We start from the raw sequence: 288,358 nt of genomic DNA, 5'->3' as shown, positions 1-288,358 counted from the left end.
CTCCTCTAGGGGAAAGAGCTCGGAAAACAACCAGACCTCTGTTTAAATTACAGATAAACATGGATCCAGTCGACCCTTTATATCAGAGGGTCCGTCTCGGGGAGAAGAAGCTCTCCCGGTTTACCCTTACACCCGAGAACTCATTTTTAATGTGGAAGCAAGTCATCCTCGGTTCCGAGGGACTTCCTAAGAAGAAGAAGATATAATTGGAGTAAGACTTCTTTACTACTGTATTCAAATCCTCTTGTAATGAAGGCCAGCATACCATTTGCCTTCTTAACTGCCTTTCACGACCACCGGATGTCCCAAAGCGCTTTACAGCCAATTAAGTATTTTTGAAGTGTAGTCACTGTTGTAATGTGGGAAACGCGGCAGCCAATTTGCACACAGCAAGCTCCCACAAACAGCAATATGATAATGACCAGATAATCTGTTTTTTCATCATGATGATTGAGGGATAAATATTGGGCTCAAAACACCGGGGATAACTTCTTCGAAATAGCACCACGGGATCTTTTACATCCACCTGAGGGGGCAGACGGGGGCCTCGGTTTAACGTCTCATCCGTAGGACGGCACCTCCGACAATGCGGCGCTCCTTCATTACTGCCCCTCCGACAGTGCGGCGCTCCCTCAGTACTGCCCCGCCGACAGTGTGGCGCTCCCTCAGTACTGACCCTCCGACAGTGCGGCGCTCCCTCAGCGCTGCCCCTCTGACAGTGCGGCGCTCCCTCAGTGTTGCCCCTCCGACAGTGCGGCACTCCCTCAGTACTGACCCTCCGACAGTGCGGCGCTCGCTCAGTGCTGCCCCTCCGACAGTGCGATGCTCCCTCAGTATTCCCCCTCCGACAGTGCGGCGCTCCCTCAGCACCGCACTGGAGTGTCAGCCTCGTTTTATATGCTCAAGTCCCTGGAGCGGGATTTGAACCCACAACCTTCTGACTCTGCTATCCACTGAGCCACAGCTGACTCCAGTCTTTTACACAGTTTCATCATAACTTCCGTGCTTTTGCACTCTACGCCTCTCCTAAAGCAGGGGAGTTATGATGAATTGTTAAACAGTTTTTTTTGCAGAGTGACCAAGGCTGTCTGTAGGAAACAATTTTGCATTTGAAAGGAGCTTGTATTGTGAAGCTTGTGCCCCTTTGCCAGGCCCGCTGCCTGCGGCCCCTCTCCCAGATTCCAGCCCCAGCTCTGTGCTGACTGAGCTGCTCTCACCTGGGGACAGCGCGTCACAATTGGCCCCAGCACACCTGAGCTGGAGAGGAGGTCCCGCCCCCTTGCCGTGCCACCATTGGTTGGAGGACCAGGCCGCCCAGCTCAGTCCTCCCACCTCAGCCCTCGTCCTATTGGTCAGCGCTCCCATCAGTCAGAATCACATTGCTCCGGCTCACTCCGCCCCCCCGCGCGGGTCAATCCGCTCCGTTCGGCGTCCGCGGAGGTCCACCCGCCCGACTCTCAGGTTTGGTTTTTCTCGTATTTTACTTTATAATCTCGCTCTCCGCTCCCCCCTCACCTCGATTTAAATAGATTCCCCAACACTGTACTTTACCCCGGCCGCTGATTCCGCCTCTTCCCCGGGCCCGGCCTTCCTTCTTCTCCCCGGAGGCCCCGCGCAGGCGCACTGGCAGCCTCGTTTTGTGGTGGGGCCGAATGAGCATGCGCGGCCCCGCCTCTCCACATTTAAAGGGACACCCACACCCTCCACATTTAAACGGACACCCACCCCCTCCACATTTAAAGGGACACCCACCCCCTCCACATTTAAAGGGACACCAACCCCCTCCACATTTAAAGAGACACCCAGCCCTTCCACATTTAAAGGGACATCCACCCCCTCCACATTTAAAGCGACACCCACCTCCTCCACATTTAAAGGAACTCCCTCCCCATCTCTCATGTCCTCTACTGTGGAGGAGGAATTCCTGGAGAGTTTACGGGATGGTTTCCTGGACCAATATGTCGAAGAACCAATCAGAGATCAGGCCATCTTAGACTGGGTATTATGTAACGAGAAAGGATTAATTAGCAATCTTGTTGTACGAGGCCCCTTGGGTCGGAGTGATCATAATATTATCGAATTTTTCATTAAGATGGAGAATGAAGTTGTTGACTCAGAGACTAGGGTCCTAAATTTAAATAAAGGAAACTACAATGGTCTGAGGAGCGAGTTGTGTAGGATTGATTGGGGAATGTCACTCAAAGGGTTGATGGTGGATAGGCAATGGCAAACATTCAAAGACCGCATGGATGAACTGCAGAATTTGTTCATCCCAGTTTGGCATAAAAATAAAACAAAAAAGGTGACTCAACCGTGGCTAACAAGGGAAATTAGGGATAGCATAAGATCCAAGGAGAGCACATATAAATTGGCCAGAAAAAGCAGTAAACCTGAGGATTGGGAGCAGTTTAGGATTCAACAAAGGAGGACAAAGGGATTAATTAAGAAGGGGAAAATAGAATGAGAGTAAGCTTACAGGGAACATAAAAACTGACTGTAAAAGCTTTTATAGATATGTGAAGAGAAGAAGAACATAAGAACATAAGAAGTAGGAGCAGAAGTAGGCCATACGGCCCCTCGGGCCTGCTCCACCATTCAATAGGATCATGGTTGATCCGAACCTAGACTCACGTCCACTTCCCTGCCTGCTCCCCGTAACCCCTAATTCCCTTATCAGTGAGGAAACTGTCTATCTGTGTTTTAAATTTATTTAATGTCGCAGCTTCCACAGCTATCTGAGGTAGCAAATTCCATAGATTTACCACCCTCTGAGTGAAGAAGTTTCTCCTCATCTCAGTTTTGAAACGGCAGCCCCTTATTCTAAGATTATGCCCCCTAGTTCTAGTCTCACCCATCAGTGGAAACATTCTCCCCGCATCCACCCGATCAAGCCCCCTCACAATCTTATATGTTTCAATAAGATCGCTTCTCATTCTTCTGAATTCCAATGAGTAGAGACCCAACTTACTCAACCTTTCCTCATAAGTCAACCCCCTCATCTCCGGAATCAACCGAGTCAACCTTCTCTGAACTGCCTCGAGAGCAAGTATATCTTTTCTTAAATATGGAAACCAAAACTGTATGCAATATTCCAGGTGTGGCCTCACCAGTACCCTGTATAACTGAAGCAAGACTTCCCTGCTTTTATACTCCATCCCCCTTGCAATAAAAGCCAAGATTCCATTGGCCTTCCTGATCACCTGCTGTACCTGCATACTAACCTTCTGCGTTTCATGCACCAGGACCCCCAGATCCCTTTGTTCTGTAGCACTTTGCAGTTTCTCTCCATTTAGATAATAACTTGCTCTTTGATTTTTTCTGCCAAAGTGCATAACCTCACACTTTCCAACATTATATTCCATCTGCCAAATTTCTGCCCACTCACTTAGCCTGTCTATGTCCTTTTGCAGGTTTTTTCTGTCCTCCTCACTCACTGCTTTCCCTCCCATCTTTGTATCATCAGCAAACTTGGATATGTTGCACTTGGTCCCCTCCTCCAAATCGTTAATACAGATTGTGAAGAGTTGGGGTCCCAGCACTGACCCCTGCGGAACACCACTAGTTACTGATTGCCAACACGAGAATGAACCATTTATCCCAACTCTCTGTTTTCTGTTAGATAGCCAATCTTCCACCCATGCCAGTATATTACCCCCAATCCCGTGATTTTTTATCTTGTGCAGTAATCTTTTGTGTGGCACCTTGTCAAATGCCTTTTGGAAGTCCAAATACACCACATCCACTGGTTCCCCTTTATCCACCCTGTTTGTTACATCCTCAAAGAATTCGAGCAAATTTGTCAAACATGACTTCCCCTTTATAAAACCATGCTGACTCTGTCCGATTAAATTATGCTTATCCAAATGTCCTGTTACTGCTTCCTTAATAATGGACTCCAACATTTTACCAACCACAGATGTTAAGCTAACTGGTCAATAGTTTCCAGCCTTTTGTCTACCTCCCTTTTTAAATAAGGGCGTTACATTGGCAGTTTTCCAATCTGCTGGGACCTTGCCTGAATCCAGGGAGTTTTGGAAAATTACCTCCAATGCATCCGCAATCCTCACCGCTACCTCTCTCAAGACCCTAGGATGTAAGCCATCAGGTCCAGGGGATTTATCCGCCTTTAGTCCCATTATCTTACCGAGTACCATCTCCTTAGTGATTTTAATCGTGTTTAGCTCCTCCCCCCCCCCATAGCCCCCTGTTTGTCCAGTGTTGGGATATTTTTAGTGTCCTCTACTGTAAAGACTGATAGAAAATATTTGTTCAGCGTTTTTGCCATCTCCATGTTCCCCACTACTAATTTCCCGGTCTCGTCCTCTAAGGGACCAACATTCACTTTAGCCACCCTTTTTCTTTTTATATAACTGTAGAAACTCTTGCTATCTGTTTTTCTATTTTTTGCTAGCTTACTTTCATAATCTATCTTCCCTTTCTTAATTAATCTTTTAGTTATTCTTTGCTGGCTTTTAAATGCTTCCCAACCTTCTATCCTCCCACTAGATTTGGCTGATTTATATGCCCTTGTTTTCAGTCGGATACTATCCTTTATTACTTTACTTCGCCACGGATGGCTGTCTTTTCTTTTAATCCCCTTTTTCCTCAGTGGAATATATTTTTCTTGAAAGTTGTGAAATATCTCCTTGAATGTACACCACTGCTCATGTACCGTCTTACACCTTAATCTATTTTCCCAGTCCACTTTAGTCAACTCTGCTCTCATACCTTCATAGTCTCCTTTATTTAAGCTTATTAGTACGCTAGTTTGAGATCCAACTCTCTCACCCTCCAACTGAATTTGGAATTCAACCATGTTATGGTCACTCATTCCAAGAGGATCCTTTACTAGGACATTTTTTATTAATCCTGTCTCATTACACAGGACCAGATCTAAGATTGCCTGCCCCCGGTTGGTTCAGTAACATACTGCTCAAGGAACCCATCCGTAATGCACTCTATGAACTCTTCCCCAAGGATGCCCTGCTCAATTTGATTTGTCCAGTCAATATGAAAGTTAAAATCTCCCATGATTATAGCTGTTCCCTTATTACAAGCCCCAACTATTTCCTGATTTATACTCCGACCAATAGAGTTGCAACTGTTAGGAGGTCTATAGACTACGCCCAATAGTGACTTTTTCCCCTTATTATTCCTCATGTCCACCCAAACCGTTTCACTATCCTGATCCTTGGACCCAATATCATTTCTCACTATTGCAGTGATTCCATCCTTTATTAACACAGCCACCCCACCTCCTTTTCCTTCCTGTCTGTCCTTCCTAATAGTCAAATACCCCTGGATGTTTAGTTCCCAGTCATGGTCACCCTGCAGCCATGTCTCCGTAATGGCCACCAGATCATACCCATGTGTAATTATTTCTACCGTCAACTCGTCTATTTTGTTACGAATGCTGCGTGCATTCAGATAAAGAACTTTTAAATATGTTTTGTGACAATTTATTACTGCTTTTACCCCCTTTACTACTTTACCTTTATCTTTCTATATTCTGTCCCTTCCTGACACACTCTGGTTTTTAATTCTCCCACTGCCACCTTGCTCTATTGCCTTCTCCGCTGACATTTTTATTTTTCGCTCTCTTGAAACCTCCCCCCCACTAATTAGTTTAAAGCCCTCTCTACAGCCCTAGTTATTTGATTCACCAGGATTCTAGTCCCAGCACTGGCCAAGTGAAGTCCGTCCCAACGCAACAGTTCTCTCCTGTCCCAGTACTGGTGCCAGTGTCCTAAGAAGCAAAACCCATTTCTCCCACACCAGTCTTTGAGCCACGCATATAACTCTCTTATTTTATTTACCCTAGCCAAATTTGCTCCTGATGGCAGGTACAGCACAGGTTAAATACCGAGTAAAGCTCCCTCTACACTGTCCCATCAAACACTCCCAGGCCATGTACAGCACGGGTTAGATACAGAGTAAAGCTCCCTCTACACTGACCCATCAAACTCTCCCAGGGGAGATACACCACGGGTTAGATACAGAGTAAAGCTTCCTGTACACTGTCCCATCAAACACTCCCAGGGCAGGTACAGCACAGGTTAGATACAGAGTAAAGCTCCCTCTACACTGTCCCATCAAACACTCCCAGGGCAGGTACAGCACGGGTTAGATACAGAGTAAAGCTCCCTCTACACTGTCCCATCAAACACTCCAAGGGCAGGTACAGCACGGGTTAGATACAGAGTGTCAGCCGTGCCTCAGGCGGCAGCACTCTCTCCTCTGAGTCAGAAGGTTGTGGGTTGAAGTCCCACTCCAGAGACTGGAGTCTAAAACTCTGTGCTGCCCCTCCAGTGCAGTGCTGAGGGAGTAAAGCCCAGTGCAGAGTAAAGTTCCCTCTGCACTGCTCCACTAACAGGCCTGAGCCCCAAACTCAGAAGAGCGCCCTCTGCTGCATTCCACTTGTCTCAGCAGCGGGAGAAGCAGGAGACGGAAGTCCCGCCCCTCGGACACCCCGATTGGTTGGAGAACCCACCTCAGTCCTCCGACCTCCGCCCGCTCTCTCCCTATTGGTCGGAGCTCCCATCAGTCACCGCCGTGGCGTTGATGACGTGCCCCAGTCCGGCTCCCTGCAGAAGACAAGGGGCTGCGGCGGCTCAATCCGCTCCGCTCCGCGCCGGGAGGGCGCTGGGACGGTGCGGTTTGTATTTTCTTTTTATTTATCTCCCCGCCCACGCTTCTCTCCTCTATATAAAAAAACCTGATAAAACTCACTTTCCGCCGGTGATCTGGACTCTCGCGGTTGCCCGGGCCTTCCCCAGAATGCGAGGCCCTGCGCAGGCGCGGTAGCGGATCAACTTCGGGAGCGGGTCCCGGCGGCGCATGCGGAGTAGGGGGAGGGGGCGGGGCCTGTTCAGAGGGGGAGGATGATTGACAGGGGCCCAGGGTGTGTGCTGAGCATGCGCGGTGCGGGCCGGGCGCCTGTGGAGCAGGAGAGGGCGGGGCCATGGGGCGCATGCGCGGGGTCAGCTGCAGCTTTAGAGTCACAAAGGGACCGAGTGTCTTCAAATCTCTCCCCTCCTCTTCTAATTTCCTGTCAAACCAGTTTATAAAAGTCATCACTGAAAGTACATAGAAGATAGGACCCGGGCCCAGGGCCTGATTGACGGGAGCTTCCGACCAATAGGGAGCGAGCGGGGCGGGGCTGGAGGAGCGAACCGGCGGCGGGTCATCCAACCAATCGGGGAGCCCGAGGGGCGGGACTTGCGCCGGCTGATTGGGACGGAGGAGGCTGACGGGAGATTTAATTTAAATGAATTTAATTTCCCGCCTGCTCCAACCGCCCACCCTGCAACGTCACGACGTCGCCGACGTGCACTGACTGACATTGAGCTCTCCACCAATGAGCGAGGGGAGGCGGAGCCTGGAGGACCGACCGAGGGGCTTTGGTCCTCCAACTAATCGTGGCGAAGGAGGAGGCGGGACCTGGGATCGGCCCGCCGCCATTTTGTAAATTTCTCTCCACGGATGTTGCCTGACCTGCTGAGTTTTTCCAGCATTTTCTGTTGTTATTTTGGCCTGGTTAGAATCTGTGATCCTGGGAAAGTTTATTTTTTATGTTCCTTTTACAGCTCAAACTAATTTTATTTTACAGAAGATACTTGTTTTAAACATAGAAGATAGGAGCAGGAGTAGGCCATTCGACCCTTCGAGCCTGCTCCGCCATTCAATGCGATCATGGCTGATCGTAAAAAAAGCAGTTTGTTTTTAAATTGATGAAACAGAAACAAGAAACGCTGTGGAGCAAATGTGAGTAAAAATATTTTTTCTCCCTGAATTAATTTTTTTAATATTAATTTTCTGCGTTTTTAATTATTAATTTCAAGCACTTTATTAAGAGAAATATGGGAGTGGTGGGGGTTCTCTTAAAGGGACAGGCGCTCTCTTTTTCTATGAGATTTTCATTAAAGGGACCGCGTCCCCGTGGATGACCGATTTTAAAGGGACAGCATCTCCCTTTTTATAATAATGTATATTTAAGAGACTGACATTTAAATGAGAGCAAATCCCCTGCTCCCGTGAGTGCTTGGCGATAAATCAGGTGCTGTTTGCACTCACCCCCTCCCAATTCTCTGCCAAGGGAATCGTCGCTAAGCAAAAGGAAAAATATCTGTCATATTGGGCAGAAACAACAAAAACGCAAAGCAAACTCAATTGCTACTTGGCCCTAAACAGACAATACAACATGGCTGATTACCTGACCATGGTAAAGGATAGCAAACTGAGAAAAACCTTGACAATGTACAGACTTAGTGAACATAGCCTGGCGATCGAAAAAGGTAGACACAGGCAGACCCGGCTACCAAGAGAGGACAGGATATGCTCTCACTGCAGTCAGGGAGTGGTGGAGACAGAGATGCACTTCCTCACAGCTTGTAGAAAATATCAGGGCATAAGGGAGAATTTCTACCCAAAATTCACAAAAATATGCCCGGAATTCAGAAATTTGAATGACGACCAAAAACTCCCATACCTACTAGGGGAAGAGAGAAATTGTGTAACCTTAGCGGCACACTATGTTACAGCTTGCCATAAACAGAGGGACAACCACTAAATATAAGAAAAGAGTATATACAAATTATATATGAATGTATATTTATACACTCAGGGATATATCTGTTTATACACTATGGATAGATCTGTATTTTTGTGTACAACCATGAATGTTTTTCGATGCTTTGGCAACATAAGAAGTACCTTGTCATGCCAATAAAGCGATTTGAATTGAATTGAATTGACAGAAAGCAGAGAGTAGTGGTGAACGGTTGCTTTTCAGACTGGAGGGAGGTAAACAGTGATGTTCCCCAGGGGTCGGTATTAGGACCAATGTTCCCTCTTTTTTTTTTGAGGTGCGTGGCCCCTTTAACGGGCTGCACGGCCCATTCAAATTTCCGCGCATGCGCGTTTATTCCATTTATACGGCGGTGAGCCGGCTGCGCGGGACCTCCAGACCGCTGCGTGGCCGCGCAACTTAACGTGAACATTGATTCGGACCACTGCTTTTTTTGATATATATCAATGACCTGGACTTGGGGATCCAGGGCAAAATTTCAAAATTTACAGACGACACGAAACTCAGAAATGTAGCAAACAATGAGGATAGTAACAGACTTCAGGAGGATGTAGCCAGACTGGTGAAATGGGCAGAAACGTGGCAGATTAAATTTAATGTAGAGAAGTGTGATGTGATTCATTTTGGTAGGAAGAATGAGGAGAGGCAATATAAACTAAATGGTCCAGTTTTAAAGAGGGTGCAGGAACAGAGAGGCCTCGGGGGGTATGTACACAAATCTTAGAAGGTGGCAGGACAAGTTGAGAAGGCTGTTAAAAAAGCATACAGGATCCTTGACTTTATTAATAGAGGAATAGAGTACAAAAGCAAGCAGGTTATGCTAAGCCTTTATAAAACACTGGCTAGGCTTCCGCTGGGCACCACACTTTAGGAAGGATGTCAAGGCCTTAGAGAGGGTGCAGAAGAAATTTACGAGAATGGGACCAGGGATGAGGGACTTGAGTTACGTGGAGAGACGGGAGAAGCTGGGGTTGTTCTCCTTAAGCAAAGAAGATTAAGAGGAGATTTGATAGAGTTGTTCAAAATCAGGATGGATTTTGAGAGAGTAAATAAGGAGAAACCGTTTCCAATGGCTGAAGGGACAGAAACCAGATTTAAGGCGATTGGCAAAAGAACCAGAGGTGAGATGAGGAAACAGATTTTTACACCAAGTTGTTGTGATCTGGAATGCGCTGCCTGAAAGGGCGGTGGAAGCAGATTCAATATTATAATTCAGAAGAGATTGAGGTAAATACTTGAAGGGAAAACATTGACAGGGCTTTGGGGAAAGAGCAGGGGGAGTGGGATTAATTGGATCGCTCTTTCAAAGAGCCGGCACAGGCACGATGGGCCGAATGGCCTCCTTCTGTGCTGTATCATTCTATGATGCTATTCGACACAGACACACACACATACAGTCAGACAGACACAGATACTAACTAAAATACAGTCAGACACATACTCACATTTTTTCTGCATGAACTTTTATTATTAATTTCAAAGACTTTACGAAAAAGGTGGGAATGGTGGGCGGAGGGCTCTTAAAGGGACAGGGACTCTCCTTTTCAATGTGATTTTCATTAAAGGGACTGAGTCCCTCCTTGCCTGTGGAGGACCAATTTTAAAAGGACAGCGTCTCGAAATCAGGTGCTGTCTGCGTGTGAACCACCTCCTCCCAATTTCCTGCCAAGCGATCCCTGCGGGCACCACTCCACTCCAGGAGTGGCTCCTAGAATCATACAGCACCGAAGGAGGCCATTCAGCCCATCGTGCCTGTGCCGGCTCTTTGAAAGAGCTCTCCATTTAGTCCCACTCCCCTGCTCTGTCCCCATAGCCCTGAAAATTTTTCCCCTTCAAGTATTTATCCAATTCCCCAGTGAACGTTATTATTGACTCTGCTTCCACCGCCCTTTCAGGCAGCGCATTCCAGATCACAACAACTCGCTGCGTCAATAAAATTCTCCTCACCTCGCCTCTGGTTCTTTTGTCAATGACCTTATATCTGTGTCCTCTGGTTACCGACCCTCCTGCCACTGGAAACAGTTTCTCCTTATAAGCTACAGCTATACAAAGCCCGGGTTAGACTCCAGAGAGTCATAACGGCACAGAAGGAGGCCATTCAGCCCATCGAGTCCGTGCCGGCTCTCTGTAGAGCAATCCAGTCAGCCCATTCCCCCGCGCTGTCCCCGTAGCCCTGCAAGTTTATTTCCCTCAAGTGCCTATCCAGTCTCCCCTTGAAAACATTGAGTGTCTCCGCTTCCACCACTTCCGTCGGCAGCGAGTTCCAGGTCCTCACCACTCGCTGCGTAAAAAAGTTTTTCCTCACATCCCCCCTGTATCTCTTGCCCAAAACCTTAAATCTGTGTCCCCTAGTCCTTGTACCATCAACTCGTGGGCACAGCCTTTCCCTGTCTAGCCTATCCAAACCCGTCACAATCTTGTACACCTCTGTCAAATCACCCCTCAACCTCCTTTGCTCTAATGAAAACAAATCCAGCTTCTCCAACCTGTCCTTGTAGCTAAGATCCCCCATCCCCAGAACCATTCTGGTAAATCTCCTCTGCACCCTCTCAAGGGCCTTCACATCCTTCCTAAAGTGTGGTGACCAGAACTGGATGCAATACTCCAGTTGTGGCCTAACCAGCGCTTTATAAAGGTTCAGCATAATTTCTCTACTTTTGTACTCAATACCTCTATTTATGAAGCCCAAGATCCCATATGCTTTGTTAACCACTCTCTCAATATGTCCCGCCACCTTCAGGGACCTACGCACATTAACTCCCAGGAACTCCCTGGAGCACTGTGTACAGTTCTGGGCACCGCACCTCAGAAAGGATATACTGACCTTGGAAGGAGTGCAGCACAGATTGACCAGAATGTTACCCGGGCTCCAAGGGTTAGATTATGAGGAGAGATTACATAAACTAGGCTTGTGTTCCCTGGAATTTAGAAGGTTAAGGAGTGATTGAGGATTTTAGGATTTTGAAAGGAATTGGTAGAGTAGATAGAGAGAAACTTTTTCCGCCGGTGGGGGAGTCGAGGACAAGGGGACATCACCTTAAAATCAGAGCCAGGCCATTCAGGAGAGAAGTTGGGAAACACTTCTTCACACAAAGGGTGGTAGAAGTGTGGAACCCTCTCCCACAGAAAGCAGTCGATGCCAGCTCAATTAATCATTTTAAATCCCAGAGCGATAGATTTTTGCTAGACAAGGGAGCAAAGGGATATGGAGCCAAGGCAGGTGGGTGGAGTTAAGACACAGATCGGCCATGATCTCATTGAATGGCGGAACAGGCTGGAGGGGCTGAATGGCCTCCTCCTGTTCCCATGCTCCTATTTACTCTATCAAACCCCTTCCTGTTTTGAACACCTCTATTAAATCTCCGCTGCACCTTCTCTGCTCCAAGGAGAACAATCCCAGCTTCTCCAGTCTCTCCACGTAACTGAAATCCTCTGTGTATTTGTCATGGTGCAGCAGGTTATAGCAAATAGCTTTCTTAAGAACATAAGAAATAGGAGCAGGAGCAGGCCATTCGGCCCTTCGAGCCTGCTCTGCCATTCAATAAGATCATGGCTGATCTTCTACCTCATCTCCACCTTCCCGCCCGATCCCCATAATCCCTTGATTCCCCATGAGTCCAAAAATCTATCGATCTCAGCCTTGATTATACTCAATGACTGAGCCTCCACAGCCCTCTGGGGCAGAGAATTCCAAAGATTCACCACCCTCTGAGTGAAGAAATGTCTCCTCATCTCAGTCCTAAATGGCCGACCCCTTATTCTGAGACTGTGACCCCTGGTTCTAGACTCCCCAGCCAGGGGAAACCGTCTCCCAGCATCTACCCTGTCGAGCCCTGTAAGAATTGTAGATGTTTCAATGAGATCACCTCTCATTCTTCAAAATTCATGGGAATATAGGCCCAGTCTCCTCAATCTCTCCTCATAGGACAATCCCCCCATCCCAGGAATCAGTCTGGTGAACCTTCGTTGCACTCCCTCTAAGGCAAGTATATCCTTCCTTAGGTAAGGAGACCAAGACTGTACACAATACTCCAGGTGTGGTCTCACCAAGGCCCTGTATAATTGCGGTCAGACTTTACTCTTATACTCCAATCCTTTTGTAATAAAGACTAACGTACCATTTGCTTTCCTAATTGCTTGCTGCACCTGCGTGTTAAGTTGAGAAATGATAAAGGCAAGAAGTCACTTGTGGGAGTGGTGTACAGGCCCCCTGACAGTAACCACACGGTAGGATGGAGTATAAAGGAAGAAATAATGGGAGCTTGTCAGAAAGGTATGGCTATAATCATGGGGGATTTTAATCTACATATAGACTGGAAAAATCAGATGGGCAAAGGTAGCCTAGATGAGGAGTTCATAGAATCTTTTTGGGATAGTTTCTTAGAACAGCACATTCTGGAGCCAACCAGAGAGCAGGCTATACTAGACCTGGTATTGTGCAATGAGATAGGATTAATTAATGACCTCATAGTGAAGGCGCCCCTAGGTAGCAGCGATCATAATATGATTGAATTTTACATTCAGTTTGAGGGAGAGACGAGTGGGTCCAAGACTAGTATTTTAAACTTAAATAAGGGCAATTATGAGGGCATGAAAGCAGAGCGAGCTAAAGTGGACTGGCAAATTAGGTTAAGGGAGAGGTCAATAGAGTTGCAGTGGCAGACATTTAAGGGGATATTTCAGAATACACAGAATAGATACATTCCAACGAGAAAGAAAAATTCCAAGGGGAGGACCCACCATCCGTGGTTAACTAAAAAAGTTAAAGATAGTATCAGACTTAAAGAAAAAGCATATAATTGTGCAAAGATGGCTGGCAGGTCAGAAGATTGGACAGAATATAAAAAACAGCAAAGAATGACTAAAAGATTAATAAGGAGAGAAAAATGAGAGTACCAGAGAAAGCTAGCTAGAAATATAAACACTGATAGTAAAAGTTTCTATAGATATTTAAAAAATAAAAGATTTAACAAAGTGAGCGTTGGTCCTATAGAAAGTGAGTCTGGGGAATTAATAATGGAAAATAAGGAGATGGCAGTTGAATTGAACAGGTATTTTGCATCGGTCTTCACGATAGAGGATTCAAGTAACATCCCAGAAATAGCTGTAAATCAGGAAATGGAAGGGAGGGAGGAACTCCAGAAAATTACAATCACCAGGGAAGTGGCCCTAGAAATACTAGATGCATTGCTGGTCATCTTCCAAAATTCGATAGACTCTGGAACAGTTCCCATGGATTGGAGGGTAGCTAATTTTACCCCACTATTCAAAAAAGGTGGTAGAGAGAAAACGGGGAATTACAGACCAGTAAGCCTGACATCGGTAGTGGGGAAAATGCCAGAATCCATTATAAAAGATGTAACAGCAGAGCAGTTGGAAAACAGTGACAGGATTGGACAAAGTCGACATGGATTTACAAAAGGTAAATCGTGCTTGACTAATCTACTGAAATTTTTTGAGGATGTAGCTGGTAAAATAGATATGGGAGAACCAGTGGATGTGGTGTATTTGGACTTTCAGAAGGCTTTCGATAAGGTCCCACATAAGAGATTAGCGTGTAAAGTTAAGGCACATGGGATTGGGGGCAAGGTATTGAATTGGATAGAGAACTGGTTGGCAGACAGAAAGCAAAGAGTTCGAATAAACGGGTCTTTTTCCGAGTGGCAGGCAGTGACTAGTGGGGTACCGCAGGGATCGGTCCTAGGACCCCAGCTGTTCACAATATATATTAATGATCTAGACGAGGGAACTAGATGTAATATCTCCAAGTTTGCAGACGACACAAAGCTGGGTGGGCGTGTGTGCTGTGAGGAGGATGCTGAGAAACTCCAGGATGATTTGGACAGGTTGGGTGATCGGGCAGAAGCATGGCAGATGCAATATAATGTGGATAAATGCGAGGTTATCCACTTTGGTGTCAAAAACAGGAAGGCAGATTATTATCTGAATGGCAATAGATTGGGAGAAGGGGAAGTGCAACGAGACCTGGGTGTCCTTGTGCACCAGTCGTTGAAGGTAAGCATGCAGGTGCAGCAGGCGGTTAAGAAGGCAAATGGTATGTTGGCCTTCGTAGCGAGAGGGTTCGAGTACAGGAACAAGGATGTCTTGCTGCAGTTGTACAGGGCCTTGGTGAGGCCACATCTTGAGTATTGTGTGCAGTTTTGGTCGCCTTATCTGAGGAGGGATGTTCTTGCCATGGAAGGAGTGCAGCGAAGATTCACCAGACTGATATCTGGGGTGGCAGGAATGACGTGTGAGGAGAGATTGGGTCGATTGGGCTTATACTCGCTGGAGTTTAGAAGAATGAGAGGGGACCTCATTGAAACTTATAAAATTCTAACAGGACTAGACAGACTAGATGCAGGAAGGATGTTCCCGATGGTCGGGGTGTCCAGGACCAGGGGTCACAGTCTAAGGATAAGGGGTAAGCCATTTAGGACAGAGATGAGGAGGAATTTCTTCACCCAGAGAGTGGTGAACCTGTGGAATTCTCTACCACAGAAGGCAGTGGAGGCCAATTCATTAAATATATTCAAGAAGGAGTTCGATATATTTCTTAAGGCTAAAGGGATCAAGGGATATGGGGAGAAGGCAGGGACAGGATACTGAGTTTGGATGATCAGCCATGATCTCGTTGAATGGCGGAGCAGGCTCAAGGGGCCGAATGACCTACTCCTACTCTATGTTTCTATGTTTCCCTCACTGATTGCGGCTCTTCACCAACACCGACTTTACAAAGAAAGCCCCGTGCAGCAGCCTGGAGCTCGGGCCCAGCGCACAGGCGCGGGGGAGGATGATTGACAGGGGCCCAGGGTGTGTGCTGAGCATGCGCGGTGCGGGCCGGGCACCTGTGGAGCAGCTGAGGGCGGGGCCATGGGGCGCATGCGCGGGGTCAGCCACAACTCAGTGCGGCGGCCGGAGTGCTTTCTGGAGCGCGGGGCCTTGTCGGGATTGCAGCCGCCGTTACTGTTGATCTTTTCAACCAACTTGTGCAGCAGCTGGGGCCTGAAAATCAGCTTCACTGCCCCTGGGCTGGGAAAGGGGGACATGAGACAACATTCTCCCTCTTACCCCCTTTCTAAACTCCTTTTACAGAGTTTTAGAAGTGGAGCATTTACAGACAGGAAGCTCAAACCAAACATCACCACAAGATCTGACAGAGTTGCTCGATTCATCAGGACCTGAATATCATCGGCCTTTGCACATGGAAGGAGAGAGCAGCGATCGCAGCGCAGACAAACCGCACACGTGTTCCGTGTGTGGACTCGCCTTCAGCCGATTGCCTGCCTTGGCGAGACACGTGCTCCGTCACACCGGGGAGAAACCGGGTAAAGGTGGGGATGGTGGGAAGGGATTCAGTTCCCCGTCTACGTCAGAAGTTCATCGGCGCAATCACACTGGGGACAGTCCGTTCACCTGCTCTGTGTGTGGGAAGGGATATATTTATTCATCCCACCTGCTGAGACACAAGCTTGTTCATTCTGATGAGAAACCATTTAAATGTTCTGACTGCGGGAAGAGCTTCAAATACTCCGGGCATGTGAAGGAACACCAGCATGTTCACACCGATGAGAAACCATTTAAATGTTCCGACTGCGGGAAGAGCTTCAAATACTCCAGGGATCTGAAGGAACACCAACTTGCTCACACCGATGAGAGACCATTTACATGTTCCGACTGTGGGAAGAGCTTCAAATGCTCCAGGTATCTGAAGCAACACCAGCTTGTTCACACCGATGAGAGACCATTTACATGTTCTGACTGTGGGAAGAGTTTTAAATGCTCCGGGACTCTGACCAGACACCAGCGACTTCACACCGGGGAGAGGCCATTTCCCTGCCCCTGCTCAGTGTGTGGGAAGGGATTCACTTACACATCCCACCTGCTGAGACACCAGCTTGTTCACACTGATGAGAGAGTGTTTAAATGTTCTGTGCCAAAAGAGCTTTAAAAGCTCCAGGGTCCTGAAGCGACACCAGCTTGTTCACACTGATGAGAGAGCGTTTACATGTTCTGACTGTGGGGAGAGCTTTAAAAGCTCCAATGACCTGCTGAGACACCAGCAAGTTCACACTGTTCTGTAATGCAGGGCCCTGTAGACAGCTGGGGTGACATGAATGTGGAATGGATGAATGTTTTATAAATTCTTGTACTGCTGTTTAATCTTTCAATCTGTTGTGCTGATGATTCCCTTGATTTGACTGTTAATGGTATTTTTGTTTTTCTCCTTATCACAGGCAATTACCAATTAAAAGTCAACCATCACAACCAATAAAACCTGTAACATAACCAAAAAAAGTTTAAAGGAAACTTAAATTAAATTAAAATTCTATTTTTGGTGGTGATGATGCACGCCAGTCCCTCCGGTACCCACCGGTCACGGAAGGCCTCGAGCGCGCCGGTGGACTGTTCATGTTATTACATTGAATGTACAGCACAGAAACAGGCCATTCGGCCCAACTGGTCCATGCCGGGGTTTATGCTCCACACGAGCCTCCTCCGACATATCCTCCTATGTTTATCTGGCTTCTCCTTAAATACATCTATGTCGTTCACCTCAACTACTCCCTGTGGTAGCGAGTTCCCCATTCTCATCACTCTCTGGGTAAAGAAGTTTCTCCTGAATTCCCTCCTGGATTTATTAATGACTTATATTTATGGCCCCATAAATATGATGAGATTCTGTTAAGCTGCCCAGTATGTTGTTGTACTTTGTCTTTTTCTGATGAATGAAACATTACTGAGCCCCTGTACCCGTGTTATGGGATGAAGTGCCAGACAAGTGAAGGCACAACGTCTGGGTGTGAATCTGATAATAACCTCACGGACCGTATAGGTGTGATAACCAGACGGGCTTGTGGTTATAGTCTGGTCACAGATGGACTAAATTCCCTGAATTAGCAGGAGTTCAGGAGGCGGTCAACAGACAGGTCCAAACAATCCCATTTCCTGAGCGGTAACCAAGCTTGTGTACAAGAACAGGCCACTTAAGCCGTTGTCAATTGGAACAGACTCGAGAAGATCGCGCGTGAATCCACTGTACTTCTATTCTCCAGATTGAGGGAATTATCACCCGATCTGTGTTATGCAGCGCTCTTAATAAAGTCTGGAGAGACAATTTGTGTTCTTGTGAGCTTGATTATCTGGTGTCCGAAACCCTGGGACTCCCGATCATTAGAGTCAACCTCAGTGTGTGGAAAGGGATTCCCTGGTGTATCCCACCCGCTGACACACCAGAGTGTCCACAGTGTGACTGCGGTGGGTCGATTCCACTGTTTCCGATGCCTTTAATCACATCCAGGACTGAACCATGTTAATTCAGGCAACTGGGACTTGTTAATGTTAAAACCCCAATAACTGGGCTGGATTTAAAGATTATTCCCTGTTCTCAGTACTAGTGAGCAGAGAGAAGCTGATGTTATAGAATCATAGAGCACAGTAGGATGCCTTTCGGCCCATCGTTCTGGTGCCGGCTCTTTGAAAGAGCGATGCAATTAGTCCCACTGCCCTGCTCTTTCCCCACAGCCCTGCAAATTTCTGCTTTTAGTATATATCCAATTCCCTTTTGAAAGTTACTATTGAATCTGCTTCCACCTCCCATTCAGGCAGTGCATTCCAGATCACCACAATTCGCTGTATAAAAAAAGTCTCCTCATTTCCTCTCTCGATTCTTTTGCCAATGATCTGAAATCTGTGTCCTCTCGTTACCGACCCTCCTGCCAGTGACAACAGCTTCTCCTTGTTTGCTCGATCAAATCCCCTCATAATTTTGAGCACCTCAATCACAGCTCCACTTAACCGTCTCTGCTCCAAGTTATATTGCCAGTGTTTTGTGAATTGTTGCTGTGATCGAGGTGCTGGATGTCCGTGCCTGGGGAATGGGACATTCTATCCTCGTGAGCACCGAGTGTCAGCATCCAGCAATCTCTGGTCAGGGACTGTCTTTTTAAACTGCCTCACCTCAGCTTTTTGACTCCCTGATTTCATTATTAAACATTTCAGTGTTCTTGCAGAGTGACCAAGGCTGAACAGATAAATGTGAGGTATTACATTTTGGTAGGAAGAATGGGGAGGTCACTTATCACTTGGAGGGTGTGAGTCTAGGTGGGGTAGAGGAACAAAGGGATCTCGGAGTACAAATACACAAATTACTAAAAGTTGTGACACAGGTTAGCAAGGCCATAAAAAAAGCAAACCAAGCACTAGGGTTTATTTCTAGAGGGATAGAATTGAAAAGTAGTGAAGTTATGCTAAACCTGTATCGAACCTTGGTTAGACCACACTTAGAGTACTGCGTACAGTTCTGGTCGCCATGTTATAAAAAGGATATAGAGGCACCGGAGAGGGTGCAGAGAAGATTTACAAGGATGATACCAGAAATGCGAGGGTATACATATCAGGAAAGGATGAACAGGCTGGGTCTCTTTTCTCTTGAAAACAGAATGCTGAGGGGTGACCTAATAGAGGTCTTTAAAATTATGAAAAATGTTGATAGAGTGGATACAGAGAGAATGTTTCCACTTGTGGGGAAGAGCATAACTAGAGGCCTCAATATAAGATAGTCACCAAGAAATCCAATAGGGAATTGAGAAGAAACTTCTTTACCCAGAGAGTGGTGAGAATGTGGAACTCGCTGCCACAGGGAGTGGTTGAAGCGAATAGTATCGATGCATTTAAGGGGAGGCTAGACAAGCATATGAGGGAGAAGGGAATCGAGGGTTATGCTGATAGATTTAGATGAGGAAAGATGGGAGGAGGCTCGAGTGGAGCATAAACACCGGCATGGACTGGTTGGGCCGAATGGCCTGTTTCTGTGCCGTATATCCGATGTAATCCTATGTCAAGTATCCCAGCTGGCTTAGCTCCAGGCACTTTAGCTCAGTGGGCAGCACTCTCACCTCTGAGTCAGAAGGTCGTGGGTTCAAGTCCCAGTCCAGAGACTTGAGCATAAAAATCTAGGTTGACACTCCAGTACTGAGAGAGTGCTGCACTGTCAGAGGTGCCGTCTTTCGGATGAGATGTTAAACCGAGGCCCCCGTCTGCTCTTTCAGGTGGATGTAAAAGATCCCATGGCACTACATTGAAGAAGAGCAGGGGAGTTCTCCCCGGTGTCCTGGGGCCAATATTTATCCCTCAATCAACATCACTGAAAGAGATTATCTGGTCATTGTCACATTGCTGTTTGTGGGAGCTTGCTGTGCGCCAATTGGCTGCCGCGTTTCCTACATTACAACAGTGACTACACTTCAGAAGTACTTCATTGGCTGTAAAGCGCTCTGGGACATCCTGAGGTTGTGAAAGGCGCTATATAAATGCAAGTCTTTCTTTCTCAGCAAGAGGGTGAGTGTCAGTGGTTGGAGGAAGGAGCTCAGTGCTGTCACTGGGTGGACACAGACAGATTGAAGCTAAAAGACAGAGAATGCTGAAGTTTGGAATGATAACACCCAAAGTCAGGAGATGGGCCCTTTGCCTAGATAAGGGAGCTGGTTGCTAAGAGACCTACAGACCTAATAACACTGCAAACTGCTCAGGCAGCAGACTTGTTGCAACATGTGAGGTCACGAGTGAGTTGGTGCCCAGACAACAGAGCCTTGGGCATTCCTGAGAGACACAAACTGGTTCTGTAACCGGGAGAACAGGTTGAGGGAGTCACTCTACGTGAGACGACTCATCTGAGGTGTTAACACAGAGTCAGCTTGGGAATGGGATGATCAATGAATCATAGAATCATAGAAATTTACAGCACAGAAGGAGGCCATTCGGCCCATCTTGTCCGTGCCGGCCGACAAAGAGCTATCCTCCCTAATCCCACTTTCCAGCACTTGGTCCGTAGCCTTGTAGGTTACGGCACTTCAAGTACATATCCAAGTACTTTTTAAATGTGATGAGGGTCTCTGCCTCTACCACCCTTTCAGGCAGTGAGTTCCAGACCCCCACCACCCTCTGGGTGAAAAACTTTTCTCCTCAAATCCCCTCTAAACTTCCAACCAATTACTTTAAATCTGTGCCCCCTGGTTATTGACCTCCCTGCTAAGGGAAATAGGTCCTTCCTATCCACTCTATCTAGGCCCCTCATAATTTTATACACCTCAATTAAGTCTCCCCTCAGCCTCCTCTGTTCCAAAGAAAACAACCCTTGCTTATAGCCAAAATTCCCCAGACCAGGCAACACACTCCTAAATCTCCTCTGCACCCCCTCTAGTGCAATCACATCCTTCCTGTAATGTGGTGACCAGAACTGCACGCAGTGTTCTAGCTGCGGCCTAACTAGTGTTTTATACAGTTCAAGTATAACCTCCCTGCTCTTATATTCTATGCCTCAGCTAATAAAGGCAAGTATCCCGTGTGCCTTCTTAATCTCCTTATCTACCTGTCCTGCTACCTTCAGGGATCTGTGGACATGCACTCCAAGGTCCCTCTGATCCTCTACACTTCTCAGTGTCCTACCATTTATAGTGTATTCCCTTGCCTTGTTAGCCCTCCCCAAATGCATTACCTCACACTTCTCCAGATTGAATTCCATTTGCCACTGTTCTGCCCACCTGACCAGTCCATTGATATCTTCCTGCAGTCTGCAGCTTTCTTCTTCATTATCAACCACACGGCCAACTTTTGCATCATCTGCAAACTTCTTAATCATACTTCCTACATTCAAGTCCAAATCATTGATTTATACCACAAAAAGCAAAGGACCCAGTACTGAGCCCTGCGGAACCCCACTGGAAACAGCCTTCCAGTCACAAAAACACCCTTCGACCATTACCCTTTGTTTCTTGCCTCTGAGCCAATTTTGGATCCAACTTGCCACTTTGCATTGGGTCACATGGGCTTTTTCTTTCTTGACCAGTCTGTCATGCGGGACCTTATCAAAAGCCTTGCTAAAATCCATATAGACTACATCAAACGCACTACCCTCATCGACCCTCCTTACCTCCTCAAAATATGCAACCAAGTTAGTCAGACACGACCGTCCCTGAACAAATCTATGCTGTCTGTCCCTGATTAATCCGTGTCTTTCTAAATGAAGATTTATCCTGTCCCTCAGAATTTTTCCCAATAATTTTCCCAACACCGAGTTTGGTTGACTGGCCTGTAATTACTCAGTCTATCCCTTTCTCCCTTTTTAATCAACGGTACCACGTTAGCAGTCCTCCAGTCCTCCGGCACCACCCCTGTAGCCAGAGAGGATTGGAAAATGATGGTCAGAGCCTCTGCTATTTCCTCTCTTACTTCTCTTAACAGTCTGGGATACATTTCATCCAGGCCTGGGGATTGTGCTTGACTAATCTACTGGAATTTTTTGAGGATGTATCTGGTAAAATAGATAAGGGAGAACCAGTGGATGTGGTGTATTTGGACTTTCAGAAGGCTTTTGATAAGGTCCCACATAAGAGATTAGCGTGTAAAGTTAAGGCACATGGGATTGGGGGCAAGGTACTGACTTGGATAGTGAACTGGTTGGCAGACAGGAAGCTAAGAGTTGGAATAAACGGGTCTTTTTCCGAGTGGCAGGCAGTGACTAGTGGGGTACTGCAGGATTGGTCCAAGGACCCCAGCTATTCACAATATATATTAATGATCTAGACGAGGGAACTAGATGTAATATCTCCAAGTTTGCAGACGACACAAAGCTTGGTGGGCGTGTGTGCTGTGAGGAGGATGCTGAGAAACTCCAGTATGATTTGGACAGGTTGGTTAATGGGGCAGAAGCATGGCAGATGCAGTATAAAGTGGATAAATGCGAGGTTATCCACTTTGGTGGCAAAAACAGGAAGGCAGATTATTATCTGAATGGCAATAGATTGGGAGAAGGGGAAGTGCAATGAGACCTGGGTGTTATTGTGCACCAGTTGCTGAAGGTAAGCATGCAGGTGCAGCAGGTGGTTAAGAAGGCAAATGGTATGTTGGCCTTCATAGTGAGAGGGTTCGAGTACAAGAACAAGGATGTCTTGCTGCAGTTGTACAGGGCCTTGGTGAGACCACATCTTGAGTATTGTGTGCAGTTTTTGTCTCCTTATCTGAGGAAGGATGTTCTTGCCATGGAAGGAGTGCGGCGAAGATTCACCAGACTGATACCTGGGATGGCAGGAATGACGTATGAGGAGAGATTGGGTCGATTGGGCTTATACTCACTGGAGTTTAGAAGAATGAGAGGGGATCTCATTGAAACTTATAAAATTCTAACAGGACTGGATGCAGGAAGGATGTTCCCGATGGCCGGGGAGTCCAGAACCAGGGGTCACAGTCTAAGGATAAAGGGTAAGCCATTTAGGACAGAAATGAGGAGGAATTTCTTCACCCAGAGAGCGGTGAACCTGTGGAATTCTCTACCACAGAAGGCAGTGGAAGCCAATTCATTAAATATATTCAAGAAGGAGTTGGATATATTTCTTAAGGCTAAAGGGATCAAGGGATATGGGGAGAAGGCAGGGACAGGGTACTGAATTTGGATGATCAGCCATGATCACAGTGAATGGCGGAGCAGGCTCGAGGGGCCGAATGGCCTACTCCTCCTATCTTCTATGTTTCTATGAACCCCAGGACCAGGCCCCTATAGGGAATAGGTATGCAGATCTAGCCGCGAAACTAGCTGCGGAAGACATGCAACCAGAGGACGCGTTCAAAAACGAAATAAATATGGTCATGATAGTGGGGTACAGGAAGTGAATATAATGGAGCTACAAGAAAATACTAGTAAAGAGCAAAAGGAGAAATGGAGACAAGCTGGCGCGCAATTACAAGATGGAATTTGGAAATGGGGCCCACGTAACCAGGTGGTGGCACCGGAATGTTGTAGACAACAACTGATGGCGCTATACCATGGTGTAACACATACTGGCAGAAGTAACATGTTGCACCTACTGACACAGTACTGGTGGTGGCCAAAGATAGGTCGGGAAGTAGCGAAATATTGCCACCGCTGTATAATATGTGCAAGAATAATGTAGGACAGAGATGTCGAGTTAGAGTAGCAAACCAACCCAGGCCCCAAGGACCCTGGGAAAACTTACAAATTGACTTTACCGGCCCCTTAGCGCAGGACCGGGGGAAGAAATATTGCCTGGTAATAATTGACCAATTTACCAGGTGGGTGGAAGCCTTTGCCACCCGAGACTGCTCTGCAAAAACAGTTGCACTAATATTGGCTACCGAGGTTGTACCCCGTTGGGGAGTGCCTCTGCAAATTGACTCCGACAACGGCACTCACTTCACCGGCAAAATAATGAAAGAAATCTGTAAGCTGCTACATGTGACACAAAAATATCACATCCCATATCACCCCCAGAGCTCGGGGATGGTAGAAAGAATGAATAGGTCACTGAAAAACGCACTGACAAAAGTCAGCCAAGAAACAGGGACGGGATGGTCGGAATTATTACCCAGCATACTAATGAGGCTGCGAGCCACCCCAGGACAAACGACCGGACTGACCCCCTATGAATTAATGACAGGACGAGCTATGAGACTACCAGAGGATTTGGCTGGAGGGGTGGGAGAACCAGGAGCAGTACAAGATAGATTAAGGCGATACTTAGTACAACGAAATCAGGAGGTACAAGCATTAAATAAAGAAGGAACCAAAAACAGATTAAAGATCTAGAAAGGCAGAATGCTGGACTTAAACCAGACGAGTTGCCCAGAATAGGTCAACAAGTAATGACGCAAGTTATCGGAAGAAAGGGAATGGGTAGCGATATATTGCCACTGCTGTGTAATATGTGCAAGAATAATGTAGGACAGAGATGTAGAGTTAGAGTAGCAAACCGGTATTTAAAGGGGTATGGCCTCTCTCTGTATCATGTAAGAGCAGGGAGGTTCTGCTTGAACTGTAGAAAAACAGCAGTTAGGCCACCGCGTGCAGTTCTGGTTGCCCCATTGCAGGAAAGATGTGACTGCTCGAGATGGGAGATTTACGAGGATGTTGCCAGGACTAGAGAATTTCAGCTACAAGGAAAGATTGAATACATAGAAACATAGAAAATAGGAGCAGGAGTAGGTCATTCGGCCCCTCGAGCCTGCTCCGCCATTCAATGAGATCATGGCTGATCATCCAAATTCAGTACCCGGTCCCTGCTTTCTCCCCATATCCCTTGATCCCTTTAGCCTTAAGAAATATATCCAACTCCTTCTTGAATATATTTAATGTATTGGCCTCAACTGCCTTCTGTGGTAGAGAATTCCACAGGTTCACCACTCTCTGGGTGAAGAAATTCCTCCTCATCTCTGTCCTAAATGGCTTACCCCTTATCCTTAGACTGTGACCCCTGATTCTGGACTCCCCGGCCATTCGGAATATCCTTCCTGCATCTAGTCTGTCTAGTTCTGTTAGAATTTTATAAGTTTCAATGAAAGCCCCTCTCATTCTTCTAAACTCCAGTGAGTATAAGCCCAATCGACCAATATATTTCTTAAGGCTAAAGGGATCAAGGGATATGGGGAGAAGGCAGGGACAGGGTACTGAATTTGGATGATCAGCCATGATTGCATTGAATGGCGGAGCAGGCTCGAGGGGCCGAATGGCCTACTCCTGCTCCTATCTTCTATGTTTCTATGTTAATCTCTCCTCATACATCAGTGCCTCTATTTCTGTATCATGTAAGAGCAGGGAGGTTCTGCTTGAACTGTACAAAGCACCAGTTAGGCCACCGGCTAGCGTGCTGCGTGCAGTTCTGCTCGCCCCATTGCAGGAAAGATTTGACTGCTCGAGACGGGAGATTTACGAGGATGTTGCCTGGGCTGGGGAATTTTAGCTATAAGGAGAGATTGCGGTTGTTTTCTTTGGAACAGAGGAGGCTGAGGGGAGACCTGATTGAGGTGTATAACATTATAAGGGGCTGAGATGGAGTGGATAGGAAGGACCTATTTCTCTTAGCAGAAGGGTCAATAACCAGGGGGCACAGATTTAAAGTAATTGGTTGGAAGTTTAGAGGGGATTTGAGGAGAAATGTTTTCACCCAGAGTGTGGTGGGGGTCTGGAACTCACTGCCTGACAGGGTGGTAGAGGCAGAAACTCTCATCACATTTAAAAAGTACTTGGATATGCACTTGAAGTGCCGTAACCTACAAGGCTACGGACCAAGTGCTGGAAAGTGGGATTAGGGTGGATAGCTCTTTTTTGGCCAGCATGGACAAGATGGGCCGAATGGCCTCCTTCTGTGCCATAAATTTCTATGATTCTATGAATTGTAGTTAAAAGGACAAACACCCCACAAACTCTGTTCCCGAGCCACTGACTCCATCCCTCTCCCTAACATCTGTCTGAGGCTGAACCAGACGGTTCGCAACCTTGGTGTCATATTTGACCCTGAAATGAGCTTCTGACCACATATCCGCAGCATAACAAAGACATAGAAACATAGAAGACAGGAGCAGGAGTAGGCCATTCGGCCCCTCGAGCCTGCTCCGCCATTCAATGAGATCATGGCTGATCATCCAAATTCAGTACCTGGTCCCTGCTTTCTCCCCATACCCCTTGATCCCTTTAGCCTTAAGAAATATATCCAACTCCTTCTTGAATATATTTAATGAATTGGCCTCCACTGCCTTCTGTGGTAGAGAATTCCACAGGTTCACCACTCTCTGGGTGAAGAAATTATTCCTAATTTCTGTCCTGAAAGGCCTACCCCTTATCCTTAGACTGTGACCCCTGGTTCTGGACTCCCCGACCACATCGGGAACATCCTTCCTGCATCTGGTCTGTCTAGTCCTGCCAGAATTTTATAAGTTTCAATGAGATCCCCTCTCATTCTTCTAAACTCCAGCGAGTACAAGCCCAATCATCCCAATCTCTCCTTATACGTCATTCCTGCCACCCCAGGTATCAGCCTGGTGAATCTTCGCTGAACTCCTTCCATGGCAAGAATATCCTTCCTCAGATAAGGCGACCAAAACTGCACACAATACTCAAGATGTGGTCTCACCAAGGCCCTGTACAACTGCAGCAAGACAGCCTTGTTCCTGTACTCAAACCCTCTCTCTATGAAGGCCAACATACCATTTGCCTTCTTAACCGCCTGCTGCACCTGCATGCTTACCTTCAGCGACTGGTGCACAAGGACACCCAGGTCTCGTTGCACTTCCCCTTCTCCCAATCTATTGCCATTCAGGTAATAATCTGCCTTCCTGTTTTTGCCACCAAAGTAGATAACCTCACATTTATTAACGTTATATTGCATCTGCCATGCTTCTGCCCAATCACCCAACCTGTCCAAATCATCCTGTAGTTTCTCGGCATCCTCCTCACAGCAGACATGCCCACTCAGCTTTGTGTCATCTGCAAATTTGGAGATATTACATGTAGTTCCCTTGTCTAGATCATTAATATATATTGTGAATAGCTGGGGTCCAAGGACCAATCCCTGCAGTACCCCACTGGTCACTGCCTGCCACTCGGAAAAAGACCCGTTTATTCCAACTCTTTGCTTTCTATCTGCCAACCAGTTCTCTATCCAAGTCAATACCTTGCCCCCAAACCCATGTGCCTTAACTTTACACGCTAATCTCTTATGTGGGACCTTATCAAAAGCCTTTTGAAAGTCCAAATATACCACATCCACTGGTTCTCCCTTATCTATTTTACCAGTTACGTCCTCAAAAAATTCCAGTAGATTAGTCAAGCATGATTTACCTTTTGTAAATCCATGTTGACTTTGTACAATCCTGTCACTGTTTTCCAAGTGCTCTGCTATTACATCTTTTATAATAGACTCTAGCATTTTCCCCACTACCGATGTCAGGCTTACCGGTCTGTAATTCCCCGTTTTCTCTCTACCACCTTTTTTGAATAGTGGGGTAACATTAGCTACCCTCCAATCCATGGGTACTGTTCCAGAGTCTATCGAGTTCTGGAAGATGACCAGCAATGCATCTACTATTTCTAGGGCCACTTCCTTAAGTACCCTAGGATGTAGATTATCAGGCCCTGGGGATTTATCGGCCTTCAATCCCATCAATTTCCCTAACACCATTTCCCTACAAGTACTGATTTCTATCAGTTCCTCCCTTTCATCAGACCCTATGTTCCCTGACATCTCTGGGAGGTTATTTGTGTCCTCCTTTGTGAAGACAGGACCAAAATATGTATTTAATTGGTTGCCATTTCTTTGTTCCCCATTATAAATTCCCCTGATCCTGACTGCAAGGGACCTACGCTTGACTTCACCAATCTTTTTCTCTTCACATATCTATAAAAGATTTTACAGTCAGTTTTTATGTTCCCAGCAAGCTTACTCTCATATTCTATTTTCCCCTTTTTTAATTAATCCCTTTGTCCTCCTTTGTTGAATCCTAAGCTGCTCCCAATCCTCTGGATCACTGCTTCTTCTGGCCAAATTATATGTCCTCTCCTTGGATCTTTTGCTATCCCTAATTTCCCTTGTTAGCCACGGTTGAGTCACCTTTTTTGTTTTATTTTTATGCCAAACTGGGATGAACAAATTCTGTAGTTCATCCATGCGGTCTTTGAATGTTTGCCATTGCCTATCCACTGTCAACCCTTTGAGTGACATTCTCCAATCAATCCTACTCAACTCACACCTCAGACCATCGTAGCTTCCATTATTTAAATTCAGGACCCTAGTCTCTGAGTCAACTACTTCATTCTCCATCTTAATGAAGAATTCGATCATATTATGATCGCTCCGATCCAAGGGGCCTCGTACAACAAGATTGCTAATTAATCCTTTCTCGTTACATAATACCCAGTCTAAGATGGCCTGATCTCTGGTTGGTTCCTTGACATATTGGTCCAGGAAACCATCCCGTAAACACTCCAGGAATTCCTCCTCCACAGTATTGTTACTAATTTGGTTAGCCCAATCTATATGTAGATTAAAGTCACCCATGATGACTGCTGTGCCCTTTTTGCACGCTTCTCTAATTTCCCTTTTAATGCCATCCCCAACCTCCGCATTACTGTTTGGAGGTCTATATACCACTCCCACTAACGTTTTCTGCCCCTTAGTATTTCTCAGTTCTACCCATACAGATTCCACATCATCAGAGCTAATATCCTTCCTTACAATTGTGTTAATCCCTTCTTTAACCAGTAATGCTACCCCACCTCCCTTTCCTTTTTGCCTATCTTTCCTGAATATTGAATACCCCTGGATGTTGAGTTCCCAGCCTTGGCCACCCTGTAGCCATGTTTCCGTAATCCCAATCAAAACATGTTCGTTTACCTCTATTTGCGCAGCTAATTCATCCACCTTATTATGAATGCTCCTCGCATTAAGACACAAAGCCTTCAGGCTTGTTTTTTTAACGCTCTTAGACCTATTAGAATTATTGTTTACTGTGGCCATGTTTGTTTTTCTCCTTCCAATCTTTTGCTTTTATCCTTGTTTCCCTTTCCTCTGTCCCCCTGCTCAGGTTCCCGTCCCCCTGCTCAGGTTCCCAAACCCCTGCCATTTTAGTTTAAACCCTCCTCCAGAGCTCTAGCAAACACTCCCCCTAGGACATCAGTCCCGGCCCTGCCCAGGTGCAAACCGTCCGGTTTGAACTGGTCCCACCTCCCCCAGAACCGGTTCCAATGTCCCAGGAATTTGATTCCCTCCCCTGGCACCATTCCTCTAGCCACGTATTCATCTGAGATATTCTTCTATTTCTACTCTGACTAGCACGTCGCACTGGTAGCAATCCTGAAATTACTACCTTTGAGGTCCTATTTTTTAATTTACCTCCTAACTCCCTATATTCAGCTTTTAGGATCTCATCCTGTTTTTTACCTATATCGTTGGTACCTATATGCACCACGACAACTGGCTGTTCACCCTCCCGTTCCAAGATGTTCTGCAGCCGCTCTGAAACATCCTTGACCCTTGCACCAGGGAGGCAACACACCATCCTGGAGTCTCGTTTGCAGCCGCAGAAACGCCTATTTATTCCCCTTACAATAGAATCCCCTTTTACTATAGCTCTACCCCTCTTTTCCTCCCATCCTGTGCAGCAGAGCCACCCCTGGTGCCAGGAAGTTGGCTGCTGCTGCCTTCCCCTGGTAAGCCATCCCCCCCCCCCATCAGTATCCAAAGCGGTATATCTGTTTGAGAGGGGGATGGCCACAGGGGACCCCTGCAATACGTGCCTGCACCTAGTACTCTGCCTGTTGGTCACCCATTCCCTTTCTACCTGTGCCACCATTACCTGCGGTGTGACCAACTGATTAAATGTGCTATTCACGACGTCCTCAGCATCGCAAATGGTCCAGTATGTGTCCAATCGCTGCTCCAGCACCGCAATGCGGTCTGCCAGTAGCTGCAACTGGATACACTTCCTGCGCACATGGTTGTCAGGGACACAGGAAGTGTCCCTGAGTTCCCACATAGCGCAGGAGGAGCATACCACGGGGCCCAGCTGTCCTGCCATGACTTACCCTTTAATTAATTGCAATTAAATTAAATCAAATCAATCCCACCAATTACACTACAGATAAATGGTATATTTAAGGGCCCTGGTTTACAAACAGTCCCCGCTACACTACAGAGACTTTAGAAACTATAAACCACAGAGTTAAAGTTTAAAAAAGAGAGAAATACTCACCAACCAATCACTTACATGCTTTCTAGTGACGTCACACTTCGATTACTTTTTACTTCTCTGCTTCCCTCTGAGTTCGGAGATCGGTAAACTTACCTGGTCTATGGGGGCCTTTTAACGCCTCGCCGCTCGCGTTTCCCGCCGCCGCTCACGCCGCACTGAGGCCTACCTGGTCTCTGGGGGCCTTTTAAAGCCTCGCTGCTCGCGTTTCCCGCCGCCGCTCGCGCCGCACTGAGGCCTACCTGGTCTCTGGGGGCCTTTTAACGCCTCGCCACTTGCGTCTCGCGCCGCACTGAGGCCTACCTGGTCTCTGGGGACTTTTTAACGCCTCGCCACTCGCGTTTCCCGCCACCGCTCGCGCCGCACTGAGGCCTACCTGGTCTCTGGGGGCCTTTTAAAGCCTCGCCGCTCGCGCTTCCCGCCGCCGCTCACGCTGCACTGAGGCCTACCTTGTCTCTGGGGGCCTTTTAACGTCTCGCCGCTCGCGTTTCCCGCCGCCGCTCGCGCCGCACTGAAGCCTACCTGCCTCGGCCTTAAGCTCTGGAATTCCCTCCCGAAACCTCTCCGCCTCTCTTTGCTGCTTAAAGACACTCCTTCAAACCGGTTTCTCTGACCCAGCTTTTGGTGATTTGCCGAAAATCTCCTTATGTGTCTCGGGGTCAGATTGTGTTTGCTAACACTCCTGTGAGGTGCCTTGGAACATTTGACTCAGTTACATGCGTGAGATAAATTGTGATTTTTAGTTTTATTAACTGTCATTCAAGTTTCACCCCCTCGATTGTAAAGGGCAGGTAGGCACTGGGATACCGTTCCACAGTCACTGGTTGCAGTGATTGTTGGCCACCTATTCAACCTTGGGGGGCATCACCCACGAAATCAAGCCCCCTTTGCAGACTCGGCCTTTGCTGCTGGGGGTGACTGGACAGTGATCAGTAGCAGGAGCCCAGGGCACTGAAAGAAAAAAGGAAAGAAATACTTGCATTTATATAGCGCCCTTCACGACCACCAGACATCTCCAAACGCTTTACAGCCAATGAAGGTACTTTCGGAGTGTCATAATGTGGGAAACGCGGCAGCCAATTTGCGCACAGCAAACTCCCACAAACAGTAATGTGATCATCTGTTTTTGTTATGTTGGTTGAGGGATAAATATTGGCCAGGACACCGGGGAGAACTCTCCCTGCTCTTCTTCGAAATAGTGTCATGGGACCTTTTACATCCACCTGAGAGAACGGACGGGGCCTCGGTTTAACATCTCATCTGAAAGACGGCACCCCCGACAGTGCAGCACTCCCTCAGTACTGCACTGGAGTGTCAGCCTAGCTTTATGTGCTCAAGTCTCTGGAGTGGGACTTGAACCCACAACCTTCTGACCCAGAGGCGAGTGAGCTGCCCACTGAGTCACAGCAGACACTGAGACTGACTGCAGTCTCCCCAGAGCTTTATGTGCTCGAGTCTCTGGAGTGGGACTTGAACCCACAACCTTCTGACTCAGAGGTGAGTGAGCTCCCCACTGAGTCACAGCAGACACTGAGGCTGACTGCAGTCTCCCCAACTGCATCCCAGGCCCGGATCATCTGAGCACCCCCACTGTGTGCAGCTGGAATGTGCAACCTATCCTGGTCTGCACTGGGGAGCGGGGGAAAGGGAGGTCAAGGGTCAGCACAGAATGTCAGTCAACCTTAAACCCCCCCAGCCTCCCGCACTCAGAAGAACCAAGTGGCGATGACTGCAGCAACTCGCCAAGGCTTCTTCGGCAGCACCTCCCAAACCCACGACCTCTTCCACCGAGAAGGACAAGGGCAGCAGGCGCATGGGAACACCACCACCTCCAAGCTCCCCTCCAAGTCACACACCATCCTGACTTAGAAGTATATCGGCCGATCCTTCATCGTCGCTGGGTCAAAATCCTGGAACTCCCTCCCTAACAGCACTGTGGGAGTACCTTCACCACATGGACTGCAGCGGTTCAAGGAGGTGGCTCACCACCACCTTCTCAAGGGCAATTAGAGATGGGCAATAAATGCTGGCCTTGCCAGCGACACCCACACCCCAAAAACGAATTTAAAATAATCTCCTCTGCACCCTCTCGAGTGCAATCACATCCTTCCTGTAATGTGGTGACCAGAACTGCACGCAGTATTCTAGCTGTGGCCTAACTAGTGTTTTATACAGTTCAAGCATAACCTCCCTGCTCTTATATTCTATGCCTCGGCTAATAAAGGCAAGTATCCCGTGTGCTGTCTTAACCACCTTATCTACCTGTCCTGCTACCTTCAGGGATCTGTGGACATGCACTCCAAGGTCCCTCTGATCCTCTGCACTTCTCAGTGTCCTACCATTTATACTGTATTCCCTTGCCTTGTTAGCCCTCCCCAAATGCATTCCCTCACACTTCTCCAGATTGAATTCCATTTGCCACTGTTCTGCCCACCTGACCAGTCCATTGATATCTTCCTGCAGTCTGCAGCTTTCTTCTTCATTATCAACCACACGGCCAACTTTTGCATCATCTGCAAACTTCTTAATCATACTTCCTACATTCAAGACCAACTCATTGATATGGACCAATCAGCAGAACACGTTCTATTGACGTTATGACGTCAAGACGTCCCAGTTCGCGTCACCCGCCCACTGCTCCCGCGATCTCTCTCCCTATTGGTCAGCGGACACGTCAATCACGCCCGCTGCCCGTGGTCACGTGCCCCTGAGGCGCTCTCCGGCTCCGCCCGAGTGAAGTCGCTCCATTCGGTGCCTGCGGAGCCCTCGGACTCTCAGGTTTGGATTCCCCTTTATTCTCTCCCCTCCTCTGATCTCAATCGGATCTGGGGGAAAACTCACTTTCCCTCACTGATTGCAGCTCTTCACCAACACCGACTTTACAAAGAAAGCCCCGCGCGGCAGCCTGGAGCTCAGGGGCCCAGCGCGCAGGTGCGGGGGAGGATGATTGACAGGGGCCCAGGGTGTGTGCTGAGCATGCGCGGTGCGGGCCGGGCGCCTGTGGAGCACGAGAGGGTGGGGCCATAGGGGTGCATGCGCGAGGTCAGCCACAACTCAGCGTGGCGGCCGGAGCGCTTTCTGCAGCACGGGGGCTTGTGGGGATTGCAGCCGCCATTACTGTTGATCCTTTCAACCAACCTGTGCAGCAGCTGGGGCCTGAAAATCAGCTTCACTGCCCCTGGGCTGGGAAAGGGCGACATGAGACAACATTGTCCCGCTTACCTCTTTCTAAACTCCTTTTACAGGGTTTTAGAAATGGAGCATTTACAGGCAGGAAACTCAGACCAAACATCACGTCAAGATCTGACAGAGTCGCTCAATTTATCAGGACTTGAATATCATCGGCCTTTGCACATGGAAGACGAGAGCAGGGATCACAGTGCAGACAAACCGCACACGTGTTCCGTGTGTGGACTCGCCTTCAGCCGATCGCCTGACCTGGCGAGACATGTGCACCGTCACACCGGGGAGAAACCGGGTAAAGGTGGGGATGGTGGGAATGGATTCAGTTCCCCGTCTATGTCAGAAGTTCATCCGCACAGTCAACCCGGGGACAGTCCGTTCACCTGCTCCGTGTGTGGGAAGGGATTCACTCAGTCCTCAACTCTGCTCGAACACCAGCGAGTTCACACTGGGGAGAGACCGTTCACCTGCTCTGTGTGTGGGCTGCGATTCATATGCTCATCCAAACTGCTGAGACACCAACGAGTTCATGCTAATGAAAGGCCTTTCACCTGCTCCGTGTGTGGGAAGGGATTCACTCAGTCATTCAACCGATTGGCACATGAGCGAGTTCACACTGGAGAGAGGCTGTTCACCTGCTCCGTGTGTGGGAAGGGATTCACTCAGTCCTCAACTCTGCTCGAACACCAGCGAGTTCACACTGGGGAGAGACCGTTCACCTGCTCCGTGTGTGGGATGCGATTCACCTGCTCATCCAACCTGCTGAGACACCAACGAGTTCACACTAATGAAAGGCCTTTCATCTGCTCCGTGTGTGGGAAGGGATTCACTCAGTCATCCCACTTGTTGGCACACAGACAAGTTCACACTGGAGAGAGGCCCTTTAAATGTTATGACTGTGGGAAGAGGTTTAAAAGGTCCGGAGATCTGAAGGGACACCAGCGTACTCACACTGGGGAGAAGCTGTTCACCTGCTCCGTGTGTGGGAAGGGATTCACTAAGTCATCCAACCTGTTAGCACACGGGCAAGTTCACACTGGTGAGAGGCCGTTCACCTGCTCCGTGTGTGGGAAGGGATTCACTAAGTCATCCAACCTGTTAGCACACGGACAAGTTCACACTGGAGAGAGGCCATTTAAATGTTCTGACTGTGGGAAGAGGTTTGAAAGCTCCAGCAATTTGACGGCACACCAGCGAGTTCACACTGGGGAGAGACCATTTAAATGTTCTGACTGTGGGAAGAGGTTTAAAAGGTCCGGAGATCTGAAGGGACACCAGCGTATTCATACTGGGGAGAAGCTGTTCACCTGCTCCGTGTGTGGGAAGGGATTCACTCGTTCATCCTACCTGCTGACACACCAGCGAGTTCATGACTGATGAGCGACCATGTAAATGTTCTGACTGTGGTAAGAGCTTTAAATGGCCGAAGGATCTGAAGAGACACCAGCGAGTTCACATTGTTCTGTAGCGCAGGGCCCTGCAGACAGCTGGGGTGACATGAACATGGAATGGATGAATGTTTTATAAATTCTTGTACTGCTGTTTAATCTTTAAGACTGTTGTGCTGATGATTCCCTTTGATTGACTGTTCATGGTGTTACATAGAATGTACAGCACAGAAACAGGCCATTCGGCCCAACTGGTCCATGCCAGTGTTTATGCCCCACACCCACCCTACTTCAATTAACCCGATTAACATCTCCTCCCATTCCTTTCTCCCTCATGTGGCTTTCCCATAAATGCATCTATGCTGTTCACCTCAACCACTCCCTGTGGTAGTGAGTTCCCCATTCTCACCATTCTCTGGGTAAAGACATTTCTCCTGAATTCCCTACGTAATCTATCAGAGACTATTTTATATTGATGGCCCCATAAATATGATGAGATTCTGTTAAGCTGACCAGTATGTTGTTGTACTTTGTCTTTGACCCCTACGTAAACGTGAGGTCATCCAAAACTCGGCTGCCCGTGTCCTAACTTGCGTCAAGTCCCGTTCACCCATCAGCCCTGTGCTCGCTGACCTACGTTGGCTCCCTGTTAAGCAATGCCTCGATTTCAAAATTCTCATCCTTGTTTTCAAATCCCTCCATGGCCTCGCCCCTCCCTTTCTCTGTAATCTCCTCCAGCCCCACAACCCACCGCCCCCCCCCCAAGATATCGGTGCTCTTCCAATTCTGGCCTCTTGTGCATCCCTGATTTTAATCGCTCCACCACTGGTAGCCGTGCCTTCTGTTGGCTCGGCCCTAAGCTCTGGAATTCCCTGCCTAAACCTGCCCACCTCGCTACCTCTCTTTCATAAGAACATAAGAAATAAGAGGAGTAGGCCATACGGCCCCTCGAGCCTGCTCCACCATTCAATAAGATCATGGCTGATCATCGACCTCAACTCCACTTTCCCGCCCGATCTCCATATCCCTTGATTCCCCTAGAGTCCAAGGATCTATCGATCTCAGCCTTGAATATACTCAACGACTCAACTTCCCCCCTTTAAGACGCTCCTTAAAACCTACCTCTTTGACCAAGCTTTTGGTCACCTGCCCTAATTTATCCTTATGTGGATCGGTGTCAAATTTTGTCTTAAAATACTCCTGTGCAGCGCTTTGGGATGTGTGGTAAACCACTTTTATCGTTCACTATCGTTACACTATAGTTATCACTGTTATATCGTTACTCTATGGTTATCACTGTTCACACTGTTGTATCACTATACGAGGTCGCCTCTTGTCACGCTGCTATACCTGGGCTGACCACTGCTGACTCCGCCCATGACTCCACCTACCTGCCCAGGTATAAAGGTAGTCGACTGGCTGGCATTCCTCCTTGTTGTATCCGATCACCCACGAGGGTGGGCTCTGTTATTTAGCCAATAAAAACCTATAGTTACTTTCTTAACTTGTCGCTTTTCATTGGATGAATTGATAGGTATATCAGGATGTTTTACTTCGTTAAAGGCGCTATATAAATACAAGTTGTTGTTGTTTTGATGAATGAAACATTACTGAGCCCCTGTACCCGTGTTATGGGATGAAGTGCCAGACAAGTAAAGGCACAATGTCTGGGTGTGAATCTAATAATAACCTCACGGACCGTATAGGTGTGATAACCAGACGGGCTTGTGGTTATTGTCTGGTCACAGATGGACTGAATTCCCTGAATTAGCAGGAGTTCAGGAGGCGGTCAACAGACTGGTCCAAACAATCCCATTTCCTGAGCGGTAACCAAGCTTGTGTATAAGAACAGGCCACTTAAGCCATTGTCAGTTGGAACAGACTCGAGAAGGTCGCGCATGAATCCACTGTACTTCTATTCTCCAGATTGAGGGAATTATCACCCGATCTGTGTTATGCAGCGCTCTTAATAAAGCCTGGAGAGACAATTTGTGTTCTTGTGAGCTTGATTATCTGGTATCTGAAACCCTAGGACTCCCGATCATTAGAGTCAACCTCAGTGTGTGGAAAGGGATTCCCTGGTGTATCCCACCCGCTGACACACCAGAGCGTCCACAGTGTGACTGCGGTGGGTCGATTCCACTGTCCCCAATGCCTTTAATCACATCCAGGACTGAACCATGTTAATTCAGGCAACTGGGGCTTGTTAATGTTAAGAGCCCCCAATAACTGGGCTGGATTTAAAGATTCTTCCCTGTTCTCTCAGTACTAGTGAGCAGAGAGAAGCTGATGTTATAGAATCATAGAGCACAGTAGGATGCCTTTCGGCCCATCGTGCTGGTGCTGACTCTCTGAAAGAGCGATGCAATTTGTCCTACTGCCCTGCTCTTTCCCCACAGCCCTGCAAATTTCTGCCTTTAGTATATATCCAATTCCCTTTTGAAAGTTACTATTGAATCTGCTTCCACCTCCCATTCAGGCAGCACATTCCAGATCATCACAATTCGCTGTGTAAAAAAAGTCTCCTCATTTCCTCTCTCGATTCTTTTGCCAATGATCTGAAATCTGTGTCCTCTCATTACCGACCCTCCTGCCAGTGACAACAGCTTCTCCTTGTTTGCTCGATCAAAACCCCTCATAATTTTGAGCACCTCGATCACAGCTGCACTTAACCGTCTCTGCTCCAAGTTATATTGCCATTGTTTTGTGAATTGTTGCTGTGATCGAGGTGCTGGATGTCCGTGCCTGGGGACTGGGGCATTCTATCCTCCGTAGCCCTGTAGGTTACAGCACTTCAAGTGCATATCCAAGTACTTTTTAAATGTGATGAGGGTCTCTGCCTCGACCACCCTTTCATGCACTGAGTTCCAGACCCCCACCACCCGCTGGGTGAAAAAAAAATCTCCTCAAACCACCTCTAAACTTCTGACCAATTACTTTATATCTGTGCCCCCCTGGTTATTGACCTCCCTGCTAAGGGAAATAGATCCTTCCTATCCACTCGATCTAGGCCCCTCATAATTTTATACACCTCAATTAAGTCTCCCCTCAGCCTCCTCTGTACCAAAGAAAACAACCCCAGCCTATCCAATCTTTCCTCATAGCTAAAATTCCCCAGCCCAGGCCACATCCTCATAAATCTCCTCTGCACCCCCTCTCGTGCAATCACATCCTTCCTGTAATGTGGTGACCAGAACTGCACGCAGTATTCTAGCTGCGGCCTAACTAGTGTTTTATACAGTTCGAGCATAACCTCCCTGCTCTTATATTCTATGCCTCGGCTAATAAAGGCAAGTATCCCGTGTGCCGTCTTAACCACCTTATCTACCTGTCCTGCTACCTTCAGGGATCTGTGGACATGCACTCCAAGGTCCCTCTGATCTTCTCAGTGTCCTACCATTTATAGTGTATTCCCTTGCCTTGTTAGCCCTCCCCAAATGCATTACCTCGCACTTCTCCAGATTGAATTCCATTTGCCACTGTTCTGCCCACCTGACCAGTCCATTGATATCTTCCTGCAGTCTGCAGCTTTCTTCTTCATTATCAACCACACGGCCAACTTTTGCATCATCTGCAAACTTCTTAATCATACTTCCTACATTCAAGACCAACTCATTGATATATACCACAAAAAGCAAAGGACCCAGTACTGAGCCCTGTGGAACCCCACTGGAAACAGCCTTCCAGTCACAAACACCCTTCGACCTTTACCCTTTGTTTCCTGCCTCTGAGCCAAATTTGGATCCAACTTGTCACTTTGCCTTGGATCCCACGGGCTTTTACTTTCGTGACCAGTCTGCCATGTGGGACCTTATCAAAAGCCTTGCTAAAATCCATATAGACTACATCAAACGCACTGCCCTCATCGACCCTCCTTCTTACCTCCTCAAAAAATGCAACCAAGTTAGTCAGACACGACCTTCCCTTAACAAATCTATGCTGACTGTCCCTGATTAATCTGCATCTTTCTAAATGAAGATTTATCCTGTCCCTCAGAATCTTTCCCAATAATTTTCCCACCACTGAGGTTAGGCTGACTGGCCTGTAATTACTCAGTCTATCCCTTTCTCCCTTTTTAATCAACGGTACCCCGTTAGCAGTCCTCCAGTGCTCCGGCACCACCCCTGTAGCCAGAGAGGATTGAAAAATGATGGTCAGAGTCTCTGCTATTTCCTCTCTTGCTTCTCTTAACAGTCTGGGATACATTTCATCCGGGCCTGGGGATTTATCCACTTTCAAAGATGCTAAACCCCTTAATACTTCCTCTTACACTATGTTTATTTCATCTAATATTTCACAGTCCTCCCTGATTGCGATGTCTGCATCGTCCCTCTCTTTTGTGAAAACAGATGTAAAGTATTCATTAATATATATATGATGTGAGGTTAGTCTGCCCTTACCCCTGTTTATTATTCAATCAGTGACTGTCCCTTTGCCAGGCCCACTGCCTGCGGCCCCTCTCCCAGATTCCAGCCCCAGCTCTGTGCTGACTGAGCTGTTCTCACCGGAGGACAGCGCATCACAATCGGCCCCAGCGCACCTGAGCTGGAGAGGAGGCCCCGCCCCCTTGCCGCGCCGCCATTGGTTGGAGGACTCGCCGCCAGTCAGCTCTGCCCGCGCTCTTCCTTTTGGTCAGATCTCCCGTCAGTCACAGGCCCCGTGATCACGTGCTGCGGTTCACTCCGCCCCCTCACAAAACTCACTTTCCCTCACTGATTGCGGCTCTTCACCAACACCGACTTTACAAAGAAAGCCCCGCGCGGCAGCCTGGAGCTCGGGCCCAGCGCGCAGGCACGGGGGAGGATGATTGACAGGGGCCCAGGGTGTGTGCTGAGCATGCGCGGTGCGGGCCGGGCGCCTGTGGAGCAGGAGAGGGCGAGGCCATGGGACGCATGCGCGGTGTCAGACACAACTCAGTGGCCGGAGCTGATGAGAGACACAAGAACATAAGGCGTAGGAGCAGGAGTAGGTCATTTGGACCCTCGAGCCTGCTCTGCCATTCAATAAAATCATGGCTGATCTGATCTTGGCCTCAACTCCACTTCCCTGCCCGCTCCCCATAACCCTTGACTCCCTTATCGTTCAAAAATCTGTCTATCTCCACCTTAAACACACTCAATGACCCAGCCTCCACAGCTCTCTGGGGAAGAGAATTCCAAAGGTCAGAGGCTGGGTATCCTGTGGCAAGTGTCTCACCTCCTGACTCCCCAAAGCCTTTCCACCATTTACAAGGCACAAGTCAGGAGTGTGATAGAATATTCTCCACTTGCCTGGATGAGTGCAGCTCCAACAACACTCAAGAAGCTCGACACCATCCAAGACAAAGCAGCCCGCTTGATTGGCACCCCATCCACCACCTTAGTGACTCGCTGCACCACCAGAGCACTGTGGCTGCAGTGTGTTCCATCTACAAGATGCACTGCAGCAACTCGCCAAGACTTCTTCAGCAGCACCTTCCAAACCCACTCGGCTCCTGCAGAGATACCTGTACATCGAGAATCCTCCTCGATGGTGTGCGCTGGCGACGTATTTCTTCTGTCAGCTGCATGGCCTCAATTACGACACGCAGCTCCTGTTTGTGGAATTGGGTGGTACACATGCCTACCTGCGGGAGCTGCCTGTCTTCTACCGGGAACTGCTATGGGTCTGGAACAGCGTCGCCTCCAGGCGGAGTTCTCCCCCATCAGGAGTGGCGGTTCTCCTTCGGGAGCCGCTGCTCAGGAATCCGCACCTCCGTGACTGCTGGATCGGGTGGCTGGCGGAGAGCAGGGCTGTGCCTGGCAAGGTGACTAGAATCAGGGACCTGCTATATGGTGGAGGAGTGGGCTGGATGGTGCCAGAAGAGCTGGCACAGCGCCTGTCCTTGGCCAACGTCTGGCGCACGGCCAAAGCCATCGAGTTGCTGAAAGCGGCAGTGGGCCCCGACTCCACTAGGTGTATCGAGGAGGCTCAAGCACATGGGGTGATCCCGTCCGAACTGACCCCCGTTCGGACAGAATTCCTCATCGGCGCACGACCCTGAAACCCCTCTCAGGAAATGGCGCCTCACAACTTGAGCCGCCTCGGGGAAATGTCCTCCATGCCCTTGAGCTCTGCATGGAGGGGTTTCCTGTACGGGCTGCTGCTGCACACTCTCCACTTTGCCATCATCGTCTGCCGTCCGTACACGCCTTGGCGTGCCATCTTGCCATCTGGTGGAGGCGGAGGTCCCCAATGGAGGGCTCTCTATGCGGGAGTCCTCCCTTGTTCTATTGGGGACTTGGCCTGGAGGGTGTTGCACGGAGCCGTCCCTTGCAATAAAATGTTAAGTAGGTTCACAGACTCCCAGGCTGCCTGCCTTTTCTGCAGCCTAGAGGAGTCCGTGTTCCATGTTTATGTGGAATGTGAGAGGTTGCAGCCCCTGTTCCATTTTTTGAAGGGGCTGCTCCTCGATTTTTGGTTGCACTTCAGTCCCACGCTCCTGATCTACGGCCACCCGGTGCAAAGGGGAGCAGGCAGATCGGAGGACCTCCTTGTAGGACTGCTCCTGAGCCTGGCCAAAATGGCAATAAACAGGTCCAGGCAGCGGGCAGTCGAGGGGGTCGTACGGCCCAATTGCCTGCCTCTCTTCCGCGGCCATGTTCATGCCCGGGTGGCCCTGGAGATGGAGCACGCGGTGTCTGCCGGCACACTTGAGACCTTCCGAGACCGGTGGGTGCCGCGAGGACTGGAGTGCATTGTCACCCCGGCTGGGGTGAATTTAATTTAATTTGATAAGTTTCAAAAATGAATTTAAGTTTTTAAGTTTCATTACAGTCCACTTGTTCGGCCAGGAGAGCGAGAGGCTCCGCTCGGCGATGCAGAGAGCCCTGCAGATGGAGAAGAATGTCAACCAGAGTCTGCTGGATCTGCACAAACTCTCCACTGGGAGCGCCGACCCTCAACTGTGTGAATTCCTGGAGACCCATTATCCAGATGAACAAGTGAAGATGACCAAGAAGCTTGTAGAGACTGGGACCCCTGCCTTGTAGGCATGAGGGCTTGTGACTTTGTACAAAGAGCTGAGACCTGAGCTCTGTAAATGTCATTTACTGTAAATAAAAAGTTCAATCTTACATTAAAATTTTTTTTTTAAATAACATTATTTAAAGACAAATTTCCTCCAGTTTCACAGACAGCCTTTGTCACTGCAATAATTTCTTAAATGTTTAATCATTAAATCAAAAGCATCAAAAAGGAAGAGAGTAGCAAAAGTAAAGAAAGACTTGCATTTCTATAGCGCCATTCATGGCCACTGGACGTCTCAAAGCGCTTTACTTTTTGAAGTGTAGTCACTGTTGTAATGTGGGAAGTGCAGCAGCCAATTTTCACTCAGCAAGCTCCCACAAACAGCAATGTGATAATGACCAGATAATCGGTTTTGTTATGTTGGTTGAGGGATAAATATTGGCCCCAGGACATCGGGGATAACTCCCCTGCTCTTCTTCAAAATACTGCCATGGGATCTTTTACATCCACCCGAGAGAGCAGACGGGGCCTCGGTTTAACGTCTCATCTGAAAGACGGCCCCTCCGACAGTGCAGCACTCCCTCAGCACTGCACTGGAGTGTCAGCCTAGCTTTATGTGCTGGAGTCTCTGGAGTGGGACTTGAACCCACCACCCTTTGACCCAGAGGCGAGTGAGCTGCCCACTGAGCCACAGCTGACAACGTTGGTCCCTTAGAGGTAGAGACAGGAGAAATTATTATGGGGAATAAGGAAATGGCAGAAACGTTAAAACAAATATTTTGTATCTGTCTTCACAGTAGAAGACACAAAAGCAAACCAAAGATGGTGGGGAACTGAGTGTTTAATGAGGGTGAGGAACTTAATGTAAAGTACTAGAGAAACTAATGGTACTAAAAGCCGACAAATCCCCTGGACCTGACCGCCTACATCCTAGGGTTCTAAAAGAGGTGGCTGAAGAGATAGTGGATGCATTGGTTTTGATCTTCCAAAATTCCCTAGATTCCCAAGATTCTAGAACGGTCCCAGCGGATTGGAAGGTCACAAATGTAACACTGCTATTCAAGAAAGGAGGGAGAAAAAAAAACAGGAAACGACGGGCCAGTTAGCCTGACATCAGTCGTTGGGAAAATGCTGGAATCCATTGTTACGGAAGTTGTATCAGGGCACTTAGAAAATCATAACATGGGTAGGCTGAGTCAACATGGTTTTATGGAAGGGAAATCGTGTTTGACAAATTTATTAGAGTTATCTGAGGATGTAACTAGCAGGGTAGATAAAGGGGAACCAGTGGATGTAGTATATTTGGATTTCCAAAGGGCATTCGACAAGGTGGCACATAAAAGATTATTACACAAGATTAGGGCTCACGGGGTTGGAGGTAATATAGTAGCATGGATAGAGGATTGGTTAACAGGCAGAAAACAGAGAGTCGGGATAAATGGATCTTTTTCAGGTTGGCAGGCTGTAACTAGTGGGGTGCCGCAAGGATCAGTGTTGGGGCCTCAGCTATTTACAATCTATATTAATGGCCCAGATGAAGGGACCGAGTGTAATGTATCCAAGTTTGCTGATGATACAAAGCTAGGTGGGACAGTAAGCTGTGAGGAGAACACAAAGAGTCTGTAAAGGGATATAGATAGACTGAGTGAGTGGGCAGTAAGGTGGCAGATGGAGTATAATGTGGGGAAATGTGAGGTTATTCACTTTGGTAGGAAGAATAGAAAAACAGAATCTTTTTAAAATGGTGAGAAACTTTCAAATGTTGTTCAGAGAGATTTGGGTGTCCTCGTGCAAGAAACACAGAAAGCTAGCATGCAGGTACAGCAAGCAATAAGGAAGGCAAATGGCATGTTGGCCTTCATTGCAAAGGGGTTGGAGTATAAGAGTAAGGAAGTCTTGCTCCAATTGTACAGGGCCTCGGTGAGACCACACCTGGAGTACTGTGCACAGTTTTGGTCTCCTTATCTAAGGAAGGATATACTTGCCTTGGAGGTGATGCAACGAAGGTTCACTAGATTGATTCCTGGGATGAGAGGGCTGTCCTATAGAAACATAGAAGATAGGAGCAGGAGTAGGCCATTCGGCCCTTCGAGCCTACTCCGCCATTTGAGATCATGGCTGATCATCCAAATTAAGTACCCTGTCCCTGCCTTCTCCCCATATCCCTTGATCCCTTTAGCCTTAAGAAATATATCCAACTCTTTCTTGAATATATTTAATGAACTGGCCTCCACCGCCCTCTGTGGCAGAGAATTCCACAGGTTCACCACTCTCTGGGTGAAGAAATTCCTCCTCATCTCTGTCCTAAATGGCTTACCCCTTATCCTTAGACTACGACCCCTGGTTCTGGACTCCTCAGCCATCAGAAACATCCTTCCTGCATCTAGTCTGTCCAGGCCTGACAGAATTTTATAGGTTGCGATGAGATCCCCTCTCAATCTTCTAAACTCCAGTGAGTATAAGCCCAATCGACACAATCTCTCCTCATACGTCATTCTTGCCATCCCAGGTATCAGCCTGGTGAATCTTCGCTGCACTCCTTCCATGGCAAGAATGTCCTTCCTCAGATAAGGCGACCAAAAGTGCACACAATACTCAAGGTGCGGTCTCACCAAGGCCCTGTACAACTGCAGCAAGACATCCTTGTTCCTGTATTCGAACCCTCTTGCTACGAAGGCCAACATACCATTTGCCTTCTTAACTGCCTGCTGCACCTGCATGCTTACCTTCAGCGACTGGTGCACAAGAACACCCAGGTCTCTTTGCACTTCCCCTTCTCCCAATCTATTGCCATTCAAAAAATAATCTGCCTTCCTGTTTTTGCCACCAAAGTGGATAACCTCACATTTATCCACATTATAGTGCATTTGCCATATTTCTGCCCAATCACCCAACCTGTCCAAATCGTACTGGAGTTTCACGACATCCTCCTCACAGCATACCCTCCCAGCTTTGTGTCGTCTGCAAATTTGGAGATATTACATCCAATTCCCTCGTCCAGATCATTAATATATATTGTGAACAGCTGGGGTCCTAGGACTGGTCCTTGCGGTACCCCACTAGTCACTGCCTGCCACTCGGAAAATGACCCGTTTATTCCAACTATGATGAGAGATTGTGTAGAATGGGCCTATACTCTCTGGAGTTTAGAAGAATGGGAGGTGATCTCATTGAAATATACAAGATTCTGAAGGGGATTGACGGGGTAGATGCTGAGAGGTTGTTTCCCCTGGCTGGAGTGTCGAGGACTAGGGGGCATAGTCTCAGGATAAGGGGTCGGCCATTTAAGACCGAGATGAGGAAGAATTTCTTCACTGAGAGGGTTGTGAATCTTTGGAATTCTCTGCCCCAGAGGGCTGTGAATGCTGAATCTTTGAGTATATTCAAGGCTGAGATTGATGGATTGTTGGACTCTAGGGGAATCAAGGGATATGGAGATCGGGGGGGAAAGTGGAGTTGAGGTCGATGATCAGCCATGATCTTATTGAATGGTGGAGCAGGCTTGAGGGGCCGTATGGCCCACTCCTGCTCCTATTTCTTATGGACTTTCAAAAGCCATTTGATAAAGTACCACACAAGAGACCTACTTGGAAAAGAGAAGCACATGGTATTAAAGGGCTGATGGTAATTTGGGTATATAATTGGCTGAGGGATAGGAGACAGTGAGCAGTGCTGAGGGATGTTTTTCTGACTGGAGGGAAGTATGCAGTGAGTCCCCCAGGGGTCGGGATTAGGACCATCGCTTTTCTTGTTATATATAACTTACCTGGACTTGGGTATAGGTGTACAAGTTTGAAGTTTACAGATGATACAAAACTTGGCAACGTAGTAAATAGTGTGTTCTGGACCGATGGACTATTTTATGTGTGCAGATAGCACCCTCTGGTGGTGGTTATTGTGTTAGCAGTGTGTTTGTATGAAGCAGAGGTCATTTGACCTTTGTTCCTTTCTTCCTGTGTAAGGTCATTTGACCTTTGCTCCTTTCTTCCTGTGTGAGGTCATTTGACCTTTGTTCCTTTCTTCCTGTGAGAAGTCATTTGACCTGCATACCTTTCTTCCTGTGTAACACAGGAAGTAGAATTCCAGGAAGAACCTGGCAGTAATGGAGGATTCCATAAGGGTTTCACAATCCAATGTAATCTGATTTCATATGTTAGGCCAAGCGCAATATCTGTGAGTATCTTTGTTTCTTAGCATAATAGCAACGTTGTCAGAGTAGTATTTTGATAACACTTTGTTTATAAAAGGTTAATATTTGATAGTTACAGAAGTGAGTCCAAATGTTAGTTAGTTATACAATTAGTCTATTCTACTGTTGTAAATATGTTTATATCTTATGTAATATCGAATGTATAGTACTCAGTTTATGTCCAAAACATACTTTAACTTTGTTTACAGTTTCACAAAATTGTTCAAGTAAAGGCTTCAAACAGCAAACGGCTTCACGAAGAATTATTTTGAATAAGTGTTTAACTTGCTGGACAGCTAGATAGGAGCATGTCTAGCGCGGCCAGTACAGTGAAAAGATATCAGTGAAAAGATAGCAATATGGCTAGCAGTGAAAACATATCAGTGAAAAGATATCAGTGAAAAGATAGCAATACGGCTAGCTGTGAAGAGCAGAGCAAGAGGAACCCAGTGTAAGCCTTAACCTCATAGAGCACATCTACCTCACATCAACATGTCAGAAGATAATAACGAAAATGCTTTGCAGTGAGGAGAAGACCTTAAACAGGCAGACGAAACTGTAGAAGGTGACAATCGGTCTATAAGCTCCGGTTACGTCAGATCGCAAGCTAGTACACGGTCATCAGGTGGTTCTAGAATAAGCGTGACTATCGCCAGAGCACGGGCTAAGCTAGTGGCAGCTCAAGCCAGAGCTGCACATGCGAACAGTGAAATAGAAATAAAAGTAAGACAGGCCCGTCTCCAAGCTGAACCCCAAGCAGAACAGGCCCGATTCCAAGCAGAACAGGCCCGATTCCAAGCAGAACAGGCCCGATTCCAAGCAGAACAGACCCGACTCCAAGCGGAACAGGCCCATCACCAAGTTGAATGCCAGGCTGAATAGGCCCGTCTCCAAGCCACATTAGACGCTCTGCAGCAACAAAAAGAGATAGATGCTGCATTAGCCGAGACACATGTATTCGAGACAATTTTGGAGGGAGTTGATCCCGAGACAGCTTACAAACCTTTAATTCCCGTTCCGTGGCAGAGTCCACGACAGCGCACCATAGATTATGTGAGCGACCATGCCGACATACAGTTTACAGGAGAAAGGGATGGAGGCCTGCACATCTCTACAGACGCAAGCACTTCGTATAACATGCCACAAGTTGCCAACCAAGGTCAAAGCAGACAGCGTGCCTCAAGTCGCAGAGTCTCCCCCAGCAGAAAGGAAGACACGGTGCAGAGGAATAGGACGCTGAATAGAGAAAGTCAGAGGCAAATCCCCTCTCGGTTCCTTGAGACCTCCAACAGAGCCCCTAGCCAAGGCAACCCTGGCACAGGTCCCAGCACCTACGACCTCGCCAAATACCTTGCACGCACCCAGCTGGTGACTTCGGGGTTAATTAAGTTTGATGACAGGCCGGAGAATTATCGGGCTTGGAAGTCCTGTTTCCACGATGCCATATCGGGCTTAGACCTGTCGGCAGGAGAAGAGCTCAGCCTCCTTATCAAGTGGCTCGGCCCAGAGTCCGCCGGACAGGCCTGCAGGATAAAAGCGGCCAATGTGGGGCAGCTGCCAGAGGGGTTGAAGAAGGCTTGGGCGAGGCTGGAAGAAAGCTACGGCTTGCCCGAAGCCATTGAAAGGGCTCTCTTTGACAGGTTGGCGAACTTTCCGAGGTTGACGAGTAAGGAACCCCAGAAGCTCCGCGACCTTGGAGATCTGCTGTCGGAACTCAAAGCCGCAAAGCAGGACGGCTACCTACCCGGTCTATCGTACTTAGACACTTCCAGAGGGGTAAGTCCCATCATTGAGAAGCTTCCATTTAACCTGCAGGAGAAGTGGATAACGTTTGGATCAAAGTTCAAGCTAAAGCACAACGTGGCGTTCCCACCATTCTCTGCGTTTGTTAAATTCATCCGTAAAGAAGCCAAAGCCAGAAACGACCCCAGCTTCAACTTCTTCTCCTCCCACCCAGCACTTGCCAGAAGAGACAAGTTTGCCAGACATGGAAAGACACCAATATCTGTCCACAAAATGCAAGTGTCCTCAACTGAGCACACAAAGATTCAGAAGAAACCTGAGGATATGAGCAAACAATGCCCTATCCACAACAAGCCCCATCCTTTAAAGAAGTGCAGAGGCTTCAGGGAGATGTCCCTGGAAGATTGGAATCAATATCTTAAAGAGAACTCTACATGTTTCAAGTGCTGCTCATCCACGAGCCATCTCGCCAAGAACTGCAAGGTAGATGCAAAATGCACTGAATGTGAAAGTGATCGGCACGTTTCAGCACTACACCCAGGCCCAGCTCCTTGGAAGTCAGAGACGCCTCCTCCTGCTTCAGAGCACGGCGGGGAGAGAGAGGGAGCTGCTGGTCCAGAGATTACATCCAGGTGCACCGAGGTGTGTGGAGAAGGAGTGAGCACAAGAGCATGCTCCAAGATTGCCTCGTTAATGTATACCCTGTAGGATGTCGCCAGGAATCTGAAAAGATGAAAGCACACTTCCTAGAATTTGTCAAGAAAATGCTTGTCAACGATTATGCAGAGATAGCTCCTCCACTCCAGGAAGGCCAAGAGTGTTGGTACCTCCCTTCCTTCGGAGTCTATCACCCCAAAAAGCCGGAATAGATCCGCGTGGTGTTTGACTCCAGTGCACCATATCAGGGAGTCTCTCTCAATGACGTACTCCTCACAGGGCCCGATCTTAACAACAGCCTCTTGGGAGTGCTCATGAGATTCAGGAAAGAGCCCGTCGCCATCACTGTCGATATCCAGCACGTTTCATTGCTTCGTGGTGAGAGAAGACCACAGAGACTTCCTCCGCTTCCTGTGGTATCGAGACAATGACCCCAATAGAGACATTGTGGACTACAGAATGCGTGTCCATGTCTTTGGGAATAGCCCATCCCCTGCTGTCGCCATATACGGACTAAGGAGGGCTGCCAAGGAAGAAGACGACGACTTTGGCAGTGATGTGAGAGGGTTCATCGAATGAGAGTTCTACGTCGACGACGCACTGAAGTCATTCCCGACCGAAGCAGAGGCCATCAGTACCCTCGGACGAGCCCAGGAACTACTTGCACTATCCAACCTCAGGCTGCATAAGATAGCCTCTAACAGACCAGCAGTGATGGAGGCATTCCCCCCTGAAGATCGTGCTAAGGACGTCAAGGACCTAGACCTCTTCACTGATGACCTCCCCCTACAGCGTAGCCTAGGGGTGTCGTGGAACATAGCAACAGACACGTTCACGTTCCAAGTCCTAGACGCCAAGAAACCCTTCACACGTAGAGGAGTGCTCTCTACAGTCAACAGCCTATACGACCCTCTCGGCTTCTTAGCCCCTGTCACCATACAAGGCAGGCTGCTCCTCAGGGAACTCTCCACACGCACTGAAGAGTGGGATTCACCTCTCCCCAAAGAGATGGAAGCAGTGTGGGACAGATGGAGAGACTCATTCCAAGACTTACAGGAGATCCAAATACCTCACTGCTCTACGTCTTTCTCTCCCTCAAATGCCCAATTCAAAGAGCTTCGTGTCTTTGCAGACGCATCCGCTAAGGCCATTGCAAGCGTGGCTTATCTGAAGGTCACCACTCAAGAAGGACAAAGCAAAATCGGCTTCATCTTTGATAGAGTCAAGTTGGCGCCCCAGCCAGACCTCACCATACCCAGATTGGAACTGTGCGTAGCAGAACGCAACCTACCCCCTCACAGCAGTCTACGGAAGCTGCATCCTATCATCGACACCGATGGACCGTCTCTGAGGTGGTTCTTCTTTTGTCGCCAGAGGACTCCAGTGACAAGTAGAGTTCGGACTATGTGGAGTCATTAACGACCCCAGACGGGGAGTGTTCTGGACCGATGGACTATTTTATGTGTGCAGATAGTACCCTCTGGTGGTGGTTATTGTGTTAGCAGTGTGTTTGTATGAAGCAGAGGTCATTTGACCTTTGTTCCTTTCTTCCTGTGTGAGGTCATTTGACCTTTGTTCCTTTCTTCCTGTGTGAGGTCATTTGACCTTTGTTCCTTTCTTCCTGTGTGAGGTCATTTGACCTTTGTTCCTTTCTTCCTGTGAGAAGTCATTTGACCTTCATACCTTTCTTCCTGTGTAACACAGGAAGTAGAATTCCAGGAAGAACCTGGCAGTAATGGAGGATTCTATAAGGGTTTCACAATCCAATGTAATCTGATTTCATGTTAGGCCAAGCGCAATATCTGTATCTTTGTTTCTTAGCATAATAGCAATGTTGTCAGAGTAGTATTTTGATAATACTATGTTTATAAAAGGTTAATATTTGATGGTTACAGAAGTGAGTCCAAATGTTAGTTAGTTATACAATTAGTCTATTCTACTGTTGTAAATATGTTTATATCTTATGTAATATCGAATGTATGGTACTCAGTTTATGTACAAAACATACTTTATCTTTGTTTACAGTTTCACAAAATTGTTCAAGTAAAGGCTTCAAACAGCAAACGGCTTCACGAAGAATTATTTTGAATAAGTGTTTAACTTGCTGGATAACTAGATAGGAGCACGTCTAGCGCGGCCAGTACATAGTGAGCATAGTAGTAGCAGACTTCAGAAGGACAGAGACAGACTGTGAAATGAGCAGACACAAGGCAGATGAAATTAAATGAGGATAAGTGTGAAGTGATGCACTTTGGGAGAAACAACAGGGAGAGGCCATATAATCTAAATGGGACTATTTTGAGGGGGTGCAAGAGCAGAGGGACCTGGGGGTCCATATTCACAAATCTTTGAAAGTGCCACAGCAAGTTGGTGAGACAGTTCAGAAAGCGTGTGGGATACTTGGCTTTGCAAATAATGCCATTGAATACAAAAACAAGGAAGTTACACTAAACCTTTACAAATCACTAGTGAGGAACATAGGACAGGAGGAGGCCATTCAGCTCCTCGAGCCTGTCCCACCATTCAATGAGATCATGGCTGATCTGTGATCTAACTCCATACACCCGCCTTTGGCCCATATCCCTTAATACCTTTGGGTAACAAAAACCTATCAATCTCAGATTTAAAATGAACAATTGATCTCGCATCAATTGCCATTCGTGGAAGGAAGTTCCAAACTTCTACCACCCTTTGTGTGTAGAAGTGTTTCCTAATTTCACTCCTGAAAGGTCTGGCTCTAATTTTAGTCTATGCCCCTAATCCTAGACTGCCCAACCAGCGGAAATAGTTTCTCTCTATCGACCCTATCTGTTCCCCTTAATATCCTGAAAACTTCGATCAGATCACACCTTAACTTCTAAATTCTAGGGACTACAACACTAATTTATATAATCTCTCCTCGTAACTTAACCCTTGGAGTCCGGGTATCATTCTGGTAAACCTACGCTGCACTCCCTGCAAGGCCAATATATCCTTCCTAAGGTGTGATGCCCAGAACTGCTCACAGTAGTCCAGGTGTGGTCTAACCAGGGTTTTGTGCAGTTGCAGGGTTTTGGCCTCAGCTGGAGTCTTGTGTACAGTTCTGGGCACCACACTTTAGGGAGGATGTCAAGGCCTTGGAGAGGGTACAGAGGAGGTTGACCAGGATGGTACCAGGGATGAGGGACTTCAGTTATGTGGAGAGATTGGAGAAGCTGGCATTGTTCCCCTTAGAGCAGAGAAGGTTAAGGAGACCTAATAGAGGTGTTCAAAATAATGAGGGGTTTTGATCGAGCAAGTCGGGAGAAACTGTTCACTCTGGCAAGTGGGTCGGTAACCAAAGGTCACAGCTTTAAAATAGTTGCTAAAAGAACTAGAGGGGAATGAGGAGAATTGTTTTCACACAGAGGGTTGTTAAGATCTGGAATGCACCATCTGAAAGAATGCTGGAATCAGGTTCCACAGGAACTTTCAAACGGTAATTGTACACGTACTTGAAGAGGACTAGTTTGCAGAGTTCTGGGGATAAAGCTGGGGTTTGGGACTAAATTGGACAGCTCTTTCAAAGAGCCGGCACAGACAGGATGGGCCGAATCACCTCCTTCTGTGCTGTTAGATTCGATGATCAGTGTGAACACGCTGGTGTCTCTTAAGGCTCGTAGAGTTTTTAAAGCTCTTCCCACAGTCAGAACATTTAAAGGGTCTCTCGTCAGTGTGAACTCGCTGGTGTTCCTTCAGATCCTTGGAGCCTTTAAAGCTCTTCCCACAGTTAGGACACTGAAACGGTCTCTCGTCCGTGTGAACTCGCTGGTGTTCCTTCAGATCCCCGGAGCTTTTAAAGCTTTTCCCACAGTCAGAACACTGAAACGGTCTCTCGTCAGTGTGAACTCGCTGGTGTTCCTTCAGATCCCCGGAGCTTTTAAAGCCCTTCCCACAGTCAGAACATTTAAAGGGTCTCTCGTCAGTGTGAACACGCTGGTGTTTCTTCAGCTCCCGGGAGCATTTAAAGCTCTTCCCACAGTCAGAACATTTAAAGGGTCTCTCGTCAGTGTGAACAAGCTGGTGTGACAGGAGGGTGGATGACAGAGTGAATCCCTTCCCACACATGGAGGTGAATTTCCTCTCTCCAGTGTGGAGGAGCTGGTGTCGCTTGAGCTCCCTGGAGCTTTTAAAACTCTTCCCACAGTCAGAACATTTAAAGGGTCTCTCGTCAGTGTGAACAAGCTGGTGTGTCTGCATGGTGGATGCATGAGTGAATCCCTTCCCACACATGGAGCAGGTGAACGGTCTCTCCCCAGTGTGAACTCGCTGGTGTGAAAGGAGGTTGGATGAATGAGTGAATCCCTTCCCACACATGGAGCAGGTGAACGGTCTCTCCCCAGTGTGAACTCGCTGGTGTGACAGGAGGTTGAATGACTGAGTGAATCCCTTCCCACATTCGGAGCAGGTGAATGGTCTCTCATCAGTGTGAACAAGCTGGTGTCCCTTCAGACTCCCGGAGCTTTTAAAACTCTTCCCACAGTCAGAACATTTAAACGACCTCTCATCAGTGTGAACAAGCTGGTGTAGCTTGAGCTCCCGGGGGATTTTAAAGCTCTTCCCACAGTTAGGACACTGAAATGGTCTCTCATCAGTGTGGACAAGTTGGTGTTGCTTTAGTTCCCCGGGGCTTTTAAAGCTCTTCCCACAGTTAGGACACAGAAACGGTCTCTCATCAGTGTGAACAAGCTGGTGTCCCTTCAGCTCCCCGGAGCTTTTAAAGCTCTTCCCACAGTCAGAACACTGAAATGGTCTCTCATCAGTGTGAACAAGCTGGTGTTCCTTCAGTTCCCTGGGGCTTTTAAAGCTCTTCCCACAGTCAGAACATTGAAATGGTCTCTCATCAGTGTGAACAAGCTGGTGTCTCTTCAGCTGCCCGGAGCTTTTAAAGCTCTTCCCACAGTTAGAACACTGAAATGGTCTCTCCCCAGTGTGAACTCGCTGGTGTATTTGCAGGTGGGATGAACAAACAAATCCCTTTCCACACACGGAGCAGGTGAACGGACTGTCCCTGGTGTGACTGCGCCGTTGAACTTCCAACGTAGACGGGGAACTGAATCCCTTCCCACCGTCCCCACCTTTACCCGGTTTCTCCCCGGTGTGACGGTGTATGTGTCTCGCCAGGTCAGGCGATCGGCTGAATCCGCGTCCACACACCGAACACATGTGCGGTTTGTCATCGCTGCGATCGCTGCTTTCTCCTTCCATGTGCAAAGGCCGATGATATTCAGGTCCTGATGAATCCAGCGACTCTGTCAGATGTTGACGTAATGTTTGGTCTGAGCTTCCCGCCTGTAACTGCTCCACTTCTATAACCCTGTAAATTGAGATCAGAAAAGGATCAGAGGCAAACTGTTGTTTAATTTTCCCCTTTCCGAACCTAGGGGCAGTGAAGCTGATTTTCAGGCCCCAGCTGCTGCACAGGTTGGTTGAAAGGATCAGCAGTAATGGCGGCTGTAATACCCACAAGCCCCCACGCTCCAGAAAGCACTCTGTTGACTCCGAGTCCCGTGCATGTGCTCATGGCCCCCACGCTCTCCCTCCTGCTCCATAATCGCCCGTCCCGATCAGTCCACAACGCGCATGCTCAGCGCACAAAACCCCGCGGTTGGAACATCGGGCGCGCATGCGGAGCCGCAACATCTGGTACGCATGAGCGGCTCAGGTGGGGGCGAGTCGGTGTTTCGCCTCAGCCGCCAAGGAGGTGCGCATGTGCAGGACGACCCAACATTCCTCCTGTCAGCAATCACTCCCTCGTTTCTTCAATAAAAACAGAAAATGCTGGAAATACTCAGCAGGTCAGGCAGCATCTGTGGAGAGAGAAACAGAGTTAATGTTTCAGGTTGATGACCGTTCATCAGGACTGCTTGTTCTTTAGTGTCAGCCAGTGGCTCAGTGGGTAGCACTCTCGCCTCTGAGGCACAAAGTTGTGGGTTCAAGTCCCACTCCAGAAACTTGAACATTGAATGGCGGAGCAGGCTCGAGGGGCCAAATGGCCTACTCCTGCTCCTATCTTCTATGTTTCTATGTAAGTTTAGGGACCCTCCATGTTGACTTTGTCCGATCCTGTCACTGTTTTCCAAGTGCTCTGCTATTACATCCTTTAAAATGGACTCTAGCATTTTCCCCACTACCGATGTCAGGCTTACCGGTCTATAATTCCCCATTTTCTCTCTACCACCCTTTTTGAATAGTGGGGTAACATTAGCTACCTGCCAATCCATGGGTACTGTTCCAGAGTCTATCGAATTTTGGAAAAGGACCAGCAATGCATCTACTATTTCTAGGGCCACTTCCTTAAGTAGCCTAGGATGTAGATTATCAGGCCCTGGGGATTTATCAGCCTTCAATCCCATCAATTTCCCTAACACCATTTCCTACAAATACTGATTTCATTCAGTTCCTCCCTTTCATTAGACCCTATGTTCCCTGACGTCTCTGGGATGTTATTTGTGTCCTCCTTTGTGAAGACAGAACCAAAATATGTATTTAAGACCAGGACCAGTGCAAGATAGATTAAGGAGATACTTAGTACAACTAAATCAGGAGGTACAAGCGCTAAATAAAGTAGTAAGGAACCAACAACAGATTAAAGATCTAGAAAGGCAGAATGCTGGACTTAAACCAGACGAGTTGCCCAGAATAGGTCAACAAGTAATGACGCAAGTTATCGGAAGAAAGGGAATGGGGCCCGTTGGATGGGGCCATGTACTGTATTAATGACAAGTGATACGTGTGTTTGTCTACAGGAACCGATGGGTATGCGATGGAAGCAATGGACCCAGGTGAAACCATTTAACACTAAAGACCCCCATTCTACCCTCTCCTCTAGGGGAAAGAGCTCGGAAGACGACCAGACCTCTGTTTAAATTACAGATAAACATGGATCCAGTTGACCCTTTATATCAGAGAAGAAGCTCTCCCGGTTTACCCTTACACCCGAGAACTCATTCTTAATGTGGAAACAAGTCACCCTCGGTTCCGAGGGACTGCCTAAGCAGAAAGAAGAAGATATAATTGGAGTAAGACTTCTTTACTCCTGTACTCAAATCCTCTTGTAATGAAGGCCAGCATACCATTTGCCTTTTTAACTGCCTTTCACGACCACCGGACGTCCCAAAGCGCATTACAGCCAATGAAGTACTTTTGAAGTGTAGTCACTGTTGTAATGTGGGAAACGCGGCAGCCAATTTGCGCAGAGCAAGCTCCCACAAAGAGCAATGTGATAATGACCAGATAATGTTTTTTCGTCATGTTGATTGAGGGATAAATATTGGGCTCAAAACACCGGGGATAACTTCTTCGAAATAGCACCACGGGATCTTTTACATCCACCTGAGGGGGCAGATGGGGGCCTCGGTTTAACTTCTCATCCGTAGGACGGCACCTCCGACACTGCAGCGCCCCTTCATTACTGCCCCTCTGACAATGCGGCTCTCCCGCAGCACTGTCCCTCCGACAGTGCGGCGCTCCCTCAGTACTGCCCCTCCGACAGTGCGGCACTCCCTCAGTACTGCCCCTCCAACAGTGTGGCGCTCCCTCAGTACTGCCACTCCAACAGTGCGGCGCTCCCTCAGTACTGACCCTCCGACAGTGCGGCACTCCCTCAGCACCGCACTGGAGTGTCAGCCTCGCTTTATATACTCAAGTCCCTGGAGCGGGATTTGAACCCACAACCTTCTGACTCTGCTATCCACTGAGCCACAGCTGACTCCAGTCTTTTACACAGTTTCATCATAACTTCCTTGCTTTTGCACTCTACGCCTCTCCTAAAGCAGGGGAGTTATGATGAATTGTTAAACAGTTTTTTTTGCAGAGTGACCCAGGCTGTGTGTAGGAAACAATTGTGCATTTGAAAGAAGCTTGTATTGTGAAGCTTGTGCCCCTTTGCCAGGCCCGCTGCCTGCGGCCCCTCTCCCAGATTCCAGCCCCAGCTCTGTGCTGACTGAGCTGCTCTCACCTGGGGACAGCGCGTCACAATCGGCCCCAGCGCACCTGAGCTGGAGAGGAGGCCCCGCCCCCTAGCCGCGCCGCCATTGGTTGGAGGACCAGGCCGCCCAGTTCAGTCCTCCCACCTCCGCCCTCGTCCTATTGGTCAGCGCTCCGGTCAGTCAGAATCACATTGTTCTGGCTCACTCCGCCACCCCGCGCGGATCAATCCGCTCCGTTCGGCGTCCGCGGAGGTCCCGCTCGCCCGACTCTCAGGTTTGGGTTTTCTCGTCTTTTACTTTATAATCTCGCTCTCCGCTCCCCCTTCACCTCGATTTAAATCGATTCCCCAACAGATGACTTTACCCCGGCCGCTGATTCCGTCTGCTCCCCGGAGGCCCCGCACAGGCGCACTGGCAGCCTCGCACCGTTGAGAAGCTTTTCAAAAATGTTTTTTTCCGAAACAAATTGAAAACACTCATTAATTCCCCAACCTCCTCCCCTCTAAAGTGCGATTATTATTATTCTTGTTTTTCCTCATTTGTGTGGGGTGTCTTTTTTTTACCTTGCGGTGGCGTGCGCCGATCCAACCGACCCCTGGGCGTTGCGTGCTGGCGTCAACGCGTAATCGGAGGGGGGGTGATTGACGCGAGGCGCCCGCCAATCAGGAGCGCGGAAAACGCTGGGAGGACCGGGTGGGCTGACGGTCCTCCAACCAATGGCGGCGCGGGAGGGAGGGGGGCGGGACCTCGGTGGGCTGCAGGCCGCTTTCCTGCTTTCATTGTCTGCAGGAGCTGTTAAAGGGAAGGGGAGGAGGGAGTGGAAAAAAACCCAGCTTGTGAGTGTTTATTCCTTTGCATTACCTTTATTGCAAGTCTATTCATCAACTGCATTCATTTAAAAATAAGTGAACCTTTTCTCTCTTTGACTTTTATCCAGAACAAAGAGCCCTGGTGCTGTGAACATTTTGGTGGGCAGCCACTTTTAAAGGGACAAAGACCAGCATTCTTCCTCCTCTCTCTCTCTCTCTCTCTCTCGTGAGTATTTGTGGTGGGTGAGAGGAGGGCGGGGGGGGAGGTGTGAGTCAAAGGGGACTGCGGCCTCTTTTCAACAAAAACAATTGCTTGGCCATTTAAAGGGGAATGGTGGCATAGTGGTTAGCACTGTTGCCTCACAGCGCCAGAGACCCGGGTTCGAATCCGGCCTCGGGCGACTGTGTGTGGAGTTTGTACATTCTCCCCGTGTTTGCGTGGGTTTTGTCCGGGTGCTCCGGTTTCATCCCACAGTCCAAAGATGTGTGGGTTAGGTTGATTGGCTATGTTAAATTGACCCTTAGTGTTCGGAGGATTAAATACGTGGGGTTACAGGGATAGGGTGGGATATGTGTCGGTGCAGGCTCGATGGGCCGAAATGGCCTCTATCTGCACTGTGGAGTTCCTGTGATTCTGTGGGTGCCCCCCAGGTATTTAAAGGGGCAGTGCCTCTTTCTGTATCATGCAAGAGCAGGGAGGTTCTGCTTGAACTGTACAAAACACCAGTTAGGCCACCGGCTAGAGTGCTGCGTGCAGTTCTGCTCACCCCATTGCAGGAAAGATGTGACTGCTCGAGACGGGAGATTTATGAGGTTGTTCCCAGGACTGCAGAATTTCAGCTACAAGGAAAGATTGAATACATAGAAACATAGAAGATAATCTACATCCGAGGGTACTCGAGGAACTGGCCCTAGAAATAGTAGATGCATTGCTGGTCATCTTCCAAAATTCGATAGACTCTGGAACAGTACCCATGGATTGGCGGGTAGCTAATGTTACCCCACTGTTCAAAAAAGGTGGTAGAGAGAAAACGGGGAATTACAGACCGGTAAGCCTGACATCGGTAGTGGGGAAAATGCTAGAGTCCATTAGAAAAGACGTAATAGCAGAGCACTTGGAAAACAGTGATCGGATCGGACAATGTCAACATGGATTTACAAAAGGTAAATCATGCTTGACTAATCTACTGGAATTTTTTGAGGATGTAACTGGTAAAATAGATAAGGGAGAACCAGTGGATGTGGTGTATTTGGACTTTCAAAAGGCTTTCGATAAGGTCCCGCATAAGAGATAGAAACATAGAAGATAGGAGCAGGAGTCGGTCATTTGGCGCCTCGAGCCTGCTCTGCCATTCAATGCGATCATGGCTGATCATCCAAATTCAGTACCTGGTCCCTGCTTTCTCCCCATACCCCTTGATCCCTTTAGCCTTAAGAAATATATCCAAATCCTTCTTGAATATATTTAATGAATTGGCCTACACTGTCTTCTGTGGTAGAGAATTCCACAGGTTCACCACTCTCTGGGTGAAGAAATTCCTCCTCATTTCTGCCCTAAGAGGCCTACCCCTTATCCTTAGACTGTGACCCCTGGTTCTGGATTCCCCGACCATCAGGAACATCCTCCCTGCATCTAGTGTGTCCAGCCCTGCCAGAATTTTATAAGTTTCAATCAGATTCCCTCTCATTCTTCTAAACTCCAGCGAGTACAAGCCCAATCGACCCAATCTCTCCTCATACATCATTCCTGCCATCCCAGGTATCAGCCTGGTGAATCTTGGCTGGACTCCTTCCATGGCAAGAACATCCTTCCTCAGATAAGGCGACCAAAACTGCACACAATACTCAAGATGTGGTCTCACCAAGGCCCTGTACAACTGCAGCAAGACATCCTTGTTCCTGTACTCAAACCCTCTCACTATGAAGGCCAACATACCATTTGCTTCTTAACAGCCTGCTGCAGCTGCATGCTTACCTTCAGCGACTGGTGCGCAAGGACACTCAGGTCTCGTTGCACTTCCCCTTCTCCCAATCTATTGCCATTCAGATAATAATCTGCCTTCCTGTTTTTGACACCAAAGTGAATAACCTCGCATTTATCCACATTATATTGCATCTGCCATGCTTCTGCCCAATCATCCAACCTGTCCAAATCATCCTGTAGTTTCTCGGCATCCTCCTCACAGCACACACACCCACCCAGCTTTGTGTCGTCTGCAAATTTGGAGATATTACATCTAGTTCCCTTGTCTAGATCATGAATATATATTGTGAATAGCTGGGGTCCAAGGACCGATCCCTGCGGTACCCCACTAGTCACTGCCTGCCACTCGGAAAAAGACCCGTTTATTCCAACTCTTTGCTTTCTATCTGCCAACCAGTTCTCTATCCAAGTCAATACCTTGCCCCCCAATCCCATGTGCCTTAACTTTACACGCTAATCTCTTATGTGGGACCTTATCAAAAGCCTTCTAAAAGTCCAAATACACCACATCCACTGGTTCGCCCTTATCTATTCTACTAGTTACATCCTCAAAAAAATTCCAGTAGATTAGTCAAGCACGATTTACCTTTTGTAAATCCATGTTGACGTTGTCCGATCCGGTCACTGTTTTCCAAGTGCTCTGCTATTACATCTTTTATAATGGACTCTAGCATTTTCCCCACTACCGATGTCAGGCTTACTGGTCTGTAATTCCCCGTTTTCTCTCTACCACGTTTTTTGAATAGTGGGGTAACAGCTACCCTCCAATCCATGGGTACTGTTCCAGATTCCATCGAAAACCCAGCAGCTTCTCCTCCATCTCCACTCCAGCTCAAACTGCTGCAACAAAAAGACCTGCACAGGCGGCCAGGGACCGACTTCCGTCACCTGCAATAAAACTCTTCCCGACAGCCGCTGACTAATGGCTGGCGCAGCACCCACAGTTCCCCGCGCCCCAGAAACCGCTCTATCCAAGGCGCTGATTTCCCCGCTGAGAGTGCGCATGCTCCCCGGGGCCGCGGGCCATTCTGGGAGCCTGGCTCCTGTCCTTTGTCCCGAGTTGGACTCTGTGGAACCGGCTGAAGAAACCGGGAAGCGGCGGCTCGGATGGGGGAGGCGCTGCACCCTGGGTTTCCTGGTGCCGGGGCCCTGGCCGCACGTCCGCCGGGCCCGGCCACTCTGATTCTGATTGAGGTTTTTGATGAGGTAACAGAGAGGGTTGATGAGGGCAATGCGGTTAACGTGGTGTACATGGATTTCCAAAAGGCGTTCGACAGCGTGTAACGTTAAGGCACATGGGATTGGGGCAAGGTATTGACTTGGATAGAGAACTGGTTGGCAGACAGAAAGCCAAGAGTTGGAAGAAACGGGTCTTTTTCCGAGTGGCAGGCAGTGACTAGTGGGGTACCGCAGGGATCGGCCCATGGACCCCAGCTATTCACAATATATATTAATGATCTGGACGAGGGAACTAGATGTAATATCTCCAAGTTTGCAGACGACACAAAGCTGGGTCGGCGTGTGTGCTGTGAGGAGGATGCCGAGAAACTCCAGTATGATTTGGACAGGTTGGGTGATTGGGCAGAAGCATGGCAGATGCAATATAATGTGGATAAATGCGAGGTTATCCACTTTCGTATCAAAAACAGGAAGGCAGATTGTTATCTGAATGGCAATAGATTGGGAGAAGGGGAAGTGCAACGAGACCTGGGTGTCCTTGTGCACCAGTCGCTGAAGGTAAGCATACAGGTGCAGCAGGCGGTTCAGAAGGCAAATAGTATGTTGGCCTTCGTAGCGAGAGGGTTTGAGTACAGGAACAAGGATGTTTTGCTGCAGTTGTACAGGGCCTTGGTGAGACCACATCTTGAGTATTGTGTGCAGTTTTGGTCGCCTTATCTGAGGAAGGATGTTCTTGCCATGGAGGGAGTGCAACGAAGATTCACCAGGCTGAAAGCTGAGATGTCAGGAATGACGTATGAGGAGAGATTGGGTCGACTGGGCTTGTACTTGCTGGAGTTTAGAAGAATGAGAGGGGATCTCATTGAAACTTATAAAATTCTAACAGGACTACACAGACTAGATGCAGGAAGGATGTCCCCGATGGTCAGGGAGTCCAGAACCAGGGGTCACAGTCTAAGGATAAGGGGTAAGCCATTTAGGACAGGGATGAGGAGGAATTTCTTCACCCAGAGAGTGGTGAACCTGTGGAATTCTCTACCACAGAAGGCAGTAGAGGCCAATTCATTAAATATATTCAAGAAGGAGTTAGATATATTTCTTTAGGCTAAAGGGATCAAGGGATATGGAGAGAAGGCAGGGACAGGGTACTGAATTTGGATGATCAGCCATGATCTCATTGAATGGCGGAGCAGGCTCGAGGGGCCGAATGCTCCTATCTTCTATGTTTCTATGTTCAGCCTCAGACAAATGTTAGGGAGAGGGATGGAGTCAGTGGCTAGGGAACGGAGTTTGTGGGGTGTCTGTCCCTTTAACTACAATTCATAGAATTATAGAAATTTACAGCACAGAAGGAGGCCATTCAGCCCATCTTGTCCGTGCCGGCCGACAAAGAGCTCTCCTCCCTAATCCCACTTTCCAGCACTTGGTCCGTAGCCTTGTAGGTTACGGCACTTCAAGTGCATATCCAAGGACTTTTTAAATGTGATGAGGGTTTCTGCCTCTACCACCCTTTCAGGCAGTGAGTTCCAGACCCCCACCACCCTCTGGGTGAAAACATTTCTCCTCAAATCCCCTCTAAACTTCTGACCAATTACTTTAAATCTGTGCCCCCTGGTTATTGACCTCCCTGCTCAGGGAAAAAGGTCCTTCCTATCCATTCTATCTAGGCCCCACATAATTTTATACACCTCAATTAGGTCTCCCCTCAGCCTCCTCTGTTCCAAAGAAAACAACCCCAGCCTATCCAATCGTTCCTCATAGCTAAAATTCCCCAGCCCAGGCAACATACTCGTAAATCTCCTCTGCACCCCCTCTAGTGCAATCACATCCTTCCTGTAATGTGGTGACCAGAACTGCACGCAGTATTCTAGTTACTGCTCGGTCTCTCCAACAGGAAACCAAGACTGGTTCGACAAGAATGACCAGGAGCTAATAAGCCACAAGCGCAAGGCATTCCTGATCTGGAAACAGCAACACAACTCGAGAGCAAGAAAGCAGCTCTACAGACGCCTGAAGGCCGAGGTCCAACAAAAAAGTCGCGACCTAAAGAACAGATGGTGGAGAAAAGGGTAGGAGTTCCAGCAGCGAGCTGACAACCACGACATGCGTGGATTCTTTAGTGCAGTCAAGACCATCTACGGCGCAAGGTCCGACCCCACTGCGGGCCAAGAATGGAGAGGTACTCATCAAGGACAGAGAGGCAGTCAGTGCCCGCTAGAACAAGCACTTCAGAGATCTCCTTAACCGAGACGCTGTCTTTGATGCTAGTGTCCTCAACTCCATCCCGCAGCATGCTACCCGCCACCATCTCAGCACAACCCCAGCCCGGCATGAGGTTGAAATGGCCATCCGAGAACTGAAGAACAACAAGGCCTCAGGAGCAGATGGAATAGAAACACAGAAGATAGGAGCAGGAGTCGGCCATTCGGCCCCTCGAGCCTGCTCCGCCATTCAATGAGATCATGGCTGATCATCCAAATTCAGTACCCTGTTCCTGCCTTCTCTCCATATCCCTTGATCCCTTTAGCCTTAAGAAATATATCCAACTCCTTCTTGAATACATTTAATGAATTGGCCTCCACTGCCTTCTGTGGTAGAGAATTCCACAGGTTCACCACACTCTGGGTGAAGAAATTCCTCCTCATCTCTGTCCTAAATGGCTTACACCTTATCCTTAGACTGTGACCCCCGGTTCTGGACTCCCCGACCATTGGGAACATCCTTCTAGCATCTAGTCTGTCTAGTCCTGCTGGGATTTTATAAGTTTCAATGAGAGCCCCTCTCATTCTTCTAAACTCCAGCGAGTACAAGCCCAATCGACCCAATCTCTCCTCATACATCATTCCTGCCATCCCAGGTATCAGCCTGGTGAATCTTCGCTGAACTCCTTCCATGGCAAGAACATCCTTCCTCAGATAAGGTGACCAAAACTGCACACAATACTCAAGGTGTGGTCTCACCAAGGCCCTGTACAACTGCAGCAAGACATCCTTGTTCCTGTACTCAAACCCTCTCACTACGAAGGCCAACATACCATTTGCCTTCTTAACCACCTGGTTATCTATACATCTATACTATTTGCTTCAACCACTCCCTGTGGCAACGAGTTCCACATTCTCACCACTCTCTGGGTAAAGAAGTTTCTTCTGAATTCCCTATTGGATTTCTTGGTGACTATCTTATATTGAGGCCTCTAGTTATGCTCTTCCCCACAATTGGAAACGTTCTCTCTGTATCCACTCTATCAAAATCTTTCATAATTTTATAGACCTCTATTAGGTCACCCCACAGCCTTCTGTTTTCAAGAGAAAAGAGACCCAGCCTGTTCATCCTTTTCTGATATGTATACCCTCGCATTTCTGGTATCATCCTTGTAAATCTTCTCTGCACCCTCTCCAGGGCCTCTATATCCTTTTTATAATATGGCGACCAGAACTGTACGCAGTACTCTAAGTGTGGTCTAACCAAGGTTCGATACAGGTTTAGCATAACTTCACTACTTTTCAATTCTATCCCTCTAGAAATAAACCCTAGTGCTTGGTTTGCTTTTTTTATGGCCTTGCTAACCTGTGTCGCAACTTTTAGTGATTTGTGTATTTGTACTCCGAGATCCCTTTGTTCCTCTACCCCACCTAGACTCACACCCTCCAAGTGATAAGTGACCTCCCTGTTATGTCTGACATTGGTGATAGGTACTCGATTGCCTTGGCCTGAGCACATGGAGTTTGATGGTGCTGTTATCGTTGTATTGTGTCTGACATTCGATTGCTTTTGCCTGTGAGAGTGTGTTTGAATCAGCCATTAAAAGCAACATGAACAGAGTTCTGCAAACGGCCTCTGGATTATCTTTGCAAATGCAACATTTAGCGACGAGGATGGCTGAAATCACTCTTCCACCACCTCCTCCCTTTCTTGCACTACCCAGTGAGCCCCCGATCCCATGGGTTCGCTGGTTACAGTCCTTTGAAACCTACCTCATTGCTCTTGGACTAGAAAATGTGAGTACAGCACAGAAAAAGGCACTGTTATCCCATTGCTTGGGAGCGGAGGGCCAGCGTGCTCTTGGGACATTATGCACAGCAGACTCAATTCAAACGTATGATGTGGCTGTGGCTCTGTTAAGCACACACTTCTCTGCCCCACAAAGTGCCCTCCTACAGTGATTCATTTTTAGACAGCGTCACCAACTCCCCGGTGAGTCGGTGCATCAATACGTGGCTAATTTGAGGGGGTTAGCTAACTCCTGCAAGTTCGGTGCACGACAAGACGAGATGGTGCGTGATCAACTAATAGAGCACACCAACAACGTGAGAGTGCGTGAAAGACTGTTACTCGAGTCCGACGATCTGTCATTGTCACAGGCAGTTACATAGATACATAGAAGATAGGAGCAGGAGTAGGCCATTCGGCCCTTCGTGCCTGCTCCGCCATTCGATGAGATCATGGCTGATCCTTTAATTCAGTATCCCGTCCCCGCCTTCTCTCCGTAACCCTTAACCCCTTTTGCCCGTAGAAATATATCTAATTCCCTCTTAAATATATTTAATGAGCTGGCGTACACTGCCCTCTGTGGCAATGAGTTCCACAGGTTCACCACTCTCTGAGTGAAGAAATTCCCCCTCATCTCTGTCCTAAATGGTTTAGCCCTTATCCTTAAATTATGTCCTCTAGTTCTGTTCTCACCCGCCAAGGGAAACATTCCTTCTGCATCCAGTCTGTCTAGACCTGTCAGAATTTTATACACTTCTATGAGGTCCCCTCTCAATCTTCTAAACTCCAGTGTGTACATCCCTAAACTACATAGTCTCTCCTCATAGGTCATTCCCGCCATTCCTGGTATCAGCCTGGTGAATCGCCGCTGCACCCCCTCCATGGCAAGAACATCCTTCCTCAGATGAGGCGACCAAAACTGTACACAGTACTCGAGGTGTGGTCTCACCAGTGCCCTGTACAGCTGCAGCAAGGTATCCCTGTTCCTGTATTCTAACCCTTTTGCTATGAAGGCCAGCATACCGTTTGCCTTCTTGACCGCCTGTTGCACCTGCATGCTCGCCTTCAGTGACTGGTGTACAAGAACACCCAGGTCTCTCTGTACTTCCCCCTCTCCCAATCTATTGCCATTTAAATAATAATTTGCCCTCCCGTTCCTGCACCCAAGGTGGATAACTTCGCACTTGTCCACATTATAGTGCATCTGCCATTTATCCGCCCAATCGCCCAGTCTGTCCAAATCGCTCTGGAGCTTCCTGGTCTCTTCCTCTGAGCCCACCCCCCCTCCTAGTTTAGTGTCGTCTGCAAATTTGGAAATGCTGCATCCGACTCCCTGATCCAGGTCATTAATGTAAATTGTGAACAGCTGGGGGCCCAGGACAGATCCCTGTGGTACCCCACTTGTTACTGCCTGCCATTCAGAAAATGAGCCGTTTATTCCAACTCTCTGTTTTCTATCTGACAGCCAGTTCCCTATCCACGCCAAAACTTTCCCCTTTATCCCATGAGCCTCAATTTTCCATGCTAATCTTTTATGTGGGACCTTATCGAAGGCCTTTTGGAAGTCCAGGTACACCACATCTACTGGCTCTCCCCCATCTATTCTACCAGTTACTCCCTCAAAAAATTCCAATAGATTAGTCAAGCACGATTTACCCTTTGTAAATCCATGTTGACTCTGTCCTATCCTGTCCCCATTTGCTAAGTGCTCCGCTATTTCATCCTTAATGATGGACTCCAGCATTTTGCCCACAACTGATGTAAGGCTTACAGGTCTGTAATTACCTGCTTTTTCCCTACCCCCCTTTTTGAATAGTGGGGTAACGTTAGCTACCCTCCAATCCATCGGCACTGTTCCCGAGTCTAATGAATTCTGAAAAATCATCCTTAGTGCATCCGCTATCTCTAGGGCCACCTCCTTCAGTACCCTAGGATGCATGTTATCAGGCCCTGGGGATTTGTCCACCTTCAATCCCTTTAGCTTCCTTAACACCATATCCTTAGAGATATTGATTTGCGTCAGTTCCTCCTTTGCCAATGTCCCTATTTTTCCCGATATCCCAGGGAGGTTTTTTGTGTCTTCCTTCGTAAAGACTGACCCAAAGTATGCATTTAGTTGATCTGCCATTTCCTTATTTCCCATTATATATTCCCCCGTATCTGACTGCAATGGACCAACTTTGGTTTTCACCAGTCTTTTCCTTTTGATATATTTATAAAAGCTTTTGGAGTTAGTTTTTATATTTTCCGCCAGCTTGTTTTCGTAAGCTATTTTGCCCCTCTTGATCATGCCCTTTGCCCTCCTTTGCTCTATCTTAAACTGTTCCCAATCTTCCGCTCTGGCGCTTTTTTTGGCTATTTTATACGCCCTATCTTTGGATTTTATGCTGTCTCTAATTTCCCCTGTTATCCACGGTTGAGTCACCTTTTTAGATTTCCTTTTATGCCAGATTGGTATAAACAATTTTTGCAATTTTGTCATTCTATCTTTAAATGTTTGCCATTGTTTATCTACCTCCAGTCCTCCCAGGAACGTTGTCCAATCAGACCTACTCAGTTCCCGTCTCATGGCATCATAATTCCCCTTGTTTAAATTCAGGACCTTAGTCTCTGAGTCAATTTCTTCGCTCTCCATTTCGAGTGAGAAATCGATCATGTTATGATCGCTCTGACCCAAGGGTCCCCGTACAACAAGATTACTGATTAGTCCCTTCTCATTGCACAGTACCCAGTCCAATATAGCCTGTTCCCGAGTTGGTTCCTCGACATATTGATCCAGATAACCATCCCTTAAACACTCAAGGAATTCCTCCTCCTCATTATTTTTACTGATTAGGCTAGTCCAATCTATATGTAAGTTAAAGTCACCTATGATGACAGCTGTGCTCTTATTGCACGCTTCTCTAATTTCCCTCGTGATGCCCTCCCTAACCTCTATTTCACTATTTGGAGGCCTATATACCACTCCTATTAATGTTTTTCGCCCCTCGCTATTTCTTAGCTCCACCCATATAGATTCTGTATTAACTGAGTTAATATCCTTCTTTTCAATTGCATTTATCCCCTCTTTTACTAGCAATGCTACCCCTCCTCCCTTTCTTTTTTGTCGATCCTTCCTAAATACTGAATACCCCTGTATGTTAAGCTCCCAGCCCTGCTCACCCTGCAACCATGTTTCCGTAATCCCAATTAGATCATAATTATTAACCTCTATTTCCACAGCTAATTCATCTACCTTGTTCCTGATGCTTCTCGCATTAAGGTATAAAACCCTCAGGCTTTTTTTATGCTCACATTTTTTATGAATTAGTTTGGCCCTTTGTTTTTTGTTCCTCACCCTTTTACCATTTATTTCTGTCTGCCTTTCACTTTCCTCTATTTCACTACATAGGTTTCTAGCCCCCTGCCATACTAGTTTAAATGCTCCCGAACTGCTTTATCAAAAATTACCCCGAGAACATCAGTTCCATCTCTGCACAGGTGTAGACCGTCCCTTTTGTATAGGTCACACCTACCACAAAACTGGTTCCAATGCCTCAAAAATTTAAAACCCTCCCTCTTACACCACTGCTCAAGCCACGTATTTAGCCTAACTATCCTGTTCTCTGTACTCTTACTAGCACGTGGCACTGGTAGTAATCCAGAGATTACTACCTTCGAGGTCCTACTTTTTAGCTTGGCTCCTAACTCCCTAAATTCTACTTGTAGGACCTCTTCCCTTTTTTTAGCTACGTCGTTGGTACCAACATGTATCACGACAACTGGCTGTTCCCCCTCCCCCTCCAGAATGTTCTGCACCCGCGCCGAGACATCCTTGACCCTTGCACCAGGGAGGCAACATACCATCCTGGAGTCTCGGTCGCGACCACAGAAACCCCTATCTATTCCCCTTACAATCGAATCCCCTATTACTATAGCCCTGCCACTCTTTTTCCCTCCCTTCTTTGCAACAGAGCCAGTCATGGTGCCATGAGCCTGGCTGCTGGTGCCTTCCCCCGATGCGTCACCCCCCCCGACAACAGTACCTAAGACGGTGAACCTGTTGCTAAGGGAGACAACCCCAGGGGATTTCTGCACTACCTTCCTGCCCTTGCTCTGCCTTTTGGTCAGTTAACATTGCCTTTCAAGTGGAGTCTGCAGCCGAATGTGCAGCGAAACTAGCACACACACCCAGTGACGGCGCCCTCAGCGCCGACAGCCCTGACACTGTAATGCTCGTGTGACAGCAGCAACGTGCGCTACCGCAGCAACAGTGTGGAAACTGCAGATCTCGTTCACATGCTACCAGAGCGCAGAATTGCCCCGCGCGCGGCCAAGCCTGTCGCAATTGTAGAAAACAAAATCACTTTGCCAATGTATGCCGCTCTGCCCCTGTTGCTACAGATGAACACTCTCAGTCCTCAAGCAGTTGGCCTATAATTCACAACATGAGCTCTGGGCCAGTAGTGGCTTTCAAGTCATGCACAATTAACCTGAATGACGTGTGCATCCCTCTGTTGTTGGATACCGGTGCCAGCGTCTCACTGCTGAATGTGGACACATTCAAACACTTTTTCAGCTCCCTGCCACTCTCTGCGCCCTCCACTGCCCTTTGCGGGTATGGTAATTCAAAAATTGGACTAGTGGGCTCAGTCAGCCTCACTGTACGCTATGGAACAAAAGCTTTGCCAGATTTTTGTTTTCATGTGGCACGCCAAGGAGCTAACCTGATGGGACTGGATCTTTTCACTGACCTGGGTTTTTCTCTCTTGGACACCGGCGGGTCTGCAATTCTGCACGTCGCCTCACCGTGGCGCCAAACATGGCCAGCACTCTTCGAGGGTCTGGGCTGCCTGACTGCCTTCACCCACCAGCGCATAGTTGACTCCACCATTACCCCTGTCATTCAGCCACTGCGCCGCATCCTGCTTGCTCTCCGTGACGGGGTCACAGCTGAACTAAAGCAGCTACTGGAAGCTGGCATCATTGAACCAGTTGATGCCTCCCCAGGGGTCTCCAACCTGGTGGTCGCAACGAAAAAGTCAGGTGGTCTACGCGTCTGTGTTGATCTTCGAGCAGTGAATAAGGCCGTAATCCCTGACAAATATCCACTGCCCGCGTCAGAGGAACTCACAGCGCAGTTCTATGGTTCCATCCTGTTCTCGAAACTGGACCTTCGACAGGGCTATCTACAGGTTCCCCTTCACCCCAGCAGCAGGGACCTCACTGCTTTTGTGACACATGCTGGCGTCTTTCGGTACACCAGGATGCCATTTGGACTTAGCTCTGCACCCAGCTGCTTCCAAAAGGTGATGTCCTCTGTGCTCGCGGGCATTCCTGGGGTGGCCATCTACCTGGATGACATCGTCGTGCATGGGCCCTCGACCTCCACTCACGATGAACGCCTTCACAGAGTTTTCACGGCTCTAGCAAAACACAAGCTCACACTGAATGGCGAAAAGTGTGTCTTTGCTGTTTCAGAGATCGAATTTGTGGGGTTTCGGTTGTCGGCTGATGGTATATCCCCACTCCAGTCAAACGTGAATGCCATTCACAGCATCCCAGAACCCAGCTCTGCAGCACAGGTTGCCTCCTTCCTTGGCATGACTGGGTGCTACCTGAAGTTTTTGCCCCAGTACTCAGCCACCACAGCCCCACTGCACCAGCTCCTGTGAAAGGATGAGCCCTGGGTGTGGTCACAAGCCTGTACGGAAGCTGTTCACCTCCTCAAATCGCAGCTCACGTCGCCTCCAGTGTTGGCTCACTTTGATGTCGCCAGCCCCACTCTCGTCACCTGCGATGCGTCCGCTGCAGCTGTGGGGGCGGTGTTATCGCAGATACAGAATGGAGTGGAGAAACCAATCGCCTTTGTCTCCCGAGCCCTTAGCCCCACTGAACAGAAGTATTTAGTAGGCGAGCGTGAGGCGCTGGTGTGCATCTGGGCATGTGAGCGGTGGCACGTATGGCCGTGCCTTCACCCTGCAAACTGATCACCAGGCTCTCACTGCCCTGCTGTCGACATCTGGCACGGGCCACAGACCACTGCGTCTACACCGCTGGTCTGACCGCCTCCGCCAGTACAATTTCAGCCTCCAGTTCACACCAGGACGTGACAATGTTGTTGCAGATCTGCTCTCCCGCACTGTCTCTGCCCCAGCCCCACTCGTCAGGTCTGAACATGTGGAACAGGATATCGTCCAGATGCTGCACACACTCCTCCAAACCACAGTCTCCAGGAGCTCAAAGAGGCCTCTGAACAGGATCCAGCTCTCTCCCAGCTGTGCACCTTCATCAGAGATGGCTGGCCTCGCAAGGTGCCTGAGGAACTGTCTGCCTACTCCAGAGTTAAAGAGGAGCTCTCCTGCTGGAATGACTCCTGTGTTGCACGTGGGCTCTGCACTGCGGTCCCAAGTGCCCTTCGTGCGCGTGTTTTATCCATGGCGCATGAGGGCCACTTGGGCATAGTGAAGCTCAAACAACGATGCCGAGACCTAGTGTGGTGGCCGGGTATTGACAGGGAAATCGAGGCCCTGGTCAAGGACTGTGCAGCCTGCCTTGTAAGTGGCAAGACTGGCCACCAAGCTCCTCCACCCCTGCAACCCCTTGCCTGGCCCTCTCAGCCCTGGGAGCACCTGCAGCTGGACATCTGCGGGGAGATCCATGGTGTCCCCCGCCATCAACGGTTCCTAGTGGTGACCTATGACCTGCACTCAAAATGGCCAGAGGTCACTGCCGTGGGCTCCATCGCCTCTCGGGTCATCATTGATATCCTTGAGTCCCTCTTCTCCGGCTGGGGGCATCCAAAGGCCATCACCACAGACAATGGCCCCCAAATGGTCTCTTCGGAACTCTCTTACCTTGAGAGCAAGGGCATTCGCACAGCGTACTATCACCCCGAGTCAAATGGGGGGGTGGAGCGTTTTAACCAGATACTGAAAAATGGCCTCAGAGCACACTTATCCCAGGGGTGTGCGTTTGACAAGGCCCTCCTCCACATACTGCTGCACTACAGAGCCTCCCAGCATTCACTACAGGGATCTCACCCGCATCCCTCATGCTAGGCCGTGAGCTCATGCTGCCCCTTGGCAGGCTGCGCCCCTCGCTAGCTCAGAGCCCTGCTCCACGGGCTCAAGCCACAGTCGCTAAACAGCAGAAGATGAAACTCCGCTTTGACCAGTCGAAGAGGGCCAAGGCGCCCAACATCTCAGTCTCCGATTGGGTCAGAGTCCGCAGGCCTCACCGCAACAATAAGATGGCCTCATTCTGGTCCTCCCCTCTCCAAATCAGCCGCCAACTTGGACCAGCCACTTTCTGCCTCACTGACGGCTCTCGGTGGCATGCCAGCCGCCTTCGGAAGGTGCCAGCACCCCCTGATGCGGGATTATACGGACCTAATCCCCAAGCCTTACCCCAGAGTGGCAGGATGCACATGTGGCTCAGCCAGCCATCCCTCAAGCAGATATTGTGCCTCAGCCTGCTCTTCAACAGTCCACACCACAGCCTGTCCGTACACATTCTCGCCCTGGCCACCTACAGGACTTTGTCACATTTCATGTTTGAAATTCTGTGAGGGGGGAGGAAATGTTATGTCTGACATCTGGTGATAGGTACTCGATTGCCTTGGCCTGAGCACATGGAGTTTGATGGTGCTGTTATCATTGTATTGTGTCTGACATTGGATATAGGTATTCGATTGCTTTTGCCTGTGAGAGTTTGTTTGGATCAGCCATTAAAAGCAACATGAACTGAGCTCTGCAAACGGCCTCTGGATTATCTTTGCAAACGGAACACTCCCCATTCTTCCTACGAAAATGTAATACCTCACATTTATCTGTTTAGCCTTGGTCAGTCTGCATAAACTCTGAAATGTTTAATAATGAAATCAGGGAGTCAAAAAGCTGAGGTGAGACAGTTTAAAAAGACAGTCCCTGACCAGAGATTGCTGGATGCTGACACTCGGTGCTCACGAGGATAGAATGTCCCATTCCCCAGGCACGGACATCCAGCACCTCAATCACAGCAAAAATTCACAAGACAATGGCAATATAACTTGGAGCAGAGATGGTTAAGTGGAGCTGTGATCGAGGTGCTCAAAATTATGAGGGGTTTTGATCGAGCAAACAAGGAGAAGCTGTTGTCACTGGCAGGAGGGTCGGTAACGAGAGGACACAGATTTCAGATCATTGGCAAAAGAATCGAGAGAGGAAATGAGGAGACTTTTTTTTACACAGCGAATTGTGATGATCTGGAATGCACTGCCTGAATGGGAGGTGGAAGCAGATTCAATAGTAACTTTCAAAAGGGAATTGGATATATCCTAAAAGTAGAAATTTGCAGGGCTGTGGGGAAAGAGCAGGGCAGTGGGACTAATTGCATCGCTCTTTCAAAGAGCCGGCACCAGCACGATGGGCCGAAAGGCATCCTACATAAGAACATAAGAAGTAGGAGCAGGAGTAGGGCACACGGCCCCTCAGGCCTGCTCCGCCATTCAATAGGATCATGGCTGATCTGAACCTAGACTCACGTCCACTTCCCTGCCTTCTCCCCGTAACCCCTAATTCCCTTATCAGCTAGGAAACTGTCTATCTCTGTTTTAAATTTATTTAATGTTGCAGCTTCCACAGCTCTCTGAGGTAGCAAATTCCATAGATTTACTACCCTCTGAGTGAAGAAGTTTATCCTCATCTCAGTTTTGAAACGACAGCCCCTTATTCTAAGATTATGCCCCTTAGTTCCAGTCTCACCCATCAGTGGAAACATCCTCCCCACATCCACCCGATCAAGCCCCCTCACAATCTTATATGTTTTGATAAGATCGCCTCTCATTCTTCTGAATGAGTAGAGGCTCAACCTACTCAACCTTTCCTCATAAGTCAACCGCCTCATCTTCGGAATCAACCGAGTGAACCTTCTCTGAACTGCCTCGAGAGCAAGTATATCTTTTCTTAAATATGGAAACCAAAACTGCACGCAATATTCCAGGTGTGGCCTCGCCAGTACCCTGTATAACTGCAGCAAGACTTCCCTGTTTTTATACTCCATCCCCATTGCAATAAAAGCCAAGATTCCATTGGCCTTCCTGATCACCTGCTGCACCTGCATACTAACCTTCTGTGTTTCATGCACCAGGACCCCCAGATCCCTTTGTACTGCAGCACTTTGCAGTTTCTCTCCATTTAGATAATAACTTGCTCTTTGATTTTTTCTGCCAAAGTGCATAACCTCACACTTTCCAACATTATATTCCATCTGCCAAATTTTTGCCCACTCACTTAGCCTGTCTATGTCCTTTTGCAGGTTTTTTATGTCCTCCTCACTCACTGCTTTCCCTCCCATCTTTGTATCATCGGCAAACTTGGATATGTTGCACTTGGTCCCCTCCTCCAAATCATTAATATAGATTGTAAAGAGTTGGGGTCCCAGCACTGACCCCTGCAGAACACCACTAGTTACTGATTGCCAACCCGAGAATGAACCATTTATCCCAACTCTCTGTTTTCTGTTAGATAGCCAATCTTCCACCCATGCCAGTATATTACCCCCAATCCCGTGATTTTTTATCTTGTGCAGTAATCTTTTGTGTGGCACCTTGTCTAATGCCTTTTGGAAGTCCACATATACAACATCCACTGGTTCCCCTTTATCCACCCTGTTTGTTACGTTCTCAAAGAATTCGAGCAAATTTGTCAAACATGGATTCCCCTTTATAAAACCATGCTGACTCGGTCTGATTAAATTATGCTGATCCAAATGTCCTGTCACTGCTTCCTTAATAATGGACTCCAACATTTTACCAACCACAGATGTTAGGCTAACTGGTCTATAGTTTCCAGCCTTTTGTCTGCCTCCCTTTTTAAATAAGGGCGTCACATTAGCAGTTTTCCAATCTGCTGGGACCTTTCCTGAATCCAGGGAGTTTTGGAAAATTACCACCAATGCCTCCACAATCCCTACCGCTACTTCTCTCATGACCCTAGGATGTAAGCCATCAGGTCCAGGGGATTTATCCACCTTTAGTTCCATTATCTTACCGAGTACCATCTCCTTAGTGATTTTAATCGTGTTTAGCTCCTCCCCCCCTATAGCCCCCTGTTTGTCCAGTGTTGGGATATTTTTAGTGTCCTCTACTGTAAAGACTGATACAGAATATTTGTTCAGCGTTTCTGCCATCTCCATGTTCTCCACTACTAATTTCCCGGTCTCGTCCTCTAAGGGACCAACATTCACTTTAGCCACCCTTTTTCTTTTTATATAACTGTAGAAACTCTTGCTATCTATTTTTATATTTTTTGCTAGTTTACTTTCATAATCTATCTTCCCTTTCTTAATTAATCTTTTAGTTATTCTTTGCTGGCTTTTAAATGCTTCCCAATCTTCTATCATCCCACTAGATTTGGCTACTTTATATGCCCTTGTTTTCAGTCGGATACTATCCGTTATTACTTTACTTAGACACGGATGGCTGTCTTTTCTTTCACAGCAACAATTCACAAAACGTTGGCAATATAACTTGGAGCAGAGACGGTTAAGTGGAGCTGTGATCGAGGTGCTCAAAATTAGGAGGGGTTTTGATTGAGCAAACAAGGAGAAGCTGTTGTCATTGGCAGGAGGGTCGGTAACAAGAGGACACAGATTTCAGATCATTGGCAAAAGAATCGAGAGAGGAAATGAGGAGACTTTTTTTTTACACAGCGAATTGTGATGATCTGGAATGCACTGCCTGAATGGGAGGTGGAAGCAGATTCAATAGTAACTTTCAAAAGTGAATTGTATATATACTAAAAGCAGAAATTTGCAGGGCTGTGGGGAAAGAGCAGGGCAGTGGGACTAATTGCATCGCTCTTTCAGAGAGCCGGCACCAGCACGATGGGCCGAAAGGCATCCTACTGTGCTCTATGATTCTATAACATCAGCTTCTCTCTGCTCACTAGTACTGAGAGAACAGGGAATAATCTTTAAATCCAGCTCAATTATTGGGGGCTCTTAACATTAACAAGCCCCAGTTGCCTGAATTAACATGGTTCAGTCCTGGATGTGATTAAAGGCATCGGAAACAGTGGAATCGACCCACCGCAGTCACACTGTGGACACTCTGGTGTGTCAGCGGGTGGGATACACCAGGGAATCCCTTTCCACACACTGAGGTCGACTCTAATGATCGGGAGTCCCAGGGTTTCGGATACCAGATAATCAAGCTCACAAGAACACAAATTGTCTCTCCAGGCTTTATTAAGAGCGCTGCATAACACAGATCGGGTGATAATTCCCTCAATCTGGAGAATAGAAGTACAGTGGATTCACGTGCGATCTTCTCGAGTCTGTTCCAACTGACAACGGCTTAAGTGGCCTGTTCTTATACACAAGCTTGGTTACCGCTCAGGAAATGGGATTGTTTGGACCCGTCTGTTGACCGCCTCCTGAACTCCTGCTAATTCAGGGAATTTAGTCCATCTGTGACCAGACTATAACCACAAGCCCGTCTGGTTATCACACCTATACGGTCCGTGAGGTTATTATTAGATTCACACCCAGACGTTGTGCCTTCACTTGTCTGGCACTTCATCCCATAACACGGGTACAGGGGCTCAGTAATGTTTCATTCATCAGAAAAAGACAAAGTACAACAACATACTGGTCAGCTTAACAGAATCTCATCATATTTATGGGGCTATAAATATAATAGTCACTAATAAATCCAGGAGGAAATTCAGAAAAAACTTTTTTACCCAGAGAATGGTGAGAATGTGGAACTCACTACCACAGGGAGTAGTTGAGGTGAACAGCACAGATGGATTTATGGGGAAGCCACACAAGGGAGAAAGGAATGGGAGGAGATGTTGATCGGGTTAATTGAAATAGGGTGGGTGTGGGACATAAACACTGGCATGGACCAGTTGGGCCGAATGGCCTGTTTCTGTGATGTACATTCTATGTAACACCATCTAAGGATAAGAGGTAAGCCATTTAGGACAGAGATGAGGAGGAATTTCTTCACCCAGAGAGAGGTGAACCTGTGGAATTCTCTACCACAGAAGGCGGTGGAGGCCAATTCATTAAATATATTCAAGAAGGAGTTGGATATATTTCTTAAGGCTAAAGGGATCAAGGGATATGGGGAGAAAGCAGGGACAGGGTACTGAATTTGGATGATCAGCCATGATCTCATTGAATGGCGGAGCAGTCTCGAGGGGCCGAATGGCCTACTCCTGCTCCTATCTTCTATGTTTCTATGAACAGTGAAACAAAGGGAATCATCAGCACAACAATCTTAAAGATTAAACAGCAGTACAAGAATTTATAAAACATTCATCCATTCCACGTTCATGTCACCCCAGCTGTCTTGAGGGCCCTGCGCTACAGAACAATGTGAACTCGCTGGTGTCTCAGCAGTTTCGAGGACCAAGTGAATCCCTTCCCACACACAGAGCAGGTGAATGGTCTCTCCCCAGTGTGAACTCGCTGGTGTCCGTTCAGATTCCTGGAGCTTTTAAAGCTCATCCCACAGTCAGAACATGTAAATGGTCTCTGATCGGTGTGAACTCGCTGGTGTTGCTTCAGATCTTTAGAGGTTTTAAAGTTCATCCCACAGGCAGAACATTTAAACGGTCTCTCATCAGTGTGATATCGCTGGTGTCTCACCAGGCTTGATGACCAAGTGAATCCCTTCCCACACACGGAGCAGGTGAATGACCTCTCCCCGGTGTGAACTCGCTGGTGTGTCAGTAGGTGGGATGACCAAGTGAATCCCTTCCCACACACGGAGCAGGTGAATGGTCTCGCCCCAGTGTGAACTCGCTGGTGTCCGCTCAGATACCTGGAGCTTTTAAAGCTCATCCCACAGACAGAACATGTAAATGGCCTCTGATCGGAGTGAACTCGCTGGTGTTCCTTCAGAGCCTCAGAGGTTTTAAAGCTCTTCCCACAGGCAGAACAGTTAAATGGTCTTTCATCAGTGTGAACTCGCTGGTGTCTGCTCAGATTCCTGGAGCTTTTAAAGCTCATCCCACAGACAGAACATGTAAACGGTCTCTCATCAGTGTGAACTTGCTGGTGTGTCAGTAGGTGGGATGACCGAGCGAATCCCTTCCCACACACGGAGCAGATGAATGGCCTCTTTCCTGCACTCTCCAGCTGGTGTCCCTTCAGCTCCTGGGACATTTGAAAGCTTTTCCCACAGTCGGACTGTTTCACCAGCCGCTCCCCAGTGTGAACTCGCTGGTGTGCCAGCAGATTCGAGGACCGAGTGAATCTCTTCCCACACACTGAGCAGGTGAACAGAATCTCTCCTGCTCTCTCCAGCTGGTGTCTCTTCAGATCCTGGGACCTTTTAAATCTCTTTCCACAGTCAGAACATTTAATCAGTCTCTCATCACTGTGAACAAACTGGTGTCTCAGGAGGGTGGCAGAATGAGAGAATCGCTTCAAAAACACGGAGCAGGTCAACGGTCTCACGTCGGTGTGGACAAGCCGGTGTCTCAGCAGCACGTAGGGTGCAATTAATCCCGTCCCACACACGGAGTGGGTTAAAGGTCCCTCCCTAGTGTGAATTTGCTGGTGTATCATCGGAGCGGATGACTGAGTGAATCTCTTCCACACACGGGGCCGGTGAACGGCCTCTCCCCAGTGTGTAGCCACTGGTGTCTCTTTGGGTACTTGTAGATTTTGAAGCTCTTACCACACTCAGAACATTTAAAAGGTCTCTCATCAGTGTGAACTCTCTGGGGTGCCAGCAGATTGGAGGAGCGACTGAATCAGGTCCTGATGAATCGAGCGACTCTGTCTGTTCTTGACGTGATGTTCGGTCTGAGCTTCCTGTCTGTAAATGCTCCACTTCTAAAACCCTGTAAAAGGAGTGTAGATAAAATTCAATACAGAAAAGTGTGAGCTGATACATTTTGCTAGGATGAGGAGAGAAAATACCTGCTAAATGGTGTAATTTTAAAGTGGGTGCTACAAGGGAGCTTGTGCTCAATTCTTTAAAGGTGGCAGGACAGGTTAACAAAGCAGTTAATAAAGCTCATGGGATCCTGGGCTTTATAAACAGAGGCAGAGAGGACAAAAGCCAGGAAGTTATGCTAAACCTTTATAAAACACGAGTTCAGCCCCAGGGCAATATTGTGTCCAATTCTGGGCAGCACACTTTAGGAAGGATGTGAAGGCTTTGGAGAGGGTGCAGAGATATTTACTAGAATGGTTCCAGGGATGAGGGATGACAGTTCTGTGGATAGACTGGAGAAGCTGGGGTTGTTCTCCTGAGAGCAGAGAAGGCCAAGATGAGATTTGATAGGCGGTAAAAAATCATGAAGGGTTTAAATAGTAAATAAAGAGAAACTGTTTCCAATGGCGGAAGGTCCAATCACAAGAGGGCTCGGATTGAAGGTGATTGGTCAAAGAACCAGAGGCGACGGGAGGAAAAACTTTTCTTCTGCAACGGGTGGTTCGGATTTGGAATGCACTGCCTGATAGGGCAGTCAACACAGATTCAACAGTAACACAAAAAGTTGGCATGTAGGTACAGCAAGTAATTAGGGAGGCTCATGGAATGTTGGCCTTTATTGCCAGGGGGATGGAGTATAACAGTAGGGAAGTCTTGCTACAACTGTACAGGGCGCTGGTGAGACCACACCTGGAGTACTGCACACAGTTGTGGTCTCCATATTTAAAGAAGGATGTACTTGGATTGGAGGCAGTTCAGAGAAGGTTCACTGGGTTGATTCCTGGGATGAAGGGGTTGACGTATGAGGAAAGGTTGAGCAGGTTGGGCCTATACTCATTGGAGTTTAGAAGAATGGGAGGTGATCTGATTGAAACATATAAGATTCTGAGGGGGATTTATTCGGCAGCCCACACTGCGCCTGCACAGGACACACACCGGCCGTGCTGTGATCGCTGCTCTCTCCTTCCACGTGCAGAAGCTGATGATGTTCAGGTCCCGATGAATAGAGCGACTCTGTCAGATCATGGTTTGAGCTTCCTGTCTGTAAATGCTCCACTTCTAAAACCCTGTAAAAGGAGTGTAGAAAGGGGTAAGAGGGAGAATGTTGTCTCGTGTCGCCCTTTCCCAGCCCAGGGGCAGTGAAGCTGATTTTCAGGCCCCAGCTGCTGCACAGGTTGGTTGAAAGGATCAACAGTAATGGCGGCTGCAATCCCCACAAGCCCCCGCGCTCCAGGAAGCGATCCGGCTGAGTTGTGGCTGACACCACGCATGCGCCCCATGGCCGCGCCCTCTCCTGCTCCACAGGCGCCCGGCCCGCACCGCGCATGCTCAGCACACACCCTGGGCCCCTGTCAATCATCCACCCCTGCGCCTGCGCGCTGGGCACCTGAGCTCCAGGCTGCCGCGTGGGGCTTTCTTTGTAAAGTCGGTGCTGGTTAAGAGCTGCAATCAGTGAGGGAAACATAGAAACATAGAAGATAGGAGCAGGAGTATGCCATTCGGCCCCTCGAGCCTGTTCCACCACTTAATGAGATCATGGCTGATCATACAAATTCAGCACCCTGTCCCTGCCTTCTCCCCATATCCCTTGATCCCATTAGCCTTAAGAAATATATCTAACTCCTTCTTGAATATATTTAATGAATTGGCCTCCATTGCCTTCTGTGGTAGTGAATTCCACAGGTTCACCACACTCTGGGTGAAGAAATTCTTCCTCATCACAGTCCTAAATGGCTTGCCCCATATCCTTAGACTGTGACCCCTGGTTATGGACTCCTCAGCCATCGGGAACATCCTTCCTGCATCTAGTTTGTCTAGTCCTGTTAGAATTTTATACGTTTCAATGAGATCCCCTCTCATTCTTCTAAACTCCAGCGAGTATAAGCCCAATCGACGCAATCTCTCCTCAGACGTCATTCCTGCCATCCCAGGTATCAGTCTGGTGAATCTTCGCTGCACTCCTTCCATGGCAAGAACATCCTTCCTGAGATAAGGCGACCAAAACTGCACACAATACTCAAGGTGTGGTCTCACCAAGGCCCTGTACAACTGCAGCAAGACATCCTTGTTCCTGTATTCGAACCCTTTCGCTATGAAGGCCAACATACCATTTGTCTTCTTAACCGCCTGCTGCACCTGCATGCTTACCTTCAATGACTGGTGCACAAGGACACTCCGGTCTCGTTGCACTTCCCCTTCTCCCAATCTATTGCCGTTCAGATAATAATCTGCCTTCCTGTTTTTGCCACCAAAGTGGATAACCTCACATTTATCCACATTACACTGCATCTGCCATGCTTCTGCCCAATCACCCAACCTGTCCAAATCATACTGAAGTTTCTCGGCATCCTCCTCACAGCACACACGCCCACCCAGCTTTGTGTCGTCTGCAAACTTGGAGATATTATATCTAGTTCTCTCGTCTAGATCATTTATATATATTGTGAATAGCTGGGGTCCTAGGACCAATCCCTGCGGTACCCCACTAGTCACTGCCTGCCACTCGGAAAAAGAGCCGTTTATTCCAACTCTTTGCTTCCTGTCTGCCAACCAGTTCTCTATCCAAGTCAGTACCTTGACCCCAATCCCATGTGCCTTAACTAGCGCTCCCTCAGTACTGCCCCTCCGACAGTGCGGAGCTCCCTCAGCACCGCACTGGAGTGTCAGCCTCGCTTTATGTGCTCAAGTCCCTGGAGCGGGATTTGAACCCACAACCTACTGACTCTGCTATCCACTGAGCCACAGCTGACTCCAGTCTTTTACACAGTTTCATCATAACTTCCTTGCTTTTGCACTCTACGCCTCTCCTAAAGCAGGGGCGTTATGATGAATTGTTATTGTTTTTTTGCAGAGTGACCAAGGCTGCCTGTAGGATACAATTGTGCATTTGAAAGAAGCTTGTATTGTGAAGCTTGTGCCCCTTTGCCAGGCCCGCTGCCTGCGGCCCCTCTCCCAGATTCCAGCCCCAGCTCTGTGCTGACTGAGCTGCTCTCACCTGGGGACAGCGCGTCACAATCGGCCCCAGCGCACCTGAGCTGGAGAGGAGGCCCCGCCCCCTTGCCGCGCCGCCTTTGGTTGGAGGACCAGGCCGCCCAGTTCAGTCCTCCGAGCTCAGCCCTCGCCCTATTGGTCAGCGCTCCCGTCAGTCACAGGCCCGGGCCGGCCTCCATCCACCTGAATGGCCTCTTCCTCTGATGACGTCACAACCGGGCCCCAGCCTCGGCGCCGGGGAGAAGGCCCCGCCCCCTAGCCGCGCCGCCATTGGTTGGAGGACCAGGCCGCCCAGTTCAGTCCTCCCAGCTCAGCCCACTTCCTATTGGTCCGCGCTCCTGTCAGTCAGAATCACATTCCTCCGGCTCACTCCGCCCCCCCGCGCGGCTCAATCCGCTCCGTTCGGCGTCCGCGGAGGTCCCGCCCGCCCGACTCTCAGGTTTGGTTTTTCTCTTTTTTTACATTATAATCTCGCTCTCCGCTCCCCCCTCACCTCGATTTAAATCGATTCACCAACACTTGACTTTACCCCGGCCGCTGATTCCGCCTCCTCCCCGGAGGCCCCGCGCAGGCGCACTGGCAGCCTCGTGTTGCGCCTGCCCGCGCTGTGATTGGTGCAGGGGAAGGCAAGTGGGCGTGTCCGACCCCCGGGCCCACGTGGGGGGGAGTCAAAGGCTGGCTGGAGCGCATGCGCCGCCCGCCTCGGACCGTTGGGAAGCTTTTCAAATATTTTTTTTTGCGAAACAAATTGAAAACACTCATTAATTCCCCCAACCTCCTCCCCTCTAAAGTGCGATTATTATCATTATTGTTTTTCCTCATTTGTGTGGGGTGTCTTTTTTTTTACCTTGCGGTGGCGTGCGCCGATCCAACCGACCCCTGTGCGTTGCGTGCTGGCGTCAGCGCGTAATCGGAGGGGGCGTGTGATTGACGCGAGGCGTCCGCCAATCAGGAGCGTGGAAAACGCTGGGCGGACCGGGCGGGCTGACGGTCCTCCAACCAATGGCGGCGCGGGACCTCGGTGGGCTGCAGGCCGCTTTCCTGCTTTGATTGTCTGCAGGAGCTGTTAAAGGGAAAGGGAGGAGGGGGTGGAAAAACCCCAGCTTGTGAGTGTTTATTCCTTTGCATTACCTTTATTGCAAGGCTATTCATCAACTGCATTTGATGAATAGCCTTGCAATAAAGGTAATGCAAAGGGGAGGAGCGGGAGGCGGTGTGTGTCAAAGGGGACTGCGGCCCCTTTTCAACAAAAACAATTGCTTGGCCATTTAAAGGGGAATGGGTGCCCCCCAGGTATTTAAAGGGGCAGTGCCTCTCTCTTTCTGTATCATGTAAGAGCAGGGAGGTTCTGCTTGAACTGTACAAAACACCAGTTAGGCCACCGGCTAGAGTGCTGCGTGCAGTTCTGCTCGCCCCATTACAGGAAAGATGTGACTGCTCGAGACGGGAGATTTACAAAGATGTTGCCAGGACTAGAGAATTTCAGCTACAAGGAAAGATTCAATACATAGAAACATAGAAGATAATCTACATCCTAGGGCACTTAAGGAAGTGGCCCTAGAAATAGTAGATGCGTTGCTGGTCATCTTCCAAAATTCGATAGACTCTGGAACAGTACCCATGGATTGGAGGGTAGTTAATGTTACCCCACTGTTCAAAAAAGGTGGTAGAGAGAAAACGGGGAATTACAGACCGGTAAGCCTGACATTGGTAGTGGGGAAAATGCTAGAGTCCATTATAAAAGACGTAATAGCAGAGCACTTGGAAAACAGTGACTGGATCGGACAAAGTCAACACGGATTTACAAAAGGTGAATTGTGCTTGACTAATCTACTGGAATTTTTTGAGGATGTAACTGGTAAAATAGATAAGGGAGAACCAGTGGATGTGGTGTATTTGGACTTTCAAAAGGCTTTCGATAAGGTCCCGCATAAGAGATAGAAACATAGAAGATAGCAGCAGGAGTAGGCCATTCGGCTCCTCGAGCCTGCTCCGCCATTCAATGCGATCATGGCAGATCATCCAAGTTCAGTACCCGGTCCCTGCTTTCTCCCCATACCCCTTGATCTCTTTAGCCTTAAGAAATATATCCAACTCCTTCTTGAATATATTTAATGAATTGGCCTATACTGCCTTCTGTGGTAGAGAATTCCACAGGGTCACCACTCTCTGGGTGAAGAAATTCCTCCTCATTTCTGTCCTAAAAGGCCTACCCCTTATCCTTAGACTGTGACCCCTGGTTCTGGATTCCCCGACCATCGGGAACATCCTCCCTGCATCTAGTGTGTCCAGTCCTGCCAGAATTTTATAAGTTTCAATGAGATCCCCTCTCATTCTTCTAAACTCCAGCGAGTACAAGCCCAATCGACCCAATCTCTCCTCATACATCATTCCTGCCATCCCAGGTATCAGCCTGGTGAATCTTGGCTGGACTTCTTCCATGGCAAGAATATCCTTCCTCAGATAAGGTGACCAAAACTGCACACAATACTCAAGGTGTGGTCTCACCAAGGCCCTGCACAACTGCAGCAAGACATCCTTGTTCCTATACTCAAAACCTCTCGCTATGAAGCCCAACATACCATTTGCCTTCTTAACTGCCTGCTGCACCTTTTTTTTAATTCATTGATGGGATGTGGGCGTCGCTGGCTGGCTAGGCCTGCATTTAGTGCCCATCCCTAATTGCCCTTGAGAAGATGGTGGTGAGCCGCCGCCTTGAACCGCTGCAGTCCATATGGTGTAGGTACACCCACAATGCTGTTAGGAAGGGAGTTCCAGGATTTTGGCCCAGTGACAGTGAAGGAACGGTGATACAGGTCCAAGTCAGGATGGTGTGTGGCTTGGAGGGGAACTTGTAGGTGGTGATGTTCCCATACATCTGCTGCCCTTGTCCTTCTAAGTGGTAGAGGTCGCGGGTTTGGAAGGTGCTGTTGAAGGAGCTTTGGCGAGTTGCTGCAGTGCATCTTGTAAATGGTACACACTGCAGCCACAGTGCGCCGGTGGTGGATGGAGTGAATGTTGACGGTCGTGGATGGAGTGCCAATCAAACGGTGTCGAGCTTCTTGAGTGTTGTTGGAGCTGCACTCATCCAGGCAAGTGGAGAGTATTCCATCACACTCCTGACTTGTGCCTTTTAGATGGTGAAAAGGCTTTGGGGAGTCAGGAGGTGAGACACTCGCCGCAGAATTCCCAGCCTCTGGCCTGCTCTTGTAGCCACAGTATTTATATGGCTGGTCCAGTTCAGTTTGTGATCAATGGTAACCCCCAGGATGTTGATAGTGGGGGATTCAGCGATGGTAATGCCATTGAATGTCAAGGGGAGATGGTTAGAGTCTTGCTTGTTGGAGATGGTCATTGCCTGGCATTTGTGTGGTGCGAATGTTACTTGCCACTTGTCAGCCCAAGTCTGAATGTTATCCAGGTCTTGCGTCAGTATCTGATGAGTCTCGAATGGTGCTGAACAGTGTGCAATCATCAGCGAACATCCCCACTTCTGACCTTATGATGGAGGGAAGGTCATTGATGAAACAGCTGAAGATGGTTGGGCCTAGGGCACTGCCCTGAGGAACTCCTGCAGTGATGTCATGTGATTGAGATGAATGACCTCCAACAACCACAGCCAACTTCCTTTGTGCTAGGTATGATTCCAACCAATGGAGAGTTTTCCCCTTGATTCCCATTGACTTCAGTTTTGCTAGGGCTCCTTGATGCCACACTCGATCAAATGCTGCCTTGATGTCAAGGGCAGTCACTCTTACCTCACCTGCATGCTTACCTTCAGCGACTGGTGCACAAGGACACCCAGGTCTCGTTGCACTTCCCCTTCTCCCAATCTATTGCCATTCAGATAATAATCTGCCTTCCTGTTGTTGACACCAAAGTGAATAACCTCACATTTATCCACATAATATTGCATCTGCCATGCTTCTGCCGAATCACCCAACCTGTCCAAATCATACTGGAGTTTCTCGGCATCCTCCTCACAGCACACACGCCCACCCAGCTTTGTGTCATCTGCAAATTTGGAGATATTACATCTCGTTCCCTTGTCTAGATCATTAATATATATTGTGAATAGCTGGGGTCCTAGGACCAATCCATGTGGTACCCCACTAGTCACTGCCTGCCACTCAGAAAAAGACCCGTTTATTCCAACTCTTGGCTTTCTATCTGCCAACCAGTTCTCTATCCAAGTCAATACCTTGCCCCCCAATCCCATGTGCCTTAACTTTACATGCTAATCTCTTATGTGGGACCTTATCAAAAGCCTTCTGAAAGTCCAAATAGACCACATCCACTGGTTCACCCTTATCTATTTTACTAGTTACATCCTCAAAAAATTCCAGTAGATTAGTCAAGCACGATTTACCTTTTGCAAATCCATGTTGACTTTGTCCGATCCTGTCACTGTTTTCCAAGTGCTCTGCTATTACGTCTTTTATAATGGACTCTAGCATTTTCCCCACTCCCGATGTCAGGCTTACCGGTCTGTAATTCCCCGTTTTCTCTCTACCACTTTTTTTGAATAATGGGGTAACATTAGCTACCCTCCAATCCATGGGTACTGTTCCAGATTCCATCGAAAACCCAGCAGCTTCTCCTCCATCTCCACTCCAGCTCAAACTGCTGCAACAAAAAGACCTACACAGGCGGCCAGGGACCAACTTCCATCACCTGCAATAAAACTCTTCCCGACAGCCGCTGATTAATGGCGGCCGCAGCACCCACAATTCCCCACGCCCCAGAAACTGCTCTATCCAACGCGCTGATTTCCCCGTTGTGAGTGCGCATGCTCCCCGGGGCCGTGGGCCATTCTGGGAGCCTGGCTCCTGTCCTTTGTCCCGAGTCGGACTCGGTGGAGCCAGCTGAAGAAACCGTGAAGCGGCGGCTCGGATGGGGGAGGCGCTGCACGCTGGGTTTCCTGGTGCCGGGGCTCTGGCCGCACATCCGCCGGGCCCGGCCGCTCTGATTCTGATTGAGGTTTTTGATGAGGTAACAGAGAGGGTTGATGAGGGCAATGCGGTTAACGTGGAGTACATGGAATTCCAAAAGGCGTTCGACAGCGTGTAAAGTTAAGGCACATGGGATTGGGGCAAGGTATTGACTTGGATAGAGAACTGGTTGGCAGACAGAAAGCCAAGAGTTGGAAGAAACGGGTCTTTTTCTGAGTGGCGGGCAGTGACTAGTGGGGTACCGCAGGGATCGGTCCTTGGACCCCAGCTATTCACAATATATATTAATGATCTGGACGAGGGAACTAGATGTAATATCTCCAAGTTTGCAGACGACACAAAGCTGGGTGGGCGTGTGTGCTGTGAGGAGGATGCTGAGAAACTCCAGTATGATTTGGATAGGTTGGGTGATTGGGCAGAAGCATGGCAGATGCAATGTAACGTGGATAAATGCGAGGTTATCCACTTTGGTGTTAAAAACAGGAAGGCAGATTATTATCTGAATGGCAATAGATTGGGAGAAGGGGAAGTGCAACGAGACCTGGGTGTCATTGTGCACCAGTCGCTGAAGGGAAGCATGCAGGTGCAGCAGGCGGTTCAGAAGGCAAATGGTATGTTGGCCTTCGTAGCGAGAGGGCTTGAGTACAGGAACAAGGATGTCTTGCTGCAGTTGTGCAGGGCCTTGGTGAGACCACATCTTGAGTATTGTGTGCAGTTTTGGTCACCTTATCTGAGGAAGGATGTTCTTGCCATGGAAGGAGTGCAGCGAAGATTCACCAGGCTGATACCTGGGATGGCAGGAATGATGTATGAGGAGAGATTGGGTCGATTGGGCTTGTACTTGCTGGAGTTTAGAAGAATGAGAGGGGATCTCATTGAAACTTATAAAATTCTAACAGGACTACGCAGACTAGATGCAGGAAGGATGTTCCCGATGGTCAGGGAGTCCAGAACCAGGGCTCACAGTCTAAGAATAAGGGGTAAGCCATTTAGGACAGAGATGAGGAGGAATTTCTTCACCCAGAGAGTGGTGAACCTGTGGAATTCTCTGCCACAGAAGGCAGTAGAGGCCAATTCATTAAATATATTCAAGAAGGAGTTAGATATATTTCTTAAGGCTAAAGAGATCAAGGGATATGGGGAGAAGGCAGGGACAGGGTACTGAATTAGGATGATCAGCCATGATCTCATTGAATGGCGGAGCAGACTCGAGGGGCCGAATGGCCTACTCCTGCTCCTATCTTCTATGTTTCTATGTGCCCCCAGGTATTTAAAGAGGCAGTGCCTCTCTCTTTCTGTATCATGTAAGAGCAGGGAGATTCTGCTTGAACTGCACAAAACACCAGTTAGTCCACCGCGTGCAGTTCTGGTCATCCCCATTGCAGGAAAGATGTGACTGTGCTCGAGACGGGAGATTTACGAGGATGTTGCCAGGACCAGAGAATTTCAGCTGCATGGAAAGATTGAATACATAGAAACATAGAAGATAGGAGCAGGAGTAGACCATTCGGCCCCTCGAGCCTGCTCCGCCATTCAACGAGAACATGGCTGATCATCCAAATTCAGTACCCTGTCCCTGCCTTCTCCCCATATCCCTTGATCCCTTTAGCCTTAAGAAATATATCTAACTCCTTCTTGAATATATTTAATGAATTGGTCTCCACTGCCTTCTGTGGTAGAGAATTCCACAGGTTCACCACTCTCTTGGTGAAGAAATTCCTCCTCATCTCTGTCCTAAATGGCTCACCCCTTATCTTTCGACTGTGACCCCCTGGTTCTGGACTCCCCTGCCATCGGGAACATCCTTCCTGCATCTATTCTGTCTACTCCTGTTAGAATTTTATAAGTTTCAATGAGATCCCCTCTCATTCTTCTGAACTCCAGCGAGTATAAGCCCAATCGACCCAATCTCTCCTCATACGTCATTCCTGCCATCCCAGGTATCAGTCTGGTGAATATTCGCTGCACTCCCTCCATGGCAAGAACAGCCTTCCTCACATAAGGTGACCAAAACTGCACACAATACTCAAGGTGTGGTCTCACCAAGGCCCTGTACAACTGCAGCAAGACATCCTTGTACTTGTACTCGAACCCTCTTGCTATGAAGGCCAACATACCATTTGCCTTCTTAGCCGCCTGCTGCACCTGCATGCTTACCTTCAGTGACTGGTGCACAAGGACACCCAGGTCTCGTTGCACTTCCCCTTCTCCCAATCTATTGCCGTTCAGATAATAATCTGCCTTCCTGTTTTTGCCACCAAAGTGGATAACCTCGCATTTATCCACATTATACTGCATCTGCCATGCTTCTGCCCAATCACCCAACCTGTCCAAATCATACTGGAGTTTCTCGGCATCCTCCTCACAGCACACACGCCCACCCAGATTTGTGTCATCTGCAAACTTGGAGATATTACATCTCGTTCCATCGTCTAGATAATTTATATATATTGTGAATAGCTGGGGTCCTAGGACCGATCCCTGCAGTACCCCACTAGTCACTGCCTGCCACTCGGAAAAAGAGACGTTTATTCCAACTCTTTGCTTCCTGTCTGCCAACCAGTTCATTATCCAAGTCAGTACCTTGCCCCCAATCCCATGTGCCTTAACTTTACATGCTGTTCTCTTATGCGGGACCTTATCGAAAGCCTTCTGAAAGTCCAAATACACCACATCCACTGGTTCTCCCTTATCTATTCTACCAGTTACATCCTCAAAAAATTCCAGTAGATTAGTCAAGCACGATTTACCTTTTGTAAATCCATGTTGACTTTGTCCAATCCTGTCACTGTTTTCCAAGTGCTCTGCTATTACATCTTTTATAATGGACTCTAGCATTTTCCCCACTACCGATGTCAGGCTTACCGGTCTATAATTTCCCGTTTTCTCTCTACCACCTTTTTTGAATAGTGGGGTAACATTAGCTACCTTCCAATCCATGGGAACTATTCCAGAGTCTATAGAATTTTGGAAGATGACCAGCAATTCTGTGGCTCTCGTGCTATTTGTCTCTCCCAGTCCTCTCTTCACCTTGTTTCTCCTCTCTAATGTTTCATCCTGGTGCCCATCCCCCTGTCAAATTAATTTAAACCTCCCCCACAGCATTAGTTAACCGTCCCATGAGGACATTGGTCCCAGCTCTGTTGAGGTGCAACCTGTCCACCTTGGACAGGTCCCTCCTGCCCCAGAACTGGTCCCTCCTGCCCCAGGAATCTGAAGTCCTGCAATATTTCTCTTTCAGGCACTTATCCAATTCCCTTTTGAAAGCGGTGATTGAATCTGCCTCCACCACCCTTTCAGGCAGTGCATTCCAGATCCTAACCACTCGCTGCGGAAAAAAGTTTTTCCTCACGTCGCCTTTGGTTCTTCTGTCAATCACCTTAAATCTGTGTCCTCTGGTTCTCGACCCCTCTGCCAATTGGAAGAGTTTCTCTCTATCTACTCTGTCCAGACCCCTCTTGATTTTGAACACCTCTATCAAATCTCCTCTCAATCTTCTCTGCTCCAAGGAGAACAACCCCAGCTTCTCCAGTCTATCAATGTAACTGAAGTCCCTCATCCCTGGAATCATTCTCGTAAATCTTTTCTGCACCCTCTCTAAGGCCTTCACATCCTTCCTAAAGTGCGGTGCCCAGGATTGGACACAATACTCCAGTTGAGGCCGAACCAGTGTTTTATACAGGTTCATCATAATTTCACACTTTTGTACTCTATACCTCTATTCATGAAGCCCAGGTTCCCGTAAGCTTTTTTAACTGCTTTCTCAACCTGCCCTGCCACCTTCAACGATTTGTGCACATATACCCCCAGGTCTCTCTGTTCATGCACCCACTTTAGGATTGTACCCTTTAGTTTAGATTTCCTCTCCTCATTCTTTCTACCAAAATGTATCACTTCACATTTTTCTGCATTAAATTTAATCTGCCACGTGTCCGCCCATTCCACCAGCCTGTCTATGTCCACTTGAAGTCTATCACTATCTTCCTCACTGTTCACTATACTTCCAAGTTCTGTGTCATCTGCAAATTTTGAAATTATGCCCTGTACATAGAAACATAGAAGATAGGAGCAGGAGTAGGCCATTCGGCCCTTTGAGCCCGCTCCGCCATTCAATGAGATCATGGCTGATCATCCAAATTCAGTACCCTGTCCCTGCCTTCTCCCCATATCTCTTGATCCCTTTAGCTTTAAGAAATATATCCAACTCTTTCTTGAATATATTTAATGAATTGGCCTCCACCGCCCTCTGTAGCAGAGAATTCCACAGGTTCACCACTCTCTGGGTGAAGAAATTCCTCCTCATCTCAGTCCTAAATGGCTTACCCCTTATCCTTAGACTATGACCCCTGGTTCTGGACTCCCCCGCCATCGGAAACATCCTTCCTGCACCTAGTCTGTCCAGGCCTGACAGAATTTTATAGGTTTCGATGAGATCCCCTCTCAATCTTCTAAACTCCAGTGAGTATAAGCCCAGTCAACACAATCTCTCCTCATACGTCATTCCTGCCATCCCAGGTATCAACCTGGTGAATCTTCGCTGCACTCCCTCCATGGCAAGAACGTCCTTCCTCAGGTAAGGCGACCAAAACTACACACAATATTCAAGGTGTGGTCTCACCAAGGCCCTGTACAACTGCAGCAAGACATCCTTGTTCTTGTACTCGAACCCTCTTGCTACGAAGGCCAACACACCATTTGCCTTCTTAACCGCCTGCTGCACCTGCATGCTTACCTTCAGCGACTGGTGCACAAGAGCACCCAGGTCTCTTTGCACTTCCCCTTCTCCCAATCTATTTCCATTCAAATAATAATCTGCCTTCCTGTTTTTGCCACCAAAGTGGATAACCTCACATTTATCCACATTATCGTGCATTTGCCATGTTTCTGCCCAATCACCCAACCTGTCCAAATCGAACTGGAGTTTCACGACATCCTCCTCCCAGCTTACCCTCCCACCCAGCTTTGTGTCGTCTGCAAATTTGGAGATATTACATCCAATTCCCTCGTCCAGATCATTAATATATATTGTGAACAGCTGGGGTCCAAGGACCGATCCTTGCGGTACCCCACTAGTCACTGCCTGCCACTCGGAAAATGACCCGTTTATTCCAACTCTTTGTTTTCTGTCCGCCAACCAGTTCTCTATCCAAGTCAATACCTTGCCCCCAATCCCATGTGCCTTAACTTTGCACGCTAATCTCTTAATTAATCCACACTGTTAATTTTGTCCCTGATTTTTGTTTCTAAAAGCTTCCCCACTACCGAGGTCAAACTGACTGGCCCGTGGTTGCTGGGTTTGTCCTTACACCCTTTTTTGAACAAGGGTGTGACATTTGCAATTCTCCAGTCCTCTGGCACCACCCCAGTTTCTAATGAGGATTTGGAAGGTTATGGCCAGTACCTCCGCAATTTCTTCCTTCACTTCCCTCAGCGTACTAGGATGCTTCCCATCCGGTCCTGGTGACTTATTTACTTTAAGTACAGCCAGCCTTTCTAGTACCTTGTCTTTATCAATGTTTCTCCCATCCAGTATCTCCTCTACCTCCTCCTTCACTATGTCTATGGCAGCATCTTCTTCCTTGGTGAAGACAGATGCAAAGTACTGATTTAGTACCTCAGCCTTACCCTCTGCCTCCATGCGCAGGTCTCCTTTTTGGTCCCTAATCAGCCCCACCCCTCCTCTTACTACCCGTTTACTATTTATATGCCTATAGAAGACTTTTGGATTACCTTTTATGTTAGCTGCCATTCTATTCTCATACCCTCTCTTTGCCCCTCGTATTTTCTTTTTCACTTCTCCTCTGAACTTTCTATATTTAGCCTGATTCTCAGATGTATTCTCGACCTGACATCTGTCATACGCGCTCTTTTTCTGCTTTATCTTGCTCTCTCTCTCTTTCGTCATCCAGGGAGCTCTGAATTTAGTTGCCCTACATTTCCCCTTAGTGGGAATGTACCTCGACTGTACCTGAATTATTTCCTCTTTAAAGGCAGCCCATTGTTCCTCTACAGTTTTTCCTGCCAATCTTTGATTCCAATTTACCCGGGCCAGATCCATTCTCACCCCACTGAAATTGGCCTTGCCCCACAGTGCAGTGGATGCGCTCTAGACTGCACTCTCCCCCCTGAGGTGTCGTCACCCTCACCGGGATTCAGCACTGGAAACCGGTTTGAGAGCGCCGCACTCCCGGGGGATTCCTGCACTGCCTTGCCTCCTCAAACCCTGTTGGGCGGCCACCCAGTTACAATTCCCACAAACTCTCTGTGGCTGCGGGGTGACCACCTCCTGGAACGTGCGCTCCAGGAAACTCTCAGCCTCCCGTCTGCCCGGCAGTGACTCCAGCCGCTCCCCAAGCTCAGAGACCCTGAGCTCGAGTTCCTGCCACGGGAGGCGCTTCCTGCACATGTGGTTCACCAGGACACGTGAAGCGTCCCGGAGTTCCCGCATGGCACAGGAATTGCAGCCATCGGTCCCATTGTTTGGCTTAAAATCTGTCTACTTAAGCTATAGATATATATCATGTGAGGCGAGTGTCCCCTTACCCCTGTTTATTATTCAATCAGTGATTGCTCCTTTGCCAGGCCCGCTGCCTGCGGCCCCTCTCCCAGATTCCAGCCCCAGCTCTGTGCTGACTGAGCTGCTCTCACCTGGGGACAGCGCGTCACAATCGGCCCCAGCGCACCTGAGCTGGAGAGGAGACCCCGCCCCCTTGCCGCGCCGCCATTGGTTGGAGGACCAGGCCGCCAGTCGGCTCCGCCTGCACTCTTCCTATTGGTCAGAGCTCCCGTCAGTCACAGGCCCCGCGATCACGTGCTGCGGTTCACTCCGCCCACTCGCAAAACTCACTTTCCCTCACTGATTGCGGCTCTTCACCAACACTGACTTTACAAAGAAAGTCCCGCGCGGCAGCCTGGAGCTCAGGGGCCCAGCACGCAGGCGCGGGGGAGCATGAATGACAGGGGCCCAGGGTGTGTGTTGAGCATGCGCGGTGCGGGCCGGGCGCCTGTGGAGCACGAGAGGGCGGGGCCATGGGGCGCATGCGCGGGGTCAGTCACAACTCAGCGCGGCGGCCGGAGCGCTTTCTGGAGCGCGGGGGCTTGTGGGGATTGCAGCCGCCATTGCTGTTGATACATTCAACCAACCTGTGCAGCAGCTGGGGCCTGAAAATCAGCTTCACTGCCCCTGGGCTGGGAAAGCAGGACATGAGGCAACATTCTCCCTCTTACTACTTTCTACACTCCTTTTACAGGGTTTTAGAAGTACAGCATTTACAGACAGGAAGCTCAGACCATGATCTGGCAGTCGCTCTATTCATCGGGATCTGAATATCATCAGCTTCTGTACGTGGAAGGAGAGAGCAGCGATCACAGCACGGCCGGTGTGTGTCCTGTGCAGGCGCAGTGTGGGCCGCCGGATAAATCCCCCTCAGAATCTTATATGTTTCAATCAGATCACCTCCCATTCTTCTAAACTCCAATGTGTATAGGCCCAACCTGCTCAACCTTTCCTCATACGTCAACCCCTTCATCCCAGGAATCAACCCAGTGAACCTTCTCTGAACTGCCTCCAATCCAAGTACATCCTTCCTTAAATATGGAGACCACAACTGTACGCAGTACTCCAGGTGTGGTCTCACCAGCGCCCTGTACAGTTGTAGCAAGACTTCCCTCCTGTTATACTCCATCCCCCTGGCAATAAAGGCCAACATTCCATGAGCCTCCCTAATTACTTGCTGTACCTACATGCTAACTTTTTGTGTTATTGTTGAATCTGTGTTGACTGCCCTATCAGGCAGTGCATTCCAAATCCGAACCACCCGTTGCAGAAGAAAAGTTTTTCCTCCCGTCGCCTCTGGTTCTTTGACCAATCACCTTCAATCCGAGCCCTCTTGTGATTGGACCTTCCGCCATTGGAAACAGTTTCTCTTTATTTACTATTTAAACCCTTCATGATTTTTTACCGCCTATCAAATCTCATCTTGGCCTTCTCTGCTCTCAGGAGAACAACCCCAGCTTCTCCAGTCTATCCACGGAACTGTCATCCCTCATCCCTGGAACCATTCTAGTAAATATCTCTGCACCCTCTCCAAAGCCTTCACATCCTTCCTAAAGTGTGCTGCCCAGAATTGGACACAATATTGCCCTGGGGCTGAACTCGTGTTTTATAAAGGTTTAGCAGAACTTCCTGGCTTTTGTACTCTCTGCCTCTATTTATAAAGCCCAGGACCCCATGAGCTTTATTAACTGCTTTGTTAACCTGTCCTGCCACCTTTAAAGAATTGAGCACAAGCTCCCTTGTAGCACCCACTTTAAAATTGTACCATTTAGCAGGTATTTTCTCTCCTCATCCTAGCAAAATGTATCAGCTCACACTTTTCTGTACTGAATTTTATCGACACTCCTTTTACAGGGTTTTAGAAGTGGAACATTTACAGACAGGAAGCTCAGACCAAACATCACGTCAAGAACAGACAGAGTCGCTCGATTCATCAGGACCTGATTCAATCGCTCCTCCAATCTGCTGGCACCCCAGAGAGTTCACACTGATGAGAGACCTTTTAAATGTTCCGAGTGTGGGAAGAGCTTCAAAATCTACAAGTACCCAAAGAGACACCAGTGGCTACTCACTGGGGAGAGCCCGTTCACTGGCCCCGTGTGTGGAAGGGATTCACTCAGTCATCCGCTCCGATGATACACCAGCAAATTCACACCAGGGAGAGACCTTTAACCCACTCCGTGTGTGGGAAGCGATTAATTGCACCATCCGTGCTGCTGAGACACCAGCTTGTCCACACCAATGAGAGACCGTTGACCTGCTCCGTGTTTTTGAAGCGATTCTCTCATTCTGCCACCCTCCTGAGACACCAGCTTGTTCACAGTGATGAGAGACCGATTAGATGTTCTGACTGTGGAAAGAGATTTAAAAGGTCCCAGGATCTGAAGAGACACCAGCTGGAGAGAGCAGGAGAGATTCTGTTCACCTGCTCCGTGTGTGGGAAGAGATTCACTCGGTCCTCGAATCTGCTGGCACACCAGCGAGTTCACACTGGGGAGAGGCCGGTGAAACAGTCCGACTGTGGGAAAAGCTTTCAAATGTCCCAGGAGCTGAAGGGACACCAGCTGGAGAGAGCAGGAAAGAGGCCGTTCACCTGCTCTGTGTGTGGGAAGGGATTCGCTCAGTCATCCCACCTACTGACACACCAGCAAGTTCACACTGATGAGAGACCATTTACATGTTCTGTCTGTGGGATGAGCTTTAAAAGCTCCAGGAATCTGAGCGGACACCAGCGAGTTCACACTGATGAGAGACCATTTAACTGTTCTGCCTGTGGGAAGAGCTTTAAAACCTCTGAGGATCTGAAGCAACACCAGCGAGTCCACTCCGATCAGAGGTCATTTACATGTTCTGTCTGTGGGATGAGCTTTAAAAGCTCCAGGAATCTGAGCGGACACCAGCAAGTTCACACTGGGGAGAGGCCATTCACCTGCTCTGTGTGTGGGAAGAGATTCACTCAGTCATCAAGCCTGGTGAGACACCAGGGAGTTCACACTGGGGAGAGGCCATTCACCTGCTCTGTGTGTGGGAAGAGATTCACTCAGTCATCAAGCCTGGTGAGACACCAGGGAGTTCACACTGGGGAGAGGCCATTCACCTGCTCTGTGTGTGGGAAGGGATTCACTCAGTCATCCCACCTACTGAAACACCAGCGATATCACACTGATAGACTATTTAAATGTTCTGTCTGTGGGATGAGCTTTAAAACCTCTGAAGATCTGAAGCAACACCAGCGAGTTCACTCCGCTCAGAGACCATTTACATGTTCTGTCTGTGGGATGAGCTTTAAAAGCTCCAGTAATCTGAACGGACACCAGCGAGTTCACACTGGGGAGAGACCGTTCACCTGCTCTGTGTGTGGGAAGGGATTCACTCGGTCCTTGAATCTGCGGAAACACCAGCGAGTTCACATTGTTCTGTAGCGCATGGCCCTGCAGACAGCTGGGGTGATATGAATGTGGAATGGATGAATGTTTTATCAATTCTTGTACTGCTGTTTAACCTTTAAGATTGTTGTGCTGATGATTCCCTTTGTTTCACTGTTCATGGAAACATAGAAGATAGGAGCAGGAGTAGGCCATTCGGCCCCTCGAGAGCGCTCCGCCATTCAATGAGATCATGGCTGATCATCCAAATTCAGTACCCTGTCCCTGCTTTCTCCCCATATCCCTTGATCCCTTTAGCCTTAAGAAATATATCTAACTCCTTCTTGAATATATTTAATGAATTGACCTCTACTGCCTTCTGTGGTAGAGAATTCCACAGGTTCACCACTCTCTGGGTGAAGAAATTCCTCCTCATTTCAGTCCTAAATGGCTTACCCCTTATCCTTAGATGGTGTTACGTAGAATGTACAGCACAGAAACAGGCCATTCGGCCCAACTGGTCCATGCCGGTGTTTATGCCCCACACCCACCCTATTTCAATTCACCCGATCAACATCTCCTCCCATTCCTTTCTCCCTTGTGTGGCTTCCCCATAAATCCATCTGTGCTCTTCACCTCAACTACTCCCTGTGGTAGCGAGTTCCCCATTCTCACCATTCTCTGGGTATTTATGGCCCCATAAATATGATGAGATTCTGTTAAGCTGCCCACTATGTTGTTGTACTTTGTCTTTTTCTGATGAATGAAACATTACTGAGCCCCTGTACCTGTGTTATGGGATGAAGTGCCAGACAAGTGAAGGCACAACGTCTGGGTGTGAATCTGATAATAACCTCACGGACCGTATAAGTGTGACAACCAGATGGGCTTGTGGTTATAGTCTGGTCACAGATGGACTAAATTCCCTGAATTAGCAGGAGTTCAGGAGGCGGTCAACAGACGGGTCCAAACAATCCCATTTCCTGAGCGGTAACCAAGCTTGTGTATAAGAACAGGCCACTTAAGCCGTTGTCAGTTGGAACAGGCTCGAGAAGATCGCGCGCAAATCCACTGTACTTCTATTCTCCAGATTGAGGGAATTATCACCCGATCTGTGTTATGCAGCGCTCTTAATAAAGTCTGGAGAGACAATTTGTGAGCTTGATTATCTGGTGTCCGAAACCCTGGGACTCCCGATCATTGGAGTCAACCTCAGTGTGTGGAAAGGGATTCCCTGGTGTATCCCACCCGCTGACACACCAGAGTGTCCACATTGTGACTGCGGTGGGTCGATTCCACTGTTTCTGATGCCTTTAATCACATCCAGGACTGAACCATTCAGGCAACTGGGGCTTGTTAATGTTAAGAGCCCCCAATAACTGGGCCGGATTTAAAGATTATTCCCTGTTCTCTCAGTACTAGTGAGCAGAGAGAAGCTGATGTTATAGAATCATAGAGCACAGTAGGATGCCTTTCGGCCCATCGTGCTGGTGCCGGCTCTCTGAAAGAGCGATGCAATTAGTCCCACTGCCCTGCTCTTTCCCCACAGCCCTGCAAATTTCTGCTTTTAGTATATATCCAATTCCCTTTTGAAAGTTACTATTGAATCTGCTTCCACCTCCCATTCAGGCAGTGCATTCCAGATCATCACAATTCGCTGTGTAAAAAAAAAAAAAGTCTCCTCATTTCCTCTCTCGATTCTTTTGCCAATGATCTGAAATCTGTGTCCTCTCGTTACCGACCCTCCTGCCAGTGACAACAGCTTCTCCTTGTTTGCTCAATCAAAACCCCTCATAATTTTGAGCACCTTGATCACAGCTCCACTTAACCGTCTCTGCTCCAAGTTATATTGCCATTGTTTTGTGAATTGTTGCTGTGATCGAGGTGCTGGATGTCCGTGCCTGGGGAATGGGACATTCTATCCTCGTGAGCACCGAGTGTCAGCATCCAGCAATCTCTGGTCAGGGACTGTCTTTTTAAACTGCCTCACCTGAGCTTTTTGACTCCCTGATTTCATTATTAAACATTTCAGAGTTTTTGCAGAGTGACCAAGGCTGAACAGATAAATGTGAGGTATTACATTTTGGTAGGAAGAATGGGGAGGTCACTTATCACTTGGAGGGTGCGAGTCGAGGTGGGGTAGAGGAACAAAGGGATCTCGGAGTACAAATACACAAATCACTAAAAGTTGCGACACAGGTTAGCAAGGCCATAAAAAAAGCAAACCAAGCACTCGGGTTTATTTCTAGAGGGATAGAATTGAAAAGTAGTGAAGTTATGCTAAACCTGTATCGAACCTTGGTTAGACCACACTTAGAGCACTGCGTACAGTTCTGGTCGCCATATTATAAAAAGGATATAGAGGCACTGGAGAGGGTGCAGAGAAGATTTACAAGGATGATACCAGCAATGCGAGGGTATACATATCAGGAAAGGATGAACAGGCTGGGTCTCTTTTCTCTTGAAAACAGAAGGCTGAGGGGTGACCTAATAGAGGTCTTTAAAATTATGAAAAATGTTGATAGAGTGGATACAGAGAGAATGTTTCCACTTGTGGGGAAGAGCATAACTAGAGGCCTCAATATAAGATAGTCACCAAGAAATCCAATAGGGAATTCAGAAGAAACTTCTTTACCCAAAGAGTGGTGAGAATGTGGAACTCGCTGCCACAGGGAGTGGTTGAAGCGAATAGTATCGATGCATTTAAGGGGAGGCTAGACAAACATGAGGGAGAAGGGAATCGAGGGTTATGCTGATAGATTTAGATGAGGAAAGACGGGAGGAGGCTCAAGTGGAGCATAAACACCGGCATGGACTGGTTGGGCCGAATGGCCTGTTTCTGTGCCGTATATCTGATGTAATCCTATGTCAAGTATCCCAGCTGGCTTAGCTCCAGGCACTTTAGCTCAGTGGGCAGCACTCTCACCTCTGAGTCAGAAGGTCGTGGGTTCAAGTCCCAGTCCAGAGACTGGAGCATAAAAATCTACGCTGACACTCCAGTACTGAGGGAGTGCTGCGCTGTCAGAGGTGCCGTCTTTTGGATGAGATGTTAAACCGAGGCCCCCGTCTGCTCTTTCAGGTGGATGTAAAAGATCCCATGGCACTACATTGAAGAAGAGCAGGGGAGTTCTCCCCGGTGTCCTGGGGCCAATATTTATCCCTCAATCAACATCACTGAAATAGATTATCTGGTCATTGTCACATTGCTGTTTGTGGGAGCTTGCTGTGCGCCAATTGGCTGCCGCATTTCCTACATTACAACAGTGACTACACTTCAGAGGTTCTTCATTGGCTGTAAAGCGCTCTGGGACATCCTGAGGTTGTGAAAGGCACTATATAAATGCAAGTCTTTCCTTCTCAGCAAGAGGGTGAGTGTCAGTGGTTGGAGGGAGGAGCTCAGTGTTGTCACTGGGTGGACACAGACAGATTGAAGCTAAAAGACAGAGAATGCTGAAGTTTGGAATGATAACACCCAAAGTCAGGAGATGAGCCCTTTGCCTAGATAAGGGATGTGGTTGCTAAGAGACCCACAGACCTAATAACACTGCAAACTGCTCAGGCAGCAGACTTGTTGCAACATGTGAGGTCACGAGTGAGTTGGTGCCCAGACAACAGAGCCTTGGGCATTCCTGAGAGAGACAAACTGGTTCTGTAACCGGGAGAACAGGTTGAGGGAGTCACCCTACGTGGGACGGCTCGTCTGAGGTGTTAACACAGAGTCAGCTTGGGAATGGGATGATCAATGAATCATAGAATCATAGAAATTTACAGCACAGAAGGAGGCCATTCGGCCCATCTTGTCCGTGCCGGCCGACAAAGAGCTATCCACCCTAATCCCACTTTCCAGCACTTGGTCCGTAGCCTTGTAGGTTACGGCACTTCAAGTGCATATCCAAGTACTTTTTAAATGTGATGAGGGTCTCTGCCTCTACCACCCTATCTAGGCCCCTCATAATTTTATACACCTCAGTTAAGTCTCTCCTCAGCCTCCTCCGTTCCAAAGAAAACAACCCCAGCCATCTCTGCTTATAGCCAAAATTCCCCAGCCCAGGCAACATCCTCGTAAATCTCCTCTGCACCCCCTCTAGTGCAATCACATCCTTCCTGTAATGTGGTGACCAGAACTGCACGCAGTATTCTAGCTGTGGCCTAACTAGTGTTTTATGCAGTTCAAGCATAACCTCCCTGCTCTTATATTCTATGCCTCGGCTAATAAAGGCAAGTATCCCGTGTGCTGTCTTAACCACCTTATCTACCTGTCCTGCTACCTTCAGGGATCTGTGGACAGGCACTCCAAGGTCCCTCTGATCCTCTGCACTTCTCAGTGTCCTACCATTTATACTGTATTCCCTTGCCTTGTTAGCCCTCTCTAAATGCATCACCTCACACTTCTCCAGATAGAATTCCATTTGCCACTGTTCTGCCCACCTGACCAGTCCATTGATATCTTCCCACAGTCTGCAGCTTTCTTCTTCATTACCAACCACAATCAATGACTAGTGGATTAGAACAGAGAGGCCTAGGTGCAGCCCCAGGCAGCTGAATAGTATCAAGGTGGAGCCTGTTCCCTGCAATAGTTGGAATTCTTGGGACGGCTGGAAGTCCACAGCCGAGCAGGGAGCCTCGAAACATAGAAACAGAGAAACATAGAAGATAGGAGCAGGAGATTCGGCCTCTCGAGCCTGCTCCGCCATTCAATGCGATCATGGCTGATCATCCAAATTCAGTACCCGATCCCTGCTTTCTCCCCATACCCCTTGATCCCTTTAGCCTTAAGAAATATATCCAACTCCTTCTTGAATATATTTAATGAATTGGCCTCTACTGCCTTCTGTGGTAGAGAATTTCACAGGTTCACCACTCTCTGGGTAAAGAAATTCCTCCTCATTTCTGTCCTAAACGGCTTACCCCTTATCCTTAGACTGTGACCCCTGGTTCTGGACTCCCCGACCCTTAGACTGTGACCCCCTGATTCTAGACTCTCCGACCATCGGGAACATCCTTCCTCAGATAAGGCGACCAAAACTGCACACAATACTCAAGATGTGGTCTCACCAAGGCCCTGTACAACTGCAGCAAGACATCCTTGTTCCTGTACTCAAACCCTCTCACTACGAAAGCCAACATACCATTTGCCTTCTTAACCGCCTGCTGCACCTGCATGCTTACCTTCAGCGACTGGTGCACAAGGACACCCAAGTCTCGTTGCACTACCCCTTCTCCCAATCTATTGCCATTCAGATAATAATCTGCCTTCCTGTTTTTGACATCAAAGTGGATAACCTCGCATTTATCCATGTTATATTGCATCTGCCGATTTCCTCACGAGTTCCTGAAAGTCTGCCTGCAGGACCTCAGCCCTTTCCCCTTCCTATGTCTATGGTTCCCACATGGACCACGACTCCTGGCTGTTCAACTTCCCCCCTCAAAATGTTCTGCACCCTCTCAGTGATGTCCTTTACCCCGGCACCAGGGAAGTAACACGCCGAGCGGGACTCACGTCGAGGGTTGGAGAAACACCTGTCTAGCCCCCCTGACTATCGAATCCCCTATGACCACTAGATTTCCACACTTTGCTTTGTCCCCCAGTGCAGTCATTGCCCCACAGTGCAGTGGATGCGCTCTAGACTGCACTCTCCCCCCGAGGTGTCGTCACCTTCACCAGGATTCAGCACTGAAATCCAGTTTGAGAGCGCCGCACTCCCGGGGGATTCCTGCACTGCCTTGCCTCCTCAAACCCTGCTGGGCGGCCACCCAGTTACAATTCCCACAAACTCTCTGTGGCTGCGGGGTGACCACCTCCTGGAACGTGCGCTCCAGGAAACTCTCAGCCTCCCGTCTGCCCGGCAGTGACTCCAGCCGCTCCCCAAGCTCAGAGACCCTGAGCTCGAGTTCCAGCCACGGGAGGCGCTACCTGCACACGCAGTTCACCAGGACACGTGAAACGTCCCGGAGTTCCCGCATGGCACAGGAATTGCAGCCTTCGGTCCCATCGTTTGGCTTAAAATCTGTCTACTTACGCTATAGATATATATGATGTGTGGTTAGTGTGCCCTTACCCCATTTATTATTTCCTGATATAGGCATAACCTCGCATTTCTGGTATCATCCTTGTAAATCTTCTCTGCACCCTCTCCAGTGCCTCTATATCCTTTTTATAATATGGTGACCAGAACTGTAGACAGTACTCTAAGTGTGGTCTAACCAAGGTTCGATACAGGTTTAGCATAACTTCACTGCTTTTCAATTCCATCCCTTGAGAAATAAACCCTAGTGTTTGGTTTGCTTTTTTTATGACCTTATTAACCTGCGTCACTAATTTCAGTGATTTGTGTACTTTTACTCCACAATCACTTTGCCCTTCTACCCTATTTAGATTCTTATTTCCAAGTAATATGTGACCTAATCATTTTTTCTTACCAAAATGTAATACATTCGTCGGTGTTGAAATTCATTTGCCAATTATATGCCCATTAATGTAATAAGGCATGTTGTACAGCACAGGCTAGATACAGAGTAAAGCTCCCTCTACACTGTCCCATCAAACACTCCCAGGGCAGGTACAGCATGGGTTAGATACAGAGTAAAGCTCCCTCTGCACTGTCCCATCACACACTCCCAGGGCAGGTACAGCACGGGTTAGATACAGAGTAAAGCTCCCTCTAAACTGTCCCATCAAACACTCCCAGGGCAGGTACAGCACGGGTTAGATACAGAGTAAAGCTCCCTCTGCACTGTCCCATCAAACGCTCCCAGGGCAGGTACAGCATGGGTTAGATACAGAGTAAAGCTCCCGCTACACTGTCCCTTCAAACGCTCCCAGGGCAGGTACAGCACGGGGTTAGATACAGAGTAAAGCTCGCTCTACACTGTCCCTTCAAACACTCCCAGGGCAGGTACAGCACGGGTTAGATACAGAGTAAAGCTCACTCTACACTGTCCCCTCCATGTTACACACCATCCTGACTTGGAAGTATATTGGCCGATCCTTCAACGTCGCTGGGTCAAAATCCTGGAACTCCCTCCCGAACAGCACTGTGGGAGTACCTTCACCCCACATACTGCAGCGGTTCAAGAAGGCGGCTCACCACCACTTTCTCAAGGGCAATTAGGGATGGGCAATAAATGCTGGCATTACCAGCGACGCCCAGATCCCATGAACAAATTTTTAAAAAACGACCTCCCTGATTTTGTCTGTTTATTTTCCTTTCCTGCTCTTTCTCTTCTTGCCTTTCCTCTCCACATCTCTCTCTAATTGGCTGCTACATTACATTCCTACATGACCACATGTCAGAAGTCCTGCAATTGCTGCACAGCGCTTGGAGATGTCCTGAAATTGTGAAAGGTGCTGTACATATTCAAGATCTTTCTTTCTTCGTACTTACTTCCTCTCCTGTCTCATTTTTGAAATGTCAATGTTTCTTATCACTCACTTTCTCCTCAAATTCTTTTCTTCTCACCTCCTTCGTTTGTCTCGTTCTTACTTTGATCTTTAGTTTTTCTTTCCTTGTCTCTCATTTATTTCTAATGTCCTTTTTCACTTCCCTTATTACTCTCACTATTACCTCAATGCTAATCAATCGGGGGAAACTCTCCACTGGCTGGAGTCAGACCGAGCACAAAGGAAGATGGTTGTGGTGGTTGGAGGTCAATCATCACAGCCCCAGGATATCGCTGCAGGAGTTCCTCAGGGCAGTGTCCTCGGCCCAACCATCTTCAACTGCTTCATCAGTGACCTTCCCTCCATCATAAGGTCAGAAGTAGGAATGTTCGCTGATGACTGCACAGTATTCAGTTCCATTCGCAGCTCCTCAGATAATGAAACCGTCCATGCCCGCATGCAACAAGACCTGGACGACATTCAGGCTTGGGCTGATAAGTGGCAGGTAACATTTGCACTACACAAGGGCCAGGCAATGACTATCTCCGACAAGCGAGCATCTAACCACCTCCCCTTGACATTCAACGGCATCACCATCACCAGCTTCCCCACCATCAACATCCTGGGGGTCACCATTGACCAGACACTTAACTGGACCAGCCACATAAATACTGTGGCAACAAGAGCAGGTCAGAGGCTGGGAATTCTGTGGCGAGTGTCTCACCTCCTGACTCCCCAAAGACTTTCCACCATCTACAAGGCACAAGTCAGGAGTGTGATGGAATACTCTCCACTTGCCTGGATGAGTGCAGCTCCAACAACACTCAAGAAGCTCGACACCATCCAGGACAAAGCAGCCCGCTTAATTGGCACCCCATCCACCACGTTAAACATTCACTCCCTCCACCACCGGCACACCGTGGCTGCAGTGTGTACCATCTACAAGATGCACTGCAGCAACTCGCCAAGGCTTCTTCGGCAGTACCTCCCAAAGCCTCGACCTCTTCTACCTAGAAGGACAAAGACAGCAGGCGCATGGGAACACCTGATAGAATACATAGATCACTGAGGGCAGCAGGACAGGGAGATAAGGTGGTTAAAAAAGGCATATGGGATACTTGCCTTCATTAGCTGAGACATAGAATATAAGAGCAGGGATGTTATGATGGAGCTGTACAAAACGCTAGTTAGGCCACAGCTGGAATACTGTGTGCAGTTCTGGTCGCCACACTATAGGAGGGATGTGATTGCATTGGAGAGGGTGCAGAGGAGATTCACCAGGATGTTACCTGGGCTGGAGCGCTTCAGCTATGAGGAGAGACTGGACAGGCTGGGGTTGTTTTCCTTAGAAACATAGAAGATAGGAGCAGCAGTAGGCCATTCGGCCACTCGAGCCTGCTCCACCATTCAATGAGATCATGGCTGATCATCCAAATTCAGTACCCTGTCCCTGCCTTCTCCCCATATCCCTTGATCCCTTTAGCCTCAAGAAATATATCCAACTCTTTCTTGAATATATTTAATGAACTGGCCTCCACCACCCTCTGTGGCAGAGAATTCCACAGGTTCACCACTCTCTGGGTGAAGAAATTCCTCCTCATTTCAGTCCTAAATGGCTTACCCCTTATCCTTAAACTACGACCCCTGGTTCTGGACTCCCCGGCCATCAGAAACATCCTTCCTGGATCCTAGAGCAGGGAAGGCTGAGGGGGGGACATGATTGAGGTGTACAAAATTATGAGGGGCATAGATAGGGTAGATAGAAAGGAACTTTTCCCCTTAGTAGAGGAGCCAATAACCATGGGGCATAGTTTCAAGATAAGGGGCAGGAGGTTTAGAGGGGATTTGAGGAAAAACCTTTTCACCCAGAGGGTGGTTGGAATCTGGAACTCACTGCCTGAAAGGGTGGTAGAGGCAGGAACCCTCATAACATTCAAGAAGCATTTAGATGAGCACTTGAAACGCCATTGCTTACAAGGCTACGGACCAAGTGCTGGAAAATGGGATTAGAATAGACAGGACTTGATGGCCAGCGCAGACACGATGGGCCTCTTTCTGTGCTGTGTAACACTATGACTCTATGACCACCAACTCCAAGTCAAACACCATTCTAGCTTGGAAGTATATCGCCATTCCTTCATCGTCGCTGGTCAAAGTCCTGGAACTCCCTCCCTGACAGCACTGTGAGAGTACCTTCACCACACGGACTGCAGCGGTTCAAGAAGGTGGCTCACCACCACCTTCTCAAGGGCAATTAGGCATGGGCAATAAATGCTGGCCTTGCCAGCGACGCCCACATCCCATGAACGCATTAAAAAAAACGTCATCCCATAACACGCGTACAAGGGCTCAGTAATGTTTAATTCATCAGAAAAAGACAAAGTACAACAACATACTGGTCAGATTAACAGAATTTCATCATATTTATGAGGCCACAAACTTAAAATAGTCACTAATAAATCCAGGAGGGAATTCAGGAGAAACTTTTTTATCCAGAGAATGGTGAGAATGGGGAACTCGCTACCACAAGGAGTGGTTGAGGTGAACAGCACAGATGGATTTATGGGGAAGCCACATGAGGGAGAAAGGAATGGGAGGATGTGTTGATCGAGTTAATTGAAGTAGGGTGGGTGTGGAGCACAAACACTGGCATGAACCAGTTGGGCCGAATGGCCTGTTTCTGTGCTGTACATTCTATGGAACACCATCAACAGTCAAATTTAAGAAGTCACACAACACCAGGTTATAGTCCAACAGCTTTATTTGAAATCACAAGCTTTCGGAGCGCTGCTCCTTCGTCAGGTGAAGTGGAGAGATGCATAAAAACACAGCTTATATAGTCAGAGAATAATGTCAGATGTTTACAGGTAATCTTTCTAACTGCCATTTATCACACCTCGGCAGAGAGATAATCACAGCAATCAAAGGTGTGAATGGTGTCCAAACAGGTCAGTCAGGAAAACATTACATCAAAGAACAATGAGGTGGGGTCACAAGGGGTCAAATGTTGCAGATGCTGGGGTCTGTATGAAAAACAAAAAAAGACAAAAAACATTTTTTTTGCTGGAAATCACAGCAGGTCCGGCCGCATCTGTGTGGAGAGAACAAGCCAATGATGACTCGAGTCTGGATGACCCTACGTCAGGTGGGGTTACATGTAGCGTGACATGAATCCAAGATCCCGGTTGAGGCCGTCCTCATGGGTGCGGAACTTGGCTATCAGTTTCTGCTCGACGATTTTGCGTTGTCGTGTGTCTCGAAGGCCGCCTTGGAGAATGCTTACCCGAAGATCGGAGGCTGAATGTCCTTGACTGCTGAAGTGCTCCCTGACGTAGGGTCATCCAGACTAGAGTCGTCATTGGCTTGTTCTCTGCACACAGATGCGGCCGGACCTGCTGTGATTTCCAGCAAAAAAAAGTTTTTTGTCTGTTTTTGTGTTTTTCATACAGACCCCAGCATCTGCAACATTTGACCCCTTGTGACCCCACCTCATTGTTCTTTGATGTAATGTTTTCCTGACTGACCTGTTTGGACACCATTCACACCTTTGATTGCTGTGATTATCTCTCTGCCGAGGTGTGATAAATGGCAGTTAGAAAGATTACCTGTAAACATCTGACATTATTCTCTGACTATATAATCTGTGTTTTATGCATCTCTCCACTTCACCTGACGAAGGAGCAGCGCTCCGAAAGCTTGTGATTTCAAATAAAGCTGTTGGACTATAACCTGGTGTTGTGTGACTTCTTGCATTTGTCCACCCCAGTCCAACTCCAGCATCTCCACACCATGAACAGTCAATCGAAGGGAATCATCAGCACAGCAGTCTTAAAGATTAAACAGCAGTACAAGAATTTCAAAACATTCATCAATTCCATGTTTCTGTCACTCCAACTGTCTGCAGGGCCCTGCACTATAGAACAGTGTGAGCTCGCTGGTGTCTCTTCAGCTCCCCGGAGCTTTTAAAGCTCTTACCACAGTCAGAGCATTTAAATGGTGTCTCATCAGTGTGAACCCGCTGGTGTGCCAGCAGGTGGGATGACTGAGTGAATCCCTTCCCACACACGGAGCAGGTGAATGGCCTCACCCCGGTGTGAACTCGCTGGTGTCCGTTCAGATTCCCGGAGCTTTTAAAGCTCTTCCCACAGACAGAACATGTAAACGGTCTCTCATCAGTGTGAACTCGCTGGTGTTGCTTCAGATCCCTGAAGCTTTTAAAGCTCTTCTCACAGTCGGAACATTTAAATGGTCTCTCATCGGTGTGAACTCGCTGGTGGCCCTTCAGATCCCCAGAGGTTTTAAAGCTCTTCCCACAGTTGAAACATTTAAATGGTCTCTCATCAGTGTGATATCGCTGGTGTCTCAACAGGTGGGATGACTGAGTGAATCCCTTCCCACACACAGAGCAGGTGAACGGTCTCTCCCCAGTGTGAACTCGCTGGTGTGTCAGTAGGTGGGATGACTGAGTGAGTCCCTTCCCACAGACAGAGCAGGTGAACGGCCTCTCCCCGGTGTGATATCGCTGGTGTCTCACCAGGCTTGATGGCTGAGTGAATCCCTTCCCACACACACAGCAGGTGAACGGTCTCTTTCCTAATGTCTCCAGCTGGTGACCCTTCAGCTCCTGGGACCTTCTAATGCATTTCCCACAGTTGGAATGTTTTACCGGCCTCTCCCCAGTGTGAACTCGCTGGTGTGCCAGCAGATTCAAGGACTGAGTGAATCTCTTCCCACACACGGAGCAGGTGAACAGAATCTCTCCTGCTCTCTCCAGCTGGTGTCTCTTCAGATCCTGGGACCTTTTAAATCTCTTCCCACAGTCAGAACATTTAATCTCATCACTGTGAACAAGCTGGTGTCTCAGGAGGGTGGCAGAATGAGAGAATCGCTTCAAAAACACGGAGCAGGTCAACGGTCTCTCATTGGTGTGGACAAGCTGGTGTCTCAGCAGCACGGAGGGTGCAATTAATCCCTGCCCACACACGGAGTGGGGTAACGGTCTCTCCCTAGTGTGAACTTGCTGGTGTATCATTGGAGCGGATGGCTGAGTGAATCCCTTCCCACACACGGGGCCCGGGTTTCCCCCAGTGTATGGCCACTGGTGTCGCTTCAGGTATTTGTAGATTTTGAAACTCTTTCAGAACATTTAAAAGTTCTCTCCCCAGTGTGAACTCATGGGTGTGCCAGCAGATTGGAGGAGCGACTGAATCATGTCCTGAGGAATCGCGTAACTCTCCGATCTTGAGGTGATGTTTGGTTTGAGCTTCCTGTCTGTAAATGCTCCACTTCTAAAACCCTGTAAAAGGAGTGTAGAAAGGGTAAGGGGGGAAGCAGGAATTTTTTTTGGCTTATTTTGCCTCAAAGAACAAACAGGGCAGAGCCGGTCCCACTGGTGTCCAGCCGTGCCCACAATAACCAGCGGGCCAGAAACAGCCCAATCCACCTCACTGACTTGGCCCTGAAGTCAAATCAAGATTCAAAGTCAAAAATGACATCCTTTGTGACTGTGACAAAGGTAAACTATCCCCCCTCAACCTTCCTGACTTGTCTGCAGTCTTTGACACGGTTGACCACTCCATCCTTCTCCAACGCCTCTCCACCGTCGTCCAGCTGGGTGGGACTGCACTCGCCTGGTTCCATTCTTATCTATCTAATCGTAGCCACAGAATCACCTGCAATGGCTTCTCTTCCCACTCCCGCATCACTACCTCTGGTGTCCCCCAAGGATCTATCCTTGGGCCCCTCCTATTTCTCATCTAAATGCTGCCCCTTGGTGACATCTGAAAACACAGCGTCAGTTTCCACATGTACGCTGACGACACCCAGCTCTACCTCACCACCACTTCTCTCGACCCCTCCACGGTTCTGGGTGAGCAGAAATTTTCTCCAATTAAATATTGGGAAGACTAAAGCAATTGTTTTCAGTCCCTGGCCACAAACTCTGTTCCCTAGCCACTGACTCCATCCCTCTCCCTAACATCTCTCTGAGGCTGAACCACACTGTTCACAACCTTGGTGTCATATCTGACCCTGAAATGAGCTTCCGAACACATATCCACAGCATAACAAAGACCGCCTATTTCCACCTCCGTAACATCGCCCGTCTCCGCCCCTGCCTCAGCTCATCCACTGCTGAAACCCTCACCCGGGCCTTTGATACCTCTAGACTCGACTATTCCAACACACTCCTGGCTGGCCTCCCACATTCTACCCTATGTAAACTTGAGGTGATCCAAAACTACCCGTGTCGTAACTCAACGCCGAGTCCCGTTCACCCATCACCCCTGTGCTCGCTGACCTACACTGGCTCCCGGTTAAGCAATGTTTCGATTCAAAACTCTCATCCTTGTTTTCAAATCCCTCCATGGCCTCGCCCCTCCCTATCTTAGTTATTCCCTTCAGCCTCACAACCACCCGCCCCCCGCGATAGAATCACAGAAAAATAATGACACAGAAGGAGGCCATTCGGCCCATCTTGTCCGTGCCAGCCGATTAAGTGCTATCCACCCTAATCCCACTTTCCAGCACTTGGTCCGTAGCCTTGTAGGTTACGGCACTTCAAGTGCACATCCAAGTACTTTTAAAATGTGATGAGAGTTTCTGCCTCTACCACCCTGTCAGGCAGTGAGTTCCAGACCCCCACCACCCACTGGGTGAAAACATTTCTCCTCAACTCCCCTCTAAAGCTCCGAGCAATTACTTTAAATCTACGCCCCCTGGTTGTGGACCCCTCTGCCAAGGGAAATAGGTCCTTCCTATCTCGGCCCCTCAGAATTTTATACACCTCAATCAGGTCTCCCCTCAGCCTCCCCGGTTCCAAAGAAAACAACCCCCCCGCCCCCCCCCCCACCGAGACATCTGCGCTCCTCCAATTCTGCCCTCTTGAGCATCCCTGATTATAATCGCTCAACAATCAGTGGCCGTGTCTTCTGTTGCCTCGGCCCTAAGCTCTGGAATTCCCTCCCTGAACCTCTCCGCCTTGCTATCCTCCTTTAAGACATCGAAACATAGAAGATAGGAGCAGGAGTAGGCCATTCGGCCCCTCGAGCCTGCTCCGCCATTCAATGAGATCACGGCTGATCATCCAAATTCAGTACCCTGTCACTGCCTTCTCCCCATATCCCTAGATCCCTTTAGCCTTAAGAAATATATCTAACTCCTTCTTGAATATATTTAATGAATTGGCCTCCACTGCCTTCTGTGGTAGAGAATTCCACAGGTTCACCACTCTCTGGGTGAAGAAATTCCTCCTCATTTCTGTCCTAAATGGATTACCCCTTATCCTTAGACTGTGACCCCTGGTTCTGGACTCCCCCGCCATTGGGAACATCCTTCCTGCATCTAGTCTGTCTAGTCCTGTTAGAATTTTATAAGTTTCAATGAGATCCCCTCTCATTCTTCTGAATTCAAGAGAATACAGGCCTAGTTTACTCAATCTCTTCTCATACAACAGTCCCGCCATCCCAGGAATCAATTTCGTGAACCTTCATTGCACTCCCTCTATGGCAAGTATATCCTTCCTTAGGTAAGGACACCAAAATTGTACACAGTACTCCAGGTGTGGTCTCACCAAGGCCCTGTATAATTGGAGTAAGACTTCTTTACTCCTGTACTTATATATTTCTTAAGGCTAAAGGGATATGGGGAGGAGGCAGGGACCGGGTTCTGAATTTGGATGATCAGCCATGATCTCATTGAGTGGCGGAACAGGCTCGAGGAGCTGAATGGCCTACTCCTGCTCCTATCTTCTATGTTTCTATGTATTCAATCTTTCCTTGTAGCTGAAATTCTCTAGTCCTGGCAACATCCTCGTAAATCTCCCATCTGGAGCACAGTCACATCTTTCCTGCAATGGGGACGACCAGAACTGCACGCGGTGGCCTAACTGGTGTTTTTGTACAGTTCAAGCGGAACCTCCCTGCTCTTACATGATAGAGAGAGGCACTGCCCCTTTAAATACCTGGGGGGGGGGGGGGGGCACCCATTCCCCTTTAAATGGCCAAGCAATTGTTTTTGTTCAAAAGGGGCCGCAGTCCCCTTTGACTCACCACCACCCCGCCACTCTCTCACCCACCACAAATACTCACAAGAGAGAGAGAGAGAGAGAGAGGAGGAAGAATGCTGGTCTTTGTCCCTTTAAAAGTGGCTGCCCACCAAAATGTTCACAGCACCAGGGCTCTTTGTTCTGGATAAAAGTCGAAAAGAGCAAAGGTTCACTTTTTTTTAAATGAATGCAGTGGATGAATAGCCTTGCAATAAAGGTAATGCAAAGGAATAAACACTCACAAGCTGGGGTTTTTTCCCACCCCCTCCCCTTCCCTTGAACAGCTCCTGCAGACAATGAAAGCAGGAAAGCGGCCTGCAGCCCACCGAGGTCCCGCCCCCCTCCTTCCCGCGCCGCCATTGGTTGGAGGACCGTCAGCCCGCCCGGTCCTCCCAGCGTTTTCCCCGCTTCTGATTGGCGGGCGCCTTGCGTCAATCACCCCGCTCCGATTACGCGCTGACGCCAGCACGCAACGCCCAGTGTTCGGTTGGATCGGCGCACGCCACCGCAAGGTAAAAAAAAAAGACACCCCACACAAATGAGGAAAAAACAAAAATAATAATAATCGCACTTTAGAGGGGAGGAGGTTGGGGGAATTAATGAGTGTTTTCAATTGGTTTCGCAAAAAAAAATATTTGAAAAGCTTCCCAACGGGGCCAGGCGGGCTGCGCATGCGCTCCAGCCAGCCTTTGTCTCCCCCACGTGGGCCGGGGCCCGGACACGCCCACTTGCCTTCCTCGGCACCAATCACAGCGCGGGCAGGCGCAACACGAGGCTGCCAGTGCGCCTGCGCGGGGCCTCCGGGGACTAGCCGGAAGGCCGGGCCCGGGGAAGAGGCGGAATCAGCGGCCGGGGTAAAGTCAAGTGTTGGGGAATCGATTTAAATCGAGGTGAGGGGGGAGCGGAGAGCGAGATTATAAAGTAAAATACCAGAAAAACCAAACCTGAGAGTCGGGCGGGCGGGACCTCCGCGGACACCGAACGGAGCGGATTGACCCGCGCGGGTGGCGGAGTGAGCCGGAGCAATGTGATTCTGACTGACGGGAGCGCTGACCAATAGGAAGAGGGCTGAGGTGGGAGGACTGAACTGGGCGGCCTGGTCCTCCAACCAATGGCGGCGCGGCACGGGGGCGGGGCCTCCTCTCCAGCTCAGGTGCGCTGTGGCCGATTGTGACGCGCTGTCCCCAGGTGAGAGCAGCTCAGTCAGCACAGAGCTGGGGCTGGAATCTGGGAGAGGGGCCGCAGGCAGCGGGCCTGGCAAAGGGGCACAAGCTTCACAATACAACCTTCTTTCAAATGCAAAATTGTTTCCTACACACAGCCTTGGTCACTCTGCAAAAAAACTGTTTAACAATTCATCATAACTCCCCTGCTTTAGGAGAGGCGTAGAGTGCAAAAAGCAAGGAAGTTATGATGAAACTGTGTAAAAGACTGGAGTCAGCTGTGGCTCAGTGGACAGCAGAGTCAGAAGGTTGTGGGTTCAAATCCCGCTCCAGGGACTTGAGCTTATAAAGCGAGGCTGACACTCCAGTGCGGTGCTGAGGGAGCGCTGCACTGTCGGAGGGTCCGTACTGAGGGAGCTCCGCACTGTCGGAGGGGCAGTACTGAGGGAGCGCCGCACTGTCGAAGGGGCAGTACTGAGGGAGCTCCGCACTGTTGGAGGGGCAGTACTGAGGGAGCGCCGCACTGTCGGAGGGGCAGTACTGAGGGAGCGCCGCAATGTTGGAGGGGCAGTAATGAAGGAGCGCCGTCCTACGGATGAGACGTTAAACCGAGGCCCCCGTCTGCCCCCTCAGGTGGATGTGAGGTTGCGAGGTGAGGCCCGATCAGAGTATCGGACCTGTGAGGGGGCAGTGACCGGCGGCAGAGCTTAAAAGCGGCGGCAGTTGCGAGGCGAGGCCCGATCAGAGCATCGGACCTGTGAGGGGGCAGTGACTGGCGGCAGAGCTTAAAAGCGGCGGCAGTTGCGAGGTGAGGCCCGATCAGAGCATCGGACCTGTGAGGGGGCAGTGACCGGCGGCAGAGCTTAAAAGCGGCGGCAGCAAACGAGGCCCGACCAGAGAGCTTGGACCTGGGGGAGAGCAGAGGCGCGACCGGCGGCAGTTAAAACCGGCGGCAGCGAACGAGGCCTGACCAATTCAACAGCAGAGGAGAGAGGTAAAAAGTAATCCAAGTGTGACGTCACCAGGAAGCAGGTAAGTGATTGGTTGGTGAGTATTTCTTTTATTACAAGCTTAAATTCTGCAGTTTATATTTTCTTGGGTCTCTGTGGTGTAGTGGGGACAGTTGGTAAATAAGCGCCCTAGAGTATATCTTTAACTGGTGGTATTGAATTAATTTAAATTAATTAAAGGGGTAAGTCATGCCAGGAGAGCCCAGCCCCGTGTTATGCTCCTCTTGCTCTATGTGGGAATTCAGGGACGCTGCCAGTGTCCCTGATGACCACGTGTGCCAGAAGTGCATCCAGCTGCAGCTACTAACGGGCCGTATTGAGGCGCTGGAGCTGCGGATGGATGGGTTGTGGAGCATTCACGATGCTGAGAGGGTCGTGGATTACACGTTTGATGAGTTGGTCACGCCGCAGGGTAGGGCTGCACAGGCAGGAGGGAAATGGGTGACCACCAGGCGGAGCAGTAGAAGCAGGCAGGTAGTGTAGGAGACCCCTGTGGCCATCCCCCTTTCAAACAGGTATACCAATTTGGATACTGTTGAGGGGGATGACTCACCAGAGGAAGGCAACAGCAGCCAACTTCCTGGTGCCGGGGGTGTTGCTGCTGCTCAGGAAGGGAGGAAAAAGAGTGGGAGAGCAATAGTGGTAGGGGATTCTATCATAAGGGGAACAGATAGGCGTTTCTGTGGCCATAGACGTGACTCCAGGATGGTTTGTTGCCTCCCTGGTGCCAGGGTCAAGGATGTCACTGAACGGCTGCAGGGCATTCTGAAGGGGGAGGGTGAACAGACAGAGGTCGTGGTTCACATTGGGACCAACGACATAGGTAGGAAGAGGGATGAGGTCCTGCAACAAGAATTTAGGGAGCTAGGGAGCAGATTAAAGAGCAGGACCTCAAAGGTTGTAGTCTCTGGATTATTCCCGGTGCCACATGCTAGTGAGTATAGGAATAGGAGGATAGAGCAGATGAATGCGTGGCTAAAGAGTTGGTGCAGGAGGGAGGGCTTTAGTTTCCTGGATCACTGGGCCTGCTTCTGGGGAAGGTGGGACTTGTACAAGTCGGACGGGTTGCACCTGAACCAGAGCGGGACAAATATCCTCGCGGGGAGGTTTGCTAGCACTGTTCGGGGGGGTTTAAACTAAAATGGCAGGGGGTTGGGAACCTGAGCAGGGAGACAGAGGAAAGGAAAACAGGGATAAAAGCAAAAGATAGGAAGGAGAAAAACAAAAGTGGCAGTCAGAGAAATCAACGGTTTAAATCAAACGTGGCCACAGTAAATAAGCTCTGGAATTCCTTCCCTAAACCTCTCTGCCTCTACCTCTCTCCTTCTTTAAGATGCTCCTTAAAACCTACTTCTTTTACCAAGCTTTTGGTCATCTGCCCTAATGTCTTCTTATGTGGCTCGCTGTCAAATTTTGTTTTATAACGATTCTGTGAACAGCCTTGGGATGTTTTACTACATTAAAGGCGCTTTATAAATACAAGTGGTTGTTGTTGTTTCGTGAAACTAATAATAAATTCCCCAGAGGGAAAAAAACTTGTACATTTACTCCCAAATATTAGAAAGTTTGTTCTACAGAAGCACAAGGTTTATCTGCTTTTATTGATGAATTTAAAAAGTCTGTCTTGCAGTCTGAGCCTGTGTGTTGTGAGCCAAAGAGCCTTGTGTCCAGTGAGGGGAATAAAGGCCCACAGCCTCCCCTGGCCCCGGGCCCTGAACAAGGGACTGGAGAAACTCGCTGCCCTGCGGATCCGACAATCAGCCGGCGCAAGTTCCGCCCCTCAGGCTTCCCAATTGGTTGGAGGACCCGCCGCCGGCTAGTTGCTCCAGCCCCGCCCCACTCGCTCCCTATTGGTCGGAAGCTCCCGTCAATCAGCCCCTGGGCCCGGGTCACGTGTCCCTCACCGCCTTTACAAAGAAAGCCCTGCGCGGTCGCCGGGCTGAGCTGCTAGTCGGCGGGAGCGGGGTTCAGAGATTAATAAACTGCAGGTAGGCCATGCCGCAGGGTTTATAAAGTTGGAGAACGGCCTCAGGCCCGAATGAGATCCAGCAGCCCGGTCTATGTTCCACCGGACGGCAGCTGTGAGGCTTTTTCTCGGTTGCAGGCCCGGGTTACGCGCCGCCATCTTCTATTCTTCTGAGGCGGTCACTGGGACTGAGGATCTGGGCGTCGCTGGATGGCCCAGCATTAATTTTTTTACTGTTTTAATAATGGGGCCACACTTGGGCGTTTGCAGCCCGCGTCCCCACGGGTTTATTTTTAAATATTTAATATTTGAACATTTTTACAGTAAATGACGTTTACAGACCTCAGGCTCAGCTCTTTGTACAAAGTCACAAGCCATCATTCCCTACAAGGCAGGGGTCCCAGTCTCTTTAAGTTAATGATGTGATCTCCAAGCTTCTTGGTCATCTTTACTTGTTCATCCAGATAGCGGGTCTCCAGGAATTCACACAGATGAGGGTCGGCGCTCCCAGTGGAGAGTTTGTGCAGATCCGGCAGACTCTGGTTGACATTCTTCTCCATCCACAGAGCTCTCTGCATCGCCGAGTGGAGCCTCCCGCTCTCCCAGCCGAACAAGTGGACTGTAAAGAAGATTAAAAAAACACTAGATTAATTTTTAAAACTTATTAAATTAAATTAAAATCACATTGGCCGGGGTGATGATGCACTCCAGTCCCCGCGGCGCCCACCGGCCTCCCTAGTTTCCCATTGAGCAGGTGGTGGTGAGCTGCCTTCTTGAACCGCTGCAGTCCGTGTGGTGATGGCTGTTCGGGATGGAGTTCCAGGATTGTGACCCAGTGACAATGAAGGAATGATGATATATGTCCAAGTCAGGATGGTGTGTGACTTGCAGATGATGGTGTTCCCATGCACCTGCTGCTCTTTTCCTTCTAGGCGGTAGAAGTCGTGGGATAGGTAGGGTGGCTGGTTCCCTTCCATAAGAACACAAGAATTAGGAGCAGGAGTAGACCATACAGCCCTCGAGCCTGCTCCGCCATTCAATAAGATCATGGCTGATCTTCGACCTCAACTTGACTTTCCCGCCCGATCCCCATACCCCTGTGGGACATTAGTGAACCAGTTGGGATTTTAATGACAATCCGGCAGCTTTCATCATTACTTTTTTCCTGGTACTGGCCCAACAAATTCCCAGATTTATTGAGCTCAATTTCACAACCTGTCTTTGTGTTTTTGTGTGTTCTCTCTCATGCTCCATTTTCTTGTTTTATATTCATTTTACAGGGTATTAGAAGGGGAGGATTTGTAGACAGGATATTTAACTCAAACATCAAGATCTGACAGAGTCACTCAATTCAGCAGGACCTGAATATCATCAGACATAACATGAAAGCAAAAAGCACAGTTCACAGTGGGGAGAAACCGTACACGTGTTGTGTGTGTGGACGAGGATTCAGTCGATCCTCTGGCCTGGCGAAACACAAGCGCAGTCACACCAGGGAGAAACTGGGGAAATGTAGGGACTGTGGGAAAGGATTTGATGACCCGTATCAGCTGGAAACCCATCGGCGCAGTCACACCGGGGAGAGACCGTTCACCTGCTCTGAGTGTGGGAATGGATTCACTCAGTCAAGTGACCTGCTGACACACCAGCGAATTCACACTGGGGCGAGGCCGTTCACCTGCTCCGTGTGTGGGAAGGGACTCACTTAGTCATCCCAGCTACTGAGACACCAACTTGTTCACACAAACATGAGACCTTTTAAATGTTCTGACTGTGAGAAAAGCTTTAAAAGCAAAAGGGATCTGCTGACACACCAGCGAATTCATTCTGGGTAGAGGCCGTTCACCTGCTCTGACTGTAGAAAAGGATTCACGAATTGAACCACCTTTCTGACACACCAGCGAGTTCACACTGGGGAGAGGCCATTCACCTGCTCAGTGTGTGGGAAGGGATTCACAAATTCATCCCACCTACTGACACACCAGCGAGTTCACACCGGGGAGAGGCTGTTCACCTGCTCAGTGTGTGGTAAGTGACTCACTCAGAACTGCAGCCTGCTGGCATACCAACGAGTTCACTCTAGGGAGAGGCCATTCACCTGCTCAGTGTGTGGGAAGGGATTCACTCAGAGCTCCATCCTGCTGAGACACCAGCGCACTCACACTGGGGAGAGGCCATTCACCTGTTCCGAGTGTGGGAAGGGATTCACTCGGTCATACAACCTGCTGACACATCAGCAAGTTCACAAGTGACTGCAGGGGTTGGATTCTGCTGTTATTGCTGCTGTTAATCACATCCAGGACTGAACCATGTTCATTCTGACAGTTGGGTTCACTCCTGCTGTGGAACTCCACCACTGACCCTGCTGAAGGTTGTAGGCTCAGGGAGTGGGGCCTCCAGGAGTTGGCTTTAAGAAAGCTGGGTTTCGGTATCCTGACAAATATATGGCGAGGAACCAGAGGAATCCTTACTAAGGAAATGACTGGGGTTTTACCAGCCAGCGTAGGTCTAGGGGTGAATGATGCCTGACTCCCTGAACTGTCTTACATTGAACCCAGTTCAGATCAAGATGAATTCAGTTTACAGGAGAATAGAGAGAAATATCACCCACAGTTGAGGGAGACAAAAGCAGCAATAGAGAAGCTCAGAGATCTTTGGAAAAGAAGGTGGTGCTCAATTGTGGTAAAAATGGCAAAATCTTTCCCAGCTCCGTCAGGAGGCAGAATCCCGTTAAAGATGGTTTTGGGCATGGGTGGGCAATGATTTGGGCTGGAGGGCCACTGAACAAGTTGTGGCGAGCTGTTGAGGGCCGCACACCAATGTTGCCCCTAAGGTGCGTGGCTGCACGGTGGCGCAGCAATGGCGAGGATCCGTGCAGGCCGCTCACCAGCTCCTGCCGCTGGGAGAGAAACTGCGCAGCATATTTAAAGGGACCACGCACGTTGATGAGAGCAAAGTGTTCAATTGGTGAATCGGAAACTGTCCGACTCTTAATGTTGAGCATCGCACCACTTCTACCCTCCCAATAATTTATCAACATAAATTCAGATAGTCATCAGATACTATCCTAAATACACAGAATGTGGTGTAAGATAGTAAAATCTGCCGTTACTAAATGAATGAAATGAGTGCTCGATCGATCGATGGAGTATATGTTGGACTGAAAGTCCACGTGGCTGTTTGACCGAGCGGCTCGAGTCTTTTGAAGTACAAGTAGCTCTTTCTGGACACTGTTTCTGCTTCAAAAAACTGAAGAAATCAGAAGTCATTAACGGAGACGGGCACAGCATGCCAGCTCAACAAATGGCACCAAAGAATGGTGGGATGTGGGTTTATGCCCATTCTCCCTCACACTGCAAATCCTTAATCTCTACTGGACTGTCGGGAAGAAAGAGGGGGTCAACAGAAAGTGAGCGTGTCCCCACAAGGAAGTACATTTGGAGGATGAGACCCCACGGGTCACAGTAGAACGGCAGGGTCAAAGCAAGCTGCCCACCTGTTCCCTCAGCTGAGAATGCTTTGGTTGTGTGCAGGGACCTAAAGAGAAAAAAACACACAACAAAAAATAAAAGGCAAAAGAAAATTCAAAGGGTTTGCTTAAAGTAAGAAAATACTATATTTGTAAAATAACTGCAGGTAGTTCTTTGGCTAAACTCTTACTTAGTCAAACAATCATATTCCAATAAGTGATATTGCAGCTTGCTGTTGATGATAAGTAGAGATGTACTTTGTAGATAAATAGTGTACGAGGTTAGAAAGCAGAAAGTTTCCCATTTGGGGATTCGTGTTGCTGTGGAACTGCTCAGGCAATTTCCATCATTATTTTATGGTCCTTTTGGCCATTTTTAGTAGTTGTCCTTCTAGTTCAGATATGCTGGGGGTAATTTGAACCTCCCCCACCTGACGGGATTGAATTTCCTGCCTGTTTTACACCTTCCCTGATTTTGCTCTCCAATGATTTCAGTCGAAAGTGAAATCGGGCGGGGTGTAAAACAAACGGCCGATCTGATCGCATTAGTTTCCCGTCGGGTGCATGAGGTTAAAATCACCCCCTGCTGTTTCCAAACACAACTCAAGCAGACTTCTCCTGACAATAGTTTGGTTCTGATCCTTAATAATGTTCCAGCTACTCTTATCACCACAATTGCTTTAATTCTGACATTTGGCCTGTGATCTGACAGCAAAGCAGTGATCTCTTCACTGCAGTGAACAAATGGGAACAAACTGGAGGTCCATTGTGCAGGAAGAAACCCAGACACGCGACGACCTTTTCTCTCATTTGAAGATGTGCATTGCTGAAGAGGATAAGACAGCTTGTAATGTGGAGGACAATCCAGTGTCAGGCAGTGTGCTTGGAGATGTCCAAATATTTACCATCATCCAGTCTGGTCCTCCGCATTGAAAACTCTTGGAACATCTCGGATTTGTGAAACATTGAGGTTGATTTTTTTGGAAATATCAAATTCAGCTCTGATTTGCAAACCTTTATTATCGCAATGCTCTTGCCATTGAGATGCATCAGTCAGCTGAATAAGGTAGATTTGATATTTTCAATAAATACGGGGTTCAGTTTCATATTTCCAACAAGGATTGGCTTCCCAAGTCCATTAAACACCACAGATCAGATCATTCAGTCAGGCTCATTTTCAAAGAAAGGCTCAATTGCAACTGGCACATGGGCAAGAATGGAACGTCAATCCTTCTCTTGCAGCTGATCAGGGATCTTGGATGTGTTTGACGTTGCTGAGATTGCTGAGCTTAGACTTCTTGGGGCTGATTTTCACTCTGGGTGGACATCGGGTGAGCGGTGCAATGGCGCTACCTGTCCAATGTCCTTGGCGAGAGGACCCAGCCATTTTGCTGGCCGGGCCTCATCTGTGCAATATCCAGCACCAACTGCTAAACCAGGGCTGACAGGGAGCTTGCAGATCGGAGGGCAGGGGTGGGTGAAACTGGAAATCTGCCGGCTCCTCCATGGAACAGAGCCAGACACATTGATACAGCAAACGGCAGATTCCATTGGCCTGCCTCTGTTTGTGGTTGTGACTCCCCTGCTGCCTCGGAGACAATGACCCGCTTCCTGACGTTACGTGGGCTGGGGTCAGGTGCAGCGGAGGTTCAGCCTCGAAGCCAGGCCACGGCGGGCTGGATTGAATCGATTTGTTTCTGCTGATGTTAATAACCCCACTAATTGGGCTGGAGTTTAATATTCTGGAAATAAGTCAAATGAATCTGCTTTGTTCCAAACACACTTTGTATCGAGTCCTTGATGTCTCTAAGATAAGAGGAGACTAATTGATGTCCTGTTTCCGACTGTTCCATTCTGGGCATTTTCTCCTGTGTTAAAGAAAGACTTGTATTCACACAGCACCTTCACAACTTCAGGACATCCCAAAGCGCTTTACAGCCAATGAAGTACTTTTGAAGAGCAGTCACTGTTGTAATGTAGGAAATGCAGCAGCCACGTTGTGCACAGCAAGCTCCCACAAACAGCTCTGTGATAATGACCAGATGATCTGTTTTAGTGATGTTGGTTCAGGGAGAAATGTTGGCCAGGACTCCAGGGAGAACTCCCCTGCTCTCCGAAATAACATCATGGGATCTTTTATGTCCACTTGAGAGGGCAGAGGGGGCCTCGCTTGAACGTCTCGGACAAAAGACGGCACCGCTGACAGTGCAGCACTCCCTCAGTACTCATTGGAGTGTCAGCCTAGATTATGTTCTCAAGTCTCTGGAGGTGGACTTGATCCCACAACCTACGGACTCAGAGACAAGAGAGAGAGCGAGAGAGAGAGAGAGTTCCACTGAGCCACGACTAACACCCGATCATTACGCTGGATTATTTCAGGTCTGATACTTTCAGTTACTCTCATGGACAAGTCCCAGCTCCCCATACCTTCCAGAGTGCCTCCCCTAGCCTTGGTATCCAGGGGAGGTATTGGTAACATGTCCCTGTACCTGCCCTGGGAGTGTTTGATGGGACAGTGTAGAGGGAGCTTTACTCTGTATCTAACCCGTGCTGTACCTGCCCTGGGAGTGTGTGATGGGACAGTGTAGAGGGAGCTTTACTCTGTATCTAACCCGTGCTGTACCTGCCCTGGGAGTGTGTGATGGGACAGTGTAGAGGGAGCTTTACTCTGTATCTAACCCGTGCTGTACCTGCCCTGGGAGTGTTTGATGGGACAGTGTACAGGGAGCTTTACTCTATATTTAACCCGTGCTGTACCTGCCCTGGGAGTGTTTGATGGGACAGTGTAGAGGGAGCTTTACTCTGTGTCTAACCCGTGCTGTACCTGCCCTTGGAGTGTTTGATGGGACAGTGTACAGGGAGCTTTACTCTGTATCTAACCCGTGCTGTACCTGCCCTGGGAGTGTTTGATGGGACAGTGTAGAGGGAGCTTTACTCTGTATCTAACCTGTGCTGTACCTGCCCTTGGAGTGTTTGATGCGACAGTGTAGAGGGAGCTTTACTCTGTATCTAACCCGTGCTGTACCTGCCCTGGGAGTGTTGGATGGGACATTGTAGAGGGAGCTTTACTCTGTATCTAACCCAGGCTGTACCTGCCCTGGGAGTGTTTGATGGGACAGTGTAGAAGGAGCTTTACTCTGTATCTAACCCGTGCTGTACCTGCCTTTGGAGTGTTTGATGGGACAGTGTAGAGGGAGCTTTACTCTGTATCTAACCCGTACTGTACCTGCCCTGGGAGTGTTGGATGGGACAGTGTAGAGGGAGCTTTACTCTGTATCTAACCCATGCTGTACCTGCCCTGGGAGTGTTTGATGGGACACTGTAGAGGGAGCTTTACTCTGTATCTAACCTGTGCTGTGCCTGCCCTGGGAGTGTTTGATGGGACAGTGTAGAGGGAGATTTACACTGTATCTAACCCGTGCTGTACCTGCCCTGGAAGTGTTTGATGGGACAGTGTAGAGGGAGCTTTACTCTGTATCTAACCCGTGCTGTACCTGCCCCGGGAGTGTTTGATGGGACAGTGTAGAGGGAGCTTTACTCTGTATCTAACCCGTGCTGTACCTGCCCTGGGAGTGTGTGATGGGACAGTGTAGAGGGAGCTTTACTCTATATTTAACCCGTGCTGTACCTGCCCTGGGAGTGTTTGATGGGACAGTGTACAGGGAGCTTTACTCTATATTTAACCCGTGCTGTACCTGCCCTGGGAGTGTTTGATGGGACAGTGTAGAGGGAGCTTTACTCTGTGTCTAACCCGTGCTGTACCTGCCCTTGGAGTGTTTGATGGGACAGTGTACAGGGAGCTTTACTCTGTATCTAACCTGTGCTGTACCTGCCCTTGGAGTGTTTGATGCGACAGTGTAGAGTGAGCTTTACTCTGTATCTAACCCGTGCTGTACCTGCCCTGGGAGTGTTGGATGGGACATTGTAGAGGGAGCTTTACTCTGTATCTAACCCAGGCTGTACCTGCCCTAGGAGTGTTTGATGGGACAGTGTAGAGGGAGCTTTACTCTGTATCTAACCTGTGCTGTACCTGCCCTGGGTGTGTTTGATGGGACACTGTAGAAGGAGCTTTACTCTGTATCTAACCCGTGCTGTACCTGCCTTTGGAGTGTTTGATGGGACAGTGTAGAGGGAGCTTTACTCTGTATCTAACCCGTGCTGTACCTGCCCTGGGAGTGTTTGATGGGACACTGTAGAGGGAGCTTTACTCTGTATCTAACCTGTGCTGTACCTGCCCTGGGAGTGTTTGATGGGACAGTGTAGAGGGAGATTTACTCTGTATCTAACCCGTGCTGTACCTGCCCTGGGAGTGTTTGATGGGACAGTGTAGAGGGAGCTTTACTCTGTATCTAGCCTGTGCTGTACCTGCCCTGGGTGTGTTTGATGGGACACTGTAGAAGGAGCTTTACTCTGTATCTAACCCGTGCTGTACCTGCCTTTGGAGTGTTTGATGGGACAGTGTAGAGGGAGCTTTACTCTGTATCTAACCCGTGCTGTACCTGCCCTGGGAGTGTTTGATGGGACACTGTAGAGGGAGCTTTACTCTGTATCTAACCTGTGCTGTACCTGCCCTGGGAGTGTTTGATGGGACAGTGTAGAGGGAGATTTACTCTGTATCTAACCCGTGCTGTACCTGCCCTGGAAGTGTTTGACGGGACAGTGTAGAGGGAGCTTTACTCTGTATCTAACCTGTGCTGTACCTGCCCTGGGTGTGTTTGATGGGACACTTTAGAGGGAGCTTTACTCTGTATCTAACCCGTGCTGTACCTGCCCTTGGAGTGTTTGATGGGACAGTGTAGAGGGAGATTTACTCTGTATCTATCCCGTGCTGTACCTGCCCTGGGAGTGTTTATGGGGCAGTGTAGAGGGAGCTTTACTCTGTATCTATCCTGTGCTGTACCTGCCCTTGGAGTGTTTGATGGGACAGTGTAGAGGGAGCTTTACTCTGTATTTATCCCGTGCTGTACCTGCCCTGGGGGTGTTTGATGCGTCAGTGTAGAGGGAGCTTTACTCTATATCTAACCCGTGCTGTACCTGCCCCGGGGGTGTTTGATGGGACAGTGTAGAGGGAGCTTTACTCTGTATCTAACCCGTGCTGTACCTGCCCCGGGGGTGCTTGATGGGACAGTGTAGAGGGAGCTTTACTCTGTATCTATCCCGTGCTGTACCTGCCCGGGGAGTGTTTGATGGGACAGTGTAGAGGGAGCTTTACTCTGTATCTAACCCGTGCTGTACCTGCCCCGGGGGTGGTTGATGGGGCAGTGTAGAGGGAGATTTACTCTGATTCTAACCCATGCTGTACCTGCCCTGGGAGTGTTTGATGGGACAGTGTAGAGGGAGCTTTACTCTGTATCTAACCCGTGCTGTACCTGCCCTGGGAGTGTTTGATGGGACAGTGTAGATCAGGGGTTCTCTGAGGCCCCTCCCGTGTTATAACAATTCCCCGGACCCCCTGTAACACAACACAATAATTCATTGTCTGTAAAGCACTTTGGGACAGAAGCCTCTGTATAAATGTAAGTCTTTCCATTTGAAAATACTGTGCTTTATTGTTTGAAATAAATAGTTATTTGGCGATTAAGTGTGGTAATAGTATGTTTTAAACTCCCTCCTCCTTGATTCTCCAAAACAAGAGGCCCAGTGACTGCACAAGCTGCCTTGTGGCCGCCTTCCTTCCAGCCCACGTGATCTGCTCACCTGAGCAAAGCCCAGCTCCCAGGCGGAGGCGGGGAGTGCACTGATTGGCCCTTTATCACCCCGCCCACCCCGGCAGCCACCAATCGGAGAGTGAGCAGGTGCAGTGGGCGGGGCTGATCGTTGATTGACAGTTTGAGCTCCCGCTCGCGGCGCTTTGAATATCGTCCCAATAATGGAGGGCGGTTGGAGGCGGGACTTGGCCCAAGTGGATTGGCTGCTGGCCTTTGATTGACATTTAACGGGACCAATCCCCGAGGCCGCGGGCTGTCCTGCTCAGTGGCGCCACCTGGTGTGAGGGCGAGCGGCGGCTGGAGCTGCGGGTCCCGCAAACTGCGCCTGCGCACTGCTCCTGTTCCAGTGGGAGAAGGTGTTCAGCGGGCTGGGCTCCTGGAATTGGGAATGGTCCCACCCTCCAATAAACCCCAGCCTGAATTTGTAGGGGGGAAGATGGGGGCAACAGGCTGGATGGAGGTAATGGGAATCTGGATCAACCCAATTGTCAGCGAGCGAGGGGCGGCTTCCGCAGCCTTGGCCCCATCGTGCCCCACATCGCTTCCCCCGCGGCTGCTCAATGGGAACTGAGCCGGTGCCCAGTGTGAGGGCTGCTTGTGAGAGAAAGAATGAAAGAGGGAGAGAGTTTCTGGGCCCACCCCTTGAAACCTTCTCACCAAATCAAATCAAATCAAATCAACTTTTATTGTCACTGTTAGTGCACAAGTGCAGTACAACGAAATGTAGGCTTGCGGCTCCCGAGAGTGTACAATTTGGATTAGGACACTTAAACATTTCAACATACATTTGTACATATATATTAGCATAAATATGACCATAATAAAGTGCATTGGCAGATGTGCAGGCTTTAGAGTTTATTTGTGGAGTTCAGTAGGATGACAGCCCTGGGAAAAAAGCTGTTCCTAAATCTGGTCGTACGGGTGCGAATGCATCTATAGCGTCTTCCAGATGGTAGGAGGGCGAACAGACTGTGGCGGGTAGGGTCTTTGATGATGGACCGTGCCCTCCGTAGGCAGTGTTTCTGATATATATGTTCTATGGTCGGTAGCCGGGTGCCGGTAATGCGTTGGGCAGTTTTGACTACCCGCTGCAGGGCTTTCCGGTCATGGGAGCTACAGCTGCCGTACCATACCGTGATACAGTTTGTCAGGATGCTCTCTATAGTGCAGCGGTAGAAGTTAGAGAGGATCAGGGGTGACAGATTACATCCCTTCAGCCTCCTCAAGAAATATAGGCGCTGCTGGGCCTTCTTCACCAGAGAGGAGGTGTTGAGGGACCAGGAGAGGTCTTCCGTGATGTGGACTCCGAGGAACTTAAAGCTGGCCACCCTTTCCACCTCCGCCCCATTGATGTGGATGGGGGTGTGACTTCTGCCTTTGGACTTCCTGAAGTCCACGGACCCCGGTTCAGAACCTCTGATCGACAAGAGGCGCTGCAGTAACTCGCCAAGGCTTCTTGGGCAGCACCTCCCAAACCCGCCACCTCCACCACCTAGAGGGACGAGGGCAGCAGGCGCAGGGGAACACCATCACCTCCAAGCTCCCCTCCAAGTCACACACCATCCCGACATGGAAATATATCGCCGATCCTTCATTGTCGCTGGGTCAAAATCCTGGAATTCCTGCCTAACAGCACTGTGGGAGCACCTTCACCACACGGACTGCAGCGGTTCAAGAAGGCGTCTCACCACCACTTTCTCAAGGGCACCAATCCCAAAGTCACGGACACCAATCTCCTCCTATCTCATATAAACCAACCCCAGTCACTGACACCAATCTCCTCCTGTCTGATATAAACCAACCCCAGTCACTGACACCAATCTCCTCCAGTCTGATATAAACCAACCCCAGTCACCGACACCTATCTCCTCCTGTCTGATATAAACCAACCGCAGTCACCGACACCAATCTCCTCCTGTCTGATATAAACTAACGCCACAGTCACTGACACCAATCTCCTCCAGTCTGATATAATCCAACCCCAGTCACCGACACCTATCTCCTCCTGTCTGATGTAAACCAACCCCAGTCACTGACACCAATCTCCTCCTGTCTGATATAAACCAACCCCAGTCACCGACACCAATCTCCTCCTGTCTGATATAAACCAACCCCAGTCACTGACACCAATCTCCTCCTGTCTGATATAAACCAACCCCAGTCACTGACACCAATCTCCTCCTGTCTGATATAAACCAACCCCAGTCACTGACACCAATCTCCTCCTGTCTGATATAAACCAACCCCACAGTCACGGACACCAATCTCCTCCTGTCTGATATAAACCAATCCCAAAGTCACGGACACCAATCTCCTCCTATCTGATATAAACCAACCCCAGTCACTGACGCCAATCTCCTCCTGTCTGATATAAACCAACCCCAGTCACTGACACCAATCTCCTCCTGTCTGATATAAACCAACCCCACAGTCACGGACACCAATCTCCTCCTATCTGATATAAACCAACCCCAGTCACTGACACCAATCTCCTCCAGTCTGATATAAACCAACCCCAGTCACTGACACCAATCTCCTCCTGTCTGATATAAACCAACCCCACAGTCACTGACACCAATCTCCTCCTGTCTGATATAAACCAACCCCAGCCAATGACACCAATCTCCTCCTGTCTGATATAAACCAACCCCACAGTCACTGACACCAATCTCCTCCAGTCTGATATAAACCAACCCCAGTCAATGACACCAATCTCCTCCTGTCTGATATAAACCAACCCCAGTCACTGACACCAATCTCCTCCTGTCTGATATAAACCAACCCCACAGTCACTGACACCAATCTCCTCCTGTCTGATATAAACCAACCCCAGTCACTGACACCAATCTCCTCCTGTCTGATATAAACCAACCCCAGTCACTGACACCAATCTCCTCCTGTCTGATATAAACCAGCCCCACAGTCACTGACACCAATCTCCTCCTGTCTGATATAAACCAATCCCACAGTCACTGACACCAATCTCCTCCTGTCTGATATAAACCAACCCCAGTCACTGACACCAATCTCCTCCTGTCTGATATAAACCAACCCCAGTCACTGCCACCAATCTCCTCCTGTCTGATATAAACCAGCCCCACAGTCACTGACACCAATCTCCTCCTGTCTGATATAAACCAACCCGTCACTGACACCAATTTCCTCCTGTCTGATATAAACCCCCCCCACAGTCACGGACACCAATCTCCTGCTGTCTGATATAAACCAACCCCACAGTCATTGACACCAATCTCTTCCTGTCTGATATAAACCAACCCCACAGTCACTGACACCAATCTCCTCCTGTCTGATATAAACCCCCCCCAGTCACTGACACCAATCTCCTCCTGTCTGATATAAACCCCCCACAGTCACTGACACCAATCTCCTCCTGTCTGATATAAACCAATCCCAGTCACTGACACCAATCTCCTCCTGTCTGATATAAACCAATCCCACAGTCACTGACACCAATCTCCTCCTGTCTGATATAAACCAGCCCCACAGTCACTGACACCAATCTCCTCCTGTCTGATATAAACCAACCCCAGTCACTGACACCAATCTCCTCCTGTCTGATATAAACCCCCCTACAGTCAGTGACACCAATTTCCTCCTGTCTGATATAAACCCCCCCCACAGTCACTGACACCAATCTCCTCCTGTCTGATATAAACCAGCCCCACAGTCACTGACACCAATCTCCTCCTGTCTGAAATAAACCAACCCCAGTCACTGACACCAATCTCCTCCTGTCTGATATAAACCAGCCCCACAGTCACTGACACCAATCTCCTCCTGTCTGATATAAACCAGCCCCACAGTCACTGACACCAATCTCCTCCTGTCTGATATAAACCAGCCCCAGTCACTGACACCAATCTCCTCCTGTCTGATATAAACCAGCCCCAGTCACCGACACCAATCTCCTCCTGTCTGATATAAACCAGCCCCAGTCACTGACACCAATCTCCTCCTGTCTGATATAAACCAGCCCCAGTCACTGACACCAATCTCCTGTCTGATATAAACCAGCCCGTCACTGACACCAATCTCCTCCTGTTTGATATAAACCAACCCCACAGTCACTAACACCAATCTCCTCCTGTCTGATATAAACCAGCCCCACAGTCACTGACACCAATCTCCTCCTGTCTGATATAAACCAATCCCACAGTCACTGACACCAATCTCCTCCTGTCTGATATAAACCCCCCACAGTCACTGACACCAATCTCCTCCTGTCTGATATAAACCAACCCCACAGACCCAGAAAGATTAAACTCAGCCCGTTATTTGGATTGGACTTGAGGGGATTGCTGTGCCAGGCGGGAGGGGCAACGTTTGGGGATTCGCCACCAATTCCCATTCCCCTTCTTTCTGGTGGATAATGGAGGTGCCACTGTGTGTAATGTACAAGTCAGTAAGAATTGTCAGCAAGGATTAATCAGCACTTTCTACCTGGAGATGTTAATCAGCGGAATCTTCCAGACAGTGAATTGTAGATTTTGTACCAAAGATCAATTTAGGATTGAAGTAAAAGTTAATAAATTTATTACAAACAAATTTCTGATGAGAGTCCCTGAATTAAGGGGAATGATCACAGACTGTGGTTCTTAAAGGGACACTGCAGCCCCAACAAGTCAATCAGCTATACATCCAGAATATTAAACTCCAGACAGTTATATGGTTATTAACATCAGCAGAAACAATCCCCAACTGTCAGAATGAACATGGTTCAGTCCCGGATGTGATTAACAGCAGCAATAACAGCAGAATCCAACCCCTGCAGTCACTTGTGAACTCGTGGTGTTTCAACATGTTGGATGAATGAGTGAATGCCTTCCCACACATGGAGCAGGTGAACGGCTTCTCCCCAGTGTGAACTCGCTGGTGTTTCAGAAGGTTGGATGACTGAGTGAATCCCTTCCCACACACGGAGCAGGTGAACGATCTCTCGCCAGTGTGAACTCGCTGGTGTGTCAGAAGGTCGGATGACTGAGTGAATCCCCCCTGACACACGGAGCAGGTGAACGACCTCTCGCCAGTGTGAACTCGCTGGTGTCTGAGAAGGTTGCATCTCTGAGTGAATCCCCCCTGACACACGGAGCAGGTGAACGGCCTCTCCTTGGTGTGACTGCGTCGATGTTTTTCCAGATCTGACGGGTAATTGAATCCTTTCCCACAGTCCCCACATTTACAGTCCTCATGTTTCTCCATGGTGCGGGTGTCCTTGTGTCTCTCCAGGTTGGACAATCAGTTGAAGCCTCGCCCACACACAGAACACGTGTACGGTTTCTCCCCGCTGTGAATGGTGTGATGTTTTTTGAGGCTGTGTAACTGGTTAAAGCTCTTTCCACAGTCAGTGCACTGGAACACTCTCACTCGGGTGTATGTGTCTCGGTGCTTTTCCAGTCACACTGATGTTTGAAATCTTTTCCCACAGACAGAACAGACAAACATTTCTCCTTCCACATTCAAAGGCTGATGATATTCAGGTCCTGATGAATGGAGTGACTCTGTCAGATGTTGAGGTGATGTTTGGTTTGAGTTTCCCATCTGCAAATCCTGCCCTTCCAACACCCTATTAAAGGAGTTTACAAAGTCATCACTGTAAGTACAGGATAGAAATCCAGAACAGACAATTCTAGTAAAACATTCTCATTAAATGGCGGAGCAGGCTCGAGGGGCCGAATGGCCTACTCCTGCTCCTATCTTCTATGTTTCCTCTCTTGTTCCCTCAAAGCTGTAATTCCCCATTCCACACACTCTCCCTCCTCCCTGTGCTGAAATCCAAACCCATCGCACCATCTCCAACTTTTCTTTCCTCCACTCCCAGTTTTCCCCCTCCCTCTGCTCTGGTTGGGTTCAGTTCTACACCCGCTGTGTGCAGAGTGAGAATAAAATCAATGAGTCAATGAATGTCTCTCCTGGTCATGGGGACCCTGAAGCCCCGCTCACTCTTTGTTCCTGTACCAAGATGGCCAGGCATGCGCCGTGCTGGTGGAACTGGCCTGTCTTTCCTCCACCAAAATGGCCGCGCATGCGCTATGCTGCAGGTGGAAATGGTCTCTCTTTCCTCCACCAAGATGGCGGCGCCTAACCCGGGCCTGTCACCGAGAAAAAGCCTCACAGCTGCCGTCTGGTGGAACATAGACCGGGCCGCGGGATCTCATTCAGGCCTGAGGCCATTCTCCAACTTTATAAACCCTGCGGCGTGGCCTACCCGCAGTTTATTCATCTCCCGCTCCCGCCGACCAGCAGCTCCGCCCGGCGACCGCGCGGGGCTTTCTTTGTAAAGTCGGTGAGACACGTGACCCGGGCCCAGGGCCTGAGTGACGGGAGCTTCCGACCAATAGGGAGCGAGCAGGGCGGGGCTGGAGGAGCGAGCCGGCGGCGGGTCCTCCAACCAATCGGGGAGCCTGAGGGGCGGGACTTGCGCCGGCTGATTGTCTGATCCGCAGGGCAGCGAGTTTCTCCAGTCCCTTGTTCAGGGCCTGGGGCCAGGGGAGGCTGTGGGCCTTTATTCCCCTCAGTGGACACAAGGCTCTTTGGCTCACAACCCATGGGCTCAGATTGCAATACAGACTTTTTAAATACATGAATAAAAGCAGATAAACCTCGTGCTTCTGTGGCACAAACATTTTCATATTTGGGAGCAAAAGTACAAGTTTTTTTCCCTCTGGGGAATTTGTTATTAGTTTCAGGAAACAACAACCACTTGTATTTATAAAGCACCTTTAATGCAGCGAAATGTCCCAAGGCTCTTCACAGGAGCGTTAGAAAAGGTCAAAGAGGTAGGTTTTAAGGAGCATCTTAAAGGAGGAGAGAGAGGTAGAGAGATGGCGAGGTTTAGGGAAGGAATTCCAGAGCTTAGGGCCCAGGCAACTGAAGGCACATAGAAACATAGAAGATAGGAGCAGGAGTACGCAGGAATTTCAGCAGCAGCAGCGGGGCTATAAAAGGCTCCAGAGACCAGGTAGGCCTCAGAGCGTCGGCGGGAATCTCAGCGGCGGCAGCGGGGCTATAAAAGACTCCAGAGACCAGGTAGGCCTCAGAGCGTCGGCGGGAATCTCAGCGGCGACAGCGGGGCTATAAAAGGCTCCAAGAGACCAGGTAGGCCTCACAGCATCGGCGGGAATTTCAGCGGCAGCAGCGGGGCTATAAAAGGCTCCAGAGACCAGGTAGGCCTCACAGCGTCAGTGGGATTCTCAGCAGCGGCAGCGGGGCTATAAAAGGCTCCAGAGACCAAGTAGGTCTCACAGCGTCGGCGGGAATTTCAGCGGCGGCAGCGGGGCTATAAAAGGCCCCAGAGACCAGGTAGGTCTCACAGCGTCGGCGGGAATCTCAGCGGCAGCAGCGGGGCTATAAAAGGCCCCAAGAGACCAGGTAGGTCTCACAGCGTCGGCGGGAATCTCAGCGGCAGCAGCGGGGCTATAAAAGGCCCCAAGAGACCAGGTAAGGCCTCAGAGCGTCGGCGGGAATCTCAGCAGCAGCAGCGGGGCTATAAAAGGTCCCAGAGACCAGGTAGGTTTACTAATCTCCAATCTCACAGAGAGGGAGAGAAGTAAAAAGTAATCGAAGTGTGACGTCACCAGAAAGCAGGTAAGTGATTGGTTGGTGAGTATTTCTCTCTTTTTAAACTTTAACTCTGTGGTTTATAGTTTCTAAGCTCTCTGTGGTGTAGCGGGGACTGTTTGTAAAACCAGGGCCCTTAAATATCCCATTTAACTGCAGTGTAATTGGTGGGATTGATTTGATTTAATTTAATTGCAATTAACTAAAGGGTAAGTCATGGCAGGACAGCCCGGTGCCGTGGTATGCTCCTCCTGCGATATGTGGGAACTCAGGGACACTTCCTGTGTCCCTGACAACCATGTGTGCAGGAAGTGTATCCAGCTGCAGCTACTGGCAGACCGCATTGCGGCGCTGGAGTGGCGATTGGATGCACACTGGACCATTCGCAATGCTGAGGACGTCGTGACTAGCATGTTTGATCAGTTGGTCACACCGCAAGTAAAGGTTGGACAGGCAGAAAGGGACTGGGTGACCAACAGACAGAGTACTAGGCACAGGCAGGTAGTGCAGGGGTTCCCTGTGGACATCCCCCTCTCAAACAGATACACCACATTGAGTACTGTTGGGGGGGATGGCTTATCAGAGGAAGGCAGCAGCAGCCAACTTCCTGGCACCAGGGGTGGCTCTGCTGCACAGCACGGGAGGAAAAAGGGTAGAGCTATAGTAATAGGGGATTCAATTGTAAGGGGAATCGATAGGCGTTTCTGCGGCCACAAACGAGACTCCAGGGTGGTGTGTTGCCTCCCTGGTGCAAGGGTCAAGGATGTCTCCGAGCGGCTGCAGAACATCTTGGAAGGGGAAGGTGAACAGCCAGTTGTCGTGGTGCATATAGGCACCAACGATATAGGTAAAAAGCGGGATGAGGTCCTAAAAGCGAAATATAGGGAGTTAGGAGATAAATTTAAAAACAGGACCTCAAAAGTAGTAATCTCAGGATTGCTACCAGTGCCACGTGCTAGTCAGAGTAGAAATAGAAGGATACTTCAGATGAATACGTGGCTAGAGGAATGGTGCCAGGGGGAGGGATTCAAGTTCCTGGGAGATTGGAACCGGTTCTGGGGGAGGTGGGACCAGTTCAAACCGGATGGTTTGCACCTGGGCAGGGCTGGAACCGATGTCCTAGAGGGAGTGTTTGCTGGTGCTGTGGGGGAGGGTTTAAACTAAAATGGCAGGGGGTTGGGAACCTGAGCAGGGAGACAGAGGAAAGGGAAACAAGGATAAAAGCAAAAGATAGGAAGGAGAAAAACAAAAGTGGCAGTCAGATAAATCAACGGTTGAAGTCAAACATGGCCACAGTAAATAATAATTCTAATAGGTCTAAGAGCATTAAAAAAACAAGCCTGAAGGCTTTGTGTCTTAATGCGAGGAACATTTGTAATAAGATGCATGAATTGGCTGCGCAAATAGAGGTAAAGGAATATGATTTGGTTTGGATTATGGAAATGTGGCTCAAGGATGGCCAAGACTGGGAACTCAACATCCAGGGGTATTCGATATTCAGGAAAGACAGGCAAAAAGGAAAGGGAGGTGGGGTAGCATTACTGGTTAAAGAAGGGATTAACACAATTGTAATGAAGGATATTAGCTTTGATGATGTGGAATCTGTATGGGTAGAATTGAGAAATACTATGGGGAAAAAAACGTTAGTGGGAGTGGTATATCGACCTCCAAACAATAAGGCGGAGGTTGGGGATGGCATTAAAAGGGAAATTAAAGAAGCGTGCAATAAGGGCACAGCAGTCATCATGGGTGACTTTAATCTACATATAGATTGGGCCAACCAAATTAGTAACAATACTATGGAGGAGGAATTCCTGGAGTGTTTACGGGATGGTTTCCTGGACCAATATGTCGAGGAACCAACTAGAGATCAGGCCATCTTAGACTGGGTATTATGTAATGAGAAATATTGTTGTACGAGGCCCCTTGGGTTGGAGCGATCATAATATGATCGAATTCTTCATTAAGATGGAGAATTAAGGCACATGGGATTGGGGGCAAGGTATTGACTTGGATAGAGAACTGGTTGGCAGACAGAAAGCAAAGAATTGGAATAAACGGGTCGTTTTCTGAGTGCCAGGCAGTGACTAGTGGGGTGCCGCAAGGATCGGTCCTAGGACCCCAGCTGTTCACAATATATATTAATGATCTGGACGAGGGAATTGGATGTAATATCTCCAAATTTGCAGACGACACAAAGCTGGGTGGGAGGGTATGCTGTGAGGAGGATGTCGTGAAACTCCAGTACGATTTGGACAGGTTGGGTAATTGGGCAGAAACATGGCAAATGCACTATAATGTGGATAAATGTGAGGTTATCCACTTTGGTGGCAAAAACAGGAAGGCAGATTATTATTTAAATGGCAATAGATTGGGAGAAGGGGAAGTGCAAAGAGACCTGGGTGTTCTTGTGCACCAGTCGCTGAAGGTAAGCATGCAGGTGCAGCAGGCGATTAAGAAGACAAATGGTATGTTGGCCTTCGTAGCAAGAGGGTTCGAGTACAGGAACAAGGATGTCTTGCTACAGTTCTACAGGGCCTTGGTGAGACCGTACCTTGAGTATTGTGTGCAGTTTTGGTCGCCTTACCTGAGGAAGGATGTTCTTGCCATGGAAGGAGTGCAGCGAAGATTCACCAGGCTGATACCTGGGATAGCAGGAATGACGTATGAGGAGAGATTGTGTCGATTGGGCTTATACTCACTGGAATTTAGAAGATTGAGAGGGGATCTCATCGAAACCTATAAAATTCTGTCAGGCCTGGACAGACTAGATGCAGGAAGGAGGTTTCTGATGGCCGGGGAGTCCAGAACCCATAGTCATAGTCTAAGGATAAGGGGTAAGCCATTTAGGACTGAAATGAGGAGGAATTTCTTCACCCAGAGAGTGGTGAACCTGTGGAATTCTCTGCCACAGAGGGCGGTGGAGGCCAATTCATTAAATATATTCAAGAAAGAGTTGGATATATTTCTTGAGGCTAAAGGGATCAAGGGATATGGGGAGAAGGCAGGGACAGGGTACTGAATTTGGATGATCAGCCATGATCTCATTGAATGGCGGAGCAGGCTCGAGGGGCCGAATGGCCTACTCCTGCTCCTATCTTCTATGCTAACTAAATCAGGAGGTACAGGCACTAAATAAAGAAGTAAGGAACCAACAACAGATTAAAGATCTAGAAAGGCAGAATGCTAGACTTAAACCAGACGAGTTGCCCAGAATAGGTCAACAAGTAATGACGCAAGTTATCGGAAGAAAGGGAATGGGGCCCGTTGGATGGGGCCATGTACTGTATTAATGACAAGTGATACGTGTGATTGTCTACAGGAACCGATGGGTATGCGTTGGAAGCAATGGACCCAGGTGAAACCATTTAACACTAAAGACCCCCATTCTACCCTCTCCTCTAGGGGAAAGAGCTCGGAAGACGACCAGACCTCTGTTTAAATTACAGATAAACATGGATCCAATCGACCCTTTATATCAGAGGGTCTGTCTCGGGGAGAAGAAGCTCTCCCGGTTTACCCTTACACCTGAGAACTCATTTTTAATGTGGAAGCAAGTCATCCTCGGTTCCGAGGGACTGCCTAAGAAGAAGATATAATTGGAGTAAGACTTCTTTACTCCTGTACTCAAATCCTCTTGTAATGAAGGCCAGCATACCATTTGCCTTCTTAACTGCCTTTCACGACCAACGGATGTCCCAAAGCGCTTTACAGCCAATTAATTACTTTTGAAGTGTAGTCACTGTTGTAATGTGGGAAACGCGGCAGCCAATTTGCGCAGAGCAAGCTCCCACAAACAGCAATGTGATAATGACCAGATAATGTTTTTTCGTCATGTTGATTGAGGGATAAATATTGGGCTCAAAACACCGGGGATAACTTCTTCGAAATAGCACCACGGGATCTTTTACATCCACCTGAGGGGGCAGACGGGGGCCTCGGTTTAACATCTCATCCGTAGGATGGCACCTCTGACACTGCGGCGCTCCCTCAGTACTGCCCCTCCGAAAGTGCGGCGCTCCCTCACTACTGCCCCTCCGACAGTGCGGCGCTCCCTCAGCACTGCACTGGAGTGTCAGCCTCGCTTTATGTGCTCAACTCCCTGGAGCGGAATTTGAACCCACAACCTACTGACTCTGCTATCCACTGAGCCACAGCTGACTCCAGTCTTTTACACAGTTTCATCATAACTTCCTAGCTTTTGCACTCTACCCCTCTCCTAAAGCAGGGGAGTTATGATGAATTGTTAAACAGTTTTTTTTTGCAGAGTGACCAAGGCTGTGTGTAGGAAACAATTGTGCATTTGAAAGCAGCTTGTATTGTGAAGCTTGTGCCCCTTTGCCAGGCCCGCTGCCTGCGGCCCCTCTCCCAGATTCCAGCCCCAGCTCTGTGCTGACTGAGCTGCTCTCACCTGGGGACAGCGCGTCACAATCGGCCCCAGCGCACCTGAGCTGGAGAGGAGGCCCCGCCCCCTTGCCGCGCCGCCATTGCTTGGAGGACCCGGGCCCGCCCTCTTCCTATTGGTCAGAGCTCCCGTCAGTCACAGGCCCGGGCTGGCCTCCATCCCTGAATGGCCTCTTCCTGTGATGACGTCACAATCGGGCCCCAGCCTACCAGCGCCGGGGGAAGGAAGGTCCCGCCCCCTAGCCGCGCCGCCATTGGTTGGAGGACCAGGCCGCCCAGTTCAGTTCTCCCACCGCAGTCCTCTTCCTATTGGTCAGCGCTCCCGTCAGTCATAATCACATTGCTCCGGTTCACTCCGCCACCCCGCGAGGCTCAATTCGCTCCGTTCGGCGTCCGCGGAGGTCCCGCCCGCCCGACTCTCAGTTTTGGTTTTTCTCATATTTTACTTTATAATCTTGCTCTCCATTCCCCCCCTCACCTTGATTTAAATCGATTCCCCAACACTTTACTTTACCCCGGCCGCTGATTCCGCCTCTTCCTCGGGCCCATCTTCCGTCTGCTCCTCGGAGGCCCCGCGCAGGCGCACTGGCAGCCTCGTGTTGCGGTGAGGCCCGAATAAGCATGCGAGGCCCCGCCTCTCCACATTTAAAGGAACACCCACCCCCTCCACATTTAAAGGGACACCCACCCCCTCCACATTTTTAAAAAATTCATTGATGGGATGTGGGCGTCACTGGCTGGCTAGGCCTGCACTTAGTGCCCATCCCTAATTGCCCTTGAGAAGATGGTGGTGAGCCGCCTTCTTGAATCGCTGCAGTCCATATGGTGTAGGTACACCCACAATGCTGTTAGGAAGGGAGTTCCAGGATTTTGGCCCAGCGACAGTGAAGGAACGGTGATACAGGTCCAAGTCAGGATGGTGTGTGGCTTGGAGGGGAACTTGTAGGTGGTGATGTTCCCATGCGTCTGCTGCCCTGTCCTTCGAAGTGGTAGAGGTCGCGGGTTTGGAAGGTACTGTGGAAGGAGCTTTGGCGAGTTGCTGCAGTGCATCTTGTAGATGGTACACACTGCAGCCACAGTGCGCCGGTGGTGGAGGGAGTGAATGTTGAAGGTGGATGGAGTGCCAATCAAGCGGGCTGCTTTATCCTGAATGGTGTCGAGCTTCTTGAGTGTTGTTGGAGCTGCACTCATCCAGGCAAGTGGAGAGTATTCCATCACACTCCTGACTTGTGCCTTGTAGATGGTGGAAAGGCTTTGGGGAGTCAGGAGGCGAGACACTCGCCGCAGAATTCCCAGCCTCTGGCCTGCTCTTGTAGCCACAGTATTTATATGGCTGATCCAGTTCAGTTTCTGATCAATGGTAACCCCCAGGATGTTGATAGTGGGGGATTCAGCAATGGTAATGCCATTGAATGTCAAGGGGAGATGGTTAGAGTCTCGCTTGTTGGAGATGGTCATTGCCTGGCACTTGTGTGGTGCGAATGTTACTTGCCACTTGTCAGCCCAAGTCTGAATGTTGTCCAGGTCTTGCTGCATATGGACACGGACTGCGTCAGTATCTGACGAGTCTCGAATGGTGCTGAACAGTGTGCAATCATCAGCGAACATCCCCACTTCTGACCTTATGATGGAGGGAAGGTCATTGATGAAACAGCTGAAGATGGTTGAGCCTAGGACACTGCCCTGAGGAACTCCTGCAGTGATGTCATGTGATTGAGATGAATGACCTCCAACAACCACAGCCAACTTCCTTTGTGCTAGGTATGATTCCAACCAATGGAGAGTTTTCCCCTGGATTCCCATTGACTTCAGTTTTGCTAGGGCTCCTTGATGCCACACTCGATCAAATGCTGCCTTGATGTCAAGGGCAGTCACTCTCACCTCATCTCTTGAGTTCAGCTCTTTTGTCCATGTTTGGACCAAGGCTGTAATGAGGTCAGGAGCTGGGTGGCCCTGGCGGAACCCAAACTGGGCGTCAGTTAGCAGGTTATTGCTGAGTAAGTGCCGCTTGATAGCACTGTCGATGACACCTTCCATCACTTTGCTGATGATTGAGAGTAGACTGATAGGACGGTAATTGGCCGGGTCGGATTTGTCCTGCTTTTTGTAGACAGGACATACTTGGGCAATTTTCCACATTGCTGGGTAGATGCCAGTGTTGTAGCTGTACTGGAACAGCTTGGCTAGGGGCGCAGCTAGTTCTGGAGCACAAGTCTTCAGTACTATTGCCGGAATGTTGCAGTATCCAGTGTCTTCAGCCATTTCTTGACATCACGTGGAGTGAATTGAATGGGCTGAAGACTGGCATCTGTGATGCTGGGGACCTCAGGAGGAGGCTGAGATGGATCATCCACTCGGCACTTCTGGCTGAAGATAGTTGCAAATGCTTCAGCCTTGTCTTTTGCACTCACGTGCTGGGCTCCACCATCATTGAGGATGGGGATATTTTTGGAGCCTCCTCCTCCTGTTAACTGTTTAATTGTCCACCACCACTCACGACTGGATGTGGCAGGACTGCAGAGCTTTGATTTGATCCGATGGTTGTGAGATCGCTTAGCTCTGTCTGTCTATGTTGCTTCCGTTGTTTGGCATGCAAGTAGTCCTGTGTTGTAGCCTCACCAGGTTGACACCTCATTTTTCGGTATGCCTGGTGCTGTTCCCGGCATGCTCTCCTGCACTCTTCGTTAAACCAAGGTTGATCTCCCGGCTTGATGGTAATGGTAGAGTGAGGGATATGCCGGGCCATGAGGTTACAGATTGTGGTTGAATACAATTCTGCTGCTGCTGATGGCCCACAGCGCCTCATGGATGCCCAGTTTTGAGTTGCCAGATCTGTTCGAAATCTGTCCCATTTAGCACAGTGGTAGTGCCACACAACACGGTGGAGGGTATCCTCAACATAAAGATGGGACTTCGTCTCCACAAGGACTGTGCGGTGGTCACTTCCACCAATGCTGTCATGGACAGATACATCTGCAACAGGGAGATTGGTGAGGACAAGACCAAGTAGGTTTTTCCCTCTTGTTGGCTCCCTCACCATCTGTCGCAGACCCAGTCTGGCAGCTATGTCCTTTAGGACTCGGCCAGTTGTGGTGCTACCGAGCCACTCTTGGTGATGGACATTGAAGTCCCCCACCCAGAGGGCATTTTGTGCCCTTGCTACTCTCAGTGCTTCTTCCAATTGGTGTTCAACATGAAGGAGTACTGATTCATCAGCTGAGGGTGGGTGGTAGGTGGTAATTAGCAGGAGGTTTCCTTGCCCATGTTTGACTTGATGCCATGAGACCTCATGGGGTCCTGAGTCAATGTTGAGGACTCCCAGGGCTACTCCCTCCCGACTGTATACCACGGTGCCACCACCTCTGGTGATGTCTGGGACATTGGTTGTAAGGTATGATTTGGTAATTATGACTATGTCAGGCTGTTGCTTGACTAGTTTGTGGGACATCTTTCCCAATTTTGGCACAAGCCCCCAGATGTTGGTAAGAAGGACTTTGCAGGGTCGACAGGGCTGGGTTTGCCGTTGTCATTGTCATTTCCGGTGCCGAGGTCGTCCGTCCGGTTTTATTCTTATTGTTTTTCGTAGCGGTTGTTTACAACTGAGTGGCTTGCTAGGCCATTTCAGAGGGCATTAAGAGTCAACCACATTGCTGTGGGTCTGGAGTCACATGTAGGCCAGACCAGGTAAGGATGGCAGATTTCCTTTCCTAAAGGACATTAGTGAACCAGATGGGTTTTTGCAACAATCGACAATGGTATCATGGTCGCCATTACGAAGACTAACATTTAATTCCAGAATTAAATTGAATTGAATTTAAATTCCACCAGCTGCCGCGGTGAGATTTGAACCCATATTCTCAGAGCATTTGACTGAGCCTCTGGCTTACTGGTCTAGTGACATAACCACTACGCCACCGCCTCCTTAATGGGACAAGTTAAGAAACAAAAGATGACGCTAAATGAAGTGTAAATGGAAATGGCAGCTGCCATGTGTGAGAGAGAAAAAAAAACAAAGAGATCGGCACCGAGGTTATGGTCTGAAATTGTTGAACTCGATGTTGAGTCCAGAAAGCTGTAAAGTGCCTAATCGAAAGATGAGGTGCTGCTCCTCGAGCTTACGTTGAGCTTCATTGGAACAGTGTAAGAGGCCGAGGACAGAGAGGTCAGAGTGGGAGCAGAGCGGAGAATTAGTGACAGGCGACCGGAAGCTCGGGGTCACCTTTACCGACTGAACGGAGGTGATCTGCAAAGCGGTCGCCCAATCTGCGGTTGGTCTCCCCAATGTAGAGGAGAATTAAAGTGACAGACTAACCAAATTGAAATTTTTTGATGCAGTAACAGAGAGGATTGATGAAGGGAATGCAGTGGATGTTGTCTACATGGATTTTCGGACGGTGTTTGACAAAGTACCACATAGAAGGCTGGGTAACAAAATTGAGGCTCATGGAATAGGTGGGTCAGTGGCAGCTTGGATAAGGAATTGGCTTAAGGACAGAAAACAGCGAGTTGTGGTAAATGGCTGTTTTTCAAACTGGAGGATTGTAGACAGTGGTGTTCCCCAAGGGTCAGTGCTGGGGCCACTTTTTTTTTTGATATATATAAATGACCTGGATATTGGAATACAGAGTAGAATTTCGAAATATGCCGATGACACCAAACTTGGGGGTGTGGCAAACAGTGAGGATGGTACCAGTCGACTGCAACAGGACATAGAAAGGCTAATAGAATGGGCAGACAAGTGGCAGATGGAATTTAATACAGAGAAGTGTGAGGTGATGCATTTTGGCAGAAGGAACAGGGAGAGGCAATATACACTTAATGGCACAGTTTTAAAGAGTGTGCAGGGACAGAGGGACCTGGGAGTTAATGTGCGTAGGTCCCTGAAGGTGGCGGGACATATTGAGAGAGTGGTTAACAAAGCATATGGGATCTTGGGCTTCATAAATAGAGGTATTGAATACAAAAGTAGAGAAGTTATGCTGAACCTTTATAAAGCGCTGGTTAGGCCACAACTGGAGTATTGCAGACACTTCTGGTCACCACACTTTAGGAAGGATGTGAAGGCCCTTGAGAGGGTGCAGAGGAGATTTACCAGAATGGTTCCGGGGATGGGGGATCTTAGCTACAAGGAGAGGTTGGAGAAGCTGGATTTGTTTTCATTAGAGCAAAGAAGGTTGAGGGATGATTTGATAGAGGTGTACAAGATTATGACGGGTTTGGATAGGCTAGACGGGGAAAGGCTGTGCCCACTAGTTGATGGTACAAGGACTAGGGGACACAGATTTAAGGTTTTGGGCAAGAGATACAGGGGGGGACGTGAGGAAAATCTTTTTTACGCAGCGAGTGGTGATGACCTGGAACTCGGTGCCGACGGAAGTGGTGGAAGCAGAGACACTCAATGTTTTCAAGGGGAGACTGGATAGGCACTTGAGGGAAATAAACTTGCAGGGCTACGGGGATAGAGCGGGGGAGTGGGACTGACTGGATTGCTCTACAGAGAGCCGGCACAGACTCGATGGGCCGAATGGCCTCCTACTGTGCCGTTATGACTCTATGAGGCCGTATAATGAGTGGAGAATACAGTTTACTAAATTGCAAGAAGTACAAGTAAATCACTGTTTCACCTGGAAGGAGTGTTTGGGGCCCTGAACAGTGGGAAGGGAGGAGGTAAAAGGGCAGGTGTTGCATCTCCTGCGCTTGCACAGGAAGGTGCCGGGCGAAGGGGAAGGGGTGTTGGGGGTGATAGAGGAGTGGACCAGGGTGTCGCGGAGGGAGCGGTCCCTTCGGAATGCTGAAAGGGGAGGTGAGGGGAAGATGTGTTTGGTGGTGGGATCAAGCTGGAGGTGGCGGAAATGGCGGAGGATGATCCGTTGAATGTGGAGGCTGGTGGGGTGAAAGGTGAGCACAAGGGGAACCCTATCGTGGTTCTGGGAGGGAGGGGAAGGGGTGAGAGCAGAAGTGAGGGAAATAGAACGGACTAAACTACATCTACTGGTTCCTCTTCATCCAACCTGCTCGTTACATCCTCAAAGAACTCTAGTAAATTTGTCAAACACGATTCTCCTTTCATAAAACCATGTTGACTCTGCTTGATTGTATTATGATTTTCTAAATGTCCTGCTACTACTTCCTGAATCATGGATTCCAGCATCTTCCCAATGACAGATGTTAGGCTAACTGGCCTATAGTTTCCTGTTATCTGTCTCCCTCCTTTCTTGAATATGGGCGTTACATTTGCAGTTTTCCAATCTGCTGGAACCTTTCCAGGGTCTAGGGAATTTTGGAAGATTACAACCAATGTATCCACTATCTCTGCAGCCACTTCTTTTAAGACCCCAGGATGCAGGCCATCAGGTCCAGGGGACTTGTCAGCCTGTAGTCCCATTAGTTTGCCCAGTACTTTTTCTCTAGTGATAGTGAATGTTTTAAGTTCCTCCCTTTTGCCCCTTGATTTTCCACTATTATTGGGATGCTTTTATTATCTTCTCCCGTGAAGACAGATACAAAATATTTGTTCAAAGTCTCTGCCATTTCTTTGTTTCCCATTATTAATTCCCCAGTTTCATCCTCTAAGGGACCAACGTTTACTTTAGCTACTCTCTTCCTTTTTATATACTTGTAGAAGCTCTTACTGTCTGTTTTTATATTTCTTGCTAGTTTAATCAATCAATTTTCTCCTTCTATTATTCTCCCTCCATTATTTTTTTAGTCATCCTTTGCAAGTCTCTAAAAAATTTCCCAATCTTCTGGCCTACCACTAATCTTCACAACATTGTATGCCTTTTCATTCAAATTGATACCCTCCTTAACTTCCTCAGTTCATCATCCTCAGAGTCTTTCTCACTGGAATATATCTTTGCTGAGAGTTATGAAATATCTCCTTAAAAGTCTGCCACTGCTTATCTACCATCTTAACTTTTAAGCTATTTTCCCAGTCCACTTTAGCCAACTCTGTCTTCATACCCTTGTAATATCCTTTAAGTTTAAGACACTAGTTTCAGGCCCAAGTTTCTGACCCTCAACTTGAATTTGAAATTCTATCATGTAATGAGCAGGTTCCCCAGAGGATCCTTTACTATGAAATCATTCACTAATCCTGTCTCATTACACATTACCAAATCTAAAATAGCCTGTTCCCTGGTGGGTTCCACAACATATTGTTCCAAGAATCTGTCCTGAATACACTCCATGAACTCGTCCTTAAGGCTACCTTTGCCAATTTGATTTGAAGATTAAAATCACCCACAATTATTGCAGGGCCTTTCTTACAAGCCCCCATTATTTCTTGATTTATACTCTGTCCCACAGTGTAGCTACTGTTAGGGGGCCTATAGACCACTCCCACCAGTGACTTCTTTCCCTTATTATTTCTTATCTCCACCCAAACTGATTCTACATCTTGATCTTCCGAGCCAAGATCATTTCTCACCACTGTACTGATCTCATCCTTTATTAACAGAGCTACCCCACCTCCTTTTCCTTTCTGCCTATCCTTCCGAAATGTCAAATACTCCTGAATATTCAGTTCCCAGCCTTGGTCACCTTGTAACCACGTCTCTGTAATGGCGATCAGATCATAACCATTTATTTCTATTTGTGCCGTCAACTCATCTATCTTGTTACGAATGCTGCGTGCATTCAGATAAAGAGCCTTTAATTTTGTCTTTTTACCATTTTTCCTACTCTGACCTTATTTGCAGGTACACTCTTATGCTTGTACACTCTGTCCCTTCCTGTCACACTCTGGTTATCATTACCCCTATCGCTACCCTGCACTATTGCCTTGTCCTTTCTCTTTAACTTTCTAGGTTTTCCCTCACCTGAACCCCCCCCCACCCACTATTTAGTTTAAAGCCCTATCTACAGCCCTAGATATTCGATTCGCCAGGACACTGGTCCCCGCACACTTCAAGTGAAGCCCGTCCCAACGGAACAGCTCCCTCTTTCCCCAGTACTGGTGCCAGTGCCCCATGAATTGAAACCCATTTCTCCCACACCAATCCGTGAGCCACGCATTCAAATCTTTGATCTTATTGACCCTATGCCAATTTGCTCGTGGCTCATGTAGTAATCCAGAGATGACTTTGTGGTTCTGCTTTTTAATTTAGCCCCTAGCTGCTCATACTCCCTCAGTAGAACCTCTTTCTTAGTCCTACCTATGTCCTTGGTACCTGTGTGGACCACGACAACTGGATCCTTCCCCTCCCACTCCAAGTTCCTCTCCAGCCTAGAGATGTCCTTAACCCTGGCACCGGGCAGGCAACATAGCCTTCGGGACTCACGCTCTCGGCTACAGAGAACAGTATCTATCCCCCTAACTATACTGTCCCCTACCACTACTACATTCCTTTTTATTCCCCCAACTTGAATGACCCCTGTACCACGGTGTTGTGGTCAGTTTGCTCATCCTCCCTGCAGTCCCTGCTCTCGCCCACCCAGGCTGCAAGAACCTCGTACCTGTTGGACAAGTGCAAGGGCGGAGGCTCCTCCAATGCTAACTTCTGAATCCCCATTCCTGCCTCACTCGTAGTCACAGCCTCCTGTCCCTGACCACGGACCAAATCTGAAGGATTTAACCTAAGGGGTGTGACTGCCTCCTGGAACAAAGTGTCCAGGTAACTTTCTCCCTCCCTGATGTATCGCAGTGTCCGAAGCTCGGACTCCAGCTCATCAACGCTGAGCCGAAGTTCCTCGAGCTGCAGACACTTCTGGTCGCCACACTTTAGGAAGGATGTGAAGGCCCTTGAGAGGGTGCAGAGGAGATTTACCAGAATGGTTCCAGGGATGGGGATCTTAGCTACAAGGACGGCTTGGAGAAGCTGGATTTGTTTTCATTAGAGCAAAGGAGGTTGAGGGGTGATTTGACAGGTGTACAGGATTATGATGGGTTTGGATAGGCTAGACGGGGAGAGTCTGTTCCCACTAGTTGATGGTACAAGGACTAGGGGACACAGAGTTAAGGTTTTGGGCAAGAGATACAGGGGGGATGTGAAGAAAAACTTTTTTACGCAGCCAGTGGTGAGGACCTGGAACTCGCTGCCGACGGAAGTGGTGGAAGCGGAGACACTGAATGTTTTCAAGGGGAGACTGGATAGGCACTTGAGGGAAATAAACTTGCAGGGCTACGGGGATAAGAGAGGAAATAGCAGAGGCTCTGACCATCATTTTCCAATCCTCTCTGGTTACAGGGTTGGTGCCGGAGGACTGCTAACGTGGTAATATTGATTAAAAAGGGAGAAAGGGATAGACGGAGTAATTACAGGCCAGTCAGCCTAACCTCAGTGGTGGGAAAATTATTGGAATTATAAGAAACAGGATAAATCTTCATTTAGATTAATCAGGGACAGACAGCATGGATTTGTTCAGGGAAGGTCGTGTCTGGTTAACTTGATTGCATTTTTTGAGGAGGTAAGGAGGAGGATCGATGAGGGTAGTGCATTTGATGTAGTCTATATGGATTTTAGCAAGGCTTTTGATAAGGTCCCACATGGCAGACTGGTCACGACAGTAAAAGCCCGTGGGATCCAAGGCAAAGTGACAAGTTGGATCCAAAATTGGCTCAGAGGCAGGAAACAAAGGGTAAAGGTCGAAGGGTGTTTGTGACTGGAAGGCTGTTTCCAGTGGGGTTCCACAGGGCTCAGTACTGGGTCCTTTGCTTTTTGTGGTATAAATCAATGATTTGGACTTGAATATAGGAAGTATGATTAAGAAGTTTGCAGATGATGCAAAAGTTGGCCGTGTGGTTGATAATGAAGAAGAAAGCTGCAGACTGCAGGAAGATATCAATGGACTGGTCAGGTGGGCAGAACAGTGGCAAATGGAATTCAATCTGGAGAAGTGTGAGGTGATGCATTTGGGGAGGGCTAACAAGGCAAGAGAATAGACTATAAATGGTAGGACACTGAGAAGTGCAGAGGATCAGAGGGACCTTGGAGTGCATGTCCACAGATCCCTGAAGGTAGCAGGACAGGTAGATAAGGAGATTAAGAAGGCACATGGGATACTTGCCTTTATTAGCCGAGGCATAGAATATAAGAGCAGGGAGGTTATGCTTGAACTGTATAAAACACTAGTTAGGCCACAGCTAGAACACTGCGTGCAGTTCTGGTCACCACATTACAGGAAGGATGTGATTGCACTAGAGGGGGTGCAGAGGAGATTTATGAGGATGTTGCCTGGTCTGGGGAATTTTAGCTATGAGGAAAGATTGGATAGGCTGCGGTTGTTTTCTTTGGAACAGAGGAGGCTGAGGGGAGACCTAATTGAGGTGTTGATGCGCTATCAATTACTCATAAAAGACTGAGAGTTAGAAGAGTAACCAAAGGCTTTTATTAACAACAGAATGGAGGTCTGCCTCGAGTGGTCGACCGGTCCAGGATACCAAGGGCTGGGGAGCAGTCACCTTTATACTAGGACCTGTGGGAGGAGTCAGCCGAGGCATGTCCAGGCATGTACACAGTGGAATACAAACAGGACAAACAGGAATACAAACAGTGGTTTACCACAGGTGTATAAAATTATGTGGGGCCTAGATAGAGTGGACAGGAAGGACCTATTTCCCTTAGCAGAAGGGTCAATAACCAGGGGGCACAGATTTAAAGTAATTGGTCAGAAGTTTAGAGGGGATTTGAGGAGAAATGTTTTCACCCAGAGGGTGGTGGGGGTCTGGAACTCACTGCCTGAAAGGGTGGTAGAGGCAGAGACCCTCATCACATTAAAAAGCACTTGGATATGCACTTGAAGTGCCGTAACCTACAAGGCTACGGACCAAGTGCTGGAAAGTGGGGTTAGGGTGGATAGCTCTTTGTCGGCCGGCACGGACAAGATGGGCCGAATGGCCTCCTTCTGTGCTGTAAATTTCTTTGATTCTATGATTCATTGATCATCCCATTCCCAAGCTGACTCTGTGTTAACACCTGAGACGAGCCGTCCCACGTAGAGTGACTCCCTCAACCTGTTCTCCCGGTTACAGAACCAGTTTGTCTCTCAGGAATGCGGAAGTCTCTGTTGTCTGTCCACCAACTCACTCGTGACCTCACATGTTGCAACAAGTCTGCTGCCTGAGCAGTTTGCAGTGTTATTAGCGCTGTAGGTCTCTTAGCAACCACCTCCCTTATCGAGGCAAACGGCTCATCTCATTCCAAACTTCAGCATTCTCTGTCTTTTAGCTTCAATCTGTCTGTGTCCACCCAGTGACAACACTGAGCCCCTCCCTCCAACCACTGACACTCGCCCTCTTGCTGAGAAAGAAAGACTTGCATTTATATAGCGCCTTTCACAACCTCAGGATGTCCCAGAGCGCTTTACAGCCAATGAAGAACTTCTGAAGTGTAGTCACTGTTGTAATGTAGGAAACGCAGCAGCCAATTGGCGCACAGCAAGCTCCCACAAACAGACAATGTGACAATGACCAGATAATCTATTTCAGTGATGTTGATTGAGGGATAAATATTGGCCCCAGGACACCGGGGAGAACTCCCCTGCTCTTCTTCAATGTAGTGCCATGGGATCTTTTACATCCACCTGAAAGAGCAGACGGGGGCCTCGGTTTAACATCTCATCCGAAAGACGGCACCTCTGACAGCGCAGCACTCTCTCAGTACTGGAGTGTCAGCCTAGATTTTTATGCTCAAGTCTCTGGACTGGGACTTGAACCCACGACCTTCTGACTCAGAGGTGAGAGTGCTGCCCACTGAGCTAAAGTGCCTGGAGCTAAGCCAGCTGGGATACTTGACATAGGATTACATCGGAAATACGGCACAGAAACAGGCCATTCGGCCCAACCAGTCCATGCCGGTGTTTATGCTCCACTCGAGCCTCCTCCCGTCTTTCCTCATCTAAATCTATCAGCATAACCCTCGATTCCCTTCTCCCTCATATGCTTGTCTAGCCTCCCCTTAAATGCATCGATACTATTCGCTTCAACCACTCCCTGTGGCAGCGAGTTCCACATTCTCACCACTCTCTGGGTAAAGAAGTTTCTTCTGAATTCCCTATTGGATTTCTTGGTGACTATCTTATATTGATGGCCTCTAGTTATGCTCTTCCCCACAAGTGGAAACATTCTCTCTGTATCCACTCTATCAACATTTTTCATAATTTTGAAGACCTCTATTAGGTCACCCCACAGCCTTCTGTTTTCAAGAGAAAAGAGACCCAGCCAGTTCATCCTTTCCTGATATGTATACCCTCGCATTTCTGGTATCATCCTTGTAAATCTTCTCTGCACCCTCTCCAGTGCCTCTATATCCTTTTTATAATATGGTGACCAGAACTGTACGCAGTACTCCAAGTGTGGTCCAAGCAAGGTTCGATACAGGTTTAGCATAACTTCACTACTTTTCAATTCTATCCCTCTAGAAATAAACCCTAGTGCTTGGTTTGCTTTTTTTATGGCCTTGCTAACCTGTGTCGCAACTTTTAGTGATTTGTGTATTTGTACTCCGAGATCCCTTTGCTCCTCTACCCCACCTAGACTCGCACCCTCCCAGTGATAAGTGACCTCCCCATTCTTCCTACCAAAATGTAATACCTCACATTTATCTGTTCAGCCTTGATCACTCTGCAAAAACTCTGAATTGTTTAATAATGAAATCAGGGAGTTAAAAAGCTCGGGTGTGGCAGTTTAAAAAGACAGTCCCTGACCAGAGATTGCTGGATGCTGACACTCGGTGCTCACGAGGACAGAATGTCCCATTCCCCAGGCACGGACATCCAGCACCTCGATCACAGCAACAATTCACAAAACACTGGCAATATAACTTGGAGCAGAGACGGTTAAGTGGAGCTGTGATCGAGGTGCTCAAAATTATGAGAGGTTTTGATCGAGCAAACAAGGAGAAGCTGTTGTCACTGGCAGGAGGGTCGGTAACGAGAGGACACAGATTTCAGATCATTGGCAAAAGAATCTAGAGAGGAAATGAGGAGACTTTTTTTACCCAGCGAATTGTGATGATCTGGAATGCACTGCCTGAATGGGAGGTGGTAGCAGATTCAATAGTAACTTTCAAAAGGGAATTGGATATATACTAAAAGCAGAAATTTGCAGGGCTGTGGGGAAAGAGCAGGGTAGTGGGACTAATTGCATCGCTCTTTCAGAGAGCCAGCACCAGCACGATGGGCCGTAAGGCATCCTACTGTGCTCTATGATTCTATATCACTAGTACTGAGAGAACAGGGAATAATCTTTAAGTTCAGCCCAGTTATTGGGGGCTCTTAACATTAACAAGCCCCAGTTGCCTGAATTAACATGGTTCCCTCCTGGATGTGATTAAAGGCATCGGAAACAGTGGAATCGACCCACCGCAGTCACACTGTGGACACACTGGTGTGTCAGCGGGTGGGATACACCAGGGAATCCCTTTCCACACACTGAGGTTGACTCTAATGATCGGGAGTCCCAGGTTTTCGGATACCAGATAATCAAGCTCACAAGAACACAAATTGTCTCTCCAGACTTTATTAAGATCGCTGCATAACACAGATCGGGTGATAATTCCCTCAATCTGGAGAATAGAAGTACAGTGGATTCACGCGCGATCTTCTCGAGTCTGTTCCAACTGACAACGGCTTAAGTGGCCTGTTCTTATACACAAGCTTGGTTACCGCTCAGGAAATGGGATTGTTTGGACCCGTCTGTTGACCGCCTCCTGAACTCCTGCTAATTCAGGGAATTTAGTCCATCTGTGACCAGACTATAACCACAAGCCCGTCTGGTTATCACACCTATACGGTCCGTGAGGTTATTATTAGATTCACACCCAGACGTTGTGCCTTCACTTGTCTGGCACTTCATCGCATAACACGGGTACAGGGGCTCAGTAATGTTTCATTCATCAGAAAAAGACAAAGTACAAAATACTGGTCAGCTTAACAGAATCTCATCATAATTATGTGGCTCTAAATATAAAAGTCACTGATAAATCCAGGAGGGAATTCAGGAGAAACTTCTTTACAGAGAGTGATGAGAATGGGGAACTCGCTACCACAGGGAGTAGTTGAGGCCAATGGCATAGATGTATTTAAGGAGAAGCCAGATAAACATAGGAGGATATGTCGGAGGAAGCTCGCGTGGAGCATAAACCCCGGCATGGACCAGTTGGGCCGAATGGCCTGTTTCTGTGCTGTACATTCAATGTAATAACATGAACAGTCCACCGGTGCGCTCGAGGCCTTCCGCGACCGGTGGGTACCGGAGGGACTGGCGTGCATCATCACCACCGAAAATAGAATCTTAAATTAAATTAAGTTTCCTTTAAACTTTTTTTGTTATGTTACAGGTTTTATTGGTAGTGATGGTTGACTTTTAATAGGCAATTGCCTGTGATAAGGAGAAAAACAAAAATAACCAACAGTCAAATCAAGGGAATCATCAGCACAACAGATTGAAAGATTAAACAATAGTACAAGAATTTATAAAACATTCATCCATTCCACGTTCATGTCACCCCAGCTGTCTACAGGGCCCTGCATTACAGACAGTGTGAACTCGCTGGTGTCTCAGCAGGTCAATGGAGCTTTTAAAGCTCTTCCCACAGTCAGAACATGTAAACGGTCTCTCATCAGTGTGAACAAGCTGGTGTGGCAGCAGGTTGGTGGACTGCAAGAATCCCTTCCCACACACAGAGCAGGTGAATGGCCTCTCCCCAGTGTGAACTTGCTGGTGTCTGATCAGAGCCCCGGAGCTTTTAACACTCTTCCCACAGTCAGAACATGTAAATGGTCTCTCATCAGTGTGAACAAGCTGGTGTCTGGTCAGAGCCCCGGAGCTTTTAAAGCTCTTCCCACAGTCAGAACATGTAAATGGCCTCTCATCAGTGTGAACAAGCTGGTGTTCCTTCAGGTCCCCGGAGCTTTTAAAGCTCTTTTGACACACAGAACATTTAAAGGCTCTCTCATCAGTGTGAACAAGCTGGTGTCTCAGCAAGTTAGATGAATCAGTGAATCCCTTCCCACACACAGAGCAGGGAAATGGCCTCTCCCCAGTGTGAACTCGCTGGTGTCTGGTCAGATCCCTAGAGCTTTTAAAACTCTTCCCACAGTCGGAACATGTAAACGATCTCTCATCGGTGTGAACAAGCTGGTGTTCCTTCAGATTCCTGGAGTATTTGAAGCTCTTCCCGCAGTCAGAACATTTAAATGGTTTCTCATCAGTGTGAACAAGCTGGTGACTCAGCAGGGTAGATGAATCAGTGAATCCCTTCCCACACACAGAGCAGGGAAATGGCCTCTCCCCGGTGTGAACTCGCTGGTGTCTGGTCAGATCCCTCCCACCTTTACCCGGTTTCTCCCCGGTGTGATGGTGCACGTGTCTCGCCAAGGCAGGCAATCGGCTGAAGGCGAGTCCACACACTGAACACGTGAGCGGTTTGTCAGCGCTGCGATCACTGCTCTCTCCTTCCATGTGCAAAGGCCGATGATATTCAGGTCCGGATGAATCGAGCGACTGTCAGATCTTGACGTGATGTTTGATTTGAGCTTCCTGTCTGTAAATGCTCCACTTCTAAAACCCTGTAAAAGGAGTGTAGAAAGGGGTAAGAGGGAGAATGTTGTCTCATGTCCCCTTTTCCAGCCCAGGGGCAGTGAAGCTGATTTTCAGGCCCCAGCTGCTGCACAGGTTGGTTGAAAGGATCAACAGTAATGGCGGCTGCAATCCCCACAAGCCCCCGCGCTCCAGAAAGCGCTCCGGCCGCCGCACTGAGTTGTGGCTGACCCCGCGCATGCACCCCATGGCCCCACCCTCTCCTGCTCCACAGGCGCCCGGCCTGCACCGCGCATGCTCAGCACACCCCCTGGGCCCCTGTCAATCATCCTCCCCCGTGCCTGCGCGCTGGGCCCGAGCTCCAGGCTGCCACACGGGGCTTTCTTTGTAAAGTTGGTGCTGGTTAAGAGCCACGATCAGTGAGGGAAACATAGAAACATAGAAGATAGGAGCAGGAGTAGGCCATTCGGCCCCTCGAGCCTGCTCTGCCATTCAACAAGATCATGGCTGATCATCCACATTCAGTACCCTGTCCCTGCCTTCTCCCCATATCCCTTGATCCCTTTAGCCTTAAGAAATATATCTAACTCCTTCTTGAATATATTTAATGATGATTTGGCCTCAACTGCCTTCTGTGGTAGAGAATTCCACAGGTTCACCACTCTCTGGATGAAGAAATTCCTCCTCATCTCTGTCCTAAATAGCCTACCCTTTATCCTTAGACTGTGACCCCTAGTTCTGGACTCCCCGACCATCAGGAATATCCTTCCTGCATCTAGTCTGTCTAGTCCTGTTAGAATTTTATAAGTTTCAATGAGATCCCCTCTCATTCTTCTAAACTCCAGCGAGTACAAGCCCAATCGACCCAATCTCTCCTCATACGTCATTCCTGCCATCCCAGGTATCAACCATTTGCCTTCTTAACTGCCTGCTGCACCTGCATGCTTACCTTCAGCGACTGGTGCACAAGGACACCCAGGTCTCGTTGCACTTCTCCTTCTCCCAACCTATTGCTGGTCAGATAATAATCTGCCTTCCTGTTTTTGCCACCAAAGTGGATAACCTCGCATTTATCCAAATTATACTGCATCTGCCACGCTTCTGCCCAATCACCCAACCTGTCCAAATCATACTGGAGTTTCTCGGCATCCTCCTCACAGCACACACGCCCACCCAGCTTTGTGTCATCTGCAAACTTGGAGATATTACATCTAGTTCTCTCGTCTAGATCATTTGTATATATTGTGAATAGCTGGGGTCCTAGGACCGATCCCTGCGGTACCCCACTAGTCACTGCCTGCCACTCGGAAAAAGACCCGTTTATTCCAAGTCTTTGCTTCCTGTCTGCCAACCAGTTCTCTATCCAAATCAATACTATAGTGTCCGTGTGTTGATAGAGACACTGAAGACAGGAGTTGGTTCATAGGTGTTTATTAAGCAAAGTCTGGAGGGGTACTAACGGATATAACACAATATACAGGCTTATATAGCCCGAGTGGCCATTACCGGCATTACAGCACATATGGGGCTCTTAAAGGCACATACACCACAATTCCTCCCCTTTTAGCTAACTAATACATCATATTTTAAGTAATTATTAATTACATGTTATAAGAAAAATAATATATACATTGCTGTAGTTAATTAATTATAAGTCAATCTCTCTGGAGGCTTCCTGACTCGGTCCGGATAACGCCTCGGTGGTGTAGTAGGTTCTTTTGGCAAGGCTGATTCGGCTTGAATGCCAGTGTCGGGTTCATTGGGTTCCAGTATCACCGGATCGGAGGTAGATATGGGTATCTCTACTTCATCGTTTGCCGTATAGATTTGCGGTGTAGGTTGTCCCTTTTCGGATGACTCTATGATTTGGTCAGCATGGCGCCTTATTATGCTTTCTCCGATGTCCACGGTATACATCAGTGGTCCTAGTCATGTGCAGATAGTTCCAGGCTGCCATTTCTCGGTACGGCAGTCCCGGGCCAAATCTTGTTGACCTATCTGGAAGGTTCTAGTTGGCCTTTCATTCATGCCTTGAAATTGCCGGTTCACCACATCTCTTCTGATGTTGGGCTTGACCAAATCCAGCCGGCATCTTAGGTTTCTATTGAAGAACATCATGGCGGGAGTTTGGTTGGTAACCATATGTGTTGCATTCCTGTATGCGAACAAGAAGTTATCCACCTTGTGCTGAAGTTTTATGTCTTCATTACCCATGGCCTTTATGGCCTTCTTGAAGGTCTGGACAAACCTTTCAGCCAATCCATTGGTGGCAGGATGGTATGGGGCGGACGTGTAGTGCTTAACCCCATTGTTTTTTTAAGAACTTCCTGAATTCTTCGGACACAAATTGCGGTCCATTATCAGAACAGATCTGTTCCGGCAGCCCATTCCTGGCAAATATGGTCCTTAATACTGTAATGGTTTTTTCCGTGGTGGTGGAGGACATCTTTATTACCTCCAGCCACTTGGAGTGTACATCAACCGTGATTAAGAACATTGAGTCCATAAATGGACCAGCAAAGTCGATGTGCACCCTTTGCCAGGGAGATGAGGGCCACTCCCATGGATGTAGAGGGGCTTGTGGTGGAGCGTTTTGGACCTTCTGGCATCCTAGGCAGCTCTTGGTCATTTCTTCGATGTCTCCATCGATACCTGGCCACCATACAAATGCCCTGGCTAGGTTCTTAATTTTCACTCCACCCAGATGCCCCTCGTGAAGCTCCTTTAGCACTTTATCCTGGAGTTTGGGTGGAATCACCACTCTGGAGCAACACATCAAGGTTCCTCGGCACACTGACAGCTGTTCTCTTCTTTGCGAGAATGCTGGCAACAGTGGTTCGCCATGTGCTGGCCATCCCTTCACTGTTAAATCGTAGACCCGTGAGAGAGTCGGGTCATTTCTCGTTTCTCTTTCAATGGCAGAATTTGTTACTGGTAGACATTCCACTATGGTAGAGTGGAACATCTCAACTGGGTCTAATGTAGGTGCCTCTTCTACCGTTGGCAACGGTAGGCGCGATAAACCGTCAGCATTCCTATGCTGTTTTGATCCTTTGTATTCTATGTTGTATTGGTGTGCCCCTAGTAAAAGGGACCACCTCTGTAGCCTTTGCGCTGTCATAATGGGAACACCCTTTTTAGGGTTGAATATGGAGATGAGGGGTTGATGGTCAGTCAACAAGGTAAATTTTTGTCCGTGTAGGTAATGGTTGAATTTCTTCACTCCCCATACCAGGCTGAGTGCTTCCCTGTCGATTTGGGCATAGTTACGCTCAGCTGAGTTCAATGAGTGTGACGCAAAAGCTATCGGCCGTTCCGAGCCATCAGGGAATTTATGCGATAATACTGCTCCTATGCCATAAGGGGATGCATCGCACGCCAGTCTGATTGGCAGTGATGGGTTGTAATGAGCCAAAACTTCTTTGGATGTGATTAAGTCTTTGCATTTATGGAAGGCACGTTTGCAGTCTTCGTTCCATTTCCAAATTACTCCTGTTTGTAGCAGTTCATTAAGAGGGTGTAGAAGAGTTGATAAATTACTATCATAAATTTTTACCGAACTTATTAATCCCAGGAACGACCTTAATTGTGAAACATTTTCAGGTGCTGGGGCTTTTATGACTGCTTCAATTTTTTCAGGTGACTTATGCAACCCTTCCTCATTTATTATGTGGCCACAATATGATATTTGATTTTGGAAAAATTTGCACTTGGGGCGATTTGCTCGTAGGCCCCATTCTCTCAGCCTAGTGAGCACCTGCTCCAAATTGGCAAGGTGCTCGTTGTCGTTTTCTCCTGTTACAAGGATGTTGTCTAGGTAGCATTGAGTCCCCGGAATCCCTTGCAGGACTTGCTCCATAGCTCTTTGCCAGATAGCTGGAGCTGATGCTACTCCAAAAACCAGTCGATTGTACTGGTACAGGCCTTTGTGTGTGTTTATCGTGAGATACTTTTTAGAGGCCTCCTCAACCTCCATCTGTAGATATGCCTGTGCCAAGTCAATTTTGGTGAAACGTTTCCCTCCGGATAGTGAGGCGAAAATATCTTCTATCCTCGGAAGAGGATACTGTACTGTGTGAAGGACTGGGTTTACAGTCACCTTGAAGTCTCCACAGATGCGAATTTTTCTCTGTTCTTCAGATATATCATTATTCAATGCTTTTTTCATGACTGTAACGATGGGTGTTGCCCACTCGCTCCAATCTATTGTGGATAATACGCCTGCCTTTTCCAAATTCTCCAGCTCTGCCTCGACTGCTGGACGAATTGCGTATGGCACCGGTCTTGCCTTAAAAAATTTGGGAATTGCTGCATCTTCCACTTTTATTGAGGCGGTGATGCCTTTCAAGGTTCCTAGTTTCTCTTGAAACACTTCTTTGGCGTTGGCCAAGATGTCTTTTAATCGTTCAGGTATGATGTCATCATTGTTTTTTTTCTTGCTGGTCACCGTCAGTGCCTGAATGGAGTGCCAGTCTAAACGTATCTTTCTGATCCATTCACGTCCCAACAACGGTGGACCACCATCTTGTCGAATGTATAAATACAGCTTTTGTATTTCTTTGCCGTTGTATACCACAGGCACCTTTATTTTTCCTTTGGGGTATACTTTCTGCCCCGTATATGTTTTTAAGATAATGGATGTGTCTTTTAGAGGTATATGCGAAAATAGCCTCTCGTAATCCCGTCGATTTATTACGGTTAGAGCTGATCCTGTATCTAGCTCCATTTTTACTGGGGACCCTGCTATCGTGAGGGTAACCCAAATGGTTTGGTAATCATCTTTGGCAAGTACATTATGTAATTTGAGACAGCTTAGTCTCTTGTTTTCGGAGTCTCTATCGCTCTTCTGGTCTTCGGAGCTACTGTCAGTCATCATTTGTACCTTCCTGTACTTTCCTTTATTGATTTTTTTTTTTCTGTCTGTGGATTTATTTTGTCCAGATCGGCATACCCGTGCAATGTGTCCAATCTTTCTGCATTGCCTGCATGCTTTGTCCTTGAACCAGCAGTCCCTCTGGTTATGGGTGGATCTGCCGCAGCGATAACATATTTCGAAACCCTGTGTCATTTCATGGGTGCCGAAGTCCTGTGTCTTTTGTTGTATCTCTGCAGCTCCTCTTGCTGCTGCTTCGTATGATACAGCCATACTGAAAGCTTTGTCCAATATTAAATCTTTTTCAGAAAGCAGCCTTTTTTGTGTTCCTTCACTTAAGAGACCGCAAACGAATTTGTCTCAAAGATAATCTGATAGTCCTGCCCCGAATTGGCAGTACTTTGATAGCTTTCTCAATTCGGCTAGGTAATCAGCGTTACTTTCATACTTGTGTTGATTTTTCTTGAAGAATTTGAATCGTTCCGCTATCAGCAGCGTTGTTGGGCTTACGTGCTCCTGCAGGGTATCAACAATTTCTTTAAAATTCTTGTCCTTTGGTTTGGCTGGAGTGATTAAATTTTGTAACAGCCCGTTTGCCTTTGCGCCCATTAGGTTCAGTAGTACTGAAGCTTTTCTTTCATCTTCTATTCCATTTGCAGTGCAATATACCTCTACTCTGTCCACGTATGTGGTCCAATCTTCTATTTCGCCATCAAAAGCATCAATATTGCCAGACTTAGGCATTTCAGAAAAGATATGGCGCTTCCCGCACTTTTCTTTCTTTTCTGCAGCAAAGATATGGTGCTTCCCGTGCTTTCCCGCCGCTGCTGCCGATAACAACGCTGTTTCCCGCGGTTTCCGTTCTTTTTTCTTTTTATTTATTTACAGTTAGAGACTCGTTCCCGCCGGACTTTTTCTCCAGGTCTGAACGCTGACCTGCTTGCCACGCCGGCTGTCTCCCGAGTGCTCCCTCCCAGTCCGTTATTGCTTGCCTCCGATTTCGCCACCTGTCTCAGCTGTGGAGCCAGCCGCTGGAGCCCCAGCCTGACGCCCAGGAAGGATTAGCGCAGTACCTGCCACCAGCTTGGCCAGCTGGTGAAACCACAGCTACTCTCACTTTCTTGAGTCTTCTGGACGCCCGAGGAATCGATGTCCTTGAGGTGCTGCCGAATTGCAGGTAAGTCCGTTTCCACTTCGTCACCACTGTAGTGTCCGTGTGTTGATAGAGACACTGAAGACAGGAGTTGGTTCATAGGTGTTTATTAAGCAAAGTCTGGAGGGGTACTAACGGATATAACACAATATACAGGCTTATATAGCCCGAGTGGCCATTACAGCACATATGGGGCTCTTAAAGGCACATACACTACAAATACCTTGCCCCCAATCCCATGTGCCTTAACTTTACACGCTAATCTCTTATGCGGGACCTTATCGAAGGCCTTCTGAAAGTCCAAATACACCACATCCACTGGTTCTCCCTTATCTATTCTACCAGTTACATCCTCAAAAAATTCCAGTAGATTAGTCAAGCACGATTTACCTTTTGTAAATCCATGTTGACTTTGTCCAATCCTAAGAAATCACACAACACCAGGTTATAGTCCAACAGCTTTATTTGAAATCACAAGCTTTCGGAGCGCTGCTCCTTCTTCAGGTGAAGTGGAGAAATGCATAAAGACACAGCTTATATAGTCAGAGAATCATGTCAGATGTTTACAGGTAACCTTTCCAACTGCCATTTGTCACACCTCGGCAGAGAGATAATCACAGCAGTCAAAGGTGTGAATGGTGTCCAAACAGGTCAGTCAGGGAAACATTACATCGGATCTGCTCAGACGAGGAGGAACGCGATGGACACCTACAGACACTGAAAGACGCCCTTGTAAGAACGGGATATGACGCTCGACTCGTCGATCGACAGTTCCGACGGGCCACAGCGAAAAATCGCATAGACCTCCTCAGAAGACAAACACGGGACACAACCAACAGGGTACCCTTCGTCGTCCAGTACTTCCCTGGAGCGGAGAAACTACGCCATGTTCTTCGCAGCCTTCAACATGTCATCGATGATGACGAACACCTCGCTAAGGCCATCCCCACGCCTCCACTACTCGCTTTCAAACAGCCGCCTAACCTCAAACAGACCATCGTTCGCAGCAAATTACCCAGCTTCCAGGAGAACAGCGACCACGACACCACACAACCCTGCCACAGCAACCTCTGCAAGACATGCCAGATCATCAACACAGATACCATCATCACACGTGAGGACACCACCCACCAGGTACATGGTACATACTCATGTGACTCGTCCAACGTTGTCTACCTCACACGTTGCAGGAAAGGATGCCCCGGAGCATGGTACATCGGCGAGACCATGCAGACACTGCGACAACGGATGAATGGACACCGCGCAACAATCACCAGGCAGGAGTGTTCCCTCCCAGTCGGGGAACACTTCAGCAGTCAAGGACATTCAGCCTCCGATCTTCGGGTAAGCATTCTCCAAGGTGGCCTTCGAGACACACGACAACGCAAAATCGTCGAGCAGAAACTGATAGCCAAGTTCCGCACCCATGAGGACGGCCTTAACCGAGATCTTGGGTTCATGTCACGCTACATGTAACCCCACCTGATGCAGGGTCATCCAGACTCGAGTCGACATTGGCTTGTTCTCTCTACACAGATGCGGCAGGACCTGCTGTGATTTCCAGCCAAAAAAAATGTTTTTTGTCTGTTTTTTTGTTTTTCATACAGACCCCAGCATCTGCAATATTTGACCCCTTGTGACCCCACCTCATTGTTCTTTGATGTAATGTTTCCCTGACTGACCTGTTTGGACACCATTCACACCTTTGACTGCTGTGATTATCTCTCTGCCGAGGTGTGATAAATGGCAGTTGGAAAGGTTACCTGTAAACATCTGACATGATTCTCTGACTATATAAGCTGTGTCTTTATGCATTTCTCCACTTCACCTGAAGAAGGAGCAGCGCTCCGAAAGCTTGTGATTTCAAATAAAGCTGTTGGACTATAACCTGGTGTTGTGTGATTTCTTACATTTGTCCACCCCAGTCCAACTCCAGCATCTCCACACCTTGTCCAATCCTGTCACTGTTTTCCAAGTGCTCTGCTATTACATCTTTTATAATAGACTCTAGCATTTTCCCCACTACCGATGTCAGGCTTACCGGTCTGTAATTCCCTGTTTTCTCTCTACCACCTTTTCTGAACAGTGGGGTAACATTAGCTACCCTCCAATCCATGGGTACTGTTCCAGATTCCATCGAATGTTGGAAGATGATCAGCAATGCATCTACTATTTCTAGGGCCACTTCATTAAGTACCCTAGGATGTAGATTATCAGGCCCTGGGGATTTATTGGCCTTCAATCCCGTCAATTTCCCTAACACCATTTCCCTACAAATACTGATTTCTTTCAGTTCCTCCCTCTCATTAGCAGTAACATAGAAGATAGGAGCAGGAGTAGGCCATTCAGCCCCTCAAGTCTGCTCCACCATTCAATGAGATCATCGCTGATCATCCAAACTCAGTACCCTGTCCCTGCTTTCTCCCCATATCCCTTGATCCCTTTAGCCTTAAGAAATATATCTAACTCCTTCTTGATGCGCTGTCCCCAGGTGAGAGTAGCTCAGTCAGCACAGAGCTGGGGCTGGAATCTGGGAGAGGGGCCGCAGGCAGCGGGCCTGGCAAAGGGACAATCACTGATTGAATAATAAACAGGGGTAAGGACACACTAACCTCACATCATATATATCTATAGCTTAAGTAGACAGATTTTAAGCCAAACGATGGGACCGATGGCTGCAATTCCCGTGCCATGCGGGAATTCCGGGACGTTTCACGTGTCCTGGTGAACCGCGTGTGCAGGAAGCGCCTCCCGTGGCTGGAACTCAAGCTTAGGGTCTCTGAGCTTGGGGAGCGGCTGGAGTCACTGCCGGGCAGACGGGAGGCTGAGAGGTTCCTGGAGCACACGTTCCAGGAGGGGGTCACCCCGCAGCCACAGAGTTCGTGGGAATTGTAACTGGGTGGCCGCCCAGCAGGGTTTGAGGAGGCAAGGCAGTGCAGGAATCCCCCGGGAGTGCGGCGCTCTCAAACCGGTTTTCAGTGCTGAATCCCGGTGAGGGTGACGACACCTCGGGGGGAGAGTGCAGTCTAGAGCGCATCCACTGCACTGTGGGGCAAGGCCAATTTCAGTGGGATGAGAATGGATCTGGCCCGGGTAAATTGGAATCAAAGATTGGCAGGAAAAACTGTAGAGGAACAATGGGCTGCCTTTAAAGAGGAAATAATTCGGGTAAAGTCGAGGTACATTCCCACGAAGGGGAAATGTATGGCAACTAAAGTCAGAGCTCCCTGGATGACGAAAGAGATAGAGAGTAAGATGAAGCAGAAAATGACCGTGTATGACAGATGTCAGGTCGAGAATACATCGGAGAATCAGGCTAAATATAGAAAGTTCAGAGGAGAAGTGAAAAAGAAAATACGAGGGGCAAAGAGAGGGTATGAGAATAGAATGGCAGCTAACATAAAAGGTAATCCAAAAGTCTTCTATAGGCATATAAATAGTAAACGGGTAGTAAGAGGAGGGGTGGGGCCGATTAGGGACCAAAAAGGAGACCTACGCACGGAGGCAGAGGGTAAGGCTGAGGTACTAAATCAGTACTTTGCATCTGTCTTCACCAAGGAAGAAGATGCTGCCATAGACATAGTGAAGGAGGAGGTAGAGGAGATACTGGATGGGATAAAATTGATAAAGACAAGGTACTAGAAAGGCTGGCTGTACTTAAAGTAAATAAGTCAGCAGGACCGGATGGGAAGCATCCTAGTACGCTGAGGGAAGTGAAGGAAGAAATTGCGGAGGTACTGGCCATAACCTTCCAAATCCTCATTAGAAACTGGGGTGGTGCCAGAGGACTGGAGAATTGCAAATGTCACACCCTTGTTCAAAAAAGGGTGTAAGGACAAACCCAGCAACCACGGGCCAGTCAGTTTGACCTCGGCAGTGGGGAAGCTTTTACAAACAAAAATCAGGGACAAAATTAACAGTGTGGATTAATTAAGGAAAGCCAGCACGGATTTGTTAAAGGCAAATCGTGTTTAACCAACTTGATGGAGTTTTTTGATGAGGTAACAGAGAGGGTTGATGAGGGCAATGCGGTTGATGTGGTGTGCATGGATTTCCAAAAGGCGTTCGACAAAGTGACACATAATAGGCTTACCAGCAAAGTTGAAGCCCATGGAGTAAAAGGGACAGTGGCTGCACGGATAGGGAATTGGCTAAGTGACAGGAAACAGTGAGTAGTGGTGAATGGTTGTTTTTCAGACTGGAGGAAGGTACACAGTGGTGTTCCCCAGGGGTCGGTTCTAGGGCCACTGCTTTTCTTGATCTATATTAAAGACTTGGATGTGGGTGTACAAGGCACAATTTCAAAATTTGCAGATGACACAGAACTTGGAAGTATTGTGAACAGTGAGGAAGATAGTGATAGACTTCAAGTGGACATAGACAGGCTGGTGGAATGGGCGGACACGTGGCAGATTAAATTTAATGCAGAAAAATGTGAAGTGATACATTTTGGTAGAAAGAATGAGGAGAGGAAATATAAACTAAAGGGTACAATCCTAAAGTGGGTGCACGAACAGAGAGAGCTGGGGGTATATGTGCACAAATCATTGAAGGTAGCAGGTCAGGTTGAGAAAGCAGTTAAAAAAGCTGATGGAAACCTGGGCTTCATGAATAGAGGTATAGAGTACAAAAGTGTGGAAATTATGATGAACCTTTATAAAACACTAGTTCGGCCTCAACTGGAGTATTGTGTCCAATCCTGGGCACCGCACTTTAGGAAGGATGTGAAGGCCTTAGAGAGGGTGCAGAAAAGATTTACGAGAATGATTCCAGGGATGAGGGACTTCAGTTACATTGATAGACTGGAGAAGCTGGGGTTGTTCTCCTTGGAGCAGAGAAGATTGAGAGGAGATTTGATAGAGGTGTTCAAAATCAAGAGGGGACTGGACAGAGTAGACAGAGAGAAACTCTTCCAATTGGCAGAGGGGTCGAGAACCAGAGGACACAGATTTAAGGTGATTGACAAAAGAACCAAAGGCGACATGAGGGAAAACTTTTTTACACAGCGAGTGGTTAGGATCTGGAATGCACTGCCTGAAAGGGTGGTGGAGGCAGATTCAATCACCGCTTTCAAAAGGGAATTGGAGAAGTACCTGAAAGAGAAATATTGCAGGACTTCAGATTCCTGGGGCAGGAGGGACCAGTTCTGGGGCAGGAGGGACCTGTCCAAGGTGGACGGGTTGCACCTCAACAGAGCTGGGACCAATGTCCTCATGGGGCGGTTAACTAGTGCTGTGGGGGAGGGTTTAAATTAATTTGACAGGGGGATGGGCACCAGGATGAAACATTAGAGAGGAGAAACAAGGTGAAGAGAGGACTGGGAGAGACAAGTAGCACTAGAGGGACAGAATTGCTGGTCATCTTCCAAAATTCGATAGACTCTGGAACAGTTCCCATGGATTGGAGGGTAGCTAATGTTACCCCACTATTCAAAAAAGGTGGTAGAGAGAAAACGGGCAATTATACCTGGGTCCATTGCTTCCATCGCATACCCATCGGTAGTGGGGAAAATGCTAGAGTCCATTATAAAAGATGTAATAGCAGAACACTTGGAAAACAGTGACAGGATCGGACAAAGTCAACATGGATTTACAAAAGGTAAATCGTGCTTGATTAATCTACTGGAATTTTTTGAGGATGTAACTGGTAGAATAGATAAGGGAGAACCAGTGGATGTGGTGTATTTGGACTTTCAGAAGGCTTTCAATAAGGTCCCGCATAAGAGATTAAAGTGTAAAGTTAAGGCACATGGGATTGGGGGCAAGGTACTGACTTGGATAAAGAACTGGTTGGCAGACAGGAAGCAAAGAGTTAGAAACATAGAAGATAGGAGCAGGAGTAGGCCATTCGGCCCCTTGAGCCTGCTCCGCCATTCAATGAGATCATGGCTGATCATCCAAATTCAGTACCCTGTCCCTGCCTTCTCTCCATATCCCTTGATCCCTTTAGCCTTAAGAAATATATCCAACTCCTTCTTGAATATATTTAATGAATTGGCCTCTACTGCCTTCTGTGGTAGAGAATTCCGCAGGTTCACCACTCTCTGGGTGAAGAAATTCTTCATCTCAGTCCTAAATGGCTTACCCCTTATCCTTAGACTGTGACCCCTGGTCCTGGACTCCCTGACCATCGGGAACATCCTTCCTGCATCTCGTCTGTCTAGTCCTGTTAGAATTTTATAAGTTTCAATGCGATCCCCTCTCATTCTTCTAAACTCCTGCGAATATAAGTCCAATCGACGCAATCTCTCCTCATACGTCATTCCTGCCATCCCAGGTATCAGCCTGGTGAATCTTCGCTGCACTCCCTGCATGGCAAGAACATCCTTCCTCAGATAAGGCAAACAAAACTGCACACAATACTCAAGGTGTGGTCTCACCAAGGCCCTGTACAACTGCAGCAAGACATCCTTGTTCCTGTACTCAAACCCTCTCGCTACGAAGGCCAACATACCATTTGCCTTCTTAACCGCCTGCTTCACCTGCATGCTTACCTTCAGCGACTGGTGAACCAGGACCAGTACAAGATAGATTAAGGCGATACTTAGTACAACAAAATCAGGAGGTACAAGCAGTAAATAAAGAAGTAAGGAACCAACAACAGATTAAAGATCCAGAAAGGCAGAATGCTGGACTTAAACCAGACGAGTTGCCCAGAATAGGTCAACAAGTAATGACGCAAGTTATCGGAAGAAAGGGAATGGGGCCCGTTGGATGGGGCCATGTACTGTATTAATGACAAGTGATACGTGTGTTTGTCTACAGGAACCGATGGGTATGCGATGGAAGCAATGGACCCAGGTGAAACCATTTAACACTAAAGACCCCCATTCTACCCTCTCCTCTAGGGGAAAGAGCTCGGAAGACAACCAGACCTCTCTTTAAATTACAGATAAACATGGATCCAGTCGACCCTTTATATCAGAGGGTCCGTCTCGGGGAGAAGAATCTCTCCCGGTTTACCCTTACACCCGAGAACTCATTTTGAATGTGGAAGCAAGTCATCCTCGGTTCCGAGGGACTGCCTAAGAAGAAGATATAATTGGAGTAAGACTTCTTTACTCCTGTACTCAAATCCTCTTGTAATGAAGACCAGCATACCATTTGCCGCCTTAACTGCCTTTCACGACCACCGGACGTCCCAAAGCGCTTTACAGCCAATGAAGTACTTTTAGAGTCATAGAGTCATACAGCACGGATAGAGGCCCTTCGGCCCATCGTGTCCGCGCCGGCCATCAAGCCCTGTCTAATCTAATCCCATATTCCAGCATTTGGTCCGTAGCCTTGTATGCTATGGCATTTCAAGTGCTCATCCAAATGCTTCTTGAATGTTGTGAGGGTTCCAGCCTCCACAACCCTTTCAGGCAGTGAGTTCCAGACTCCAACAACCCTGTGGGTGAAAAAGTTCTTTCTCAAATCCCCTCTAAACCTCCCGCCCTTTACCTTGAATCTATGCCCCCTAGTTATTGACCCTTCTACTAAGGGAAAAAGCTCCTTAGTATCCATCCTATCTGTGCCCCTCATAATTTTGTACACCTCAATCATGTCCCCCCTCAGCCTCCTCTGCTCCAAGGAAAACAAACCCAATCTGCCCAGTCTCTCTTCATAGCTGAAGCGCTCCAGCCCTGGTAACATCCTGGTGAATCTCCTCTGCACCCTCTCCAAAGCTATCACATCCTTCCTGTAGTGTGGCGACCAGAACTGCACACAGTATTCCAGCTGTGGCCTAACCAGTGTTTTATACAGCTCCATCATAACCTCCTTGCTCTTATATTCTATGCCTCGGCTAATGAAGGCAAGTATCCCATATGCCTTTTTTACCACCTTATCCACCTGTTCCGCCGCCTTCAGGGATCTGTGTACTTGCACACCCAGATCCCTCTGACCCTCCATCTTGCCTAGGGTCTTACCATTCATTGTGTATTCCCTTGCCTTGTTAGTCCCCCCAAAGTGCATCACCTCGCACTTTTCCGGGTTAAATTCCATTTGCCACTGTTCCGCCCATCTGACCAACCCATCTATATCGTCCTGCAGACTGAGACTACCCTCCTCGCTATTTACCACCCTACCAATTTTTGTATCATCCGCGAACTTACTGATCATACCTTTTAGATTCATATCCAAGTCATTAATGTAGACCACAAACAGCAAGGGACCCAGCACCGATCCCTGTGGTAACCCACTGGCCACAGGCTTCCAGTCACAAAAACAACCTTCGACCATCACCCTCTGCCTTCTGCCACTAAGCCAGTTTTGTATCCAATGTGCCAAGGCACCCTGGATTCCATGGGCTCTTACCTTCTTGACCAGTCTCCTGTGCGGGACTTTATCGAAGGCCTTACTGAAATCCATGTATACCACATCCACTGCGTTACCCTCAGCCACACACCTAGTCACCCCTCAAAAAATTCAATCAAATTAGTCAGACATGATCTTCCCTTGACAAAGCCATGTTGACTATCCCTGATTAATCCTTGCCTCTCCAAGTGGAGACTAATTTTGTCCCTCAGAATTTTTTCCAATAATTTTCCTACCACTGATGTTAGGCTCACTGGCCTGTAGTTCCCCAGTTTTTCCCTACTCCCCTTCTTGAATAATGGTACTACATTAGCGGTTCTCCAGTCCTCTGGCACATCCCCTGTGGCCAGAGAGGTTCTGAATATATGTGTTAGAGCCCCCACAATCTCTTCCTTTGCCTCACACAGCAGCCTGGGATACATTTCGTCCGGGCCTGGGGATTTATCCATTTTTAGGCCTGCTAAAACCGCCAATACCTCCTCCCTCTCGATGTTAATATGTTCGAGCATATCACAGTCCCCCCGCCCTATTTCTATGTCTACATTGTCCCTCTCCATAGTGAAAACAGATGCAAAAAATTCATTTAGAACCCCTCCTACATCTTCCGGCTCCACACACAGATTGCCACTTTTGTCCCTAATGGGCCCTATTTTTTCCCTAGTTATCCTCTTACCCTTAATATACTTATAAAACATCTTAGGATTTTCCTTTATTTTGCTCGCCAGTGTTATTTCATGGCCCCTCCTTGATCTCCTAATTTCTTTTTTAAGTATCCCCCTGCACTTTTTGTACTCCTCTAGGGCTTCCTCCGTCTTTAGCCTTTTGTATCTGCCAAAAGCCCTCCTTTTTTTTCTAATCCATTTTCGTATATCCCCTGACATCCAAGGTTCCCTGTGGTTTTTGGAACCACCCTTGACCTTTACGGGAACATGTTGCCATTGTATGATCTCAATCTCCCTTCTGAAAGCCTCCCATTGCTCCGATGCGGATTTTCCTACAAGTAGCTGATCCCAGTCTATTCACTGTTGTAATGTGGGAAACGCGGCAGCCAATTTGCGCACAGCAAGCTCCCACAAACAGCAATGTGATAATGACCAGATAATGTTTTTTCATCATGTTGATTGATTGAGGGATAAATATTGGGCTCAAAACACCGGGGATAACTTCTTTGAAATAGCATCATGGGATCTTTTACATCCACCCGAGGGGGCAGACGTGGGCCTCGGTTTAACGTCTCATCTGTAAGACAGCACCTCCGACACTGAAGCGCTCCTTCATTACTGCCCCTCCGACAATGCGGCGCTCCCTCAGTACTGTCCCTCCGACATTGCGGCGCTTCCGCAGTACTGCCCCTCTGACAGTGCAGAGCTCCCTCAATACTGCCCCTCCAACAGCATGGCGCTCCCTCAGTACTGCCCCTCCGACAGCGCGGCACTCCCTCAGTACTGACCCTCCGACAATGCAGCGCTCCCGCAGCACTGCCCCGCCGACAGTGCTGCGCTCCCTCAGTACTGCCCCGCCGACAGTGCGGTGCTCCCTCAGTACTGCCCCTCCGACAATGCAGCGCTCCGTCAGTACTGCCCCTCTGACAGCGCGGAGCTCCCTCAGTACTGCCCCTCTGACAGTGCAGCGCTCCCTCAGCACTGCCCCTCCGACAGTGCAGCACTCCCTCAGTACTGCCCCTCCGACAGTGTGGCGCTCCCTCAGCACCGCACTGGAGTGTCAGCCTCGCTTTATGTGCTCAAGTCCCTGGAGCGGGATTTGAACCCACAACCTTCTGACTCTGCTATCCACTGAGCCACAGCTGACTCCAGTCTTTTACACAGTTTCATCATAACTTCCTTGCTTTTTGCACTCTACGCCTCTCCTAAAGCAGGGGAGTTATGATGAATTGTTAAACAGTGTTTTTTGCAGAGTGACCAAGGCTGTCTGTAGGAAACAATTGTGCATTTGAAAGCAGCTTGTATTGTGAAGCTTGTGCCCCTTTGCCAGGCCCGCTGCCTGCGGCCCCTCTCCCAGATTCCAGCCCCAGCTCTGTGCTGACTGAGCTGCTCTCACCTGGGGACAGCGCGTCACAATCGGCCCCAGCGCACCTGAGCTGGAGAGGAGGCCCCGCCCCCTTGCCGCGCCGCCATTGGTTGGAGGACAAGACCGCCGACAGGCCTCTTCCTGTGATGACGTCACAATCGGGCCCCAGCCTCAGCGCCGGGGAAGAAGGTCCCGCCCCCTAGCCGCGCCGCCATTGGTTGGAGGACCCGGATCCGCCCTCGTGCTATTGGTCAGCGTTCCCGTCAGTCAGAATCACATTGCTCCGGCTCACTCCGCCACCCCGCGCGGTTCAATCGCTCCGTTCGGCGTCCGCGGAGGTCCCGCCCGCCCGACTCTCAGGTTTGGTTTTTCTCGTATTTTACTTTATAATCTCGCTCTCCGCCTCACCTCGATTTAAATCGATTCCCCAACACATTACTTTACCCCGGCCGCTGATTCCGCCACGTCCCCGGCCTTCTGTCTGCTCCCCGGAGATCCCGCGCAGGCCCACTGGCAGCCTCGTGTTGCGCCTGCCCGCGCCGTGATTGGTGCAGGGGAAGGCAAGTGGGCGTGTCCGGCCCCCGGTTCCACGTGGGCGTGTCAAAGGCCGGCTGGAGCGCATGCGCAGCCCGGCTCGCACCGTTGGGAAGCTTTTCAAATATTTTTTTTTGAGAAACAAATTGAAAACACTCATTAATTCCCCCAACCTCCTCCCCTCTAAAGTGCGATTATTATTATTCTTGTTTTTCCTCATTTGTGTGGGGTGTCTTTTTTTACCTTGCGGTGGCGTGCGCCGATCCAACCGACCCCTGGGCGTTGCGTGCTGGCGTCAGCGCGTAATCGGAGGGGGGGTGATTGACGCGACGCGCCCGCCAATCAGGAGCGCGGAAAACTCTGGGAGGACCGGGCGGGCTGACGGTCCTCCAACCAATGGCGGCGCGGGAGGGAGGGGGGCGGGACCTCGGTGGGCTGCAGGCCGCTTTCCTGCTTTCATTGGCTGCAGGAGCTGTTAAAGGGAAGGGGAGGAGGGGGTGGAAAAAAAACACAGCTTGTGAGTGTTTATTCCTTTGCATTACCTTTATTGCAAGGCTGTTCATCAACTGCATTCATTTAAAAATAAGTAAACCTTTTCTCTTTTCGACTTTTATCCAGAACAAAGAGCCCTGGTGCTGTGAACATTTTGGTGGGCAGACACTTTTAAAGGGACAAAGACCAGCATTCTTCCTCCTCTCTCTCTCTCGTGAGTATTTGGGGTGGGGGAGGTGAGTCAAAGGGGACTGCGGCCCCTTTTCAACAAAAAAAATTGCTTGGCCATTTAAAGGGGAATGGGTGCCCCCCAGGTATTTAAAGGGGCAGTGCCTCTTTCTGTATCATGTAAGAGCAGGGAGGTTCTGCTTGAACTGTACAAAACACCAGTTAGGCCACCGGCTAGAGTGCTGCGTGCAGTTCTGCTTGCCCCATTGCAGGAAAGATGTCACTGATCGAGACGGGAGATTTTCGAAGATGTTGCCAGGACTGGAGAATTTCAGCTACAAGCAAAGATTGAATACATAGAAACATAGAAGATAGGAGCAGGATTAGGCCATTCGGCCCCTCGAGCCTGTTCCCCCATTCAATGAGATCATGGCTGATCATCCAAATTCAGTACCCTGTCCCTGCCTTCTCCCCATATCCCTTTAGCCTTAAGAAATATATAAGTACAGGAGTAAAGAAGTCTTACTCCAATTATATAGGGCCTTGGTGAGACCACACCTGGAGTACTGTGTACAATTTTGGTCTCCTTACCTAAGGAAGGATATACTTGCCATAGAGGGAGTGCAATGAAGGTTCACGAGATTGATTCCTGGGATAGCGGGACTGTCGTATGAGAAGAGATTGAGTAAACTAGGCATGTATTCTCTTGAATTCAGAAGAATGAGAGGGGATCTCACTGAAACTTATAAAATTCTAACAGGACTAGACAGACTAGATGCAGGAAGGATGTTCCCGATGGCAGAGGAGTCCAGAACCAGGGGTCATAGAAACATAGAAGATAGGAGCAGGAGTAGGCCATTCGGCCCTTTGAGCCTGCTCCGCCATTCAATGAGATCATGGCTGATCATCCAAATTCAGTACCCTGTCCCTGCTTTCTCCCCATACCGCTTGATCCCTTTAGCCTCAAGAAATATATCCAACTCTTTCTTGAATATATTTAATGAACTGGCCTCCACTGCCCTCTGTTGCAGAGAATTCCACGGGTTCACCACTCTCTGGGTGAAGAGATTCCTCCTCATTTCAGTCCTAAATGGCCTACCCCTTATCGTTAGACTGTGACCCCTGGTTCTGGACTCCCCGGTCATCAGAAACATCCTTCCTGCATCTAGTCTGTCGAGACCTGACAGAATTTTATAGGTTTTGATGAGATCCCCTCTCAATCTTCTAAACTCCAGTGAGTATAAGCCCAATCGACACAATCTCTCCTCATACGTCATTCCTGCCATCCCAGGTATCAGCCTGGTGAATCTTCGCTGCACTCCCTCCATGGCAAGAACGTCCTTCCTCAGGTAAGGTGACCAAAACTGCACACAATACTCAAGGTGCGGTCTCACCAAGGCCCTGTACAGCTGTAGCAAGACATCCTTGTTCCTGTACTCGAACCCTCTTGCAACAACGGCCAACATACCATTTGCCTTCTTAACCGCCTGCTGCACCTGCATGCTTACCTTCAGCGACTGGTGCACAATAACACCCAGGTCTCTTTGCACTTCCCCTTCTCCCAATCTATTGTCATTCAAATAATAATATGCCTTCCTGTTTTTGCCACCAAAGTGGATAACCTCACATTTATCCACATTATAGTGCATTTGCCATGTTTCTGCCCAATCACCCAACCTGTCCAAATCATACTGGAGTTTCACGACATCCTCCTCACAGCTTACCCTCCCTCCCAGCTTTGTGTCGTCTGCAAATTTGGAGAGATTACATCCAATTCCCTCGTCCAGATCATTAATATATATTGTGAACAGCTGGGGTCACAGTCTAAGGATAAGGGGTAGGCCATTTAGGACAGAAATGAGGAGGAATTTCTTCACCCAGAGAGTGGTGAACCTGTGGAATTCTCTACCACAGAAGGCAGTGGAGGCCAATTCATTAAATATATTCAAGTAGGAGTTGGATATATTTCTTAAGGCTAAAGGGATCAAGGGATATGGGGAGAAGGCAGGGACCGGGTACTGAGTTTGGATGATCAGCCATGATCTCACTGAATGGCGGAGCAGGCTCGAGGGGCCGAATGGCTGACTCCTGCTCCTATTTTCTATGAAAGAGAGGCGGAGAGGTTCAGGGAGGGAATTCCAGAGCTTAGGGCCGAGGCAACAGAAGACACGGCCACTGATGGTTGAGCGATTATAATCAGGAATGCTCAAGAGGGCAGAATTGGAGGAACGCAGATGTGTCGGGTGGGGGGGGGTTGTTTTCTTTGGAACCGAGGAGGCTGAGGGGAGACCTGATTGAGGTGTATAAAATTCTGAGGGGCCGAGATAGGAAGGACCTATTTCCCTTGGCAGAGGGGTCCACAACCAGGGGGCGTAGATTTAAAGTAATTGGTCGGAGGTTTAGAGGGGAGTTGAGGAGAAATGTTTTCACCCAGTGGGTGGTGGGGGTCTGGAACTCACTGCCTGACAGGGTGGTAGAGGCAGAAACTCTCATCACATTTTAAAAGTACTTGGATGTGCACTTGAAGTGCCGTAACCTACAAGGCTATGGACCAAGTGCTGGAAAGTGGGATTAGTGTGGATAGCACTTAATCGGTTGGCACGGACAAGATGGGCCGAATGGCCTCCTTCCGTGTCATTATTTTTCTGTGATTCTATCGTGGGGGGCGGGTGGTTGTGAGTCTGAAGGGAATAACTAAGATAGGGAGGGGTAAGGCCATGGAGGGATTTGAAAACAAGGATGAGAATTTTGAAATCGAAGCATTGCTTAACCGGGAGCCAATGTAGGTCAGCGAGCACAGGGGTGATGGGTGAACCGGACTTGGTGTTGAGTTACGACACAGGTAGTTTTGGATCACCTCAAGTTTACGTGGGGTAGAATGTGGGAGGCCAGCCAGGAGTGCGTTGGAATAGTCAAGTCTCGAGGTAACAAAGGGCCGGATGAGGGTTTCAGCAGCGGATGAGCTGAGGCAGGGGCGGAGATTGGCGATGTTACCGAGGTGGAAATAGGTGGTCTTTGTTATGCTGCGGATATGTGTTCGGAAGCTCATTTCAGGGTCAGATATGACACCGAGGTTGTTAACAGTGTGGTTCAGCCTCAGAGAGATGTTAGGGAGAGGGATGGAGTCAGTGGCTAGGGAATGGAGTCTGTGGCAGGGACTGAAAACAATTGCTTTAGTCTTCCCAATATTTAATTGGAGAAAATTTCTGCTCACCCAGAACCGGATTAGAGATTGTGGAGGGGTCGAGAGAAGTGGTGGTGAGGTAGAGCTGGGTGTCGTCAGCGTACATGTGGAAACTGACGCTGTGTTTTCAGATGATGTCGCCAAGGGGCAGCATTTAGATGAGAAATAGGAGGGGCCCAAGGATAGATTCTTGGGGGACACCAGAGGTAACGATTCGGGAGCGGGAAGGGAAGCCGTTGCAGGTGATTCTGTGGCTACGATTAGATAGATAAGAATGGAACCAGGCGAGTGCAGTCCCACCCAGCTGGACGACGGTGGAGAGGCGTTGGGAGAAGGATGGAGTGGTCAACCGTGTCAAAGGCTGCAGACAAGTCAGGAAGGACGAGGAGGGATAGTTTACCTTTGTCACAGTCACAAAGGATGTCATTTGATGAGACTTTGATGAGACTTGATTTGACTTTAGGGCCAAGTCAGTGAGGTGGATTGGGCTGTTTCTGGCCCGCTGGTTATTGTGGGCACGGCAGGACACCCAGTGGGACCGGCTCTGCCCTGTTTGTTCTTTGAGGCAAAATAAGCCAAAAAAGATTCCTGCTTCCCCCCCTTACCCTTTCTACACACCTTTTACAGGGTTTTAGAAGTGGAGCATTTACAGACAGGAAGCTCAAACCAAACAGCACCTCAAGATCTGACAGAGTTACACGTTTCCTCAGGACCTGATTCAGTCGCTCATCCAATCTGCTGGCACAGCCGTGAGTTCACACTGATGAGAGACCTTTTAAATGTTCTGAGTGTGGGAAGAGCTTCAAAATCTACAAGTACTTGAAGCGACAACAGTGGCTACACACTGGGGAGAAACTGTTCACCGGCCCCGTGTGTGGAAGGGATTAATTGCACCATCCGTGCTGCTAAGACACCAGCTTGTCCACACCGATGAGAGACTGTTGACCTGCTCTGTATTTTTGATGTGATTCACTCATTCTTCCACCCTCCTGAGACACCAGCTTGTTCACAGTGATGAGAGACCGATTAAATGTTCTGACTGTGGGAAGAGATTTAAAAGGTCCCAGGAGCTGAAGAGACACCAGCTGGAGAGAGCAGGAGAGATTCTGTTCACCTGCTCCGTGTGTGGGAAGAGATTCACTCAGTCCTCGAATCTGCTGGCACACCAGCGAGTTCACACTGGGGAGAGGCTGGTGAAACATTCCGACTGTGGGAAAAGCTTTCAAATGTCCCAGGAGCTGAAGGGACACCAGCTGGAGAGAGCAGGAAAGAGACCATTCACCTGCTCCGTGTGTGGGAAGGGATTCATTCGGCCATCCCACCTACAGGCACACCAGCGAGTTCACACTGATACGAGACCATTTAACTGTTCTGCCTGTGGGAAGAGCTTTAAAACCTCTTGGGATCTGAAGCAACACCAGCGAGTTCACTCTGATCAGAGACCATTTATATGTTCTGTCTGTGGCATGAGCTTTAAAAGCTCCAGCACTCTGAACGGACACCAGCGAGTTCACACCGGGGAGAGGACATTCACCTGCTCCGTGTGTGGGAAGGGATTCACTCAGTCATCCCACCTGTTGGGACACCAGCGAGTTCACACTGGGGAGAGGCCATTTACCTGCTCCGTGTGTGGGAAGGGATTCACTCAGTCATCCCACCTGTTGGGACACCAGCGAGTTCACACTGATGAGAGACCATTTAAATGTTCTGACTGTGGAATGAGCTTTAAAAGCGCTGGGATTTTGAATGGACACCAGCGAGTTCACACTGGGGAGAGGCCATTCACGTGCTCCGTGTGTGTGAAGGGATTCACTCAGTCATCAAGCCTGGTGGCACACCAGCGAGTTCACACTGGGGAGAGGACATTCACCTGCTCCATGTGTGGGAAGGAATTCACTCGACACCTGTTGAGACACCAGCGAGTTCACACTGATGAGAGGCCGTTTAAATGTCCTGACTGTGGGAAGAGCTTTAAAAGCTCTGGGGATCTGATGGGACACCAGCGAGTTCACACTGGGGAGAGGCCGTTCACCTGCTCTGTGTGTGGGAAGAGATTCACTTGGCCATCCCACCTACTGACACACAAGCAAGTCCACACTGGAGAGAGGCCATTCACCTGCTCTGTATGTGGGAAGGGATTCACTCAGTCCTCCAACCTGCTGATGCACCAGCGAGTTCACACTGGGGAGAGGCCATTCACCTGCTCCGTGTGTGAGAAGGGATTCGCTCAGTACTCCAGCCTACTGAGACACCAGCGCGTTCACACGGTTCCAGTCACAGTCATAGAGTCATAACGGCACAGAAGGAGGCCATTCGGCCCATCAAGTCCGTGCCAGCTCTCTGTAGAGCAATCCAGTCACTCCCAATCCCCCGCTCTATCCCCGTAGCCCTGCAAGTTTATTTCCCTCAAGTGCCTATCCAGTCTCCCCTTGAAAACATTGAGTGTCTCCGCTTCCACCACTTCCGTCGGCAGCGAGTTCCAGGTCCTCACCACTCGCTGCGTAAAAAAGTTTTTGCTCACATCCCCCTGTATCTCTTGCCCATAACCTTAAATCTGTGTCCCCTAGTCCTTGTACCATCAACTAGTGGCAACAGCCTTTCCCCGTCTAGCCTATCCAAACCCGTCATAATCTTGTACACCTCTATCAAATCAGCCCTCAACCTCCTTTGCTTTAATGAAAACAAATCCAGCTTCTCCAACCTGTCCTTGTAGCTAAGATCCCCCATCCCCAGAACCATTCTGGTAAATCTCCTCTGCACCCTCTCAAGGGCCTTCACATCCTTCCTAAAGTTTGGTGACAAGAACTGGATGCAATACTCAAGTTGTGGCCTAACCAGCGCTTTATAAAGGTTCAGCATAACTTCTCTACTTTTGTACTCAATACCTCTATTTATGAAGCCCAAGATCCCATATGCTTTGTTAACCACTCTCTCAATATGTCCCGCCACCTTCAGGGACCTACGCACAGTAACTCCCAGGTCCCTCTGTCCCTGCACACTCTTTAAAACTGTGCCATTAAGTGTATATAGCCTCTCCCTGTTCCTTCTGCCAAAATGCATCACCTCACACTTCTCTGTATTAAATTCCATCTGCCACTCTGCCCATTCTGCTAGCCTTTCTATGTCCTGTTGCAGTTCATTGGTATCATCCTCACTGTTTGTCACACCCCCAAGTTTGGTGTCATCGGTAAATTTAGAAATTCTACACTGAATTCCAATATCCAGGTCATTTATATATATCAAAAAAATTATATAACTGCTGTGCTGATGATTCTATAGACACTGGACCAGTTCCCATGGATTGGAGGGTAGCTAATGTTACCCCACTGTTCAAAAAAGGTGGTAGAGAGAAAACAGGGACTTATAGACCGGTAAGCCTGACATCGGCAGTGGGGAAAATGCTCGAGTCCATTATAAAAGATGTAATAGCAGAGCACTTGGAAAACAGTGACAAGATCAGACAAAGTCAACATGGATTTACAAAAGGTAAATCGTGCTTGACTAATCTACTGGAATGTTTTGAGGATGTAACTGGTAGAATAGATAAGGGAGAACCAGTGGATGTGGTGTATTTGGACTTTCAGAAGGCTTTCGGTAAGGTCCCACATAAGAGATTAGCGTGTAAAGTTAAGGCACATGGGATTGGGGGCAAGGTACTGACTTGGATAGAGAACTGGTTGGCAGACAGAAAGCAAAGAGTTGGAATAACCGGGTCTTTTTCCGAGTGGCAGGCAGTGACTAGTGGGGTACCGCAGGGATCGGTCCTAGGACCCCAGCTATTCACAATATATATTAATGATCTAGACAAGGGAACTAGATGTAATATCTCCAAGTTTGCAGACGACACAAAGCTGGGTGGGCGTGTGTGCTGTGAGGAGGATGTTGAGAAACTCCAATATGATTTGGACAGGTTGGGTGATTGGGCAGATGCCTGACAGATGCAGTATAACGTGGATAAATGCGAAGTTATCCACTTTGGTGGCAAAAACAGGAAGGCAGATAATTATCTGAATGGCAATAGATTGGGAGAAGGGGAAGTGCAACGAGACCTGGGTGTCCTTGTGCACCAGTCGCTGAAGGTAAGCATGCAGGTGCAGCAGGCAGTTAAGAAGGCAAATGGTATGTTGGCCTTCGTAGCGAGAGTGTTTGAGCACAGCAACAAGGATGTCTTGCTGCAGTTGTACAGGGCCTTGGTGAGACCACATTTTGAGTATTGTGTGCAGTTTTGCTCACCTTATCTGAGGAAGGATGTTCTTGCCATGAGTGCAGCTAAGATTCACCAGACTGATAGCTGGGATGGCAGGAATGACGTATGAGGAGAGATTGGGTCGACTGGGCTTATACTCGCTGGAGTTTAGAAGAATGAGAGGGGATCTCATTGAAACTTATAAAATTCTAACAGAACTAGACAGACTAGATGCAGGAAGGATGTTCCCGATGGTGGGTGAGTCCAGAACCAGGGGTCACAGTCTAAGGATAAGGGGTAAGCCATTTAGGACAGAGATGAGGAGGAATTTCTTCACCCAGAGAGTGGTGAACCTGTGGAATTCTCTACCACAGAAGGCAGTAGAGGCCAATTCATTAAATATATTCAAGAAGGAGTTAGATATATTTCTTAAGGCTAAAGGGATCAAGGGATATGGGGAGAAGGCAGGGACAGGGTACTGAGTTTGGATGATCAGCCATGATCTCATTAAATGGCGGAGCAGGCTCGAGGGGCCGAATGGCCTATTCCTGCTCCTATCTTCTATGTTTCTATGATTCCCTTCTTTTGACTGTTCTTGGTGTTACATAGAATGTACAGCACAGAATCAGGACTTTCAACCCAACTGGTCCATGCCGGTGTTTATGCCCCACACCCACCCTACTTCAATTAACCCGATCAACATATCCTCCGATTCCTTACACACTCATGTGGCTTCCCCTTAAATGCATCTGTACTTTTAGCCTCAACTACTCTTTGTGGTAGCGAGTTCCACATTCTCACCACTCTCTGGGTAAAGAAGTTTCTCCTGAATTCCCTCCTGGATTTATTAGTGGCCATCTTATATTTCGTGGATATTAAAACCCCAATAACTGGACTGGATTTTAATATTCTGTATCAATAAATCAGCTTTGTTTGAAACATCCAGTCTATTGAGGCCCTGTTTCTAAGATAAGATGAGAGCTAATTGATGACTTGTTACAGACATTCCCTGTCCTCTCAATGTCGGTGTCCAGGGGAGAAGCTGATGGGTTTGTGTTACTTTCTTGAAGTGAATTTTTGTGCTCATGAAGGTGCTGGATGTCACTGTGGGGAAAGGAACATTTTAACATTCTCAGCACCTGGTGTCAACATCAAACACTCCCAGGGCAGGTACAGCATGGGTTAGACACAAAGTAAAGCTCCCTCTACACTGTCCCATCAAACACTCCCAGGGCAGGTACAGCACGGGTTAGATACAGAGTGAATCTCCCTCCACACCGCCCCATCAAACACTCCCAGGGCAGGTACGGCATGGGTTAGATACAGAGTAAAGCTCCCTCTACACCGTCCCATCAAACACTCCCAGGGCAGGTACAGAACAAGTTAGATACAGAGTAAAGCTCCCTCTACACTGTCCCATCAAACACTCCCAGGGCAGGTACAGCACAGGTTAGATACAGAGTAAAGCTCCCTCTACACTCTCCCATCAAACACTCCCAGGACAGGTACAGCATGGGTTAGATACAGAGTAAAGCTCCCTCTACACTGTCCCATCAAACACTCCCAGGGCAGGTACAGCACGGGTTAGATACAGAGTAAAGCTCCCTCTACACTGTCCCATCAAACACTCCCAGGGCAGGTACAGCATGGGTTAGATACAGAGTGAATCTCCCGCTACACTGTCCCATCAAACACTCCCAGGGCAGGTACAGCACGGGTTAGATACAGAGTAAAGCTCCCTCTACACTGTCCCATCAAACACTCCCAGGGCAAGTACAGCACGGGTTAGATACAGAGTGTCAGCCGTGGCTGGGGCGGCAGCACTCTCTCCTCTGAGTCAGAAAGTCGTTGGTTGAAGTCCCACTCCAGAGTCTCGAGTCTAAAACTCTGTGCTGCCCCTCCAGTGCAGTGCTGAGGGAGTAAAGCCTAGTGCAGAGTAAAGTTCCCTCTGCACTGCTCTACTAACAGGCCTGAGCCCCAAACTCAGCAGAGCGCCCTCTGCTGCATTCCACTTGTCTCAGCAGCGGGAGAAGCAGGCGGTTAAGAAGGCAAATGGTATGTTGGCCTTCGTAGCGAGAGGGTTCGAGTACAGGAACAAGGATGTCTTGCTGCAGTTGTACAGGGCCTTGGTGAGACCACACCTTGAGTATTGTGTGCAGTTTTGGTCGCCTTATCTGAGGAAGGATTTTCTTGCCATGGAGGGAGTGCAGCGAAGATTCACCAGACTGATACCTGGGATGGCAGGAATGACATATGAGGAGAGATTGGGTCAATTGGACTTGTACTCGCTGGAGTTTAGAAGAATGAAAGGGGATCTCATTGAAATTGTAAAATTCTAACAGGACTGGACAGACTAGATGCAGGAAGGATGTTCCCGATGGCCGGGGAGTCCAGAACCAGGGGTCACAGTCTAAGGATAAGGGGTAAGTCATTTAGGACAGAGATGAGGAGGAATTTCTTCACCCAGAGAGTGGTGAAACTGTGGAATTCTCTACGACTGGAGGCACTGGAGGCCAATTCATTAAATATATTCAAGAAGGAGTTGGATATATTTCTTAAGGCTAAAGGGATCAAGGGATATGGAGAGAAGGCAGGGACAGGGTACTGAATTTGGATTAACAACAGAAAATGCTGGAAATACTCAGCAGGCCAGGCAGCATCCGTGGAGAGAGAAACAGAGTTAACGTTTCAGGTCTGGGACCGTTGATCAGTTCTGATGAAGGGTCCCAGACCTGAAACGTTAACTCTGTTTCCCTCTCCACAGATGCTGCCTGGCCTGCTGAGTATTTCCAGCATTTTCTGTTGTTATTTCAGATTTCCAGCATTCGCAGTATTTTGCAATTATATTACTGAATTTGGATGATCAGCCATGACCTCATTGAATGGCGGAGCAGGCTCGCGGGGCCGAATGGCCAACTTCTGCTCCTATCTTCTATATTACCCCCTAATCTTTTCTCATATTCTCTTTGCCCTTCTTATATCCTGTTTCAATTTCCCCCGCACTCTCTGTATTCTGCCTGGTTTTTGACTGTATTCTGTACCTGACATTTGTCGTAAACCTCCTTTTTCTGTTTTATTCTAACCTCTGTATCCTTTGTCATCGGGAGCTCCAGCTTTGGATGGCCCATCTTTCCTCCTTACGGGAATATGCTTGGTTTGTACCTGAACTATCTCAGCCTTGAGGGCCTGCCATTGGTCATTCACTGTTTTCCTGGACAATCTTTGTTTCCAGTCCATCTGTACTCGATCCCTTCTCAAATCACTGAAACTGGCTCTCTTCCAGCTGGGTATTTTCACCGTTGATTTTATTTTGTCCCTTTCCATAACTACTTTAAACCTAATGATATTGTGATCACTGTTAACCAGATCCCTCCTGCCCCAGAACCGATGAGAGACCCTTTAAATGATCTGACTGTGCAAAGAGGTTTCAGAGTTCATCCCACCTGCTGAGTCACCAGCCTGTTCACACAGATCCTCAAAAAAGGAAGATGTTTTAGAAAGGCTGGTGGCAGTAAAAGTTCGCAGCCATCTCAGAGCAGTGTCCCTTTAATTACAATCTCGCAAAACAAGGAGAATTGCTGTCCCTTTAACTACCACAAATCCCTGTGTGGAGGAGAGGGGAGATACAGTCTGTCCCAGTAACAGTCGCAGAACAGAATTAGCGACCCTGTCCCATAAGGGCCCTCCTGCCATCTGGGAGACGCTACAGATGCATTCGCACCTGAACGACCAGATTTAGGAACAGCTTCTTTCCCAGGGCTGTCATCCTACTAAACTCCACAAATAAACTCTAAAGCCTGCACATCTGCCAATGCACTTTATTATGTTTATGTTAATGTATTACAAGCCAAATGAATGTTGAATGTTTAAATGTCTTAATCTAAATGTACACTCTCGGGAGCCGCAAGCTTACATTTCGTTGTACTGCACTTGTGCACTAACAATGACAATAAAGTTGATTGTTATTATTATCCCTGCTTTTCTTCAAGTGTCTCATCCTTAAAATTTTCATCCTTGTTTTCAAATCCCTCCGTGCCCTCGCCCCTCCCTATCTCTGGAATCTCTTCCAGCCCCGACAACCTTCTGAGATATTTGTGCTCCTCTCATTCCGGCCTCTTGAGCATCCCCGATTTTAATCGCTCCACCATTGGTGGCCGTGCCTTCAGCTGCCTGGGCCCTAAGCTCTGGAATTCCCTCCCTAAACCTCTCCATCTCTCTCTCTCCTTCTTTAAGATGCTCCTTAAAACCTACTTCTTTGACCAAGCTTTTGGTCATCTGCCCGAATATCGCTTTATGTAGCTCGGTGTCAGATTTTGCTTTCTAACGCTCCTGTGAAGAGCCTTGGGATGTTTCACTACATTAAAGGTGCTTTATAAATACAAGTGGTTGTTGTTGTTTCCTGAAACTAATAACTAATTCCCCAGAGGGGAAAAAACTTGTACTTTTACTCCCAAATATTAAAAAGTTTGTGCCACAGAAGCACGAGGTTTATCTGCTTTTATTCATGTATTTAAAAAGTCTGTCTTGCAATCTGAGCCCGTGGGTTGTGAGCCAAAGAGCCTTGTGTCCAATGAGGGGAATAAAGGCCCACAGCCTCCCCTGGCCCCGGGCCCTGAACAAGGGACTGGAGAAACTCGCTGCCCTGCGGATCAGATAATCAGCCGGTGCAAGTCCCGCCCCGTGGGCTCCCCGATTGGTTGGAGGACCCGCCGCCAGCTCGCTCCTCCAGCCCCACCCCGCTCGCTCCCTATTGGTCGGAAGCTCCCGTCAATCAGGCCGTGGGCCCGGGTCATGTGTCCCTCACCGACTTTACAAAGAAAGCCCTGCGCGGTCGCCGGGCGGAGCTGCTGGTCGGTGGGAGCGGGGTCGGGAGATTAATAAACTGCAGGTAGGCCCCGAGCCCCATTATTAAAACACTCAACATTATCCGCTTTACAAACACCCAGGGTGGGCCTCAGGCCCCGAACAAGAGCCTCCATGTTAGTCCAGTGGCTGAAGGGTCTGTAACCCTGTCAGGGACGCCCCTGCCACAGGACTCAATATCCACCCCCTCCACCACTGGTGCACTGTCTGCAGTATGTACGGTCCACAAGATGAACACGGTCAGGCCATGTGGAGTCAAGGGCCAGGCAGCAGAATGGATGGAAAGATCGCAACAAACTTCCCTTAACTCCAACCCTCTGATTTCTGTTTTGTAGCCAGCTTTCCATCCATTCTGCTGCCGGGCCCTTCACTCCACACGGCCTGACCTTGGTCATCTTGTCGGTCTTACATACTGTTTATTGATATAGCAAGCTGGTCACAAAACAGAAAACAGAGAGATGGGGTTGGGAGCAGCTACTCAGACTGGCAAAAGGTGGGAAGTGGAGTTCCACAGGGATCGGTGCTGGGATCACTGTTGTTCATAAACGATTTGGACTCGGGAATCAGAAGAACAATTTCAAAGTTTGTCGATGACACCAAATTGGGAGGTAGAGTTAATACTGAGGAAGACAAAATGCAAGAAGACATTAATAAATTTCAGAATGAGCATGTAATTGGCAAATGAATTTCACTGTAGATCAGTGTGAGGTGGTGTGTTTTGGTGGGAAGAATAAGGAGGCCACTCACTACTTGGACAAGGGGGTGAAATTGGGTTGCTTTGTGCCTCCTGTGATATTCAGTGGGAGGTTAGCGGTGGCGGTAGCCGGTAACGCCCCATGGCACTGCACCGCCGGCAATGACGTCATCACCATGTGCAGCACCCCGGCTGCAACCTTGGGTTGCGACCTCTGACCTATCGCTGGACGATATGTCTGACAGGGTCAGGGGTCGTTCCTGCAACCATGGCGATGCCACTTAAAGGGCAGGTGTCGGGCGGCAACTTTTTATTTTGTACGAGGCCCCTTGGGTCTGAGCGATCATAATATGATTGAATTCTTCATTAAGATAGAGAATGAAGTAGTTCACTCAGAGACTAGGGTCCTCAATTTAAATAAAGGAAACTACGATGGTCTGAGGAGCGAGTTGGGTAGGATTGATTGGGGAATGACACTCAAAGGGTTGACGGTGGATAGGCAATGGCAAACATTCAAAGACCAAATGGATGAGCTACAGAATTTGTTCATCCCAGTTTGGCATAAAAATAAAACAAAAAAGGTGACTCAACCATGACTAACAAGGGAAATTAGGGATAGCATAAGATCCAAAGGAGACGACATATAAATTGGCCAGAAAAAGCAATAATCCTGAGGATTGGGAGCAATTTAGGATTCAACAAAGGAGGACAAAGGGATTAATTAAGAAAGGGAAAATAGAATATGAGAGTAAGCTATCAGGGAACATAAAAACTGACTGTAAAAGCTTTAATAGACATGTGAAGAGAAAAAGATTGGTGAAGTCAAGCGTAGGCCCCTTACAGTCAGAATCAGGGGAATTTATAATGGGAAACAAAGAAATGGCAGACCAACTAAATTCATACTTTGGTTCTGTCTTCACAAAGGAGGACACAAATAACCTCCCAGAGATGCCGGGGGACATAGGGCCTGATGAAAGGGTGGAACTGAAAGAAATCAGTATTTGTAGGGAAATGGAGCTAGGAAAATTGATGGGACTGAAAGCAGATAAATCCCCAGGGCCTGATAATCTACATCCCAGGGTACTTAAGGAAGTGGACCTAGAAATAGTAGATGCATTGCTGGTCATCTTCCAGAACTCGATAGACTCTGGAACAGTACCCATGGGTTGGAGGGTAGCTAATGCTTCAAAAAAGGTGGTAGAGAAAAAGCGGGGAATTATAGACCGGTAAGCCTGACATCGGTAGTGGGGAAAATGCTAGAATCTATTATTATAAAAGATGTAATAGCAGAGCACTTGGAAAGCAGTGACAGGATCGGACAAAGTCAACATAGATTTACAAAAGGTAAATCGTGCTTGACTAATCTGGAATTTTTTGAGGATGTAACTGGTAAAATAGATAAGGGAGAACCAGTGGATGTGGTGTATTTGGACTTTCAGAAGGCTTTCGATAAGGTCCCACATAAGAGATTAGCGTGCAAAATTGAGGCACATGGGATTGGGGGCAAGGTATTGACCTGGATAGAGAACTGGTTGGCAGACAGAAAGCAAAGAGTTGGAATAAACGGGTCGTTTTCCGAGTGGCAGGCAGTGACTAGTGGGGTACTGCAAGGATCGGTCCTTGGACCCCAGCTGTTCACAATATGTATTAATGATCTGGACGGGGGAATTGGATGTAATATCTCCAAATTTGCAGATGACACAAAGCTGAGTGGGAGGGTAAGCTGTGAGGAGGATGTCGTGAAACTCCAGTACGATTTGGACAGATTGGGTGATTGGGCAGAAACATGGCAAATGCACTATAATGTGGATAAATGTGAGGTTATCCACTTTAGTGGCAAAAACAGGAAGGCGGATTATTATTTGAATGGCAATAGATTGGGAGAAGGGGAAGTGCAAAGAGACCTGGGTGTTCTTGTGCACCAGTCGCTGAAGGTAAGCATGCAGGTGCAGCAGGCAGTTAAGAAGGCAAATGGTGTGTTGGTCTTCGTAGCAAGAGGGTTCGAGTACAGGAACAAGGATGTCTTGCTACAGTTGTACAGGGCCTTGGTGAGACCGCACCTTCAGTATTGTGTGCAGTTTTGGTCGCCTTACCTGAGGAAGGACGTTCTTGCCATGGAAGGAGTGCAGCGAAGATTCACCAGGCTGATACCTGGGATGGCAGGAATGACGTATGAGGAGAGATTGTGTCGATTGGGATTATACTCACTGGAGTTTAGAAGAATGAGAGGGGATCTCATCGAAACCTATAAAATTCTGTCAGGTCTGGACAGAGTAGATGCAGGAAGGATTTTTATGATTGCCGGGGAGTCCAGAACCAGGGGTTATAGTCTAAGGATAAGGGGTAAGCCATTTAGGACTGAAATCAGGAGGAATTTCTTCACCCAGAGAGTGGTGAACCTGTGGAATTCTCTGCCACAGAGGGCGGTGGAGGCCAGTTCATTAAATATATTCAAAAAGAGTTGGATATATTTCTTAAGGCTAAAGGGATCAAGGGATATGGGGAGAAGGCAGGGACAGGGTACTGAATTTGGATGATCAGCCATGATCTCATTGAATGGCGGAGCAGGCTCAAAGGGCCGAATGGCCTACTCCTGCTCCTATCTTCTATGTTTCCCCTTTATTCTTCGGGGTGCCGGCCACGATCTCTCAGCCCGGCGCTCCTCTTGATCCAACACCCCGTTCCCCAGTGGCCCAGCAGGGCCCCGGTGTGTGCAGTGCTAGGCCCCTCCCCTTTAATCAGGGAGGGAGGTCTGCTATGACATGGTGCTATGTGCCGACGGGTATGGCGATGTTACACGAAGCACCGTGAAATTCACTGGTAGCGCCCCAAGAGGGAAGGGAGCGCTTCCAGTACCACCCCGCCTCCTGCCTGGGGCGCTACCACTGAATTTAATGCGCAGGGGCGCTAACTTTTTCAGGGCGCTAAAATTAGCCCCGGCGACATTAGCGACCCAAAGGGGGCGCCACCGAATTTCCCCCTAATAGTCTAAATGGGCTGGAGGAGCAGAGGGATCCAGGGATACAGATACACAAATCACTAAAAGTAGCAACACAGGTTAATAAGGCCATTAAATAAAAAGCACTGGGCTACATTCATAAAGGAGCCTCCAGTTCCGTGTCTAGGAGCTCTAAACCATGGCAGAGAGCAGCTGGGACACATTTCTCACACGCCTCGAGATTAACCCGCACGGCAACTTTTCTGTCAGTGAAGAGAGACGAGAAAGACCAAAGTGCCGTTTGCCCCTCTCAGTGTGGCCCTGAAGGACTGTGTCCAGGCTGGAGTTCTGTTCCCACCGTATGATCCTCCCCCAGATTGTCCTTTCTGAGCTCCAGCCAGGTGATGCTAAACACTCAGGTGGGCAAGAAGAAAATCTGCAACAATGTGTTTAACACAAAGCTGATTTATTTGACATCTATCCAGAATATTAAACTCCAGCCCAGTTCCCGGACTTATTAACATCAGCAGAAACAATCCCCAACTGTCAGAATGAACATGATTCAGTCCTGGATGTGATTAACAGCAGCAACAACAGAATCCAATCCCTGCAGTCACTTGTGAACTCGCTGGTGTGTCAGTAGGTTGGATGACTGAGTGAATCCCTTCCCACACTCAGGGCAGGTGAACGGCCTCTCCCCAGTGTGAACTCGCTGGTGTCTCAGCAGGTGGGATGACTGAGTGAATCCCTTCCCACACTCAGGGCAGGTGAACGGCCTCTCCCCAGTGTGAACTCGCTGGTGTGTCAGCAGGGTGGATGACTGAGTGAATCCCTTCCCACACTCAGAGCAGGTGAACGGTCTCTCCCCAGTGTGAACTCGCTGGTGTGTCAGCAGGTGGGATGACTCAGTGAATCCCTTCCCACACTCAGAGCAGGTGAACGGCCTCTCCACAGTGTGAGTGCGCTGGTGTGTCAGCAGGTGGGATGAGCGAGTGAATCCCTTCCCACACACGGAGCAGGTGAACGGCCGCTCCCCAGTGTGAGTGCGCTGGTGTATAGTGAGCTCAGATGATTGCCTAAACCCAGTCCCGCAGTGAGAGCAGGTGAACGGCCTCTCCCCAGTGTGAGTGCACAGGTGTACAGTGAGGTCAGATGATCGCCTGAACCCAGTCCTGCAGTGAGAGCACCTGAACGGTCTCTCATCAGTGTGAACACGTTGATGGCGTATCAGTTCCCCGGACACTTTATAGCACTTCCCACAGTCCGAGCATTTAAAAGGTCTCTCATCAGTGTGAACTCGCTGGTGTATCAGCAGGGTGGATGAACGAGCGAATCCCTTCCCACACACGGAGCAGGTGAATGGCCTCTCCCCAGTGTGAACTCGCTGGTGTGTCAGCAGGTGGGATGAGCGAGAGAATCCCTTCCCACACACGGAGCAGGTGAACGGCCTCTCCCCAGTGTGAACTCGCTGGTGTACAGTGAGGTCAGATGACTGCCCAAACCCAGTCCCGCAGTGCGAGCACCTGAACGGTCTCTCCCCAGTGTGAACACGTTGATGGTGTATCAGTGCCCCGGAACTTTTAAAGCACTTCTCACAGTCCGAGCAATTAAAAGGTCTCTCATCAGTGTGAACTCGCTGGTGTCTCAGCAGGCGGGATGAATTAGTGAATCCCTTCCCACACTCGGAGCAGGTGAACGGCCTCTCCCCGATGTGAACGGTGCTTTTTGCTTCCATATTCAAAGGCCGATGATATTCAGTTCCTGATGAATCGAGTGACTGTCAGATCTTGACGTGATGTTTGGTTTGAGTTTCCCGTCTGCAAATCCTCCCCTTCTAATACCCTGTAAAATGCATTTAAAACAGGGAGCGTGAGAGAGAACCCACTAAAGAGGCAGGTTGTGAAATTGAGCTCAATGAATCTGGTTATTTGTGGGGCCGGCACTAGAAAAAAGTGACCATGAAAGCTGCCGGATTGTCATAAAATCCCACTGGTTCACTAATGTCCCTCGGTGAAGGGAATCTGCCACCTGGTCTGGGCCTCTGGCCTCTATGGGAGGAGAGAGAGAGAGAGGTGGGAGTGGGAGGGGGTGAAGGAGATGGACTTTATACATCTGCAACTCGACCAGAACTTTGACAAAACCTCCAAAACCCACAACCTCCAGCACCTAGAAGGACAAAGGCAGCAGACGCATGGGAACATCAGCACCTACAAGTTCTCCCAGTCACACACCATCCTGACTTGGACATATATCGCCGCTGCTACATCATCACTGGGTGAAAATCCTGGAACTCCTTACACAACAGCATTGTGGGAGTACCTTCACCACACGGACTGCAGCGGTTCAAGAAGGCGGCCCACCATCATCTTCTCAATGGGAAGATGGGGATTGGCAACATATTCTGATCTTGCGAGCGACGCCCACATCCCAAGAATGAATTAAAACAAATCTGTACATGTAAAATGGATTAAAAGCCTCTACAGAAATACTTATTCCTAAAACAATACTCTTACATTGCAGGGACAGTGTCTGTGTAACAACCTAATCTCCCCCAGAATCCACCTCCCTTGACTGTCACACATTGGAAATTGTTGGGTCCTCCTGGGCTCAGAAGTACTGGGGGTTAAACCCAGCAGCTTCTCCTCCATCTCCACTCCAGCTCAAACTGAAGCAACAAAAAGACCTACACAGGCGGCCAGGGACCTACCTGCCATCACCTGCAATAAAACTCTTCCCCACAGCTGTTGACTAATGGTGGCCGCAGCACCCACAATCACCGCGCCCCAGAAACCACTCTATCCAACACGCTGATTTCCCCGCTGAGAGTGCATATGCTCTCCGGGGCCACGGGTCATTCTGGGAGCCTGGCTCCTGTCCTTTGTCCCGAGTCGGACTTGGTGGAACCGGCTGCAGAAACCGGGAAGCGGCGGCTCGGATGGGGGAGGCGCTGCACCCTGGGTTTCCTGGTGCTGGGGCCTGGCCGCTCTGATTCTGATTGAGTTTTTTGATGAGGTAACAGAGAGGGTTGATGAGGGCAATGCGGTTAACGTGGTGTACATGGATTTCCAAAAGGCGTTCGACAAAGAGCCACATACTAGGCTTACCAGCAAAGTTGATACCCATGGAATAATTGGGACAGTGGCAGCATGGATACGAAATTGGCAAAGTGACAGGAAACAGTGAGTAGTGGTGAATGGTTGTTTTTCAGACTGGAGGAAGGTACACAGTGGTGTTCCCCAGGGGTCGGTACTAGGATCACTGCTTTTCTTGATATACATTAATGACTTTGACTTGGGTGTACAGGGCACAGTTTCAAAATATGCAGATGACACAGAACTTGGAAGTATAGTGAACAGTGAGGAGGTTAGTGATAGACTTCAAGTGGACATAGACAGGCTGGTGGAATGGGCGGACACGTGGGAGATGAAATTTAACGCAGAAAAGTGCGAACTGATATATTTTGGTAGGAAGAATGAGGAGAGGCAATATAAACTGAAGGGTACAATTCTAAAGTGGGTGCAGGAACAGAGAGACCTGGGGGTATGTGTGCACAAATCATTGAAGGTGGCAGGACAGGTTGAGAAAGTGGTTAAAAAAGCATACGGGATCCTGGGCTTTATAAATAGAGGCATAGAGTCCAAAAACAAGGAGGTGATGATGAACCTTTATAAAACACTGGTTCGACCTCAACTGGAGTATTGTGTCCAATTCTGGGCACCGCAGTTTATGAACGATGTGAAGGCCTTAGAGAGGGTGCAGAAAAGATTTACAAGAATGGTTCCAGGGATGAGGGACTTCAGTTACGTGGATAGACTCGAGAAGCTGGGGTTGTTCTCCTTAGAGTAGAGAAGGTTGAGAGGAGATTTGATAGAGGTATTCAAAATGATGAGGGTTCTGGACAGAGTAGAAACTGTTCCCATTGGTGGAAGGGTCGCGAACCAAAGGACACAGATTTAAGGTGATTGGCAGAAGAACCAAAGGCGACATGAGGAAAAACTTTTTTACTCAGCGAGTGGTTAGGATCTGGAATGCACTGCCTGAAAGGGTGGTGGAGGCAGATTCAATCACCGCTTTCAAAAGGGAATTGGATAAGTGCCTGAAGTAAAGAAATGTGCAGGGTTACGGGGAAAGGGCGGGGAGTGGGACTAGCTGAAGTGGTCTTGCAGAGAGCCGGCACGAGCTCGACGGGCCTCCTTCTGTGCTGTAACCATTCTATGATTCTATAAAATATTAGAAAGTTTGTTCCACAGAAGCACGGGGTTTATCTGCTTTTATTGATGAATTTAAAAAGTCTCTATTAAAATCTGAGCCAGTGTGTTGTGAGCCAAAGAGCCTTGTGTCCAATGAGGGGAATAAAGGCCCACAGCCTCCCCTGGCCCCGGGCCCTGAACAAGGGACTGGAGAAACTCGCTGCCCTGCGGATCAGACAATCAGCCGGCGCAAGTCCCGCCCCTCGGGCGCCCCGATTGGTTGGAGGACCCGCCGCCGGCTCGCTCCTCCAGCCCCGCCCCGCTCGCTCCCTATTGGTCGGAAGCTCCCGTCAATCAGGCCCTGGGCTGGGTCACGTGTCCCCAAGGAGATCATGTGCTCCGTCCAACTGACGCCGCTCGGTCCGGGGCCTCGCGGACTCTCAGGTTTTTCTATTTCTCTTTATTCTCTCCCGATCCCCCCCCACCCCGCGCGATTCTCCACCCAATCGGAGTGGAGAAAACTCACTTTGCGTCACCGATCGCGACTCTGGACCCGACACCAAGGCCTTTCCCCGGAATGTCCCGCACTGACTCTGTCCGGCAGGGTCCGAGTGCGCAGGCACAGCTCCGAGTGGGGGAGGGGGGTTGGTCTCCTCTGGGCATGCGCGGTTGTTGCCCTTGGTGACCGGGAGGGGTCACTGTGCCAGACTCGGTCCAAACCGCCGCTCCCTGTGCGCATGAGCGGACTCTCAGCTGTCAATCAACCATCAGCCAGTAGAGGTCGCTGGTGAGACCAGTGAAGAAAGAAACACTTGCATTTCTATAGCGCCTTTCAACACCACCGGACGTCCCAAAGTGCTTTACAGCCAATGAAGTACTTTTGAAGTGTAGTCACTGTTGTAATGTAAGAAATGCGGCAGTCAAATAGCGCACAGCAAGCTCCCACAAACAGCAATGTGATAATGACCAGATAATCTATCTTTTTGTTAGCTCTGTTTCTCTCTCTACGGATGTTGCCTGGCCTGCTGAGTGTTTCCAGCATTTCCTGTTGTTACTTCAGATTTCCAGCATCCGCAGTATTTTGCTATTATCCTTTTGTTCCATTGATTGAGGGATAAACATTGGCTCGGACACCGGGGATATTTCCCCTGCTCTTTCCCACATTACAACAGTGATTACACCTCAAACGTACTTCATTGGCTGTAAAGCACTTCAAGACGTCTGCTGGTCATGAAAGCACTATATAAATACAAGTCTTTCTTTCTCAAAATCGTGCCATGGGATCTTTTACATCCACCTGAGAGAGCAGACAGGGGCTCAGTTTAATGTCTCATCCGAAAGACGCCACCTCTGACAGTGCCTCAGTACTGCACTGGAGTGTCAGCCTGGATTTTTGCGCTCAATTCTCTGGAGTGGGACTTGAACCCACAACCTTATGCCTCAGAGGCAAGAGTGCTACCATAGAGTCATAGATTAACACAGCACAGAAAGGGGCCCTTCGGCCCATCGTGCCCGCGCCTGCCATCAAGCCCTGTCTAATCTAATCCCATTTTCCAGCACTTGGTCCGTAGCCTTGTATGCTATGGCGTTTCAAGTGCTCATCTAAATGCTTCTTGAATGTTGTGAGGGTTCCTGCCTCTACCACCCTTTCAGGCAGTGAGTTCCAGATTCCAACCACCCTCTGGGTGAAAAAGTTTTTCCTCAAATCCCCTCTAAACCTCCTGCCCCTTACCTTGAATCTATGCCCCCTTGTTATTGACCCCTCTACTAAAGGGGAAAAGTTCCTTTCTATCTACCCTATCTATGCCCCTCATAATTTTGTACACCTCAATCAGGTCCCCCCTCAGCCTTCCCTGCTCTAAGGAAAACAACCCCAGCCTGTCCAGTCTCTCTTCATAGCTGAAGCGCTCCAGCCCAGGTAACACCCTGGTGAATCTCCTCTGCACCCTCTCCAATGCAATCACATCCTTCCTATAGTGTGGCGACCAGAACTGCACACAGTATTCCAGCTGTGGCCTAACTAGCATTTTGTACAGCTCCATCATAACCTCCCTGCTCTTATATTCTATGCCTCGGCTAATGAAGGCAAGTATCCTATATGCCTTCTTAACCACCCTATCTAGCTGTCCTGCTGCTCTCAGGGATCTGTGTACATGCACACCAAGGTCCCGCTGATCCTCTGTCCTTCCTAGGGTTCTACCATTCATTGTGTATTCCCTTGTTAGTCCTCCCAAAATGCATCACCTCACACTTTTCAGGGTTAAATTCCATTTGCCACTGTGCTGCCCATCCAACCAACCCGTCTATATTCTCCTGTAGCCGGAGGCTTCCCTCCTTGCTATTTACCACTCCACCAATTTTCGTGTCATCAGCGAACTTACTGATCATACCTCCTACATTCATATCTAAATCATTAATGTACACTACAAGCAGCAAAGGACCCAGCACCGATCCCTGCGGTACACCACTGGACACAGGCTTCCAGTCACAAAAACAACCTTCGACCATCACCCTCTGCCTCCTGCCACTAAGCCAATTTTGGATCCAATGTGCCAAATTGCCCTGGATCCCATGGGCTCTTACCTTCTTGACCAGTCTCCCATGTGGGACTTTGTCAAAAGCCTTACTGAAGTCCATGTGCACTACTTCAACTGCACTACCCTCATCCACACACCTAGTCACCCCCTCTCAAAATTCAATCAAATTGGTTAGACATGATCTCCCCCTGACAAAGCCATGCTGACTATCTTGATTAATCCTTGCCTCTCCAAGTGGAGACTAATTCTGTCCCTCAGAATTTTTTCCAATAATTTCCCTACCACTGATGTTAGGCTCACTGGCCTGTAATTCCCTGGTTTATCCCTACTACCCTTGTTGAATAATGGTACTACGTTAGCTGTCCTCCAGTCCTTTGGCACCTCCCCTGTGGCCAGAGAGGTTCTGAAAATTTGTGTCAGAGCCCCTGCAATCTCCTCCCTTGCCTCTCACAGCAGCCTGGGATACATCTCATCTGGGCCTGGGGGTTTATCCACTTTTAAGCCCGCTAAAACCACGAGTACCTCCTCCCTCTCAATACTAATTTGTTCAAGTATATCACAATCCCCCTGCCTGATTTCTATGCCTGCATCGTCCTTCTCCATAGTGAACACAGATGCAAAATATTAATTTAAAACCTCACCTACATCTTCTGGCTCTACACACAGATTGCCACTTTGGTCCCTAATGGGCTCTACTCTTTCCCTGGTTTTCCTCTTGCCTTTAATATACTAATAAAACACCGTGGGATTTTCCTTTATTTTGCCTGCCAGTGTTTTTTCATGACTCCTCTTCGTTCTCCTAATTTCTTTTTTAAGTACCCCCCTGCACTTTCTATACTCCTCTAGGGCTTCCACTGTTTTTAGTCCTTTGTATCTGCCAAAAGCCTCCCTTTTTTTCCTAAACCATTCTTGTATGTCCCTTGACATCCAGGGTTCCCTGGGCTTGTTGGTCCCACCCTTGACCTTTACGGGAACATGTTGGCGTTGTACTCTCTCTATTTCCTTTCTGAAAGACTCCCACTGCTCTGATGTGGATTTTCCTACAAGTAGCTGATCCCAGTCCACTTTGGCCAGATCCTGCCTTATCATATTAAAAATCGGCCTTCCCCCAATTTAGATCCTTTATTTCTGGTCCATCTTTGTCCTTTTCCATAACTACTTTAAATCTCACCGAATTATGGTCACTGTCACCGAATTATGGTCACTGTCACCAAAATGCTCTCCTACTAACCTTTCTACCACTTGCCCGGCTATATTCCCTCGAATTAGGTCCAGTACCGCCCCATCTCTTGTAGGACTTTCTACATGTTGGCTGAAAAAGCTCTCCTGGATGCACTTTAAGAATTCCACACCCTCTAAGCCTTTCACACTCTGACTATCCCAGTTAATATTGGGGAAGTTGAAATCCCCAACAATTATTACCTTATTATTTCTACACTTCTCTGAGATTAGCCTACATATCTGTTCCTCTATCTCCCCCTTACTGTTTGGGGGCCTATAGTACACTCCCAGCAAAGTGCTTGCCCCCTTTTTGTTTAAGTTCTACCCATATGGCCTCATTAGAGGAACCTGCTAAGGTATCATCCCTTCTTACAGCAGAAATTGACTCCTTGATTAATATTACTAACCTGATTTTTGGTCAACTCTTGGAGTATTCACGTTTAATAAATCTCCAGGAGAAGGAGTCGCCTCACTTGTACTGGTTACATAAGAACATAAAAAACAGGAGCAGGAGTAGGCCAATCGGCCCCTCGAGCCTGCTCCGCCATTCAATAAGATCATGGCTGATCTGATCCGAACCTCAAATCTACTTTCACTCTCCGTCCCACCCGAACCCATGTGATCACCCGGGAGAGGCGAAAAACCAGTTAAAAAACCCAATGACCAATTTGGGAGAAAAAATCTGGGAAATTCCTCTCCGACCCTTCTAGGCGATCGTAACTCGTCCAGGAGATCACTCTGTCCCTGTATTTCCTGCAGTACTTACCTTCTGTAAGAGGTGATCTCCACCCCAGCCAGGAACAGGCCCAATTTACTCTTGAAGGACTCCTAGCTGGCAGCCTGTTCCCGAGGTCTCCACTAATCCCTGTGAATAGAACCATCTCCTGAAATCTAACACAGAATTAGAACACAAGAAGTAGGAGCAGGACCAGGCTACGCGGCCCCTGGGCCCGCTGCGCCACCCACAGGGCCATGACCGATCCGAACCTAGCCTCATGTCTGATATCCTGCCCGCTCCCCGTAACCCCTAATTCCCTTTACTTCTAGGAAACTGTCGATTTCCGTTTTAAATTTATTTAATGATGTAGCTTCCACAGATTGAAAACTGCTAATGTAACACCCTTATTTAAAAAGGGTAGTAGGCAGAAGGCTGGAAACTAGAGACCTGTTAGCCTAACATCTGTGGTTGGTAAAATGTTAGAGTCCATTATTAAGGAGACAGTAACGGGACATTTGGATAAACATAATTTAATAGGACAAAGTCAGCATGGTTTTATGAAGGGGAAGTCATGTTTGACAAATTTGCTTGAGTTCTTTGAGGAAGTAACATACAGGGTGGATAAAGGAGAACCAGTGGACGTAGTGCATTTAGACTTCCAAAAGGCATTTGACAAGGTGCCACACAAAAGATTATTGCTTAAGATAAAAAATCACAGGATTGGGGGTAATATTCTGGCGTGGGTGGAGGATTGGCTCTCTAACAGAAAGCAGAGAGTTGGGATAAATGGTTCATTCTCAGACTGGCAATCAGTAACTAGTGGTGTTCTGCAGGGGTCAGTGCTGGGTCCCCAACTCTTTTCAATCTATATTAACGATTTGGAGGAGGGGACCGAGTGTAACATATCAAAGTTTGCAGATGATACAAAGATGGGAGGGAAAGTAGTGAGTGAGGAGGACATAAAAAACCTGCAAGGGGACATAGACAGGCTAAGTAAGTGGGCAGAGATTTGGCAGATGGAATACAATACTGGGACGTGTGAGGTTATGCACTTTGGCAGGAAAAATCATAGCGCAAGTTATTATCTTAATGGCAAGAAACTGGAAAGTACTGAAGTACAAAGGGATCTGGGGGTCCTGGTGCACGAAACTCAAAAGGTTAGTATGCAGGTGTAGCAAGTGATCAAGAAGGCCAATGGAATGTTGGCTTTTATTGCTAGGGGGATAGAATATAAAAACAGGGAGGTATTGCTGCAGTTATACAAGGTATTGGTGAGACCGCACCTGGAATACTGCATACAGTTTTGGTGTCCATACTTAAGAAAAGACATACTTGCTCTCGAGTCAGTACAAAGAAGGTTCACTCGGTTAATCCCGGGGATGAGGGGGTGGTCATATGAGGAGAGGTTGAGTCGATTGGGACTCCTCATTGGAGTTCAGAAGAATGAGAGGCGATCTTATTGAAACATATAAGATTGTGAAGGGGCTTGATCGGGTGGATGCGGTGAGGATGTTCCCAATGATGGGTGAAACTACAACTAGGAGGCATAATCTTAAAATAAGGGGCTGCTCTTTCAAAACTGAAATGAGGAGAAACTTCTTCACTCAGAGGGTGGTAGGTTTGTGGAATTTGCTGCCCCAGAAAGCTGTGGAAGCTACATCATTAAATAAATTTTAAAACAGAAATAGATAGTTTCCTAGAAGTAAAGGGAATTAAGGGTTACGGGGAGCAGGCAGGAAATTGGACATGAGTCTAGGTTCGGAATGGTCATGGCCCTGTGGGTAGTGGAGCGGGCCCAAGGGCCGTGTAGCCTGGTTCTGCTCCTACTTCTTGTGTTCTAATTCGGTGTTAGATTTCAGGAGATGGTTTTATTCCTGTTCCTGGCTGGGGTGGAGATCGCCTTTACAGAAGGTAAGTACTGTAGAAAATATAGGGACAGAGTGATCTCCTGGAAGAGTTTCGATCGCCTAGATGGGACGGAGAGGAATTTCCCAGATTTTTTCTCCCAAATTGGCCATTGGGTTTTTTATCTGGTTTTTCGCCTCTCCCGGGAGATCACATGGGTTCGGGTGGGATGGAGAGTGATAGAAGATTTGAGTTTAGGATCAGATCAGCCATGATCTTATTGAATGGTGGAGCAGGCTCGAGGGGCCGATTGGCCTACTCCTGCTCCTATTTCTTATGTTCTTATGTCCCCTTGTCCTCGGCTGCCCCACCGGCGGAAAAAGTTTCTCTCTATCTACTCTACCAATTCCTTTCAAAATCCTAAAATCCTCAATCACTCCTTAACCTTCTAGATTCCAGGGAACACAAGCCTAGTTTATGTAATCTCTCCCTCATAATCTAACCCTTGGAGCCTGGGAAACATTCTGGTCAATCTGTGCTGCACTCCTTCCAAGGCCAGTATATCCTTTCTGAGGTGCGGTGCCCAGAACTGTACACAGTGCTCCAGGGAGTTCCTGGGAGTTACTGTGCATAGGTCCCTGAAGGTGGCAGGACATATTGAGAGAGTGGTTAACAAAGCATATGGGATCTTGGGCTTCATAAATAGAGGTATTGAGTACAAAAGTAGAGAAGTTATGCTGAACCTTTATAAAGCGCTGGTTAGGCCACAACTGGAGTATTGTGTCCAGTTCTGGTCACCACACTTTAGGAAGGATGTGAAGGCCCTTGAGAGGGTGCAGAGGAGATTTACCAGAATGGTTCTGGGGATGGGGGATCTTAGCTACAAGGACAGGTTGGAGAAGCTGGATTTGTTTTCATTAGAGCAAAGGAGGTTGAGGGGTGATTTGATCGAGGTGTACAAGATTATGACGGGTTTGGATAGGCTAGGCGGGGAAAGGCTGTTCCCACTAGTTGATGGTACAAGGACTAGGGGACACAGATTTAAGGTTTTGGGCAAGAGATACAGGGGGGATGTGAGGAAAACTTTTTAATGCAGCGAGTGGTGAGGACCTGGAACTCGCTGCCGACGGAAGTGGTGGAAGCGGAGACACTCAATGTTTTCAAGGGGAGACTGGATAGGCACTTGGGGGAAATAAACTTGCAGGGCTACGGGGATAGAGCGGGGGAATGGGACTGACTGGATTGCTCTACAGAGAGCCGGCTCGGACTCGAGAAACTGTTTCCAGTGGCAGGAGGGTCGGTAACCAGAGGACACAGATATAACGTCATTGAAAAAAGAACCAGAGGCGAGGCGAGGAGAATTTTATTGACGCAGCGAGTTGTTGTGATCTGGAATGCGCTGCCTGAAAGGGCGGTGGAAGCAGAGTCAATAATAACGTTCACTGGGGAATTGGATAAATACTTGAAGGGGAAAAATTTTCAGAGCTATGGGGACAGAGCAGGGGGAGTGGGACTAAATGGAGAGCTCTTTCAAAGAGCCGGCACAGGCACGATGGGCTGAATGGCCTCCTTCTGTGCTGTATGATTCTAGGAGCCACTCCTAGAGTGGAGTGGTGCCCGTAGGGATCGCTTGGCAGGAAATTGGGAGGAGGTGGTGCACATGCAGACAGCATCTGATTTCGAGACGCTGTCCTTTTAAAATTGGTCCTCCACAGGCAAGGAGTGACTCGGTCCCTTTAATGAAAATCACATTGAAAAGGAGAGTCCCTGTCCCTTTAAGAGCCCTCCGCCCACCACTCCCGCCCTTTTCATAAAGTCTTTGAAATTAATAATAAAAGTTGATGCAGAAAAAATGTGTGTGTCTGACTGTATTTTAGTGAGTATCTGTGTCTGTGTGTCTGTCTGACTGTATGTGTGTGTGTCTGTGTAGAATAGCATCATAGAATGATACAGCACAGAAGGAGGCCATTCGGCCCATCGTGCCTGTGCCGGCTCTTTGAAAGAGCGATCCAATTAATCCCACTCCCCCTGCTCTTTCCCCAAAGCCCTGTAAATGTTTTTCCTTCAAGTATTTATCTCAATCTCTTTTGAATTATAATATCGAATCTGCTTCCACCGCCCTTTCAGGCAGCGCATTCCAGATCACAACAACTTGGTGTAAAAATCTGTTTCCTCATGTCACCTCTGGTTCTTTTGCCAATCGCCTTAAATCTGGTTTCTGTCCCTTCAGCCATTGGAAACGGTTTCTCCTTATTTACTCTCTCAAAATCCATCCTGATTTTGAACAACTCTATCAAATCTCCTCTTAATCTTCTTTGCTTAAGGAGAACAACCCCAGCTTCTCCCGTCTCTCCACGTAACTCAAGTCCCTCATCCCTGGTCCCATTCTCGTAAATTTCTTCTGCACCCTCTCTTAGGCCTTGACATCCTTCCTAAAGTGTGGTGCCCAGCGGAAGCCTAGCCAGTGCTTAGCATAACCTGCTTGCTTTTGTACTCTATTCCTCTATTATTAAAGTCAAGGATCCTGTATGCCTTTTTTAAACAGGCTTCTCAACTTGTCCTGCCACCTTCTAAGATTTGTGTACATACACCCCGAGGCCTCTCTGTTCCTGCACCCTCTTTAAAACTGCACCATTTAGTTTATATTGCCTCTCCTCATTCTTCCTACCAAAATGAATCACTTCACACTTCTCTACATTAAATTTAATCTGCCACGTTTCTGCCCATTTCACCAGTCTGGCTATGTCCTCCTGAAGTCTGTTACTATCCTCATTGTTTGCTACATTTCTGAGTTTCGTGTCGTCTGTAAATTTTGAAATTTTGCCCTGGATCCCCCAGTCCAGGTCATTGATATATATCAAAAAAAGCAGTGGTCCGAATCAATGTTCACGTTAAGTTGCGCGGCCACGCAGCGGTCTGGAGGTCCCGCGCAGCCGGCTCACCGCCCTATAAATGGAATAAACGCGCATGCGCGGAAATTTGAATGGGCCGTGCAGCCCGTTAAAGGGGCCACGCACCTCAAAAAAAAAAAGAGGGAACATTGATCCTAATACCGTCCCCTGGGGAACATCACTGTTTACCTCCCTCCAGTCTGAAAAGCAACCGTTCACCACTACTCTCTGCTTTCTGTCAATTCAATTCAATTCAAATCGCTTTATTGGCATGATGACAAGGTACTTCTTATGTTGCCAAAGCATCGAAAAACATTCATGGTTGTACACAAAAATACAGATCTATCCATACAGTGTATAAACAGATATATCCCTGAGTGTATAAATATACATTCATATAATAATTTGTATATACTCTTTTCTTATATTTAGTGGTTGTCCCTCTGTTTATGGCAAGCTGTAACATAGTGTGCTGCTAAGGTTACACAATTTCTTTCTTCCCCTAGTAGGTATGGGAGTTTTTGGTCGTCATTCAAATTTCTGAATTCCGGGCATATTTTTGTGAATTTTGGGTAGAAATTCACCCTTATGCCCTGATATTTTCTACAAGCTGTGAGGAAGTGCATCTCTGTCTCCACCACTCCCTGACTGCAGTGAGAGCATATCCTGTCCTCTCTTGGTAGCCGGGTCTGCCTGTGTCTACCTTTTTCGATCGCCAGGCTATGTTCACTAAGTCTGTACATTGTCAAGGTTTTTCTCAGTTTGCTATCCTTTACCATGGTCAGGTAATCAGCCATGTTGTATTGTCTGTTTAGGGCCAAGTAGCAATTGAGTTTGCTTTGGGTTTTTGTTGTTTCTGCCCAATATGACAGATATTTTTCCTTTTGCTTAGCGACGATTCCCTTGGCAGAGAATTGGGAGGGGGCGAGTGCAAACAGCACCTGATTTCTCGCCAAGCACTCACGGGAGCAGGGGATTTGCTCTCATTTAAATGTCAGTCTCTTAAATATACATTATTATAAAAAGGGAGATGCTGTCCCTTTAAAATCGGTCATCCACGGGGACGCGGTCCCTTTAATGAAAATCTCATAGAAAAAGAGAGCGCCTGTCCCTTTAAGAGAACCCCCACCACTCCCATATTTCTCTTAATAAAGTGCTTGAAATTAATAATTAAAAACGCAGAAAATTAATATTAAAAAAATTAATTCAGGGAGAAAAAATATTTTTACTCACATTTGCTCCACAGCGTTTCTTGTTTCTGTTTCATCAATTTAAAAACAAACTGCTTTTTTTACGATCCGCCATGATCGCATTGAATGGCGGAGCAGGCTCGAAGGGCCGAATGGCCTACTCCTGCTCCTATCTTTTATGTTTAAAACAAGTATCTTCTGTAAAATAAAATTCGTTTGAGCTGTAAAAGGAACATAAAAAATAAACTATCCCAGGATCACAGATTCTGACCAGGCCGCTTTACAAAATGGCGGCGGGTCAACCCCAGGTCCCGCCTCCTCCTTCGCCGCGATTGGTTGGAGGACCAAAGCCACGCGGTCAGTCATCCAGGCTCCGCCTCCCCTCGCTCATTGGTGGAGAGCTCAGTGTCAGTCAGTGCACCCCGGCGACGTCGTGACGTTGCAGGGTGGGCGGTTGGAGCAGGCGGGAAATTAATTTAAATTAAATCTCCCGTCAGCCTCCTCTGTCCCAATCAGCCGGCGCAAGTCCCGCCCCTCGGGCTCCCCGATTGGTTGGAGGACCCGCCGCCGGCTCGCTCCTCCAGCCCCGCCCCGCTCGCTCCCTATTGGTCGGAAGCTCCCGTCAATCAGGCCCTGGGCCCGGGTCCTATCTTCTATGTACTTTCAGTGATGACTTTTATACACTGGTTTTACAGGAAATTAGAAGAGGAGGGGAGAGATTTGAAGACACTCGGTCCCTTTGTGACTCTAAATTGCAGCTGGCCCCGCGCATGCGCCCCATGGCCCCGCCCTCTCCTGCTCCACAGGCGCCCGGCCAGCACCGCGCATGCTCAGCACACACCCTGGGCCCCTGTCAATCATCCTCCCCCTCTGAACAGGCACCGCCCCCTCCCCCTGCTCCGCATGCGCCGCCGGGCCCCGCTCCCAAATGTTGAGCCGCTACCGCGCCTGCGCAGGGCCTCACCTTCTGGGGAAGGCCCGAGCAACCGCGAGAGTCCGGATCACCGGCGGAAAGTGAGTTTTATCAGGGTTTTTTATATATAGCGGAGAGAAGCGCGGGCGGGAAGATAAATAAAAGAAAATACAAACCGCAACGTCCCAGCGCCCGCCCGGCACCGAGCGGAATGGATTCAGCGGCCGCAGCCCCTTGTCTTCTGCAGGGACCCGGACTGAGCCACGTCATCAGCTCCACGGCGGTGACTGACGGGAGCTCGGACCAATAGGGAGAGAGCGGGCGGAGCTTGGAGGACTGAGGTGGCGGCGGGTCCTCCAACCAATCGGGGTGTCTGAGGGGCGGGACTTCCGCCGCCCGCTTCTCCCGCTGCTGAGACAAGTGGAATGCAGCAGAGGGCGCTCTTCTGAGTTTGGGGCTTAGACCTGTTAGTGGAGCAGCACAGAGGGAACTTTACTTTGCACTGGGCTTTACTCCCTCAGCACTGCACTGGAGGGGCAGCACAGAGTTTTAGACTCGAGTCTCTGGAGTGGGACTTCAACCCACAACCTTCTGACTCAGAGGAGAGAGTGCTGCCGCCTGAGGCACGGCTGACACTCTGTATCTAACCTGTGCTGTACCTGCCCTGGGAGTGTTTGATGGGAAAGTGTAGAGGGGGCTTTACTCTGTATCTAACCCGTGCTGTACCTGCCCTGGGAGTGTTTGATGGGACAGTGTAGAGGGAGCTTTACTCTGTATCTAACCCCGTGCTGTACCTGCCCTGGGAGTGTTTGATGGGACAGTGTAGAGGGAGCTTTACTCTGTATCTAACCCATGCTGTACCTGCCCTGGGAGTGTTTGATGGGACAGTGTAGAGGGAGCTTTACTCTGTATCTAACCCCTGCTGTACCTGCCCTGGGAGTGTTTGATGGGACAGTGTAGAGGGAGCTTTACTCTGTATCTAACACCGTGCTGTACCTGCCCTGGGAGTGTTTGATGGGACAGTGTAGAGGGAGCTTTACTCTGTATCTAACCCGTGCTGTACCTGCTCTGGGAGTGTTTGATGGGACAGTGTAGAGGGAGCTTTACTCTGTATCTAACTCGTGCTGTACCTGCCCTGGGAGTGTTTGATGGGACAGTGTAGAGGGAGCTTTACTCTGTATCTAACCCGTGCTGTACCTGCCCTGGCAGTGTTTGATGGGACAGTGTAGAGGGAGCTTTACTCTGTATCTAACCCGTTCTGTACCTGCCCTGGAAGTGTTTGATGGGACAGTGTAGAGGGAGCTTTCCTCTGTATCTAACCCCGTGCTGTACCTGCCCTGGGAGTGTTTGATGGGACAGTGTAGAGGGAGCTTTACTCTGTATCTAACCCGTGCTGTACCTGCCCTGGGAGTGTTTGATGGGACAGTGTAGAGGGAGCTTTACTCTGTATCTAACCCGTGCTGTACCTGCCCTGGGAGTGTTTGATGGGACAGTGTAGAGGGAGTTTTACTCTGTATCTAACCCGTGCTGTACCTGCCCTGGGAGTGTTTGATGGGACAGTGTAGAGGGAGCTTTACTCTGTATCTAACCCGTGCTGTAGCCGCCCTGGGAGTGTTTGATGGGACAGTGTAGAGGGAGCTTTACTCTCTATCTAACCCGTGCTGTACCTGCCCTGGGAGTGTTTGATGGGACAGTCTCGAGGGAGCTTTACTCAGTATCTAACCCGTGCTGTACCTGCCCTGGGAGTGTTTGATGGGACAATGTAGAGGGAGCTTTACTCTGTATCTAACCCGTGCTGTACCTGCCCTGGGAGTGTTTGATGGGACAATGTAGAGGGAGCTTTACTCTGTATCTAACCTGTGCTGTACCTGCCCTGGGAGTGTTTGATGGGACAGTGTAGAGGGAGCTTTACTCTGTATCTAACCCGTGCTGTACCTGCCCTGGGAGTGTTTGATGGGACAGTGTAGAGGGAGCTTTACTCTGTATCTAACCCGTGCTGTACCTGCCCTGGGAGTGTTTGATGGGACAGTGTAGAGGGAGCTTTACTCTGTATCTAACCCGTGCTGTACCTGCCCTGGGAGTGTTTGATGGGACAGTGTAGAGGGAGCTTTACTCTGTATCTAACCCGTGCTGTACCTGCCCTGGGAGTGTTTGATGGGACAGTGTAGAGGGAGCTTTACTCTGTATCTAACCCGTGCTGTACCTGCCCTGGGAGTGTTTGATGGGACAGTGTAGAGGGAGCTTTACTCTGTATCTAACCCGTGCTGTACAGGGGGCAATGGTGGGGGACTCAGGAAAGGTCCCAGCAGATTGGAAAACTGCTAATGTAATGCCCTTATTTAAGAAGGGAAGTAGACAAAAGCTGGGAACTATAGACCAGTTAGCCTAACATCTGTGGTTGGCAAAATGTTGGTGTCCATTATTAAGGAAACAGTAACAGAGCATTTGGATAAACATAATTTAATAGGACAGAGTCAGCATGGTTTTATGAAGGGGAAGTCATGTTTGACAAATTTGCTCAAATTCTTTGAGGATGTAACAAACAGGGTGGATAAAGGGGAACCAGTGGATGTAATGTATTTGGACTTCCAAAAGGCATTTGACAAGGTTCCACACAAAAGATTACTGCACAAGATAAGAAATCATGGGATTGGGGGTAATATACTGGCATGGGTGGAAGATTGGCTATCTAACAGAAAAGAGAGAGTTGGGATAAATGGTTCATTCTCGGGTTGGCAGTCAGTAACTAGTGGTGTTCCGCAGGGGTCAGCGCTGGGACCCCAACTCTTTACAATCTATATTAACGATTTGGAGGAAGGGACCGAGTGCAACGTATCCAAGTTTGCTGACGATACAAAGATGGGAGGGAAAGCAGTGAGTGAGGAGGACATAAAAAAACAGCAGAAGGACATAGACAGGCTAAGTGAGTGGGCAGAGATTTGGCAGATGCAATATAATGTTGGAAAGTGTGAGGTTATGCACTTTGGCAGAAAAAATCAAAGAGCAAGTTATTATCTAAATGGAGAGAAACTGCAAAGTGCTACAGTACAAAGGGATCTGGGGGTCCTGGTGCATGAAACACAAAAAGTTAGTATGCAGGTACAGCAGGTGATCAGGAAGGCCAATGGAATCTTGGCTTTTATTTCGAGGGGGATGGAGTATAAAATCAGGGAAGTCTTGCTGCAGTTATACAGGGTATTGGTGAGGCCACACCTGGAATACTGCGTGCAGTTTTGGTTTCCATATTTAAGAAAAGATATACTTGCTCTCGAGGCGGTTCAGAGAAGGTTCACTCGGTTGATTCCAGAGATGAGGGGGTTGACGTATGAGGAAAGGTTGAGTAGGTTGGGAATCTACTCATTGGAGTTCAGAAGAATGAGAGGCGATCTTATCGAAACATATAAGATTGTGAGGGGTCTTGATCGGGTGGATGCGGTGAGGATGTTTCCACTGATGGGTGAGACTAGAACTAGGGGGCATAATCTAAGAATAAGGGGCTGCCCTTTCCAAACTGAGATGAGGAGAAACTTCTTCACTCAGAGGGTAGTAAATCTATGGAATTTGCTACCCCAGAGAGCTGCGGAAGCTGCGACATTAAATAAATTTAAAATGGAGATAGACAGTTTCCTAGCAGATAAGGGAATTCGGGGTTACGGGGAGCGGGCAGGGAAGTGGACGTGAGTCTAGATTCGGATCAGCCATGATCCTATTGAATGGTGGAGCAGGCCCAAGGGGCCGTATGGCCTACTCCTGCTCCTACTTCTTATGTTCTTATGTACCTGCCCTCAGGAGCAAATTTGGCTAGGGTAAATAAAATCAGAGAGTTAAATGCGTGGCTCAAAGACTGGTGTGTGAGAAATGGGTTTTGCTTCTTGGGACACTGGCACCAGTACTGGGACAGGAGAGAGCTGTTCCATTGGGACGGACTTCACTTGGCCAGTGCTGGGACTAGAATCCTGGTGAATCGAATAACTAGGGCTGTAGAGAGGGCTTTAAACTAATTAGTGGGGGGGGAGGTTTCAAGAGAGCGAAAAATAAAAATGTCAGCGGAGAAGGCAATAGAGCAAGGTAGCAGTGGGGGAATTAAAAACCAGGGCGTATCAGGAAGGGACAGAATATATAAAAATAAAGGTAAAGTAGTAAAGAGGGTAAAAGCAGGAATAAATTGTCACAAAACATATTTAAAAGTTCTTTATCTGAATGCACGCAGCATTCGTAACAAAATAGACGAGTTGACGGTACAAATAACTACACATGGGTATCATCTGGTGGCCATTGCGGAGACATGGCTGAAGGGTGACCATGACTGGGAACTAAACATCCAGGGGTATTTGACTATTAGGAAGGACAGACAGGAAGGAAAAAGAGGTGGGGTGGCTGTGTTAATAAAGGATGGAATCACTGCAATAGTGAGAAATGATATTGGGTCAAAGGATCAGGATAGTGAAACGGTTTGGGTGGAAATAAGGAATAATAAGGGGAAAAAGTCACTAGTGGGCGTAGTCTATAGGCTTCCTAACAGTTGCAACTCTATTGGTCGGAGTATAAATCAGGAAATAGTTGGGGCTTGTAATAAGGGAACAGCTATAATCATGGGAGATTTTAACTTTCATATTGACTGAACAAATCAAATTGAGCAGGGCAGCCTTGAGGAAGAGTTCATAGAGTGCATTAGGGATGGGTTCCTTGAGCAGTATGTTACTGAACCAACCAGGGGCAGGCAATCTTAGATCTGGTCCTGTGTAATGAGACAGGATTAATAAAAAAATGTCCTAGTAAAGGATTGTAAGAAGTCACACAACACCAGGTTATAGTCCAACAGTTTTATTTGAAATCTCAAGCTTTCGGAGCGCTGCTCCTTCGTCAGGTGACATGGAGAGATGCATAAAGTCACAGCTTATATAGTCAGAGAATAATGACAGATGATTACAGGTAATCTTTCTAACTGCCAGTTATTTCTGGTGGGCTGGGGCCCGATTGTGATGTCATCAGAGGAAGAGGCCCAATCAGGTGGATGGAGGCCGGCCCGGCCAGTGACTGACGGGAGCTCTGACCAATAGGACGAGGGCTGAGGTGGGAGGACTGAACTGGGCGGCCTGGTCCTCCAACCAATGGCGGCGCGGCAAGGGGGCGGGGCCTCCTCTCCAGCTCAGGTGCGCTGGGGCCGATTGTGACGCGCTGTCCCCAGGTGAGAGCAGCTCAGTCAGCACAGAGCTGGGGCTGGAATCTGGGAGAGGGGCCGCAGGCAGCGGGCCTGGCAAAGGGGCACAAGCTGCACAATACAAGCTTCTTTCAAATGCACAATTGTTTCCTACAGACAGCCTTGGTCACTCTGCAAAAAAAACTGTTTAACAATTCATCATAACTCCCCTGCTTTAGGAGAGGCGTAGAGTGCAAAAGCAAGGAAGTTATGATGAAACTGTGTAAAAGACTGGAGTCAGCTGTGGCTCAGTGGATAGCAGAGTCAGAAGGTTGTGGGTTCAAATCCCGCTCCAGGGAATTGAGCACATAAAGCGAGGCTGACACTCCAGTGCAGTGCTGAGGGAGCGCCGCACTGTCGGAGGGGCAGTACTGAGGGAGCGCCGCACTGTCGGGGGGGCAGTACTGAGGGATCGCCGCACTGTCGGAGGGTCAGTGCTGAGGGAGCGCCGCACTGTCGGGGGGGCAGTACTGAGGGAGCGCCGCACTGTCGGAGGGGCAGTGCTGAGGGAGCGCCGCACTGTCGGGGGGGCAGTACTGAGGGAGCGCCGCACTGTCGGAGGGTCAGTACTGAGGGAGTGCCGCACTGTCGGAGGGGCAGTACTGAGGGAGCGCCGCACTGTCGGAGAGGCAGCGCTGAGGGAGCGCTGCACTGCCGGAGGGTCAGTACTGAGGGAGCGCCGCACTGTCAGAGGGGCAGTACTGAGGGAGCGCCACACTGTCGGAGGGGCAGTACTGAGGGAGCGCCGCACTGTCGGAGGGGCAGCGCTGAGGGAGCGCCACACTGTTGGAGGGTCAGTACTGAGGGAGCGCCGCACTGTCGGAGGGGCAGCGCTGAGGGAGCGCCGCACTGTCGGCGGGGCAGTACTAAGGGAGCGCCGCACTGTCGGCGGGGCAGTACTGAGGGAGAGCCGCACTGTCGGAGGGGCAGTACTGAGGGAGCACTGCATTGTCGGAGGGGCAGTAATGAAGGAGCGCTGCAGTGTCGGAGAAGCCGTCCTACGGATGAGACGTTAAACCGAGGCCCCCATCTGCCTCCTCAGGTGGATGTAAAAGATCCCGTGGTGCTATTTCGAAGAAGTTATCCCCGGTGTTTTGAGCCCAATATTTATCCCTCAATCATCATGATGAAAAAACAGATTATCTGGTCATTGTCATATTGCTGTTTGTGGGAGCTTATTGTGCGCAAATTGGCTGCCGCGTTGCCCACATTACAACAGTGAATACACTTCAAAAGTACTTCATTGGCTGAAAAGCATTTTGGGACGTCCGGTGGTCGTGAAAGGCAGTTAAGAAGGCAAATGTTATGCTGGCCTTCATTACAAGAGGATTTGAGTACAGGAGTAAAGAAGTCTTACTCCAATTATATCTTCTTTCTTCTTAGGCAGTCCCTCGGAACCGAGGATGACTTGCTTCCACATTAAAAATGAGTTCTCAGGTGTAAGGGTAAACCGGGAGAGCTTCTTCTCCCCGAGGCGGACCCTCTGATATAAAGGGTCGACTGGATCCATGTTTATCTGTAATTTAAACAGAGGTCTGGTTGTCTTCTGAGCTCTTTCCCCTAGAGGAGAGGGTAGAATGGGGGTCTTTAGTGTTAAATGGTTTCACCTGGGTCCATTGCTTCCATTGCATACCTGTCGGTTCCTGTAGACAATCACACGTATCACTTGTCATTAATACAGTACATGGCCCCATCCAACGGGCCCCATTCCCTTTCTTCCGATAACTTGCGTCATTACTTGTTGACCGATTCTGGGCAACTCATCTGGTTTAAGTCCAGCATTCTGCCTTTCTAGATCTTTAATCTGTTGTTGTTTCCTCACTTCTATATTTAGTGCTTGTACCTCCTGATTTAGTTGTACTAAGTATCGCCTTAATCTATCTTGTACTGGTCCTGGTTCTCCCACCCCTCCAGCCAAATCCTCTGGCTGTCTCATAGCTCGTCCTGTCATTAATTCATAGGGGACAGTCCGGTCGTTCGTCCTGGGGTGGCTCGCAGCCTCATTAGTATGCTGGGTAATAATTCCGACCATCCCTTCCCTGTTTCTTGGATGACTTTTGTCAGAGTGTTTTTCAGTGCCCTATTCATTCTTTCTACCATCCCCGAGCTCTGGGGGTGATATGGTATGTGATATTTTTGTGTCACATGTAGCAGCTTACAGATTTCTTTCATTATTTTGCCGGTGAAATGAGTGCCGTTGTCTGAGTCAATTTGCAGAGGCACTCCCCAACGGGGTGTAACCTCGGTAGCCAATATTAGTGCAACTGTTTTTGCAGAGCAATCTCGGGTGGCAAAGGCTTCCACCCACCTGGTAAATTGGTCAATTATTACCAGGCAATATTTCTTCCCCCGGTCCTGCACTAAGGGGCCGGTAAAGTCAATTTGTAAGTTTTCCCAGGGTCCTTGGGGCCTGGGTTGGTTTGCTACTCTAACTCTACATCTCTGTCCTACATTATTCTTGCGCATATTATACAGCGGTGGTAATATTTCGCTACTTCCTGACCTATTTTTGGCCACCACCAGTACTGTGTCAGTAGGTGCAACATGTTAGTTCTGCCAGTCTGTGTTACACCATGGTATAGCGCCATCAGTTGTTGTCTGCAACATTCCGGTGCCACCACCTGGTTACGTGGGCCCCATTTCCAAATTCCAACTTGTAATTGCGCGCTTGCTTGTCTCCATTTCTCCTTTTTCTCTTTACTAATATTTTCTTGTAGCTCCATTATATTCACTTCCTGTACCCCACTGACTATCATGACCATATTTATTTCGTTTTTGAACGCGTCCTCTGGTTGCATGTCTTCCGCAGCTAGTTTTGCGGCTAGATCTGCATACCTATTCCCTATAGGGGCCTGGTCCTGGGGTTCATAGAAACATAGAAGATAGGAGCAGGAGTAGGCCATTCGGCCCCTCGAGCCTGCTCCGCCATTCAATGAGATCATGGCTGATCATCCAAATTCAGTACCCTGTCCCTGCCTTCTCCCCATATCCCTTGATCCCTTTAGCCTTAAGAAATATATCCAACTCCTTCTTGAATATATTTAATGAACTGGCCTCCACTGCCTTCTGTGGTAGAGAATTCCACAGGTTCACCAATCTCTGGGTGAAGAAATTCCTCCTCATCTCTGTCCTAAATGGCTTACTCCTTATCCTTAGACTGTGACCCCTGGTTCTGGACTCCCCGACCATCGGGAACATCCTTCCTGCATCTAGTCTGTCCAGTCCTGTTAGAATTTTATAAGTTTCAATGCGATCCCCTCTCATTCTTCTGAACTCCAGCGAGGATAAGCCCAATCGACCCAATCTCTCCTCATACGTCATTCCTGCCATCCCAGGTATCAGTCTGGTGAATCTTCGCTGCACTCCCTCCATGGCAAGAACATCCTTCCTCAGATAAGGTGATCAAAACTGCACACAGTACTCAAGAAGTGGTCTCACCAAGGCCCTGTACAACTGCAGCAAGACATCCTTGTTCCTGTACTCAAACCCTCTCGCTACAAAGGCCAACCTACCATTTGCCTTCTTAACCGCCTGCTGCACCTGCATGCTTACCTTCAGCGACTGGTGCACAAGGACGCCCAGGTCTCGCTGCACTTCCCCTTCTCCCAATCTATTGCCGTTCAGATAATAATCTGCCGCCTTGTTTTTGCCACCAAAGTGGATAACCTCGCATTTATCCACATTATACTGCATCTGCCATGCTTCTGCCCAATCACCCAACCTGTCCAAATCATACTGGAGTTTCTCGGCATCCTCCTCACAGCACACACGCCCACCCAGCTTTGTGTCGTCTGCAAACCTGGAGATATTACATCTAGTTCCCTCGCCTAGATCATTTATATATATTGTGAACAGCTGGGGTCCTAGGACCGATCCCTGCGGTACCCCACTAGTCACTGCCTGCCGCTCGGAAAAAGAGCTGTTTATTCCAACTCTTTGCTTCCTGCCTGCCAACCAGTTCTTTATCCAAGTCAGTACCTTGCCCCCAATCCCATGTGCCTTAACTTTACATGCTAATCTCTTATGCGTGACCTTATTGAAAGCCTTCTGAAATTCCAAATACACCACATCCACTTGTTCTCCCTTATCTATTCTACCAGTTACATCCTCAAAAAATTCCAGTAGATTAGTCAAGCACGATTTACCTTTTGTAAATCCATGTTGACTTTGTCCGATCCTGTCACTGTTTTCCAAGTGCTCTGCGATTACATCTTTTATAATGGACTCTAGCATTTTCCCCACTACCGATGTCAGGCTTACCGGTCTACAATTTCCCGTTTTATCTCTACCACCTTTTTTGAATAGTGGGGTAACATTAGCTACCCTCCAATCCATGGGAACTGTTCCAGAGTCTATCGAATTTTGGAAGATGACCAGCAATTCTGTCCCTCTAGTGCTATTTTTCTCTCCCAGTCCTCTCTTCACCTTGTTTCTCCTCTCTAGTGTTTCATCCTGGTGCCCATCCCCCTGTCAAATTAATTTAAACCCTCCCCCACAGCACTAGTTAACCGTCCCATGAGGACATTGGTCCCAGCTCTGTTGAGGTGCAACCCGTCCACCTTGGACAGGTCCCTCCTGCCCCAGAACTGGTCCCTCCTGCCCCAGGAATCTGAAGTCTTGCAATATTTCTCTTTCAGGTACTTATCCAATTCCCTTTTGAAAGCGGTGATTGAATCTGCCTCCACCACCCTTTCAGGCAGTGCATTCCAGATCCTAACCACTCGCTGCAGAAAAAAGTTTTTCCTCATGTCACCTTTGGTTCTTTTGTCAATCACCTTAAATCTGTGTCCTCTGGTTCTCGACCCCTCTGCCAATTGGAAGAGTTTCTCTCCATCTACTCTGTCCAGACCCCTCTTGATTTTGAACACCTCTATCAAATCTCCTCTCAATCTTCTCTGCTCCAAGGAGAACAACCCCAGCTTCTCCAGTCTATCAATGTAACTGAAGCCCCTCATCCCTGGAATCATTCTCGTAAATCTTTTCTGCACCCTCTCTAAGGCCTTCACATCCTTCCTAAAGTGCGGTGCCCAGGATTGGACACAATACTCCAGTTGAGGCCGAACCAGTGTTTTATACAGTTTCATCATAATTTCACACTTTTGTACTCTATACCTCTATTCATGAAGCCCAGATTCCCGTAAGCTTTTTTAACTGCTTTCTCAACCTGCCCTGCCACCTTCAATGATTTGTGCACATATACCCCCAGGTCTCTCTGTTCATGCACCCACTTTAGGATTGTACCCTTTAGTTTATATTTCCTCTCCTCATTCTTTCTACCAAAATGTATCACTTCACATTTTTCTGCATTAAATTTAATCTGCCACGTGTCCGCCCATTCCACCAGCCTGTCTATGTCCACTTGAAGTCTATCACTATCTTCCTCACTGTTCACTATACTTCCAAGTTCTGTGTCATCTGCAAATTTTGAAATTGTGCCTTGTACACCCACATCCAAGTCATTAATATATATCAGGAAAAGCAGTGGTCCTAGAACCGACCCCTGGGGAACACCACTGTGTACCTTCCTCCAGTCCGAAAAACAACCGTTCACCACTACTCACTGTTTCCTGTCACTTAGCCAATTCCCTATCCATGCAGCCACTGTCCCTTTTACTCCATGGGCTCCAACTTTGCTGGTAAGCCTATTATGTGGCACTTTGTCGAACGCCTTTTGGAAATCCATGCACACCACGTCAACCGCATTACCCTCATCAACCCTCTCTGTTACCTCATCAAAAAACTCCATCAAGTTGGTTAAACACGATTTGCCTTTAACAAATCCGTGCTGGCTTTCCTTAATTAATCCACACTGTTAATTTTGTCCCTGATTTTTGTTTCTAAATGCTTCCCCACTGCCGAGGCCAAACTGACTGGCCCGTGGTTGCTGGGTTTGTCCTTACACCCTTTTTTGAACAAGGGTGTGACATTTGCAATTCTCCAGTCCTCTGGCACCACCCCAGTTTCTAATGAGGATTTGGAAGGTTATGGCCAGTACCTCCGCAATTTCTTCCTTCACTTCCCTCAGCGTACTAGGATGCTTCCCATCCGGTCCTGGTGACTTATTTACTTTAAGTACAGCCAGCCTTTCTAGTACCTTGTCTTTATCAATTTTATCCCATCCAGTATCTCCTCCACCTCCTCCTTCACTATGTCTATGGCAGCATCTTCTTCCTTGGTGAAGACAGATGCAAAGTACTGATTTAGTACCTCAGCCTTACCCTCTGCCTCCGTGCGTAGGTCTCCTTTTTGGTCTCTAATCGGCCCCACCCCTCCTCTTACTACCCGTTTACTATTTATATGCCTATAGAAGACTTTTGGATTACCTTTTATGTTAGCTGCCATTCTATTCTCATACCCTCTCTTTGCCCCTCATATTTTCTTTTTCACTTCTCCTCTGAACTTTCTATATTTAGCCTGATTCTCAGATGTATTCTCGACCTGACATCTGTCATACACGCTCTTTTTCTGCTTCATCTTGCTCTCTATCTCTTTCGTCATCCAGGGAGCTCTGACTTTAGTTGCCCTACATTTCCCCTTAGTGGGAATGTACCTCGACTGTACCCGAATTATTTCCTCTTTAAAGGCAGCCCATTGTTCCTCTACAGTTTTTCCTGCCAATCTTTGATTCCAATTTACCCGGGCCAGATCCATTCTCATCCCACTGAAATTGGCCTTGCCCACAGGGCAGTGGATGCACTCTAGACTGCACTCTTCCCCCCCCGAGGTGTCGTCACCCTCACCGGGAAACTCCAGTACGATTTGGACAGGTTGGGTGATTGGGCAGAAACATGGCAAATGCACTATAATGTGGATAAATGTGAGGTTATCCACTTTGGTGGCAGAAACAGGAAGGCAGATTATTATTTGAATGGCAATAGATTGGGAGAAGGGGAAGTGCAAAGAGACCTGGGTGTCCTTGTGCACCAGTCGCTGAAGGTAAGCATGCAGGTGCAGCAGGCGGTTAAGAAGGCAAAAATGGTATGTTGGCCTTCGTAGCAAGAGGGTTCGAGTACAGGAGCAAGGATGTCTTGCTGCAGTTGTACAGGGCCTTGGTGAGACCGCACCTTGAGTATTGTGTGCAGTTTTGGTCACCTTACTTGAGGAAGGATGTTCTTGTCATGGAGGGAGTGCAGCGAAGATTCACCAGGCTGATACCTGGGATGGCAGGAATGACGTATGAGGAGAGATTGTGTCGATTGGGCTTATACTCACTGGAGTTTAGAAGATTGAGAGGGGATCTTATCGAAACTTATAAAATTCTGTCAGGCCTGGACAGACTAGATGCACGAAGGATGTTTATGATGGCCGGGGAGTCCAGAACCAGGGGTCATAGTCTAAGGATAAGGGGTAAGCCATTTAGGACTGAAATGAGGAGGAATTTCTTCACCCAGAGAGTGGTGAACCTGTGGAATTCTCTGCCACAGAGGGCGGTGGAGGCCAGTTCATTAAATATATTCAAGAAAGAGTTGGATATATTTCTTGAGGCTAAAGGGATCAAGTGATATGGGGAAAAGGCAGGGACAGGGTACTGAATTTGGATGATCAGCCATGATCACATTGAATGGCGGAGCAGGCTCGAAGGGCCGAATGGCCTACTCCTGCTCCTATCTTCTATGTTTCTATGTTTCAGCACTGAAAACCGGTTTGAGAGCGCCGCACTCCCGGGGGATTCCTTCACTGCCTTGCCTCCTCAAACCCTGCTGGGTGGCCACCCAGTTACAATTCCCACAAACACTGGCACTGCATGGCACTGGAATTGCAGCCATCGGTCCCATTGTTTGGCTTGAAATCTGTCTACTTAAGCTATAGATATATATGATGTTAGGTTAGTGTCCCCTTACCGCTGTTTATTATTCAATCAGTGATTGTCCCTTTGCCAGGCCTGCTGCCTGCGGCCCCTCTCCCAGATTCCAGCCCCAGCTCTGTGCTGACTGAGCTGCTCTCACCTGGGGACAGCAACTGGGGCCTGAAAATCAGCTTCACTGCCCCTGGGCTGGGAAAGAGCGACATGAGACAACATTCTCCCTCTTACTACTTTCTAAACTCCTTTTACAGGGTTTCAGAAATGGAGCATTTACAGACAGGAAGCTCAGACCAAACATCACCTCAGGATCAGACAGAGTCACTCGATTCATCAGGACCTGAATATCATCGGCCTTTGCACATGGGAGGAGAGAGCAGCGATCGCAGCGCAGATAAACCACACACGTGTTCCGTATGTGGACTCGCCTTCAGCCGATTGCCTGCCTTGGCGAGACACGTGCACCATCACACCGGGGAGAAACCGGGTAAAGGTGGGGACAGCGGGAAGAGATTCAGTTCCCCATCTGCGTCAGATGTTCATCGGCGCAGTCACCCTGGGGACAGTCCGTTCACCTGCTCCGTGTGTGGGAAGGGATTTGTTTATCCATCCCACCTGCTGAGACACCAGCTTGTTCACACTGATGAGAAACCATTTAAATGTTCTGACTGTGGGAAGAGCTTCAAACACTCCGGGGATCTGAGGGAACACCAGCTTGTTCACACCGATGAGAGTCCGTTTCCATGTTCCGACTGTGGGAAGAGTTTTAAAAGCTCCAGGGTTCTTACCAGACACCAGCGAGTTCACACTGGGGAGAGGCCATTTCCCTGCTCTGTGTGTGGAAAGGGATTCTCTGATTCATCTACTCTGCTGACACACCAGCTTGTTCACACTGATGAGAGAGCCTTTAAATGTTCTGACTGTGGGAAGAGCTTTAAAAGACCTGGAGCTCTGACCACACACCAGCTTGTTCACACTGATGAGAAACCATTTAAATGTTCGGTCTGTCAGAAGAGCTTTAAACGCTCTGGGGATCTGAAGGAACACCAGCTTGTTCACACTGATGAGAGAGCCTTTACATGTTCTGACTGTGGGAAGAGCTTTAAATGCTCCGGGGCTCTGACCACACACCAGCTTGTTCACACTGATGAGAAACCATTTAAATGTTCTGTCTGTCTGAAGAGCTTTAAATACTCCGGGGACCTGAAGCGACACCATCTTGTTCACACTGATGAGAAATCATTTAAATGTTCTGACTGTGGGAAGAGCTTTAAAAGATCCGGGGACCTGAAGCAACACCAGCGAGTTCGCACTGATGAGAGACCGTTTACATGTTCTGACTGTGGGAAGAGCTTTAAACGCTCCAATGACCTGCTGAGACACCAGCGAGTTCACACTGTCCTGTAACGCAGGGCCCTGCAGACAGCTGGGGTGACATGAACGTGGAATGGATGAATGTTTTATAAATTCTTGTACTGCTGTTTAATCTTTCAATCTGTTGTGCTGATGATTCCCTTGATTTGACTGTTGGTTATTTTTGTTTTTCTCCTTATCACAGGCAATTGCCTATTAAAAGTCAACCATCTCAACCAATAAAACCTGTAACATAACAAAAAAAGTTTAAAGGAAACTTAAATGAAATTAAAATTCTATTTTCGGTGGTGATGATGCACGCCAGTCCCTTCGGTACCCACCGGTCACGGAAGGCCTCGAGCGCGCCGGTGGACTGTTCATGTTATTACATCGAATGTACAGCACAGAAAAAGGCCATTCGGCCCAACTGGTCCATGCTGGGGTTTATGCTCCACACGAGCCTCCTCCGACATATTCTCCTATGTTTATCTGGCTTCTCCTTAAATACATCTATACCATTCACCTCAACTACTCCTTGTGGGAGTGAGTTCCACATTCTCATCACTCTCTGGGTAAAGAACTTTCTCCTGAATTCCCTCCTGGATTTATTAGTGACTTTTATATTTATGGCCCCATAAATATGATGAGATTCTATTAAGCTGACCAGTATGTTGTTGTACTTTGTCTTTTTCTGATGAATGAAACATTACTGAGCCCCTGTACCCGTGTTATGGGATGAAGTGCCAGACAAGTGAAGGCACAACGTCTGGGTGTGAATCTAATAATAACCTCACGGACCGTATAGGTGTGATAACCAGACAGGCTTGTGGTTATAGTCTGGTCACAGATGGACTAAATTCCCTGAATTAGCAGGAGTTCAGGAGGCGGTCAACAGACGGGTCCAAACAATCCCATTTCCTGAGCGGTAACCAAGCTTGTGTATAAGAACAGGCCACTTAAGCCGTTGTCAGTTGGAACAGACTCGAGAAGATCGCGTGAATCCACTGTACTTCTATTCTCCAGATTGAGGGAATTATCACCCGATCTGTGTTATGCAGCGCTCTTAATAAAGCCTGGAGAGACAATCTGTGTTCTTGTGAGCTTGATTATCTGGTATCTGAAACCCTGGGACTCCCGATCATTAGAGTCAACCTCAGTGTGTGGAAAGGGATTCCCTGGTGTATCCCACCCGCTGACACACCAGAGTGTCCACAGTGTGACTGCGGTGGGTCGATTCCACTGTTTCCGATGCCTTTAATCACATCCAGGTCCATGTTAATTCAGGCAACTGGGGCTTGTTAATGTTAAGAGCCCCCAATAACTGGGCTGGATTTAAAGATTATTCCCTGTTCTCTCAGTACTAGTGAGCAGAGTGAAGCTGATGTTATAGAATCATAGAGCACAGTAGGATGCCTTTCGGCCCATCGTGCTGCTGCTGGCTCTCTGAAAGAGCGATGCAATTAGTCCCACTGCCCTGCAAATTTCTGCTTTTAGTATATATCCAATTCCCTTTTGAATGTTACTATTGAATCTGCTTCCACCTCCCATTCAGGCAGTGCATTCCAGATCATCACAATTCGCTGTGTAAAAAAAGTCTCCTCATTTCCTCTCTTGATACTTTTGCCAATGATCTGAAATCTGTATCCTCTCGTTACCGTCCCTCCTGCCAGTGACAACAGCTTCTCCTTGTTTGCGCGATCAAAACCCCTCATAATTTTGAGCACCTCGATCACAGCTCCACTTAACCGTCTCTGCTCCAAGTTATATTGCCACTGTTTTGTGAATTGTTGCTGTGATCAAGGTGCTGGATGTCCGTGCCTGGGGAATGGGACATTCTATCCTCGTGAGCACCGAGTGTCAGCATCCAGCAATCTCTGGTCAGGGACTGTCTTTTTAAACTGCCTCACCTGAGCTTTTTGACTCCCTGATTTCATTATTAAACATTTCAGAGTTTTTGCAGAGTGACCAAGGCTGAACAGATAAATGTGAGGTATTACATTTTGGTAGGAAGAATGGGGAGGTCACTTATCACTTGGAGGGTGCGAGTTGAGGTGGGGTAGAGGAACATAGGGATCTCGGAGTACAAATACACAAATCACTAAAAGTTGCGACACAGGTTAGCAAGGCCATCAAAAAAGCAAACCAAGCACTAGGGTTTATTTCTAGAGGGATAGAATTGAAAAGTAGTGAAGTTATGCTAAACCTGTATTGAACCTTGGTTAGACCACACTTAGAGTACTGCGTACAGTTCTGGTCGCCATATTATAAAAAGGATATAGAGGCACTGGAGAGGGTGCAGAGAAGATTTACAAGGATGATACCAGAAATGCGAGGGTATACATATCAGGAAAGGATGAACAGGCTGGGTCTCTTTTCTCTTGAAAACACAAGGCTGAGGGGTGACCTAATAGAGGTCTTTAAAATTATGAAAAATGTTGATAGAGTGGATACAGAGAGAATGTTTCCACTTGTGGGGAAGAGCATAACTAGAGGCCTCAATATAAGATAGTCACCAAGAAATCCAATAGGGAATTCAGAAGAAACTTCTTTACCCAGAGAGTGGTGAGAATGTGGAACTCGCTGCCACAGGGAGTGGTTGAAGCGAATAGTATCGATGCATTTAAGGGGAGGCTGGACAAGCATATGGGGGAGAAGGGAATCGAGGGTTATGCTGATAGATTTAGATGAGGAAAGACGGGAGGAGGCTCGAGTGGAGCATAAACACCGGCATGGATTGGTTGGGCCGAATGGCCTGTTTCTCTGCCGTATATCCGATGTAATCCTATGTCAAGTATCCCAGCTGGCTTAGCTCCAGGCACTTTAGCTCAGTGGGCAGCACTCTCACCTCTGAGTCAGAAGGTCGTGGGTTCAAGTCCCAGTCCAGAGACTTGAGCATAAAAATCTAGGCTGACACTCCAGTACTGAGAGAGTGCTGCGCTGTCAGAGGTGCCGTCTTTCGGATGAGATGTTAAACCGAGGGCCCGTCTGCTCTTTCAGGTGGATGTAAAAGATCCCATGGCACTACATTGAAGAAGAACAGGGGAGTTCTCCCCGGTGTCCTGGGGCCAATATTTATCCCTCAATCAACATCACTGAAATAGATTATCTGGTCATTGTCACATTGCTGTTTGTGGGAGCTTGCTGTGCGCCAATTGGCTGCTACGTTTCCTACATTACAACAGTGACTACACTTCAGAGGTTCTTCAGTGGCTGTAAAGTGCTCTGGGACGTCCTGAGGTTGTGAAAGGCGCTATATAAATGCAAGTCTTTCTTTCTCAGCAAGAGGGCGAGTGTCCGTGGTTGGAGGGAGGAGCTCAGTGTTGTCACTGGGTGGACACAGACAGATTGAAGCTAAAAGACAGAGAATGCTGAAGTTTGGAATGATAACACCCAAAGTCAGGAGATGAGCCCTTTGCCTAGATAAGGGAGGTGGTTGCTAAGAGACCCACAGACCTAATAACACTGCAAACTGGTCAGGCAGCAGACTTGTTGGCAACATGTGAGGTCACGAGTGAGTTGGTGCCCAGACAACAGAGGCTTGGGCATTCCTGAGAGACACAAACTGGTTCTGTAACCGGGAGAACAGGTTGAGGGAGTAACCCTACGTGGGATGGCTCGTCTGAGGTGTTAACACAGAGTCAGCTTGGGAATGGGATGATCAATGAATCATAGAATCATACAGCACAGAAGGAGGCCATTCGGCCCATCTTGTCCGTGCCGGCCGACAAAGAGCTCTCCTCCCTAATCCCACGTTCCCGCACTTGGTCCGCAGCCTTGTAGGTTACGGCACTTCAAGTACATATCTGTTAGGGTGAAAATTATATAGCTTAAAGCAGCAACATAAAGAATTAAAGAATGTTTTGTAAGAAGTGAACTTGTAAATAAGAAACAAGAGAAAACAAACTCAGCTTAAGAGGGGGCGGCTGAGCTCGGGACACAAACTGTAATTCCCCCTTAGGCTTTACAACATTCGCTGCCCCCATTTTGTGTTAAATTCACAAAGCTTCCATCTTTGTCCCATGAGGATTCCCCATAGTATGTCTAAGTGCTGTTGTGGTGGGCAAGGGGCAGGAATTAACTGTTTGTGTCTGTTCCCATTAAAACCATTGCGCTTGACATTAATTGAATTGAGGAATAGTCGACATTTTTAAGTAGTTTCTTGCCAGATTGAGGGTAGGCAAGATAATTGATAGAAGGCCTCCAATCAAATTACATCAGTGCCCTTCAGCCAGTCAGATTAATGTATTCAAATGAGGCAAAATAAAATTCACAGTTATTGAATGTGGGAAACACTAAATATTTCACATTTATTCAGTGGTGCAGCCTTCTGCAAACTATTTGCTGGAAGCCCTTTGGATGTATTAATGTAATTCTACTATTCTATAATGCAAAGTCGATGAATCAGAATTGTGAGTATTGATGAGTTACAGTAATTGGTAGCTGCAAAACTGCCCGTTTTGTAATTAACCATTAAAAAGTGCCCAAAGTTCTGGAAGGTTCCATATCATTTTATGTTGCCAAACTAGTATCCTGTGAGGACCGGGGAGTTGTTGCTGGGGGAGTGAGATTGGTTGAAGACACCTGTGTGTAATATTTTGCGAGAATGTATAAAAGAAGTTTCAATACCTTGTTGCTAAGGGAACGTGATTGGGCGAGGACAGGAGAATTGTTGCTGGGGGAGAATGTTGTCAATTTCTGTCCTGGACTCTCAGTGATGGCTTTTGGAAACTCCTTTCACAGGCTGTGAGAAGGGCAGGATTGACAGACGGGGAAACTCAAACCAAACTTCACATCAAGATCTCCGAGAGTCACTCTGTGGTAAACCACTGTTATAGTTATCACTGTATATTGTTCTCACTGTTCTCACTGTCACATCACTACACGAGGTCGCCTCTTGTCGCACTGTTATACCTGGGCTGACCACCTCCGACTCCGCCCATTACCTGCCCAGGTATAAAGGTAGCTGACTGGCTAGTATTCCTCCCTGTTGGATCGGATCACCCACGAGGGTGGGCTCTGTTATTTAGCCAATAAAAACCTTCAGTTACGTTCTTAACTCGTCGCCTTTTATTGGACTAATTGATAGGCATATCAATTTTATTGGCTAAATTTTAAAGATGTCTGATAATGAACAGCAACAGCAAGGAGCTCACCCAGCAGCACAGCAACAGCAGCCTCCAGACAACGGGCCACACCAGCCGGCTTGGCTGCAAGCCTTGAAACCACCATACCTGGATCTAAACCCACAGGCACCAAACGCAGCCCTCAACTTCAAACACTGGCTGGACTGCTTCGAATCCTACCTGGAAGAATCCGGCGCCCCGCAGAGATCCAAACTAAGACTTCTGAACGCCCAAGCGAGCCCGAGAGTATACGCACTCATACAGGACACGACTACGTACGAGGCCGCTATCAACCTACTGAAACAGCAGTACCGCAGCCCGGTAAATTACATGTACACCAGGCACCTCCTAAGATCCCGCCCGCAACAGCCAGGAGAGTCTGTAGCTGAATTTTTACGGGCGCTAAGAGCACTCGGCAGGAACTGTGACTTTAAAGCGGTGACGGCTGTTGAAAATACGGAAGATAATATCCGCGATGCCTTTGTGAAAGGCCTACGGTCCGACTACTCACGGCAAAGACTGCTTGAAGCTAAAGACCTCGACCTGGACAAAGCTGAAGCCCTCGCTCTCTCCCTGGAGGTGGCCCATCAGGACCAGGAGGCGTTTTCCAGGTACTGCTCGCGACCCTGGGACTCGGGCCCGACCCCTACCGCAATACCCTTCGCAGCGCCGCCCCCGGGACCTACCTCAGCGTCGGCGTCCCGGACCCGACCGGGCCCGCCACCCCCGGTACCGGCTCCGACATCGGGCACCCGCGATCGGGCCGCCGGCTGCTTCTTTTGCGGCCAGGAGAAGCACCCGAGGTCGCGCTGCCCAGCCAGGAACTCTACCTGCACAACCTGCAGGAAGAAAGGCCATTTCTCTAAGGCCTGCAGGAGCAGATCTTCAGAGGCCAGCAGTGCCTCATGCGAACTGTGGGGGCGGCCATCTTCTTTCACGGCAACTGAGGCCAGTATCCCCACACGTGAGTCATGGGGGCGGCCATCTTTGATCAAGGCAACCGACCCCAATAGTGCCTCATGTGAGTTATGGGGGCAGCCATCTTCTCCGCCATTTTGTCCTACCTCGTGGGAGACGCCATTTTACACACCACGCCCGACTGCCACCGGGCCCCCGGACCCGACGACCGCCTCGCCCGCAGACGACAACGACTCGCTTACCTACACGCTAGCCTCCGTCACTCTGGATCAAGCCCGCCCACACCACCTGTCCAAGTCGATGATGGACATCAAAGTAAACGGCCACGCCACGACCTGCCTGTTCGACAGCGGAAGCACGGAGAGCTTCATCCACCCAGACACGGTGAGCCACTACTCCCTCCCTGTCCTGCCAACGCGCAACCGAATCTCGATGGCATCGAGGTCCCACGCCACGGACATTAGCGGCTACTGTGCTGTGACCTTGTCGGTTAAGGGTACAGAGTATAAAAACTTTAAACTCCTCGTCCTCCCCCAGCTCTGCGCTGCCGTCCTACTAGGGCTGGACTTCCAATCCCACCTCCAAAGTGTAACCCTAGCATACGGTGGACCCCTCCCCCCACTCACAGTCGACAACCAGCGAAGGTTAAACCGCCCACCGCGTAACACCTGCAGCCTATCCACCCTCAAGGTGCCGCCACCTTCCCTGTTCGCTAACCTCACCCCCGACTGCAAACCCGTCGCTACCAAGAGCAGGCGGTACAGCGCTGGGGACAGAGCTTTCATTAGCTCTGAGGTGCAGCGTCTCCTGAAGGAGGGCATCATCGAGGGGAGCAACAGCCCCTGGCGTGCCCAGGTCGTGGTCGTTAAGACCGGCGATAAAAATCGCCTGGTCATCGACTACAGCCAGACCATAAACAGATACACCCAGCTGGACGCATACCCCCTTCCCCGCATATCTGACATGGTCAATCAGATTGCACAATACCGCGTATTCTCGACCATCGACCTTAAGTCGGCCTACCACCAACTCCCTATCCACCCCGAGGACCGCCAGTACACCGCCTTCGAGGCGAATGGGCGCCTATACCACTTCCTTAGGGTCCCCTTCGGTGTCACCAACGGGGTCTCGGTCTTCCAAAGGGAGATGGACCGGATGGTTGACCAGAACGGACTGCAGGCCACATTCCCCTACCTAGATAACGTCACCATCTGCGGCCGCGACCGGCAGGACCACGACGTGAATCTGGAGAAATTCCTCCGTACGGCCCAACGGCTGAACCTCACCTACAATAAGGAGAAATGCGTGTTTAACACAGCGCGCCTTGCCATCCTTGGCTGTGTAGTAGAGAACGGAGTCATCGGCCCCGACCCCGAAAGAATGCGCCCCCTCATGGAGCTACCCCTCCCCCACTGTCCAAAAGCACTTAGGAGAACCCTGGGGCTTTTCGCCTACTATGCCCAATGGGTACCCAATTATGCGGACAAAGCCAGACCCCTCCTGAAAACCACATCCTTCCCCCTCACGGAAGAGGCGTGCGCGGCCTTCTCCCTCATTAAGGGAGACATAGCCAAGGCCACAATGCACGCAGTGGATGAGTCAATCCCCTTCCAAGTGGAGAGCGATGCATCCGACTTCGCCCTAGCCGCTACCCTTAACCAGGAGGGTAGGCCGGTAGCCTTCTTCTCAAGGACCCTACAGGGCCCCGAGACCCGACACTCGTCGGTCGAGAAGGAAGCCCAGGCAATTGTGGAGGCAGTACGGCGCTGGAGGCACTACTTGGCAGGCAAACGATTTACCCTCCTCACCGACCAACGCTCGGTTGCCTTCATGTTTAATAACAAGCTGAGGGGCAAGATCAAGAACGACAAAATCTTGAGGTGGAGAATCGAGCTTTCCACCTATGATTATGAGATCTTGTACCGGCCCGGTAAACTGAACGACCCCCCTGATGCTCTTTCACGCATTACATGCGCCAGCGCGCAAAGTGATAGACTTCAGACCCTCCACAATGACCTCTGCCACCCCGGAGTCACCAGACTCTACCATTTCATTAAGGCCCGCAACCTGCCATACTCCATCGAGGAGGTCAGGACCATGACCAGGAACTGCCAGATCTGTGCTGAGTGCAAACCGCACTTCTATAAGCCGGACAGAGCAAGCCTGATCAAGGCCACCCGCCCCTTCGAGCGTCTGAGCATCGACTTCAAGGGGCCCCTACCGTCATCCGACCGTAATGTGTACTTCCTCAACATCGTTGATGAGTACTCCCGTTTCCCCTTTGCCTTCCCCTGCCCAGACATGACCAGTAACACGGTCATTAAATGCCTGAACAAACTCTTCGCCTTGTTCGGGTTCCCGAACTATATACATAGTGACCGGGGCGCCTCCTTCATGAGCGAGGAACTCCGTCAGTTCCTATTGGAGAGGGGTATTGCAGCAAGCAGGACCACCAGCTACAACCCCCGAGGGAACGGCCAGGTGGAAAGAGAGAACGCGACGGTATGGAAGGCCACCCTCTTAGCCTTAAAGTCTAAGGGCCTCCCAACCTCCCGCTGGCAAGAGGTCCTCCCGATTGCGCTGCACTCCATCCGGTCACTACTTTGCACTGCCATTAACACCACCCCCCATGCCCGAATGTTTGTCTTCCCCAGGAAGTCGACTACGGGAACCACCCTACCAACCTGGCTGACCTCTCCGGGACCCGTCTTGCTGCGAAAGCACGTGAGGGCCCATAAAACGGACCCCCTGGTCGAGAAGGTGAACCTCCTGCACGCCAACCCCCAGTACGCCTATGTGGCTTACCCAGACGGACGGGAGGACACTGTCTCCTTACGAGACCTCGCACCCTCACCCCCCCCTCCCAACCCCCCGAGTCCAGCCGAGGTAGACGGCATGCCGGAACCCCACGAGCCTTTGCCGACTACGCAGACACCAGCTTTAACACCGGATAATGTAACACCGCCGCTGCGACGATCGGAGAGGCTAACGAAGCCTCCGGACAGACTGACATACCAGAGCTGGTAATACACTTCACCCCGCCGGACTCTAATCTAAACAAGGGGTGAATGTGGTAAACCACTGTTATAGTTATCACTGTATATTGTTCTCACTGTTCTCACTGTCACATCACTACACGAGGTCGCCTCTTGTCGCACTGTTATACCTGGGCTGACCACCTCCGACTCCGCCCATTACCTGCCCAGGTATAAAGGTAGCTGACTGGCTAGTATTCCTCCCTGTTGGATCGGATCACCCACGAGGGTGGGCTCTGTTATTTAGCCAATAAAAACCTTCAGTTACGTTCTTAACTCGTCGCCTTTTATTGGACTAATTGATAGGCATATCACACTCCATTCATCAGGACCTGAAATTCATCGGCCTTTTGAGTGTGGAAGGAGAAATGTTTGGGAGGTAAGTAGCATGGAGTCCAGTTCTACGGAGTACTGCGTCTACAGAGTACTCAACTCAGGAATTGGGTGAGTGAGCGAATTCGATGAGGTGGGGGTAAGAGGGGCTGCTTGATACGTGAAAAAATATAAACAACTAGGGTTTAATTAGGACTGTGGGCTAAGTTACAGTAAAGATCTAAAGCATATAGCTAAATGTAATAAATTAAAGGTTATTACCTAGATTAAAAACTATTAATAGACAATTGGGTATTTCAAAACTTGAAAACCTAATTAGTTAAATACAGCATGGTGGCATAGTGGTTAGCACTGTTGCCTCACAGCACCAGGGACCCGGGTTCGAATCCGGCCTCGGGTGACTGTCTGTGTGGAGTTTGCACATTCTCCCCGTGTTTGCGTGGGTTTCCTCCGGGTGCTCCGGTTTCCTCCCACAGTCCAAAGATGTGCGGGTTAGGTTGATTGGCTATGATAAATTGACCCTTAGTGTTAGGGGGATTAAATACGTGGGGTTACGGGGATCGGGTGGGATATGTGTCGGTGCAGGCTCGATGGGCCGAAATGGCCTCTATCTGCACTGTGGGGTTTCTGTGATTCTGTGAATACAATAGAGATGGCCGGGCAGGTGATGTGTTGCAGCTGTAGCATGTGGGAGCTGGTGGACCCCAGTGTGATCCACAGCAACCACATAGAGTCATAGAGGCACAGAAGGAGGCCATTCGGCCCATCGAGTCCGTGCCGGCTCTCTGTAGAGCAATCCAGTCAGTCCCACTCCCCCGCTCTATCCCTGTAGCCCTGCAAGTTTATTTCCCCCAAGTGCCTATCCAGTCTCCCCTTGAAAACATTGAGTGTCTCCACTTCCACCACTTCCATCGGCAGCGAGTTCCAGGTCCTCACCACTCGCTGCGTAAAAAAGTTTTTCCTCACATCCCCCCTGTATCTCTTGCCCAAAACCTTAAATCTGTGTCCCCTAGTCCTTGTACCATCAACTAGTGGGAACAGCCTTTCACCGTCTAGCCTATCCAAACCCGTCATAATCTTGTACACCTCTGTCAAATCACCCCTCAACCTCCTTTGCCCTAATGAAAACAAATCCAGCTTCTCCAACCTGACCTTGTAGCTAAGATCCCCCATCCCCGGAACCATTCTGGTGAATCTCCTCTGCACCCTCTCAAGGGCCTTCACATCCTTCCTAAAGTGTGGTGACCAGAAGTGTCTGCAACTCGAGGAACTTCGGCTCAGAGTTAGAGTCATAGAGTTATACAGCACAGAAAGAGGCCCTTCGGCCCATCGTGTCCACGCCGGCCATCAAGCCCTGTCTATTCTTATCCCATTTTCCAGCACTGGGTCCATAGCCTTGTATGCTATGGCGTTTCAAGTGCTCATCTAAATGCTTCTTGAATGTTGTGAGGGTTCCTGCCTCTACCACCCTTTCAGGCAGTGAGTTCCAGACTCCAACCACCCTCTGGGTGAAAAAGTTTCTACTCAAATCCCCTCTAAACCTCCTGCCCCTTACTTTGAAACTATGCCCCCTGGTTATTGACCCCTCTACTAAGGGAAGAGTTCCTTTCTATCTACCCTATCTATGCCCCTCATAATTTTGTACACCTCAATCAGGTCCCCCCTCAGCCTTCTCTGTTCCAAGGAAAACAACCCCAGCCTGTCCAGTCTCTCTTCATAGCTGAAGCACTCCAGCCCAGGTAACATCCTGGTGAATCTCCTCTGCACCCTCTCCAATGCAATCATATCCTTCCTATATTGTGTCTACCAGAACTGCACACAGTATTCCAGCTGTGGCCTAACTAGCGTTTCGTACAGCTCCATCATAACCTCCCTGCTCTTATATTCTATGCCTCGGCTATTGAAACCAAGTATCCCATATGCCTTTTTAACCATCTTATCTACCTGTCCTGCTGCCTTCAGGGATCTATGCACATGCACACCAAGGTCCCTCTGTCCTTCCTAGGGTCCTACCATTCATTGTGTATCCCCTTGCCTTGTTAGTCCTCCCAAAATGCATCACCTCACACTTTTCAGGGTTAAATTCCATTTGCCACTATTCTGCCCATCTGACCAATCCGTCTATATCGTCCTATAGCCTGAGGCTTCCCTCCTCGCTATTTACTACCACCACCAATTTTTGTGTCATCTGCGAACTTACTGATCATACCTCCTACATTGATATCTAAATCATTAATGTACACTGCAAACAGCAAAGGACCCAGCACCGATCCCTGTGATGCACCACTGGACACAGGCTTCCAGTCACAAAAACAACCTTCGACCATCACCCTCTACCTCCTGCCACTAAGCCAATTTTGGATCCAATGTGCCAAATTGCCCTGGATCCCATGTGTTCTTACCTTCTTGAGCAATTTCCCATGTGGGACTTTGTCAAAAGCCTTACTGAAGTCCATGTAGACTACATCAACTGCACTACCCTCATCCACACACCTAGTCACCCCCTCGAAAAATTCAATCAAATTGGTTAGACATGATCTCCCCCTGACAAAGCCATGCTGACTATCCTTAATTAATCCTTGCCTCTCCAAGTGGAGACTAATTCTGTCCCTCAGAATTTTTTCCAATAATTTCCCTACCACTGATGTTCGGCTCACTGGCCTGTAATTCCCTGGTTTATCCCTACTACTACCCTTCTTGAATAATGGTACTACGTTAGCTGTTCTCCAGTCCTCTGGCATGTCCCCTGTGGCCAGAGAGGTTCTGAAAATTTGTGTCAGAGCCCCTGCAATCTCCTCCCTTGCCTCACCCAGCAGCCTGGGATACATCCCGTCAGGGCCTGGGGATTTATCCACTTTTAAGCGCGCTAAAACCGCTAGTACCTCCTCCCTCTCAATACTAATTTGTTCAAGTATATCACAATCCCCCTGCCTGATTTCTATGCCTACATCGTCCTTCTCTATAGTGAACACAGATGCAAAATATTCATTTAAAACCTCACCCACATCTTCTGGCTCTACACACAGATTGCCACTTTGGTCCCTAATGGGCCCTATTCATTCCCTGGTTATCCTCTTGCCCTTAATATACTTATAAAACACCTTGGGATTTTCCTTTATTTTGCCCACCAGTGTTATTTCATGCCCCCTCTTTGCTCTCCGAATTTCTTTTTTAAGTACCCCCCCTGCACTTTCTATACTCCCCTAGGTCTTCCACTGTTTTTAGTCCTTTGTATCTGCCAAAAGCCTCCCTTTTTTTCCTAATCCATTCTCGGATATCCCTTGACATCCAGGGTTCCCTGGGCTTGTTGGTCCTGTTGGGTGAAAATAAATTCACATCTAATCTGTGGTAAAGTAAAAGGTGCAGTTTATTGAAAACAGAGCTCTGGGAGAAGCGTCTCAGACCCCGCGGTCTGTGCGAGCACCTTCTCCCCGATCAACAAAATTCACAAGCTTATATACAGTACAAGACTGGAGCACATCGATAGCCTTGATTATATTACTTATTCCTTGGCCAGTCTGGCTTCGTGGCAACAGCCGCCCCCCTTCCCCAATTATATTCCTTCAAAAACAACCTAATTATAACTTTACATCGTTAGCTAAGCCCCTTCTTTTAGTTCTGTCTTTTATCTAAGTTTGTCCAGTTATCTGGACAGCAGGGTCCTTTCTTACTTCATTGTGGCTTCGGCCGATCAGTGACTCATGATTGGACATGGCTCAAAGGTTAATCAGCTTCTCATATCTCCACATGCTTAATCACTTTTGTAGTTCAGTCCATTGTGTTTTTAAACTAGTCTCGACTGAAACTAGGTTGTCATGCTGTGTCGCTCGACTGCAACATTCAACTGGTTCAAATCCCAATCCTTCAGTCCCACCCTTGACCTTTACGGGTACATGTTGCCATTGTACTCTCTCAATTTCCTTTCTGAAAGATTCCCACTGCTCTGATGTGGATTTTCCTACAAGTAGCTGATCCCAGTCCACTTTGGCCAGATCCTGCCTTATCATATTAAAATCGGCCTTCCCCCAATTTAGAACCTTTATTTCTGGTCCATCTTTGTCCTTTTCCATGACTACCTTAAATCTCACTGAATTATGGTCACTGTCACCAAAATGCTCTCCTACTGACACTCTACCACTTGCCCGGCTACATTCCCTAGAATTAGGTCCAGTACCGCCCCCTCTCTTGTAGGACTTTCTACATGCTGGCTCAAAAAGCTCTCCTGGATGCACTTTAAGAATTCCGCACCCTCTGAGCCTTTCACACAGATGAATGCTGGAGGAGGGGTGTGTCTGAACTAAAAAGGGCGGAGGTTGTGAATATTTATTTTATATTTAATCATATTTTCTAAAGTATTGTCTTATTTAAATTAAATTGAATAGGGTTTATTTTTTGCTTTGAGGTGCCTGCTGTACATGGTCCATGTCTCTGAGGCATACAGGAGGGCGGGTATCACTGCTGCTCTGTAGACCATGAGCTTGGTGCCGGGTTTGAGGTCCTGGTCTTCAAACACTCTCTTCCTCAGGCGACCGAAGGCTGCACTGGCACACTGAAGGTGGTGTTGGACTTTGTCGTCTACGTCTGCCCTTGTTGACAGTAGGCTCCCGAGGTATGGAAAGTGGTCCACATTGTCCAAGGCCTTGTCGTGGATTTTGATAATCGGGGGGCAGCACTGCGCGGCGGGGGCAGGTTGGTAGAGGACCTTTGTCTTACGGGTGCGCTCCGCCAAACTGAAGAAGCTCCGCTCAGGGCCCGGATCCGCAGACTCTCAGGTTTGGATTCCTTTATTCTCTCCCCCACTCTGATCTCAATTGGATCTGGGGGAAAACTCACTTTCCCTCACTGATTGCGGCTCTTCACCAACACCGACTTTACAAAGAAAGCCCCGCGCGGCAGCCTGGAGCTCAGGGGCCCAGCGCGCAGGTGCGGGGAAGGATGATTGACAGGGGCCCAGGGTGTGTGCTGAGCAACAGAAAATGCTAGAAAAACTCAGCAGGCCAGGCAACATCTGTGGACAGAGAAATCGAGTCAACGTTTCAGGTCGAAACCCTTCGTCAGGACTGAGAGGAAACACAGGAAATGAAACAAATTAAAAGGCCAGTTTGGGGGCTGGGAAATGGGGATGAAAGAACAAAAGAGAAGTGAAGATTGGACCAGTAAAGAGACAAAAGACGGCTCGAGATGTTTATTCAATGGATGCAGTGTGAAGTGTGAAATGTTCGGGCAGAATGAGAGACAGCTGCCATGTGGGAGAGAGAAAAAGGGGGAAGGGCCAAAACAAAGGGGTGGATAAAAAATATATAAAAATGTAACAGGGGCCGAGGTTATGATCTGAAATTGTTGAACTCGATATTGAGTCCGGAAGGCTGTAAAGTGCCTGATCGGAAGATGAGGTGCTGTTCCTCGAGCTTACGCTGGGTTTCCGTGGAACAATACAAGAGCCCGAGGACGGCGAGGTCTGAGTGGGAATGGGGCGGTGAATTAAAGTGACAGGCGACCGGAAGCTCGGGGTCACCCTTACGGACTGAATGGAGGTGTTCCTCAAAGTGGTCACCCAATCTGCGTTTGGACTCACCAATGTAGAGGAGACCACATCGTGAGCAGCGAATTCTCTCTGTATCCACTCGATCAACATTTTTCATAATTTTAAAGACCTCTATTAGGTCACCCCTCATCCTTCTTTGCAAGAGAAAAGAGACCCAGCCTGTTCATCCTTTCCTGATATGTATACCCTCGCATTTCTGGTATCATCCTTGTAAATCTTCTCTGCACCCTCTCCAGTGCCTCTATATCCTTTTTATAATATGGCGACCAGAACTGTACACAGTACTCTAAGTGTGGTCTAACCAAGGTTCGATACAGGTTTAGCATAACTTCACTACTTTTCAATTCTATCCCTCTAGAAATAAAACCTCGTGCTTGGTTTGCTTTTTTTATGGCCTTGCTAACCTGTGTTGCAACTTTTAGTAATTTGTGTATTTGTACTCCGAGATCCCTTTGTTCCTCTACCCCACCTAGACTCGCACCCTCCAAGTGATAAGTGACCTCCCCATTCTTCCTACCAAAATGTAATACCTCACATTTATCTGTTCAGCCTTGGTCACTCTGCAAAAACTCTGAAATGTTTAATAATGAAATCAGGGAGTCAAAAAGCTGAGGTGAGGCAGTTTAAAAAGACAGTCCCTGACCAGAGATTGCTGGATGCTGACACTCGGTGCTCACGAGGATAGAATGTCCCATTCCCCAGGCACGGACATCCAGCACCTCGATCACAGCAACAATTCACAAAACAATGGCAATATAACTTGGAGCAGAGATGGTTAAGTGGAGCTGTGATCGAGGTGCTCAAAATTATGAGAGGTTTTGATCGAGTGAACAAGGAGAAGCTGTTGTCACTGGCAGGAGGGTCGGTAACGAGAGGACACAGATTTCAGATCATTGGCAAAAGAATCGAGAGAGGAAATGAGGAGACTTTTTTTACACAGCGAATTGTGATGATCTGGAATGCACTGCCTGAATGGGAGGAGGAAGCAGATTCAATAGTAACTTTCAAAAGGGAATTGGATATATACTAAAGGCAGAAATTTGCAGGGCTGTGGGGAAAGAGCAGGGCAGTGGGACTAATTGCATCGCTCTTTCAGAGAGCCAGCACCAGCATGATGGGCCGAAAGGCATCCCACTGTGCTCTATGATTCTATAACATCAGCTTCTCTCTGCACACGGGTACTGAGAGAACAGGGAATAATCTTTAAATCCAGCCCAGTTACTGGGGGCTCTTAACATTAACAAGCCCCAGTTGCCTGAATTAACATGGTTCAGTCCTGGATGTGATTAAAGGCATCGGAAACAGTGGAATCGACCCACCGCAGTCACACTGTGGGCACTCTGGTGTGGCAGCGGGTGGGATACACCAGGGAATCCCTTTCCACACACTGAGGTTGCCTCTAATGATCAGGAGCCCTAGGGTTTCGGACACCAGATAATCAAGCTCACAAGAACACAAATTGTCTCTCCAGGCTTTACTAAGAGCGCTGCATAACACAGATCGGGTGATAATTCCCTCAATCTGGAGAATAGAAGTACAGTGGATTCGTGCGCGATCTTCTCGAGTCTGTTCCAACTGACAACGGCTTAAGTGGCCTGTTCTTATACACAAGCTTGGTTACCGCTCAGGAAATGGGATTGTTTGGACCCGTCTGTTGACCGCCTCCTGAACTCCTGATAATTCAGGGAATTTAGTCCATCTGTGACCAGACTATAACCACAAGCCCGTCTGGTTATCACACCTATACGGTCCGTGAGGTTATTATTAGATTCACACCCAGACGTTGTGCCTTCACTTGTCTGGCACTTCATCCCATAACACGGGTACAGGGGCTCAGTAATGTTTCATTCATCAGAAAAAGACAAAGTACAACAACATACTGGTCAGCTTAACAGAATCTCATCATATTTATGGGGCTATAAATATAAAAGTCACTAATAAATCCAGGAGGGAATTCAGGAGAAACTTTTTTACCCAGAGAATGGTGAGAATGGGGAACTCGCTACCACAGGGAGTAGTTGAGGTGAATGGTATAGATGGATTTATGGGAAAGCCACACAAGGGTGAAAGGAATGGGAGGAGATGTTGATCAGGTTAATTGAAGTAGGGTGGATGTGGGGCATAAACACTGGCATGGACCAGTTGGGCCGAATGGCCTGTTTCTGTGCTGTACATTCTATGTAACACCATGAACAGTCAAAAGAAGGGAATCGTCAGCACAAGAACCTTAAAGATTAAACAGCAGTACAGGTAGACTATCCTTTATCCGAAAACCTCGGGACCAGCCGAGTTTCGGATAAAGGAGAATTTCGGATTTCGGAAGGTGGGTCGGCGGGGGTCCACGGGGGGGGGTCGTGCGCACGACTTACGCTGACGCTCAGCGTAAGTCAGTCGGGGTCGGCGGGGGTCGGGCCAGCGGGGTACGTGGGGGGGTCGGCGGTTGTCGGGGCTGGCGGGGTCGGCGGTTGTCGGGGCTGGCGGGGTCCGCGGGGGGGTCGGCGGTTGTCGGGGCTGGCGGGGTCGGCGGTTGTCGGGGCCGGCGGGGGGGTTGGCGGTTGTCGGGGCCGGCGGGGTCCGCGGGGGGTCGTGCGCACGACTTACCCTTATCCGAACTTCCGAAACCAGAACCCTCTAAAAACCGAAGGTTTTTTCGTTCGTACGCACGACTTATGCTGAACGAAAAAACCTTCGGTTTTTAGAGGGTTTTGTTTTTCAGAAGTCCGGATAAAGGGTAGTCTACCTGTACAAGAATTTATAAAACATTCATCCATTCCACGTTCATGTCACCCCAGCTGTCTGCAGGGCCCTGCGCTACAGAACAATGTGAACTCGCTGGTGTCTCAGTAGGTGAGATGACCGAGTGAATCCTTTGCCACAAAGAGCAGGTGAACAGTCTCTTTCCTTCTCTCTCCAGCTGGTGTCTCTTCAGGCCCTTTGAACATATAAATGTCTTACCACAGTCAGAACATTTAAATGGTTTCTCATCAGTGTACTCGCTGGTGTGTCAGTAGGTGGGATGACTGAGTGAATCCCTTCCGACACACGGAGCAGGTGAACGTCGCCTCCCCAGTGTGAACTTGCTGGTGTCCATTCAAAATCCCAGCGCTTTTAAAGCTCATCCCACAGACAGAACATGTAAATGGTCACTGATCGGAGTGAACTCGCTGGTGTGTCAGTAGGCTTGATGACAAAGTGAATCTCTTCCCACACACGGAGCAGGTGAACAGCCGCTCCCCAGTGTGAACTCGCTGGTGTCCGTTCACATTGCTGGAGCTTTTAAAGCTCATCCCACAGACAGAACATTTAAATGGTCTCTGATCGGAGTGAACTCGCTGGTGTACCTTCAGATCCCCAGAGGTTTTAAAGCTCTTCCCACAAACAGAACATTGAAATGGTCTCTCATCAGTGTGAACTCGCTGGTGTTGCTTCAGCTCCCCGGAGCTTTTAAAGCTCTTCCCACAGTCAGAACATTGAAACGGTCTCTCATCAGTGTGAATTTGCTGGTGTCTCAACAGGTGGAATGACCGAGTGAATCCCTTCCCACACACAGAGCAGGTGAATGCCCTCTTCCCAGTGTGAATTCGCTGGTGTTTGTTCACAGTCCTGGAGCTTTTAAAGCTCTTCCCACAGACAGAACATGTAAACGGTCTCTGATCGGAATGAACTCGCTGGTGTTCCTTCAGATCACCAGAGGTTTTAAAGCTCTTCCCACAGTCAGAACATTTAAATGGTCTCTCATCAGTGTGATATCGCTGGTGTCTCAACAGGTGGGATGACCGAGTGAATCCCTTCCCACACACGGAGCAGGTGAACGGGCTCTTTCCTGCTCTCTCCAGCTGGTGTCCCTTCAGCTCCTGGGACATTTGAAAGTGTTTCCCACAGTCCGAATGTTTCACCGGCCTCTCCCCAGTGTGAACTCGCTGGTGTGCCAGCAGATTCGAGGACCGAGTGAATCTCTTCCCACACATGGAGCAGGTGAACAGAATCTCTCCTGCTCTCTCCAGCTGGTGTCTCTTCAGATCCTGGGACCTTTTAAATCTCTTCCCACAGTCAGAACATTTAATGTGAACAAGTTGGTGTCTCAGGAGGGTGGCAGAATGAGAGAATCGCTTCAAAAACACGGAGCAGGTCAACGGTCTCTCATCGGCGTGGACGAGCTGGTGTCTCAGCAGCACGGAGGGTGCACTTAATCCCGTCCCACACATGGAGCGGGTTAAAGGTCCCTCCCTAGTGTGAACTTGCTGGTGTATCATCGGAGCGGATGGCTGAGTGAATCCCTTCCCACACACGGGGCCTGGGTTTCCCCCAGTGTGTGGCCACTGGTGTCGTTTCAGGTATTTGTAGATTTTGAAGCTCTTTCAGAACATTTAAAAGGTCTCTCATCAGTGTGAACTCCGGGTGTGCCAGCAGATTGGAGGAGCGACTGAATCAGGTCCTGATGAATCGTGTAACTCAGAATTTGATGTGATGTTTGGTTTGAGCTTCCAGTCTGTAAATGCTCCACTTCTAAAACCCTGTAAAAGGAGTGTAGAAAGGGTAAGGGGGGGAAAGCAGGAATTTTTTTTGGCTTATTTTGCCTCAACGAACAAACAGGGTACATCCGGTCCCACAATAACCAGCGGGCCAGAAACAGCCCAATCCACCTCACTGACTTGGCCCTGAAGTCAAATCAAGTCTCATCAAAGGACATCCTTTGTGACTGTGACAAAGGTAAACTATCCCTCCTCGTCCTTCCTGACTTGTCTGCAGCCTTTGACACGGTTGACCACTCCATCCTTCTCCAACGCCTCTCCACCATCATCCAGCTGGGTGGGACTGCACTCGCCTAGTTCCATTCTTATCTATCTAATCGTAGCCACAGAATCACCTGCAATGGCTTCTCTTCCCGCTCCCACATCGTTACCTCTGGTGTCCCCCAAGGATCTATCCTTGGGCCCCTCCTATTTCTCATCTAAATGCTGCCCCTTGGCGACATCATCTGAAAACACAGCAGCAGTTTCCACATGTACGCTGACGACACCCAGGTCGACCTCACCACCACTTCTCTCGACCCCTCCACAGTGTCTAAATTGTCAGACTGCTTGTCCGACATCCAGTTCTGGATGAGCAGAAATTTTCTCCAATTAAATATCGGGAAGACCGATTGGCTCCATCCCTCTCCCTAACATCTCTCTGAGGCTGAACCACACTGTCCACAACCTTGGTGTCATATATGACCCCGAAATGAGCTTCCGAACACATATCCGCAGCATAACAAAGACCGCCTATTTCCACCTCGGTAACATGGCCCGTCTCCACCCCTGCCTCAGCTCATCCGCTGCTGAAACCCTCACCCGGGCCTTTGTTACCTCGAGACTCGACTATTCCAACGCACTCCTGGCTGGCCTCCCACATTCTACCCTATGTAAACTTGAGGTGATCCAAAACTACCCGTGTCGTAACTCAATGCCAAGTCCCGTTCACCCATCACCCCTGTGCTCGCTGACCTACATTGGCTCCCGGTTAAGCAATGCTTCGATTTCAAAATTCGCATCCTTGTTTTCAAATCCCTCCATGGCCTCGCCCCTCCCTATCTTAGTTATTCCCTTCAGCCTCACAACCACCCGCCCCCCGCGATAGAATCACAGAAAAATTATGGCACAGGAGGCCATTCGGCCCATCTTGTCCGTGCCGGCCGATTAAGTGCTATCCACACTAATCCCACTTTCCAGCACTTGGTCCGTAGCCTTGTAGGTTACGGCACTTCAAGTGCATATCCAAGTACTTTTTAAAATGTGATGAGAGTTTCTGCCTCTACCACCCTGTCAGGCAGTGAGTTCCAGACCCCCACCACCCACTGGGTGAAAACATTTCTCCTCAACTCCCCTCTAAACCTCTGACCAATTTCTTTAAATCTATGCCCCCTGGTTGTGGACCTCCCTGCCAAGGGAAATAGGTCCTTCCTATCTCGGCCCCTCAGAATTGTATACACCTCAATCAGGTCTCCCCTCAGCCTCCTCGGTTCCAAAGAAAACAACCTCCTCGCCCCCCCCCCCCGAGATATCTGCGCTCCTCCAATTCTGCCCTCATGAGCATCCCTGATTATAATCGCTGCACCATCAGTGGCCGTGTCTTCTGTTGCCTCGGCCCTAAGCTCTGGAATTCCCTCCCTGAACCTCTCCGCCTCTCTTTCGTAGAAAATAGCAGCAGGAGTCGGCCATTCGGCCCCTCGAGCCTGCTCCACCATTCAATGAGATCATGGCAGATCAAAACCCACCTCTGTGACCAAGCTTTTGGCCATCTGCACTAATTTCTCCTTTTGTGGCTCAGGGTCAGATTTTTCAATGTCTTACAATACTCCTGTGCAGCACCTTGGGACGTTTTCCTACGTTAAAGGCGCTATAGAAATACAGGTTGTTGTTGTTCCCATTGTTGGAGGTGAGCTCTGAACAGGCCCCGCCCCCTCCACCTACTCCGCATGCTCCGCTCCAAGGTGAGCGCGGGCTCTGAACAGGCCCTGCCCCCTCCCCCCACGCCGCATGCGCCGCTCCAAGGTGAGCGCGGGCACTGAACAGGCCCCGCCCCCTCCCCCTACTGCGCATGCGCCACTCCAAGGTGAGCGCGGGCTCCGAACAGGCCCTGCCCCCTCCCCCAACGCCGCATGCGCCGCTCCAAGGTGAGCGCGGGCACTGAACAGGCCCCGCCCCCTCCCCCTACTCCGCATGCACCGCTCCAAGGTGAGCGAGGGCTCTGACCAGGCCCAGCCCCCTCCCCCTACTCTGCATGCGCCGCTCCAAGGTGAGCGCGGGCTCTGAACAGGTGCCGCCCCCTCCCCCTACTCCGCATGCGCTGCTCCAAGGTGACAGCGGGCTCTGAACAGGCCCCGCCCCCTCCCCATTCTCCGCATGCGCCACCGGGCCCCGCTCCCGAGGATGAGCAGCTACCGCGCCTACACAGGGCCTCTCATTCTGTATCGGCCCGGGCAACCGCGAGAGTCCGCATCACCGGCGGAAAGTGAGTTTTATCAGGGTTTTTTTGTATATACAACGGAGAGAAGCGCGGGCGGGGAGATAAATAAAAATAAAACATAAACCGGACCGTCCCAGCGCCCTCCCGGCACCGAACGGAGCGGATTGAGCGGCCGCAGCCCCGTGTCTTCTGCAGGGAGCCGGACTGGGGCACGTCATCAACTCCACGGCGGTGACTGACGGGAGCTCCGACCAATAGGGAGAGAGTGGACAGAGCTTGGAGGATTGAGGTGGCGGCGGGTCCTCCAACCAATCGGGGTGTCCGAGGGGCGGGACTTCCGCCGCGTACTTCTCCCGCTGCTGAGACAAGTGGAATGCAGCAGAGGGCGCTCTTCTGAGTTTGGGGCTCAGGCCTGTTAGTGGAGCAGTGCAGAGGGAACTTTACTCTGCACTGGGCTTTACTCCCTCAGCACTGCACTGGAGGGGCAGCACAGAGTTTTAGACTCCAGTCTCTGGAGTGGGACTTCAACTCACAACCTTCTGACTCAGAGGAGAGAGTGCTGTCGCCTGAGTCACGGCTGACACTCTGTATCTAACCCGTGCTGTACCTGCCCTGGGATTGTTTGATGGGACAGTGTAGAGGGAGCTTCACTCTGTATCTAACCCGTACTGTACCTGCCTTGGGAGTGTTTGATGGGACAGTGTACAGGAAGCTTTACTCTGTATCTAACCCGTGCTGTACCTGCCCTGGGAGTGTTTGATGGGACAGTGTAAAGGGAGCTTTACTCTGTATCTAACCCGTGCTGTACCTGCCCTGGGAGTATTTGATGGGACAGTGTAGAGGGAGCTTTACTCTGTATCTAACCCATGCTGTACCTGCCCTCACGAGCAAATTTGGCTAGGGTAAATAAAATCAGAGAGTTAAATGCGTGGCTCAAAGACTGGTGTGGGAGAAATGGGTTTTGCTTCTTGGGGCACTGGCACCAGTACTGGGACAGGAGAGAGCTGTTCCGTTGGGACGGACTTCACTTGGCCAGTGCTGGGACCAGAATCCTGGCGAATCGAATAACTAGGGCTGTAGAGAGGGCTTTAAACTAATTAGTGGGGGGGAGGTTTCAAGAGAGCGAAAAATAAAAATGTCAGCGGAGAAGGCAAGAGAGCAAGGTAGCAGTGGAGGAATTAAAAATAGAGCGTGTCAGGAAGGAGCAGAATATATAAAGATAAAGGTAAAGTTGTAAAGGGGGTAAAAGCAGGAATAAATTGTCACAAAACATATTTAAAAGTTCTTTATCTGAATGCACGCAGCATTTGTAACAAAATAGACGAGTTGACGGCACAAATAACTACACATGGGTATGATCTGGTGGCCATTACGGAGACATGGCTGCAAGGTGACCATGACTGGGAACTAAACATACAAGGGTATTTCACTATTAGGAAGGACAGCCAGGAAGGAAAAGGAGGTGGGGTGGCTGTGTTAATAAAGGATGGAATCACTGCAATAGTGAGAAATGATATTGGGTCAAAGGATCAGGATAGTGAAACGGTTTGGGTGGAAATAAGGAATAATAAGGGGAAAAAGTCACTAGTGGGCGTAGTCTATAGGCCTCCTAACAGCTGCAACTCTATTGGTCGGAGTATAAATCAGGAAATAGTTGGGGCTTGTAATAAGGGAACAGCTATAATCATGGGAGATTTTAACTTTCATATTGACTGGACAAATCAAATTGGGCAGAGCAGCCTTGAGGAAGAGTTCATAGAGTGCATTAGGGACGGGTTCCTTGAGCAGTATGTTACTGAACCAACCAGGGGGCAGGCAATCTTAGATCTGGTCCTGTGGAATGAGACAGGATTAATAGAAAATATCCCAGTAAAGGATCCCCTTGGAATGAGTGACCATAACATGGTTGAATTCCAAATTCAGTTGGAGGGTGAGAGAGTTGGATCTCAAACCAGCGTACTAAGCTTAAATAAAGGAGACTATGAAGGTATGAGAGCAGAGTTGACTAAAGTGGACTGGGAAAATAGATTAAGGTGTAAGACGGTACATGAGCAGTGGTGTACATTCAAGGAGATATTTCACAACTTTCAAGAAAAATATATTCCACTGAGGAAAAAGGGGCGTAAAAGAAAAGACAGCCATCCGTGGCTAAGTAAAGTAATAAAGGATAGTATCCGACTGAAAACAAGGGCATATAAAGTAGCCAAACCTAGTGGGAGGATAGAAGATTGGGAAGTATTTAAAAGCCAGCAAAGAATAACTAAAAGATTAATTAAGAAAGGGAAGATAGATTATGAAAGTAAACTAGCAAAAAATATAAAAACAGATAGCAAGAGTTTCTACAGTTATATAAAAAGAAAAAGGGTGGCTAAAGTGAATGTTGGTCCCTTAGAGGACGAGACTGGGAAGTTATTAGTGGGGAACATGGAGATGGCAAAAACGCTGAACAAATATTTTGTATCAGTCTTTACAGTAGAGGACACTAAAAATATCCCAACACTGAACAAACAGGGGGCTATGGGGGGGAGGAGCTAAACACGATTAAAATCACTAAGGAGATGGTACTCGGTAAGATAATGGGACTTAAGGCGGATAAATCCCCTGGAACTGATGGCTTACATCCTAGGGTCTTGAGAGAGGTAGCAGTGGGGATTGCGGATGCATTGGTGGTAATTTTCCAAAACTCCCTGGATTCAGGCAAGGTCCCAGCAGATTGGAAAACTGCTAACGTAACGACCTTATTTAAAAAGGGAGGTATTCAAAAGGTTGGAAACTATTGACCAGTTAGCCTAACATCTGTGGTTGGTAAAATGTTGGAGTCCATTATTAAGGAAGCAGTAACAGGACATTTGGATAAGCATAATTTAATCGGACAGAGTCAGCACGGTTTTATAAAGGGGAAGTCATGTTTGACAAATTTGCTCGAATTCTTTGAGGATGTAACAAACAGGGTGGATAAAGGGGAACCAGTGGATGTGGTGTATTTGGACTTCCAAAAGGCATTTGACAAGGTGCCACACAAAAGATTACTACACAAGATAAAAAATCATGGGATTGGGGGTAATATACTGGCATGGGTGGAAGATTGGCTATCTAACAGAAAACAGAGAGTTGGGATAAATAGTTCATTCTTGGGTTGGCAATCAGTAACTAGTGGTGTTCTGCAGGGGTCAGCGCTGGGACCCCAACGCTTTACAATCTATATTAACGATTTGGAGGAGGGGACCAAGTGCAACATATCCAAGTTTGCCGACGATACAAAGATGGGAGGGAAAGCAGTGAGTGAGGAGGACATAAAAAACCTGCAAAAGGACATAGTCAGGCTAAGTGAGTGGGCAGAAATTTGGCAGATGGAATATAATGTTGGAAAGTGTGAGGTTATGCACCTTGGCAGAAAAAATCAAAGAGCAAGTTATTATCTAAATGGAGAGAAACTGCAAAGTGCTACAGTACAAAGGGATCTGGGGGTCCTGGTGCATGAAACACAGACGGTTAGTATGCAGGTACAGCAGGTGATCAGGAAGGCCAATGGAGTCTTGGCTTTTATTGCAAGGGGGCTGGAGTATAAAAGCAGGGAAGTCTTGCTTCAGTTATACAGGGTACTGGTGAGGCCACAGCTGGAATATTGCGTACAGTTTTGGTTTCCATATTTAAGAAAAGATATACTTGCTCTCGAGGCAGTTCAGAGAAGGTTCACTCGGTTGATTCCGGAGATGAGGGGGTTGACTTATGAGGAAAGGTTGAGTAGGTTGGGCCTCTACTCATTGGAATTCAAAAGAATGAGAGGCGATCTTATCGAAACATATAAGATTGTGAGGGGGCTTGATCGGGTGGATGCGGGGAGGATGTGGGGAGGATGTTTCCACTGATGGGTGAGACTAGAACTAGGGGGCATAATCTTAGAATAAGGGGCTGCCGTTTCAAAACTGAGATGAGGAGAAACTTCTTCACTCAGAGGGTGGTAAATCTATGGAATTTGCTACCCCAGATAGCTGTGGAAGCTGCGACATTAAATAAATTTAAAACGGAGATAGACCGTTTCCTAACTGATAAGGGAATTAGGGGTTATGGGGAGCGGGCAGGGAAGTGGACGTGAGTCTAGGTTCGGATCAGCCATGATCCTATTGAATGGCGGAGCAGGCCCGAGGGGCCGTGTGGCCTCCTTCTGCTCCTACTGCTTATGTTCTTTTTCTCTTCACATATCTATAAAAGCTTTTACAGTCAGTTTTTATGTTCCCTGCAAACTTACTCTCATATTCTATTTTCCCCATCTTAATTAATCCCTTTGTCCTCCTTTGTTCAATCCTAAACTGCTCCCAATTCTCAGGTTTACTGCTTTTTCTGGCCAATTTATATGTCCTCTCCTTGGATCTTATGCTATCCCTAATTTCCCTTGTTAGCCACGGTTGAGTCACCTCTTTTGTTTTATTTTTATGCCAAACTGGAATGAACAAATTCTGTAGTTCATCCATGCAGTCTTTGAATGTTTGCCATTGCCTATCCACCGTCAACCCTTTGAGTGACATTCCCCAATCAATCCTACCCAACTTGCTCCTCAGACCATCGTAGTTTCCTTTATTTAAATTTAGGACCCTAGTCTCTGAGTCAACAACTTCATTCTCCATCTTAATGAAGAATTCGATCATATTATGATCACTCCGACCCAAGGGGCCTCGTACAGCAAGATTGTTAATTAATCCTTTCTCGTTACATAATACCCAGTCTAAGATGGCCTGATTTCTGGTTGGTTCCTCGACATATTGGTCCAGGGAACCATCCTGTAAACATTCAAGGAATTCCTCCTCCACAGTACAGGACATGAGAGCGGGGGAGGGAGTCCTTTTAAATGTGGAGGAGGTGGGTGTCCCTTTAAATGTGGCGGGGTGGATGTCCCTTTAAATGTGGAGGGGGTGTGTGTCCCTTTAAATGTGGAGGGGGTGGGTGTCCCTTTAAATGTGGAGGGGGTGGGTGTCCCTTTAAATGTGGAGGGGGTGGGTGTCCCTTTAAATATGGAGGGGGTGGGTGACCCTTTAAATGTGGAGAGGCGGGGCCGCGCATGCTTATTCAGCACCACCACAAAACGATGCTGCCAGTGCGCCTGCGTGGGGCCTCTGAGGAGAAGACGGAAATCGGCCCGGGGAAGAGGCGGAATCAGCGGCCGGGGTTAAGTAAAGTTTTGGGAATCGATTTAAATCGAGGTGAGGGGGGAAGCGGAGAGCGAGATTATAAAGTAAAAATACGAGAAAATCCAAACCTGAGAGTCGGGCGGGACCTCCGCGGACGCCGAACGGAGCGGATTGAACCGCGCGGGGTGGTGGCGTGAGCCGGAACAATGTGAATCTGAGTGACGGGAGCGCGGACCAATAGGAAGAGGGCTGAGCTGGGAGGACTGAACTGGGCGGCCTGGTCCTCCAGCCAATGGCGGCGCGGCAAGGGGGCGGGACCTTCCTCCCCCCGACGCTGAAGCTGGGGCCCGGTTGTGACGTCATCACAGGAAGAGGCCATTCAGGGAAGGGGCTGCGGCCGCTCAATCCGCTCCGCTCGATGCCGGGAGGGCGCTGGGACGGTGCGGTTTGTATTTTCTTTTTATTTATCTCCCCGCCCGCGCTTTTCTCTGCTATATATTAAAAAAAAAACCCTGATAAAACTCACTTTCTGCCGGTGATCCGGACTCTCGCGGTTGCCCGGGCCGACCCAGAATCGGAGGCACTGCGCAGGCGCGTTAGCGGCTCAACTTCGAGAGCGGGGCCCGGCGGCGCATGCGGAGTAGGGGCAGGGGGCGGGGCCTGTTCAGAGGGGGAGGATGATTGACAGGACCCCAGGGTGTGTGCTGAGCATGCGCAGTGCGGGCCGGGCGCCTGTGGAGCAGGAGAGGGCGGGGCCATGGGGCGCATGCGCGGGGTCAGCTGCAACTTTAGAGTCACAAAGGGACCGAGTGTCTTCAAATCTCTCCCCTCCTCTTCTAATTTCCTGTAAAACCAGTTTATAAAAGTCATCACTGAAAGTACATGGAAGATAGGACCCGGGCCCAGGGCCTGATTGACGGGAGCGTCCGACCAATAGGGAGCGAGTGGGGCGGGGCTGGAGGAGCGAGCCGGCGGCGGGTCCTCCAACCAATCGGGGAGCCCGAGGGGCGGGACTTGCGCCGGCTGATTGGGACAGAGGAGGCTGACGGGAGATTTAATTTAAATGAATTTAATTTCCCGCCTGCTCCAACCGCCCACCCTGCAACGTCACGACGTTGCCGGCGTGCACTGACTGACACTGAGCTCTCCACCAATGAGTGAGGGGAGGCGGAGCCTGGAGGACCGACCGAGGGGCTTTGGTCCTCCAACCAATCGCGGCGAAGGAGGAGGCGGGACCTGGGGTCGGCCCGCCGCCATTTTTTAAAGCGGCCTGGTCAGAATCTGTGATCCTGGGAAAGTTTATTTTTAATGTTCCTTTCCCATTTTACAGCTCAAACTAATTTTATTTTACAGAAGATACTTATTTTAAACATAGAAACATTGAAGATAGGAGCAGGAGTAGGCCATTCGGCCCTTCGAGCCTGCTCCGCCATTCATAAGAACATAAGAAATAGGAGCAGGAGTAGGCCAATCGGCCCCTCGAGCCTGCTCCACCATTCAATAAGATCATGGCTGATCTGATCCAAACCGCCAATCCACTATCACAGAACCATCTCCTGAATCTAGCAGAATTGACACACGAAATAGGAGCAGGATCAGGCTACACAGCCCCTGGGCCTGCTCCGCTACCCACAGGGCCATGACTGATCCGAACCTAGACTCATGTCCAAATTCCTGCCCGCTCCCCGTAACCCTTAATTCCCTTTACTTCTAGGAAACTGTCTATTTCTGTTTTAAATTTATGTAATGATGTAGCTTCTACAGCTTTTTGGGGCAGCATATTCCATGGACCTACCACCCTCTGAGTGAAGTAGTTCCTCCTCATCTCAGTTTTGAAAGAGCAGCCCCTTATTCTAAGACTATGCCCCCTAGTTCTAGTTTCACCCATCATCGGGAACATCCTCCCCGCATCCACCCGATCCAACCTCTTCACAATCTTATATGTTTCAATAAGATCGCCTCTCATTCTTCTGAACTCCAATGAGTAGAGTCCCAATCTACTCAACCTCTCCTCATATGTCCATCCCCTCATCCCCGGGATTAACTGAGTGAACCTTCTTTGTACTGACTCGAGAGCAAGTATGTCTTTTCTTAAGTATGGACACCAAAACTGTATGCAGTATTCCAGGTGCGGTCTCACCAATACCTTGTACAACTGAAGCAAAACCTCCCTATTTTTATATTCTATCCCCCTAGCAATGAAAGCCAACATTCCATTGGCCTTCTTAATCACTTGCTGCACCTGCATACTAACCTTTTGAGTTTCGTGCACCAGGACCCCCAGATCTCTTTGTACTTCAGTAATTTCCAGTTTCTTGCCATTAAGATAATAACTTGCTCTACGATTTTTCCTGCCAAAGTGCATAACCTCACACTTTCCAGTATTGTATTCCATCTGCCAAATCTCTGCCCACTTACTTAGCCTGTCTCTGTCCCCTTGCAGGTTTTTTATGTCCTCCTCACTCACTACTTTCCATCCCATCTTAGTATCATCTGCAAACTTTGATATGTTACACTATTTGTCAACTATTTACAATTTATATTAATGACTTGGATGAAGGGACCGAGTGCACTGCAGCCAAATTTGCTAACGATGCAAAGATAGGTTGGAAAGTAAGTTGTGAGGAGGACACAGAGTCTGCAAAGGGATATAGATCGGTGAAGTGAGTGGACAAAACATTGGCAGATGGCGTATAATGTGGGAAAATGTGAGATTATCCACTTCGGTAGGAAGAATAGAAAAGCAAATTGTTATTAAATGGAGAGAGACTACAGAACGCTGAGGTACAGAGGGATCTGGGTGTCCTCGTACATGAAACACAAACAGTTAACATGCAGGTACAGCAAGTAATTAGGAAGGGAAATGGAATGTTGGCCTTTATTACAGGGGGATTAAAAGTAGGGAAGTCCTGCTACAACTGTACAGGGCGTTGGTGAGACCACACCTGGAGTACTGCGGACAGTTTTGGTCTCCTTATTTAAGGAGGGATATACTTGCATTGGAGGCAGTTCAGAGAAGGTTCACGAGGTTAATTCCTGGGGTGAAGGGGTTGTCTTATGAGGAAAGGTTGGGCAGGTTGGGCCGATACTCATTGGAGTTTAGAAGAATGAGAGGGGATCTTATTGAAACATATAAGATACTGAGGGGGCCGGACAGGGTGGATGCTGGGAGGATGTTTCCCCTCGTGGGGGAATCTAGAACTCGGGGGCATAGTTTCAGAATAAGGGGGCGCCCATTTAAGACGGAGATGAGGAGGAATTTCTTCTCTGAGGGTCGTGAATCTTTGGAATTCTCTACCCCAGAGAGCTGTGGAGGCGGAGTCACTGAATATATTCAAGGCTGAGACAGACAGATGTTTGAACTACAGGGGGGTCGAGGGTCACGGGGAACAGGCAGGAAAGTGGAGGTGAGGCCAAGATCAGATCAGCCATGATCTTATTGAATGGTGGAGCACGGGTTAGACACAGAGTAAAGCTCCCTCTACACTGTCCCGTCAAACACTCCCAGGGCAGGAACAGCACGGGTTAGACACAGAGTAAAGCTCCCTCTACACTGTCCCATCAAACACTCGCAGGGCAGGTACAGCACGGGTTAGATACAGAGAAAAGCTCCCTCTACACTGTCCCATCAAACACCCCCAGGGCAGGTACAGCACGGGTTAGATACAGAGAAAAGCTCCCTCTACACTGTCCCATCAAACACTCCCAGAGCAGGTACAGCACGGGTTAGATACAGAGTAAAGCTCCCTCTACACTGTCCCGTCAAACACTCCCAGGGCAGGTACAGCACAGGTTAGATACAGAGTAAAGCTCCCTCTACACTGTCCCATCAAACACTCGCAGGGCAGGTACAGCACAGGTTAGATACAGAGTAAATCTCCCTCTACACTGCCCCATCAAACACTCCCAGGGCAGGTACAGCACGGGTTAGATACAGAGTAAAGCTCCCTCTCCACTGTCCCATCAAACATTCCCAGGGCAGGTACAGCACAGGTTAGATACAGAGTAAAGCTCCCTCTACACTGTCCCATCAAACACTCGCAGGGCAGGTACAGCACGGGTTAGATACAGAGTAAAGCTCCCTCTACACTGTCCCGTCAAACACTCCCAGGGCAGGTACAGCACGGGTTAGATACAGAGAAAAGCTCCCTCTACACTGTCCCATCAAACACTCCCAGAGCAGGTACAGCACGGGTTAGATACAGAGTAAAGCTCCCTCTACACTGTCCCATCAAACACTCGCAGGGCAGGTACAGCACGGGTTAGATACACAGTAAAGCTCCCTCTACACTGTCCCATCAAACACTCCCAGGGCAGGTACAGCACGGGTTAGATACAGAGTAAAGCTCCCTCTACACTGTCCCATCAAACACTCCCAGGGCAGGTACAGCACGGGTTAGACACAGAGTAAAGCTCCCTCTACACTGTCCCATCAAACACTCCCAGGGCAGGTACAGCACGGGTTAGACACAGAGTAAAGCTCCCTCTACACTGTCCCATCAAACACTCCCAGGGCAGGTACAGCACGGGTTAGACACAGAGTAAAGCTCCCTCTACACTGTCCCGTCAAACACTCCCAGGGCAGGTACAGCACGGGTTAGATACAGAGTAAAGCTCCCTCTACACTGTCCCATCAAACACTCTCAGGGCAGGTACAGCACGGGTTAGATACAGAGTAAAGCTCCCTCTACATTGTCCCGTCAAACACTCCCAGGGCAGGTACAGCACAGGTTAGACACAGAGTAAAGCTCCCTCTACACTGTCCCATCAAACACTTCTGGGGCAGGTACAGCACGGGTTAGATACAGAGTAAAGCTCCCTCTACACTGTCCCATTAAACACTTCTGGGGCAGGTACAGCACGGGTTAGATACAGAGTAAAGCTCCCTCTACACTGAACCATCAAACACTCCCAGGGCAGGTACAGCACGGGTTAGATACAGAGTAAAGCTCCCTCTACACTGTCCCATCAAACACTCCCAGGGCAGGTACAGCACGGGTTAGATACAGAGTAAAGCTCCCTCTACACTGTCCCATCAAACACTCCCAGGGCAGGTACAGTACGGGTTAGATACAAAGTGTCAGCCGTAGCTCAGGCGGCAGCACTCTCTCCTCTGAGTCAGAAGGTTGTGGGTTGAAGTCCCACTCCAGAGACTGGAGTCTAAAACTCTGTGCTGCCCCTCCAGTGCAGTGCTGAGGGAGTAAAGCCCAGTGCAGAGTAAAGTTCCCTCTGCACTGCTCCACTAACAGGCCTGAGCCCCAAACTCAGAAGAGCGCCCTCTGCTGCATTCCACTTGTCTCAGCAGCGGGAGAAGCAGGCGGCGGATGTCCCGCCCCTCGGACACTCCGATTGGTTGGAGGACCCGCTGCCATCTCAGTGCTCCGAGCTCCTCCCGCTCTCTCCCTATTGGTTGGAGCTCCCGTCGGTTCACCACCGTGGAGTTGATGACGTGCCCCAGTCCGGCTCCCTGCAGAAGACAAGGGGCTGCGGCCGCTCAATCCGCTCCGTTCGGTGCCGGGAGGGCGCTGGGACGGTCCGGTTTGTATTTTCCTTTTATTTATCTCCCCGCCCGCGCTTCTCTCTGCTATATAAAAAAAACCCTGATAAAACCCACTTTCCGCCGGTGACCCGGACTCTCGCGGTTGTCCCGGGCCATCCCCAGAATGCGAGGCCCTGCGCAGGCGCGGTAGTGGCTCATCCTCGGGAGCGGGGCCTGATGGCGCATGCGGAGTAGGGGGATGGGGCGGGGCCTGTTCAGAGCCCGCGCTCACCTTGGAGCGGCGCATGCGGAGTACGGGGAGGGGCCTGTTCAGAGCCCGCGCTCACCTTGGAGCGGCGCATGCGGAGTAGGGGGAGGGGGCGGGGCCTGTTCAGAGCCCCCGCTCACCTTGGAGCGGCGCATGCGGAGTAGGGGAGGGGGCGGGGCCTGTTCAGAGCTCACATCGAACAATGAGAACAACTTGTATTTCTATAGCGCCTTTAATGTAGGAAAACATCCCAAGGCGCTGCACAGGAGTATTGTAAGACATTGAAAAATGTGACCCCGAGCCACAAGGAGAAATTAGGGCAGATGGCCAAAAGCTTGGTCACAGAGGTGGGTTTTAAGGAGCGTCTCAGCAGGAATGATGTATGAGGAGAGATTGGGTCGATTGGGCTTATACTCGCTGGAGTTTAGAAGAATGAGAGGGAATCTCATTGAAACTTATAAAATTCTAGCAGGACTAGACAGACTAGATGCAGGAAGGATGTTCCCGATGGTTGAGGAGTCCAGAACCAGGGGACACAGTCTAAGGATAAAGGGTAGGCCATTTAGGACAGAGATGAGGAATTTCTTCACCCAGAGAGTGGTGAACCTGTGGAATTCTGTACCACACAAGGCAGTTGAGGCCAGTTCATTAAATATATTCAAGAAGGAGTTAGATATATTTCTTAAGGCTAAAGGGATATGGGGAGAAGACAGGGACAGGGTACTGAATTTGGATGATCAGCCATGATCGCATTGAATGGCGGAGCAGGCTCGAGGGGCCGAATGGCCTACTCCTGCTCCTATCTTCTATGTTTCTAGAACCAGGGGTCACAGTTTTACATCTCCACCTTTCCCAGCCCAGGGGCAGTGAAGCTGATTTTCAGGCCCCAGCTGCTGCACAGGTTGGTTGAAAGGATCAGCAGTAATGGCGGCTGCAATCCCCACAAGTCCCCGCGCTCCAGAAAGCGGTCTGGCCGCCGCACTGAGTTGTGACTGAGACCGAGCATGCGCCCCATGGCCGCGCCCTCTCCTGCTCCACAGGCGCCCGGCCCGCACCGCGCATGCTCAGCACACACCCTGGGCCCGTGTCAATCATCCTCCCCCCGCGCCTGCGCACTGGGCCCGAGCTCCAGTTTGCCGCGCGGGGCTTTCTTTGTAAAGTCGGTGTTGGTGAAGAGCCGCAATCAGTGAGGGAAAGTGAGTTTTCCGCCAGATCCGATTGAGATCAGAGGAGGGGAGACAATAAAGGGGAATCCAAACCTGAGAGTCCGCGGATCCGGGCCCCGAGCGGAGCTTCTTCAATTTGGCGGAGCGCATTCCAGGGACACGTGACCCGGGCCCAGGGCCTGATTGACGGGAACTTCTGACCATTAGGGAGCGAGCGGGGTGGGGCTGGAGGAGCAAACCGGCGCCCCGCGCGCCCACCCCGCTCTTCGCCCAACCAGTCACGTCAAGACGTCGCCGGCGTGCACTGACTGACACTGAGCTCTCCACCAATGAGCGAGGGGAGGCTGAGCCTGAGCCTGGAGGACTGATCGAGGGGCTTTGGTCCTCTAACCAATCACGGCGAAGGAGGAGGCGGGACCTGGAACCGCCGCCGCCATTTTGTAAAGTGGCTCAGGATCTGTGAGCCCGGAAAAGTTTATTTTTAATGTTCCTTTCACATTTTACAGCTCAAACTAATTTTGTTTTGCAGAAGATACTTTTTATTAAATAAAAGAAGTTCGGTTTTAAATTGATGAAAATAACAAACCCTGTGGAACAAATACTTGTGAGTAAAAATATTTCTTCTCCCTGAATTCATTTTCTTAATATTAATTTTCAGCGTTTTTAATTATTAATTTCAAGCACTTTAAGAGAAATATGGGAGTGGTGAGGGTTCTCTTAAAGGGACAGGCGCTCTCTTCTATATGATTTTCATTAAAGGGACCGCGTCCCTGTGGATGACTGTTTTAAAGGGACAGCGTCTCCCTTTTTATAATGTATATTTAAGAGACTGACATTTAAAGTAGGGCAAATCCCCTGCTCCCGTGAGTGCTTGGCGAAAAATCAGGTGCTGTTTGCTCTCGCCCCCTCCCAATTTTCTGCCAAGGGACAGAAAGCAGAGAGTAGTGGTGAACGGTTTCTTTTCAGACTGGAGGGAGGTAAACAGTGATGTTCCCCAGGGGTCGGTATTAGGACCAATGTTCCCTCTAATTTTTTTGAGGTGCGTGGCCCCTTTAACGGGCTGCACGGCCCATTCAAATTTCCGTGCATGCGCATTTATTCCATTTATAGGGCGGTGAGCCGGCTGCGCGGGACCTCCAGACCGCTGCGTGGCCGCGCAACTTAACGTGAACTTTGATTCGGACCACTGCTTTTTTTGATATATATTAATGACCTGGACTTGGGGATCCAGGGCAAAATTTCAAAATTTACAGATGACATGAAACTCGGAAATGTAGCAAACAATGAGGATAGTAACAGACTTCAGGAGGATGTAGCCAGACTGGTGAAATGGGCAGAAACGTGGCAGATTAAATTTAATGTAGAGAAGTGTGAAGTGATTCATTTTGGTAGGAAGAATGAGGAGAGGCAATATAAACTAAATGGTCCAGTTTTAAAGAGGGTGCAGGAACAGAGAGGCCTCAGGGTGTATGTACACAAATCTTAGAAGGTGGCAGGACAAGTTGAGAAGGCTGTTAAAAAAGCATACAGGATCCTTGACTTTATTAATAGAGGAATAGAGTACAAAAGCAAGCAGGTTATGCAAAGCCTTTATAAAACACTGGCTAGGCTTCCGCTGGGCACCACACTTTAGGAAGGATGTCAAGGCCTTAGAGAGGGTGCAGAAGAAATTTACGAGAATGGGACCAGGGATGAGGGACTTGAGTTACGTGGAGAGACGGGAGAAGCTGGGGTTGTTCTCCTTAAGCAAAGAAGATTAAGAGGAGATTTGATAGAGTTGTTCAAAATCAGGATGGATTTTGAGAGAGTAAATAAGGAGAAACCGTTTCCAATGGCTGAAGGGACAGAAACCAGATTTAAGGCGATTGGCAAAAGAACCAGAGGTGACATGAGGAAACAGATTGTTACACCAAGTTGTTGTGATATGGAATGCGCTGCCTGAAAGGGCGGTGGAAGAAGATTCAATATTATAATTCAAAAGAGATTGAGATAAATACTTGAAGGGAAAACATTTACAGGGCTTTGAGGAAAGAGCAGGGGGAGTGGGATTAATTGGATCGCTCTTTCAAAGAGCCAGCACAGGCACGATGGGCCGAATGGCCTCCTTCTGTGCTGTATCATTCTATGATGCTATTCTACACAGACACACACACATACAGTCAGACAGACACACAGACACAGATACTCACTAAAATACAGTCAGACACACACTCACTTTTTTTCTGCATGAACTTTTATTATTAATTTCAAAGACTTTACGAAAAAGGTGGGAATGGTGGGCGGAGGGCTCTTAAAGGGACAGGGACTCTCCTTTTCAATGTGATTTTCATTAAAGGGACTGAGTCCCTCCTTGCCTGTGGAGGACCAATTTTAAAAGGACAGCGTCTCGAAATCAGGTGCAGTCTGCGTGTGAACCACCTCCTCCCAATTTCCTGCCAAGTGACCCCTGCGGGCACCACTCCACTCCAGGAGTGGCTCCTAGAATCATACAGCACAGAAGGAGGCCATTCAGCCCATCGTGCCTGTGCCGGCTCTTTGAAAGAGCTCTCCATTTAGTCCCACTCCCCTGCTCTTTCCCCATAGCCCTGAAAATGTTTCCCCTTCAAGTGTTTATCCAATTCCCCAGTGAACGTTATTATTGACTCTGCTTCCACCGCCCTTTCAGGCAGCGCATTCCAGATCACAACAACTCGCTGCGTCAATAAAATTCTCCTCACCTCACCTCTGGTTCTTTTGTCAATGACCTTATATCTGTGTCCTCTGGTTACCGACCCTCCTGCCACTGGAAACAGTTTCTCCTTATAAGCTACAGCTATACAAAGCCCTGGTTAGACCCCAGAGAGTCATAATGGCACAACAGGAGGCCATTCGGCCCATCGAGTCCGAGCCGGCTCTCTGTATACAATCCAGTCAGTCCCACTCCCCCACTCTATCCCCGTAGCCCTGCAAGTTTATTTCCCTCAAGTGCCTATCCAGTCTCCTCTTGAAAACATTGAGTGTCTCCGCTTCCACCACTTCCGTCGGCAGTGACTTCCAGGTCCTCACCACTCGCTGCGTAAAAAAGCTTTTCCTCACGTTCAACCTGTATCTCTTGCCCAAAACATTAATTCTGTGTCCCCTAGTCCTTGTACCATCAGCTAGTGGGAACAGCCTTTCCCCGTCGAGCCTATCCAAACCCGTCATAATCTTGTACACCTCTATCAAATCAGCCCTCAACCTCCTTTGCTCTAATGAAAACAAATCCAGCTTCTCCAACCTGTCCTTGTAGCTAAGATCCCCCATCCCCAGAACCATTCTGGTAAATCTCCTCTGCACCCTCTCAAGGGCCTTCACATCCTTCCTAAAGTGTGGTGACCAGAACTGGATGCAATACTCCAGTTGTGGCCTAACCAGCGCTTTATAAAGGTTCAGCATAACTTCTCTACTTTTGTACTCAATACTTCTATTTATGAAGCCCAAGATCCCATATGCTTTGTTAACCACTCTCTCAATATGTCCCGCCACCTTCAGGGACCTACGCACATTAACTCCCAGGAACTCCCTGGAGCACTGTGTACAGTTCTGGGCAACATATACCTCAAAGGATATATTGGCCTTGGAAGGAGTGCAGCACAGATTCACCAGAATGTTACCCGGGCTCCAAGGGTTAAGATTATGAGGAGAGATTACATAAACTAGGCTTGTGTTCCCTGGAATCTAGAAGGTTAAGGAGTGATTGAGGATTTTGGGATTTTGAAAGGAATTGGTAGAGTAGATAGAGAGAAACTTTTTCCGCCGGTGGGGCAGTCGAGGACAAGGGGACATCACCTTAAAATCAGAGCCAGGCCATTCAGGAGAGAAGTTGGGAAACACTTCCTCACACAAAGGGTGGTAGAAGTGTGGAACCCTCTCCCACAGAAAGCAGTCGATGCCAGCTCAATTAATCATTTTAAATCCCAGCGCGATAGATTTTTGTTAGACAAGGGAGCAAAGGGATATGGAGCCAAGGCAGGTGGGTGGAGTTAAGACACAGATCGGCCATGATCTCATTGAATGGCGGAACAGGCTGGAGGGGCTGAATGGCCTCCTCCTGTTCCCATGCTCCTATTTATTCTATCAAAACCCTTCCTGTTTTGAACACCTCTATTAAATCTCTGCTGCACCTTCTCTGCTCCAAGGAGAACAATCCCAGCTTCTCCAGTCTCTCCACATAACTGAAATCCTCTGTGTATTTGTCGTGGGGCAGCAGGCTATAGCAAACAGCTTTCTTAAGAACATAAGAAATAGGAGCAGGAGCAGGCCATTCGGCCCTTCGAGCCTGCTCCGCCATTCAATAAGATCATGGCTGATCTTCTACCTCATCCCCACCTTCCCGCCCGATCCCCATATCCCTTGATTCCCCATGAGTCCAAAAATCTATCTGTCTCAGCCTTGATTATACTCAATGACTGAGCCTCCACAGCCCTCTGGGGCAGAGAATTCCAAAGATTCACCACCTTCTGAGTGAAGAAATTTCTCCTCATCTCAGTCCTAAATGTCCGACCCCTTATTCTGAGACTGTGACCCCTGGTTCTAGACTCCCCAGCCAGGGGAAACAGTCTCCCAGCATCTACCCTGTCAAGCCCTGTAAGAATTGTAGATGTTTCAATGAGATCACCTCTCATTCTTCAAAATTCATGGGAATATAGGCCCAGTCTCCTCAATCTCCCCTCATAGGACAATCTCCCCATCCCAGGAATCAGTCTGGTGAACCTTTGTTGCACTCCCTCTAAGGCAAGTATATCCTTCCTTAGGTAAGGAGACCAAAACTGTACACAATACCCCACAAGGGTGTGTGCTGAGCCCCCTCCTCTACTCCCTCTTCACCCACGACTGTGTGGCTGTTCATGGTTCCAACACCATCATCAAGTTTGCGGATGATACCACGGTAGTAGGCCAGATCACCAACAATGATGAGTCAGCCTACAGGGAGGAGGTCCAGCATCTCGTGAAGTGGTGCGCTGATAACAACCTGGCCCTTAACATCAGGAAAACCAAAGAAATCATTGTGGACTTCAGGAAGTCTAAAGGCGGAAGTCACACCCCCATCCACATCCATGGGGCTGTGGTGGAAAGGGTGGACAGCTTTAAGTTCCTCGGAGTCCACATCACGGAAGACCTCTCCTGGTCCCTCAATACCTCCTCTCTGGTGAAGAAGGCCCAGCAGCGCCTATATTTCCTAAGGAGGCTGAAGGGATGTAACCTGTCACCCCTGATCCTCTCTAACTTTTACCGCTGCACAATTGAGAGCATCCTGACGAACTGTATCACAGTATGGTATGGCAGCTGTAGCTACTATGACCGGAAAGCCCTGCAGCGGGTAGTCAAAACTGCCCAACGCATTACCGGCACCCGGCTACTGACCATAGAGCACATATACCAGAAACGCTGTCTACGGAGGTCACAGACCATCATCAAAGACCCTACACACCCCAGCCACAGTCTGTTCACCCTCCTGCCATCTGGGAGACGCTACAGATGCATTCGCACCTGAACGACCAGATTTAGGAACAGCTTCTTTCCCAGGGCTGTCATCCTACTGAACTCCACAAATAAACTCTAAAGCCTGCACATCTGCCAATGCACTTTATTATGGTTATGTTTATGTTAATGTATTACAAGCCAAATGAATGTTGAATGTTTAAATGTCTTAATCTAAATGTACACTCTCGGGAGCCGCAAGCCTACATTTCGTTGTACTGCACTTGTGCACTAACAATGACAATAAAAGTTGATTATTATTATTATTATTATTAGGTGTGGTCTCACCAAGGCCCTGTATAATTGCAGTAAGACTTCTTTACTCTTATACGCCAATCATAAGAACATAAGAAGTAGGAGCAGGAGTAGGCCATACGGCCCCTCGGGCCTGCTCCGCCATTCAATAGGATCATGGCTGATCTGAATCTAGACTCACGTCCACTTCCCTGCCTGCTCCCCGTAACCCCTAATTCCCTTATCTGCTAGGAAACTGTCTATCTCCATTTTAAATGTATTTAATGTTGCAGCTTCCACAGCTCTCTGGGGTAGCAAATTCCATAGATTTACTACCCTCTGAGTGAAGAAGTTTCTCCTCATCTCAGTTTTGAAAGGGCAGCCCCTTATTCTTCGATTATGCCCCCTAGTTCTAGTCTCACCCATCAGTGGAAACATCCTCCCCGCATCCACCCAATCAAGCCCCCTCACAATCTCATATGTTTCGATAAGATCGCCTCTCATTCTTCTGAACTCCAATGAGTAGAGTCCCAACCTACTCAAACTTTCCTCATACATCAACCCCCTCATCTCCGGAATCAACCGAGTGAACCTTCTCTGAACTGCCTCGAGAGCAAGTATATCTTTTCTTAAATATGGAAACCAAAACTGCATGCAGTATTCCAGGTGTGGCCTCGCCAATACCCTGTATAACTGCAGTAAGACTTCCCTGTTTTTATACTCCATCCCCCTTGCAATAAAAGCCAAGATTCCATTGGCTTTCCTGATCACCTGCTGCACCTGCATACTAACTTTTTGTGTTTCATGCACCAGGACCCCAGATCCCTTTGTACTGTAGCACTTTGCAGTTTCTCTCCATTTAGATAATAACTTGCTCTTTGATTTTTTTCTGCCAAAGTGCATAACCTCAAACTTTCCAACATTATATTGCATCTGCCAAATCTCTGCCCACTCACTTAGCCTGTCTATGTCCTTTTGCAGGTTTTTTATGTCATCCTCACTCATTGCTTTCCCTCCCATCTTTGTATCATCGGCAAACTTGGATATGTTGCACTCGGTCCCTTCCTCCAAATCGTTAATATAGATTGTAAAGAGTTGGGGTCCCAGCACTGACCCCTGCGGAACACCACTAGTTACTGATTGCCAGCCCGAGAATGAACCATTTATCCCAACTCTTTGTTTTCTGTTAGATAGCCAATCTTCCACCCATGCCAGTATATTACCCCCAATCCTGTGATTTCTTATCTTGATCAGTAATCTTTTGTGTGGAACCTTGTCAAATGCCTTTTGGAAGTCCAAATACAACACATCCACTGGTTCCCCTTTATCCACCCTGTATGTTACATCCTCAAAGAATTCGAGCAAATTTGTCAAACATGACTTCCCCTTCATAAAACCATGCTGACTCTGTCCTATTAAATTATGTTTATCCAAATGCTCTGTTACTGTTTCCTTAATAATGGACTCCAACATTTTGCCAACCACAGATGTTAGGCGAACTGATCTATAGTTTCCAGCTTTTTGTCTACTTCCCTTCTCAAATAATGGTGTTACATTAGCAGTTTTCCAATCTGCCGGGACCTTTCCTGAGTCCAGGGAGTTCTGGAAAATAATCACCAATGCACCCACAATCCCTACCGCCACTTCTCTCAAGACCCTAGGATGTAGGCCATCAGGTCCGGGGGATTTATCCGCCTTAAGTCCCTACAATCCTTTTGTAATAAAGACTAACGTACCATTTGCTTTCCTAATTGCTTGCTGCACCAACGTGTTAAGATGAGAAATGATAAAGGCAAGAAGTCACTTGCGGGAGTGGTGTACAGGCCCCCTGACAGTAACCACACGGTAGGATGGAGTATAAAGGAAGAAATAACGAGAGCTTGTCAGAAAGGTATGGCAATAATCATGGGGGATTTTAATCTACATATAGACGGGAAAAATCAGATGGGCAAAGGTAACCTAGATGAGGAGTTCGTAGAATGTTTTCGGGATAGTTTCTTAGAACAGCACGTTCTGGAACCAACCAGAGAGCAGGCTATACTAGACCTGGTATTGTGCAGTGAGATAGGATTAATTAATGACTTCATAGTGAAGGCGCCCCTAGGTAGCAGCGATCATAATATGATTGAATTTTACATTCAGTTTGAGGGAGAGAAGAGTGGGTCCAAGACTAGTATTTTAAACTTAAATAAGGGCAATTATGAGGGCATGAAAGCAGAGCTAGCTAAAGTGAACAGGCAAATTAGGTTAAGGGATAGGTCAATAGAGTCGCAGTGGCAGACATTTAAGGGGATATTTCAGAATACACAGAATAGATACATTCCAACGAGAAAGAAAAATTCCAAGGGGAGGACCCACCATCCGTGGTTAACTAAAAAAGTTAAAGATAGTATCAGACTTAAAGAAAAAGCATATAATTGTGCAAAGATGGCTGGCAGGTCAGAAGGTTGGACAGAATATAAAAAACAGCAAAGAATGACTAAAAGATTAATGAGAGAAAAATTAGAGTACCAGAGAAAGCGAGCTAGAAATATAAAAACTGATAGTAAGAGTTTCTATAGATATTTAAAAAAGAAAAGAGTTAACAAAGTGAGCGTTGGTCCTACAGAAAGTGAGACTGGGGAATTAATAATGGAAAATAATAATAATAATTCAACTTTATTGTCATTGTACAACGCACAAGTACATGAACAACGAAATGTGATTTTGCAAGCTCCCATGAGTCCAGTACAAATAACATTAACATTAAACGTAAATAGCACCGTCCTGGGAGAAGCAAAGCCGCTGCGTCTGTGCGCGCCGCCATTCCATTTCCACCATTCCTCCTGTCTGACAATCTTCAGCCCAACGCCCGGGCCTGCTCACCAGCCGCCCCTCCCTGGGCTCCTTCCGTGACCTTCTGCACCTGGTTTTCCCTGATGGTCACCCCTCCAGGTACTAACCAGGCCTGGCTCTGCTTAGCTTCCAAGCCTTGCCAGTGACCCTGTCCCTAGTCCCAGGAACAAGGCCCAGGAATAAGGAGATGGCAGTTGAATTGAACAGGTATTTTGCATCGGTCTTCACTATAGAGGATTCAAGTAACATCCCAGAAATAGCTGTAAATCAGGAAATGGAAGGGAGGGAGGAACTCCAGAAAATTACAATCACCCGGGAAGTGGTACTGAGCAAATTGTTGGAGCTGCGGGCTGACAAGTCCCCGGGTCCTGATGGACTTCATCCTAGGGTCTTAAAAGAAGTGGCTAGTGAGATAGTTGATGCGTTGGTTTTAATTTTCCAAAATTCCCTAGATTCGGGGAAGGTTCCATTAGATTGGAAAATAGCGAATGTAACTCCTTTATTCAAAAAGGGAGGGAGACAGAAAGCAGGAAACTACAGGCCAGTTAGCTTAACATCTGTCATAGGGAAGATGATAGAAGCTATTATTAAAGACGTTATAGCAGGGCACTTGGAAAAGTTCAAGGTAATCAGGCAGAGTCAACATGGTTTTGTGAAAGGGAAATCATGTTTAACCAATTTATTGGAGTTCTTTGAGGAAGTAACATGTGCTGTGGATAAAGGGGAACTGGTGGATGTACTGTACTTAGATTTCCAGAAGGCATTTGATAAGGTGCCACATCAAAGGTTATTGCGGAAAATAAAAGCTCATGTTGTAGGGGGTAACATGTTGGCATGGCTAGAAGATTGGCTAGCTAATAGGAAACAGAGAGTAGGCATAAATGGGTCATTTTCTGGTTGGCAAGATGTAACGAGTGGTGTGCCACAGGGATCAGTGCTGGGACCTCAACTTTTTACAATTTATATAAATGACTTGGATGAAGGGACCGAAGGCATGGTTGCTAAATTTGCTGATGACACAAAGATAGGTAGGAAAGTAAATTGTGAAGAGGACATAAGGAGGCTACAAAGGGATATAGATCAGTTAAGTGAGTGGGCAAAGATCTGGCAAATGGAGCATAATGTGGGAAAATGTGAAGTTGTCCATTTTGGCAGGAAGGATAAAAAAGAAGCATATTATCTAAATGGTGAGAGATTGCAGAGCTCTGAGATGCAGAGGGATCTGGGTGTCCTAATGCATGAATCGCAAAAGGTTAGTATTCAGGTACAACAAATAATCAGGAAAGCTAATAGAATGTTATAGTTTATTGCGAGGGAAACTGAATACAAAAGTAGGGAGGTTATGCTTCAGTTATACAGGGCATTGGTGAGACCACATCTGGAGCACTGTACAGTATTGGTCTCCTTATTTAAGGAAGGATGTAAATGCGTTGGAAGCAGTTCAGAGAAGGTTTACTAGACTAATACCTGGAATGGGCGGGTTGTCTTATGAGGAAAGGTTGGACAGGCTAGGCTTGTATCTGCTGGAGTTTAGAAGAGTAAGAGGTGACTTGATTGAAACATATAAGATCCTGAGGGGTCTGGACAGGGTGGATGTGGAGAGGATGTTTCCTCTTGTGGGAGAATCTAGAACTAGGGGTCACTGTTTAAAAATAAGGGGTCGCCCATTTAAGACAGAGATGAGGAGAAATTTTTTCTTACAGACGGTCGTGAGTCTTTGAAACTCTCTTCCTCAGAGAGCGGTGGAAGCAGAGTCTTTGAATATTTTTAAGGCAGAGGTAGATAGATTCTTGATAAGCAAGGGGGTGAAAGGTTATCGGGGTAGGTGGGAATGTGGAGTAATCAGATCAGCCATGATCTTATTGAATGGCGGAGCAGGCTCGAGGGGCCGAGTGGCCTACTCCTGCTCCTAATTTGTATGTTCGTATGTAACCTGTGCAGCAGCTGGGGCCTGAAAATCAGCTTCACTGCCCCTGGGCTGGGAAAGGGGGACATGAGGCAACATTCTCCCTCTTACCCCTTTCTACACTCCTTTTACAGGGATTTAGAAGTGGAGCATTTACAGATAGGAAGCTCAGACCGAACATCACGTCAAGAACAGACAGAGTCACTCGATTCATCAGGACCTGATTCAGTTGGTCCTCCAATCTGCTGGCACACCAGCAAGTTCACACTAATGAGAGACCTTTTAAATGTTCTGAGTGTGGGAAGAGCTTCAAAATCTACAAGTACCTGAAGCAACTCCAGTGGCTACACACTGGGGAGAGCCCGTTCACCGGCCCCGTGTTCCAGAAGGGTTTCACTCAGTCATCCGCTCCGATGATACACCAGCAAGATCACACTAGGGAGAGACCTTTTAACCCACTCCGTGTGTGGGAAGTGATTAATTGCACCCTCCGTGCTGCTGAGACACCAGCTTGTCCACACCAATGAGAGACCGTTGACCTGCTCTGTGTTTTTGAAGCGATTCTCTCATTCTGCCATCCTCCTGAGACACCAGCTTGTTCACATTAAATGTTCTGACTGCGGGAAGAGATTTAAAAGGTCCCAGAATCTGAAGAGACACCAGCTGGAGAGAGCAGGTGAGATTCTGTTCACCTGCTCAGTGTGTGGGAAGAGATTCACTCGGTCCTCAAATCAGCTGGCACACAAGCGAGTTCACACTGGGGAGAGGCCGGTGAAACATTCTGACTGGGAAAAGCTTTCAAATGTCCCAGGAGCTGAAGAGACACCAGCTGGAGACAACAGGAAAGAGACCGTTCACCTGTTCCCTGTCTGGGAAGGGATTCACTCAGCCATCAAACCTGTTGCGACACCAGCAATATCACACTGATGAGAGATCATTTAAATGTTCTGACTGTGGGAAGAGCTTTAAAACCTCTGGGGATCTGAAGAAACACCAGTTGGTCCACGCTGATGAGAGACCATTTAAATGCTCTGACTGTGGGATGAGCTTTAAAAGCTCCGGGCATCTGAATGGACACCAGCGTGTTCACACTGGGGCGAGGCCATTCACCTGCTCCATGTGTGGTAAGGGATTCACTCAGTCATCCCACCTGCTGCAACACCAGCGAGTTCACACCGATGAGAAACCATTTAAATGTTCTGACTGTGGGAAGTGGTTTAAAAGCTCCAGCAATTTGACTACACACCAGCGAGTTCACACTGATGAGAGACCATTCAAATGCTCTGACTGTGGTAAGAGCTTTAAAAGCTCCGGGCATCTGAATGGACACCAGCGTGTTCACACTGGGGAGAGGCCATTCACCTGCTCCGTGTGTGGGAAGGGATTCACTCGGTCATCCCACCTGCTGGAACACCAGCGAGTTCACACTGATGAGAGACCATTTAAATGCTCTGACTGTGGTAAGAGCTTTAAAAGCACCGGGGAGCTGAAGATACACCAGCGAGTTCACACTGGGGAGAGACCATTTAAATGTTCTGACTGTTGTAAGAGCTTTAAAAGCACCGGGGAGCTGAAGATACACCAGCGAGTTCACACTGATGAGAGACCATTTAAATGCTCTGACTGTGGTAAGAGCTTTAAAAGCACCGGGGAGCTGAAGATACACCAGCGAGTTCACACTGATGAGAGACCATTTAAATGCTCTGACTGTGGTAAGAGGTTTAAAAGCACCGGGCATCTGAATGGACACCAGTGTGTTCACACCGGGGAGAGGCCATTCACCTGCTCCGTGTGTGGGAAGGGATTCACTCAGTCATCCCCCCTGCTGGCACACCAGCGAGTTCACACTGATGAGAGACCGTTTAAATGTTCTGACTGTGGGAAAAGGTTTAAAAGGTCCGGAGATCTGAAGGAACACCAGCGTACTCACACTGGGGAGAAGCTGTTCACCTGCTCCGTGTGCGGGAAGGGATTCACTCAGTCATCCAACATGCTGACACACCAGCGACTTCACACTGATGAGAGACCATTTAAATGCTCTGACTGTGCGAAGAGCTTTAACAGCTCCGGGGAGCTGAAGAGACACCAGCGAGGTCACACTGTTCTGTAGCACAGGGCCCTGTAGGCAGCTGGGGTGACATGAACGTGGAATGGATGAATGTTTTATAAATTTTTCTGCTGTTTAATCTTTCAATCTGTTGTGCTGATGATTCCCTTCGATTGACTGTTGATGGTGTTACATAGAATGTACAGCACAGAAACAGGCCATTCGGCCCAACTGGTCCATGCCAGTGTTTATGCCCCACACCCACCCTACTTCAATTAACCCGATCAACATCTCCTCCCATTCCTTTCTCCCTCATGTGGCTTCCTCATAAATGCATCTGTGCTGTTCACCTCAACTACTCCCTGTGGTAGCGAGTTCCCCATTCTCACCATTCTCTGGGTAAAGACATTTCTCCTGAATTCATTACTGGATTTATTAGTGACTATTTTAAGTTTGTGGCCTCATAAATATGATGAGATTCTGTTAAGCTGACCAGTATGTTGTTGTACTTTGTCTTTTTCTGATAAATTAAACATTACTGAGCCCTTGTACGCGTGTTATGGGATGAAGTTTTTTTAAATTCGTTCATGGGATGTGGGCGTCGCAGGCAAGGCCAGCATTTATTGCCCATCCCTAATTGCCCTTGAGAAGGTGGTGGTGAGCCGCCTTCTTGAACCGCTGCAGTCCGTGTGGTGAAGGTACTCCCACAGTGCTGTCAGGGAGGGAGTTCCAGGACTTTGACCCAGCGCCGATGAAGGAATGGCGATATACTTCCAAGTTAGAATGGTGTTTGACTTGGAGTTGGTGGTCATAGAGTCATAGAGTTATACAGCACAGAAAGAGGCCCTTCGGCCCATCGTGTCTGCACCGGCCATCAAGCCCTGTCTATTCTAATCCCATTTTCCAGCACTTTGTCTGTAGCCTTGTATGCTATGGCGGTTCAAGTGCTCATCTAAATACTTCTTGAATGTTGTGAGGGTTCCTGCCTCTACCACCCTTTCAGGCAGTGAGTTCCAGATTCCAACCACCCTCTGGGTGAAAAAGTTTTCCTCAAATCCCCTCTAAACCTCCTGCCCCTACCTTGGTTATTGACCCCTCTACTAAGGGGAAAAGTTCCTTTCTATCTACCCTATCTATGCCCCTCATAATTTTGTACACCTCAATCAGGTCCCCCCTCAGCCTTCTCTGCTCTCAGGAAAACAACCCCAGCCTGTCCAGTCTCTCTTCATAGCTGAAGCGCTCCAGCCCAGGTAACATCCTGGTGAATCTCCTCTGCACCCTCCCCAATGCAATCACATCCTTCCTATAGTGTGGCGACCAGAACTGCACACAGTATTCCAGCTGTGGCCTAACTAGTGTTTTGTACAGCTCCATCATCACCTTCCTGCTCTTATATTCTATGCCTCGGCTAATGAAGGCAAGTATCCCATAAGCCTTTTGAACCACCTTATCTACCTGTCCTGCTGCCTTCAGGGATATATGTATTCTATCAGGTGTTCCCCTGCACCTGCTGCCCTTGTTCTTCCAGGTAGAAGAGGTTGTCGGTTTGGGAGGTGCTGCCGAAGAAGCCTTGGCGAGTTGCTGCAGTGCATCTTGTAGATGGTACACACTGCAGCCACGATACGCCGGTGGTGGAGGGAGTGAATGTTTAAGGTGGTGGATGGGATGCCAATCAAGCGGGCTGCTTTGTCTTGGGTGGTGTCGAGCTTCTTGGGTGTTGTTGGAGCTGCACTCATCCAGGCAAGCGGAGAGTATTCCATCACACTCCTGACTTGTGCCTTGTAGAGGGTGGAAAGGCTTTGGGGAGTCAGGAGGTGAGACACTCGCCATGAATACCCAGCCTCTGACCTGCTCTTGTTGCCACAGTATTTATGTGGCTGGTCCAGTTAAGTTTCTGGTCAATGGTGACCCCCAGGAAGTTGATGGTGGGGGATTCAGCGATTGTAATGCTGTTGAATGTCAAGGGGCAGTGGTTAGACGCTTGCTTGTCGGTGATAGTCATTGCCTGGCACTTGTGTGGTGCGAATGTTACCTGCCACTTATCAGCCCAAGTATTGTGTCTCAAGGGGTTTTATACCCTTATCTATATAACAATTAAGAAGGACTCCGGGGTGGAGAGTTTAGTTAATGGCCATTTTATTTACAATGTGCTTCTTCACTCTATGCACTACATTTCCCATAGTGCATTGCAAATCACCACGACGGTATCCCATGTGGGACAATTCTAATACACATTCAAAATACACAACATATTTCCTCCCCCTTAAAATAGAATGTCCACAAAACAGAATAACTGAAAATGACTATAACTTTGGAAGAGAGGGTAGACTGCCTCTACATTCCGCTAACCCTGGGGATTATTCTGCCCCATGCACACAGGTTAGCACTAACTGTAACTAAGGCGCTCTGGAGGCTGCCTTTCTCTTTGGGGGTAACGCCTAGTCTCAGGAGCAGGCTCTGGCTGGCTCTCCCATGACCCTGCAGGCGTGGCTTCCTCCCTCGATGGCACAAGAGTGGATGGTGCCACCGTCTCGGTCGGATGACCAGTCCCTGCTGGAGCCCCCAGCAGGTCCTTGATCCTCTTTTTCTTGGGTTACCTGGGGCGACTGTCTTGGCAGTAACTGGTCTACATGCCATCTCCATGTTCGGTCATCTCCGGTGCGGACTCGGTATGAAACGAGGCCCGTCTTTTGAATGACCGTAGCCGGGACCCACCACTCCGGGGTGGTGTAGTTATGCGCGAGGACTTTGCCCCCCACCACAAAGTGTCGTTCTTTGGACCTCTGAGCTCGTCTGCTGACTTGATCCTGCTGATTGGCGTGCACCACTGCTTCTGTGGACGTTGGCCTCAGCAGGTCAAGGCGTGTCCGTAGCTGCCTTCCCATGAGTAGGTAAGCAGGAGATGCTCCAGTTGTAGCATGAGGCATGTTTTGGTATTTCAGCAAGAAAGCATTCAGGCGCTGCTTTAGAGGAGCATCACTTGCAGCTTTCAATGCGCGTTTCAGCGTTCTGACAAACCTCTCCGCCAATCCATTCGTGGATGGATGATAGGCCGCGGAGAATGTGTGCTGGATTCCATTGCTCTTGAGGAACTCCTCCATCTCCTGGGATGTGAACTGTGTTCCATTGTCAGTTACTGTCAGGGTTGGGGTCATGAGGCCGTGTAGACACGGGGCCGTGCTGTGCGGGCGAGGCTGGTTCTGGACCCAAGTGCAGACAGATGAGGCGAGAAGCAGATATGCAGTCTTAAATAACAGTACTTTACTAGAATCACACAGGTAAACAGTTACAAAACATAGGAGCTCAAGACAAGCTACCACATAGGCAAATGGCTAGTCAAGATAGGAACTCAAGACAAGCTACCGTGAGGCAACCGGCTTGTCAAGACTGAGCTCAAGACAAGCTACCCCAGGGCAACTGGCTTGTCAAGATAGGAACTCAAGACAAGCTACCGTGAGGCAACCGGCTTGTCAAGACTGAGCTCGAGACAAGCTACCACAGGGCAACCAGCTTGTCCAAACTGAGCACCTTATCAAGACTAAGCAACTTATCAGCACCTTGTCAAGACCGAGAACAACGGGAAGAACCACAGAACTTAAATACAAGCAAAAACATAACACAGATAAACAGTTATAGACATAGGAGCTCAAGACAAGCAACCACTAAGGCAACCGGCTTGTCAAGGCAAGCTACCACAGGGCAACAGACTTGTCGAGACAGAGCACCTTGTCAAGACTAACTCCCTTGTCAGGACTGAGCACAGAGGGAAGAAACCACAGAACTTAAATACAAGCAAAAACAGGTGAAACCAATAAACCAGATAAAAGGCAGTTAAGTAATAAACAGGAGAAACAAGTAACAATTAACAAAGGGAAACCAACCAGTGAAGGTGTCATCTAGGGGTTACTGAAGGAACTGACCGGCACCCTCACAGTTACGATCTGCTCCGGCAGACCAAATCGCCCGAACATCTCTCTGAGTCTCGATGGTTTTCTCCGTAGTGGTAGTGGACATTACTGCAACCTCCGGCCATTTGGAATGGGAGTCCACCACGACCAGGAACATTGCTCCTTCCACTGGTCCCGCAAAGTCCAAATGGATCCGTTGCCACGGTGTCGCCGGCCATTCCCATGGATGCAGTGGCGCTGCTCTTGGCGTATCCCTGGTTGTCTCACATGATGGGCATGATTTCGCTTCAACTTCAATTTTATGATCCAGACCGGGCCACCAGAAGTAGCTTCGTGCCAGCTCCTTCATCCGGTCAATACCACAATGTCCTGAGTGCAGCTCGTTGAGGACATGTTTCCGCAGCTTTGGTGGTATGATCACTCGCATGCCCCAAAGGAGGCATCCTGACATGACAGACAACTCCTTCCCTCTTGACAGGTAAGGTAGAAGCTCAGGTGGTGCGTCTGACACCCGTGATCCATCTCCTCGCATCACCCGATCCAGCACCTTGGATAGCGTAGGGTCCACTCTGGTCTCTTTCTTGACCTGCCGGGCCGTGACAGGGGCATTGCTCACCATGTCAAAGTAGAAAATCTTCTGCTCACAGCCTTCAGAGGGCACAGGCAGCGGAAGTCTTGACAATCCGTCCGCATTGCCATGTGCTGCTGACCTCCGATATTTGATGTTGTAATTGTGAGCGCTTAACATCAGCGCCCAGCGCTGCATCCTGCATGCTGCCAGGGAGGGTATTCCTGTGTGTGGACCAAAGATCGATGTCAGAGGACGATGATCCATCAGCAAGGTGAATTTCCTTCCGAACAAGTTGTGATGGAACCTTTTGATTCCAAAGATGATGCCCAAAGCCTCTTTTTCGATCTGCAGGTATTTCACCTCCGCCTTGCTCAGGGACCTTGACGCGAATGCAATCGGCTTCTCTTCACCTGAGGGAAAGATGTGGGACACGACCGCGCCGACGCGTCACAGGCCAGCTGAATCTGCAACGACGGGTCAAAGTGCATCAACACTCTGGGGTCAGTCAAAGCTGCTTTGGCTTTCTTGAATGCAGCTTCGCACTACTTTGTCCATGCCCAGGCCTTGCCCTGACACAGCAACTCATGTAATGGCTTCAACAGTGATGCCAGCTGTGGAATAAACTTCCGTAATAGTTCAGGAGACCTAAGAATGACCGCAGCTGGCCGACATTTGTAGGTGCAGGAGCGTCGGCAATGGCTTTCACTTTCGACGGTGCTGTGTGTAGGCCGTCCGCGTCGATGACATGGCCTAGGTACTCCACTGATGGCTTGAAAAATTCGCATTTGTCCTTGCAAACGCGTAAGCCATATTCTTCAAGTCTTCCCAGTGTCTTCGCCAGGTTCTGCAGATGCTCGTTGTCGTCCTTTCCTGTGACAAGGATATCGTCGAGATAACATTGTACCCCTGGAATGCCGCTTAAGATCTGGTCCATAGCCCGCTGAAACAAAGCTGGTGCTGACATTATACCAAAGGATAGGCAGCAGTACCTGTAGAGGCCCTTGTGGGTGGTGATGGTGAGGTACTTCTGTGAGTCCTCTTCTACATGCATCTGCAAGTAGGTTTGTCATAGATCAATCTTGCTAAACTTCTGACCGCCTGCTAGACCCGCGAAAAGATCTTCAGTGATGGGGAGGGGGTACTGTTCAGCTGAGAGCACAGGATTCACTGTTACTTTGAAATCTCCACATAAGCGAACCGCGCCGTCACTCTTCATCACTGGTACCACGGGCGTGGCCCACTCACTGTGCGAAACTGGCACCAGGACCCCTATCTTGACCAGACGCTCCAGGTCAGCCTCCAACTTTAGTCTGAGGGCGTAGGGAATGCTCCTGGCCTTCAGGAATCATGGCTGGCTGTCAGGCTTCACCTTGAGTTTGACCGTAATCCCCTTCATACTCCCCAATTCTCCGTCAAAGACAGCCGTATGCTTTGTCAACACTGCCGCTAGCCCCGCCTCTTCGACTGACACCGCATTCACTTTTTCCCAATCCAGATGGATTTTCTCCAAACATGGCCTGCCCATCAGGGATGGATAGTCACCCTTGACCACGTAAACTGGCAGCATCACGGTTTGTCCATTAAACTCCACCTTGACCTCCGGCTTACCCAGCATTGGGACTGTTTCCCCAGTGTAGGTCTTTAAGATGAGCTTGGCCGGCGTCAGTGATAGATGGTTCAGTTTTTCTTTGAATAGCTTCTCTGAAATCAAGGAGACAGCGGCCCCCGTATCCAGCTCCATTTTGACCGGTATTCCCTCTAGTAGTGGAGTGACTGTATAGCCTGATGAGCCTCCATTCACCGTTAACACATGGAGATTCAGCTCCCCATCAGAGTCTGTGTCACTGTCTTCCTGTACTTGTTTCACCATGTGTAGGTTTTTCTTTTTAGAACGCCAGTTGGATGTGCTTCCTTGTTTGTTTTTGTGTGTCTCTGTGTAGGATTGTTTGCTTTGCCCTTTACACACACGTTCAATGTGTCCTTTCTTTTCACATTTCCGACAGGTCAGGTCTTTACACCAGCATTCAGATGGCTGATGACCTGACCTTCCACATCTGTAACACTCTCTGGCGCCACTTGCATGCTTATCCGGTGTAGCTGCTACCCTGTGCACTCTTGTTGCAGCCCCCAACAGCTGTGCATCTTTAGCTGCTAACTCCATAGACACAGCGAGCTCCACTGCTGACTTAAGCATCAGTTTGTCAGTCGTGAGTAAGCGCTTCTGTGTTGCTTCACATCTTAATCCACACACAAACCTATCACGGACAGTGTCATTTAGAGTTTCACCAAACTCACAATGCTCAGTTAGCTTCTTTAGCACTGCAACATATTCGGCTATGGACTCACCCTCCCCTTGGTTTCGTTTGTGAAACCTGAACCTCTCGGCAATCAGCAGCGGCTTGGGTGCGAAATGTGTTTCCAAAACTTCCACAGTCTGATCATATGTCTTAGCGCCGGGCTTATCCGGGTGCATCAAACTCCGTAACAAGCCAAATGTTTTTGCTCTGATCACACTAAGGAACGTTGCCACTTTCACGTCATCTTTAATGCCATTTGCAGTCACGAAAAATCCAAAACGCTCTGTATAAGCACTCCATTGCTCCGCTGTTTCATTAAATGGTCCAAACGCACAGCCATTTAAAAAAAAAATTATTTTACGGTCCTTTTCCTCCACTTCGTTTCACTGTATCATTACTCTCCCCCTTCTTATTTGTGTAACACACGAACCGCCACCTTTACGAGGCGATTGCATCAGCACTAAACTGCGGGCGTGCCATTAAGAAAAGACAGGAACTTCTTACTTTAAACATCGCCGATTCCAGTGCAAAGTGATGCACAAGTCCGTCGTCCTCGTCGCCAGTTTTGTTGTGTCTCAAGGCGTTTTATACCCTTATCTATATAACAATTAAGAAGGACTCCGGGGTGGAGAGTTTAGTTAACCGCCATTTTATTTAAAATGTGCTTCTTCACTCAATGCACTACATTTCCCATAGTGCATTGCAAATCACCACTACGGTATCCCATGTGGGACAATTCTAATACACATTCAAAATACACAACAGTTAGCAAGGCCATAAAAAAAGCAAACCAAACACTAGGGTTTATTTCTAGAGGGATAGAATTGAAAAGTAGGGAAGTTATGCTAAACCTGTATTGAACCTTGGTTAGACCACACTTAGAGTACTGCGTACAGTTCTGGTCGCCATATTATAACAAGGATATAGAGGCACTGGAGAGGGTGCAGAGAATATTTACAAGGATGATACCAGAAATGCGAGGGTATACATATCAGGAAAGGATGAACAGGCTGGGTCTCTTTTCTCTTGAAAATAGAAGGCTGTGGGGTGACCTAATAGAAGTGGATAATGAAAGAATGTTCCCACTTGTGGGGAAGAGCATAACTAGAGGCCATCAATATAAGATAGTCACCAAGAAATCCAATAGGGAATTCAGAAGGAACTTCTTTACCCAGAGAGTGGTGAGAATGTGGAACTCGCTGCCACAGGGAGTGGTTGAAGCGAATAGTATCGATGCATTTAAGGGGATTACAACAGAAAATGCTGGAAATACTCAGCAGGCCAGTGCAGCATCCGTGGAGAGAGAAACAGAGTTAACGTTTCAGATCTGGGACCCTTGATCAGTTCTGATGTTATTTCAGATTTCCAGCATCCACAGTATTTTGTTATTGAATTTAAGGGGAGGCTGGACAAGCATATGAGGGAGAATGGAATAGAGGGTTATGCTGATAGATTTAGATGAGGAATGACGGGAGGAGGCTCGAGTGGAGCTTGGACTGGTTGGGCCGAATGGCCTGTTTCTGTGCCGTATGTCCTATGTAATCCAATGTAACATAGTAAAAACGTCCCAATCAGTTCACAGGAGCACCATCAGACCAAATTTAACACTGACTCATATAAGAGATATTAGGACAGGTGACCAAAAGCTTGGTGAAAGAGGTAGGGGTTGGGAACCTGTGCAGGGAGACAGAGGAAAGGGAAGCAAGGATAGAAGCAAAAGACAGGAAGGAGAAAAGCAAAAGTGGAAGTCAGAGAAATCAAGGGTGTAAATCAAACAGAGCCACAGTAAATAATAATTCTAAAAGGACTAAGAGTGTTAAAAAATCAAGCCTGAAGGCTTTGTGTCTTAATGGGAGGAGCATTCGTAATAAGGTGGATGAATTAGCTGCACAAATAGATGTAAACGGATATGATATAATTGGGATTACGGAGACATGGCTCCAGGATGACCAAGTCTGGGAATTCAACATCCAGGGGTATTCAATAATCAGGAAGGCGTTGCTGGTTAAAGAGGAGATTAACACAATAGTAAGGAAGGATATTAGCTCTGATGATGTGGAATCTGTATGGGCAGAGCTGAGAAATACCAAGGGGCAGAAAACGTTCGTGGGAGTTGTATACAGACCCCCAAACAGTAATGCTGAGGTTGGGGATGGTATTAAACGGGAAATTAGAGATGCGTGCAATAAGGGCACAGCAGTTATCATGGGTGACTTTAATCTACATATAGTTTGGGCTAACCAAATTAGTAACAGTACTGTGGAGGAGGAATTCCTAGAGTGTATACGGGATGGTTTCCTGGACCAATATGTCGAGGAACAAACTAGAGATCAGGCCACCTTAGAGTGGGTATTATGTAATGAGAAAGGATTAATTAGCAATCTTGTTGTGCGAGGCCCCTTGGGGAGGAGCGATCATAATATGATCGAATTCTTCATTAAAATGGAGAGTGAAGTAGTTGACTCAGAGACTAGGGTCCTGAATTTAAATAAAGGAAACTACGATGGTATGAGGCATGAGTTGGCCAGGATGTATTGTGGAACGTTACTTCAAGGGTTGTTGGTGGATAGGCAATGACAAACATTTAAAGCTCACATGGATGATCTACAGAATTTGTTCATCCCTGTTTGGGATAAAAATAAAACAAAAAAGGTGACTCAACCATGGCTAACAAGGGAAATTAGGGATAGCATAAGATCCAATGAGAGGACATATAATTAAGCCAGAAAAAGCAGCAAACCTGAGGATTGGGCGCAGTTTAGGATTCAGCAAAGGACAACAAAGGGATTAATTAAGAGGAGGAAAATAGATTGAGAGTAAGCTTGCAGGGAACATAAAAACTGACTGTAAAAGCTTCTATAGATATGTGAAGAGAAAAAGATTGGTGAAGTAAAGCATAGGTCCCTTGCAGTCAGAATCAGGGGAATTTAATATGGGGAACAAAGAAATGGGAGAACAATTAAATACATACTTTGGTTCTGTCTTAAAAAGGACAACACAAATAACCTCCCAGAGGTGTTGGGGAACATAGGGTCTAATGAGAGGGAGGAATTGAATGAAATCAGTATTTGTAGGGAAATGGTGTTAGGGAAATTGATGGCATCGAAGGCCGATAAATCCCCAGGGCCTGATAATCTACATCCTAGGGTACTTAAGGAAGTGGCCCGAGAAATAGTAGATGCATTGCTGATCATCTTCCAAAATTCGATAGACTCTGGAACAGTTCCCATGGATCGGAGGGTAGCTAATGTTACCCCACTATTTAAAAAGGGTGGTAGAGAGAAAATGGGGAATTATAGACCAGTAAGTCTGACATCGGTAGTGGGGAAAATGCTAGAGTCCATTATAAAAGATGTAATAGCAGAGCACTTGGAAAACAGTGACAGGATCGGACAAAGTCAACATGGATTTACAAAAGGTAAATCATGCTTGACTAATCTGCTGGAATTTTTTGAGGATGTAACTGGTAGAATAGATAAGGGAGAACCAGTGGATGTGGTGTATTTGGACTTTCAGAAGGCTTTCGATAAGGTCCCGCATAAGAGATTAGCGTGCAATGTAAAAGCCCTCGGGATTGGGGGTAAGGTGCTGTCTTGGATAGAGAACTGGCTGGCAGACAGGAAGCAAAGAGTTGGAATAAACGGGTCTTTTTCCGAATGGCAGGCAGTGACTAGTGGGGTACTGCAGGGATCAGTGCTAGGACCCCAGCTATTCACAATATATATAAATGATCTAGATGAGTGAACTAGATGTAATATCTCCAAGTTTGCAGATGACACAAAGCTGGGTGGGCGTGTGTGCTGTGAGGAGGATTCAGAGAAACTCCAGTATGATTTGGACAGGTTGGGTGATTGGGCAGATGCATGGCAGCTGCAGTATAATGCGGATAAATGCGAGGTTATCCACTTTGGTGGCAAAAACAGGAAGACAGATTATTGTCTGAACGGCAATAGATTGGGAGATGGGGAAGTGCAACAAGACCTGGGTGTCTTTGTGCACCAGTCACTGAAGGTAAGCATGCAGGTGCAGCAGGCGGTTAAGAAGGCAAATAGTGTGGCACCTCTGACAGAGCAGCTCTCCCTCAGTACTGCCCTGGAGTGTCAGCCTAGATTATGTGCTCAAGTCTCCAGAGTGGGACTCAAACCCACGACCTTCTGACTCTAGAGGTGAGAGTGTCACCCACTGAGCCAAGGCTGACCCCTCTTAAACTCCAGCCGAGTTACTGGGGTTATTATAAGCATCTTCAAATGGTCCCACCGCCCCCCGACCCTGTAATTGCCATTATTAACACAGAATAGTCCTTCATGTGATTAACAGCAGAATGGAACCAGTGCGCTCAGGTGTGAACTCGCTGGTGTCTCAGCAGGTGAGATGAACTGGTGAATCCCTTTTCACACACTGAGCAGGGGAACGGCCTCTTCCCAGTGTGGGTGAACTGGTGGTTCCGAAGACTGGATGAGTGCGTAAACCTCTTCCCACAGTGAGAGCAGCTGAATGGCCTCTCCCCGGTGTGGATGCGTCGATGCTTCTTCAGGTCCTTGGAGCATTTGAAACTCTTGTCGCAGTCGGAACATTTAAACGGCCTCTCGTCAGTGTGAACCAGCTGGTGTTCCCGCAGATAGGCGAGACGAGTGAATCTTTTCCCGCACTCAGAGCAGGAGAATGGCTTCTCGTCAGTGTAACCCAGCTGGTGTATCAGCAGGGCAGAGGAGAGAGTGAATCCCTTCCCACACACGAAGCAGGTGAACGGCCTCTCCCCGGTGTGAACTTGCTGGTGCAGTATCAGGTCGCTGGATCTTCTGAAGCCCTTCTCGCAGTCAGAGCACTGAAAAGGTCTCTCATTGGTGTGAATACTCTCGTGTATCAACAGGTTGCAAGACTGGTTAAACCTCTTCTCACAGTGAGAGCAGGCGAACGGCTTATCCCCGGTGTCAACTCGCCGGTGTCTCAGCAGGGTGGATTGTTGAGTGAATCCCTTCCCGCACTCGGAGAAGGTGAACAGCCTCTCCCCGGTGTGAACTTGCTGGTGTGTCTGCAGATGGAATGAATGATTGAATCCCTTCCCACACACGGAGCAGGTGAACGGCCTCTCCCCGGTGTGAACTCGCTGGTGTGCCCGCAGGGAGCCTGAATGAGTGAATCCCTTCCCACACACGGAGCAGGTGAACGGCCATTTCACGGAGTGACTGTGTTGATGAGTCTCCAGCTCCAAAAGGCAACTGAATCCCTTCCCGCATTCCCGACATTTGCACAGACTCTCCTCGCTTTGGTTACACTTGTGCCTCCCCAGGCTGCACCTTCGGTTGAATCCACGTCCACACACAAGACACGTGTGCAGTTTGCCCGCATTCTGATTGCTGCTTTCCGCTTACATATGTCGATGATATTCAGGTCCTATGATTCTATAACATCAGCTTCTCTCTGCTCACTAGCACTGGGAGAACAGGGAATAATCTTTAAATCCAGCCTAGTTATTGGGGGCTCTTAACATTAACAAGCCCCAATTGCCTGAATTAACATGGTTCAGCCCTGGATGTGATTAAAGGCATCGGAAACAGTGGAATCGACCCCCCGCAGTCACAATGTGGACACGCTGGTGTGTCAGCGGGTGGGATACACCAGGGAATCCCTTTCCACACACTGAGGTTGACTCAATGGTCGGGAGTCCCAGGGTTTCGGATACCAGATAATCAAGCACACAAGAACACAAATTGTCTCTCCAGGTTTTATTAAGAGCGCTGCATAACACAGATCGGGTGATAATTCCCTCAATCTGGAGAATAGAAGTACAGTGGATTCACGCGCGATCTTCTCGAGTCTGTTCCAACTGACAACGGCTTAAGTGGCCTGTTCTTATACACAAGCTTGGTTACCGCTCAGGAAATGGGATTGTTTGGACCCGTCTGTTGACCGCCTCCTGAACTCCTGCTAATTCAGGGAATTTAGTCCATCTGTGACCAGACTATAACCACAAGCCCGTCTGGTTATCACACCTATACGGTCCGTGAGGTTATCAGATTCACACCCAGACGTTGTGCCTTCACTTGTCTGGCACTTCATCCCATAACACGGGTACAGGGGCTCAGTAATGTTTCATTCATCAGAAAAAGACAAAGTACAACAACATACTGGTCAGCTTAACAGAATCTCATCATATTTATGGGGCTATAAATATAAAAGTCACCAATAAATCCAGGAGGGAATTCAGGAGAAACTTCTTTACCCAGAGAGTGATGAGAATGTGGAACTCGCTACCACAGGGAGTAGTTGAGGTGAACGACATAGATGTATTTAAGGAGAAGCCAGATAAACATAGGAGGATATGTCGGAGGAGGCTCGTGTGGAGCATAAACCCCGGCATGGACCAGTTGGGCCGAATGGCCTGTTTCTGTGCTGTACATTCGATGTAATAACATGAACTGTCCACCGGTGCGCTCGAGGCCTTCCGTGACTGGTGGGTACCGGAGGGACTGGCGTGCATCATCACCACCGAAAATAGAATTTTAATTTCATTTAAGTTTCCTTTAAACTTTTTTTTGTTATGTTACAGGTTTTATTGGTTGAGATGGTTGACTTTTAATAGGCAATTGCCTGTGATAAGGAGAAAAACAAAAATAACATTAACAGTCAAATCAAGGGAATCATCAGCACAACAGATTGAAAGATTAAACAGCAGTACAAGAATTTATAAAACATTCATCCATTACACGTTCATGTCACCCCAGCTGTCTACAGGGCCCTGCGCTACAGAACAGTGTGAACTCGCTGGTGTCTCAGCAGGTCATTGGCGCGTTTAAAGCTCTTCCCACAGTCAGAACATGTAAACGGTCTCTCATCAGTGTGAACAAGCTGGTGTGCCAACAGGTCATTGGCGCGTTTAAAGCTCTTCCCACACACAGAGCAGATAAATGGCCTCTCCCCAGTGTGAACAAGCTGGTGTGTGGTCAGAGCCCTGGATCTTTTAAAGCTCTTCCCACAGTCAGAACATGTAAACACTCTCTCATCAGTGTGAACAAGCTGGTGTCTCAGCAAGTTGGATGAATTAGAGAATCGCTTCCCACACACAGAGCAGGGAAATGGCCTCTCCCCAGTGTGAACAAGCTGGTGTGTGGTCAGAGCCCCGGATCTTTTAAAGCTCTTCCCACAGTCAGAACATGTAAACACTCTCTCATCAGTGTGAACAAGCTGGTGTATCAGCAAGTTAGATGAATCAATGAATCCCTTCCCACACACAGAGCAGGGAAATGGCCTCTCCCTGGTGTGAACTTGCTGGTGTTTGGTCAGAACCCTGGAGCTTTTAAAACTCTTCCCACAGTCAGAACATGTAAACGGTCTCTCATCAGTGTGAACAAGCTGGTGTTCCTTCAGATCCCTGGGGCATTTAAAGCTCTTCCCACAGTCAGAACATTTAAAGGCTCTCTCATCAGTGTGAACAAGCTGGTGTGTCAGCAGGGTAGATGAATCAGTGAATTCCTTCCCACACACAGAGCAGGGAAATGGCCTCTCCCCGGTGTGGACAAGCTGGTGTCTGGTCAGAACCCTGGAGCTTTTAAAACTCTTCCCACAGTTGGAACATGTAAACGGTCTTTCATCAGTGTGGACAAGCTGGTGTTCCTTCAGATCCCTGGAGAATTTGAAGCTCTTCCCACAGTCGGAACATTGAAACCGTCTCTCATCAGTGTGAACTCGCTGGTGTCTCAGCAGGTGGGGTGTGCAAGTGAATCCCTTCCCACACACGGAGCAGGTGAACGGACTGTCCCCAGGGTGACTGTGCGGATGAACTTCTGATGTAGACGGGGAACTGAATCCCTTCCCGCTGTCCCCACCTTTACCCGGTTTCTCCCCGGTGTGACGGTGCACGTGTCTCGCCAGGTCAGGCGATCGGCTGAATCCGAGTCCACACACGGAACACGTGTGCGGTTTGTCTGCACTGCGAGCGCTGCTCTCTCCTTCCATGTGCAAAGGCTGATGATATTCAGGTCCTGATGAATCCAGCGACTCTGTCAGATCCTGACGTGATGTTTGGTCTGAGCTTCCTGTCTGTAAATGCTCCACTTCTAAAACCCTGTAAAAGGAGTGTAGAAAGGGGTAAGAGGGAGAATGTTGTCTCATGACCCCCTTTCCCAGCCCAGGGGCAGTGAAGCTGATTTTCAGGCCCCAGCTGCTGCACAGGTTGGTTGAAAGGATCAACAGTAATGGCAGCGGCAATCCCCACAAGCCCCCGCGCTGCAGAAAGTGCTCTGGCCGCCGCGCTGAGTTGTGGCTGACACCACGCATGCGCCCCATGGCCCCGCCCTCCCCTGCTCCACAGGCGCCCGGCCCGCACCGCGCATGCTCAGCACACCCCCTGGGCCCCTGTCAATCATCCTCCTCCGCGCCTGCGCGCTGGGCCCCTGAGCTCCAGGCTGCCGCACGGGGCTTTCTTTGTAAAGTCGGTGTTGGTGAAGAGCCGCGATCAGTGAGGGAAACATAGAAACATAGAAGATAGGAGCAGGAGTAGGTCATTCGGCCCCTCGAGCCTGCTCCGCCATTCAATGCGATCATGGCTGATCATCCAAATTCAGTACCCGGTCCCTGCTTTCTCCCCATATCCCTTTAGCCTTAAGAAATATATCCAACTCCTTCTTGAATATATTTAATGAATTGGCCTCTACTGCCTTCTGTGGTAGAGAATTCCACAGTTTCACCACTCTCTGGGTGAAGAAATTCCTCCTCATCTCTGTCGTAAATGGCTTACCCCTTATCTTTAAACTGTGACCCCTGGTTCTGGACTCCCCGGTCATCGGGAACATCCTTCCTGCATCTCGTCTGTCTAGTCCTGTTAGAATTTTATAAGTTTCAATGAGATCCCCTCATTCTTCTGAACTCCAGCGAGTATAAGGCCAATCGACCCAATCTCTCCTCATATGTCAGTGCCTCTCTATTTCTGTATCGTGTAAGAGCAGGGAGGTTATGCTTGAACTGTACAAAACACCAGTTAGGCCACTGCTAGAGCGCTGCGTGCAGTTCTGGTCGCCCCATTGCAGGAAAGATGTGACTGCTCGAGACAGGAAATTTACGAGGATGTTGCTAGGGCTGGAGAATTTTAGCTACAAGGAAAGATTGGAGAGGCTGGGGTTGTTTTCTTTGGAACAGAGGAGGCTGAGGGGAGACCTGATTGAGGTGTATAACATTGAGGGGCAGAGAGAGAGTGGATAGGGAGGACCTATTTCCCTTAGCAGACAGATCAATAACCAGGGGGCACAGATTTAAAGTAATTGGTTGGAGGTTTAGAGGGGATTTGAGGAGAAATGTTTTCACCCAGAGGGTGGTGGGGGTCTGGAACTCACTGCCTGAAAGGGTGGCAGAGGCAGAAACCCTCATCACATTTAAAAGGTACTTGGATATGCGCTTGAAGTGCCGTAACCTACAAGACTACGGACCAAGTGCTGGAAAGTGGGATTAGGGTGGATAGCTCTTTGTCGGCCGGCACGGACAAGATGGGCCGAATGGCCGCCTTCTGTGCTGTAAATTTCTATAATTCTATGAATTGTAGTTAAAGGGACAGACACCCCACAAACTCCGTTCCCGAGCCACTGACTCCATCCCTCTCCCCAACATTTGTCTGAGGCTGAACATAGAAACATAGAAGATAGGAGCATTCGGCCCCTCGAGCCTGCTCCGCCATTTAATGCGATCATCGCTGATCATCCAAATTCAGTACCTTGTCCCTGCCTTCTCCCCATATCCCTTGATCCCTTTAACCTTAAGAAATATATCCAACTCCTTCTTGAATATATTTAATGAATTGGCCTCCACTGCCTTCTGTGGTAGAGAATTCCACAGGTTCACCACTCTCTGGGTGAAGAAATTCCTCCTCATCTCTGTCCTAAATGGCTTACCCCTTATCCTTAGACTATGACCCCTGGTTCTGGACTCCCCGACCATCGGGAACATCCTTCCTGCATCTAGTCTGTCCAGTCCTGTCAGAATTTTATAAGTTTCAATGAGATCCCCTCTCATTCTTCTAAACTCCAGCAAGTACAAGCCAAATCGACCCAATCTCTCCTCATACATCATTCCTGCCATCCCAAGTATCAGCCTGGTGAATCTTCGCTGCACTCCTTTCATGGCAAGAACATCCTTCCTCAGATAAGGCGATCAAAACTGCACACAATATTCAAGATGTGGTCTCACCAAGGCCCTGTACAACTGCAGCAAGACATCCTTGTTCCTGTACTCAAACCCTCTCGCTACGAAGGCCAACATACCATTTGCCTTCTGAACCGCCTGCTGCACCTGCATGCTTACCTTCAGCGACTGGTGCACAAGGACACCCAGGTCTCTTTGCACTTCCCCTTCTCCCAATCTATTGCCATTCAGATAATAATCTGCCTTCCTGTTTTTGACACCAAAGTGGATAACCTCGCATTTATCCACGTTATATTGCATCTGCCATGCTTCTGCCCAATCACCCAACCTGTCCAAATCATACTGGAGTTTCTCGGCATCCTCCTCGCAGCACACACGCCCACCCAGCTTTGTGTTGTCTGCAAACTTGGAGATATTACATCTAGTTCCCTCGTCCAGATCATTAATATATATTGTGAATAGCTGGGGTCCATGGACCGATCCCTGCGGTACCCCACTAGTCACTGCCTGCCACTCGGAAAAAGACCCGTTTATTCCAACTCTTGGCTTTCTGTCTGCCAACCAGTTCTCTATCCAAGTCAATACCTTGCCCCCAATCCCATGTGCCTTAACTTTACACACTGTCGAACGCCTTTTGGAAATCCATGTACACCACATTAACCGCATTGCCTTCATCAACCCTCTCTGTTACCTCATCAAAAACCTCAATCAGAATCAGAGCGGCCGGGCCCGGCGGACGTGCGGCCAGAGCCCCGGCACCACGAAACCCAGGGTGCAGCGCCTCCCCCATCCGAGCCGCCGCTTCCCGGTTTCTTCAGCCGGCTCCACCGAGTCCAACTCGGGACAAAGGACAGGAGCCAGGCTCCCAGAACGGCCCGCGGCCCCGGGGAGCATGCGCACTCTCAGCGGGGAAATCAGCGCCTTGGATAGAGCGGTTTCTGGGGCGCGGGGAATTGTGGGTGCTGCGGCCGCCATTAGTCAGCGGCTGTCGGGAAGAGTTTTATTGCAGGTGACGGAAGTCGGTCCCTGGCCGCCTGTGAAGGTCTTTTTGTTGCAGCAGTTTGAGCTGGAGTGGAGATGGAGGAGAAGCTGCTGGGTTTCCAATAGAATCTGGAACAGTACCCATGGATTGGAGGGTAGCTAATGTTACCCCACTGTTCAAAAAATGTGGTAGAGAGAAAACGGGGAATTACAGACCGGTAAGCCTGACATCGGTAGTGGGGAAATGCTAGAGTCCATTATAAAAGATGTAATAACAGAGCACTTGGAAAACAGTGACAGGATCGGACAAAGTCAACATGGATTTACAAAAGGTAAATCGTGCTTGACTAATCTACTGGAATTTTTTGAGGATGTAACTAGTAAAATAGATAAGGGCGAACCAGTGGATGTGGTGTATTTGGACTTTCAGAAGGCTTTCGATAAGGTCCCACATAAGAGATTAGCGTGTAAAGTTAAGGCACATGGGATTGGGGGGCAAGGTATTGACTTGGATAGAGAACTGGTTGGCAGATAGAAAGCAAATAGTTGGAATAAACGGCTCTTTTTCCGAGTGGCAGGCAGTGATTAGTGGGGTACCGCAGGGATCAGTCCTTGGACCCCAGCTATTCACAATATATATTCATGATGATCTAGACAAGGGAATTAGATGTAATATCTCCACATTTGCAGATGACACAAAGCTGGGTGGGCGTGTGTGCTGTGAGGAGGATGCCGAGAAACTACAGGATGATTTGGACAGGTTGGATGATTGGGCAGAAGCATGGCAGATGCAATATAATGTGGATAAATGCAAGGTTATTCACTTTGGTGTCAAAAACAGGAAGGCAGATTATTATCTGAATGGCAATAGATTGGGAGAAGGGGAAGTGCAATGAGACCTGGGTGTCCTTGTGCACCAGTCGCTGAAGGTAAGCATGCAGCTGCAGCAGGCTGTTAAGAAGGCAAATGGTATGTTGGCCTTCATAGCGACAGGGTTTGAGTACAGGAACAAGGATGTCTTGCTGCAGTTGTGCAGGGCCTTGGTGAGACCACATCTTGAGTATTGTGTGTAGTTTTGGTCGCCTTATCTGAGGAAGGATGTTCTTGCCATGGAAGGAGTCCAGCCAAGATTCACCAGGCTGATACCTGGGATGGCAGGAATGACGTATGAGGAGAGATTGGGTCGATTGGGCTTGTACTCGCTGGAGTTTAGAAGAATGAGAGGGAATCTGATTGAAACTTATAAAATTCTGGCAGGGCTGGACACACTAGATGCAGGGAGGATGTTCCTGATGGTCGGGGAATCCAGAACCAGGGGTCACAGTCTAAGGATAAGGGGTAGGCCTCTTAGGACAGAAATGAGGAGGAATTTCTTCACCCAGAGAGTGGTGAACCTGTGGAATTCTCTACCACAGAAGACAGTGTAGGCCAATTCATTAAATATATTCAAGAAGGAGTTGGATATATTTCTTAAGGTTAAAGAGATCAAGGGGTATGGGGAGAAAGCAGGGACCAGGTACTGAACTTGGATGATCAGCCATGATCGCATTGAATGACAGAGCAGGCTCGAGGCGCCAAATGACCTACTCCTGCTCCTATCGTCTATGTTTCTATCTCTTATGCGGGACCTTATCGAAAGCCTTTTGAAAGTCCAAATACACCACATCCACTGGTTCTCCCTGATCTATTTTACCAGTTACATCCTCAAAAAATTCCAGTAGATTAGTCAAGCATGATTTACCTTTTGTAAATCCATGTTGACTTTGTCCAATCCGATCACTGTTTTCCAAGTGCTCTGCTATTACGTCTTTTATAATGGACTCTAGCATTTTCCCCACTACCGATGTCAGGCTTACCAGTCTGTAATTCCCTGTTTTCTCTCTACCACCTTTTTTGAACAGTGGGGTAACATTCGCTACCCGCCAATCCATGGGTACTGTTCCAGAGTCTATCGAATTTTGGAAGATGACCAGCAATGCATCTACTATTTCTAGGGCCACTTCCTCGAGTACCCTAGGATGTAGATTATCTTCTATGTTTCTATGTATTCAATCTTTCCTTGTAGCTGAAATTCTCTAGTCCTGGCAACAACCTCATAAATCTCCCGTCTCGAGCAGTCACATCTTTCCTGCAATGGGGACGACCAGAACTGCACGCAGCACTCTAGCCGGTGGCCTAACTGGTGTTTTGTACAGTTCAAGCAGAACCTCCCTGCTCTTACATGATACAGAAAGAGAGAGGCACTGCCCCTTTAAATACCTGGGGGGCACCCACAGAATCACAGAATCTCCACAGTGCAGATAGAGGCCATTTTGGCCCATCGAGCCTGCACCGACACATATCCCACCCGATCCCCGTAACCCCTACACCAACACATATCCCACCCTATCCCTGTAACCCCACGTATTTAATCCCCTTACCCCAAGGGTCAATTTATCATAGCCAATCAACCTAACCCGCACGTCTTTGGACTGTGGGAGGAAACCGGAGCACCCGAAGAAAACCCACGCAAACACGGGGAGAATGTACAAACTCCACACAGACAGTCGCCCGAGGCCAGATTCGAACCCGGGTCTCTGGCGCTGTGAGGCAACAGTGCTAACCACTATACCACCATTCCCCTTTAAATGGCCAAGCAATTGTTTTTGTTGAAAAGGGGCCGCAGTCCCCTTTGACTCACCCCCCCCTCACCCACCACAAATACTCACAAGAGAGAGAGAGAGAGGAGGAAGAATGCTGGTCTTTGTCCCTTTAAAAGTGGCTGCCCACCAAAATGTTCACAGCACCAGGGCTCTTTGTTCTGGATAAAAATCAAAGAGAGAAAAGGTTCACTTGTTTTTAACTGAATGCAGTTGATGAATAGCCTTGCAATAAAGGTAATACAAAGGAATAAACACTAACAAGCTGGGTTTTTCCACCCCGTCCTCCCCTTCCCTTTAACAGCTCCTGCAGACAATGAAAGCAGGAAAGCGGCCTGCAGCCCACCGAGGTCCCGCCCCTCTCCCGCGCCGCCATTGGTTGGAGGACCGTCAGCCCGCCCGGTCCTCCCAGCGTTTTCCGTGCTCCTGATTGGCGGGCGCCTCGCGTCAATCACACCCCCTCCGATTACGCGCTGACGCCAGCACGCAACTCCCAGGGGTCGGTTGGATCTGCGCACGCCACCGCAAGGTAAAAAAAAGACGCCCGACACAAATGAGGAAAAACAAGAATAATAATAATCGCACTTTAGAGGGGAGGAGGTTGGGGAATTAATGAGTGTTTTCAATTTGTTTTGGAAAAAAACATTTTTGAAAAGCTTCTCAACGGTGCGAGGCTGCCAGTGCGCCTGCGCGGGGCCTCCGGGGAGCAGACGGAATCAGCGGCCGGGGTAAAGTCATCTGTTGGGGAGTCGATTTAAATCGAGGTGAGGGGGGAGCGGAGAGCGAGATTATAAAGTAAAAGACGAGAAAAACCAAACCTGAGAGTTGGGCGGGCGGGACCTCCGCGGACGCCGAACGGAGTGGATTGATCCGCGCGGGGTGGCGGAGTGAGCCGGAACAATGTGATTCTGACTGACGGGAGCACTGACCAATAGGAAGAGGGCTGAGGTGGGAGGACTGAACTGGGCAGCCTGGTCCTCCAACCAATGGCGGCGCGGCAAGGGGGCGGGGCCTCCTCTCCAGCTCAGGTGCGCTGGGGCCGATTGTGACGCGCTGTCCCCAGGTGAGAGCAGCTCAGTCAGCACAGAGCTGGGGCTGGAATCTGGGAGAGGGGCCGCAGGCAGCGGGCCTGGCAAAGGGGCACAAGCTTCACAATACAAGCTGCTTTCAAATGCACAATTGTTTCCTACACACAGCCTGGGTCACTCTGCAAAAAAAACTGTTGAACAATTCATCATAACTCCCCTGCTTTAGGAGAGGCGTAGAGTGCAAAAGCAAGGAAGTTATGATGAAACTGTGTAAAAGACTGGAGTCAGCTGTGGCTCAGTGGATAGCAGAGTCAGAAGGTTGTGGGTTCAAATCCCGCTCCAGGGACTTGAGTATATAAAGCGAGGCTGACACTCCAGTGCGGTGCTGAGGGAGCGCCGCACTGTCGGAGGGGCAGGACTGAGGGAGCGCCGCATTGTCGGAGGGGCAGTACTGAGGGAGCGCCGCACTGTCGGAGGGGCAATGCTGAGGGAGCGCCGCACTGTTGGAGGGGCAGTACTGAGGGAGCGCCGCACTGTCGGAGGGGCAATGCTGAGGGAGTGCCGCACTGTCGGAGGGGCAGTACTGAGGGAGTGCCGCACTGTTGGAGGGGCAGTACTGAGGGAGCGCCGCACTGTCGGAGGGACAGTGCTGCGGGAGAGCCGCATTGTCGGAGGGGCAGTAATGAAGGAGCGCCGCACTGTCGGAGGGGCAGTAATGAAGGAGCGCTGCAGTGTCGGAGGTGCCGTCCTACGGATGAGACGTTAAACCGAGGCCCCCGTCTGCCCCCTCAGGTGGATGTAAAAGATCCCGTGGTGCTATTTCGAAGAAGTTATCCCCGGTGTTTTGAGCCCAATATTTATCCCTCAATCAACATGACGAAAAAACATTAGAGTCATAGAGTCATAGAGTTTTACAGCACAGAAAGAGGCCCTTCGGCCCATCGTGTCTGCGCCGCCCATCCATCCCTGTCCAGTCTAATCCCATTTTCCAGCATTTGGTCCATAGCCTTGTATGCAATGACATTTCAAGTGCTCATCCAAATGCTTCTTGAATATTGTGAGGGTTCCTGCCTCTACCACCCTTTTAGGCATTGAGTTCCACATTCCAACCACCCTCTGGGTGAAAAAGTTCCTCCTCAAATCCCCTCTAAATCTCCTGCCCCTTACCCTGAATCTATGCCCCCTTGTTATTGATCCCCTTATAAGGGGAAAAGTTCCTCTTTGTCTACCCTATCTATGCCCCTCATCATTTTGTACACCTCAATCAGGTCCCCCCTCAGCCTTCTTTGCTCCAAGGAAAACAACCCCAGCCTGTTTAGTCTTTCTTCATAGCTGAGGCGCTCCATCCCAGGTAACATCCTGGTGAATCTTCTCTGCACCCTCTCCAAAGCAATCACATCATTCCTATAGTGAGGCGACCAGAACTGCACACAATACTCCAGCTGTGGCCTCACCAGCGTTTTGTACAGCTCCATCATAACCTCCCTGCTCTTATATTCTATGCCTCGGCTAATGAAGGCAAGTATCCCATATGCCTTTTTAACCACCTTATCTACTTGTTCCGCTGCCTTCAGAGATCTATGTACATGTACACCGAGGTCCCTCTGACCCTCTGTACTTCCTAGGGTCCTACCACTCATTGTGTATTCCCTTGCCTTATTTGTCCGTCCAAAATGCATCACCTCGCACTTTTCAGGGTTAAATTCCATTTGCCACTTTTCCGCCCATCTGACCAACCCGTCTATATCGTCCTGTAGCCTGAAGTTTTCCTCCTTGCAATTTACCACCCCACCAATTTTCGTGTCATCTGCAAACTTACTGATCATCCCTTTTACATTCTCATCCAAATCATTTATGTAGATCACAAACAACAAGGGACCCAGCACCGATCCCTGAGGTACCCCACTGGACACAGGCTTCCAGTCACAAAAGCAACCTTCGACCATCACCCTCTGCCTCCTGCCACTCAGCCAGTTTAGGATCCAACGCGCCAAGGCACCCTGGATCCCATGGGCTCTTACCTTCTTGACCAGTCTCCTATGCGGGACTTTGTCAAAAGCTTTACTGAAGTCCATGTAAACCACATCCACAGCATTTCCCTCATCCACCTCCCTAGTCACCCCCTTGAAAAATTCAATCAGATTTGCCAGACATGATTTACCCTTGACAAAGCCATGCTGACTATCCCCGATTAATCCTTGCCTCTCCAAGTGGAGACTAATTTTGTCCCTCAGAATTTTTTCCAATAATTTCCCTACCACAGATGTTAGGCTCACTGGCCTGTAATTCCCTGGTTTATCCCTGCTACCCTTCTTGTATAATGGTACTACATTAGCTGTTCTCCAGTCCTCTGGTACATCCCCTGTGGCCAGAGAGGTTCTGAAAATTTGTGTCAGAGCCCCTGCAATCTCCTCCTTTGCCTCCCACAGCAGCCTGGGATACATCTCGTCCGGGCCTGGGGATTTATCCACTTTCTGGCCTGCTAAAACCGCTAGCACCTCCTCCCTCTCGATGCTAATATGTTCAAGTATGTCACAATCCCCTTGCCCGATTTCTATGTCTGCATCGTCTTTCTCCATAGTGAACACAGATGCAAAAAATTCATTTAAAACCCCGCCTACATCATCTGGTTCTACACACAGATTGCCACTTTGGTCCCTAATGGGCCCTACCCTTTCCCTGGTTATCCTCTTGCCCTTAATATACTTATAAAACATCTTAGGATTTTCCTTTATTTTGCTCGCCAGTGTTATTTCATGGCCCCTCCTCACCCTCCTAATTTCTTTTTTAAGTATGCCCCTGCACTTTTTATACTCCTCTAGGGCTTCTTCCGTCTTTAGTCTTTTGTAACTGCCAAAAGCCCCCCTTTTATTTCTAATGCATTTTTGTATCTCCCTTGTCATCCAAGGTTCCCTTTGCTTGTTGGTCCCACCCTTGACCTTTACAGGAACATGTTGGCGCTGTACTCTCTCTATTTCCCTTCTGAAAGTCTCCCACTGTTTTGATGTGGATTTTCCTATAAGTAGCTGCTCCCAGTCCACTTTAGCCAGATCCTGCCTTATCATATTAAAATCGGCCTTCCCCCAATTTAGAACCCTTATTTCCGGGCCGTCTTTGTCTTTTTCCATGACCACCTTAAATTTCACCGAATTATGGTCACTGTCGCCAAAATGCTCTCCTACTGATACTTCCACCACTTGCCCGGCTACATTCCCCAGAATTAGGTCCAGTACCGCCCCCTCTCTTGTAGGACTTTCTACATGTTGGCTCAAAAAGCTCTCCTGGATGCACTTTAAGAATTCTGCACCCTCTAAGCCTTTCACACTCTGACTATCCCAATTTATATTGGGGAAGTTGAAATCCCCCACTATTATTACCCTATTATTTTCACACTTCTCTGAGATTTGCCTACATATCTGTTCCTCTATCTCCCCCTGACTGTTTGGGGGCCTATAGTACACTCCCAGCAAAGTGCTTGCCCCCTTTTTGTTTTTAAGTTCTACCCATATGGCCTCATTTGAGGAACCCGCTAATATATCATCCCTCCTTACAGCAGTAATTGACTCCTTAATTAATATTGCAACACCCCCTCCCCTTTTACACCCCCCTCTGTCTCGCCTGAAGATTCTATACCCCGGAATATTGAGCTGCCAGTCCTGACCCTCCCTCAACCATGTCTCCGTGATGGCAACAATATCGTACTCCCATGTGTTCAACAACAACTTCAGTTCATCCACCTTATTTGCAAGACTCCTTGCATTAAAATAAATGCCTTCCAGCCCTGCCATATTCCCTTTTGCCTTCACATATTTGCTCTGCCTTCCCTGCTGACTTGTTTTTTCCTCTGTATTTGGCTGTAAATCACCCCCTACTATAGCTCCACTCTGTACCCCATCCCCCTGCCAAGTTAGTTTAAACCCCCCCCAGCAGTGCTAGCAAACCTCCCCGCAAGGATATTGGTTCCCCTCTGGTTCAGGTGTAAACCGTCCGACTTGTACAAGTCCCACCTTTCCCAGAAGCAGACCCAGTGATCCAGGAAACTAAAGCCCTCCCTCCTGCACCATCCCTTTAGCCACGCATTCATCTGTTCTATCTTCCTATTCCTATACTCACTAGCATGTGGCACCGGGAGTAATCCAGAGATTACAACCTTTGAGGTCCTGCTCTTTAATCCTTCACCTAGCTCCCTAAATTCTTGCTGCAGGACCTCATCCCTCTTTTTACCTATGTCGTTGGTACCAATGTGGACCACGACCTCTGGCTGTTCACCCTCCCCCTCCAGAATGCCCTGCAGCCGCTCAGGCATTATCTGGTCATTATCACATTGCTCTTTGTGGGAGCTTGCTGTGCGCAAATTGGCTGCCACGTTTCCCACATTACAACAGTGAATACATTTCAAAAGTACTTCATTGGCTGTAATGCGCTTTGGGACGTCCGGTGGTCGTGAAAGGCAGTTAAAAAGGCAAATGGTATGCTGGCCTTCATTACAAGAGGATTTGAGTACAGGAGTAAAGAAGTCTTACTCCAATTATATCTTCTTCTTTCTGCTTAGGCAGTCCATCGGAACCGAGGATGACTTGCTTCCACATTAAAAATGAGTTCTCAGGCGTGAGGGTAAACCGGGAGAGCTTCTTCTCCCCGAGACAGACCCTCTGATATAAAAGGGTCGACTGGATCCATGTTTATCTGTAATTTAAACAGAGGTCTGGTCGTCTTCCGAGCTCTTTCCCCTAGAGGAGAGGGTAGAATGGGGGTCTTTAGTGTTAAATGGTTTCACCTGGGTCCATTACTTCCATTGCATACCCATCGGTTCCTGTAGACAAACACACGTATCACTTGTCATTAATACAGTACATGGCCCCATCCAACGGGCCCCATTCCCTTTCTTCCGATAACTTGCGTCATTACTT

At 48.6% G+C, this 288,358-nt stretch overlaps 5 protein-coding genes and 1 pseudogene across 6 annotated transcripts; 3 read left to right on the top strand and 3 right to left on the bottom strand.

Moving 5' to 3' along the window:
- The first annotated feature begins 6,554 nt into the window (after positions 1-6,554).
- LOC147084052 (uncharacterized) lies at positions 6,555-17,316 on the top strand. Its single transcript, XM_085979930.1, has 3 exons — positions 6,555-6,650; positions 7,610-7,764; positions 15,683-17,316. Exon 3 carries the CDS (start codon positions 15,792-15,794, stop codon positions 16,536-16,538), a length of 747 nt encoding a protein of 248 aa, XP_085836056.1. The 5' UTR covers positions 6,555-6,650; positions 7,610-7,764; positions 15,683-15,791; the 3' UTR covers positions 16,539-17,316.
- Positions 17,317-106,877: 89,561 nt separating this feature from the next.
- On the bottom strand, positions 106,878-116,901 carry LOC147084051 (uncharacterized). The gene is made up of 2 exons (XM_085979943.1): positions 116,884-116,901; positions 106,878-108,149 (listed from the first exon to the last, which is right to left on the bottom strand). Exons 1-2 carry the CDS (start codon positions 116,899-116,901, stop codon positions 107,253-107,255), a joined length of 915 nt encoding a protein of 304 aa, XP_085836069.1. The 3' UTR covers positions 106,878-107,252.
- Positions 116,902-116,904: 3 nt separating this feature from the next.
- On the top strand, positions 116,905-117,774 carry LOC147084050 (uncharacterized; annotated as a pseudogene).
- An 11,462-nt stretch (positions 117,775-129,236) lies between these two features.
- Positions 129,237-207,781, bottom strand: LOC147084048 (uncharacterized). Of its 2 annotated transcripts, none has more exons than XM_085979929.1 (2): positions 207,635-207,781; positions 129,237-130,283 (listed from the first exon to the last, which is right to left on the bottom strand). In XM_085979929.1, exon 2 carries the CDS (start codon positions 129,917-129,919, stop codon positions 129,422-129,424), a length of 498 nt encoding a protein of 165 aa, XP_085836055.1. In that variant the 5' UTR covers positions 129,920-130,283; positions 207,635-207,781; the 3' UTR covers positions 129,237-129,421. The 2 variants fall into 2 exon arrangements, with proteins under 2 accessions (XP_085836055.1, XP_085836054.1); XM_085979928.1 differs by lacking the exon at positions 207,635-207,781 and adding an exon at positions 137,160-137,279.
- On the bottom strand, positions 150,749-169,011 carry LOC147084049 (uncharacterized). Its single transcript, XM_085979926.1, has 2 exons — positions 168,922-169,011; positions 150,749-152,191 (listed from the first exon to the last, which is right to left on the bottom strand). The coding sequence occupies exon 2, from the start codon at positions 152,082-152,084 to the stop codon at positions 151,125-151,127; it is 960 nt and encodes a 319-aa protein (XP_085836052.1). The 5' UTR covers positions 152,085-152,191; positions 168,922-169,011; the 3' UTR covers positions 150,749-151,124.
- A 6,561-nt stretch (positions 207,782-214,342) lies between the features above and the next one.
- Positions 214,343-262,170, top strand: LOC147084047 (uncharacterized). Its single transcript, XM_085979942.1, has 2 exons — positions 214,343-215,473; positions 260,631-262,170. The coding sequence occupies exons 1-2, from the start codon at positions 214,343-214,345 to the stop codon at positions 261,954-261,956; spliced, it is 2,457 nt and encodes an 818-aa protein (XP_085836068.1). The 3' UTR covers positions 261,957-262,170.
- Positions 262,171-288,358: the final 26,188 nt, after the last annotated feature.

Source organism: Somniosus microcephalus, unplaced genomic scaffold (assembly GCF_052327205.1).
Source record: "Somniosus microcephalus isolate GS21.2 unplaced genomic scaffold, FLI_Smic_1.0 scaffold4, whole genome shotgun sequence".
Classification (NCBI taxonomy): domain Eukaryota; kingdom Metazoa; phylum Chordata; class Chondrichthyes; order Squaliformes; family Somniosidae; genus Somniosus; species Somniosus microcephalus.
The sequence above is the reverse complement of the archived record's forward strand: the minus strand, read 5'-3'. Positions and strand labels throughout refer to the sequence as shown.

Coding starts and splice junctions, on each gene's coding strand:
- LOC147084049 (XM_085979926.1), bottom strand. CDS start 152,084: ATGGAAGGAGAGAGCAGTGATCGCAGCGCTGACAAACCGCTCACGTGT.
- LOC147084047 (XM_085979942.1), top strand. CDS start 214,343: ATGGAGCATTTACAGACAGGAAGCTCAGACCAAACATCACCTCAGGAT. Junction 215,474..260,630: donor TGAGACACCAGCGAGTTCAC/ACTGTCCTGTAA, acceptor TGAAACATTCTG/ACTGGGAAAAGCTTTCAAAT.
- LOC147084052 (XM_085979930.1), top strand. CDS start 15,792: ATGGAAGGAGAGAGCAGCGATCGCAGCGCAGACAAACCGCACACGTGT.
- LOC147084048 (XM_085979929.1), bottom strand. CDS start 129,919: ATGGAGAAACATGAGGACTGTAAATGTGGGGACTGTGGGAAAGGATTC.